At 47.0% G+C, this 288358-nt stretch overlaps 1 protein-coding gene across 1 annotated transcript; it reads right to left on the bottom strand.

The window, feature by feature from the left end:
• Positions 1-56535: 56535 nt before the first annotated feature.
• LOC147123788 (homeobox protein EMX1) lies at positions 56536-284894 on the bottom strand. The gene is made up of 2 exons (XM_085976027.1): positions 284230-284894; positions 56536-59367 (listed from the first exon to the last, which is right to left on the bottom strand). The coding sequence occupies exons 1-2, from the start codon at positions 284389-284391 to the stop codon at positions 59200-59202; spliced, it is 330 nt and encodes a 109-aa protein (XP_085832153.1). The 5' UTR covers positions 284392-284894; the 3' UTR covers positions 56536-59199.
• Between the last annotated feature and the right edge of the window lie 3464 nt (positions 284895-288358).

The following is a 288358-nucleotide window of genomic DNA, read 5'->3' as shown; positions in this document are numbered from 1 at the left end:
TGGCAACTAAAACTGGATGAAGAGAGCACCAAATACTGTACCTTCAACACACCATTTGGCAGGTATTGTTTCCTCAGAATACCTTTCGGGATAATAACTGCATCTGAAATCTTTCATAGAGCGATGGAACACATAATAGAAGGTCTGGAAGTAGTTCGGGTCTATGTTGATGACATCATCATCTGGGGCTCCACACTGACAGAACGCAATGAGAGTCTGACTAAAGTGCTACAGAGCATACGCCGGAATGGACTGAAGCTCAACAAAGCCAAGTGTCAGTTTGGCGTCCAGGAAGTCACTTTCCTAGGAGATAATCTATCTGGTAAAGGAATAGAGCCAGATATGGAAAAAGTAAATGCTATACTCAACATGCCCCGACCCACTGACAAAAAAGGAGTACTACGCATCATGGGGATGATAAACTTCATTGGAAGGTTCATTACTAACTTGTCAGCCAAGACAACCTGTCTGCGAGACCTGCTACATAAAACAAATGAGTTCGCATGGACAGAAAGACATGAACAGGAGTGGATGAACCTCAAAACAGTGCTGACAACCACACCTGTACTTACTTTCTTTGACCCAACAAAGAGAATCAACGTGTCAACGGACGCATCAAAAGATGGCCTAGGCACGGTCTTGCTACAAGCAGAGGGTGAAGATTGGAAGCCTTTTGCCTATGCCTCCAGGTCTATGACTGATTCTGAGTGTCGATATGCCCAGATTGAAAAGGAATGTCTAGGCTTGGTAGTTGGACTAGAAAAGTTTCATGGCTACATATATGGACTTCCCATCTTCACAGTTGAGACCGACCACAGCCCACTGGTTGCCATCATAAAAAAAAATCTGAATGAGATGTCTCCAAGGATTCAACGACTCATGATGAAGCTGCAAAGATATGAATTTGAACTGATCTACACACCAGGCAAATACATAGTGTTAGCAGATGCACTATCCCGAGCACCCACAATGAGTCAAGTTAGCTCTACTGAAGAAGACATGGATGTTCATGTGAGTATGGTCACTGCTGCGCTGCCTGTGTCAGACACAAAATCAAAGCAAATAGCAGAAGAAACAGTAAAAGATACAGTGTTACAAATATTAATAGAGAACATTCATTATGGTTGGCCAAAAGGTTCCTGTCCAAAGTACTATCACATCAGGTCAGAATTGAGTGTCGCAAGTGGACTATTACTAAAACAGAACAGAATAGTCATGCCACAGGCTTTGCGTCAAGACATGCTCAAAAGGATTCATGAGGGACACCTCGGAATTGAAAAATGCAAAAAGGAGAGCAAGAGACACTGTTTATTGGCCTGGCATAAATAAGGACATTGAGAATATGATAGGCAAATGTGAGACATGTCAGAAACACCAAAACAAACAAACAAAGGAACCAATGATAGTAGCTGACTTACCAACAGCACCATCGCAAAAGGTTGGTATGGATCTTTTTCATTTAAATGGTAAAGACTATCTAATAGTGATTGACTACTATTCTAACTATCCTGAGATGGTGCTGCTCTCAAGCACCACAGCAAGCAGTGTCATAATGCATGTGAAATCCATCTTCGCCAGACATGGAATTCCCAGGATTGCCGTTAGCGACAATGGTCCGTGCTTCAACTGTAAGGAGTGGCAACAGTTTGCAGCACATTATGAATTTCAGCACAGCACATCCAGTCCTTTGTATGCTCAGTCAAATGGTAAGGCAGAGAAAGGTGTTCAAGTTCTCAAGCAGCTACTGAAGAAAGCGACAGAAAGCAAGTCTAATCCTTATCTCGCCCTGCTGAGCTACCGAGCCTCACCTTTAGACTGTGGTTCTTCACCTGCTGAACTACTAATGGGTCACAAGTTGCGCACCACGCTACCCTGCTGTGCAAAAGAACGGCAAAGTAAGGAACTGAGACAGAGACTTCAACTGTTAAAGCTGAAACAGAAATCATACTATGACAAGTCATCCAAAACTCTGAAACCATTGACAAGGGATGATGTTGTCAGGATTGAGGATCCAGATGCATGGAACAGGAAAGCTACAGTTCTTGAGGAAGTACGACCAAGGTCATACACTGTTAGAACTGAGGAAGGACAGATTCTAAGGAGGAACCGCCGTTCCCTCCTGAAAACACAAGAAACTATCCAAGAGCAGATTGATGACAATGCCGCAACTGAATCTTGTCATTCACCACCAGAACAAGCTCATGAAAATGCATCAGACTTACCCGTGCTGAGAAGATCCACACGTGTAGTAAAAAAGCCTGATAGACTTAATCTTTGAGTACAAAGAAAAACTATATTGAAAATGTATTGACTGTTGTGAAAATGTTTATGTTTATAGAGCACTAACAAAAGTGTTACAGATATCATCTTTATCGTTTCTTCTTGAAAGTTGATTGATATTGATTTTGTTAACCTCAAAGAAAGGGGATGTAATGATCAATAATATGTCATTCTAGAGTGGTACACTAAATGGAGCCGTAGAGCTGTATATTTAGTTGTATGTGTTTAAGACTACATGACCCATGATGCACTAGGCTACCCACAAGGCAGTAGTCAAGATAGCTGCCTGCACACAGAAGTGCACATGCTGAATCTCTACAGATGCTGTACCTAGAGAACATGTACTGAATAAATGACTAGCTAGAAGCTAGCTGTTCATAATTAGAATGTCTAGTTATTAATGAACATAACAATACTGTCCTTTCACACTCTGGGACAGTGGGACATACACTGACCTTTCACACTCTGTGACAGTGGGTCACACACTGTCCTTTCACACTCTGGGACAGTGGGTCACACACTGTCCTTTCACACTCTGGGACAGTGGGTCACACACTGTCCTTTCACACTCTGGGACAGTGGGTCACACACTGTCCTTTCACACTCTGGGACAGTGGGTCACACACTGTCCTTTCACAATCTGGGACTGTGGGTCACACAATGTCCTTTCACACTCTGGGACAGTGGGTCAAACACTGTCCTTTCACACTCTGGGACAGTGGGCCACACATTGTCCTTTCAGACTCTGGGACAGAGGGTCTCACACTGTCCTTTCACACTATGGGACAGTGGGTCACACACTGTCCTTTCACACTCTGGGACAGTGGGTCACACACTATCCTTGCACACTCTGGGACAGTGAATCAGACACTGTCCTTTCACACCCTGGGACAGTGGGACACACACTGTCATTTCACACTCTGGGACAGTGGGTCACACACTGTCCTTTCACACTCTGGGACAGTGGGTCACACACTGCCATTTCACACTCTGGGACAGTGGCTCACACACTGTCCCTTCACACTCTGGGACAGTGGCTCACACACTGTCCTTTCATACTCTGGGACAGTGGGTCAGACACTGTCCTTTCACACTCTGGGACAGTGGGTCAGGCACTGTCCTTTCACACTCTGGGGCAGTGGGTCACACACTGACCTTTCACAGTCTGGGACAGTGGGACACACACTGTCCTTTCACACTCTGGGACAGTGGGTCACACACTGTCCTTTCAGACTCTGGGACAGTGGGTCACACACTGTCCTTTCATGCTGTGGGACAGTTGGTCACACACTGTCCTTTCACATACTGGGAGAGTGGGTCAGACAGTGTCCTTTCACATTCTGAGACACTGGGTCAGACACTGTCATTTCACACTCTGGGACAGTGGGTCACACAATATCCTTTCACACTCTGGGACTGTGTTTCACACACTGTCCTTTCACACTCTGGGACCGTGGGACACACACTCTCCTTTCACATTTTGGGACAGTGGGTCACACACTGTCCTTTCACACTCTGGGAAAGTTGGTCACACACTGTCCTTTCACACTCTGGGACAGTGAGTCAGACACTGTCCTTTCACACTCTGGGGCAGTGGGTCACACACTGACCTTTCACAGTCTGGGACAGTGGGACACACACTGTCCTTTCACACTCTGGGACAGTGGGTCACACACTCTCCTTTCACACTCTGGGACAGTGGGTCACACACTGTCCTTTCACACTCTGGGACAGTGGGTCACACACTGTCCTTTCACACTCTGGGACAGTGGGTCAGACACTGTCCTTTCACACTCTGGGACAGTGGGTCACACACTGTCCTTTCACACTCTGGGACAGTGGATCACACACTGTCCTTTCACACCCTGGGACAGTGGGTCACACACTGTCCTTTCACACTCTGGGACAGTGGGTCACACACTGTCCTTTCACACTATGGGACAATGGGTCACACACTGCCCTTTCACACTCTGTGACAGTGGGTCATGCATTGTCCTTTCACACTCTGGGAAGTGGGTTTCACACTGTCCTTTCACACTCTGGGACACTGGGTCAGGAACTGTCCTTTCACACTCTGGGACAGTGGGTCACACACTGCCCTTTCACACTCTGGGCCAGTGGATCAGGCACTGTCCTTTCACACTCTGCGACAGTGGGTCACACACTGCACTTTCACACTCTGGGACAGTGGGTCACACTCTGTCCTTTCACACTCTGGGACAGAGAGTCAGGCACTTTACTTTCACACTCTGGGACAGTGGGTCAGACACTGTCCTTTCATACTTGGGGACAGTGGATCACGCACTTTCCTTTCACATTCTGGGACAGTGAGTCAGACACTGTCCATTCACACTCTGGGACAGTGGGTCAGACACTGTCCTTTCGTACTCTGGGACAATGGGTCAGACACTGTCATTTCACACTCTGGGACAATGGGTCAAACACTGTCCTTTCACACACTGGGACAGTGGGTCAGACACTGTCCTTTCATACTCTGGGACAGTGCGTCATAAGTAAATAATTACTCAATCTCAATCTCTTCTCATACAACAGTCCCGCCATCCCTGGAATCAATCTCGTGAAACTTCGTTGGACTCCCTCTTTGTGGCAAGTATATCCTTCTGTAATACCCACTGGAAATGTTATGTACGCTAAGTATCGTTATCAATCTTTAACTTAGACACTGTGTTATCATTGTTATAAATCCCTGGGTTAAAGTTGCCCATGTGAAGGTACGGCAAGAACTTTTAAGGACACAATGTGACTAAGAGCATACTTTCCATAATTCTGCACCAGTATCAACTGTTGCAGACAGTGAGGCTGGGCAGTCTCCAGGCAGAAACCCCAGGAGGAAGGGGTGGAGTCGGGGTTTTCGAGCGGGAAAAGGGAGCGACTGGAAGAGAAGAGGGCAGGAGCTCTGAAAAGAGGGCTCAGGAGGCAATTGGCTGCCGCATCCCGTTCCGGGCTTCCAAACTCGGCCGCCGCCCTTTGTATTAGTAGCTCTGCATCCAGAACTCAAAGTGGGATTCAGTGATCGTGAAGAGAATTCAACGAAGGGGTTCGGAGTCGTAAGTCTTGCAAACATTATATATACCATGAGCTCCAACTTAAGCGCGCCAACGAAAGAGTGCACTCGAATTTGGACACAGGGACAGATTCTCCTTTGAATCCATATAAATGGAGAATGTATGTTTATTATGTCTAGATTCATTCTAATGTATGCAAATGTCTAATTTAGGTCATTGACCCGTAATCTTCTTATACTGTCTGACGTTAAAACTATAAAGTAAGATAATTAGAATTAAGCCATTGTAGTAGTGATCTCCTTACTGGACTATAGAATACTGTCTACAACAGAGACCACATCTCACATATATCTAGAGAACCGTGAAGGGGTTACATTTTGGGGGCTCGTCCGGGATTGTGGTCTATTTATGTCAGTAAACTAACAGTATTGAATGCTCATTGCTAAGAGAGTGGTTTGTGGTTTCTACTGGGCTGTTTGAGCATAAAAGATGGATGTTATTGAGGTTGAAGTTTGGTGCAAACGGAAGCAGATAGCTACTACCCATGCCATTGTGCTGAATGGTGTTGCTAATGATGACCCTGATGATGTCTTGCTAAGGGCTCTGAATTGTGTCAAAGCCTTTGGAAAGGTTAGGATAGTTGAGCGCTGCTTGGATACAGCTACCAAGAAGCAGTTTGTGTTGATCCAGACATCAGAGAACCTGAGAGGTCATGGTTTACCTGAGGCAGTTGGGCTTTCTGAAGAGGATGGTCCCTGGCCAGTTCAGCTTGCCCCTATTACTACTAAGGAAGAAGAAGGGTTTCAGACCAAGTTGTTGTCATTCTTGAGACAAGAAGGAAAGACTGTTGCTGATGTCAAAGGTCTGATAGGTCCTTCGGCCCTGGATATGAACACTCAGTTGGTCAGTGCCATTAGTTCTCTGGTGGATAAATGCACCAATCTGCCCTTCGAGGCTCAGGGATACCGTAAGCTCCGTATGTTCTCAGGAGTGAGACCAACTCCCAGTGGGGAAGAGGAGTACGACACCTGGGCTGAGCAGACCCTGCCTCTGCTAGAGGAATGGCAGTGCAGTGACAATGTGAAGAGGCAGAGAATAGTAGAAAGCCTTAAGGGTCCTGCTGCTGACATTGTAAGATTCTTAAAGGCGCAGAACACCTCTGCTACTTCCTTTGACTACATGCAGGCCCTAGAAACTGCCTTTGGAACTACTGAAACCATTTCAGATTTGATGGTCAGATTCAGAAGCACATTCCAGTGTGAGGGAGAGAAGCTGTCCAGTTTTCTGCTGAGAATAGACAAACTGCTGCATTGTATGTTACGGAAAAGAGGGATTGAGTTGCCTGAAATGAATCGGTTCCGCATTGAACAGGTTGTGCGAGGTGCATTGCTCGAAGACGTGACTGCTCTTCGCATACGCATGACCCATAAGTTGCGAGATCCACCTACCTTCACTGAGCTGCTAAGGGAAGTCAGCGAGGAGGAGGATATGCTTCAGGCCCGGAATGTAGCAAAGAGTGCTGTGATGTCCAATCTTGTGACTCCTGTTACAGTTCCTACTCCTAAGGGTGATGCCAACCCTGAGATGGAACAGCTGAAGAAGGAAATAAATGTCATGAGAGCCGAGATGGCATATTTTCGGTCTAAGCCCAACACAGAAAGGGATGACGCACGGGTGCAAAAGGTTGAACACCCTGCGAAGTCTAACAGCAAAATGAATGATTCCTCTAAAGGATATCCCCATGAAGGAGATAGACCTGGAGTCTTTTGTTATAACTGTGGAAAGGATGGACATTTCAAGCGAGAATGTAGAGGTGAGGAAAATCTAAAAAAAGTAAATGACTGTCTCATAAAACTTACCAAGAAGCCGGGAAACTACAAAGGGGCACAGTAACGGAATGGCCTGCTGTCCCTGTAGTTAAGACACGTTCCGCTAAGTGCAATAATAGACGAGGGGATATGAAAGACATCATGCCTGAAGGTTTAGTAGGGCCGAGTTCTGCTGTATCAATACAGATTGAAGGCATTTATACTAAAGCTATCCTCAACACGGGTTCTCAGGTTACCATACTGTACAGATCCTTCTATGACCGATACCTGATGCATTTGCCGTTAACCCCAATCAGTCTTCTGCAGATCTGGGGCCTTAGTCCTGCTGATTACCCATATGATGGCTATTTGTCGCTGAGGTTGGAGTTCTTGGAAGCTGATGTAGGGACCACTGAGACCATTGATGCACTTGTGTTGGTTTGCCCTGACCCCATGGTGAAAGGTGAGGTTTCCATACTGGTTGGCAGTAATACACCCATAGTGAGACGACTCCTGACAAGCTGCAAAGAGCAGGGAGGTGAAAACTTCTTGAGCACCAGACACATTCACCCTGTTTTCAAAAAGGCTTTTGAGAAACTGCCTGAACTTTCTTCCGACGTAGATGATAGCAAAAGAGGAACTGTGTGGTACGTTCGAGCCAAACCTATCACCCTGCATCCTGGAGGAGTGGCTAGAATCCCTGGGACACCAAAATTCCCTGGAACGCCAGGTACTGAAGCCATTCTGATAGAGTCACCTGATGATCCTGCAGAAGAGTCACGGTTCCCAAATAAGCTTCTGGTGAGACCAGAGTTGCAGACCCCGACAGCTGTGATGTCAAGGAGAGTTACAGTGACCATGAGGAATATGTCAGGCAAAGGAATCACATTGAGGAAAGGAATGCCGATTGCGCATCTGTTTCCTGTAAATGTACTGTCGTCACATGTGAAGGAAGAGTCCAAAGTTAACTCAACCGGAGATCTGACACCCTCCTCCTTCAGCTTTGGAGATTCATTCATTCCTAAAGAATGGAAGGACCGATTAGTCAGGAAGATGATGGAGCGGAGAGGAGTTTTCTCTGCTCATGAGTTTGATGTTGGTTGTAGTAAGAGTACTCGCCATTCTATCAGAATTACCGAGGATAAACCCTTTCGGGAGAGGTCTCGACGGCTGGCACCAGCTGACATCGAAGCAGTGAGACAGCACCTGTCGCAGTTAAAAGAAGCTGAGATCATTACCGAGTCCAGGAGTCCTTATGCATCTCCTATAGTGGTGGTGAGGAAAAAGAACGGAAAGATTCGGATGTGTGTGGACTTTAGGACGCTTAACAGACGTACTATTCCCGACCAATACACCATTCCAAGAATTGAGGATGCACTGGCTTGTCTTAATGGAAGCAAGTGGTTCAGTGTGTTGGATCTCAGAAATGGATACTACCAAATACCGATGAGTGAATCGGACAAAGAAAAGACAGCCTTTATATGTCCAGTTGGGTTCTACCAATTTGAAAGGATGCCACAGGGAGTTTCAGGCGCTCCAGCAACTTTTCAAAGAATAATGGAACAAACAGTTGGGGACATGAACTTGCTCGAAGTATTGGTGTACTTGGATGATATCATTGTGTTTGGGGCAACCCTTGAAGAACACGAAGCTCGGTTGCTGAAAGTGCTTGGTCGCCTGGAGGATGAAGGTCTCAAGCTATCATTGGACAAGTGTCAGTTTTGCCAAACATCCGTGTCCTATGTGGGGCATATTGTATCACAGGATGGAGTAGCCACAGATCCATCCAAGATCGAAGATGTTACCACATGGCCCAAACCGAACACAGTGACTGCCTTGCGGTCATTTCTTGGGTTCTGCGGATATTACAGGCGCTTTGTGCAGGATTACTCCGAAGTGGCCCATCCTCTGAATCAGCTGCTGGCTGGTTACCTCCCACCAGCCGAGAGGAAGAAAAAGGCTAAAGGTAAAGAGAACAAGGACTACTTCAAACCCTCTGAGCCTTTTGGTGTTAGATGGGATGAGAAATGCGAAGAGGCCTTCCACACCTTAAAGCAAAGTCTTACTCAAGCCCCCATGTTGGCTTTTGCAAACCCACAGCTGCCATATGTGCTACACGTGTGTTGAGTCTGAGTGTCCCAGATATGCTTATTCTAAATCACTGGACACAGACAACAAGAATAACTTAAACAGGTCTTTACTAATCGAAGGTCAGGGCTGAACTGCTTAGCAAATTACTACACAGAGTTTATATACCGGTGTGGTCACCACCGGTACTACAATATACAGTAGCCAAGAGAAAGTAGTCCATCTCTTAAGGTAGTCTCTTAAGGTGGTACAGGTTACATACACCACAATTCCTCCCTTTTTAGCTTAACAGTGTACATCCCAATTTAAACATAACATGGATAACATATATACAACTTCATGCAAAACTGTTCAAAGATTCAGTCTCTGAGGAGGCCTCCTGATCCGAGTTGGATAACGCTTTTCAGGGGTCTCTGATTCTCGTTGCTGGGGTGACTCATCTAGTTGATCTCTTATGGATTGGACATCATCAGGTACATTGGCGTCTGAGGTAGATGCTTCAGGTTCACTAACTTCTTCCACTGGTGTCTGTCGTAGTCATGGGTTCGACCCTTGTTCTCGATTCTACAAGTTGGTCAGCATGATGTCATATTACGTTTTCACCAATAGCCACCGTGTACATCAGGGGTCCTTGTCTGGCACGAATTGTTCCAGATTGCCATTTCTCATTCTTATAGTCCCGGGCTAACACTGGTTGTCCTATTTCGAAACTCCGAGTGGTCTTGTTATTTATATGCTGGAACTGTTTGTTTTCGACTTCCCTCCGCACATTTGGTTTTAACAAGTCCAACCTGGACCGCAACCTCCTGTTATAGAACATCATGGCAGGGCTTTGATTTGTCACTGCATGAGTGGCGTTTCGATATGCCATTAGGAAATTGTCCACCTTGTGTTGTAGTGGAATCTGGTCTTCGCTCATGGCCTTTATCGCCTTTTTGAACGTTTGTACAAATCTCTCGGCCAACCCATTTGTAGCCGGATGATATGGGGCAGAGGTATAATGTTTCACCCCATTCTTCTTCATGAATTTCTGGAATTCTTCTGACACGAACTGCGGTCCGTTGTCTGAACATATTTGTTCTGGCAATCCATTTCTTGCGAATATCGTTCTTAGAACTGCGATCGTCTTTTCCGAGGTAGTGGTCGCCATCTTAATCACTTCTGGCCACTTAGAATGTGCATCTACCGCAATTAAAAACATGGAGTCCATGAATGGACCTGCGAAGTCAATATGTACACGTTGCCATGGGGTTGAAGGCCATTCCCATGGATGCAGCGGTGCAATTGGAGGTGCATTTTGAACTTTTTGGCACCCTGAGCAGCTTTTAGTCAGATCCTCTATTTGTTGGTCGATACCTGGCCACCACACATAAGCCCTAGCAAGGCTTTTCATCTTGACTCCCCCCAGATGACCTTCATGCAGTTCCTTTAGAACTCTCTCCCTTAATTTAGGAGGAATAATCACCCTTGTTCCATACATCAATGTTCCTTGACAGACGGACAGCTGTTCTTGTCTGGCTGAGAATGCCGGTAACAGTGGTTCACCATGAGCTGGCCATCCCTTCACTGTCAATTCGTAGACCCGAGACAGTGTCGGGTCATTCCTTGTTTCTCTCTCAATACTTGCATTGGTGACTGGTAAACATTCGATGATGGTCGAGTGAAATAACTCAACAGGGTCAACTGTCGGTGCCTCTTCCGCTGTAGGTAGTGGCAGGCGCGACAGCCCATCAGCATTACCATGCTGCTTTGTACCTTTGAATTCAATCTGATATTGATGTGCCCCTAGGAAAAGGGACCATCTCTGGAGCCTCTGCGCTGTCATCACTGAAACACCCTTCTTAGGGTTAAAAATGGAAACCAACGGCTGGTGGTCTGTCAGCAGCGTAAACTTTTGCCCTTGCAGGTAATGATTAAATTTTTTTACTCCCCACACAAGGCTGAGAGCCTCCCTATCTATCTGAGCATAGTTGCGCTCAGCGGAGGTCAATGATCTGGATGCGAATGCGACTGGTCTTTCCAAACCATTTGGCAACTTATGTGAGAGCACTGCCCCAATACCATATGGAGAAGCATCACAAGCTAAACGAATAGGCAGCGTTGGGTTAAAGTGAGCCAACACTTCCTTAGAGGTGATCAATGCCTTGCTTTTGTGAAAGGCCCGCTTACAGTCCTCGCTCCACTTCCATGGCACTCCCTTCTGCAAAAGAGCGTTCAGCGGGTGTAGCACCGTGGATAAATTTGGCAGAAACTTATGGTAATAGTTAATCAACCCTAGGAACGACCTCAACTGGGATACATTTTCCGGAGCGGGAGCCTTCACAACAGCTTCGATCTTGTCAGGTGACTTGTGAAGCCCCTCCTGGTCAATGACGTGACCACAGTACGAGATTTGCTTCTGAAAGAACTCACATTTCTGGCGATTAACTCAAAGTCCATATTCTTTCAATCTGGTGAGCACCTGTTCCAAATTTGTAAGGTGTTCCTCATCATCATCTCCTGTAATCAGAATGTCATCCAGGTAGCATTGTGTGCCTGGAATTCCCTGTAATACCTGCTCCATGGCCCTTTGCCAAATCGCTGGAGCCGATGCCACTCCAAAAACCAGTCTATTATACCGATATAAGCCCTTATGCGTGTTGATCGTGAGATACTGGCGTGACGCTTCATCAACTTCCATCTGTAAGTACGCCTGCACCAGGTCTATCTTGGTGAAGTGTTTCCCGCCAGACAATGAAGCGAAAATATCCTCAATCCGTGGAAGCGGATATTGCACCGTGTGAAGCACCGGATTAACAGTGATCTTGAAATCGCCACAGATGCGAACCTTCCCCGGTTCCCCCGGCTTGTTACTCGATGAACGCTTCATGATGGGAACAATGGGCGTAGCCCATTCACTCCAGTCCACCTTTGACAGTACTCCGGAACGTTCTAGTCCCTCCAGCTCAGCTTCCACAACAGGTCGTATCACATAAGGTACCGGTCTAGCTTTGAAAAATTTCGGGTTTGCATGTTCTTCAACCTTGATGTTTGCCGTAATTCCTTTCAGTGTTCCCAGTCCCTGCTGGAACACCTCTTTAGCATCGTCCAATATTCTGGACAGTCGTTTAGGTTTGACATCGTCCTTTTTACCAGAATCTACAGTTAGTGCTTTTAAGGAATGCCAGTCCATATTTATTCTCCTGATCCATTCCCATCCCAGTAGTGGTGGACCTCCCTCAGGTAACACATATAAGTCCATTCCTCGGCTTTCTTTACCCTTGTGGACCACCTTTACCTTTATCTTTCCGATGGGGTATACTCTTTGCCCCGTGTATGTTTTCAATACAATCTCCGTATCCCTTAGGGGAATGTGTGGAAATAACCTTTTGTAATCTTGCTTATTCATGACCGTCAATGCCGATCCAGTGTCCAATTCCATCTTCACTTGGACTCCTGCTATCTGAAGTGTGACCCAGATAGTTTGGTGGTCTGCTGTGTTACCCACATTATGTATTCTTAGACAACCCAGTTCCTTACTGCTGGAGTCTGAATCTGTCTTCTGTTCATCCGAACTGTTCTCTGTCACCTTGTGTACCTTTTTGCACTTTTCCTGCGGTGACTTTTTGTTGCTGGTCTTCTTTCCTGACCAGCATACTTTAGCTATGTGACCTAGCCTGCCACATTTTCTGCATTCCTGATTTTTGAACCAGCACTGGTTCTGATCGTGCGTTGTCCTTCCGCAACGATAACACTTTACTGCACCCAATGCCATTCGATTGGTGCTGAGTTCCGATGACCTTAGCTGCATTTCCGCGGTGCCTCTTGCTGCGGCCTCGTGCGATGCTGCAATGGTGACAGCTTTATCAAGCGACAGCTTTATCAAGCGTAAGGTCCTTTTCCTCTAGCAGTCGCTTTTGAGTTCCTTCTTTTAGTAATCCACACACGAATTTATCTCTCAGAGCGTCTGCTAGTCCTGTACCAAACTGACAGTACTTTGATAGCTTGCGCAGTTCAATTAAGAATTCAGCGTTGCTTTCCTCTTTCAGCTGCGTTCTTCTGTAAAATTTAAATCGTTCCGCTATCAGCAGCGGCGTGGGGTTTAAATGTTCTTGCAGGATAGTAACAATATTCGCGAAAGTCTGATCCGCCGGTTTATCTGGTGTTACAAGGTGCCTCAATAACCCGTACGTCTTCGCACCCATTGAGTTTAATAAGGTTATTGCTTTCTTATCATCTGGTACCTCATTTGCTGTACAATAAACTCCAATGCGTTCTACATACGTGGCCCAATCTTCAACATCGCTATCAAAAGCAGTGATGTTACTGTGTTTAGGCATCCTTGAGAGTTTCTTTAAATATTTTATTTTCCCAAAATGGCGGCTTCCCGCGCTTGTCTTCTTCCCCCGCCTACTAAAATGGCGGCTTCCCGCGCTTGGCGGCTTTTCCCGCGCTTGTCTTTTTCCCCCGCCGACTACAATGGCGGCTTCCCGCGCTGTTGCCGTTCTCGCCTCCCAGCGGTTCTTAATTTCCTCGATGCTGCTTTTGTTCCCCCGCGGTTCTCGTGGGCATTAACGCTTCCTTTGTTGCTGTGCCTCTCAGCCCTGATTGCAGCCCGGCCCTTTACACCGGCTGCGGTTGAGTTCTCCGCGGTTCTTGTGGCATTAACGCTGCCCTTGTCGCTGCGCCTCTCGGCCCCGATTGCAGCCCGGCCCTTTACATCGGCTGCGGTCGAGTTCTCCGCCCTTTTTCCTCCGGTTTCCCTCCCCTTCTCCACTGACTACGCGGCCGACTTTCTGCCTGTGTCGCTAGATCGGCTTACCCACCACCGTGGTAGAAGGATGATCACTGCCTGTCGCTGATGGAGGACTTCGTGGTCAGTAATTTCAACCCGGGTTCTCGATGCCTCCCATGCAATGCGGTGCTCAGCAGGCTGATGAGGGCAGATGCCTCTTCTCGACGCCCGTTCTGAGGATGAAGCCGCCTTGGATGCAAAACTGCCGCAGGGTAAGATCGGACTCGTCGCCACTGTTGAGTCTGAGTGTCCCAGATATGCTTATTCTAAATCACTGGACACAGACAACAAGAATAACTTAAACAGGTCTTTACTAATCGAAGGTCAGGGCTGAACTGCTTAGCAAATTACTACACAGAGTTTATATACCGGTGTGGTCACCACCGGTACTACAATATACAGTAGCCAAGAGAAAGTAGTCCATCCCTTAAGGTAGTCTCTTAAGGTGGTACAGGTTACATACACCACAACGTGGATGCCAGTCAAGAAGGGTTGGGTGGTGTGTTGTATCAGGACCAAGGAGCAGGGCTGAGACCCGTAGCGTTCATCAGTCGCAGTCTTACGCCATCAGAGCGTAACTACCCAGCTCATAAGCTAGAATTCTTGGCGTTGAAGTGGGGGGTGGTGGATAAGCTGCAGGATTATCTGTATGGAGCGAAGTTTGAAGTGAGGACAGACAATAATCCATTAACCTATGTGTTGACTTCGGCAAAACTTGATGCCACCGGCCACCGCTGGCTTGCTGCACTATCTGCTTACGACTTTAGTCTCATGTACAGACCTGGGAACCAGAACATTGACGCAGATGCTCTGTCTCATCGCCCACACTACCAGAAACAAGAGTGGAAAGATGTTGCTTCAGCAGATGTGAAAGTAATGTGTCAGATGTCCGTGGTATCTGGACCAAAGAATTCATTTCATGCCCGAGAAATTGACCACTTGGGAGCGTCAATGCATGCTGTTCCCCAGGCATTTTGCAACATTTCCAGTTTGGATGTACAAAACTTACCCATGTTGTGTTCATCTGAAATATCCAAAGCACAACAGGAGGATCCCTGTATTCATGAGGTGTTTTCAGCTCTCCGTCTGGGTGATATTACACAGATCGACAAATCAAAACACCCTGACTGTCGTCTGCTCCTAAGAGAATGGGACCACTTGGAAATTAAAGAGGGAGTGTTGTGTAGAATCACTCACCCACCCACTAAACCATGTCATTCACAGTTGGTCCTGCCTGAAAAGTACAGGGAAATAGTGATGAAGTCTTTGCATGATGACGCGGGTCATCTGGGAGTAGATAAGACCTATGGGTTGGTCAAGGACAGATTCTATTGGCCGCGTATGAAGTCTGCGGTTGAGGAGTTCTGCAAGTCCTGTGCACGTTGTGTCCAGAGAAAGACTTTACCTAAAAGAGTTGCTCCTCTGTTTCACATGCAAAGTGATGGACCTCTAGACCTTGTCTGTATGGATTTTCTGTCCATCGAACCCGATTCCAGCAATACCGCAAATGTCTTGGTCATTACAGATCATTATACTCGCTATGCCCAAGCTTTTCCCACAAAGGATCAGAAAGCATCCACCGTTGCCAAAGTGTTGTGGGAGAAATACTTCATCCACTATGGACTGCCAAAGCGAATACACAGTGATCAAGGTAGAGACTTTGAAAGTAGACTTATACATGAGTTGTTGTCCATGCTCGGGATTGAGAAGTCAAGAACAACTCCATACCGTCCTCAGGGAGATCCTCAACCTGAGCGGTTTAACCGTACTTTGTTAGACATGCTTGGAACGCTGGATTCAAAGTGAAAGAACAAGTGGAGTCGGCACATTGGACATCTTGTTCATTCTTATAATTGTACCCGAAATGACGCTACTGGTTTTTCACCGTACTATCTCATGTTTGGACATGAAGCAAGGATGCCGGTGGATTTGTGTTTTGGAGTATCCAGTGATGGCACATCACAGAGAACTTACCTCAAGTATGTATCTGACATGAGAAAGGAATTGCAAGCTGCTTATGAACTTGCTGAGTCTGTTTCTGCCAAACAGAATAAAGGAAATAAGCAGAGGTATGACCAGAAGATCCGTTTTTCCCAACTCATGCCTGGTGACCGAGTTCTCATACGGAACCTAGGACTTCAAGGGAAACATAAGTTAGCAGACTGCTGGGCTTCTACACCTTACATTGTTGAAAGTCAAATGTCACAACTACCTGTGTTTCGGCTAAAACCTGCAGGTGGGAATGGACCCATAAAAATACTGCACCAGAATCATATCCTGCCATTGGGACAGCAAGTGCGTCTGGATCCGCCAGCGGATAATGAGCCGACACCTAGTAGGAGAACCCTGCAGAGAAGAAGAAGAAAAAAAATGAGAAACCAGGAAAACTTTGTTCCAGAAGACAGAAAACCCATGACACAGTGTGTGGATCATGAGGAACCTGATGAGTTGGAAGATGAAGAATGGGATCTATGGTACGACCTCCCAGAAAGACGCATAAGACAGAATCTGGGTGAATTGTCTGAACCATTTAGCTCAGACTTGGACATGGTCTGGGAAGAACCAGATGCTTCCGAGAAGGAGATAAAAGAGACTGAAAGGCATGATAACAAAGGAACCAACGCCTCCAACGTAGTTGAAGGAACGGAAGACTGGGTATCCAAAATAAGTAGCTCACAGCGAGTTAAGAAGGTTCCTGAAAGATTGACATACAGTACACTAGGAGTGCCAAGTGTAATGATAGCCCCTGCGGTTCGATATGTTACCTCCCTTTATACATGGTTGGGAAGCATGCAACCACTTATGTGTAAAGTTCATTAGTCATGGGGACATGCCTATATTTGGTAGGGGGGGAGTGTAATACCCACTGGAAATGTTATGTATGCTAAGTATGGTTATCAATCTTTAACTTAGACACTGTGTTATCATTGTTATAAATCCCTGGGTTAAAGTTGCCCATGTGAAGGTACGGCAAGAACTTTCAAGGACACAATGTAACTAAGAGCATACTTTCCATAATTCTGCACCAGTATCAACTGTTGCAGACAGTGAGGCTGGGCAGTCTCCAGGCAGAAACCCCAGGAGGAAGGGGTGGAGTCGGGGTTTTCGAGCGGGAAAAGGGAGCGACTGGAAGAGAAGAGGGCAGGAGCTCTGAAAAGAGGGCTCAGGAGGCAAATGGCTGCCGCATCCCATCCCGGGCTTCCAAACTCGGCCGCCGCCCTTTGTATTAGTAGCTCTGCATCCAGAACTCAAAGTGGGATTCAGTGATCGTGAAGAGAATTCAACGAAGGGGTTCGGAGTCGTAAGTCTTGCAGACATTATACATACCATGAGCTCCAACTTAAGTGCGCCAACGAAAGAGTGCACTCGAATTTGGACACAGGGACAGATTCTCCTTTGAATCCATATAAATGGAGAATGTATGTTTATTATGTCTAGATTCATTCTAATGTATGCAAATGTCTAATTTAGGTCATTGACCCGTAATCTTCTTATACTGTCTGACGTTAAAACTATAAAGTAAGATAATTAGAATTAAGCCATTGTAGTAGTGATCTCCTTACTGGACTATAGAATACTGTCTACAACAGAGACCACATCTCACATATATCTAGAGAACCGTGAAGGGGTTGCACTTCCTTAGGTAAGGGGACCAAATTTGTACATAGTACTCCAGTTATGGTCTCACCAAGGCCCTATATAATTGGAGTAAGGCTTCTTTACTCCTGTACTCAAATCCTCTTGTAATGAAGGCCAGCATACCATTTGCCTTCCTAATGGCTTGCTGCACCTGCATATTCACTATCAGAGACTCATGTACAAGGACACCCAGGTCCCTTTGAGCATCTGCATTCCCCAATCTTTCACCATTTAGGAAATACTCTGCCTTTCTGTTTTTTCTACCAAAATGGATAACTTCACATTTATCCACATTACATTCCATCTGCCATGTTCTCACCCACTCACTGAGCCTGTCGAGATCCCCTTGAAGTCTCTTCACATCCTCTTCACATCAGCAAATTTGGAAATGTTACATTTAGTCCCCTCATCCAAATCATTGATATAGATTGTGAATAGCTGGGGCCCAAGCACCGATCCTTGCGGTACCCCACTAGTCACAGCCTGAAAAAGTCCCATTTATCCCTACTGTAATGATTAGTAACCTTTCATTCTGGAATGGTACACTAGGTGGTGCTGAATGTATATAAGAGTGGGCTACGCATGATGCACTAGGCTACCCACAAGGCAGCAGTCAAGATGGAGGCCTCTACAGATACTGTACCTAGTCCACATGTGCTCAATAAAGTGTCTAGCAAAAGCTAGCTGTTCTTAATAAAAACGACTAGTTATTAATGAACATAACATGGTACCAGGATTGGTAAAATCTGCTGAATATTGTGCAACGCGACATGGAGAATTTGAAGCCACCAGAGCATTTGAAACTCTCAGGAAATGTCGAATACAATTGGCAGACTTTTAAACAACAATTCGAACTCTACATTGCTGCCATCGGGTATGGTACGAAGCCAGACGCAAGGAAAATAGCGTTGCTGCTCGTGGTTGCAAGCCCACAGGCGACAGAGGTATTTAATACATTTGTAGTTAATCCAGAGGAGAACAGAGAAAAATTAGACGCTGTGCTAAAGAAGTTTGATACACATTGTTCTCCCAAAAAGAATGAAACCTATGAGAGGTATATCTTCCGTTCTCGGACACAGCAGCAAAATGAGACTTTTGATAGCTTTTTGACTGATCTGAAACTGAAATCACAGACATGTAATTTCTCTGAGCTGAAAGCATCCATGATTCGTGACCAGATTGTGTTTGGTATTCATGATAAAAAAAAGTCAGGGAACGTCTGTTGAGAGAAACCGAACTAACATTGGAAATTGCTGTGAAAATATGCCAAGCTAGCGAGCTAGCTCAAAAGCATGCCAAGACTTTCAGTGATGATGCGATTGCAGTAAGTGCTGCTGTCGGTGCTGTGTCCTACAAGGGGAAGAAAAATGGCAGAACAGAAGTGAAAAGCAATCGGAGGAAGGAAATTTTTAATTGTAAATGCTGTGTTTACAAACACCAGTTAAAACAATGTCCAGCGTTTGGAAAAATGTGCACAAAATTTCATGGAATGAATCACTTTGCCAAACAATGCTTTTCAAAAGTAAAAACTAAGAAAGGGCAACGAGATAATGTAATTGAGGACACTGATTTAAGTGAGACATGTTTTGTAGGAATGGTGTCATGTGACAATATCAAAAAGGATACAGAAAATGTGCAGCCCTCAGGAATTAACAATGCTGAACATAAAGTTAATGCAGTAAAAGAGGACAAATGGATGATCCCACTGCAGGTAAATGGAGCATTAGTTACATTGAAACTAGACACTGGGGCAAAAGCAAACTTAATCAGTATGAGTGACATTAACAACATGAAAGAAAAGCCCAAAATACAGAAAAAGTCAGTACTACTGAGGGACGATAATGGACAGAAAATAGAGAGCTTAGGTGTATGCAGACTTAAAGTGACAGTCAAAGACAAAGTGCATCATCTCATGTTTTCTGTTGTGGCTGAAAGACTTGATTCACTACTGGGTGACAAAGCTTGTGAGGACTTAGAACTGGTCAAGAGAGTCTACCGTATAAACTGTGCCATAAGCAGACTAGATGACTCAGTGGATTCTGTAGTGAGTAATTTCCAGGATGTGTTCAAAGGATCTGGAGTTCTACCATTCACTTACAAGATCCAGCTAAAGCAGGATGCTCAGCCAGTGGTACATGCTCCACGAAGAGTTCCAGCACCCCTGCGTGACCGGCTCAAGAATGAACTGGACAGAATGACCACACTAGGAGTCATCAGGAAAGTCGAAGAGCCAACAGACTGGGTTAGCTCCATGGTATGTGTAAAGAAAAAGAACAATGATCTAAGAATATGCATGGATCCAAAGGACTTAAATGCAAACATAGCACGTGAACACTACCAGATTCCCAAGCGAGAAGAAATCACCAGTGAAATGTCAGGTGCCAGATACTTTACAAAGCTCGATGCCTCACAAGGATTTTGGCAACTAAAACTGGATGAAGAGAGCACCAAATACTGTACCTTCAACACACCATTTGGCAGGTATTGTTTCCTCAGAATGCCTTTCAGGATAATATCTGCATCTGAAATCTTTCATAGAATGATGGAACACTTAATTGAAGGTCTGGAAGGAGTTCGGGTCTATGTTGATGACATCATCATCTGGGGCTCCACACTGAAAGAACACAATGAGAGACTGACTAAAGTGCTACAGAGCATACGCCGGAATGGACTGAAGCTCAACAAAGCCAAGTGTCAATTTGGCGTCCAGGAAGTCACTTTCCTAGGAAATAATCTATCTGGTAAAGGAATAGAGCCAGATATGGAAAAAGTAAATGCCATACTCAAAATGCCCCGACCCACTGACAAAAAAGGAGTGCTACGCATCATGGGGATGATAAACTTCGTTGGAAAGTTCATTCCTAACTTGTCAGCCAAGACAGCCTGTCTGCGAGACCTGCTACATAAAACAAATGAGTTCGCATGGACAGAAAGACATGAACAAGAGTGGATAAACCTCAAAACAGTGCTGACAACCACACCTGTACTCACCTTCTTTGACCCAACAAAAAGAATCAAAGTGTCAATGGATGCATCAAAAGATGGCCTAGGTGCGGTCTTGCTACAAGCAAAGGGTGAAGATGGGAAGCCTGTTGCCGATGCCTCCAGGTCTATGACTGATACTGAGTGTCGATATGCCCCGATTGAAAAGGAATGTCTAGGCTTGGTAGTTGGACTAGAAAAGTTTCATGGCTACATATATGGACTTCCCACCTTCACAGTTGAGACAGACCACAGCCCACTGGTTGCCATCATAAAAAAGAACCTGAATGAGATGTCTCCAAGGATTCAACGACTCATGATGAAGATGCAAAGATATGACTTTGAACTGATCTACACACCAGGCAAATACATAGTGTTAGCAGATGCACTATCCCGAGCACTCACAATGAGTCATGTGAGCTCTACTGAAGAAGACGTGGATGTTCATGTGAGTATGGTCACTGCTGCGCTGCCCGTGTCAGACACAAAATCAAAGCAAATAGCAGAAGAAACAGTAAAAGATACAGTATTACAAAAAGTAATAGAGAACATTCATCATGGTTGGCCAAAAGGTTCCTGTCCAAAATATTTTCAGATAAGGTCAGAATTGAGTGTCGCAAGTGGACTATTACTAAAACAGAACAGAATAGTCATTCCACAGGCTCTACGTCAAGACATGCTCAAAAGGATTCATGAGGGACACCTCGGAATTGAAAAATGCAAAAGGAGAGCAAGAGATACTGTTTATTGGCCTGGCATAAATAAGGACATTGAGAACATGGTAGGCAAATGTGAGACATGTCAGAAACACCAAAACAAACAAGCAAAGGAACCAATGATAGTAGCTGACATACCAACAGCACCATGGCAAAAGGTTGGTATGGACCTTTTTCATTTAAATGGTATAGACTATCTAATAGTGATTGACTACTATTCTAACTATCCTGAGATGGCGCTGCTCTCAAGCACCACAGCAAGCAGTGTCATAATGCATGTGAAATGCATCTTCGCCAGACATGGAATTCCCAGGATTGCCGTTAGTGACAATGGTCCGTGCTTCAACTGTAAGGGGTGGCAACAGTTTGCAGCACATTATGACTTTCAACACATCACATCCAGTCCTTTGTATGCTCAGTCGAATGGTAAGGCAGAGAAAGGTGTTCAAGTTCTCAAGCAGCTACTGAAGAAAGCGACAGAAAGCAAGTCTGATCCTTATCTCGCCCTGCTGAGCTACCGAGCCTCACCTTTAGACCCTGGTTCTTCACCTGCTGGACTCCTAATGGGTCGCAAGATGTGTACCACGCTACCCTGCTGTGCAAAAGAAAAGCAGATTAAGGAACTGAGACAGAGACTTCAACTGTTAAAGCTGAAACAGAAATCATACCATGACAAGTCATCCAAAACTCTGAAACCATTGACAAGGGATGATGTTGTCAGGATTGAGGATCCAGATGCATGGAACAGGAAAGCTACAGTTCTTGAGGAAGTAGGACCAAGGTCATACACTGTTAGAACTGAGGAAGGACAGATTCTCAGGAGGAACCGCCGTTCCTTCCTGAAAACACAAGAAACTATCCAAGAGCAGATTGATGACAATGCCGCAACTGAATCTTGTCATTCACCACCAGAACAAGCTCATGAAAATGCATCAGACTTACCCGTGCTGAGAAGATCAACATTTCTTCGTACATTTGGTCTGAGCAAATCCATACGAGATCTCAACCTTCGGTTAAAGAACATCATGGCCGGGGTCTGGTTGGTGACTGCATGTGTCGCATTTCTGTAGGCTAACAGGAAATTGTCCACCTTATGCTGCAGTGGAATGTCATCATCGCACATGGTCCTTACTGCTTTCTTAAAGGTTTGTATGAACCTCTCAGCCAATCCATTTGTGGCTAGATGATACGGGGCGGATGTGTAATGCTTTACCCCATTCCTTTTCATGAATCTTCAAAACTCCTCGGGCACAAACTGTGGTCCGTTATCAGAGCAAATCTGCTCTGGCAAGCCGTTCCTGGCAAAAATGGTCCGTAGGACTGCAATAGTTTTCTCCGTGGTGGTGGAGGACATTTTGATCACCTCAGGCCATTTCGAGTGCGCATTCACGGCTATTAAAAACATTGAATCCATGAATGGACCAGCAAAATCAATATGCACCCATTGCCATGGAGATGAGGGCCACGCCCATGGGTGTAGAGGGGCATGTGGTGGTGCATTTTGGACCTTCTGGCATCCTGAGCAGCTCTTTGTCAGGTCCTCGATTTGCTGATCGATCCCCGGCCACCACACATAAGCCCTAGCAAGGCTTTTCATTTTCACCCCTCTCAGATGGCCTTCGTGAAGCTCATTGAGCATTCTCTCCCTTAACTTGGTTGGAATTACCACTCGGGATCCACACATCAAGGTCCCCTGGCATACTGACAGCTGTTCTCTTCTGAATGAGAATGCTGGCAACAGTGAGTCGCCATGTGTTGGCCATCCCTTCACCATCAAATCATATACCCGAGACAGTGTCGGGTAATTTCGGGTCTCCTTCTCTATATCAGCGTTAGTTACAGGCAAGCGTTCAATTATAGTCGAATGAAATATTTCGACAGGGTCCACTGCTGGTGCTTCCTCCGCAGTAGGCAGTGGCAGGCGTGATAGCCCATCAGCGTTTCTATGCTGTTTCGTGCCCTTATACTCTATTTCATATTGGTACGCCCCTAGAAAAAGGGACCATCTTTGTAACTGTTGTGCAGTCATCACCGGAACGCCCTTCTTTGGATTAAAGATGGAAACAAGTGGTTGGTAGTCAGTCAGCAAGGTGAACTTCTGCCCGTGCAGATAGTGGTTGAACTTTTTCACTCCCCACACTAGGCTGAGGGCCTCCCTGTCAATCTGGGCGTAGTTACGCTCAACTGAGGTTAGTGATCATGACATTTAGGCTATTGGCCTCTCTGAGCCGTCCGAGAATTTGTGCGACAGCACCACTCCAATGCCATAGGGTGATGCATCACACGCCAACCGAATTGGTAGTGCTGGATTGAAATGGGCCAACACCTCTTTTGATGTGATCAATGCTTTGCTCTTCTGGAAAGCTCGTTTACATTCGTCACTCCACTTCCATGGTACCCCCGTTTGCAGTAGGGTGTTCAGTGGGTGTAGTACGGTAGACAAATTCGGCAAGAACTTATGGTAGTAGTTCACCAGCCCGAGGAACAACCTCAGTTGTGACACATTTTCCGGTGCTGGAGCCTTGACTACTGCCTCAATCTTTTCAGGGGACTTATGTAACCCCTCTTCATCAATAACGTGGCCACAATACGAGATCTGCTTCTGGAAAAACTCGCATTTGTGGCGATTAGCTCGGAGCCCATATTCCTTCAATCTAGTGAGCACCTGCTCCAGGTTGGCGAGGTGATCACTATCATTTTCGCCTGTGACCAGGATGTCATCCAAATAACACTGGGTCCCTGGAATCCCTTGCAGGACTTGATCCATTGCCCTTTGCCAAATAGCCGGAGCTGATGTTACCCCGAACACCAGCCGGTTGTATTGGTAGAGACCTTTATGAGTGTTGATCGTGAGGTACTGTTTCGAGGCTTTTTCTACCTCCATTTGCAGGTACACCTGGGCCAGATCAATCTTAGTGAAGCGTTTCCCTCCAGATAGCGAGGCGAAAATATCTTCAATCCGCGGAAGCGGATATTGTACCGTGTGAAGGACTGGGTTCACTGTCACGTTAAAGTCCCCACAGATGCGAACCTTCTTTGGTTCCCCAGGCGTATTACTCAATGACCTCTTCATTACAGGAACGATGGGTGTAGCCCACTCGCTCCAGTCCACTTTGGACAGTACTCCTGAATGTTCCAAACCTTCCAGCTCTGCTTCGACGGCTGGGCGGATTGCATAAGGCACCGGTCTGGCCTTAAAAAACTTTGGGCTTGCATTTTCCTCTATTTTGATCGTCGCTGTTATGCCTTTTAGTGTTCCGAGTTCCTCTTGGAACACTTCTTGTGCATCAGTCAGCATTTTTGACAGTCGTCCAGGTGTGACGTCGTCATCCTTTTTGGCATCTACAGTCAGTGCTTGTATGGAATGCCAATCTAGCTGTATCTTCCGGATCCATTCACGTCCTAGTAGTGGTGGTCCTCCCTCTGGCAATACATATAGGTCCATTTTTGGTGTTTCCTTGCCGTTATATATAACGTTCACCCTTATTTTTCCTTAGGGGTAGACTTTTTGCCCCGTGTACGTCTTCAAGACGATCTCTGTATCTCTCAGGGTGTATGTGAGAATAGCCGCTTGTAGTCCCTTCAGTTTATGACTGTTAGGGCTGATCCTGTGTCCAATTCCATTTTCAATTGGACTCTGGCTATCTTGAGCGTGACCCAGATAGTTTGGTGATCCTCCGTTTTGATCACATTATGTAGTTTCAGACAACCCAGCTCCTTGCTTCCGGAGTCTGTATCACTTTTCTGTTCATCTGAACTACTCTCCGTCACCTTATGTACCTTCTTGTACTTCTCCTGTGGAGATTTCTTGCTGCTGGTTTTCTTTTCCGACCTGCAGACTCTTGCTATGTGTCCTACTTTTCCACACTGTCTGCACACTTGGTCCTTGAACCAGCAATCCTTATGGTCGTGTGTTGTTCTGCCGCAGCGATAGCACTTCACTGTTCCGTATGACATTTCATTTGTGCCATATTCTTGCGGTCTCCATTGTATCTCTGCCGCGCCCCGTGCTGCTGCTTCGTGTGATACTGCCATGCTGAAAGCCTTGTCCAGCGTAAGATCCTTTTCTGATAGAAGCCGTTTCTGGGTTCCTTCACTTTGAAGCCCACACACAAATTTGTCCCTTAAAGTATCTGCGAGTCCCGTTCCAAACTGGCAGTGTTTCGATAGCTTGCGCAGTTCCGTTAAATACTCAGCATTACTTTCATCTTTATGCTGGTTCCTTTTGTGAAACTTAAATCTTTCTGCTATCAGCAGCAGTGTGGGGTTTAAGTGGTCCTGTAGGATTGACACTATGTTTTCAAAATTCTTTTCCACTGGTTTCTCTGGGGTTACTAGGTTTCGCAGTAAGCCATACGTTTTTGCACCCATTGAATTCAACAATACCAGCACTTTCTTGTCATCTGGCACTTCATTCGCCTTGCAGTATACTTCTATGCGTTCGACATATGTCGTCCAATCTTTGACTTCATTGTCGAATGCTGTGATACTGCCACTCTTCGGCATTTTTGGGTGTGGTTAGACTGGCTCAAAATGGCATCTCCCGCACTCTCCCTTCTTCTCCGCTGCGGCTCAAAATGGCATCTCCCGCTCTCTCCCTTCTTCTCCGCTGTGGCTCAAAATGGCGTCTCCCACGCTCTCCCTTCTTCTCCGCTGCGACTCGGCCCTTGAACACCGGCTGCGCTCTGCGCGTTTTCCTGCGCGCCTCTCTCTCTCATTGCCGCTGCTCGGCCCTTGAACACCGGCTACGCTCTGTGTGCTCTACCCCCTCTCTTCTCCCGTCGACGCCGCTCGGTCCTGAACACAGGCTGCGCCCTGTGCACCCTACCCTCTCTCTTCTCCCATCGACGCTGCTCAGCCTTTTCTGTGCCGTCGGTCGGCTCTAGCCGCCGCTGTCCGGGAAGGGTCTGTGCCGTACCTGTTGCCAGCCCGTTTCGCTGGACCACCGTGACTGGAGAACCAAGCCGAGCTCTCAACAGCCTCCCCTGCGATGCTCAAATCTCCGCTGGATAGTCGACGCCCGTGCTTCTGGACTCGGCCTTCTTCTTTCACTGTTCTCCAGGAGTGAATCCCTGGGAGGTGATGCAGAGTTGCAGGTAGGTTTGAATCGCCTCGTCGCCACTGTTAGATCCGTGTATCTTGATGTTGTGTTTCCTTCAATAATGAGACAAGAGACTGCAGGGAACAATCAACAGGTGTTTACTGGATGAGGGTTACTCTAAAACTAACTGTACAGATCCCTACTCAGGGTTTATATACAGGTGTGGTCACTGCCGGTACTACAGTATACAGGAGCTGTAAAAAGTAGTTCTCCCCTTAAAGGTACATACACTACATAACCCGTCCGGCTTGTACAGATCCCACCTTCCCCAGAATCAGTCCCAATGCCTCAGAAATTTAAATCCCTCCCCCCTACACTATGTCTCCAGCCACGCATTCAACTGGTCTATTCTCCTATTTCTGCTCTCGCTAGCACGTGGCACTGGGAGTAATCCTGAGATTACTACCTTTGAGGTCCTGCTTTTTAATTTATTTCCTAGCTCCCTATATTCTGCTTGCAGGACCTCATCCCTCTTTCTACCTGTGTGGTTGGTACTGATATGGACAACAAACTCTGGCTGTTTACCAGACACTGTCCTTTCACACCCTGGGACAGTGGGTCACACACTGTCCTTTCACACTCTGGGACAGTGGGTCACACACTCTCCTTTCACACTCTGGGACAGTGGGTCACACACCGTCCTTTCATACTCTGGGACAGTGGGGCACACACTGTCCTTTCACACCCTGGGACAGTGGGTCACACACTCTCCTTTCACACTCTGGGACAGTGGGTCACACACCGTCCTTTCATACTCTGGGACAGTGGGTCAGACTCTGTCCTTTCACACTCTGGGACAGTGGGTCAGACAATGCCCTTCAACACTCTGGGACAATGGGCCAGACACTGTCCTTTCACACTCTGGGACAGTGGGTCACACACTTTCCTTTCACACTCTGGGACAGTGGATCACACACTGTCCTTTCAAATTCTGGGACAGTGGGTCACACACTGTCCCTTCACACTGGGACAGTGGATCAGACAATTTCCTTTCAAACTCTGGGACAGTGGGTCACACACTGTCCTTTAACCCTGTGGACAGTGGGTCAGATACTGTCCTTTCACACTCTGGGACAGTGGGTCACACACTGTCCTTCCACACTCTGGGACAGTGGGTCAGACAATGCCCTTTAACACTCTGGGAGAGTGGGTCACACACTTTCCTTTCACACTCTGGGACAGTGGGTCAAACACTATCCTGGATCACTGGGCCTGCTTCTGGGAAAGGTGGGACTTGTACAAAATCGGACAGGTTGCACCTGAACCAGAGCGGGACAAATATCCTTGCGGGGAGGTTTGCTAGCACTGTTGGGGGGGGTTTAAACTAACTTGGCAGGGGGATGGGATACAGAGGGGAGCTGAAATAGGGGGTGATGTGCTGCCAATTATAGAGAAAAAAACAAGTCAGCTTGGTAGACAGGGCAAATATATAAGGGCAAGGCTGGATGGCATCTATTTTAATGCAAGGAGTCTTGCAAGTAAGGTGGATGAACTGAAGGTGTTGATAAACACATGGGAGTATGATATTGTTGCTATCACGGAGACATGGTTGAGGGAGGGGCAAGACTGGCAGCTCAATATTCCGGGGTACAGAATCTTCAGGCGAGACAGAGGGGGAGGTATAAGAGGAGGGGGTGTCACAATATTAATTAAGGAGTCAATTACTGCAGTAAGGAGGGATGATATATTAGCAGGTTCCTCTAATGAGGCCATATGGGTGGAGCTTAAAAACAAAAAGGGGGCAAGCACTTTGCTGGGAGTGTACTATAGGCCTCCAAACAGTCAGGGGGAGATAGAGGAACAGATATGTAGGCAAATCTCAGAGGAATGTGTAAATAATAGGGTAATAATAATGGGGGATTTCAACTTCCCCAATATTAACTGGGATAGTCAGAGTGTGAAAGGCTCAGAGGGTGTAGAATTCTTAAAGTGCATCCAGGAGAGCTTTTTGAGCCAGCATGTAGAAAGTCCTACAAGAGAGGGGGCGGTACTGGACCTAATTCTAGGGAATGTGGCTGGCCAAGTGGAAAAAGTGCTAGTAGGTGAGCACTTTGGTGACAGTGACCATAATATGGAAAGATTTAAGGTGGTCATGGAAAAGGACAGGGATGGGCCGGAAATAAAGGTTCTAAATTGGGGGAAGGCCGATTTTAATAGGATAAGGCAGGATCTGGCCAAAATGGACTGGGATCAGCTACTTGTAGGAAAATCCGCATCAGAGCAATGGGAGGCTTTCAGAAGGGAGATTGGGATCATACAATGGCAACATGTCCCCGTAAAGGTCAAGGGTGGTTCCAAAAACCACAGGGAACCTTGGATGTCAGGGGATATACGAGAATGGATTAGGAAAAAAGGAGGGCTTTTGGCAGATACAAAAGGCTAAAGACGGAGGAAGCCCTAGAGGAGTACAAAAAGTGCAGGGGGATACTTAAAAAAGAAATTAGGAGATCAAGGAGGGGCCATGAAATAACACTGGCGAGCAAAATAAAGGAAAATCCTAAGATGTTTTATAAGTATATTAAGGGTAAGAGGATAACTAGGGAAAAAATAGGGCCCATTAGGGACAAAAGTGGCAATCTGTGTGTGGAGCCGGAAGATGTAGGAGGGGTTCTAAATGAATTTTTTGCATCTGTTTTCACGATGGAGAAGGACGATGTAGACATAGAAATAGGGCGGGGGGACTGTGATATGCTCGAACATATTAACATCGAGAGGGAGGAGGTATTGGCGGTTTTAGCTGGCCTAAAAATGGATAAATCCCCAGGCCCGGATGAAATGTATCCCAGGCTGCTGTGTGAGGCAAAGGAAGAGATTGCGGGGGCCCTAACACATATATTCAGGACCTCTCTGGCCACAGGGGATGTGCCAGAGGACTAGAGAACCGCTAATGTAGTACCATTATTCAAGAAGGGAAGTAGGGAAAAACCGGGGAACTACAGGCCAGTGAGCCAAACATCAGTGGTAGGAAAATTATTGGAAAAAATTCTGAGGGACAAAATTTGTCTCCACTTGGAGAGGCAAGGATTAATCAGGGATAGTCAACATGGCTTTGTCAAGGGAAGATCATGTCTGACTAATTTGATTAAATTTTTTGAGGGGGTGACTAGGTGTGTGGATGAGGGTAACGCAGTGGATGTGGTATATATGGATTTCAGTAAGGCCTTCGATAAAGTCCCGCACAGGAGACTGGTCAAGAAGGTAAGAGCCCATGGAATCCAGGGTGCCTTGGCACATTGGATACAAAACTGGCTTAGTGACAGAAGGCAGAGGGTGATGGTCGAAGTTTGTTTTTGTGACTGGAAGCCTGTGGCCAGTGGGGTACCACAGGGATCGGTGCTGGGTCCCTTGCTGTTTGTGGTCTACATTAATGACTTGGATATGAATGTAAAAGGTATGATCAGTAAGTTCGCGAATGATACAAAAATTGGTAGGGTGGTAAATAGCGAGGAGGGTAGCCTCAGTCTGCAGGACGATATAGATGGGTTGGTCAGATGGGCGGAACAGTGGCAAATGGAATTTAACCCGGAAAAGTGCGAGGTGATGCACTTTGTGGGGACTAACAAGGCAAGGGAATACACAATGAATGGTAAGACCCTAGGCAAGACGGAGGGTCAGAGGGATCTGGGTGTGCAAGTACACACATCCCTGAAGGCGGCGGAACAGGTGGATAAGGTGGTAAAAAAGGCATATGGGATACTTGCCTTCATTAGCCGAGGCATTGAATATAAGGGCAAGGAGGTTATGATGGAACTGTATAAAACACTGGTTAGGCCACAGCTGGAATACTGTGTGCAGTTCTGGTCGCCACACTACAGGAAGGATGTGATTGCATTGGAGAGGGTGCAGAGGAGGTTCACCAGGATGTTACCAGGGCTGGAGCGCTTCAGCTATGAAGAGAGACTGGGCAGATTGGGTTTGTTTTCCTTGGAGCAGAGGAGGCTGAGGGGGGACATGATTGAGGTGTACAAAATTATGAGGGGCATAGATAGGATGGATGCTGAGGAGCTTTTTCCCTTAGTAGAGGGGTCAATAACTAGGGGGCATAGATTCAAGGTAAAGGGCGGGAGGTTTAGAGGGGATTTGAGGAAGAACTTTTTCACCCAGAGGGTGGTTGGAGTCTGGAACTCACTGCCTGAAAGGGTTGTGGAGGCAGGAACCCTCACAACATTTAAGAAGCATTTGGATGAGCACTTGAAATGCCATAGCATACAAGGCTACGGACCAAATGCTGGAATATGGGATTAGATCAGACAGGGCTTGATGGCCGGCGCGGACACGATGGGCCGAAGGGCCTCTATCCATGCTGTATAACTCTATGACTCTATGACTATCCCCTCACACTCTGGGACAGTGGGTCACACACTATCCTTTCACACACTGAGACAGTGACCACCCGCCACCCTTTCACACTCTGGGACAGTGGGTCAGACACTGTCCTTTCACACTCTGGGACAGTGGGTCACACATTGTCCTTTCACACTCTGGGACAGTGGGTCACACACTGTCATTTCACACTCTGGGACAGCGGGACAGACACTGTCCTTTCACACTCTGGGACAGTGGGTCACACACTGTCCTTTCACACTCTGGGGCAGTGGGTCACACAATGTCCCTTCACGCTCTGGGACAGTGGGACAGACACTGTCCTTTCACACTCTGGGACAGTGGGTCACACACTGTCCTTTCACACGCTGCGACAGTGAGACAGACACTGTCCTTTTACACTCTGGGACAGTGGGTCACACACTGTCCTTTCACACTCTGGGACAGTGGGTCACACACTGTCCTTTCACACTCTAGGACAATCAGTCAGACACTGTCCTTTCACACTCTGGGACAGTGGGTCACACACTGTCCTTTCATACTCTGGGACAGTGGGTCACACACTTTCCTTTCACACTCTGGGACAGTGGGTCAGACACTGTCCTTTCACACTCTGGGACAGTGGGTCACACACTGTCCTTTCACACTCTGGGACACTGGGTCACACACTGTCCTTTCACACTCTGGGACAGTGGGTCAGACACTGTCCTTTCACACTCTGGGACAGTGGGTCACACACTGTCCTTTCACACTCTGGGACAGTGGGTCACACACTGTCCTTTCACACTCTGGGACAGTGGGTCACACATTGTCCTTTCACACTCTGGGACAGTGTGACAGACACTGTCCTTTCACACTCTCGGACAGTGTGACAGACACTGTCCTTTCACACTCTGGGACAGTGGGTCACACACTGTCCTTTCACACTCTGGGACAGTGTGACAGACACTGTCCTTTCACACTCTGGGACAGTGGGTCACACATTGTCCTTTCACACTCTGGGACAGTGTGACAGACACTGTCCTTTCACACTCTGGGACAGTGTGACAGACACTGTCCTTTCACACTCTGGGACAGTGGGTCACACACTGTCCTTTCTCACTCTGGGACAGTGTGACAGACACTGTCCTTTCACACTCTGGGACAGTGGTTCACACATTGTCCTTTCACACTCTGGGACAGTGTGACAGACACTGTCCTTTCACACTCTGTGACAGTGGGTCACACATTGTCCTTTCACACTCTGGGACAGTGGGTCACCCACTGACCTTTCACACTCTGGGGCAGTGGGTCACACACTGTCCTTTCACACTCTGGGACAGTGGGTCACACATTGTCCTTTCACACTCTGGGACAGTGTGACAGACACTGTCCTTTCACACTCTGGGACAGTGGGTCACACATTGTCCTTTCACACTCTGGAACAGTGGGTCACACACTGTCCTTTCACACTCTGTGACAGTGGGTCACACAGTGCCCTTTCACACTCTGGGACAGTGGGTCACGTACTGTCCTTTCACACTCTGGGACAGTGGGTCACACACTGTCCTTTCACACTCTGGGACAGTGGGTCACGTACTGTCCTTTCACACTCTGGGACAGTGGGTCACACACTGTCCTTGCACACTCTGGGACAGTGGGTCACACACTGTCCTTTCACACTCTGGGACAGTGGGTCACACACTGTCCTTTCACACTCTGGGACAGTGGGTCACGTACTGTCCTTTCACACTCTGGGACAGTGGGTCACACACTGTCCTTGCACACTCTGGGACAGTGGGTCACACACTGTCCTTTCACACTCTGGGACAGTGGGTCTCACACTGTCCTTTCACACTCTGGGACAGTGGGTCACACACTGTCCTTTCACACTCTGGGACAGTGGGTCACGTTCTGTCCTTTCACACTCTGGGACAGTGGGTCACGTTCTGTCCTTTCACACTCTGGGACAGTGGGTCATGTTCTGTCCTTTCACACTCTGGGACTGTGGGTCAAGTTCTGTCCTTTCACACTCTGGGACAGTGATTCACAATGCAGAGGTTAGTGGGGAATGAGAGTTCAAATCCCCCCCAAATCAGTTTTAGAAATTTAATTATTTGCATTCATTTTTTTCAATACCTGGAAATAAAAATCTGGTATCCTTAGTGGTGATCATGAATGTATCAGATTGCCGTAAAAACCCAACTGCTTCACGAATGTCCTTTAGGGAAGGAAACCTGCCATCCTTACCCAGTCTGGGCCAGACCAACACCAACATCGTTGACTCATAACTGCCTTTTGAAGGGGCCAAGCTAGTCTCTTGGTCATATCAAAACCGCTACCTTCAAGCAGAAGCACCAACTAGGGATGGGCAATAAATGCCGGACTTCTCAGCGACGCCCACACACCCAGAATGAAATTTGAATAAAGAAATCAATGGGTGACATGAATCAGTCATTTATGAAAGAAAGACATATGCAATAATACTGAGTGGCCTACGGGTGGCGCTGTCCAGGGCGAGTTTCAATACTCGGGCACGGGCACAGCTTGCGCAGGACATTCTTAACAGGAACTAGTGAAGGACACAACTGGACCTCCATGTTGTAAAACAGTTGGTTAAAGCTTTGTTTCACGCTTCGACCAAGTGTCTAGTAGTTTTCTTACGTCAATGGGTTTGCGTTTCAATTCTTGTCATATGCTGAGCGGGAAGAATCCAGCCAAGATTCCCGCTGCTGATTGCGATTGCGTGATGGCAGCTGCAGTCTGTGTGCAGCATGGAGGGTTTGTTAAGTACCAGATTGGGCCTGACCAGGGTTGGATTAAAAGCATGGGCCTATGAAGTCCATTTCGATGGTAACCATCCCAAACATTGGGGCCCCTCCAGGGCTGACGGGGTGAGTTCAATCACAGCCTGTAATAATCCGAGGGTCTCGCACTCCCCGCGTCGCACCCACCCAATCCCATTGGAACAAGGAGCAACCCTTCAATGTCTTTGATCCCACCGCCAGGCGGTGTCGGACCGGCCTTCTCCATTGGGTAAGTTTTAATTCTTTGGTGGAGGTGTGCAGGGGCAGTTGTGTGGAGTCGCGGATGGAGCCCTGAATGTTCATGGTGCCCTTTGGGTTGTTGGCTTTGAAAATCAGCAACGATGCCAATGCTGTCTGACTTCACACATGAAGAACAGGAGGTGACAGAGGCCCCTCCGAGATCTCTGTAACCTCCTCCACCCCTACAACCCTCTGAGATCTTTGAAACCACCTCCAGCCCTACAACCCTCCAAGATCTCTGTAACTTCCTCCAGCCCTACAACCCTCTGAGATCTCTGTAACCTCCTCCAGCCCTACAACCCTCTGAGATCTCTGTAACCTCCTCCAGCCCTACAAACCTCCAAGATCTCTGTAACCTCCTCCAGCCCTACAACCCTCCGAGATCTGTGTAACCTCCTCCAGCCCTACAACCCACCGAGATCTCTGTAATCTCCTCCACCCCTACAACCCTCCGAGATCTTTGAAACCTCCTGCAGCCCTACAACCCGCCGAGATCTCTGAAACCTCCTCCAGCCCTACAACCCTCGAAGATCTCTGTGACCTCCTCCAGCCCTACAACCCTCCGAGATCTCTGTAACCTCCTCCAGCCCTACAACCCTCCGAAATCTCTGTAACTTCCTCCAGCCCTACATCCTTCCCTATCTCTGTAAGCTCCTCCAGCCCTACAACCCACCGAGATCTCTATATCCTCCTCCAGCTCTACAACCCACCGAGATCTCTGTAACCTCCTCCAACCCTACAACCCTCCAAGATTTCTGTAACCTCCTCCAGCCCTACAACCCACCGAGATCTCTGTAACCTCTTCCAGCCCTATAACCCTCCGAGAGCTCTGTAACCTCCTCCAGGCCTACAACCCTCTGAGATCTCTGAAACCTCCTCCAGCCCTACAACCCTCGAGATCTCTGTAACCTCCTCCAGCCCTCCAAGATCTCTGTAACCTCCTCCACCACTACAACCCCCCGAGATCTCTGTAAACTCCTCCAGTCCTACAACCCTCCGAGATCTCTGTAACCTCCTCCAGCCCTATAACCCTCCGAGATCTCTGTAACCTCCTCCAGCCCTACAACCCTCTGAGATCTCTGTAACCTCCTCCAGCCCTACAACCCTCGAGATCTCTGTAACCTCCTCCAGCCCTACAACCCTCCGAGATCTCTGTAACCTCCTCCAGCCCTACAACCCTCCAAGATCTCTGTAACCTTCTCCAGCCCTACAACCCTCCAAGACCTCTGTAACCTCCTCCAGCCCTACAACTGTAGTGTATGTACTTTGCAGAAGGAACTATATTCTGCAGCCCCTGTATACTGCAGTACCAGTAGTGACCACCCCTGTATATAAGCCTGTGTAGTAACTTTGCATAGTAGTTCCAGTTTTGTCTCCATTCAGTAAACATCTGTTATAATCAACTCCTGCAGTCCGTGTCTCAATTATACACAGATATAATACTGGCGACTGTAATGATATCAGCAAATAGTGATGGTATTTGCCTGTTTGATTATTTATGCCTTACCAGCAGAGGGCATATGAGAGAGAGAGAGTTTAGTTTTAGTTTCGTTTTAGATGGATCTCTAAGATGGTGTCTCCTGTAATGCTGTTAACTGAGATGAACAGACTTTAGATTAAAAGACATTGGCCTAGAAATTCAGTGGACTTTGCGCCCAGTTACCGCCCAAATAGGGTTTCTGCGCCAGTGTAAGAGGGTGCGCTGATATTCAGCGCTGCGGTAATGGCGGCGGTAGCCGGTAGCGCTGCGCCGACACCGATGACGTCATCGGTGTGCGCAGTGCCCCGGTTCCGCCCCGCTTCCGGCCCAAACCCCATATTTAGTTGCGGCCGCCTCTTCTGCAGCGGCCACAAACAGCGATTGAAAAACGGGGCCGTACTGCTGCGCTACTGGGGCGCTTTAAGGTGGAGGTGCGGCCGGCCGCTTTTTCGGCGGCCGCCTGCCCGCACCTCCTTCCCCGGCCTCCTCCACCCCCCCCCGTGGCATTGCCGGCTGCTTTCCGCGAGCCCGGCACTTCTCCGTGGTGCCGGGCTCATTTGCCGACACAATCTAGCGGCGATCTCGCTGATGCAGGCACCTCCCCCTTAAGAGAAGGAGGAGGCCTGCAGTACCGCAGCCTGCCGCTCCGCAGCGGGTGGCGCAGCGGGGCCTACAGCGCAGAAATTCAGTTTCAGCGCTCCAAGCGGGGGCGGGCACACCCTGGAATAGCGCCCGGTTCCGACTTGGGGCGCAAAAGCCGAATATCTGACGGGTGCACCTGGCTCCGCGCGCAGCGCTAACTTTTGGGCGTTAGCCTGCTGGCGGGCCTTAACTGAATTTCCATGCCAATCTCTTTCATCAATGTGTCGTCATTGAACCCACATACAAATCAATACATGGTGTCAGAAGTGATTGAAAGAGATGAAGAGGAAAAATCTGAAGTTAAATCAGCTCTCCACATATTAGCAAGTCAAAAGAGAACATCGTTACTTACCATTGGAGAATAGCTAACGAAGTGAAAAAATGGAAGGTTTACACCCACCGGCGAAGCTTCAGTTGACAGGTAATGTGGCTGAAAATTGGAGGAGGTTCAAACAACGTTTGGAGTTGTATTTAGCGGCAATCGGAGCTGACGAGAAAAGTGATAAAATGAAAGCGTCACTGTTCTTACATGTCGTGGGTGATGAAGCGCTGGAGGTGTATAATCGCTGCTGATGGAGACAAAATGAAGCTGGATAAAATAATGGAACAGTTTGAGGCCTACTGCATACCTAAACGTAACGTGACGTTTGAGAGGCACAGATTTTTCACATGTGTACAGAAAACGGGAGAGACTATTGATCAGTATGTGACTGAACTGAGAAACAGAAGCAAAACGTGTGAATTTGGGGGACTGACAGACTCGCTGATAAAAGACAGGCTGGTGTGTGGTATTCCAGACAATGGTCTAAGGGAAAGACTGCTAAGAGAGCAAGATCTAGACCTGGGAAAAGCCATAGCACTGTGTAGGGCTACAGAGACTGTGAAGTCGCAGGCAAAAGAGCTGTTCAGTGACAGTAGCTGCAACGTGGATGCAGTGAGAAAGAACGGACACAAACCGTTTAACAAAAAGAGCGCCAATGTGAAAAAAGAGGTGTGGCCAGCGAACAAAAATGAAAGGGGCAATCGAAAGTCATGTAGTCGATGCGGTACACAGCATCCACCAAGAAAGTGTCCAGCATATGGTAAAAAATGCAATAGTTGCAACAAAAACAACCACTATGCCCGTTGCTGTAAGAACCAAGCGCTACAAAGCAAGGTCCATGCAGTAGATGAAAGCGAGATAGAGGAGTTCTATGTGGATGTTGTGTCTGAAAACAAAAAAGAAAAAAGAGACTGGATGTTGACACTAAAAGTGAATGACATACACATTCCATTTAAATTGGATACTGGAGCACAAGTTAATGTGATATCAGAGACTGATTTTAAGAAAATTAGACCCAGACCAAAGGTACATGGAATAAAAGTGAAAGTGGCAGGATACTCAGGTACTGATATACCAGTGAAAGGAAAATGCATTGTCAAAGTGACACACAAGGACAGAGAGCACACGCTAGCATTAATCGTGGTGCCAAAGGATGTGCAGGCCATACTAGGCTTAATAGCCTGTGAGAGACTGAACCTGGTAAAGAGAGTCCTCGTTGTGGAAAGCGAAGGAGAGACAGTCTATGATGAACTCATGAAAGAGTACAACGACCTATTTCAGGGTCTAGGCTGCCTTTCAGGAGAACACACGATCAGAGTAGATAAAAGTATGCCAACGGTCATACATCCATGCAGAAAAGTTCCGTTTGCTCTTCAAAAGCAACTGAAGGCAGAGTTGGACAGGATGGAAAGCCTGAACGTGATTCAGAAGATAGATGAGCCAACTGAGTGGGTGAGTTCCCTCGTCATTGTGGACAAAAAGAATGGAAAGCTCAGAATTTGCCTGGATCCAAGAGATCTAAACAGAGCAATAAAGAGAGAGCACTTTAAGCTTCCTACACATGAGGAAATCATGTCACAGTTTGCAAATGCAAAGTATTTCAGCAAATTAGATGCATCATCAGGATTTTGGCAGATGAAACTGGACGAGGCAAGTTCAAGATTGTGCACGTTCAACAGTCCATTTGGCAGATACAGATTCCTAAGGTTACCATTTGGCATTGCCTCAGCTCCTGAAGTGTATCACAAAACTATCCATATGATCTATGAGCACCTGGAAGGAGTTGATACCTCAATGGATGACATCATAGTATGGGGAACCACGAGAACTGAGCATGACGAGAGACTGAAAAAAGTGCTGGAAGCAACAAGGAAAACAAACCTGAAGCTGAATAAAGAGAAATGCCAGCTCGGGGTCACAGAACTGACATTCGTGGGCGATATCCTTAGCAGTGAGGGCATCAGACCAGATCCCAGAAAGGTGTCCGCCATTGAGAATATGCCAAAGCCACAATGCAAAAAGGACGTGCAGAGGTTTAATGGAATGATCAACTACATGGGTAAATTCATATCCAACCTCTCAGAAAAGATGGCGCCACTGAGACGACTAACTGAAAAGAACATAGAATGGGAATGGAATCATGAGCATGAGAAGTCATGGAGCGATCTAAAGAAACTGCTCACAGAGGAACCAGTTCTGAGGTTTTATGACCCAGCGAGACCCATCAAGATATCATCAGATGCATCACAGAGTGGGCTCGGTGCCGTTCTTCTGCAAAAATATGACTACTGGCAACCTATTGCATATGCATCACGCTCAATGACAGACGCGGAGACGCGATATGCTCAAATAGAAAAGGAGCTGCTCAGCATCACATACGCCTGTGAAAGATTTCACCAGTTTGTGGCAGGACAAGCAATCAGTGTAGAGACTGACCATAAACCCTTGATTGCATTGTTCCAAAAGCCACTAAATAGCTGTCCGCTTAGAATACAAAGAATGATGATCAGGCTGCAACGCTATACACTGAATGTTGCGTACACACCGGGTAAGCTGATGTATACAGCAGACACGTTGTCCAGAGCTGTTGACCCAAGAGAGCCCGCAAACACCAAAATGGATGAAAAAATGAACGCCTACGTGGACATGATCACAAGTGCACTGCCCATAGCAGATGCAAAAATGGAGCTCATAAAGACTGAGACAAACAAAGATGAAACACTGAGACGACTGAGGAAAAGCATCTTGGATGGATGGCCCAACATGAAGCAAGACTGCTCACCTGACATGGCAGAGTACTGGAACTGCAGGGCGGAACTATCAGTGGTCGAAGACATCATCTACAAAGGAAGTAAAATAGTTATCCCAAAGAGTCTGAGAAAAGAGATGCTAAAAAGGATCCATGGAGGACATCTGGGAATCGAAAAGTGTAAGAAAAGAGCACGAGAGGTGATGTACTGGCCACGAATCAACCAAGATGTGACAAATGAGGTGTCAAACTGCACAATATGCCTGAAATATCGAGCAAGCAATCCGGTAGAACCACTAAAGCCACACCCAGTGCCAGACAGACCTTACCAGAAGGTAGGCGCTGACCTATTCATATGTCAAGGGAAGGACTATCTTGTAGTCACAGACTATTACTCCCTGTATCCAGAGGTTTGTAGACTGTACACCACCACTGCAGATGCTGTGATAAGATGTATGAAAGCCATATTCTCCAGACATGGCGTGGCAAGCGAGGCCTTCACAGACAACGGACCCCAGTTTTACAATGCAAGTTTCCGACACTTTGCCAAAGAGTGGGACTTTGTCCACACAATGTCAAGTCCTCACTATCCACAGTCCAATGGACTAGTGGAAAAATCGGTCCAGACAGTGAAAAGACTGATGTACAAGGCAAAAGACAGTGGAACTGACTTCTACCAGAGCATGCTTGTATACCGCACAACGCCGCTCGAGTGTGGTATGTCACCAGCCCAACTCCTTATGGGACGTCTGCTAAGGTCAAACCTACCCATCCCGGAGAACCTCCTGAAAACAAAAGAGGGGGAGAAAGTGAGGAAATTCAAAGAGCAACATAAAGAAAAGCAAAAGTACTACTATGACAGAGGAACACAAAACCTACCTGAATTCCACACTGGTGACCAAGTAAGGTTCAAAGACAAAACAAACATATGGACTCAGAAGGGAACTGTCCTGAGTGAAGTCCAACCAAGATCATACACCATTCAGACAGATGAGGGTGCTGTTCTGCGAAGAAATCGTCGAGATCTTCTCATGGGACCAGCCACAGCAAGTCAAAAGACTGATACTGTTGAACAACCTGATCACACAGCAGGTCAAAAGACTGATACTGTTGAACAACCTGATCACACAGCTGAGAAATCATCATCTGAGGCAACAACTCAGATTCAAGGACAATCAATCAGAAAATCCTCAAGACACGTGAAGCCTCCTGAGAGACTCATTGAGCAGGTTTAAGGACTCTTGTTATAGAAGGAAGTAATGTTATCTTATTCTCTCTTCAAGTTCTAGTGTATTTATATATTTCATGTGAACACATAAATCAAGGTTAAAAAAACTTGATAATGATAATGTAAGCTCATTAAGTGTTACAGTTAAAATGCAGAGTAATACAAAGAAAACATGTTGTTAGATAAAAGTAAAATACTTTTGTTTTAAGAAAGGGAGATGTAATGATCTGGGATCTGGCCAAAATGGACTGGGATCAGCTACTTGTAGGAAAATCCGCATCGGAGCAATGGGAGGCTTTCAGAAGAGAGATTGAGATCATACAATGGCAACATGTTCCCGTAAAGGTCAAGGGTGATTCCAAAAACCACAGGGAACCTTGGATGTCAGGGGATATACGAGAATGGATTAGGAAAAAAAGGAGGGCTTTTGGCAGATACAAAAGGCTAAAGACGGAGGAAGCCCTAGAGGAGTACAAAAAGTGCAGGGGGATACTTAAAAAAGAAATTAGGAGATCAAGGAGGGGCCATGAAATAACACTGGCAAGCAAAATAAAGGAAAATCCTAAGATGTTTTATAAGTATATTAAGGGTAAGAGGATAACTAGGGAAAAAATAGGGCCCATTAGGGACAAAAGTGGCAATCTGTGTGTGGAGCTGGAAGATGTAGGAGGGGTTCTAAATGAATTTTTTGCATCTGTTTTCACTATGGAGAAGGACGATGTAGACATAGAAATAGGATGGGGGGACTGTGATATGCTCGAACATATTAACATCGAGAGGGAGGAGGTATTGGCGGTTTTAGCTGGCCTAAAAATGGATAAATCCCCAGGCCCGGACGAAATGTATCCCAGGCTGCTGTGTGAGGCAAAGGAAGAGATTGCGGGGGCTCTAACACATATATTCAGGACCTCTCTGGCCACAGGGGATGTGCCAGAGGACTGGAGAACCGCTAATGTAGTACCATTATTCAAGAAGGGAAGTAGGGAAAAACCGGGGAACTACAGGCCAGTGAGCCTAACATCAGTGGTAGGAAAATTATTGGAAAAAATTCTGAGGGACAAAATTTGTCTCCACTTGGAGAGGCAAGGATTAATCAGGGATAGTCAACATGGCTTTGTCAAGGGAAGATCATGTCTGACTAATTTGATTGAATTTTTTGAGGGGGTGACTAGGTGTGTGGATGAGGGTAACGCAGTGGATGTGGTATACATGGATTTCAGTAAGGCCTTCGATAAAGTCCCGCACAGGAGACTGGTCAAGAAGGTAAGAGCCCATGGAATCCAGGGTGCCTTGGCACATTGGATACAAAACTGGCTTAGTGGCAGAAGGCAGAGGGTGATGGTCGAAGGTTGTTTTTGTGACTTGAAGCCTGTGGCCAGTGGGGTACCACAGGGATCGGTGCTGGGTCCCTTGCTGTTTGTGGTCTACATTAATGACTTGGATATGAATGTAAAAGGTATGATCAGTAAGTTCACGGATGATACAAAAATTGGTAGGGTGGTAAATAGCGAGGAGGGTAGCCTCAGTCTGCAGGACGATATAGATGGGTTGGTCAGATGGGCGGAACAGTGGCAAATGGAATTTAACCCGAAAAAGTGTGAGGTGATGCACTTTGGGGGGACTAACAAGGCAAGGGAATACACAATGAATGGTAAGACCCTAGGCAAGACGGAGGGTCAGAGGGATCTGGGTGTGCAAGTACACAGATCCCTGAAGGCGGCGGAACAGGTGGATAAGGTGGTAAAAAAGGCATATGGGATACTTGCCTTCATTAGCCGAGGCATAGAATATAAGAGCAAGGAGGTTATGATGGAGCTGTATAAAACACTGGTTAGGCCACAGCTGGAATACTGTGTGCAGTTCTGGTCGCCACACTACAGGAAGGATGTGAACGCTTTGGAGAGGGTGCAGAGGAGATTCACCAGGATGTTACCAGGGCTGGAGCGCTTCAGCTATGAAGAGAGACTGGGCAGATTGGGTTTGTTTTCCTTGGAGCAGAGGAGGCTGAGGGGGGACATGATTGAGGTGTACAAAATTATGAGGGGCATAGATAGGATGGATACTGAGGAGCTTTTTCCCTTAGTAGAAGGGTTAATAACTAGGGGGCATAGATTCAAGGTAAAGGGCGGGAGGTTTAGAGGGGATTTGAGAAAGAACTTTTTCACCCAGAGGGTGGTTGGAGTCTGGAACTCACTGCCTGAAAGGGTTGTGGAGGCAGGAACCCTCACAACATTTAAGAAGCATTTGGATGAGCACTTGAAATGCCATAGCATACAAGGCTACGGACCAAATGCTGGAATATGGGATTAGATTAGACAGGGCTTGATGGCCGGCGCGGACACGATGGGCCGAAGGGCCTCTATCCGTGCTGTATAACTCTATGACTCTATGACTCTATGATACCAGCAAATAGTGATGGTATTTGCCTGTTTGATTATTTATGCCTTACCAGCAGAGGGCATATGAGAGAGAGAGAGTTTAGTTTTAGTTTTGTTTTAGATGGATCTCTAAGATGGTGTCTCCTGTAATGCTGTTAACTGAGTTGAACAGACTTTAGATTAAAAGACATTCTCTTTCATCAATGTGTCGTCATTGAACCCACATACAAATCAATACAGCGACGAGCAGATCCGAACTTACCTACAGTTCTGCACCACCTCATGGGGATCCATCCCTGAAGCGAAGTTGTAGAGGTCGAGTCCAGAAGGAAGAAAGAAAACGGGCATCGACCGTGGGCATCCGCCTGTGATTCATCGGAGTTGAAGATTTGCAGGAGAGGCTGTCGAGAGCAGGGCTTGGTTATCCTGTCTATGGTGTCCCAGCTAATCGGGCTGGTGGCAGGTAGTACACTGATTCTTCCTGGGCTGCGGCGGGCTAGAGCTCGATCGGGTGGCTTTTCAACGGGGCCGAGCAGTGTTGTCCGGAAGAGGAGAGAGAGAGAGAGAGGGTGGAACACACAGGGCGCAGCCGGTGCTACGAAGCCGGGCAGCATACAGATCCGAGAAGAGGGAGGAAAGTGTCCTGTAGGGTTTGCTCTGACGACGGGAAAATAAAATAAATTAGAAGTGCAGAAAGCCGCGAGGAGCTGCAGTTTGCCACGGGGACCGCAGAGAGTGGCGTTAGCAGCAGCGCGGGGGGGAAGTGCGCGAAGACCATAGGGCGTCGCCATCAAGGCATAAAAACGCCAGCAGCAGCGCGAGCAGCAGCGGAGAAGACAGAAAGCGCGGGAGGCGCCATCTTAATCCAGCGGGGAAGAAGGCAAAGCGCGAGAGGCGCCATCTTAGATTTCCAAGATGCCGAAGACTGGCAATATCACTGCCTTTGATAATGCAATAGAAGACTGGACCACGTATGTGGAAAGAGTCGAAGCATATTGCGAGGCAAACGAAGTAGCCGATGAGAAAAAGGCATCGGTACTACTAAACTTAATGGGCGCAAGAACGTACGGCCTATTGCGGAACCTGATTACTCCAGCCAAACCGATGGCAAAGAATTTTAATGAAATTGTTGATATCCTGCAGGAACACCTAAATCCTACACCACTGCTGATAGCAGAAAGATTTAAATTCCACAAGAGAAATCAGCATAAAGATGAGAGCAATGCTGATTACCTTACGGAACTACGCAAGCTATCAAAGCACTGCCAGTTCGGAGCAGGACTGGCAGATACCCTACGGGACAAATTTGTCTGTGGACTCCTGAGTGAAGGAACCCAGAAGAGGTTACTCTTAGAGAAAGAGCTGATGCTAGATAAGGCTTTCAGCGTAGCAGTATCATACGAAGCAGCAGCAAGGGGAGCTGCGGAATTACAGCAAAAACCACAGGAATACGGCACCCATGAAATGACACGGGAATTTGAAAAATGTTATCGCTGCGGCAGAGCAACCTATGACCAGAAGGACTGCTGGTCCAAGGACAAAATATGCAGGCAATGCGGAAAGATGGGACACATTGCACGAGTTTGCAGGTCTGGGAAGAAGACTAACGACAACAAAAAGGCTACTAAGGAACAGTGCAGGAAAGTACAAAAGATGACGGACAGTAGTTCCGAAGACCAGAAGAGCGATAGTGAATCTGGGAACAAGAGAATAAGCTGTCTCAAACTTCACAACGTAATCGCAAAAGAGGATCACCGAACCATTTGGGTCACCCTCACGATAGCAGGGTCCCAAGTCAAAATGGAATTGGATACAGGATCAGCCCTGACCATCATGAATCGACGAGACTACGAGCGGCTATTCTCACACATACCCTTGAAAGAGACATCCATTGTCTTGAAGACGTATACGGGGCAGAAAGTATACCCCAGAGGGAAAATAAGGGTGCCTGTCGAATACAACGGCAAGGAAATACAGAAATTGTATCTGTACATATTGCAAGATGGTGGACCACTGTTATTGGGACGTGAATGGATCAGAAAGATAAATTTAGACTGGCACTCCATTCAGGCACTGACTGTGGCTGGTAAAATGGATGACGACGTCACACCTGGACGATTGTCAAAAATCTTAGCTAACGCCAAAGAGGTATTTCAACAAGAACTGGGAACTCTTAAAGGCGTAACCGCCTCGATAAAAATAGAAGAGAATGCAATTCCCAAGTTTTTCAAAGCAAGACCGGTACTGTAAGGCTTGGGGCTTCTTTAAACTGGTTTAAAGTAATTTTCCTGGTCTTGCAGCCTTTGCCTGCACTCAGACCAATTCCAATAAAACCAATTTTAAAACAGCGGTTTCGAATCGCTACCCCACCTTCCAGTTCTGACTACAGGGCTTATAATTATTGATATTAAAACAGACACGTAGTTTGGATGAGAGAAAAAAATCAAGTTTTATTAACTAAAAGAAACTATAATCAAAATATCAAACTATCCCACACGAACACAGTTATTACATTAAAACTATATAACAGGGGGGTTGCAGATGGCAAAAACAAGGGATAAAATGACTACAATGTTATTTAAACAATCTTAGCAATTACCCTCAAATCACCACCCCAAACTCCTGCTAGGTTGCCTTGTTGAGGAGTCAGAACACCCTGCTCACCTGTGGTCCAGCAAAGTAAGAGAGAGAGAGAGCTTCTCAGCAGCTATCTTCATACCTGGTGAGGTCCTACCGTTCTGCCCTGCAAGGCTGTGTGCAAAATTCCCCACCCAAAGGGTCCAATACACAAGAGAAAGCTGTGATTGGCTAACTCAAAGTGGTTAGACTGGGTTAATGTGCCTTCCGGAGCTCCCTGGGCTGAAACAAAAGAGAATGCAACAGCCCTATTGTCCAGTGCTGGGTGATTTAAAAACCCATTCAGTTCCCATTCAAGGTACAAAAGTCTCTTCTGCAGTTTAGATGTATCCACTCGATATACAAACAAATGCTAATAGCATTCAATTGCTTTGTAAACAAAGCATTGTCCTGTGGTACAGGCATCGATTGTCCTGCTGCAGGGGGGGTGGGGACACCCCTTTTATTTGCAGCTCCATTGAACCTTACTTCCAGACACAGAAAACTGCTTTCCAAGTCCTTTGTCTTCGGCCATGTGGTGCGACTGCCATTTTTATCCCTGGAAATTTAAAAGCACAACGCTCAGGGATTCTTTAATCAAAAAAATTAATCTTCAGAACTGTAAATTATTGCGAATTCTTACAGTACCATATGCAATTCGCCCAGCTGTCGAGGCAGAGCTGGAGAATCTGAAGAATGCAGGCGTGTTATCTAAGGTAGACTGGAGCGAGTGGGTGACACCCATCATTCCTGTTATGAAGAAAACGTTAAACAATAAGTCTGACGAACCAAGGAAGGTTCGAATCTGTGGGGATTTCAAGGTGACGGTGAACCCAGTTCTTCACACAGTACAGTATCCTCTTCCGAGGATAGAAGATATTTTCACCTCACTATCTGGAGGGAAGCGTTTTACAAAAATTGACCTAGCACAAGCATATTTGCAGATGGAGGTTGAAGAATCCTCTAGGAAGTATCTCACGATAAACACTCACAAAGGTCTTTACCAGTATAATCGACTGGTATTCGGAGTAGCATCAGCTTCAGCGATATGGCAAAGAGCAATGGAACAACTCCTGCAAGGGATTCCGGGGACTCAGTGTTACTTGGACGACATCCTAGTGACAGGTGGAGATGACAGTGAACACCTTGCCAACCTAGAGCAGGTGCTCACTAGACTAAGAGAACATGGGCTACGAGCCAATCACCCCAAGTGCGAGTTTTTTAAGAAACAGATATCGTATTGTGGCCACATGATTGATGAAGAGGGGTTACATAAGTCCCCTGACAAAATTGAAGCGGTAGTTATGGCTCCAGCACCTGAAAATGTGTCGCAACTGAGGTCATTCCTCGGATTGGTGAATTACTACCATATGTTTTTGCCGAATTTGTCCACAATTCTGCACCCACTGAACGCCCTACTACAAACTGGAGTAGCATGGAAATGGAGCGATGAATGTAAGCGGGCCTTTCAGAAGAGTAAAGACCTAATCACTTCAAGAGAAGTATTGGCTCACTAAAACCCATCACTACCGATAAGACTGGCGTGTGATGCGTCTCCCTATGGCATTGGAGCGGTACTGTCACGTCAATTCCTGGATGGTTCAGAGAGGCCGATAGCTTTTCCGTCACGCTCGTTAACTTCAGCCGAGCGTAACTACGCCCAGATTGACAGAGAGGCCCTCAGCCTGGTGTGGGGGGTGAAGAAGTTCAATCACTACCTGCATGGTCAGAAATTTACTTTACTAACTGATCATCAACCTCTTGTCTCCATTTTCAACCCTCAGAAGGGCGTACCGATAATGACGGCACAACGGCTACAGAGGTGGTCCCTTTTCCTAGGGGCACACCAATATGACATCGAGTACAAAGGAACTAAACAGCATGGGAATGCTGATGGATTGTCGCGCCTACCGTTGCCGACAGTGGAAGAAGCACCTGCAGTGGATCCTGTGGAGATATTCCACTCGACCATAGTCGAATGTCTACCTGTGACGAATGCAAACATAGAAAAGGAAACACGAAATGACCCGACACTCTCCAGGGTCTATGATTTAATGGTGAAGGGATGGCCAGCACATGGCGAACCACTGTTGCCAGCATTCTCGCCGAGAAGAGAACAGCTGTCAGTGTGCAGAGGAACCTTGATGTGTGGATCCAGAGTAGTAATTCCACCCAAATTGAAGGACAGAGTGCTCAATGAGCTTCATGAGGGTCATCCGGGAGGGGTAAAAATGAAGAACTTAGCCAGAGCATTTGTGTGGTGGCCGGGAATCGATAGAGAAATCGAAGAGATGACCAAGAGCTGTACAGGATGCCAGAAGGTCCAAAACGCCCCACCACAAGCCCCTCTACATCCATGGGAGTGGCCCTCATCTCCATGGCAAAGGGTGCACATTGATTTTGCTGGTCCATTTATGGACTCGATGTTTTTAATTGCGGTGGATGCACATTCAAAGTGGCCAGAGGTAATAAAAATGTCCTCAACCACCACAGAAAAAACTATCACAGTCTTACGAACCATATTCGCCAGAAATGGGCTGCCTGAACAGATTTGCTCCGACAATGGACCACAGTTTGTGTCTGAAGAGTTCCGGAGGTTCTTAAAGAACAATGGTGTTAAGCATTACACATCCGCCCCATATCATCCAGCCACCAATGGATTGGCTGAGAGGTTCGTTCAAACATTCAAGAAGGCTATCAAGGCAATGTGTAATGGAGACATACCCCTACAACACAAGGTGGATAACTTCTTGTTTGCCTACCGGAATGCGACACATGCGGTTACCAACCAAACTCCAGCCATGATGTTCTTCAATCGAAGACTACGATGCCGCTTGGATTTGGTTAAGCCAAACATCAGAAGAGATGTGGAGAACAGGCAGTTTCAGAATATGAATGAAAGGCCGACCAGAAGTTTTAAGATAGGTCAACCAGTTTTGGCCCGGGACTACCGCACAGAGAAATGGCAGCCAGGAACGATCTGTACACGGCAAGGACCTCTAATGTATACCGTGGACGTTGGAGAGAGCATTGTAAGACGCCATGCTGACCAGATTCTAGAGTCGCTGGAAAACGTCAATTCCACATCACGATCCGATACACCTGGTGATGAAACCGAAGTACCAATTGCATCTACCTCAGAATCGGTGATATTGGAAGCAGGCGAACCAAACAACGACGTTGATTCCGAATCAACTTTGCCAGAAGAACCTGATACCCCAAAGAGGCGTTATCCAGACAGAATCAGGAAGCCTCCTCAAAGACTAAACTTATAATTGCTTAACTTCAGCCAATGTATAGCGACTGTAATTGTAAATATGTTATTTAGTTATTAATCGAATGTTATGTACGTTTAGCTAAAAGGGGAGGAATTGTAGTGTATGTACTTTGCAGAAGGAACTATATTCTGCAGCCCCTGTATACTGCAGTACCAGTAGTGACCACCCCTGTATATAAGCCTGTGTAGTAACTTTGCATAGTAGTTCCAGTTTTGTCTCCACTCAGTAAACATAAAAACCGGAGAGCAGCGAGGCCTGAGAGCAGTCGGAGCACGGAGCCTGGGAGGTGAGGAGCCGGTATAAAAACCGGAGAGCAGCGAGGCCTGAGAGCAGTCGGAGCACGGAGCCTGGGAGGTGAGGAGCCGGTATAAAAACCGGAGAGCAGCGAGGCCTGAGAGCAGTCGGAGCACGGAGCCTGGGAGGTGAGGAGCCGGTATAAAAACCGGAGAGCAGCGAGGCCTGAGAGCAGTCGGAGCACGGAGCCTGGGAGGTGAGGAGCCGGTATAAAAACCGGAGAGCAGCGAGGCCTGAGAGCAGTCGGAGCACGGAGCCTGGGAGGTGAGGAGCCGGTATAAAAACCGGAGAGCAGCGAGGCCTGAGAGCAGTCGGAGCACGGAGCCTGGGAGGTGAGGAGCCGGTATAAAAACCGGAGAGCAGCGAGGCCTGAGAGCAGTCGGAGCACGGAGCCTGGGAGGTGAGGAGCCGGTATAAAAACCGGAGAGCAGCGAGGCCTGAGAGCAGTCGGAGCACGGAGCCTGGGAGGTGAGGAGCCGGTATAAAAACCGGAGAGCAGCGAGGCCTGAGAGCAGTCGGAGCACGGAGCCTGGGAGGTGAGGAGCCGGTATAAAAACCGGAGAGCAGCGAGGCCTGAGAGCAGTCGGAGCACGGAGCCTGGGAGGTGAGGAGCCGGTATAAAAACCGGAGAGCAGCGAGGCCTGAGAGCAGTCGGAGCACGGAGCCTGGGAGGTGAGGAGCCGGTATAAAAACCGGAGAGCAGCGAGGCCTGAGAGCAGTCGGAGCACGGAGCCTGGGAGGTGAGGAGCCGGTATAAAAACCGGAGAGCAGCGAGGCCTGAGAGCAGTCGGAGCACGGAGCCTGGGAGGTGAGGAGCCGGTATAAAAACCGGAGAGCAGCGAGGCCTGAGAGCAGTCGGAGCACGGAGCCTGGGAGGTGAGGAGCCGGTATAAAAACCGGAGAGCAGCGAGGCCTGAGAGCAGTCGGAGCACGGAGCCTGGGAGGTGAGGAGCCGGTATAAAAACCGGAGAGCAGCGAGGCCTGAGAGCAGTCGGAGCACGGAGCCTGGGAGGTGAGGAGCCGGTATAAAAACCGGAGAGCAGCGAGGCCTGAGAGCAGTCGGAGCACGGAGCCTGGGAGGTGAGGAGCCGGTATAAAAACCGGAGAGCAGCGAGGCCTGAGAGCAGTCGGAGCACGGAGCCTGGGAGGTGAGGAGCCGGTATAAAAACCGGAGAGCAGCGAGGCCTGAGAGCAGTCGGAGCACGGAGCCTGGGAGGTGAGGAGCCGGTATAAAAACCGGAGAGCAGCGAGGCCTGAGAGCAGTCGGAGCACGGAGCCTGGGAGGTGTTCGGGAGAGAGCAGCAGCGGAGGAGGAGCCCGGCTTAAAAACCGGCGCGAAGGCAGAGGCCCGACCAGTTCGGGAGAGCGGAGCGGAGAGGCAGCAGTCGGCGAGACTCGGGGCCATTTAAAAAACAGCTGAGGCGGAAGTCCAGCTCTTGAGCTTTTTTTCAGAAGCGGACCTGGTGGGAAGCACCCAGGTGAAAGGTATTTAAGGAGGGTGGTGGCTTAAACCCGAGTTCCTACAGAGTAGGAACCCCCACCGCCCCCCTCCTCTAACCTAGTAGTCTTTTAGCAGCTGTCTAAAAACAGAGGTCACAAATTTTTTGGTCTCAGTTTCTTTTCAGCAGGGCAGGAACCGGGAGGAGCGGGAAGTCGGCGTAGGACCAAGGGGACACAAGACCGGGAAGTCAGCGAAAGACCAGGGAGGTAAGACTAACTGGTAAGTACTTTCCTCAAACCTTCCTAGAAAGTAAAACCAAAACTAGTGGGATTTGGTTAGTTTAAAAAGGTATAAGAGGAGTACAGTATACATTGGTCTAAGTAAGCTTCGGGAAAACAAAAGTCGATAAATAAACTAAAACTAGAAAATTAAAAGTAATATAAGGGTTAAGTCATGGCAGTAGAGCTCGGACCTGTGTCATGCTCCTCCTGTAACATGTGGGAAATCAGGGACGCTTCCTGTGTCCCTGACGACTATGTGTGCAGGAAGTGTGTCCAGCTGCAGCTCATGTGGGACCGCATGACGGCCCTTGAGCTGCAGGTGGACTCACTTTGGAGCATCCACGATTCTGAGAGGGGTGTGGATAGCACATTTAGTGAGTTGGTCACACCGCAGGTTAAGGCCAGCGTAGACAGTACATGGGTGACCAAAAGGCAGAGCAAGGGCAGGAAGGTAGTGCAGAAATCCCCTGGGGTTGTCTCCCTTAGCAACAGGTTCACCGCCTTAGGTACTGTTGTCGGGGGGGGTGACACATCGGGGGAAGGCACCAGCAGCCAGGCTCATGGCACCATGACTGGCTCTGTTGCAAAGAAGGGAGGGAAAAAGAGTGGCAGGGCTATAGTAATAGGGGATTCGATTGTAAGGGGAATAGATAGGGGTTTCTGTGGTCGCGACCGAGACTCCAGGATGGTATGTTGCCTCCCTGGTGCAAGGGTCAAGGATGTCTCGGCGCGGGTGCAGAACATTCTGGAGGGGGAGGGGGAACAGCCAGTTGTCGTGATACATGTTGGTACCAACGACGTAGCTAAAAAAAGGGAAGAGGTCCTACAAGTAGAATTTAGGGAGTTAGGAGCCAAACTAAAAAGTAGGACCTCGAAGGTAGTAATCTCTGGATTACTACCAGTGCCACGTGCTAGTAAGAGTACAGAGAACAGGATAGTTAGGCTAAATACGTGGCTTGAGCAGTGGTGTAAGAGGGAGGGTTTTAAATTTTTGAGGCATTGGAACCAGTTTTGTGGTAGGTGTGACCTATACAAAAGGGACGGTCTACACCTGTGCAGAGATGGAACTGATGTTCTCGGGGTAATTTTTGATAAAGCAGTTCGGGAGCATTTAAACTAGTATGGCAGGGGGCTAGAAACCTATGTAGTGAAATAGAGGAAAGTGAAAGGCAGACAGAAATAAATGATAAAAGGGTGAGGAACAAAAAACAAAGGGCCAAACTAATTCATAAAAAATGTGAGCATAAAAAAAGCCTGAGGGTTTTATACCTTAATGCGAGAAGCATCAGGAACAAGGTAGATGAATTAGCTGTGGAAATAGAGGTTAATAATTATGATCTAATTGGGATTACGGAAACATGGTTGCAGGGTGAGCAGGGCTGGGAGCTTAACATACAGGGGTATTCAGTATTTAGGAAGGATCGACAAAAAAGAAAGGGAGGAGGGGTAGCATTGCTAGTAAAAGAGGGGATAAATGCAATTGAAAGGAAGGATATTAACTCAGTTAATACAGAATCTATATGGGTGGAGCTAAGAAATAGCGAGGGGCGAAAAACATTAATAGGAGTGGTATATAGGCCTCCAAATAGTAAAATAGAGGTTAGGGAGGGCATCACGAGGGAAATTAGAGAAGCGTGCAATAAGAGCACAGCTGTCATCATAGGTGACTTTAACTTACATATAGATTGGACTAGCCTAATCAGTAAAAATAATGAGGAGGAGGAATTCCTTGAGTGTTTGAGGGATGGTTATCTGGATCAATATGTCGAGGAACCAACTCGGGAACAGGCTATATTGGACTGGGTACTGTGCAATGAGAAGGGACTAATCAGTAATCTTGTTGTACGGGGACCCTTGGGTCAGAGCGATCATAACATGATCGATTTCTCACTCGAAATGGAGAGCGAAGAAATTGACTCAGAGACTAAGGTCCTGAATTTAAACAAGGGGAATTATGATGCCATGAGACGGGAACTGAGTAGGTCTGAGTGGACAACGTTCCTGGGAGGACTGGAGGTAGATAAACAATGGCAAACATTTAAAGATAGAATGACAAAATTGCAAAAATTGTTTATACCAATCTGGCATAAAAGGAAATCTAAAAAGGTGACTCAACCGTGGATAACAGGGGAAATTAGAGACAGCATAAAATCCAAAGATAGGGCGTATAAAATAGCCAAAAAAAGCGCCAGAGCGGAAGATTGGGAACAGTTTAAGATAGAGCAAAGGAGGGCAAAGGGCATAATCAAGAGGGGCAAAATAGCTTACGAAAACAAGCTGGCGGAAAATATAAAAACTAACTCCAAAAGCTTTTATAAGTATATCAAAAGGAAAAGACTGGTGAAAACCAAAGTTGGTCCATTGCAGTCAGATACGGGGGAATATATAATGGGAAATAAGGAAATGGCAGATCAACTAAATGCATACTTTGGGTCAGTCTTTACGAAGGAAGACACAAAAAACCTCCCTGGGATATCGGGAAAAATAGGGACATTGGCAAAGGAGGAACTGACGCAAATCAATATCTCTAAGGATATGGTGTTAAGGAAGCTAAAGGGATTGAAGGTGGACAAATCCCCAGGGCCTGATAACATGCATCCTAGGGTACTGAAGGAGGTGGCCCTAGAGATAGCGGATGCACTAAGGATGATTTTTCAGAATTCATTAGACTCGGGAACAGTACCGATGGATTGGAGGGTAGCTAACGTTACCCCACTATTCAAAAAGGGGGGTAGGGAAAAAGCAGGTAATTACAGACCTGTAAGCCTTACATCAGTTGTGGGCAAAATGCTGGAGTCCATCATTAAGGATGAAATAGCGGAGCACTTAGCAAATGGGGACAGGATAGGACAGAGTCAACATGGATTTACAAAGGGTAAATCGTGCTTGACTAATCTATTGGAATTTTTTGAGGGAGTAACTGGTAGAATAGATGGGGGAGAGCCAGTAGATGTGGTGTACCTGGACTTCCAAAAGGCCTTCGATAAGGTCCCACATAAAAGATTAGCATGGAAAATTGAGGCTCATGGGATAAAGGGGAAAGTTTTGGCGTGGATAGGGAACTGGCTGTCAGATAGAAAACAGAGAGTTGGAATAAACGGCTCATTTTCTGAATGGCAGGCAGTAACAAGTGGGGTACCACAGGGATCTGTCCTGGGCCCCCAGCTGTTCACAATTTACATTAATGACCTGGATCAGGGAGTCGGATGCAGCATTTCCAAATTTGCAGACGACACTAAACTAGGAGGGGGGGTGGGCTCAGAGGAAGAGACCAGGAAGCTCCAGAGCGATTTGGACAGACTGGGCGATTGGGCGGATAAATGGCAGATGCACTATAATGTGGACAAGTGCGAAGTTATCCACCTTGGGTGCAGGAACGGGAGGGCAAATTATTATTTAAATGGCAATAGATTGGGAGAGGGGGAAGTACAGAGAGACCTGGGTGTTCTTGTACACCAGTCACTGAAGGCGAGCATGCAGGTGCAACAGGCGGTCAAGAAGGCAAACGGTATGCTGGCCTTCATAGCAAAAGGGTTAGAATACAGGAACAGGGATACCTTGCTGCAGCTGTACAGGGCACTGGTGAGACCACACCTCGAGTACTGTGTACAGTTTTGGTCGCCTCATCTGAGGAAGGATGTTCTTGCCATGGAGGGGGTGCAGCGGCGATTCACCAGGCTGATACCAGGAATGGCGGGAATGACCTATGAGGAGAGACTATGTAGTTTAGGGATGTACACACTGGAGTTTAGAAGATTGAGAGGGGACCTCATAGAAGTGTATAAAATTCTGACAGGTCTAGACAGACTGGATGCAGAAGGAATGTTTCCCTTGGCGGGTGAGAACAGAACTAGAGGACATAATTTAAGGATAAGGGCTAAACCATTTAGGACAGAGATGAGGGGGAATTTCTTCACTCAGAGAGTGGTGAACCTGTGGAACTCATTGCCACAGAGGGCAGTGTACGCCAGCTCATTAAATATATTTAAGAGGGAATTAGATATATTTCTACGGGCAAAAGGGGTTAAGGGTTACGGAGAGAAGGCGGGGACGGGATACTGAATTAAAGGATCAGCCATGATCTCATCGAATGGCGGAGCAGGCACGAAGGGCCGAATGGCCTACTCCTGCTCCTATCTTCTATGTATCTATGTATCTATGTATCTGTTGTAACCAACTCCTGCAGTCCGTGTCTCAATCATACACGGACATAATAACAACCCTCCGAGATCTCTGTAACCACCTCCAGCCCTACAACCCACCGAGATCTCGGTAACCTCCTCCAGCCCTACAACCCACTGAGATCTTTGTAACCTCCTCCAGCACCTACAACCCTCCGAGATCTCTGTACCCTCCTCCAGCCCTACAACCCTCCGAGATCTCTGTAACCTCCTCCAGGCCTACAACCCTCCGAGATCTCTGTAACCTCCTCCAGCCCTACAACCCTCCGAGATCTCTGTAACCTCCTCCAGGCCTACAACCCTCCGAGATCTCTGTAACTTCCTCTAGCCCTACAACCCTCTGAGATCTCTGTAACCTCCTCCAGCCCTACAGCCCTCCGAAATCTCTGTAACCTCCTCCAGCTCTCTGAGATCTCTGTAACCTCCTCCACCCCTACCACCATCCAAGATCTCTGTAACCTCCACCACTCCTACAACCCTCCGAGATCTCTGTAACCTCCTCCAGCTCTACAGCCCTCCGAGATCTCTGTAACCTTCTCCAGCTCTACAGCCCTCCGAGATCTCTGTAACCTTCTCCAGCCCTACAACCCTCCGAGATCTCTGTAACCTTCTCCAGCTCTACAGCCCTCCGAGATCTCTGTAACCTCCTCCAGCCCTACAACCCTCCGAGATCTCTGAAACCTCCTCCAGCCCTACAACTCTCCGAGATCTCTGTAACCTCCTCCAGCCCTATAACCATCCGAGATCTCTGCGCTCCCCCCACTCTGGCCTCTTGAGCATCCCCCCTCTTCCATTGCCCTACCATTGGAGGCCGTGCCTTGAGCTGCCTGGGCCCTAAGCTTTGGAATTTCCTCCCCAAACCTCTCCGCCTCTCTCTCTCCTCCTTTAAGACGCTCCTTAAAACCTACCTCTTTGACCAAGCTTTTGGTCACCTGCCCTAATATCTCCTTATGTGGCTCGCTGTCACATTTTGTCTGATAATCGCTCCTGTGAAGCAACTTGGGACGTTTTACTATATTAAAGGCGCTCTATAAATGCAAGCTGTTATTTCTGTTGCGCTGGAGGACAACTACTGCCTGTAGAGCCCACGCAAGGAGTCATAGAAACATAGAAGATAGGAGCAGGAGTGGGCCATTCGGCCCCTCGAGCCTGTTCCGCCATTCAATGAGATTATGGCTGATCATCCAAATTCAGTACCCTGTTCCTGCTTTCTCCCCATACCCCTTGATCCCTTTAGCCTTAAGAAATATATCCAACTCCTTCTTGAATATACTTAATGAACTGGCCTCCACTGCCTTCTGTAGCAGAGAATTCCACAGGTTCACCACTCTCTGGGTGAAGAAATTCCTCCTCATCTCTGTCCTAAATGGCTTACCCTTATCCTTAGACTGTGACCCCTGGTTCTGGACTCCCCGATCATCGGGAACATCCTTCCTGCATCTAGTCTGTTCAATCCTGTCAGAATTTTATAAGTTTCGATGAGATCCCCTCTCATTCTTCTAAACTCCAGCGAGTATAAGCCCAATCGACCCAATCTCTCCTCATACGTCATTCCTGCCATCCCAGGTATCAGCCTGGTGAATCTTCGCTGAACTCCTTCCATGGCAAGAACATCCTTCCTCAGATAAGGCGACCAAAATTGCACACAATACTCAAGATGTGGTCCCACCAAGGCCCTGTACAACTGCAGCAAGACATCCTTGTTCCTGTACTCAAACCCTCTCGCTACGAAGGCCAACATACCATTTGCCTTCTTAACCGCCTGCTGCACCTGCATGCTTACCTTCAGTGACTGGTGCACAAGTCAGCATCCTGGAGGAGAGAACTGACAGAAAGAAACATCTTAAGGCAACAGCAAATCACTCAACAACAGTTTAGGAAATATCGCAAGCCTTTATTCATGTACTGAGGTGGCAAAGAATGCAGGGGGGAGCAAAATAATTATATTTAACTTTCTGAAGCACACATCAATTCTTAATCATCAAACTACATCACAGATATTTACAGTCCGCTCGTGGAGAGGTGGGAGAGATTCTGAGTTCAGAGCGAAAGGCCTACTTCTTGACCAGCCTCACCAGAGGTGTGTTGGGTTTTCACCTTTTCCTAAGGAGTTGATCCTGTGACGGGAGAACTCCCCACAGGGGCCGGAATAAAGAGAAACGGGATGGAGTAAATCTCCTCCGAGTCTCTGCCCTCCCAAAATCACAAAGCCCAGAATCAACCAAATTCACTTCTTGAGGAAGCCCCGCGGATCTCAGCCTCAGTGGACTGGGGAGAGGGGGCAATCAGCCAGGGATCCCCACTCCCGATCACTGACCCAGTGGGCCCTCGTTGAAAAGTGTACTTGCGAGTTTTAGTGTCTGTGTCTGTGTGACTGTGTTTGTGAGTGTCTGTGTCTGTGTGTGTCAGAGTCTGTATGTGTGTGAGTGTGTGAGTGTGTGTGTCAGAGTCTGTATGTGTGTGAGTGTGTGAGTGTGTGTGTCAGAGTCTGTATGTGTGTGAGTGTGTGAGTGTGTGTGTCAGAGTCTGTATGTGTGTGTGTGTGAGTGTGTGTGTCAGAGTCTGTATGTGTGTTTGTGTCAGTGTGTCAGTGTGAGTGTGAGTGTGTGAGAGTGTGTGTGAGTGTGAGTGTCTGTGTGTCAGAGTCTGTATGTGTGATTGTGTGTGTCAGTGTGTGTGTGTGCGAGTGTGAGTGTGAGTGTATGTGTGTGTGTGTGTGAATGTGTGAGTGTCTGTGTGTCAGAGTCTGTATGTGTGAGTGTGTGTGTGTGAGAGTGTGTGTGTGTGTGTGTGAGAGTGTGTGTGTGTGTGTGTGTGTGTGTGAGTGTGTGTGTCAATGTGTGTCAGTGTGAGTGTGTGTGAGTGCGTGTGTGTCAGTATGTGTGTGCATGTGTGTCAGTGTGTGTGTGTGTCATTGTATGAGTGTGTCTCTGTGTGTGTCAGTGTGTGAATGTGTGTTTGTGTGTGTGTGTCTCTGTGTGAGACTGTGTGAGTGTGTGTCTGTATGTGTCAGTGTAAGTGTGTGTGTGTGAGTGTCAGTATGTGAGTGTGTGTGTGTGTCTGTGTGTGTGTCAGTGTGTGTATGTGTGTGTGTGTCAGTGTGTGTGTCTGTGTGTATCTCTGTGTGTGCCAGTGTGTGTGTCAGTGTGTGTGTCAGTGTGTGTCTGTGTGTCTCTGTGTGTCAGTGTGTGTATGCGTGTGTGTGTCTGTGTGTGTCTCTGTGTGTCTCTGTGTGTCAGTGTGTGTCAGTGTGTGTGTCAGTGTGTGTCTGTGTGTCTCTGTGTGTCAGTGTGTGTATGTGTGTGTGTGTCAGTGTGTGTGTCTCTGTGTGTGTCAGTGTGTGTGTCAGTGTGTGTATGCGTGTGTGTGTCAGTTTGTGTGTCTGTGTGTGTCTCTGTGTGTGTCAGTGTGTGTGTCTGTGTGTGTCCCTGTGTGTGTCTCTGTGTGTGTCAGTGTGTGTGTCAGTGTGTGTGTCAGTGTGTGTCTGTGTGTGTCAGTGTGTGTGTCAGTGTATGTCTCTGTGTGTGTCAGTGTGTGTATGCGTGTGTGTGTCAGTGTGTGTGTCTGTGTGTGTCAGTGTGTGTGTGTGTGTGTCAGTATGTGTGTCAGTGTGTGTGTGTCTCTGTGTGTGTCAGTGTGTGTGTCTGTGTGTGAGTGTGTGTCTGTGTGTGTCTCTGTGTGTCAGTGTGTGTATGCATGTGTGCGTGTGTGTGTCAATGTGTGTGTGAGTGAGTGTCAGTGAGTGAGCTGAGGACAGATCAGGCTGTCTGTCACTGTCAAACCTCACACAGGTAGAATGGCCACGTGGATGAGTTGCTGGAAGGGGTTCGGTACCCGTGGAACCCAGTGAGAATCAGCACCTTCAGGAGGGGGAGCGGGGACATTGTAAGGAGCTGTGATCAGTTGAGAAAGCCGCTGACGGCTTCTACTCTTCTTGTGTATTGACCTTTGACACCCGTGACATCACTTACTCGTGACACTGTCATGATGCACTGATGATTTATACAATAAATTTTCTTTGGAGTGCAGCAGAAAACAACCAGCTCGCTCCCTGAAAACGGCAACGACCTCCCAGCACGTCCCCTTGTCGACCCGTTCATCTGGACACCCACAAAACACATATTCACCGCCTGAGGGGACAAACAATTTCAATCTTCGCAGCCTTCGTCCCCTCATGACAAGTTGAAGAGTTACCATTGCAAAAAAGGGACATCAAATAAATAAAAAAAGTTTATTCTTTCAGATAATTTTTAATATAATATATATATATATTTACAGCGGATGGTTAAATGTCACTGGAGAAGTGTCACTGTCTGCCAACTACATCCTGAAGTGCATATTCTTTTCAGATTCAGTCTCCACAAAGTCTTGTTCAAGGTTTCCCATGATTGTCGATGTGTTGTTGTCATTTTTATTCTCCAAAACTTGTTTAGAAGATTTCCCCATCCTCCTCGCACTGGTTGGAAATGTTCGTGCTTTCGTGTAAGTCCCTTTAGATGTCCCTCCCTCCTTCCTCCCCTTCCTTCCCCCCCTCTGTTCTCCCTCGCTAGTCTTCCGAGGTGACGTCTATGTCCTCGGGGCTGGATTGTTTGGTCGCCAACCTCCACCGGTTCACGTGATGGGAGCCTTTCTTTTTCTGCTGGGAGTCGGGCCCCTCCTCCTCCAACTTCTGCCGCTTGTATTTCGTCCTCCGGTTTTGGAACCACACCTTCACCTGTAATAAAGAAGAAGATGGGCTCAGAATTGAGATAGCAGGGTCAGGTTTCATTTTTTTAAAATGCCACAAGGAGATGCAGCACACTGCACCATCGCTGGCTACGGTACTGTAATTATTATGTTACTGAATTCAATGGCTTGGACCAACAAAATAAGAGAGTGTGAGTTCCAATCTCACCGTAGCCATTTAAGAAATTGAATTCAGTTTTTTAATAAAATCTGGAAATAAAAAGCTGGTGTCAGTAAAAGTGACCATGAAGCTGTCGAATTGTCAAAAAACCCAACTGGTTCACTCATGTCCTTTAGGGAAGGAAACCTGCTGTCCTTACCCAGTCTGGGCCTATACGTGACTCCAGACCCACAGTTAAATCTTAATTCCCCACCCCAATAAATGTGGCCCTGGCAGCATGACCCATATTCGGAGAAGTAAAGAAAACATGACCGCCCCTCCCTATCTCTGTAATCTCCTCCAGCCCTACAACTCTCTCAGATCGCTGCACTCTTCCAATTCTGGCCCTCTGATTTTCAATGACCCGCCATCGGTGGCCGTGCCTTCAGCTCCCTGGGCCCTAAGCTCCGGAATTCCCCCCCTAAACCTCTCCTCCTCTCTGTCTCTCTTTCCTCCTTTAAGACCCTCCTTAAAAACTTACCTCTTTGACCAAGCATTTGGTCATAGAGTCATCGGGGGAAAAATTCAGTATCGCCCCGTTTGGGGCGCCATTATCAGCCGTGCGCAAAGTTTAGCGCCTGGCGCTAATTATCACCTCCGACGGCAAACTTGGCTTTTATCGCCCTTGGGGGTGATTGGAGCGCTAAATCAGGCGCTTCACACCTGTCTTAAGGCGCAAAGGCCGAGGAGCGAGGCGCTACCTCAGAGCGCTGGCGAAGCAAGGAAGGGCAAATCAAAATAAACCCGCAAAGTGCTGCTCAGTACTCAAAACTCCTTCACACAGCGTTGAATCTCTCCAGAAGTCTCTCTCTCTCTCTCAGAATGCGTGGTGCAAAAATGTCACCGACAAAAAAAGGCAGGAAGCGGTCGCCTTTAAATAGCGCTCCCCCAGTCCCTTTCTGACAGCATAACGCTCCCCTCAACCTGTCGTTGCTAACGGCAGGCGGTAAGGCAGGGGACGCCACTCAATATCCGGTCCGGGGCGCTAACGGGGCGTTGCGCACTCAACTGATGTCACAATCTGCCAGCGCAGGAGATCGTGGCGGTAGTGTTTAGTGCCGCCGCAAAATGTCTAGTTAATTTCATGAGTGGCGCAAACATCGCCGCGCCCGGGCGCTAGTTGATTTGCACCACATTAGCGCCCTCTTAAGGCGCTAACGGGAGGCGCAAACAACTGAATTTTTCCCCCATAGAGTCATAACAGCACAGCAGGAGGCCATTCGGCTCATCAAGTTCGTTTATGGGATGTAGGTATCACTGGTAAGGCCAGCATTTATTGCCCATCCCTAACTGCCCTTGAGAAGGTGGTGGTGAGCCGCCTTCTTGAACCGCTGCAGTCCGTGTGGTGAAGGTGCTCCCACAGTGCTGTTAGGGAGGGAGTTCCAGGATTTTGACCCAGCGACGATGAAGGATCGGCCGATATATTTCTAAGTCAGGATGGTGTTTGACTTGGAGGAGAACTTTGAGGTGGTGGTGTTCCCCTGTGCCTGCCCTAATATCTCCTTATGTGGCGCAGTGTCAAAATGTGTTGATAATGCTCCTGTGAAGCGACTTGGGATGTTTTACTACGTTAAAGGCGCTCTATAATTGGAAGTTGTTAATGTTGTAATGTAGGAAACGCGGAGCCAAAGTGCTCACAGCGAGGGCAGAAAAGCAGCAATGAGGTAAATGACCATAGGAACAGGAGTAGGTCACTTATCCCCTCGAGCCTGTTCCGCCATTCAATAATATCATGGCTGACCTGCGACCTAACTCCATATACCTTTGCTCCATATCCCTTGACACCTTCACCTGACAAATATCTATTTATCACAGTCTTGAAAATTCCAATTGACATCCCAGCATCCACAGTCATCCTTTTGGGGGGAGAGAGTTCCAGATTTCCAATACCCTTTGTGTGAAGAAGTGCTTCCTGACATCACCCCTGAACTAATTTTAAGGTTCTGCCCCCTTGTTCTGGATTCCTCCCACCAGAGGAAACAGTTTCTCTCCATCTACCCTTTCCAATCCCTTTACCACTTTAAACATCTCGTTCAGAACACCCCTCAACCTTCTAAACTCAGGGGAATACAAGCCCAGTCTGTGCAACCTGTCCTTATAATTTAACCCTTTTAGCCCCGGTATCATTCTGGTGAATCTGTGCTGCTCCCCCTCCGAGGCCAATCGATCCTTCCCGAGGGGCGGGGCCCAGAACGGAACGCAGTGTCCAGATGGGGTCTGACCAGAGCTCGGTACAGCTGGAACAGGACTTAGAAACATAGAAGATAGGAGCAGGAGGAGGCCATTTGGCCCCTCGAGCCTGCTCCACCATTCAATGAGATCATGGCTGATCATCCAAATTCAGTACCCTGTCCCTGCCTTCTCCCCATACCCCTTGATCCCTTTAGCCTTAAAAAATATATCCAACTCCTTCTTGAATATATTTAATGAATTGGCCTCCACTGCCTTCTGTGGTAGAGAATTCCACAGGTTCACCACTCTCTGGGTGAAGAAATTCCTCCTCATCTCAGTCTTAAATGGCCTACCCCTTATCCTTAGACTGTGACCCCTGGTTCTGGACTCCCCGGCCATCGGGAACATCCTTACTGCATCTAGACTGTCTAGTCCTGTTAGAATTTTATAAGTTTCAATGAGATCCCCTCTCATTCTTCTAAACTCCAGCGAGTATAAGCCCAATCGATCCAATCTCTCCTCATACTTCATTCCTGCCATCCCAGGTATCAGCCTGGTGAATCTTCGCTGCACTCCCTCCATGGCAAGAACATCCTTCCTCAGATAAGGCGACCAAAACTTCCAACCCTTTGTATTCCAGACCCCGGGAGATAAAGGCCAACATTCCATGAGCTTTTCTGATTATTTTTTGTACTTGTGCACTAGCTTTTAGTGATTTGTGTACCTGGATACACAGATTCCTTCACTCCTCCACAGTTCCGACGCTTTTGCCACTAATAAAATATTACGATTTGTCTTTCTTGGGTCCAAAGTGGATGGCCTCCCAGCTCCCCCATATTGAACTCCATCTGCCATGATTTGCCCTCACACTGAATCTGTTTTTGCCCCTTTGTAACTTCCTGTTCCCATCTACACAGCTTACTGTGTCTTCGAACTTAGTGTCATCTGCAACCTTGGATATACAACTCTCTACTCCTTCATCCACGTCCTTGATATCTATGGTGAAAAGCTGAGGCCCCAGTACAGATCACTGAAGGAACACCACTTGTCACATCCCAATCAGTGGATGTTCCCTTTATCCCTACACTCTGTCTCCTACCTCCCAATCAATTAACTACCAATGTCACAAGGTTTCCCCCAATTCCATGCACTCTCAATTTTGCCAATAATCTCTTAAGTGGAACCTTAGCAAATGCATTCTAGAAGTTCATAGGCCTATTAGGGACAAAGAAGGTGATGTATACTTAGAGGCGCAGGGCAAGGCTAGAATACTCAATGAGTACTTTGTATCGTTGTTTACTAAGGAGGTGGATGCTGACAAAATATCGGTACAAGTGGAAAAGGTAAAATCAATGGAAGGGGTGAAAATTGATAGACAAGATGTACTAGAAAGGCTGGGTATGCTTAGAGTGGACAAGTCACCTGGTCCAGATGGTTTGCATCCCAGGTTGCTAAGGGAATTGGGGGAGGAGATAGTGGACGGGCTTGCCATAATTTTCCAATCTTCCCTAGATGCGGGGGGAGGCACCTGAGGATTGGAAAGTGGCAAATGTGACACCATTGTTCAAGAAAGGGTGTAAGGACAATCCTAGTAACTACAGGCCGGTCAGTTTAACATCAATGGTGGGTAAAGTTTTAGAAACAATAATCAAGGAAAAAATTAACAGACACTTAGGGAGGTTTAAGCAAATTAAGGAACACCAACAGGGATTTGTAAAAGGCAGATCGTGTTTGACTAATCTAATTGAATTTTTTGATGAAGTAACAGGGATGATTGATGAAGGAATGCAATGGATGTTGTCTACATGGATTTTCAGAAGGCGTTTGACAAAGTATCACATAGAAGGCTGGTTAACAAAATTGAGGCTAATGGAATAGCTGGGTCAGTGGCAGCTTGGATAAGAAATTGGCTTAAAGACAGAAAACAGTGAGTTGTGGTAAATGGCTGTTTTTCAGACTGGAGGATGGTAGACAGTGGTGTTCCCCAAGGGTCAGTGCTGGGGCCACTGCTTTTTTTGATATATATAAATGACCTGGATATTGGAATACAGAGTAGAATTTCTAAATTTGCCAATGACACCAAACTTAGGGGTGTGGCAAACAGTGAGGATGATACCAATCGACTGCAACAGGACATAGAAAGGCTAGCAGAATGGGCAGACAAGTGGCAGATGGAAGTTAATACAGAGAAGTGTGAGGTGATGCATTCTGGCAGAAGGAACAGGGAGAGGCAATATACACTTAATGGCACAGTTTTAAAGAGTGTGCAGGACAGAGGGACCTGGGAGTTAATGTGCATAGGTCCCTGAAGGTGGCAGGACATATTGAGAGAGTGGTTAACAAAGCATATGGGATCTTGGGCTTCATAGATAGAGGTATTGAGTACAAAAGTAGAAAAGTTATGCTGAACCTTTATAAAGCGCTGGTTAGGCCACAACTGGAGTATTGTGTCCAGTTCTGGTCACCACACTTTAGAAAGATGTGAAGGCCCTTGAGAGGGTGCAGAGAAGATTTACCAGAATGGTTCCGGGAATGGGGGAACTTAGCTACAAGGACAGGTTGGAGAAGCTGGATTTGTTTTCATTAGAGCAAAGGAGGTTGAGGGGTGATTTGATAGAGGTGTACAAGATTATGACGGGTTTGGATAGGCTAGACGGGAAAAGGCTGTTCCCACTAGTTGATGGTACAAGGATTGGGGACACAGATTTAAGGTTTTGGGCAAGAGATACAGGGGGGATGTGAGGAAAAACTTTTTTACGCAGCGAGTGGTGAGGACCTGGAATTCGCTGCCGACGGAAGTGGTGGAAGCGGAGACACTCAATATTTTCAAGGGGAGACTGGACAGGCACTTGAGGGAAATAAACTTGCAGGGCTACGGGGATAGAGCGGGGGAATGGGACTGACTGGATTGCTCTACAGAGAGCCGGCACGAACTCGATGGGCCAAATGGCTGTTATGACTCTATGACCAGGGTGCGAGAGTATAAAGAGCACCCATGTTGATGGAATAGATGGCAGGTAAAGTAGAGATGACCGAAGCGATCTGTCAATGGTGAGAGAGTTCTTCCAATGAGCTAAGAGTGGATGGAGAGTGGAAAGTGGAAAGCCTGCAGAATCTGTGCTAGAACTGGACTGAGAAACAGTTTGTGGCTGAAGAAGGCAATGATCTGTCAGGTGGGAGCTTTTACTGTATAATTGAAGCTGTCAAGTAATCAGCTGGAGCAATGGCCACTGAACTCCCACCTCAGGTTGACAGCTGTGGTCCCCGAACAGCGTGGTTCCTGTGGCCATGAAGTTAAAGTGAAAAGGTAAGTTAAAAAGCCTGTCAACAAGGCAATAATTAGATTAATTGGGTCACCCGCCATTGCCTGTCGGGTCTGCTCAGCGCTGACAGACCCGACATTGGGAAAGGCGCGTTGCAGCGGGTTGACATCAGGGACCCGACCCGCTGTAAATAAAATCTTTCCCACCTGTCCCACCACCGATCCCACCCGCTGACCCCCCGGAATGATAGAAATTTACAGCACAGAAGGAGGCCATTCGGGCCATCGTGTCCGTGCCGGCCAACAAAGAGCTATCTAGCCTAATCCCACTTTCCAGCTCTTGGTCTGTAGCCCTGCAGGTTACAGCACTTCAAGTGCACATCCAAGTACTTTTTAAATGCGGTGAGGGTTCCTGCCTCCACCACCCTTTCAGACAGTGAGTGCCAGACCCCCACCACCCTCTGGGTGAAAACATTTCTCCTCAATTCCCCTCTAATCCTTCTACCAATTACTTTAAATCTATGCCCCCCTGGTTATTGACCTCTCTCTGCTAAGGGAAATAGGTCCTTCCTCTCCACTCTATTTAGGCCCCTCATAATTTCATACACCCAAACATGCATAAAAGAGTCACAGACAGTGAGCTACATTGATATACAGCACCTTATCCCCGCTCAGTAACAACCCAAAGGGAATCGTAGACTCATAGAATGCTGCAGCACAGAAGGAGGCCATTCGGCCCATTGAGCCTAGACCAGCTCTTTGATAGAGCTATTCAATTAGTCCCTCTGCCCCCGCTCTTTCCCCAATAGCCCTGCAAATTTTTTTCCCTTCAAGTATTTTCTCAATTGTATTTTAAATGTTGCTATTGAATCTGCTTCCATCACCCTTTCAAACAGTGCATTCCAGGTCACAACAACTCACTAAGTAAAAAAATGTTTCCTTATGTCACCTCTGGTTCTTTTGCCAATCACCTTAACTCTGTGTCCTCTGGTTACCGACCCTCCTGCCACTGGAAACAGTTTCTCCTTATTTACACTATCAAATACCCTCATGATACCGCTGAACAAATATTTTGCATCAGTCTTTACAGTAGAGGACACTAAAAATATCCCAACACTGGACAAACAGGGGGCTATAGGGTGGGAGGAGCTAAACACAATTAAAATCACTAAGGAGGTGGTACTCGGTAAGATAATGGGACTAAAGGTGGATAAATCCCCTGGACCTGATGGCTTACATCCTAGGGTCTTGAGAGAAGTGGCGGTGGGGATTGCGGATGCATTGGTGGTAATTTTCCAGAACTCCCTGGATTCAGGAAAGGTCCCAGCAGATTGGAAAACTGCTAATGTAACGCCCTTATTTAAAAAGGGAAGTAGACAAAAGGCTGGAAACTATAGACCAGTTAGCCTAACATCTGTGGTTGGTAAAATGTTGGAGTCCATTATTAAGGAAGCAGTAACGGGACATTTGGATAAGCATAATTTAATCGGACAGAGTCAGCATGGTTTTCTGAAGGGGAAGTCATGTTTGACAAATATGCTCGAATTCTTCGAGGACGTAACAAACAGGGTGGATAAAGGGGAACCAGTGGATGTGGTATATTTGGACTTCCAAAAGGCATTTGACAAGGTGCCACACAAAAGATTACTGCACAAGATAAAAAATCACGGGATTGGGGGTAATATACTGGCATGGGTGGAAGATTGGCTATCTAACAGAAAACAGAGAGTTGGGAGAAATGGTTCATTCTCGGGTTGGCAATCAGTGACTAGTGGTGTTCCGCAGGGGTCAGTGCTGGGACCCCAACTCTTTACAATCTATATTAACGATTTGGAGGAAGGGACCGAGTGCAACATATCCAAGTTTGCCGATGATACAAAGATGGGAGGGAAAGCAGTGAGTGAGGAGGACATAAAAAACCTGCAAAAGGACATAGACAGGCTAAGTGAGTGGGCAGAAATCTGGCAGATGGAATATAATGTTGGAAAGTGTGAGGTTATGCACTTTGGCAGAAAAAATCAAAGAGCAAGTTATTATCTAAATGGAGAGAAGCTGCAAAGTGCTACAGGAGAAAGGGATCTGGGGGTCCTGGTGCATGAAACACAGAAGGTTAGTATGTAGGTACAGCAGGTGATCAGGAAGGCCAATGGAATCTTGGCTTTTATTGCAAGGGGGATGGAGTATAAAAACAGGGAAGTCTTGCTTCAGTTATACAGGGTACTGGTGAGGCCACACCTGGAATACTGCGTACAGTTTTGGTTTCCATATTTAAGAAAATATATACTTGCTCTCGAGGCAGTTCAGAGAAGGTTCACTCGGTTCATTCTGGAGATGAGGGGGTTGACTTATGAGGAAAGGTTGAGTAGGTTGGGCCTCTACTCATTGGAATTCAGAAGAATGAGAGGCGATCTTACCGAAACATATAAGATTGTGAGGGGGCTTGATCGGGTGGATGCGGTGAGGATGTTTCCACTGATGGGTGAGACTAGAACTAGGGGGCATAATCTTAGAATAAGGGGCTGCCCTTTCAAAACTGAGATGAGGAGAAACTTCTTCACTCAGAGGGTAGTAAATCTATGGAATTTGCTACCTCGGAGAGCTGTGGAAGCTGTGACATTAAATAAATTTAAAACGGAGATAGACAGTTTCCTAGCTGATAAGGGAATTAGGGGTTACGGGGAGCGGGCAGGGAAGTGGACGTGAGTCTAGGTTCGGATCAGCCATGATCCTATTGAATGGCGGAGCAGGCCCGAGGGGCCGTATGGCCTACTCCTGCTCCTACTTCTTATGTTCTTATGTTTATGATTTTGAAGACCTCTATTAAATCACCTCTTAACCTTCTCTGCTGTAAGGAAAACAATCCCAGCTTCTCCAGTCCCTCCACCTAACTGAAGCTTCTCATCCCTGGAACCATTCTAGTAAATTTCTTGTGCACCCTCTCCAAGACCTTGACATCCATCCTGAAGTGGCTGACCAGCATTGAACACAGTTTTTTTTATAACTGTTTAGCAATAAATTCCTTGCTTTTGTACTTTATGCCTCTGTTGTGTATGTCCCTTTAAGGGAATAACTGGTCTCAGACTGCAGTACCGGCAGTCACCATCCCTGTATAAAAGGCCCTGGCAGGCTTCTGTAGTTTCAGTTTCCAGATTGTCTCCATTCAGTAAAGACTTGTTAAACCAACTCCTGCATTCCGTGTCTCCATTAACACATGGATTTAATACTGGCGACGAGTAAGAAACGAACTTACCTGCAACTCGGCAGCACCTCAGACGACATTATTGAAGGTCGAAGCCAGAAAAGAAAAAAAAATAATCCAAAGAAACTCGAGAAACGGGCGTCGACCGTGGGCAACCACCCTCCAAATCATTGGATTGAAAACTTGCAAGGGAGACTGTCAAGAGCCAGGCTTGGTTCCCCAGTCTGTGGTTTCCCAGTTAATCGGGCTGGTGGCAGGTAGTGCACTGATCCTTCCTGGGCTGCGGCGGGCTAGTGCTCGATCGGGTGGCTCTGCAACGGGGCCGGGCAGTGAGTCGGGAAGCAAAGAGAGAGAGAGAGGGTGGAGCACACAGGGCGCAGCCGGGCAGCGTTCGGACCTAAGAAGAGGGAGGGAAGTGTCCCAGAGGGTCCGCTCCACGACGGGAACGGTTAAAAATAAAAATACCGTGGAGAGCGGCGTTGACAGAAGTGGCAGCGGCGGGAAAGCGCGGGAGGCGCCATCTGAACTCGGCGGGGAAGAAGGAAAAGCGCGGGAGGCGCCATTTTGATCCATCGGGGACGAAGGAAAAGCGCGGGAGACGCCATCTTAGATTTTCAAGATGCCAAAGACTGGTGATATCACTGCCTTCGATAATGCAATAGAAGACTGGACCACGTATGTGGAAAGAGTCGAGGTATATTGCGAGGCAAACGAAATAGCCGAGGGGAAAAAGGCATCGGTATTGCTAAATTTAATGGGCGCAAGAACGTACAGCCTATTGCGGGACCTGATTACACCAGCCAAACAGAAGGCAAAGAGTTTTAACGAAATTGTTGCTATCTACAGGAACACCTAAATCCTACACCGCTGCTGATAGCAGAAAGATTTAAATTCCACAGGAGAAATCAGCATAAAAATGAGAGCAATGCTGATTACCTTACGGGATTACGCAAGCTATCAAAGCACTGCCAGTTCGGAGCAGGACTGGCAGATACCTTACAGGACAAATTTGTCTGTGGACTCCTGAGTGAAGGACCCCAGAAGAGGTTACTCTCAGAGAAAGAGCTGACGCTAGATAAGGCTTTCAGCGTGGCAGTATCGTACGAAGCAGCAGCAAGGGGAGCTGCGGAAATACAACAAAAGCCACAGGAATACGGCACCCACGAAATGACATGAAGATTTGCAAAATGTTATCGCTGCGGCAGAACAAACCATGACCAGAAGGACTGCTGGTCCAAGGACAAAATATGCAGGCAATGCGGAAAGATGGGACACATTGCACGAGTTTGCAGGTCTGAGAAGAAGACCAACGACAATAAAAAGGCTACTAAGGAACCGTACAGGAAAGTACAAAAGATGACGGACAGTAGTTCCGAAGACCAGATGAGCGATAGTGAATCCGGGAACAAGAGACTAAGCTGTCTCAAACTTCACAACGTAATCACAAAAGAGGATCACCGAACCATTTGGGTCACCCTCACGATAGCAGGGTCTCAAGTCAAAATGGAATCGGATACAGGATCAGCTCTAACCGTCATGAATCGACGAGACTACGAGCGGCTATTCTCACACATACCCTTGAGAGAGACATCCATTGTCTTGAGGACATATATGGGGCAAAAAGTATACCCCAGAGGAAAAATAAGGGTGCCTGTCGAATGCAACGGCAAGAAAATACGGAAATTGTATCTCTACATTCTGCAAGATGGTGGACCACCGTTATTGGGACGTGAATGGATCAGAAAGATAAGTTTAGACTGGCACTCCATTCAGGCACTGATGGTGGCTGGTAAAAAGGATGACGACGTCACTCCTGGACGATTGTCAACAATCTTAGCTGACGCCAAAGAGGTATTTCAACAAGAACTGGGCACTCTTAAAGGCGTAACCGCCTCGATAAAAATAGAGGAGAATGCAATTCCCAAGTTTTTCAAAGCAAGACCGGTGCCATATACAATTCGCCCAGCCGTCGAGGCAGAGCTGGAGAATCTGGAGAATGCAGGCGTGTGATCTAAGGTAGACTGGAGCGAGTGGGCGACACCCATCGTTCCTGTCATGAAAAAAACATTAAACAATAAGTCTGAGGAGCCAAGGAAGGTTCGCATCTGTGGGAACTTCAAGGTGACAGTTAACCCAGTCCTTCACACAGTACAATATCCTCTTCCAAGGATAGTAGATATCTTCGCCTCACTATCCGGAGGGAAGCGTTTTACAAAAATTGACCTAGCGCAAGCATATTTGCAGATGGCGGTTTAAGAATCCTCTAGGAAGTATCTCACGATAAACACTCACAAAGGTGATACCAGTATAATCAACTAGTATTCGGAGTAGCATCAGCTCCGGCGATATGGCAAAGAGCGATGGAACAAGTCCTGCAAGGGATTCCGAGGACTCAGTGTTACTTGGACGACATCCTAGTGATAGGTGAAGATGACAGTGAACACCTTGCCAACCTAGAGCAGGTGCTCACTAGACTACGTGAACATGGGCTACGAGCCAATCGCCCCAAGTGCGAGTTTCTTAAGAAACAGATATCGTATTGTGGCCACGTGATTGATGAAGAGGGGTTGCATAAGTCCCCTGACAAAATTGAAGCAGTAGTTAAGGCTCCAGCGCCTGAAAATGTGTCGCAACTGAGGTCGTTCCTCGGATTGGTGAATTACTACCATAAGTTTTTGCTGAATTTGTCCACAATTCTGCATCCGCTGAACGCCCTACTATGAATGGGAGTAGCATGGAAATGGAGCAATGAAAGTAAGCAGGCCTTTCAGAAGAGTAAGGACCTAATCACTTCAAGAGAAGTATTGGCTCACTACAACCCATCACTACCAATGAGACTGGCATGTGATGCGTCTCCCTACGGCATTGGGGCGGTACTGTCACGTAAATTCCTTGATGGTTCTGAGAGGCCGATAGCTTTTGCGTCATGCTCGTTAACTTCAGCCAAGCGTAACTACGCCCAGATTGACAGAGAGGCCCTCAGCCTGGTGTGGGGGGTGAAGAGGTTCAATCACTACCTGCACGGTCAGAAATTTACTCTACTAACTGATCATCAACCTCTCGTCTCCATTTTCAACCCTCAGAAGGGCGTACCGATAATGATGGCACAACGGCTACAGAGGTGGTCCCTTTTCCTAGGGGCACACCAATATGACATCGAGTACAAAGGAACTAAACAGCATGGGAATGCTGATGGATTGTCGCGCCTACCGTTGCCGACGGTGGAAGAAGAACTGGCAGTGGATCCAGTGGAGTTATTCCACTCGACTATTGTCGAATGTCTCCCTGTGACGAATGCAAACATAGAAAAGGAAACACGAAATGACCCGACACTCTCCTGGGTCTATGATTTAATGGTGAAGGGATGGCCAGCACATGGCGAACCACTGCTGCCAGCATTCTCGCCGAGAAGAGAACAGCTGTCAGTGTGCAGAGGAACCTTGATGTGTGGATCCAGAGTAGTAATTCCACCCAAATTGAAGGATAGAGTGCTCAATGAGCTTCATGAGGGTCATCTGGGAGGGGTAAAAATGAAGGACTTAGCCAGAGCGTTTGTGTGGTGGCCGGGAATCGATAGAGAAATCGAAGAGATGACCAAGAGCTGTACAGGATGCCAGAAGGTCCAAAACGCCCCACCACAAGCCCCTCTACATCCATGGGAGTGGCCCTCATCTCCATGGCAAAGGGTGCACATTGATTTTGCTGGTCCCTTTATGGACTCGATGTTTTTAATTGCGGTGGATGCACATTCAAAGTGGCCAGAGGTAATAAAAATGTCCTCAACCACCACAGAAAAAACTATCACAGTCTTACGAACCATATTCGCCAGGAATGGGCTGCCTGAACAGATTTGCTCTGACAATGGACCACAGTTCATGTCTGAAGAGTTCCGGAGGTTCTTAAAGAACAATGGTGTCAAGCATTACACATCCGCCCCATATCATCCAGCCACTAATGGATTGGCCGAGAGGTTTGTTCAAACATTCAAGAAGGCTATCAAGGCAATGTGTAATGAAGGTATACCCCTACAACACAAGGTGGATAACTTCTTGTTTGCCTACCGGAATGCGACACATGCGGTTACCAACCAAACTCCAGCCATGATGTTCTTCAATCGAAGACTACGATGCCGCTTGGATTTGGTTAAGCCAAACATCAGAAGAGATGTGGAGAACAGGCAGTTTCAGAATATGAATGAAAGACCGACCAGGAGTTTTAAGATAGGTCAACCAGTTTTGGCCCGGGACTACCGCACAGAGAAATGGCAGCCAGGAACGATCTGTACGCGGCAAGGACCTCTAATGTATACCGTGGACGTTGGAGAAAGCATTGTAAGACGCCATGCTGACCAGATTCTAGAGTCACTGGAAAACCTCCACTCCACACCACGATCTGATACACCTGGCGATGAAACCGAAGTACCAATTGCATCTACCGCAGAATCGGTGATATTGGAAGCAGACGAACCAAACAACGACATTGATCCCGACTCAACCTTGCCAGAAGAACCTGATATCCCAAAGAGGCGTTATCCAGACAGAATCAGGAAGCCTTCTCAAAGACTGAACTTATAATTGCTTAACTTCAACTAATGTATCTAGCAACCGTAATTGTAATTAGTTATTATTTAGTTGTTAAATGAATGTTATGTACTGTTTATCTAAAAGGGGAAGAATTGTTGTGTATGTCCCTTTAAGGGAATAACTGGTCTCAGACTGCAGTACCGGCAGTCACCATCCCTGTATAAAAGGCCCTGGCAGGCTTCTGTAGTTTCAGTTTCCAGATTGTCTCCATTCAGTAAAGACTTGTTAAACCAACTCCTGCATTCCGTGTCTCCATTAACACACGGATTTAATAGCCTCTATTAATAAAGCCTTATTAAAAGCATTCTCAACTTGTCCTGCCACCTTCAAAGATTTGTGTACATATACCACCACGTCTCCCTGCTTTCTGTCACTTAGTCAAGTTTGTTTCCATGCTGCCACTGTAGTGTTGGTGCCGGTGTTGCTGCTGGTGTTAGTACTGGTGCTGGTGTTGGTGCCGGTGTTGGTGTTGGTGCTGGTGCCGGTGTTGGTGCTGGTGCCGGTGTTGGTGCCGGTGTTAGTGCTGGTGCTGGTGTTGGTGCCGGTGTTGGTGCTGGTGTTGGTGTCGATGCCATTGTTGGTGCTGGTGTTTGTGTTAGTGCTGGTGTTGATGTTGGTGCAGGTGTTGGTGTTAATGTTGGCATTGGTGTTGGTGCTGATGTTGGTTTTCATGCAGATGTTCATGCTGGTGTCGGTGATGGTTTTGGTTTTGGTGCCGGTGTTGGTGCCGGTGTTTTTGTTGGTGCTGGTGCTAATGTTGGTGTTGGTGCCAGTGTTGGTGTCGATGCTGGTCTAGGTGTTGGTGTTGGCATAAATGTTGGCATCGGTGTTGGTGCTGATGTCGGGGCTGGTGTCGGGGCTGGTGTCGGGACTGGTGCTGGTGTTGGTGCTGGTGTTGGTTTTGAAGCTTATGTTGGTGTTGCTGCTGGGGATAATGTTGGTTCTGATGTTTGTTTTGTTGCTGGTGTTGGTGTTGGTGCTGGTGATGGTGCCGGTATTGGTAGTGTTACTGGTGCTGGTGTTGGTTTCGGTGTTGGTGCTGGTGCTGGTAAATCCCCAGGCCTGGGTGAAATATATCCCTGGCTGTTAGGTGAAGCAAAAGAGGAAATAGCAGAGGCCCTGACCATCATTTTTCAATCTTCTCTGGCTTCAGGTGTGGTGCCGGAGGTCTGGAGCACTGCTAATGTGGTACCCTTATTTAAAAAGGGAGAATATGATAGACCAAGTACTTAGGCCAGTCAGCCTAACCTCAGTGGTGGGACAATTATTGGAAAGAATTCTGAAGGACAGGATAAATCTTCATTAAGAAAGAAATGGATTAATCAAGGATAGTCAGCACGGATTTGTTAAGGGAAGGTCGTGTCTGACAAACTTGATTGAAATTTTTGAGGAGGGTCGACGAGGGTAGTGCATTTGATGTAGTGTATATGGACTTTAGCAAAGTTTTGATAAGGTTCCACATGGCAGACTGGTCACAAAGTTAAAACCCCATGGGCTCCAGGGCAAAGTGCCAAGTTGGATTTAAAACTGGCTCGGAGACAGGAAGCAGAGGGTAATGGTTAATGGGTGTTTTTGTGACTGGAAGGCTGTTTCCAGTGAGGTTCCACAGGGCTCAGTACTAGGTCCCTTGCTTTTTGTGGTATTTATCAACGATCTAGATTTGAATATAGGGGGTATGATTAAGAAGTTTGCAGATGATACTAAAATTGGCTGTGTGGTTGATACTGAAGAAGGAAGCTGTAGACTGCAGGAAGATATCAATAAATTGGTCAGAACAGTGGCAAATGGAATTCAATCTGGAGGGCTAACAAGGAAAGGGAATTCCCATTAAATGGTAGGACACTGAGTAGTGTAGAGGAACAAAGGGATCTTGGAGTGCATGTCTACAGATCCCTGAAGATAGCAGGCCAGGTAGATAAGGTGGTTAAGAAGGCGTACGGAATGCTTGCCTTTATTAGCCATGCATAGAATACAAGAGTAGGGGGATTATGCTTCAACTGTATAACACACTAGTTAGGCTTCAGCTAGAGTACTGCATTCAGTTCTGGTCACCACATTACAGGAATGATGTGATTGCACTAGAGAGGGTACAGAGGAGATTTACAAGGATGTTGCCGGGAGTAGAGAATCTTAGCTATGAGGAAAGACTGGATAGACTGGGTCTGTTTTCCTTGGAACAGAGGAGGCTGAGGAGAGACCTTATTGAGGTGTATAAAATTATGAGGGGCAGAGATAAAGTGGATAGAAAGGACGTTTTTCCCTTAGCAGTGGGGTCAAAAACCAGGGGGCCCAGATTTAAAGTAATTGGTGGAAGGTTCAGAGGGGATTTGAGGGTAAATTTCTTCACCCAGAGGGTTGTGGGGGTCTGGAACTCACTGCCTGAAAGGGTGGTAGAGGCAGGAACCCTAAATACACAGGCAGTGACTAGTGGGGTACCGCAAGGATTGGTCCTAGGACCCCAGCTGTTCACAATATATATTAATGATCTGGACGAGGGAATTGGATGTAATATCTCCAAATTTGCAGACGACACAAAGCTGGGTGGGAGGGTAAGCTGTGAGGAGGATGTCGAGAAACTCCAGTACGATTTGGACAGATTGGGTGATTGGGCAGAAACATGGCAAATGCACTATAATGTGGATAAATGTGAGGTTGTCCACTTTGGTGGCAAAAACAGGAAGGCAGATTATTATTTGAATGGCAATAGATTGGGAGATGGGGAAGTGCAAAGAGACCTGGGTGTTCTTGTGCACCAGTCGCTGAAGGTAAGCATGCAGGTGCAGCAGGCGGTTAAGAAGGCAAATGGTATGTTGGCCTTCGTAGCAAGAGGGTTCGAGTACAGGAACAAGGACGTCTTGCTACAGTTGTACAGGGCCTTGGTGAGACCGCACCTTGAGTATTGTGTGCAGTTTTGGTCACCTTACCTGAGGAAGGACGTTGTTGCCATGGAAGGAGTGCAGCGAAGGTTCACCAGGCTGATACCTGGGATGGCAGGAATGACGTATGAGGAGAGATTGTGTCGATTGGGCTTATACTCACTGGAGTTTAGAAGATTGAGAGGGGATCTCATCGAAACCTATAAAATTCTGTCAGGTCTGGACAGACTAGATGCAGGAAGGATGTTTATGATGGTCAGGGAGTCCAGAACCAGGGGTCATAGTCTAAGAATAAGGGGTAAGCCATTTAGGACTGAAATGAGGAGGAATTTCTTCACCCAGAGAGTGGTGAACCTGTGGAATTCTCTGCCACAGAGGGCAGTGGAGGCCAGTTCATTAAATATATTCAAAAAGGAGTTGGATATATTTCTTAAGTCTAAAGGGATCAAGGGATATGGGGAGAAGGCAGGGACAGGGTACTGAGTTTGGATGATCAGCCATGATCTCATTGAATGGTGGAGCAGGCTCGAAGGGCCGAATGGCCTACTCCTGCTCCTGTCCTCTATGTTTCTATGTTAAAAAGTACTTGGATGTGTACTTGGGATGCTCTAACCTGCAGCGCTATGGACCAAGAGCTGGGAAGTGGGATTAGGCTGGATAGCTCTTTGTTGGCTGGCGCGGACACGATGGGCCAAAATGACCTCCTTCCGTGCTGTAACTTTCTATGATTCTATGAAGAGAATTGGATCAATATGTGAAAAGGAAAAATGTGCAGGGCTATGGGGAAAGTGCAGGGGGAAGTGGGACTAATTAGATAGCTCTTTCAAAGAGCCGGCACAGGCAGGATAGGCCGAATGGCCTCCTTCTCTGCTGCTGGTATTGGTTGTGGTGCTGGTGTTGGTGCTGGTGTTGGTGCCAGAATTGGTACGGATGCTGGTGTGGGTGTTGGTGCTGGTGTTGTCCAGCTGCTGGTGCTGATGTTGGTGTTGGTGTTGCTGTTGGTGCTGGTGTTGGTGCTGGTGTTGGTGTCGGTGTTGTTGCTGCTTTTAGTGTTGGTGTTGGCGTTGGTGCTGGTGTTGTTGCTTGTCTGGTGCCATTGTTGATATTGGTACTGGTGCTGGTCATGCGGTCTTCGAATGTTTGCCATTGCCTATCTACCATCAACCCTTTAAGTAATGTTCCCCAATCTATCCTAGCCAACTCATGCCTCATACCATCATAGTTTCCTTTATTTTAATTCAGGACCCTAGTCTCTGAGTCAACTACTTCACTCTCCATTTTAATGAAGAATTCGATCATATTATGATCGCTCCTCCCCAAGGGGCCTCGCACAACAAGATTGCTAATTAATCCTTTCTCATTACATAATAGTCTAAGATGGCCTGATCTCTAGTTGGAAAGGGAGCTGGGGTAGCATTGCTGGTTAAAGAAGGGATTAACACAATTGTAAGGAAGGATGTTAGCTCTGATGATGTGGAATCTGTATGGGTAGAGCTGAGAAGTACCAAGGTGCAGAAAACGTTAGTGGGAGTGGTATATAGACCTCCAAACAGTAATGCGGAGGTTGGGGATGGCATTAAAAGGGAAATTAGAGAAGAGTGCAATAAGGGCACAGGAGTCATCATGGGTGACTTTAATCTACATATAGATTGGGCTAACCAAATTAGTAACAATACTGTGGAGGAGGAATTCCTGGAGTGTTTACGGGATGGTTTCCTGGACCAATATGTCGAGGAACCAACCAGAGATCAGGCCATCTTAGACTGGGTATTATGTTGTTCATCCCAGTTTGGCATAAAAATAAAACAAAAAAGGTGACTCAACCGTGGCTAACAAGGGAAATTAGGGATAGCATAAGATCCAAGGAGAGGACATATAAATTGGCCAGAAAAAGCAGTAAACCTGAGGATTGGGAGCAGTTTAGGATTCAACAAAGGAGGTCAAAGGGATTAATTAAGAAGGGGAAAATAGAATATGAGAGTAAGCTTGCAGGAAACATAAAAACTGACTGTAAAAGCTTTTATAGATATGTGAAGAGAAAAAGATTGGTGAAGTCAAGCGTAGGTCCCTTGCAGTCAGAATCAGGGGAATTTATAATGGGGAACAAAGAAATGGCGGACCAATTAAATACATATTTTGGTTCTGTCTTCACAAAGGAGGACACAAATGACCTCCCAGAGATGTCGGGGAACATAAGATCTGATGAAAGGGAGGAACTGAAAGAAATCAGTATTTGTAGGGAAATGGTGTTAGAGAAATTGATGAGATTGAAGGCCGATAAATCCCCAGGGCCTGATAATCTATATCCTAGGGTACTTAAGGAAGTGGCCCTAGAAATAGTAGATGCATTGCTGATCATCTTCCAACAATCGATAGAATCTGGAACAGTACCCATGGATTAGAGGGTAGCTAATGTTACCCCACTATTCAAAAAAGGTGGTAGAGAGAAAATGGGTAATTACAGACCAGTAAGCCTGACATCGGTAGTGGGGAAAATGCTAGAGTCCATTATAAAAGATGGAAAACAGTGACAGGATCGGACAAAGTCAACATGGATTTACAAAAGGTAAATCGTGCTTGACTAATCTGCTGGAATTTTTTGAGGATGTAACTGGTAAAATAGATAATGGAGAACCAGTGGATGTGGTGTATTTGTACTTTCAGAAGGCTTTCGATAAGTTCCCGCATAAGAGATTAGCATGTAAAGTTCAAGCACATGGGATTGGGGGCAAGGTATTGACTTGGATAGAGAACTGGTTGGCAGACAGAAAGCAAAGAGTTGGAATAAACGGGTCTTTTTCCAAGTGGCAGGCAGTGACTAGTGGGGTACTGCAGGGATCGGTCCTTGGACCCCAGCTATTCACAATATATATTAATGATCTAGACAAGGGAACTAGATGTAATATCTCCAAATTTGCAGACGACACAAATCTGGGTGGGTGTGTGTGCTGTGAGGAGGATGCCGTGAAACTCCAGGATGATTTGGACAGGTTGGGTGATTGGGCAGAAGCATGGCAGATGCAATATAACGTGGATAAATGTGAGGTCATAGAGTTTTACAGCGCAGAAAGAGGCCCTTCGGCCCATCGTGTCTGCGCCGTCCATCAATCCCTGTCCAGTCTAATCCCATTTTCCAGCATTTGGTCCATAGCCTTGTATGCAATGGCATTTCAAGTGCCCATCCAAATGCTTCTTGAATGTTGTGAGGGTTCCTGCCTCTACCACCCTTTCAGGCAGTGAGTTCCAGCTTCCAACCACCCTCTGGGTGAAAAAGTTCCTCCTCAAATCCCCTCTAAATCTCCTGCCCCTTACCCTGAATCTATGCCCCCTTGTTATTGACCCCCCTACTAAGGGGAAAAGTTCCTCTTTATCTACCCTATCTATGCCCCTCATCATTTTGTACACCTCAATCAGGTCCCCCCTCAGCCTCCTTTGCTCCAAGGAAAACAACCCCAGCCTGTTTAGTCTTTCTTCATAGCTGAGGCGCTCCATCCCAGGTAACATCCTGGTGAATCTTCTCTGCACCCTCTCCAAAGCAATCACATCCTTCCTATAGTGAGGCGACCAGAACTGCACACAGTACTCCAGCTGTGGCCTCACCAGTGTTTTGTACAGCTCCATCATAACCTCCCTGCTCTTATATTCTATGCCTCTGCTAATGAAGGCAAGTATCCCATATGCCTTTTTAACCACCTTATCTACCTGTTCCACTGCCTTCAGGGATCTATGTACATGTACACCAAGGTCCCTCTGACCCTCTGTACTTCCTGGGGTCCTACCACTCATTGTGTATTCCCTTGCCTTATTTGTCCGTCCAAAATGCATCACCTCGCACTTTTCCGGGTTAAATTCCATTTGCCACTTTTCCGCCCATCTGACCAACCCGTTAATATCGTCCTGTAGCCTGAGGCTTTCCTCCTCGCAATTTACCACCCCACCAATTTTCGTGTCATCCGCGAACTTACTGATCATACCCTTTACATTCTCATCCAAATCATTAATGTAGATCACAAACAGCAAGAGACCCAGCACCGATCCCTGAGGTACCCCACTGGACACAGGCTTCCAGTCACAAAAGCAACCTTCGACCATCACCCTCTGCCTCCTGCCACTCAGCCAGTTTAGGATCCAACGCGCCAAGGCCCCCTGGATCCCATGGGCTCTTACCTTCTTGACCAGTCTCCTATGCGGGACTTTGTCAAAAGCTTTACTGAAGTCCATGTAAACCACATCCACAGCATTTCCCTCATCCACACACGTAGTCACCCCCTCGAAAAATTCAATCAGATTGGTCAGACATGATTTACCCTTGACAAAGCCATGCTGACTATCCCCGATTAGTCCTTGCCTCTCCAAGTGGAGACTAATTTTGTCCCTCAGAATTTTTTCCAATAATTTCCCTACCACAGATGTTAGGCTCACTGGCCTGTAATTCCCTGGTTTATCCCTGCTACCCTTCTTGAATAATGGTACTACGTTAGCTGTTCTCCAGTCCTCTGGTACATCCCCTGTGGCCAGAGAGGTTCTGAAAATTTGTGTCAGAGCCCCTGCAATCTCCTCCTTTGCCTCACACAACAGCCTGGGATACATCTCGTCCGGGCCTGGGGATTTATCCACATTTTGGCCTGCTAAAACCGCTAGTACCTCCTCCCTCTCGATGCTAATATGTTCAAGTATGTCACAGTCCCCTTGCCCGACTTCTATGTCTACATCGTCTTTCTCCATAGTGAACACAGAGGCAAAAAATTCATTTACAACCCCACCTACTTCATCTGGCTCTACACACAGCTTGCCACTTTGGTCCCTAATGGGCCCTACCCTTTCCCTGGTTATCCTCTTGCCCTTAATATACTTATAAAACATCTTAGGATTTTCCTTTATTTTGCTCGCCAGTGTTATTTCATGGCCCCTCCTCGCCCTCCTAATTTCCTTTTTAAGTATGCCCCTGCACCTTTTATACTCCTCTGGGGCTTCCTCCGTCTTTTGTCTTTTGTAACTGCCAAAAGCCCCCCTTTTTTTCCTAATGCATTTTTGTATATCCCTTGTCATCCAAGGTTCCCTTTGCTTGTTGGTCCCACCCTTGACCTTTACAGGAACATGTTGGCGTTGTACTCTCTCTATTTCCCTTCTGAAAGCCTCCCACTGTTTTGATGTGGATTTTCCTATAAGTAGCTGCTCCCAGTCCACTTTGGCCAGATCCTGCCTTATCTTATTAAAATCGGCCTCCCCCCAATTTAGAACCCTTATTTCCGGGCCGTCTTTGTCTTTTTCCATGACCACCTTAAATCTCACCGAATTATGGTCACTATCGCCAAAATGCTCTCCTACAGACACTTCCACCACCTGCCCGGCTACATTCCCTAGAATTAGGTCCAGTACCGCCCCCTCTCTTGTAGGACTTTCTACATGTTGGCTCAAAAAGCTCTCCTGGATGCACTTTAAGAATTCTGCACCCTCTAAGCCTTTCACACCCTGACTATCCCAATTTATATTGGGGAAGTTGAAATCCCCCACTATTATTACCCTATTATTTTCACACTTTTCTGAGATTTGCCTACATATCTGTTCCTCTATCCACTTTGGTGGCAAAAACAGGAAGGCAGATTATTATCTGAATGGCAATAGATTGGGAGAAGGGGAAGTGCAATGAGACCTGGGTGTCCTTGTGTACCAGTCACTGAAGGTAAGCATGCAGGTGCAGCAGGCGGTTAAGAAGGCAAATTGTATGATGGCCTTTGTAGCGAGAGGGTTTGTGTACAGGAACAAGGATGCCTTGCTGCAGTTGTACAGGGCCTTGGTGAGACCACATCTTGAGTATTGTGTGCAATTTTGGTCGCCTTATCTGAGGGAGGATGTTCTTGCCATGGAAGGAGTTCAGCGAAGATTCACTAGGCTGATACCTGGGATGGCAGGAATAACGTATGAGGAGAGATTGGGTCGATTGGGCTTGTACTCGCTGGAGTTTAGAAGAATGAGAGGGGATCTCATTGAAACTTATAAAATTCTGACAGGACTGGACAGACTAGATGCAGGAAGGATGTTCCCGATGGTCGGGGAGTCCAGAACCAGGGGTCACAGTCTAAGGATAAGGAGTAAGCCATTTAGGACAGAAATGAGGAGGAATTTCTTCACCCAGAGAGTGGTTAACCTGTGGAATTCTCTACCACAGAAGGCAGTAGAGGCCAATTCATTAAATATATTCAAGAAGGAGTTGGATATATTTCTTAAGGCTAAAGGGATCAAGGGGTATAGGGATAAAGCAGGGACCGTGTACTGAATTTGGATGATCAGCCATGATCGCATTGAATGGCGGAGCATGCTCGAGGGGCCGAATGGCCTACTCCTGCTCCTGTCTTCTATGTTTCTATGTTGGTTTTAATGTTGGTGCTAGTCTCGGTGCTGTGACTGTTGGTGGTGCTGGTGTTGTTTCTACTTTTTTTTTAGTCTTGGTGTTGGTTTTGGAATTGGTGCTGGTGTTGTTTTTGGTGCTGGTGTTGGTCTCGGTGCTGGTCCCGGTGCTGTGGCTGGTGTTGGTGCTGGTGTTGATGTTTTTGCTGGTGTTGGTGCTGATGTTGATGCTGGAGTTGGTGTTGGTTTTGGTGCTTGTGTTGGTTCTGGTGTAGCTATCAGTGCTGGTTTTGCTGTTGATGTTGGTGCTGGTGTTGGCCCTGTTGTTGGTGTCGGTGCTGGTGTTGATATTGAGTTTGGTGCTGGTGTTGGTGTTGGGGTTAGTGTTGATGCCAGAGTTGGTGTTGGTGCTGGTATTGGTGTTGGAGTAGATTTTGCTGCTGGTGCTGGTGTTGGTGCTGGTGATGACATTGGTCCTGATGTTGGTGCTGTTGTTGTTGCTGGTGTTTGTGTTGGTGTTTGTGTTTGTGTTGGTGCTTGTTTTTGTGTTTGTGTTTGTGTTGGTGTTTGTGATTGTGTTTGTGTTTGTGTTGGTGCTGGTGTTTGTGTTTCTGTTTGTTTTGGTGCTGGTGCCGGTGTTGGTGCTGCTGTTGGGGCTAGTGTTGGTCCTGGTGTTGGTGTTGGTGCTGGTGTCAGTGTTGGTTTTGGTGCTGATGCTGGTGTTGGCGCTGATGCTGGTGTTGGTATTAGTGTCCTACCCCTTATCCTGAGACTGTGACCCCTTGTTCTAGAACCCCCAGCTAGGGGAAACATCCTCCCTGCATCCAGTCTGTCTAGCCCTGTCAGAATTTTATGCTTCTCAATGAGATCCCCTCTCATTCTTCTAAATTCTAGTGAATACAGGCCTAGTCAACCCAATCTCTCCTCATACGACAGTCCTGCCATCCCAGGAATCAGTCTGGTGAACCTTTGCTGCACTCCCTCTATGGCAAGTATATCCTTTCTTAGGTAAGGAGACCAAAACTGCACACAGTACTCCAGGTGTGGTCTCACCAAGGCCCTGTACAACTAGTAAGACATCCTTGCTCCTGTACTCAAATCCTCTTGCAATGAAGGCCAACATACCATTTGCCTTCCTAACTGTTTGCTGCACCTGCATGTTTTCTTTCAGTGACTGGTGTACAAGGACACCCAGGTCCCTTTGTACATCAACATTTCCCAATCTATAACCATTTAAATAATACTCTGCCTTTCTGTTTGTCCTACTGAAGTGGATAACTTCACATTTATCCACGTTAAAATGCATCTGCCATGTATTTGTCTGTTAACCAATTTTCAATCCATGCCAGTATAATCCCATGTGCTTTCATTTTGCACACTAACCTCTTATGTGGGACTTTATCAAAGGCCTTCTGAAAATCCAAATACACCACATCCACTGGTTCTCCCTTATTTATTCTACCAGTTACATCCTCAAAAAACTCCAGTAGGTTTGTCAAACACGATTTCCCTTTCATAAATCCATGTTGACTTTGTCTAATCCCGTTGATATTTTCTAAGGCCAACATACCATTGCTTGTTGCACCTGCATGTTAACTTTCAGTGATTCGTGTACAAGGACACCCAGGTCTCTCTGAACACCAACATTTCCCAATCTCTCACCATTTAAAAAATACTCTGTTATTCTATTTTTCCTACCAAGGTGGATAACTTCACATTTTGCCATATTATATTCCATTTGCCATGTTCTTGTCCACTCACTTAGCCTGTCTATATCCCATTGAAGCCTCTTTACATCTTCCTCACAACTTACATTCCCACCTAGCTTTGTATCATCAGCAAACTTGGATATATTACATTTGGTCCCCTCATCCAAATCATTAATATAGATTGTGAATAGCTGAGGCCCAAGCACTGATCCTTGCGGTACCCCACTAGTTACAGCCTGCCAACCCGAAAATGACTCATTTATTCCTACTCTCTGTTTTCTGTCCATTAACTAATCCTCAATCAGTGATAGTATATTATCCCCAAATCCCATGAGCCCTAATTTTGTTTAATAACCTCTTATGTGGCACCTTATCGAATGCCTTCTGAAAATCCAAATACTTCACATCCACTGGTTGCCCCTTATCTATTCTGCTAGTTACAACCTCAAAAACTATAACAGATTTGTCAAACACATTTCCCTTTCATAAATCCATGTTGACTCTGCCCAATCCTATTATTATTTTCTAAGTGCTCTGTTACCATGTCCTTAATAATAGATTCTAGCATTTTCACTACTACTGATGTCAGGCTAACTGGTCTGTAGTTCCCTGTTTTCTCTCTCCCTCCTTACATTTGCTACCTTCCAATCTGTGGAAACCATTCTAGAATCTATGCAATTTTGGAAGATGAAAACCAATGTATCCACTATCTCTATAGCCACCTCTTTTAAAACCCTAGGAAGTAGGCCATCAGGTCCAGGGGATTTATTGGCTTTCAGTCCCATTCATTTCTCCAGTACTATTTTTTTACTAATTCTAATATTGCATTTTACTAATACAAATGTGACACTATTGTTCAGGAAAGGGTGTGGGACAATTCTAGTAACTACAGGCCGGTCAGTTTAACATCAGTGGTGGGTAAAGTTTTAGAAACAATAATCAAGCAAAAAATTAACGAGCACTTGGAGAGGTTTAAGCTAATTAAGGAGAGCCATCACGGATTTGTAAAGGGCAGATCGTGTTTGACTAATCTAATTGAATTTTTGCTGAAGTAACAGAGAGGATTGATGAAGGGAATGCAATGGATGTCATCTACATGGATTTTCGGAAGGCGTTTTACAAACTATCACATAGAAGGCTGGTTAACAAAATTGAAGCTCATGGAATAGGTGGGTCAGTGGCAGCTTGGATAAGGAATTGGCTTAAGGACATAAAACAGCGAGTTGTGGTAACTGGCTGTTTTTCAGACTGGAGGATGGTAGACAGTGGCGTTAACATAGAAGATAGGAGCAGGAGTAGGACATTCGGCCCTTCGAGCCTGCTCCGCCATTCAATGAGATCATGGCTGATCATCCAAATTCAGTATCCTGTCCCTGCCTTCTCCTCATATCACTTGATCCCTTTAGCCTTAAGAAACATATCCAACTCTTTCTTGAATATATTTAATGAACTGGCCTCCACCGCCCTCTGTGTCAGAGAATTCCACAGGTTCACCACTCTCTGGGTGAAGAAATTCCTCCTCATTTCAGTCCTAAATGGCTTACCCCTTATTCTTAGACTATGACCCCTGGTTCTGGACTCCCCGGCCATCAGGAACATCCTTCCTGCATCTAGTCTGTCCAGGCCTGACAGAATTTTATAGGTTTCGATGAGATCCCCTCTCAATCTTCTAAACTCCAGTGAGTATAAGCCCAATCGACACAATCTCTCCTCATACGTCACCCCTGCCATCCCAGGTATCAGCCTGGTGAATCTTCACTGAATTCCCTCCATGGCAAGAACGTCCTTCCTCAGGTAAGGTGACCAAAACTGCACACAATACTCAAGATGTGGTCTCACCAAGGCCCTGTACAACTGTAGCAAGACATCCTTGTTCCTGTACTTGAACCCTCTTGTTACGAAGGCCAACATACCATTTGCCTTCTTAACCGCCTGCTGCACCTGCATGCTTACCTTCAGCGAATGGTGCACAAGAACACCCAGGTCTCTTTGCACTTCCCCTTCTCCCAATCTATTGCCATTCAAATAATAATCTGCCTTCCTGTTTTTGCCACCAAAGTGGATAACCTCACATTTATCCACATTAGAGTGCATTTGCCATGTTTCTGCCCAATCACCCAACCTGTCCAAATCGCACTGGAGTTTCACGACATCCTCCTCACAGCTTACCCTCCCACCCAGCTTTGTGTCGTCTGCAAATTTGGAGATATTACATCCAATTCCCTCGTCCAGATCATTAATATGTATTGTGAACAGCTGGGGTCCTAGGACCGATCCTTGCGGTACCCCACTAGTCACTGCCTGCCACTCGGAAAACGACCCGTTTATTCCAACTCTTTGCTTTCTGTCTACCAGCCAGTTCTGTATCCAAGTCAATACCTTGCCCCCAATCCCATGTGCCTTAATTTTGCACGCTAATCTCTTATGTGGGACCTCTGAAAGTCCAAATACGCCACATACACTGGTTTTCCCTTATCTATTTTACCAGTTACATCCTCAAAAAATTCCAGTAGGTTAGTCAAGCATGATTTACCTTTTGTAAATCCATGTTGACTTTGTCCGACCCTGTCACTGCTTTCCAAGTGCTCTGCTATTACATCTTTTATAATAGACTCTTGCATTTTCCCAACTACCGATGTCAGGCTTACCGGTCTATAATTCCCCACTTTTTCTCTACCACTTTTTTTGAATAGTGGGGTAACATTAGCTACCCTCCAATCCATGGGTACTGTTCCAGAGTCTATCGAGTTCTGGAAGATGACCAGCAATGCATCTACTATTTCTAGGGCCACTTCCTTAAGTACCCTGGGATGTAGATTATCAGGCCCTGGGGATTTATCGGCCTTCAGACCCATCAATTTTCCTAACACCATTTCCCTACAGATACTGATTTCTTTCAGTTCCACCCTTTCATCAGACCCTATGTTCCCCCGCATCTCTGGGAGGTTATTTGTGTCCTCCTTTGTGAAGACAGAACCAAAGTATGAATTTAGTTGGTCTGCCATTTCTCTGTTTCCCATTATAAATTCCCCTGATTCTGACTGCAAGGGACCTACGCTTGACTTCACCAATCATTTCTCTTCACATATCTATAAAAGCTTTTACAGTCAGTTTTTATGTTCCCTGGTAGCTTACTCTCATATTCTATTTTCCCTTTCTTAATTAATCCCTTTGTCCTCCTTTGTTGAATCCTAAACTGCTCCCAATCCTCAGGATTATTGCTTTTTCTGGCCAATTTATATGTCCTCTCCTTGGATCTTATGCTATCCCTAATTTCCCTTGCTAGCCACGGTTGAGTCACCTTTTTTGTTTTATTTTTATGCCAAACTGGGATGAACAAATTCTGTAGCTCATCCATTCGGTCTTTGAATATTTGCCATTGCCTATCCACCGTCAACCCTTTGAGTGCCATTCCCCAATCAATCCTACCCAACTCGCTCCTCAGACCATCGTAGTTTCCTTTATTTAAATTGAGGACCCTTGTCTTTGAGTCAACTACTTCATTCTCCATCTTAATGAAGAATTCGATCATATTATGATCGCTCCGACCCAAGGGCCCTCATACAACAAGATTGCTAATTAATCCTTTCTCGTTAAATAATACCCAGTCTAAGATGGCCTGATCTCTGGTTGGTTCTTCGACATATTGGTCCAGGAAACCATCCCGTAAACACTCCAGGAATTCCTCCTCCACAGTATTGTTGCTAATTTGGTTGGCCCAATCTATATGTAGATTAAAGTCACCCATGATGCCTGCTGTGCCCTTATTGCACACTTCTTTAATTTCCCTTTTAATGCCATCCCCAACCGCCGCCTTACTGTTTGGAGGTCTATATACCACTCCCACTAATGTTTTTTTCCCCTTAGTATTTCTCAATTCTACCCATACAGATTCCACATCATCAGAGCTAATATCCTTCATTACAATTGTATGAATCCCTTCTTTAACCAGTAATGCTACCCCACCTCCCTTTCCTGTTTGCCTATCTTTCCTGAATATCGAATACCCCTGGATGTTGAGTTTCCAGTCTTAGGCATCCTTGAGCCACGTTTCCGTAATCCCAACCAAATCATATTCGTTTACCTCTATTTGCGCAGCCAATTCGTCCACCTTATTACAAATGCTCCTCGCATTAAGACACAAAGCCTGCAGGCTTGTTTTTTTAACGCTCTTAGACCTATTAGAATTATTATTTACTGTGGCCACGTTTGATTTAAACCGTTGATTTCTCTGACTGCCACTTTTGTTTTTCCTCCTTCCTATCTTTTCTCAGGTTCCCAACCCCCTGCCATTTTAGTTTAAACCCCCCCCCGAACAGTGCTAGCAAACCTTCCCGCAAGGATATTTGTCCCGCTCTGGTTCAGGTGCAACCCGTCCGACTTGTACAACTTCCACCTTCCCCAGAAGCAGGCCCAGTGATCCAGGAAACTAAAGCCCTCCCTCCTGCACCAACTCTTTAGCCACACATTCATCTGCTCTATCCTCCTATTCCTATACTCACTAGCACTGACCCCAAGGGTCAGTGCTGGGGCCACTGCTTTTTTTGATATATATATAAATGACATGGATATTGGAATACAGAGTAGAATTTCTAAATTTGCCGATGACACCAAACTTGGGGGAGTGGCAAACAGTGATGATGATACCAATCGACTGCAGCAGGACATAGAAAGGCGAGCAGAATGGGCAGACAAGTGGCAGATGGAATTTAATACAGTGAAGTGTGAGGTGATGCATTTTGGCAGAAGGAACATGGAGAGGCAATATACATTGAATGGCACAGTTTTAAAGAGTGTGCAGGGACAGAGGGATCTGGGAGTTAATGTGCATAGGTCCCTGAAGGTGGCAGGACATAGTGAGAGAGTGGTTAACAAAGCATATGGGATCTTGGGCTTCATAGATAGAGGTATTGAGTACAAAAGTAGAGAAGTTATGTTGAACCTTAATGAAGCGCTGGTCAGGCCACAACTGGAGTATTGCATCCAGTTCTGGTCACCACACTTTAGGAAGGATGTGAAGGCTCTTGAGAGGGTGCAGAGGAGATTTACCAGAAAGATTCCGGGGATGGGAGATCTTTGCTACAAGGACAGGTTGGAGAAGCTGGATTTGTTTTCATTAGAGCAAAGGAGGTTGAGGGGCGATTTGATAGAGGTGTACAAGATTATGACAGGTTTGGATAGGCTAGACGGGGAAAGGCTGTTCCCATTAGTTGATGGTACAAGGACTAGGGGACACAGATTTAAGGTTTTGGACAAGAGATGCAGGGGGGATGTGAGGAAAAAATTTTGACGCAGTGAGTGGTGAGGACCTGGAATTCGCTGCCGACGGAAGTGGTGGAAGCGGACACACTCAAAGTTTCCAAGGGGAGACTGGATAGGCACTGAGGGAAATAAACTTGCAGGGCTACGGGGATAGAGCGGGGGAATGGGACTGATTGGATTGCTCTACAGAGAGCCGGCATGGACTCGATGGGCCAAATGGCCTCCTTCTGTGCCGTTATGACTCTATGTCCTAGTAATTCAGTCGCGTTTGTGCCCACTTATGGGCTATAGAGTGGTTTGCGCCGGAAGTTTTTTCGCGCCCGAAATTCAGTTAGTCCGTAACATCGACGTTAGCCGGTAGCGCTGCGCCGGCACCGATGAAGTCATCGGTGTGCGCAGCGCCCCGGTTCCAATGCAATTCCGGTCCGACCACCAAATTCAGTTGCGGCCGCCTCTCCCGTGGCGGCCGCAAACAGCGTTTGCAAAACGGTGCCTTGCAGCTCCGAGAGGCCGGCGCATAAAGGTGGAGGGGAGGCCGGCCGCTTTCCCGGCGGCCGCCTGGCCGCACCTCCCTCCCCGGACTCCTGCACCACCCCCCCGCGGCATTGGTGTGTCACTCCCGCGAGCCCGGCACTTCTCCGTGGTGCCGGGCTCATTTGCCGGGGGAATCCAGCGGCGATCTCACGGCTGCAGGCAGCTCCTCCTTAAGAGAAGGAGGAGGCCTGCAGTACCCCAGCCTGCCGCACCGCATCGGGTGCCGCAGCGGCAGCTGGACGCCTGAAACTGACATTCTTCGCCCCAAACGAGGCGGCCAAACCCTCCAATAGCGCCCGCCTCCGTGTTGGGGCGGTGCAACTGAATTTCAGGCGGGCGCTACGGGAATCTGGCTGAGCGCTAAATTTCGGGCGCTAAAGACCTGGCGGGGCTATACCTAATTTCTAGGCCTATGACTCTATGACTAATTTCTTTCCGTTCCTCATTCTCGCTAGACCCTTGGTTCTCCACTATTTCCAGGAGTTTTTTTGCATCTTCTTCTGTGAAGACAGACACAAAGGGCTAAAAATTGAGTAGCGCCCCAATTGAGGCGCTAACTTCGCCAGGGCGCTAAAAGTAGCGCCCCGGAAAAATTTGCGCCACCGCGTCGGAAATTGCGTGGTTGCACCCCAAGAGGGAAGCGGGGCGCTACTGGAGGCACACCGCATCCCTCTTGGGGCGCTGCGAGTGAATATCGTGGCGCTACATGCCACAGTGCCACATGCTGCGGCACATCGTGCTGTGGTATTGCAGGCCTTCCTCCCCTTGTTAAAGGGGAGGGGCCTTGTGCAGCACGACCTGGGGCCCAGCTGGGCTCCCGGGGATCGGGAGTGCTGGCAAAAGAGCCTGGCACTCAAGAGAACTGCCGGGCTCTTGGAGCGCAGCCGGCACTCCGCGGGGGGTGGTGGTTCAGGAGGCTGGGGACAGGAGCGTAGGCAGGTGCTGGCAGGTGGCCAGCAACAAAAATGGCCGCCCCGCACCTTGCCTTTAAATTGCGCCTCCCCGGCCACAAGTATGCCCTGCTGACCCTGACGGACATAGCGTCCGGCGGTAAATCAGGGGACGATCCCGAAGATCACAGCCGGGGCGTGACCGGGGCACTGCGCACACCAATGACGTCATCGCCAGCGGCGCAGCACTACCGGTTAGTGCCACCACTAACCTCCCGCTGAATTTTGCGGGAGGTGTGGGCAGTGCTGCGCCCGGGCGCTAGTTGGTTTGCGCCCCACTTAGCGCCCTCTTAAGGCACTAATGGGTGGCGCTACCAACTGAATTTTTCCCCCAAAGTATTTGTTTACTTTCTCTGCCATTTCCTTATTCCCCATAATAATTCTGCTGTCTCAGCCTGCAAAAGAGCCCAGCACTCATGTGAAGTGCCAGGCTCATGGAGCGCAGTTGACACTCCGCAGGGGGGGGCAGGGGGGCTTCAGAGGGGGCAGGTGCTGGCTCGCGGCCAGCAACAAAAATGGCCACCCGCACCTCCCCTTTAATTTGAGCCGCCCCGGCTGCAGGTAGGCACCCCTGACCACGTTGGACACAGCATCTCGTGGCAAGTCAGGGGGCACTATGGAAGATTGCAGCCGGGGCATGAGTGGGGCGTTGCACACGGCGATGATGCTGGTGTTGATGCTGGTGTTGATGCTGGTGTTGATGCTGGTGTTGATGCTGGTGTTGATGCTGGTGTTGATGCTGGTGTTGATGATTGTTTTGTTGTTGGTTTTGTTGTTGGTTTTGATGTTGGTTTTGATGTTGGTTTTGATGTTGGTGTTGATGTTGGTGTTGGTGTTGATGCTGGTATTGATGCTGTTGTTGGTGTTGATGTTGGTGTTGACGCTGGTGTTGATGCTGCTGTTGGTGTTGATGTTGGTGTTGGTGTTGGTGCTGATGCTGGTGTTGATGCTGTTGATTGTTTTTTATGCTGGTGTTGGTGCACGTGTTGATGCTGGTGTTGATGCTGGTGTTGATGCTGGTGTTGTTGCTGGTGTTGATGCTGGTGTTGATGCTGGTGTTGATGCTGGTGTTGATGCTGGTGTTGATGCTGCTGTTGATGCTGGTGTTGATGTCGGTGTTGATGTTGGTCTTGATGCTGGTCTTGATGTTGGCCTTGATGTTTGTCTTGATGTTGGACTTCATGCTGGTGTTGATGTTGATGCTGATGTCGATGTTGGTGTTGATGGTGTTGATGTTGTTGTTGATGTTGGTGTTGATGGTGTTGGTGCTGATGCTGGTGTTGATGCTGGTGTTGATGTTGGTGATGATGTTGGTGTTGATGCTAGTGTTGATGCTGGTGTTGATGCTGGTGTTGATGTTGGTGTTGATGCTGGTGTTGGTGATGATGTTGGTGTTGATGCTGGTGTTGATGTTGGTGATGACGTTGGTGTTGGTGTTGATGCTGGTGTTGATGCTGGTGTTGATGCTGGTGTTGATGTTGGTGTTGATGTTGGTGATGATGTTGGTGTTGGTGATGATGATGGTGTTGATGTTGTTGTTGATGTTGGTGTTGGTGTTGATGCTGGTGTTGATGCTGGTGATGATGTTGGTGTTGATGTTGGTGTTGATGGCCTTGATGCTGGCGTTGATGTTGGTGTCGATGTTGGCATTGATGTTGGTTTTGATGTTGGTTTTGATGTTGGTGTTGATGCTGGTGTTGATGCTGGTGTTGATGCTGGTGTTGATGCTGGTGTTGATGCTGGTGTTGACGCTGGTGTTGATGATCGTGTTGATGTTGGCATTGATGTTGGTTTTGATGCTGGTTTTGATGCTGGTGTTGATGCTGGTGTTGATGCTGGTGTTGCTGCTGGTGTTGATGCTGGTGTTGATGCTGGTGTTGATGTTGGTGTTGATGTTGGCCTTGATGCTGGTGTTGATGATCATGTTGATGTTGGCATTGATGTTGGTTTCGATGTTTTTGATGTTGTTTTTGATGGTGTTGATGGTGTTGATGCTGGTGTTGATGCTGGTGTTGATGCTGGTGTTGATGCTGGTGTTGATGGTGTTGACGCTGGTGTTGACGCTGGTTTTGATGCTGGTGTTGACGCTGGTGTTGATGCTGGTGTTGACGCTGGTGTTGACGCTGGTGTTGATGCTTGTATTGTTGTTGGTTTTGTTAGTTTTGATGTTGGTATTGATGGTGTTCATGTTGGTGTTGATGATGGTGTTGATGTTGATGTTGATGATGGTGTTGATGTTGGTGTTGGTGTTGATGCTGGTGTTGGTGCTGGTGTTGACGCTGGTGTTGACGCTAGTGTTGACGCTGGTGTTGATGGTGTTGGTGTTGGTGTTGATGTTGGTGTTGATGGTGATGATGCTGTTGTTGATGCTGTTGTTGATGCTGGTGTTGATGCTGGTGTTGATGTTGGTGCTGATGTTGATGTTGTTGGTGTTGATGTTGGCCTTCATGTTGGCGTTGATGCTGGTGTTGATGCTGGAGTTGATGTTGATGTTGATGTTGATGTTGGTGTTGATGGTGTTGCTGCTGGTTTTGATGTTGGTGTTGGTGCTGATGCTGGTGCTGATGCTGGTGTTGATGCTGGTGTTGATGCTGGTGTTGATGCTGGTGTTGATGCTGGTGTTGATGCTGGTGTTGATGTTGATGCTGGTGTTGATGTTGATGTCGGTGTTGGTGTCAATATTGATGTCGGTGTTGATGATGGCGTTGATTTTGGTGTTGTAGCTGGTGTTGATGTTGGTGTTGATGTTGCTGCTGGTGTAGATGTTGGTGTTGGTGTTGGTGTTGATGCTGCTGTTGGTGCTGGTGCTGGTGCTGGTGTTGGTGTTGCTGTTGGTGTTGATGCTGGTGTTGATGCTGGTGTTGGTGTTGATGGTTTTGACGCTGGTGTTGACGTTGGTTTTGAGGTTGGTGTTGACGCTGGTGTTTATGTTGGTGTTGATGCTGGTGTTGGTGTTGGTGTTGATGGTGTTGATGTTGATGATGGTGTTGATGATGGTGTTGATGCTGGTGTTGATGGTGTTGATGCTGGTTTTGATGTTGGTGCTGGTGTTGATGCTGGTGTTGATGCTGGTGTTGATGCTGGTGTTGATGGTTTTGATGCCAGTGTTGGTGCAGGTGTTGGTGCAGTTGCAGGTGCTGGTGCAGGTGTTGGTGCAGGTGTTGTTGCAGGTGTTGTTGCAGGTGTTGTTGCAGGTGTTGTTGCAGGTGTTGTTGCAGGTGTTGGTGCAGGTGTTGATGCTGGTGTTGATGCTGGTGTTGATGCTGGTGTTGATGCTGGTGTTGATGCTGGTGTTGTTGCTGGTGCTGATGCAGGTTTTGCTGTTGCTGATGCTGTTGGTGTTGATGCTGGTGTTGATGCTGGTGCTGATGCAGGTTTTGCTGTTGCTGAAGCTGTTGGTGTTGATGCTGGTGTTGATGCTGGTGTTGATGCTGGTGTTGATGCAGGTTTTGCTGTTGCTGTTGATGTTGGTGCTGATGCTGGTGTTGATGCTGGTGATTGTTTTTGATGCTGGTGTTGGTGCAGCTGTTGATGTTGGTGTTGATGTTGGTGTTGATGTTGGCCTTGATGATGGTGTTGATGTTGATGTAGATGTTGGTGTCGATGTTGGTGTTGATGTTGGTGTTGATGTTGATGCTGGTGTTGATGCTGGTGTTGATGGTGTTGATGCTGGTGTTGATGGTGTTGATGCTGGTGTTGATGCTGGTGTTGGGGCTGGTGTTGATGTTGGTTTTGGTGTTGGTGTTGATGCTGGTGTTGATGCTGATGTTGATGCTGATGATGCTGGTGTTGATGTTGGTGTTGGTGATGATTTTGGTGTTGATGTTAGTGTTTATGTTGGTGTTGATGTTGGTGTTGATGTTGATGCTGGTGTTGATGCTGGTGTTGCTGCTGGTGTTGCTGTTGGTGTTGATTTTGGTTTTGATGTTGGAAAACAGTGACAGGATCGGACAAATTCAACATGGATTTACAAAAGGTAAATCGTGCTTGACTAATCTACTGGAATTTTTTGAGGATGTAACTGGTAAAATAGATAAGGGAGAACCAGTGGATGTGGTGTATTTGTTTTTTCAGAAGGCTTTTGATAAGGTCCCGCATAAGAGATTAGCGTGTAAAGTTAAGGCACTTGGGATTGGGGGCAAGGTATTGACTTGGATAGAGAACTGGTTGGCAGACAGAAAGCAAAGAGTTGGAAAAAACGGGTCTTTTTCCGAGTGGCAAGCACTGACTAGTGGGGTACCGCAGGGATCGGTCCTTGGGCCCCGGCTATTCACAACATATATTAATGATCTAGACAAGGGAACTAGATGTAATATCTCCAAATTTGCAGAAGACACAAACCTGGGTGGGCGTGTGTGCTGTGAGGAGGATGCCGAGAAACTCCAGGATGATTTGGACACGTTGGGTGATTGGGCAAAAGCATGGCAGATGCAAAATAACGTGGATAAATCTGAGGTTATCCACTTTGGTGGCAAAAACAGGAAGGCAGATTATTATCTGATTGGCAATAGATTGGGAGAGGGGGAAGTGCAACGAGACCTGGGTGTCCTTGTGCACCAGTCTCTGAAGCTAAGCATGCAGGTGCAGCAGGCGGCTAAGAAGACAAATGGCATGTTGGCCTTTGTAGCGAGAGGGTTTGACTATAGGAACAAGGAGGTCTTGCTGCAGTTGTACAGGGCCTTGGTGAGACCACATCTTCTGTATTGTGTGCAGTTTTGGTCACTTTATCTGAGGAAGGATGTTCTTGCCATGGAAGGAGTTCAGCGAAGATTCACTAGGCTGATACCTGGGATGGCAGGAATGACGTATGAGGAGAGATTGGCTCAATTGGGCTGGTACTCGCTGGAGTTTAGAAGAATGAGAGGGGATCTCATTGAAACTTATAAAATTCTGACAGGACTGGACAAACTGTTGCAGGAAGGATGTTCCCGATGGTCGGGGAGTCCAGAACCAGGGGACACAGTCTACGGATTAGGGGTAGGCCATTTAGGACAGAAATGAGGAGGAATTTCTTCACCCAGAGAGTGGTGAACCTGTGGAATTCTCTACCACAGAAGGCAGTAGAGGCCAATACATTAAATATATTCAAGAAGGAGTTGGGTATATTTCTTAAGGCTAAAGGGATCAAGGGGTATGGGGAGAAGGCAGGGACCGGGTACTGAATTTGGATGATCAGCCATGAGCGCATTGAATGGCGGAGCAGGCTCGAGGGGTCAAATGGCCTACTCCTGCTCCTATTTTCCATGTTTCGCTGCTGTTGGTGTTGATGTTGGTGTAGATGCTGGTGTAGATGCTGGTGTAGATGCTGGTGTAGATGCTGGTGTAGATGCTGGTGTAGATGCTGGTGTAGATGCTGGTGTAGCTGCTGGTGTAGCTGCTGGTGTAGCTGCTGGTGTTGATGCTGGTTATGATGTTGGTGTTGATGCTGGTGTTGATGCTGGCGTTGACGCTGGTGTTGATGTTGATGTTGGTGTTGCTGTTGGTGTTGATGTTGGAATTGGTGTTGGTGTTGATGCTGGTGTTGATGCTTGTGTTGATGCTGGTGTTGATGCTGGTTTTGGTGTTGGTGTTGATGTAGGTGTTGATGCTGGTCTTGATGTAGGTGTTGATGCTGGTCTTGAAATACGTGTTGATGGTGTTGGTGTTGGTGTTGATGTTGATGTTGGGGCTGGTGTTGATGTTGGTGTTGATGATTGTGTTGATACTGGTGATGATGTTCATGTTGGTGTTGATGTTGGTGTTGATGCTGGTGTTGATGCTGGTGTTGATGCTGGTGTTGATGCTGGTGTTGATGCTGGTGTTGATGCTGGTGTTGGTGTTGCTTTTGATGTTGATGTTGATGTTGGTGTTGATGTTGGTGGTGATGTTGGTGGTGATGCTGGTGTTGATGCTGGTGTTGATGCTGGTGTTGATGCTGGTGTTGATGCTGGTGTTGGTGCTGGTGTTGGTGCTGGTGCTGGTGCTGGTGTTGGTGCTGGTGTTGGTGCTGGTGTTGGTGCTGGTGTTGGTGCTGGTGTTGGTGATGATGTTGATGATGTTGGTGTTGATGTTGTTGAAGCTGGTGTTGGGGGTGTTGATGTTGGTGTTGATGTTGGTCATGATGTTGGTGATGATGTTGGTGATGATGTTGGTGATGATGTTGGTGATGATGCTGATGTTGAAGCTGGTGTTGATGTTGGTGATGTTGATGGTGTCGATGCTGGTGTTGATTATGGTGTTGATCTTCGTGATGAAGTTGCTGTTACTGGTGTGGATGCTGGTGTTGCTGTTGTTGGGGTTGATGTTGGTGTTGATGTTGGTGTTGATGTTGGTGTTGATGTTGTGTTGATGTTGGTGTTGATGCTGGTGTTGGTGTTGATGCTGGTGTTTATGTTGGTGTTGATTTTGGTGTTGATGTTGGTGTTGATTTTGGTGTTGGTGTTGGTTTTGATGCTGATGTTGATGATGTTGATGTTGGTGTGGATGCTGGTGTTGATGTTGGTGTTGATGTTGGTGTTGATGCTGGTGTTGGTGTTGATGCTGATGTTTATGTTGGTGTTGATTTTGGTGTTGATGTTGGTGTTGAAGTTCATGTTGATGTTGGTTTTGATGCTGATGTTGATGATGTTGATGTTGGTGTGGATGCTGGTGTTGATGGTGTTGGTGTTGATGTTGGTGTTGATGTTGGTGTTGATGTTGGTGTTGATGGTGTTGATGTTGGTGTTGATGCTGGTGTTGATGCTGGTGTTGATGCTGGTGTTGATGTTGGTGCTGATGGTGTTGGTATTGATGCTGGTGTTGATTTTGGTGTTGGTGTGGATGCTGGTGTTGATGTTGGTGTTGATGCTAGTGTTGATGCTCGTGTTGATGGTGGTGTTGCTGTTGGTTTTGATGTTGGTGTTGATGCTGGTGTTGATGCTGGTGTTGATGCTGGTGTTGATGCTGGTGTTGATGTTGGTGTTGATGGCTTTGATGTTGGCATTGATGTTGGGGTTGATGTTGGTGTCGGTGTTGCTGTCGGTGTTGCTGTCGGTGTTGCTGTCGGTGTTGCTGTCGGTGCTGTTGGTGTTGTTGTTGATGCTGGTGTTGATGTTGGTTTTGATGCTGGTGTTGATGGCTTTGATGTTGGCATTGATGTTGGGGTTGATGTTGGCATTGATGCTGGTGTTGATGTTGGTTTTGATGTTGGTGTTGGTGTTGATGCTGGTGTTGATGCTGGTGTTGATGTTGCTCTGGATGTTGGTGTAGAGGCTGGTGTTGGTGTTGAGGTTGGTGTTGATGCTGGTGTTGATGCTGATGCTGGTGTTGATGCTGGTGTTGGTGTTGCTGTTGGTGTTGGTGTTGATGCTGGTGTTGATGCTGGTGTTGATGCTGGTGTTGATGCTGGTGTTGGGCCTGGTGTTGATGTTGGTGTTGATGTTGGTGTTGATGTTGATGCTGGTGTTGATGTTGGTGTTGATGCTGGTGTTGATGTTGATGTTGGTGTTGATGTTGCTGTTGCTGGTGTGGATGCTGGTGTTGGTGTTGATGATCTGGTTGATGTTGGTGTTGATGTTGGTGTTGGTGTTGATGTTGGTGTTGAAGTTGGTGTTGGTATTGTTGCTGGTGTTGATGTTGATGATGATGTTGATGTTGGTGTGGATGCTGGTGTTGGTGTTGATGTTGATGTTGGTGTTGATGTTGGTGTTGAAGTTGATGTTGGTGTTGATGCTGGTGTTGATGCTGGTGTTGATGCTGGTGTTGATGTTGGTGCTGATGTTGGTGTTGGTATTGATGCTGGTGTCTTTTGGTGCTGATGTTAGTGTTGATGCTGGTGTGGATGCTGGTGTAGATGCTGGTGTTGATGCTGATGTTGCTGCTGGTGTTGATGGTTTTGATGCTGGTGTTGATGCTGGTGTTGATGCTGGTGTTGATGCTGGTGGTGATGCTTGTGTTGATGCTGGTGTTGATGTTGGTGCTGATGTTGGTGTTGATGTTGGTGTTGATGTTGGTGTTGATGTTGTTATTGGTGTTGATGGTGGTGTTGATGCTGGTGTTGATGTTGGTGATGTTGGTGTTGATGTTGGTGTTGATGTTGGTGTTGATGCTGGTGTTGTTGGTGTTGATGTTGATGTTGATGTTGGTGATGATATTGGTGATGATGCTGGTGTTGATGCTGGTGATGATGTTGGTGAAGATGTTGGTGTTGATGTTGGTGTTGATGTTGGTGTTGATGTTGGTGTTGATGCTGGTAGTGATGTTTGGTGTTGATGCTGGTGTTGATGCTGGTGTTGATGCTGGTGTTGAGGCTGGTGTTAATGCTGGTGTTAATGCTGGTGTTGATGCTCATTTTGATGTTGGTGTTAATGCTGGTTTTGTTGCTGATGGTGCTGATGTTGGTGATGCTGGTGTTGATGTTGCTGTTGATGTTGCTGTTGGTGTTGATGCTGGTGTTGATGTTGGTATTGGTGCTGATGTTGGTGCTGATGTTGATGCTGGTGTTGATGCTGGTGTTGATGCTGGTGTTGTTGTTGATGCTGGTGTTGGTGGTGTTGTTGGTTTTGATGGTGTTGATGATGTTGGTGTTGGTGTTGATGTTGGTGTTGCTGCTGGTGTTGATGTTGGTGTTGATGTTGATGTTGATGATGTTGATAGTTTTGATGCTGGTGTGGATCCTGGTGTTGATGTTGCTGTTGATGTTGATGTTGGTGTTGATGCTGGTGTTGATGCTGGTGTTGGTGTTGATGCTGGTGTTGGTGTTGGTGTTGATGGTGTTGGTGTTGGTGTTGATGTTGGTGTTGCTGCTGGTGTTGATGTTGGTGTTGATGCTGGTGTTGATGCTGGTGTTGGTGTTGATGTTGGTGTTGGTGTTGATGTTGGTTTTGATGTTGGTGTTGATGTTGATGTTGGTGTTGGTGTTGATGTTGGTGTTGCTGCTGGTGTTGATGTTGGTGTTGCTGCTGGTGTTGATGTTGGTGTTGATGTTGCTGTTGATGTTGATGTTGGTGTTGATGCTGGTGCTGATGCTGGTGTTGGTGTTGATGCTGGTGTTGGTGTTGATGCTGGTGTTGGTGTTGGTGTTGATGGTGTTGGTGTTGGTGTTGATGTTGGTGTTGCTGCTGGTGTTGATGTTGGTGTTGATGTTGATGCTGGTGTTGATGTTGGTGTTAATGTTGGTGTTCATGCTGGTGGTGATGCTGGTATTGATGCTGGCGTTGATGCTGGTGTTGGTGCTGTTGATGTTGGTGTTGGTGTTGATGTTGATGCTGGTGTTGGTGTTGATGTTGATGCTGCTGTTGATGATGGTGTTGATGCTGGTGTTGATGCTGGTGTTGATGTTGGTGTTGATGTTGGTGATGATATTGGTGATGATGCTGGTGTTGATGCTGGTGTTGATGGTGTTGATGTTGGTGATGATGTTGGTGATGATGTTGGTGTTGATGGTGTTGATGCTGGTGTTGATGGTGTTGATGCTGGTGTTGATGCTGGTGTTGATGGTGTTGATGCTGGTGTTGATGCTTGGTGTTGATGCTGGTGGTGATGCTGGTTTTGGTGTGGATAGTGTTGATGTTGGTTTTGATGTTGGTTTCGATGTTGGTGTTTATGTTGGTGATGCTGGTGTTGATGGTGTTGAAGTTGGTGATGATGCTGGTGTTGATGTTGGTATTGATGCTGGTGTTGATGTTGGTGTTGATGTTGGTGTTGTTGATGTTGGAGTTGATGTTGATGTTGGTGTTGATGTTGGTGTTGATGTTGGTGTTGATGTTGGTGTTGATGTTGGTGTTGATGGTTATGGTGTTGCTGTTGCTGTTGATGTTGGTGTTGATGCAGGTGTTCCTGTTGATGTTGGTTTTGATGTTGGTGTTGATTTTGGTGTTGAGGTTGGCGTTGATGTTGGTGTTGATGTGGCGTTGATGTTGGCGTTGATGTTGGCATTGATGTTGGCATTGATGTTGGTGTTGGAGTTGCTGTTGGTGTTGCTGTTGGTGTTGCTGTTGGTGTTGCTGTTGCTGTTGCTGTTGGTGTTGGTGTTGATGCTGGTGTTGGTGTTGCTGTTGGTGTTGCTGTTGGTGTGGCTGTTGGTGTTGCTGTTGTTGTGGCTGTTGGTGTGGCTGTTGGTGTGGCTGTTGGTGTGGCTGTTGGTGTTGATGTTGGTGTTGATATTGGTTTTGGTGTTGATGCTGGTGTTGATATTGCGATTGCTGCTGGTTTTATTGTTGATATTGGTGTTGATGTTGGTGTTGATGCTGATCTTGATGTTGGTGTTGATGCTGGTTTTGGTGTTGATGTTGGTGTCGATGTTGTTGTTGGTGTTGATGTTGGTGTTGATGTTACTGTTGATGCTGGCTTTGGTGTTGGTGTTGATGCTGGCTTTGGTGTTGGTGTTGATGCTGGTATTGATGCTGGTGTTGATGTTGGTGTTGATGTTGGTGTTGATGGTTATGGTGTTGCTGTTGCTGTTGCTGTTGGTGTTGATGCTGGTGTTCCTGTTGATGTTGGTGTTGATGTTGGTGGTGTTGGTGTTGCTGTTGATGTTGGTGTTGATGCTGGTGCTCCTGTTGATGTTGGTTTTGATGTTGGTGTTGATTTTGGTGTTGAGGTTGGCGTTGATGTTGGTGTTGATGTGGCGTTGATGTTGGCATTGATGTTGGCATTGATGTTGGCATTGATGTTGGTGTTGGAGTTGCTGTTGGTGTTGTTGGTGTTGCTGTTGCTGTTGGTGTTGCAGTTGGTGTTGGTGTTGGTGTTGGTGCTGGTGTTGGTGTTGCTGTTGGTGTTGCCGTTGGTGTGGCTGTTGGTGTTGCTGTTGGTGTGGCTGTTGGTGTGGCTGTTGGTGTTGATGTTGGTGTTGATATTGGTTTTGGTGTTGCATTCGCTGCTGGTTTTATTGTTGATATTGGTGTTGATGTTGGTGTTGGTGTTGATGCTGGTCTTGATGTTGGTGTTGATGCTGGTTTTGGTGTTGATGTTGGTGTCGATGTTGTTGTTGGTGTTGATGCTGGTGTTGATGTTACTGTTGATGCTGGCTTTGGTATTGGTGTTGATGCTGGCTTTGGTGTTGGTGTTGATGCTGGTATTGATGCTGGTGTTGATGTTGGTGTTGATGTTGGTGTTGATGGTTATGGTGTTGCTGTTGCTGTTGCTGTTGGTGTTGATGCTGGTGTTCCTGTTGATGTTGGTGTTGATGTTGGTGGTGTTGGTGTTGCTGTTGATGTTGGTGTTCATGCTGGTGCTCCTGTTGATGTTGGTTTTGATGTTGGTGTTGATTTTGGTGTTGAGGTTGGCGTTGATGTTGGTGTTGATGTGGCATTGATGTTGGCGTTGATGTTGGCATTGATGTTGGCATTGATGTTGGAGTTGCTGTTGGTGTTGCTGTTGGTGTTGCTGTTGCTGTTGGTGTTGCAGTTGGTGTTGCTGTTGCTGTTGGTGTTGGTGTTGATGCTGGTGTTGCTGTTGCTGTTGGTGTTGCCGTTGGTGTGGCTGTTGGTGTTGCTGTTGGTGTGGCTGTTGGTGTGGCTATTGGTGTGGCTGTTGGTGTTGATGTTGGTGTTGATATTGGTTTTGGTGTTGATGCTGGTGTTGATGTTGCGTTCGCTGCTGGTTTTATTGTTGATATTGGTGTTGATGTTGGTGTTGGTGTTGATGCTGGTCTTGATGTTGGTGTTGATGCTGGTTTTGGTGTTGATGTTGGTGTCGATGTTGTTGGTGGTGTTGATGCTGGTGTTGATGTTACTGTTGATGCTGGCTTTGGTATTGGTGTTGATGCTGGCTTTGGTGTTGGTGTTGATGCTGGTTTTGGTGTTGGTGTTGATGCTGGTATTGATGCTGGTGTTGATGTTGGTGTTGATGTTGGTGTTGATGGTTATGGTGTTGCTGTTGCTGTTGCTGTTGGTGTTGATGCTGGTGTTCCTGTTGATGTTGGTGTTGATGTTGGTGGTGTTGGTGTTGCTGTTGATGCTGGTGCTCCTGTTGATGTTGGTTTTGATGTTGGTGTTGATTTTGGTGTTGAGGTTGGCGTAGATGTTGGTGTTAATGTGGCATTGATGTTGGCATTGATGTTGGCATTGATGTTGGCATTGATGGTGTTGGTGTTGGTGTTGGTGATGTTGGTGTTGATGTTGGTGTTGATGCTTGTGTTGATGCTTGTGTTGATGCTTGTGTTGATGCTGGTGTTGATGTTGGTGCTGATGTTGGTGTTGATGTTGGTGTTGATGTTGGTGTTGATGTTGTTATTGGTGTTGATGGTGGTGTTGATGCTGGTGTTGATGTTGGTGTTGATGTTGGTGATGGTGTTGATGTTGGTGTTGATGTTGGTGTTGATGCTGGTGTTGTTGGTGTTGATGTTGATGTTGGTGATGATATTGGTGATGATGCTGGTGTTGATGCTGGTGATGATGTTGGTGAAGATGTTGGTGTTGATGTTGGTGTTGATGCTGGTAGTGATGTTTGGTGTTGATGCTGGTGTTGATGCTGGTGTTGAGGTGGGTGTTAATGCTGGTGTTAATGCTGGTGTTGATGCTGATTTTGATGTTGGTGTTAATGCTGGTTTTGGTGCTGATGGTGTTGATGTTGGTGATGATGCTGGTGTTGATGTTGCTGTTGATGTTGCTGTTGGTGTTGATGCTGGTGTTGATGTTGGTATTGGTGCTGATGTTGGTGCTGATGTTGGTGCTGATGTTGGTGTTGATGCTGGTGTTGATGCTGCTGTTGGTGTTGATGCTGGTGTTGGTGTTGGTGTTGATGTTGGTTTTGATGTTAGTGTTGATGTTGATGGTGTTGGTGCTGGTGTTGGTGTTGATGTTGGTGTTGATGTTGGTGTTGATGTTGATGTTGATGATGTTGATAGTTTTGATGCTGGTGTGGATCCTGGTGTTGATGTTGGTGTTGATGCTGGTGTTGATGCTGGTGTTGGTGTGATGCTGGTGTTGGTGTTGGTGTTGATGGTTTTGGTGTTGGTGTTGATGTTGGTGTTGCTGCTGGTGTTGATGTTGGTGTTGATGTTGATGCTGGTGTTGATGCTGGTGTTGTTGTTGATGTTGGTGTTAATGTTGGTGTTCATGCTGCTGGTGATGCTGGTATTGATGCTGGCGTTGATGCTGGTGTTGGTGCTGTTGATGTTGGTGTTGGTGTTGATGTTGATGCTGGTGTTGATGATGGTGTTCATGTTGGTGTTGATGCTGGTGTTGATGCTGGTGTTGATGCTGGTGTTGATGTTGGTGTTGATGTTGGTGTTGATGTTGGTGATGATATTGGTGATGATGCTGGTGTTGATGCTGGTGTTGATGGTGTTGATGTTGGTGATGATGTTGGTGATGATGTTGGTGATGATGTTGTTGGTGTTGATGCTGGTGTTGATGCTTGGTGTTGATGCTTGGTGTTGATGCTGGTGGTGATGCTGGTTTTGGTGTGGATGGTGTTGATGTTGGTTTTGATGTTGGTGTTGGTGTTGGTGTTGATGGTGTTGATTTTGGTGATGATGCTGGTGTTGATGTTGCTGTTGATGTTGGTATTGATGCTGGTGTTGATGTTGGTGTTGATGTTGGTGTTGATGTTGGAGTTGATGTTGGTGTTGATGTTGGTGTTGATGTTGGTGTTGCTGTTGGTGTTGATGTTGGTGTTGATGTTGGTGTTGATGTTGGTGTTGATGTTGGTGTTGATGGTTATGGTGTTGCTGTTGGTGTTGGTGTTGATGCTGGTGTTCCTGTTGATGGTGTTGATGTTGGTGTTGGTGTTGCTGTTGATGTTGGTGTTGATGCAGGTGTTCCTGTTGATGTTGGTTTTGATGTTGGTGTTGATTTTGGTGTTGAGGTTGGCGTTGATGTTGGTGTTGATGTGGCGTTGATGTTGGCGTTGATGTTGGCATTGATGTTGGCATTGATGTTGGTGTTGGAGTTGCTGTTGGAGTTGCTGTTGGAGTTGCTGTTGGTGTTGCTGTTGGTGTTGCTGTTGCTGTTGCTGTTGGTGTTGGTGTTGATGCTGGTGTTGGTGTTGCTGTTGGTGTTGCTGTTGGTGTTGCTGTTGGTGTTGCTGTTGGTGTGGCTGTTGGTGTGGCTGTTGGTGTGGCTGTTGGTGTGGCTGTTGGTGTGGCTGTTGGTGTGGCTGCTGGTGTTGATGTTGGTGTTGATATTGGTTTTGGTGTTGATGCTGGTGTTGATGCTGCGTTCGCTGCTGGTTTTACTGTTGATATTGGTGTTGATGTTGGAGTTGCTGTTGGTGTTGCTGTTGGTGTTGCTGTTGCTGTTGCTGTTGGTGTTGGTGTTGATGCTGGTGTTGGTGTTGCTGTTGGTGTTGCTGTTGGTGTTGCTGTTGGTGTGGCTGTTGGTGTTGCTGTTGGTGTGGCTGTTGGTGTGGCTGTTGGTGTGGCTGTTGGTGTGGCTGTTGGTGTGGCTGTTGGTGTGGCTGCTGGTGTTGATGTTGGTGTTGATATTGGTTTTGGTGTTGATGCTGGTGTTGATGCTGCGTTCGCTGCTGGTTTTACTGTTGATATTGGTGTTGATGTTGGTGTTGGTGTTGGTGTTGATGCTGGTTTTGGTGTTGATGCTGGTGTCGATGTTGTTGTTGGTGTTGATGCTGGTGTTGATGTTACTGTTGATGCTGGCTTTGGTGTTGATGCTGGTATTAATGCTGGTGTTGATGTTGGTGTTGATGTTGGTGTTGATGGTTATGGTGTTGCTGTTGCTGTTGGTGTTGATGCTGGTGTTCCTGTTGATGTTGGTGTTGATGTTGGTGGTGTTGGTGTTGCTGTTGATGTTGGTGTTGATGCTGGTGCTCCTGTTGATGTTGGTTTTGATGTTGGTGTTGATTTTGGTGTTGAGGTTGGCATAGATGTTGGTGTTGATGTGGCATTGATGTTGGCGTTGATGTTGGCATTGATGTTGGCATTGATGGTGTTGGTGTTGGTGTTGGTGTTGCAGTTGGTGTTGCTGTTGCTGTTGGCGTTGGTGTTGATGCTGGTGTGGCTGTTGGTGTGGCTGTTGGTGTGGCTGTTGATGTTGCAATTGCTGCTGGTTTTAGTGTTGATGTTGGTGTTGGTGTTGATGCTGGTCTTGATGTTGGTGTTGATGCTGGTTTTGGTGTTGATGTTGGTGTCGATGTTGCTGTTGATGCTGGTGTTGATGTTGATGTTGGTGTTGATGTTGGTGTTGATGCTGGTGTTGTTGATGCTGGTGTTGATGCTGTTGTTGATGCTGGTGTTGGTGTTGATGCTGGTGTTGATGCTGCTGTTGGTGTTGATTTTGGTGTTGATGTTGGTGTTGATGCTGGTGTTGTTGGTGTTGATGTTGGTGTTAATGCTGATTTTGATGTTGGTGTTAATGCTGGTTTTGATGTTGGTGTTGATGTTGGTGTTGATGCTGGTGTTGATGTTGGTGTTGATGTTGGTGTTGGTGTTGATATTGGTGTTGATGTTGGTGTTGATTTTGGTGTTGGTGTTGGTGTTGATGTTGGTGTTGATGTTGGTGTTGCTGTTGGTGTTGCTGTTGGTGTTGCTGTTGCTGTTGGTGTTGCAGTTGGTGTTGCTGTTGCTGTTGGCATTGGTGTTGATGCTGGTGTTGGTGTTGCTGTTGGTGTGGCTGTTGGTGTGGCTGTTGGTGTGGCTGTTGGTGTGGCTGTTGATGTTGCGATTGCTGCTGGTTTTAGTGTTGATATTGGTGTTGATGTTGGTGTTGATGCTGGTCTTGATGTTGGTGTTGATGCTGGTTTTGGTGTTGATGTTGGTGTCGATGTTGGTGTTGGTGTTGATGCTGGTGTTGATGTTATTGTTGATGCTGGCTTTGGTGTTGGTGTTGATACTGGCTTTGGTGTTGGTGTTGATGCTGGTGTTGATGCTGGTGTTGATGCTGGTCTTGATGTTGGTGTTGATGCTGGTTTTGGTGTTGATGTTGGTGTCGATGTTGCTGTTGATGCTGGTGTTGATGTTGATGTTGGTGTTGATGTTGGTGTTGATGCTGGTGTTGTTGATGCTGGTGTTGATGCTGTTGTTGATGCTGGTGTTGGTGTTGATGCTGGTGTTGATGCTGCTGTTGGTGTTGATTTTGGTGTTGATGTTGGTGTTGATGCTGGTGTTGTTGGTGTTGATGTTGGTGTTAATGCTGATTTTGATGTTGGTGTTAATGCTGGTTTTGATGTTGGTGTTGATGTTGGTGTTGATGCTGGTGTTGATGTTGGTGTTGATGTTGGTGTTGGTGTTGATATTGGTGTTGATGTTGGTGTTGATTTTGGTGTTGGTGTTGGTGTTGATGTTGGTGTTGATGTTGGTGTTGCTGTTGGTGTTGCTGTTGGTGTTGCTGTTGCTGTTGGTGTTGCAGTTGGTGTTGCTGTTGCTGTTGGCATTGGTGTTGATGCTGGTGTTGGTGTTGCTGTTGGTGTGGCTGTTGGTGTGGCTGTTGGTGTGGCTGTTGATGTTGTGATTGCTGCTGGTTTTAGTGTTGATATTGGTGTTGATGTTGGTGTTGATGCTGGTCTTGATGTTGATGCTGGTTTTGGTGTTGATGTTGGTGTCGATGTTGGTGTTGGTGTTGATGCTGGTGTTGATGTTATTGTTGATGCTGGCTTTGGTGTTGGTGTTGATACTGGCTTTGGTGTTGGTGTTGATGCTGGTGTTGATGCTGGTGTTGATGCTGGTGTTGCTGGTGTTGTTGCTGGTGTTGATGCTGGTGTTGATGCTGGTGTTGATGTTGGTGTTGATGCTGGTGTTGGTGTTGCTGTTGGTGTGGCTGTTGGTGTGGCTGTTGGAGTGGCTGTTGGTGTGGCTGTTGGTGTTGAAGTTGGTGTTGGTGTTGATGCTGGTGTTGATGTTGCGATTGATGCTGGTTTTAGTGTTGATGTTGGTGTTGGTGTTGATGCTGGTCTTGATGTTGGTGTTGATGCTGGCTTTGGTTTTGATGATGGTGTCAATGTTGGTGTTGGTGTTGATGCTGGTGTTGATGTTACTGTTACTGGATTTGGTATTGGTGATGGTGTCAATGTTGATGCTCGTGTTGATGCTGGTGTTGATGCTGGTGTTGATGCTGGTGTTGATGCTCGTGTTGATGTTGGTGTTGATGCTAGTGTTGATCGTGTTTGTGTTGATATTGGTGTTGATGTGCGTTTTGGTGTTGATGTTGATGTTGGTGTTGATAGTGTTGATGCTGTTGTGGATGCTGGTGTTGATGCTGTTGTGGATGCTGGTGTTGATGCTGGTGTTGATGCTGGTGTTGATGCTGGTGTTGATGTTGGTGTTGGTGTTGATATTGGTTTTGATGTTGGTGTTGATTTTGGTGTTGATGTTGGTGTTGATGTTGCTGTTGATGTTGGTGTTGATGTTGGTGTTGATGTTGGTGTTGATGTTGGTGTTGATGTTGGTGTTGATGCTGGTGTTGATGCTGGTGTTGATGCTGATGTTGATGCTGGTGTTGATGCTGGTGTTGATGCTGGTGATGCTGGTGTTAATGCTGGTGTTGATGCTGAATTTGATGTTGGTGTTGATGCTGGTTTTGGTATTGATGGTGTTGATGTTGATGTTGGTGTAGCTGTTGATATTGGTGATGCTGGCCTTGATGTTGGTGTTGATGTTGCTTTGGTGCTGATGTTGGTGTTGATGCTGGTGTTGATGCTGGTGTTGATGCTGGTGTTGTTGCTGGTGTTGATGCTGGTTTTGATGTTGGTGTTGATGTTAGTGTTGCTGCTGGTGTTGATGTTGGTGCTGATGGTGTTGATGTTGATAGTTTTGATGCAGGTTTTAATGCTGATGTGGATGCTGGTGTTGATGCTGGTGTTCATGTTGCTGTTGAAGTTGGTGTTGATGCTGGTGTTGATGCTGGTGTTGATGATGGTGTTGATGCTGGTGTTGATGCTGGTGTTGATACTGGTGTTGGTGTTGATATTGGTGTTGATATTGGTGTTGATGCTGGTGTTGATGCTAGTGTTGATGCTGGTGTTGATGTGGGTGTTTATGTGGGTGTTGGTGTGGGTGTTGGTGTGGGTGTTGATGTTGGTGTTGATGCTGGTGTTAGTGTTGGTGTTGGTGTTGCTGTTGGTGTTGGTGTAGTTGATGGTGTTGATGGTGATGTTGGTGTTGATGCTGGTGTTGATGCTGGTGTTGATGCCGGTGATGATGTTGGTGATGATGTTGTAGATGATGTTGGTGTTGCTGTTAATGTTGGTGTTCATATTGGTGTTGATGTTGGTGTTGATGCTGGCATTAATGTTGGCATTAATGTTGGTTTTGATGTTGGTGTTGGTGGTGTTGGTGTTGATGTTGGTGTTGGTATTGTTGATGGTGTTGATGTTGGTGATGATGCTGGTGTTGATGTTGCTGTTGATGTTGATGCTGGTGTTGTTGCTGGTGTTGATGCTGGTGTTGATGCTGGTGTTGATGCTGGTGTTGTTGCTGGTGTTGATGCTGTTGTTGATGCTGGCATTGAGGCTGGCGTTGGTGCTGGTGTTGGTGTTGTTGCTGTTGGTGTGGCTGTTGGTGTGGCTGTTGGTGTGGCTGTTCGTGTTGAAGTTGGTGTTGGTGTTGATGCTGGTGTTGATGTTGCGATTGATGCTGGTTTTAGTGTTGATATTGGTGTTGGTGTTGATGCTGGTGTTGATGCTGGTGTTGATGCTGGTGTTGATGTTGGTGTATGTGTTGATATTGGTGTTGATGTGCGTTTTGGTGTTGATGTTGTTGGTGTTGATAGTGTTGATGCTGGTGTGGATGCTGGTGTTGATGCTGGTGTTGATGCTGGTGTTGATGCTGGTGTTGCTGGTGTTGATGCTGGTGTTGATGCTGGTGTTGATGCTGGTGTTGATGCTGCTGTTGGTATTGATGTTGGTGTTGATGTTAATGTTGATGCTGGTGTTGTTGATGCTGGTGTTGATGCTGGTGTTGATGCTGGTGTTGGTGTTGATGCTCGTGTTGAGGCTGCTGTTGGTGTTGATTTTGGTGTAGATGTTGGTGTTGATGCTGGTGTTGGTGTTGATGTTGGTGTTAATGCTGGTTTTGATGTTGGTGTTGATATTGGTTGATGCTGGTGTTGATGTTGCTGTTGATGTTGATGTTGGTGTTGGTGTTGATATTGGTGTTGATGTTGGTGTTGATTTTGGTGTTGATGTTGGTGTTGATGTTCGTGTTGATGTTGGTGTTGATGTTGGTGATGTTATTGGTGATGATGCTGGTGTTGATGCTGGTGTTGATGCTGGTGTTGATGCTTGTAATGATGTTGGTGATGATGTTGTTGTTGCTGTTGTTGGTGTTGATGCTGGTGTTGATGGTGTTGGTGTTGATGCTGGTGTTGATGCTTGGTGTTGATGCTTGGTGTTGATGCTGGTGATGATGCTGGTGTTAATGCTGGTGTTGATGCTGATTTTGATGTTGGTGTTGATGCTGGTTTTGGTATTGATTGTGTTGATGTTGATGTTGGTGTTGCTGTTGATATTGGTGTTGATGCTGGTCTTGATGTTGGTGTTGATGTTGCTTTGGTGCTGATGTTGGTGTTGATGCTGGTGTTGATGCTGGTGTTGATGCTGGTGTTGCTGCTGGTGTTGATGCTGGTTTTGATGTTGGTGTTGATGCTGGTGTTGATGATGTTGGTGTTGGTGTTGATGTTGGTCTTGGTGTTGGTGTTGGTGTTGATGTTTGTGTTGCTGCTGGTGTTGATGTTGGTGCTGATGGTGTTGATAGTTTTGATGCTGGTTTTAATGCTGGTGTGGATGCTGGTGTGGATGCTGGTGTTGATGCTGGTGTTGATGCTGGTGTTGATGTGGGTGTTGATGTTGGTGTTGATGTTGCTGTTGATGTTGGTGTTGGTGTTGATGCTGGCGTTGATGCTGGTGTTAGTGTTGGTGTTGCTGTTGTTGCTGTTGGTGTTGCTGTTGTTGTTGCTGTTGGTGTGGTTGCTGGTGTTGATGGTGATGTTGGTGTTGATGCTGCTGTTGATGCTGGTGTTGATGCTGGTGTTGGTGTTCATATAGGTGTTGATGCTGGTGTTGATGCTGGTGTTGATGCTGGTGTTGATGCTGGTGTTGATGCTGGTGTTGATGCTGGTGATGATGTTGGTGATGATGTTGGTGATGATGTTGGTGTTGCTGTTAATGTTGGTGTTGACATTGGTGTTGATGCTGGCATTAATGTTGGTGTTGATGTTGGTGATGATGCTGGTGTTGATGTTGCTGTTGATGTTGATGCTGGTGTTGATGCTGGTGCTGATGCTGGTGTTGATGCTGGTGTTGATGCTGGTTTTGATGCTGGTGTTGATGCTGGTGTTGATTTTGGTGTTGGTGTTGCTGTTGGTGCTGGTGATTTTGTTGGTGCTGGTGTTGGTGTGGCTGTTGGTGTTGATGTTGGTGTTGATGTTGGTGTTGATGTTGGTGTTGATGTTGGTGTGGGTGTTGTTGCTGTTGCTGTTGGTGTTGATGCTGGTGTTGGTGTTGCTGTTGGTGTTGCTGTTGGTGTGGCTGTTGGTGTGGCTGTTGGTGTGGCTGTTGGCGTTGGTGTTGATGTTGGTGTTGATGTTGGTGTTGATGTTGGTGTTGGTGTTGATGTTGCGATTGATGCTGGTTTTAGTGTTGATATTGGTGTTGATGTTGGTCTTGATGTTGGTGTTGGTGTTGATGCTGGTGTTGATGTTACTGTTGATGCTGGCTTTGGTAAGTGATTGGTTGGTGAGTATTTCTCTCTTTTTTAAACCTTAACTCTGGTTTATAGTTTCTAAGGTCTCTCTGGTGTAGCAGGCACTGTTGGTAAACCATTTAACTGTAGTGTAATTAGTGGGATTGATTGATTTAATTTAAATTCAATTAATTAAAGGGTAAATCATGGCAGGACAGCCCGGCCCTGTGATCTGCTCCTCCTGCGATATGTGGGAACTCAGGGACACTTCCGGTGTCCCTGACAACTACGTGTGTAGGACGTGCACCCAGCTGCAGCTACTGACAGACCACATTGTGGCACTGGAGCTGCAATTGGGTGCATACTGGAGCATTCACGATGCTCGGGACATCGTGAATAGCACATTTAGGGAGTTGGACACACCACAGGTAGAGGTTGGACAAGAAGAAAGGGAATGGGTTACCGACAGGCAGAGTACTAGGTGCAGGCAAGTAGTGCAGGGGTCCCCTGTGGCCATCCCCCTCTCCAACAGATACACCACTTTGAGTACTGTCGGGGGGGATGGCTTATTAGAGGAAGGCAGCAGCAGCCAACTTCCTGGCACCAGGGGTGGCTCTGCTGCATGGAATGGGAGGATAAAGTGTGGTAGAGCTATAGTAATAGGGGACTCAATTGTAAGGGGAATAGATAGGCGTTTCTGCAGCTGCAAACGAGACTCCAGGATGGTGTGTTGCCTCACTGGTGCAAGGGTCAAGGATGTCTCCGAGCGGCTGCAGAACATCTTGGATGGGGAGGGTGAACAGCCAGTTGTCGTGGTGCATATAGGCACCAACGATGTAGGTAAAAAGCGGGATGAGGTCCTAAAAGCGGAATATAGGGAGTTAGGAGGTAAATTAAAAAACAGGACCTCAAAGGTAGTAATCTCAGGATTGCTACCAGTGCCACATGCTAGTCAGAGTAGAAATAGAAGGATACTTCAGATGAATATGTGGCTAGAGGCATGGTGCCAGGGGGAGGGATTCAAATTCCTGGGACATTGGAACCGATTCTAGGGGAGGTGGGACCAGTTCAAACTGGACAGTCTGCACCTGGGCAGGGCTGGAACCGATGTCCTAGGGGGTTTGTTTGCTAGTGCTGTGGGGGAGGGTTTAAACTAAAATGGAAGGGGGTTGGGAACCTGAGCAGGGCGATCAAGGAAAGGGAAACAAGGATAAAAGCAAAAGATAGGAAGGAGAAAAACAAAAGTGGCAGTCAGAGAAATCAAGGGTTTAAATCAAATGTGGCCACAGTAAATAATAATTCTAATAGGTCTAAGAGCATTAAAAAAACAAGCCTGAAGGCTTTGTGTCTTAATGTGAGGAGCATTTGTAATAAGGTGGATGAATTGGCTGAGCAAATAGAGGTAAACGAATATGATTTGGTTGGGATTACGGAAATGTGGCTCAAGGATGGCCAAGACTGGGAACTCAACATCCAGGGGTATTCGATATTCAGGAAAGATAGGCAAAAAGGAAAGGGAGGTGGGGTAGCATTATTGGTTAAAGAAGGGATTAACACAATGGTAATGAAGGATATTAACTCTGATGATGTGGAATCTGTATGGGTAGAATTGAGAAATACTAAGGGGAAAAAAACATTAGTGGGAGTGGTATATAGACCTCCAAACAGTAAGGCGGAGGTTGGGGATGGCATTAAAAGGGAAATTAAAGAAGCGTGCAATAAGGGCACAGCAGTCATCATGGGTGACTTTAATCTACATATAGATTGGGCTAACCAAATTAGTAACAATACTGTGGAGGAGGAATTCCTGGAGTGTTTACGGGATGGTTTCCTGGACCAATATGTTGAGGAACCAACCAGGGATCAGGCCATCTTAGACTGGGTATTATGTAACGAGAAAGGATTAATTAGCAATCTTGTTGTACGAGGCCCCTTGGGTCGGAGCGATCATAATATGATCGAATTCTTCATTAAGATGGAGAATGAAGTAGTTGACTCAGAAACTAGGGTCCTCAATTTAAATAAAGGAAACTACGATGGTCTGAGGAGCGAGTTGGGTAGGATTGATTGGGGAATGGCACTCAAAGGGTTGATGGTGGATAGGCAATGGCAAACATTCAAAGACCGAATGGATGAACTACAGAAGTTGTTCATCCCAGTTTGGCATAAAAATAAAACAAAAAAGGTGACTCAACCGTGGCTAACAAGGGAAATTAGGGATAGCATAAGATCCAAGGAGAGGACATACAAATTGGCCAGAAAAAGCAATAATCCTGAGGATTGGGAGCAGTTCAGAATTCAACAAAGGAGGACAAAGGGATTAATTAAGATAGGGAAAATAGAATATGAGAGTAAGCTTGCAGAGAACATAAAAACTGACTGTAAAAGCTTTTATAGATATGTGAAGAGAAAAAGATTGGTGAAGTCAAGCGTAGGTCCCTTGCAGTCAGAATCGGGGGAATTTATAATGGGGAACAAAGAAATGGCAGACCAACTAAATACATATTTTGGTTCTGTCTTCACAAAGGAGGACACAAATAACCTTCCAGAAATACCAGGGAACATAGGGTCTGATGAAAGGGTGGAACTGAAAGAAATCAGTATTTGTAGGGAAATGGTGTTCGGAAAATTGATGGGACTGAAGGCCGATAAATACCCAGGGCCTGATAATCTACATCCCAGGGTACTTAAGGAAGTGGCCCTAGAAATAGTAGATGCATTGCTCGTCATCTTCCAGAACTCAATAGACTCTGGAACAGTACCCATGGATTGGAGGGTAGCTAATGTTACCCCACTATTCAAAAAAGGTGGCAGAGAAAAAGCGGGGTATTATAGACCGGTAAGCCTGACATCGGTAGTGGGGAAAATGTTGAGTCCATTATAAAAGATATAATAGCAGAGCACTTGGAAAGCAGTGACAGGATCAGACAAAGTCAACATGGATTTACAAAAGGTAAATCATGCTTGACTAATCTACTGGAATTTTTTGAGGATGTAACTGGTAAAATAGATATGGGAGAACCAGTGGATGTGGTGTATTTGGACTTTCAGAAGGCTTTCGATAAGGTCCCGCATAAGAGATTAGCGTGCAAAATTAAGGCACATGGGATTGGGAGCAAGGTATTGACTTGGATAGAGAACTGGTTGGCGGACAGAAAGCAAAGAGTTGGAATAAACGGGTCATTTTCCGAGTGCCAGGCAGTGACTAGTGGGAAACCGCAAGGATCAGTCCTAGGACCCCAGCTGTTCACAATATATATTAATGATCTGGATGAGGGAATTGGATGTAATATCTCCAAATTTGCAGATGACACAAAGCTGGGTGGGAGGGTATGCTGTGAGGTGGATGTCATGAAACTCCAGTACGATTTGGACAGGTTAGGTGATTGGGCAGAAATATGGCAAATGCACTATAATGTGGATAAATGTGAGGCTATCCACTTTGGTGGCAAAAACAGGAAGGCAGATTATTATCTGAATGGCAATAGATTGGGTGAAGGGGAAGTGCAAAGAGACCTGGGTGTTCTTGTGCACCAATCGCTGAAGGTAAGCATGCAGGTGCAGCAGGCGGTTAAGAAGGCAAATGGTATGTTGGCCTTTGTAGCAAGAGGGTTCGAGTACAGGAATAAGGATGTCTTGCTACAGTTGTACAGGGCCTTGGTGAGACCGCACCTTGAGTGTTGTGTGCAGTTTCGGTCACCTTATCTGAGGAAGGACGTTCTTGCCATGGAAGGAGTGCAGCAAAGATTCACCAGGCTGATACCTGGGATGGCAGGAATGACGTATGAGGAGAGATTGCATCAATTGGGCTTATACTCACTGGAGTTTAGAAGATTGAGAGGGGATCTCATCGAAAACTATAAAATTCTGTCAGGCCTGGACAGACTAGATGCTGGAAGGATGTTCCCGATGGTCGGGGAGTCCAGAACCAGGGGTCATAGTCTAAGGATAAGGGGTAGGACATTTAGGACTGAAATGAGGAGGAATTTCTTCACCCAAAGAGTGGTGAACCTGTGGAATTCTCTGCCACAGAGGGCGGTGGAGGCCAGTTCATTAAATATATTCAAGAAAGAGTTGGATATATTTCTTCAGGCTAAAGGGATCAAGGGATATGGGGAGAAGGCAGGGACAGGGTACTGATTTTGAATGATCAGCCATGATCTCATTGAATGGGGGAGCAGGCTCGAAGGGCCGAATGGCCTAGTCTTGCTCCTATCTTCTATGTTTCTATGGTGTTGGTGTTGATGCTGGTGTTGCTGCTGGTGTTGATGCTGGTGTTGATGCTGGTGTTGATGCTGGTGTTGATGCTGGTGTTGATGCTGGTGTTGATGTTGGTGTTGATGTTGTTCATGTTGGTGTTGCTTCTGGTGTTGCTGCTGGTGTTGCTGCTGGTGTTGCTGCTTGTGGTATTGCTGCTGGTGTTGATGTTGGTGTTGATGGTGTTGATGTTGGTGTTGATGTTGATGTTGATGATAGTGTTGATGCTGCTTTGGATGCTGGTGTTGATGTTGGTGTTGATGCTGGTGTTGATGCTGGTGTTGATGCTGGTGTTGATGCTGTTGTTGATGCTGGTTTTGATGCTGGTGTTGATGCTGGTGTTGATGCTGGTTTTGATGCTGGTGTTGATGCTGGTGTTGATGCTGATGCTGGTGCTGGTGTTGATGTTCGTGTTGATGTTGGTGTTGATGCTGGCGTTGATGCTGATGTTGGTGTTGATGTTGGTGTTGATGTTGGTGTTGATGCTGGTGTTAATGCTGGTGTTGATGCTGGTGTTGATGCTGGTGTTGGTGTTGATGGTGTTCATGTTGGTGTTCATGTTGGTGTTGATGCTGGCGTTGATGCTGGTGTTGGTGTTGATGCTGGTCTTGATGCTGGTGTTGATGCTGGTGTTGATGTTGGGGATAATGTTGGTGATGTTGGTGTTGCTGTTGACGTTGGTGTTGATGTTGCTGTTGATGCTGGTGTTGATGTTGATGGTGTTGATGTTGGCGTTGATGTTGGCGTTGATGTTGGCGTTGATGTTGGTGTTGATGTTGGTGTTGATGGTGGTGTTGATGTTGGTGTTGATGTTGGTGATGTTGGTGTTGATTCTGGTGTTGATGTTGGTGTTGATGGTGTTGATGTTGGTGTTGCTGGTGTTGATGTTGGTGTTGCTATTGGTGTTGATGTTGGTTTTTGTGTTGGTGATGATGCTGGTGTTGATGCTGGTGTTGATACTGGTGTTGTTGATTTTTGTGTTGGTGATGATGCTGGTGTTGATGCTGGTGTTGATGCTGGTGTTGATGCTGGTGATGATGTTGGTGATGATATTGGTGTTGATGTTGGTGTTGATGTTGGTGTTGATTGTTTTGGTGTTGATGTTGGTGTTGATGCTGGTGTTGATGCTTGGTGTTAATGCTGGTGTTGATGCTGATTTTGATGTTGGTGTTGATGCTTGTGTTGATGCTGGTGTTGGTGTTGATGCTGGTGTTGATGCTGGTGTTGATGTTGGTGTTGATGTTGGTGCTGATGTTGGTGTTGCTGCTGGTGTTGCTGCTGGTGTTGATGATGTTGATGGTGTTGATGTTGGTGTTGATGTTGGTGTTGATGTTGGTGTTGATGTTGATAGTTTTGATACTGGTGTTGATGCTGGTGTTGATGGTGGTGTTGATGGTGGTGTTGATGGTGGTGTTGATGCTGGTGTTGATGTTGGTGATGTTGGTGTTGATGCTGGTGTTGATGCTGGTGTTGATGCTGGTGTTGATGCTGCTGTTGATGCTGGTGTTGATGCTGCTGTTGATGCTGGTGTTGATGGTGTTGATGTTGGTGTTGATGTTGGTGTTGATGTTGGTGTTGCTTTTGCTGTTGATGGTGGTGATGGTGATGATGCTGGTGTTGATGTTGGCGATGGTGTTGATGTTGGTGTTGATGTTGATGGTGTTGGTGTTGATGTTGGTCTTGCTGCTAGTGTTGCTGCTGGTGTTGCTGCTGGTGTTGCTGCTGGTATTGATGATGCTGATGTTGGTGTTGATGTTGATAGTGTTGATGCTGGTGTTCATGCTGGTGTTCATGCTGGTGTTGGTGTTGGTGTTGGTGTTGAAGCTGGTGTTGGTGTTGATGTGGGTGTTTATGTTGGTGTTGATGTTGATGGTGGTGTTGATGTTGGTGTTGATGTTGGTGTTGATGTTGACGTTCATGTTGGTGTTGATGCTGGCGTTGATTCTGGCATTGATGCTGGTGTTGGTGTTGATGTTGGTGTTGATGCTGGTGTTGATGCTGGTGTTGATGCTGGGAATAATATTGGTGATGGTGTTGCTGTTGACATTGATGTTGCTGTTGACGTTGCTGTTGATGCTGGTGTTGATGTTGATGGTGTTGATTTTGGTGTTGATGCTGGTGTTGATGCTGGTGTTGATGCTGGTGTTGATTTTGGTGTTGATTTTGGTGTTGGTGTTGATGCTGTTGTTGAAGCTGATGTTGATGTTGATGATAGTGTTAATGCTGGTTTTGATGCTGGTGTTGATGATGATAGTGTTGATGCTGGTTTTGGTGCTGGTGCTAATGCTGGTGTTGATGTTGGTGTTGATGGTGATGTTGGTGTTGATGTTGGTGTTGATGTTGATGTTGGTGTTGATGTTGGTGTTGATGCTGGTGTTGGTGTTGATGTTGGTGTTGATGTTGGTGTTGATGTTCGTGTTGATGCTGGTGTTAATGCTGGTGTTGATGCTGGTGTTGATGCTGGTGTTGGTGTTGATGTTGGTGTTCATGTTGGTGTTGATGCTGGCGTTGATGCTGGTGTTGTTGGTGTTGATGCTGGTCTTGATGTTGGTGTTGATGCTGGTGTTGATGCTGGTGTTGATGTTGGGGATAATGTTGGTGATGTTGGTGTTGCTGTTGATGTTGGTGTTGATGTTGCTGTTGGTGTTGATGTTGCTGTTGACGTTGGTGTTGATGGTGGTGTTGGTGGTGCTGATGTTGGCGTTGATGTTGGCGTTGATGTTGGCGTTGATGTTGGCGTTGATGTTGATGCTGTTGATGTTGGTGATGTTGATGGTGTTGATGGTGTTGATGTTGGTGATGCTGGTGTTGATGTTGGTGTTGATGTTGGTGTTGATGTTGGTTTATGTGTTGGTGATGACGCTGGTGTTGATGCTGGTGTTGATGCTGGTGTTGATGCTGGTGTTGATGCTGGTGTTGATGCTGGTGTTGATGCTGGTGATGATGTTGGTGATGATATTGGTGTTGATGTTGGTGTTGATTGTTTTGGTGTTGATGTTGGTGTTGATGCTGGTGTTGATGCTGGTGTTGATGCTGGTGTTGATGCTGGTGTTGGTGTTCATGTTGGTGTTCATGTTGGTGTTGATGTTGGCGTTGATGGTGGTGTTGATGTTGGTGTTGATGTTGGTGATGTTGGTGTTGATTCTGGTGTTGATGTTGGTGTTGATGGTGTTGATGTTGGTGATGCTGGTGTTGCTGTTGGTGTTGATGTTGGTGTTGATGTTGGTTTTTGTGTTGGTGATGACGCTGGTGTTGATGCTCGTTTTGATGCTGGTGTTGATGCTGGTGTTGATGCTGGTGATGATGTTGGTGATGATATTGGTGATGATGTTGGTGTTGATGTTGGTGTTGATTGTTTTGGTGTTGGTGTTGATGATGTTGGTGTTGATGTTGGTGTTGATGTTGGCGTTGATGTTGGCGATGATTCTGGTGATGGTGTTGATGTTGGTGTTGATGTTGGTGTTGATGATGGTGTTGATGATAGTGTTGATGCTGGTGTTGATGTTGGTGTTGATGTTGGCGTTGATGGTGGTGTTGATGCTGGTGTTGATGTTGGTGATGTTGGTGTTGATGCTGGTGTTGATGCTGGTGTTGATGCTGGTGTTGATGGTGTTGATGTTGGTGTTGCTTTTGCTGTTGATGTTGGTGGTGATGCTGGTGTTGATGTTGGTGTTGGTGTTGATGTTGGCGATGATGTTGGTGTTGATGTTGGTGTTGATGGTGTTGGTGTTGATGTTGGTCTTGCTGCTGGTGTTGCTGCTGGTGTTGCTGCTGGTGTTGCTGCTGGTGTTGATGTTGGTGTTGATGTTGGTGTTGATGTTGATAGTGTTGATGCTGGTTTTCATGCTGGTGTTGATGCTGGTGTTGGTGTTGATGCTGGTGTTGGTGTTGATGTTGGTGTTGATGTTGGTGTTGATGGTGTTGATGGTGCTGTTGGTGTTGATGTTGGTGTTGATGTTGGTGTTCATGTTGGTGTTCATGTTGGTGTTCATGTTGGTGTTGATGCTAGTGTTGGTGGTGTTGATGCTGGTCTTGATCGTGTTGATGTTGGTGTTGCTGCTGGGGTTGATGCTGGTGTTGATGGTGTTGATGCTGGTGTTGATGCTGGTGTTGATGCTGGTGTTGATGCTGGTGTTGATGCTGCTGTTGATGCTGGTGTTGATGCTGCTGTTGATGCTGGTGTTGATGGTGTTGATGTTGGTGTTGATGTTGGTGTTGATGTTGGTGTTGCTTTTGCTGTTGATGGTGGTGATGGTGATGATGCTGGTGTTGATGTTGGCGATGGTGTTGATGTTGGTGTTGATGTTGATGGTGTTGGTGTTGATGTTGGTCTTGCTGCTAGTGTTGCTGCTGGTGTTGCTGCTGGTGTTGCTGCTGGTATTGATGATGCTGATGTTGGTGTTGATGTTGATAGTGTTGATGCTGGTGTTCATGCTGGTGTTCATGCTGGTGTTGGTGTTGGTGTTGGTGTTGAAGCTGGTGTTGGTGTTGATGTGGGTGTTTATGTTGGTGTTGATGTTGATGGTGGTGTTGATGTTGGTGTTGATGTTGGTGTTGATGTTGACGTTCATGTTGGTGTTGATGCTGGCGTTGATTCTGGCATTGATGCTGGTGTTGGTGTTGATGTTGGTGTTGATGCTGGTGTTGATGCTGGTGTTGATGCTGGGAATAATATTGGTGATGGTGTTGCTGTTGACATTGATGTTGCTGTTGACGTTGCTGTTGATGCTGGTGTTGATGTTGATGGTGTTGATTTTGGTGTTGATGCTGGTGTTGATGCTGGTGTTGATGCTGGTGTTGATTTTGGTGTTGATTTTGGTGTTGGTGTTGATGCTGTTGTTGAAGCTGATGTTGATGTTGATGATAGTGTTAATGCTGGTTTTGATGCTGGTGTTGATGATGATAGTGTTGATGCTGGTTTTGGTGCTGGTGCTAATGCTGGTGTTGATGTTGGTGTTGATGTTGATGTTGGTGTTGATGTTGGTGTTGATGTTGATGTTGGTGTTGATGTTGGTGTTGATGCTGGTGTTGGTGTTGATGTTGGTGTTGATGTTGGTGTTGATGTTCGTGTTGATGCTGGTGTTAATGCTGGTGTTGATGCTGGTGTTGATGCTGGTGTTGGTGTTGATGTTGGTGTTCATGTTGGTGTTGATGCTGGCGTTGATGCTGGTGTTGTTGGTGTTGATGCTGGTCTTGATGTTGGTGTTGATGCTGGTGTTGATGCTGGTGTTGATGTTGGGGATAATGTTGGTGATGATGTTGGTGTTGCTGTTGATGTTGATGTTGCTGTTGGTGTTGATGTTGCTGTTGACGTTGGTGTTGATGGTGGTGTTGGTGGTGCTGATGTTGGCGTTGATGTTGGTGTTGATGTTGGCGTTGATGTTGATGCTGTTGATGTTGGTGATGTTGATGTTGATGGTGTTGATGTTGGTGATGCTGGTGTTGCTGTTGGTGTTGATGTTGGTGTTGATGTTGGTTTATGTGTTGGTGATGACGCTGGTGTTGATGCTGGTGTTGATGCTGGTGTTGATGCTGGTGTTGATGCTGGTGTTGATGCTGGTGTTGATGCTGGTGATGATGTTGGTGATGATATTGGTGTTGATGTTGGTGTTGATTGTTTTGGTGTTGATGTTGGTGTTGATGCTGGTGTTGATGCTGGTGTTGATGCTGGTGTTGATGCTGGTGTTGGTGTTCATGTTGGTGTTCATGTTGGTGTTGATGTTGGCGTTGATGGTGGTGTTGATGTTGGTGTTGATGTTGGTGATGTTGGTGTTGATTCTGGTGTTGATGTTGGTGTTGATGGTGTTGATGTTGGTGATGCTGGTGTTGCTGTTGGTGTTGATGTTGGTGTTGATGTTGGTTTTTGTGTTGGTGATGACGCTGGTGTTGATGCTCGTTTTGATGCTGGTGTTGATGCTGGTGTTGATGCTGGTGATGATATTGGTGATGATATTGGTGATGATGTTGGTGTTGATGTTGGTGTTGATTGTTTTGGTGTTGGTGTTGATGATGTTGGTGTTGATGTTGGTGTTGATGTTGGCGTTGATGTTGGCGATGATTCTGGTGATGGTGTTGATGTTGGTGTTGATGTTGGTGTTGATGATGGTGTTGATGATAGTGTTGATGCTGGTGTTGATGTTGGTGTTGATGTTGGCGTTGATGGTGGTGTTGATGCTGGTGTTGATGTTGGTGATGTTGGTGTTGATGCTGGTGTTGATGCTGGTGTTGATGCTGGTGTTGATGGTGTTGATGTTGGTGTTGATGTTGGTGTTGATGGTGTTGATGTTGGTGTTGCTTTTGCTGTTGATGTTGGTGGTGATGTTGGTGATGATGCTGGTGTTGATGTTGGTGTTGGTGTTGATGTTGGCGATGATGTTGGTGTTGATGTTGGTGTTGATGGTGTTGGTGTTGATGTTGGTCTTGCTGCTGGTGTTGCTGCTGGTGTTGCTGCTGGTGTTGCTGCTGGTGTTGATGTTGGTGTTGATGTTGGTGTTGATGTTGATAGTGTTGATGCTGGTTTTCATGCTGGTGTTGATGCTGGTGTTGGTGTTGATGTTGGTGTTGATGCTGGTGTTGGTGTTGATGTTGGTGTTGATGTTGGTGTTGATGGTGTTGATGGTGCTGTTGGTGTTGATGTTGGTGTTGATGTTGGTGTTGATGTTGGTGTTCATGTTGGTGTTCATGTTGGTGTTGATGCTAGTGTTGGTGGTGTTGATGCTGGTCTTGATCGTGTTGATGTTGGTGTTGCTGCTGGGGTTGATGCTGGTGTTGATGGTGTTGATGCTGGTGTTGATGCTGGTGTTGATGCTGGTGTTGATGCTGGGAATAATATTGGTGATGATGTTGGTGTTGCTGTTGACATTGATGTTGCTGTTGACGTTGCTGTTGATGTTGATGGTGTTGATGTTGTTGTTGATTTTGGTGTTGTTGCTGGTGTTGATGCTGGTGTTGATGCTGGTGTTGATTTTGGTGTTGATTTTGGTGTTGATGTTGGTGTTGATGCTGGTGTTGATGCTGGTGATGATGCTGGTGTTGAAGCTGGTGTTGGGGTTGGTGTTGATGGTGTTGATGTTGGTGATGATGTTGGTATTGATGTTCGTCTTGATGCTGGTGTTGATGCTTGTGTTGATGGTTGTGTTGATGCGGGTGTTGATGCTGGTGTTGATGCTGGTGATGATGTTGATGCTGCTGTTGGTGTTGGTGTTGGTGTTGATGTTGATGATGGTGATGATGGTGTTGATGCTGGTGTTGAAGCTGGTGTTGGCGTTGGTGTTGATGCTGGTGTTGATGCTGGTTTTGATGTTGGTGATGATGTTGGTGATGATGGTGTTGATGATGTTGATGCTGGTGTTGGTGTTGGTGTTGGTGTTGATGATGTTGATGTTGATGTTGGCGTTGATGTTGGCGATGATGTTGGCGTTGATGTTGGTGATGATGTTGGCGATGATTTTGGCGATGATGTTGGCGATGATGCTGGTGTTGATGCTGGTGTTGATGCTGGTGTTGATGCTGGTGTTGATGCTGGTGTTGATGTTGGTGATGATGTTGGTGTTGATGTTGGTGATGATGTTGGTGATGATGCTGGTGATGATGTTGCTGTTGATGGTGTTGATGTTGGTGTTGATGTTGGTGTTGATGTTGGTGTTGATGCTGGTGTTGATGCTGGTGTTGCTGGTGTTGATGCTGGTGTTGATGCTGGTGTTGATGCTGGTGTTGATGCTGGTGTTGCTGGTGTTGATGCTGGTGTTGATGCTGGTGTTGATGTTGGTGATGATGTTGGTGATGATGTTGGTGATGATGCTGGTGATGATGTTGCTGTTGATGGTGTTGATGTTGGTGTTGATGCTGGTGTTGATGTTGATGTTGGTGTTGATGTTGGTGTTGATGTTGGTGATGATGCTGGTGTTGATGCTGGTGTTGATGCTGGTGTTGATGCTGGTGATGATGTTGGTGATGATATTGGTGTTGATGTTGGTGTTGATGTTGGTGTTGTTTGTTTTGGTGTTGATGTTGGTGTTGATGCTGGTGTTGATGCTTGGTGTTGATGCTGGTGTTAATGCTGGTGTTGATGCTGATTTTGCTGTTGGTGTTGATGCTGGTTTTGATGCTGGTTTTGGTGTTGATGTTTGTGCTGTCTCTCTGTAGAAATTTATGTTAGTTTTCCAGTTAATTCAGGGGTTTGAGTAAGTTGGGTCGATTTCCATTGTGTGCTGCCACCTAGTGGCTATTTGGTACCTAGCAACTGCAGTAAAAGCGCAGTAAAGTGCAGTAAAGCACAGTAAGTGCAGTAAAGTAAACTACTGTATATTACAGACCTAGAGCGGCACATGCTCTGGAAAGTATATTGTTCCCACGCCTGAGTCTTGGATATTATTTGTCTGTAAGTACTTGAGAATGTTATAGATGATTAGTGTACACTGTATGTTGCATAAAATGCTTAGTTTGTAACTTTTCTCTGTAAGCAAACTTACACAGCTAGCCGTGAAGTGCTCGCTCTCTGTCTAGCTGGTTAACTAGTAGCTGTATTTTGATGCACTGTGTACAGGGCTAATTTAAAGAGAATGCCTTCCAGTTTGCTAAATGTATATTCACAGTAAGCTGTGTTTCCACGTGTTTGGTAATTTACATGCCAAATGTACTGCGTTGCTCAGGCATACCTAAATTTGTGTATGCATATCAGTTATGTGCTTGTATACTAATGTGTGCTTCCATTTCTGAGTTGTATTTCAGTTTTACAATAAGAATCTTTCAGTAAAGCTTTACAAGAAAAGCCAAGCCTTGTGATTTTTATGGGAAGATATCAAGTTGTTAGCTACCTGTCTAGCTCTGCATAGGAACACGCTGCGAGGGCAGAAACATGGTGTTTATGCTGGTGTTGCTGTTGGTGTTGGTGTTGGTGTTGATGTTGGTGTTGATGTTGGTGTTGATGCTGGTGTTGATGCTGGAGTTGATGTTGGTGTTGATGTTAGTGTTGATGTTGGTGTTGTTGATGTTGGTGTTGCTGCGGTGTTGCTGCTGGGGTTGATGGTGTTGATGTTGGTGTTGATGTTGGTGTTGATGTTGATGTTGATAGTGTTGATACTGGTGTTGATGCTGGTGTTGATGTTGGTGTTGATGGTGGTGTTGATGATGGTGATGTTGGTGTTGATGTTGATGCTGGTGTTGATGCTGGTGTTGATGCTGGTGTTGATGCTGGTGTTGATGCTGGTGTTCATGCAGGTGTTGATGGTGTTGATGTTGGTGTTGCTTTTGCTGCTGATGTCGGTGGTGGTGTTGGTGATGATGCTGGTGTTGATGTTGGTGTTGGTGTTGATGATGGCGATGATGTTGGTGTTCATGGTGTTGATGGTGTTGCTGCTGGTGTTGATGTTGCTGTTGATGTTGGTGTTGATGTTGATAGTGTTGATGCTGGTGTTGATGCTGGTGTTGGTGTTGATGTTGGTGTTGATGCTGGTGTTGGTGTTGATGCTGGTGTTGATGTTGGTGTTGATGTTGTTGTTGGTGTTGCTGCTGGTGTTGCTGCTGGTGTTGATGGTGTTGATGTTGGTGTTGATGATGTTGATAGTGTTGATACTGGTGTTGATGCTGGTGTTGATGGTGGTGTGGATGCTGGTGTTGATGTTGGTGATGCTGGTGTTGATGCTGGTGTTGATGCTGGTGTTGATGCTGGTGTTGATGCTGGTGTTCATGCAGGTGTTGATGCTGGTGTTGATGGTATTGATGTTGGTGTTGATGTTGGTGTTGCTTTTGCTGTTGATGTCGGTGGTGGTGTTGGTGATGATGCTGGTGTTGATGTTGGTGTTCATGTTGGCGATGATGTTGGTGTTCATGTTGGTGTTGATGGTGTTGTTGTTGATGTTGGTCTTGCTGCTGGTGTTGCTGCTGGTGTTGATGCTGGTGTTGATGCTGGTGTTGGTGTTGATGTTGGTGTTGATGATGGTGTAGGTGTTGATGCCGGTGTTGATGCTGGTGTTGGTGTTGATGTTGATGCTGGTGTAGGTGTTGATGCCGGTGTTGATGCTGGTGTTGGTGTTGATGTTGATGCTGGTGTTGGTGTTGGTGTTGATGTTGGTGTTGCTGCTGGTGTTGATGCTGGTGTTGATGGTGTTGATGCTGGTGTTGATGCTGGTGTTGATGCTGGGGATAATATTGGTGATAATGTTGGTGTTGCTGTTGACGTTGCTGTTGACGTTGCTGTTGATGCTGGTGTTGATGCTGATGGTGTTGATGTTGGTGTTGATGTTGGTGTTGATGCTGGTGTTGATGCTGGTGTTTATTTTGGTGTTGATTTTGGTGTTGATGATAGTGTTGATGCTGGTTTTGATGCTGGTGTTGATGATGATAGTGTTGATGCTGGTTTTGATGCTGGTGCTGATGCTGGTGTTGATGTTGGTGTTGATGATGTTGGTGTTGATGCTGGTGTTGATGCTGGTGCTGATGTTGGTGATGTTGGTATTGATGTTGGTGTTGATGCTGGTGTTGATGCTGGTGTTGATGTTGGTGTTGATGTTGGTGTTGATGTTGGTGTTGATGCTGGTGTTGATGTTGGTGATGATGGTATTGATGTTGGTATTGATGTTGGTCTTGATGCTGGTGTCGATGCTGGTGTTGATGGTAGTGTTGATGCTGGTGTTGATGCTGGTGTTGATGCTGGTGTTGATGGTGTTGGTATTGATGCTGGTGTTGGTGTTGATGTTGATAGTTTTGATGCTGGTTTTGATGATGGTGTTGATGTTGATGATAGTGTTGATGCTGGTTTTGTTGCTGCTGCTGATGCTGGTGTTGATATTGGTGTTGATGTTGGTGTTGATGCTGGTGTTGGAGTTGGTGTTGGAGTTGGTGTTGGAGTCGGTGTTGGTGTTGATGTTGATGTTGGTGTTGATGTTGGTGTTGATGGTGGTGTTGATGTTGGTGATGATGGTGATGATGTTGGTGTTGATGCTGGTGTTGATGCTGGTGTTGATGCTGGTGTTGATGCTGGTGTTGATGCTGGTGTTGATGCTAGTGTTGATGCTGGTGTTGATGTTGGTGTTGATGTTGGTGATGATGTTGGTGATGATGCTGGTGTTGCTGGTGTTGGTGTTGATGATGATGCTGGTGTTGAAGCTGGTGTTGGGGTTGGTGTTGATGATAGTGTTGATGTTGGTGATGATGTTGGTATTGATGTTGGTGTTGATGTTGCTGATGATGTTGCTGTTGATGCTGGGGTTGTTGGTGTTGATGTGGGAGTTGATGTTTGAGTTGATGCAAGTGTTGATGTTGGTGATGTTGCTAGTGTTGATGTTGCTGTTGATGTTGGTGATAATGTTGATCGTCTTGATGATAGTGTTGATGTTGCTGTTGATGTTGGTGCTGTTATTGGTGTTGATGTTGGTGTTGATGCTGGTGTTGGTGTTGATGATGTTGATGATGGAGTTGATGCTGGTGCTGATGCTGGTGCTGATGCTGGTGTTGATGTTGGTATTGATGCTGGTGTTGATGCTGGTGTTGGTGTTGATGGTGTTGATGGTGTTGATGCTGGTGATGATGTTGTTGATGCTGGTGTTGATGTTGGTGTTGATGCTGGAGTTGATGGTGTTGATGTTGATGTTGGTGATGATGCTGGTGTTGATGTTGGTGTTGATGTTGGTTTTGGTGTTGATGTTGGTGATGATGCTGGTGTTGATGTTGGTGTTGATGTTGGCATTGATGTTGGCGATGATTTTGGCGTTGTTGTTGGTGATGATTTCGGTGATGATGCTGGTGATGATTTTGGTGATGATGCTGGTGTTGATGCTGGTGTTGATGCTGGTGTTGATGCTAGTATTGATGCTGGTGATGATGTTGGTGATGTTGGTGTTGATGCTGGTGTTGATGCTGGTGTTGATGCTGGTGATGATGTTGGTGCTGATGTTGGTGTTGATGTTGGTGTTGATGTTGGTGTTGATGATGATGGTGTTGATGCTGGTGCTGATGCTGGTGCTGATGCTGGTGCTGGTGTTGGTGTTGATGTTGGTGTTGATGTTGGTGTTGATGCTGGTGTAGATGCTGGTGTTGGTGTTGATGTTGGCGTTGATGGTGTTGATGGTGGTGTTGATGCTGGTGTTGATGGTGTTGATGTTGATGGTGATGATGCTGGTGTTGATGTTGGTGTTGATGTTGGTGTTGATGCTGGTGTTGATGGTGTTGATGTTGATGTTGGTGAAGATGCTGGTGTTGATGTTGGTGTTGATGGTGTTGATGATGTTGGTGATGATTTTGGCGTTGTTGGTGATGATATTGGTGAAGATGCTGGTGTTGATGCTGGTGTTGATGCTGGTGTTGATGCTGGTGATGATGTTGGTGATGATGTTGGTGATGATGGTGTTGATGTTGATGTTGATGCTGGTGTTGGTGTTGATGTTGATGATGTTGGTGATGTTGGTGTTGATGCTGGTGTTGATGCTGGTTTTGATGTTGGTGATGTTGCTGATGATGGTTTTGATGATGGTGTTGGTGTTGGTGTTGATGTTGGCGTTGATGTTGGCGATGAAGTTGGCGATGATGTTGGCGATGATGTTGGCAATGATTTTGGCGATGATGCTGGTGTTGATGCTGGTGTTGATGCTGGTGTTGATGTTGGTGATGATGAAGATGATGATGCTTGTGTTGTTGCTGGTGTTGATGTTGATGATGTTGGTGATGATGTTGGTGTTGATGCTGGTGTTGATGTTGGTGTTGATTTTGGTGTTGAAGCTGGTGTTGAAGCTGGTGTTGGGGTTGGTGTTGATAGTGTTGATGTTGGTGATGTTGGTGTTGATGTTGCTGGTGATGCTGGTGATGTTGCTGGTGATGTTGCTGTTGATGCTGGTGTTGATGCTGGTGTTGGTGCTGGTGTTGATGTCGGTGTTGATGTTGGTGTTGAAGCTGGTGTTGAAGCTGGTGTTGGGGTTGGTGTTGATGATAGTGTTGATGTTGGTGATGATGTTGGTGTTGATGTTGGTGGTGATGTTGCTGGTGATGTTGCTGGTGTTGTTGCTGGTGATGTTGCTGGTGATGTTGCTGGTGATGTTGCTGGTGATGTTGCTGGTGATGTTGCTGGCGATGTTGCTGGCGATGTTGCTGGTGATGTTGCTGTTGATGCTGGTGTTGATGCTGGTGTTGATGTTGGTGTTGGTGTTGGAGTTGATGTTTGTGTTGATTCTGGTGTTGATGTTGGTGTTAGTGTTGGTGTTGGTGTTGATGTTGATGTTGGTGATGGTGTTGGTGATGATGCTGGTGTTGTTGCCGGTGTTGATGTTGGTGTTGAAGCTGTTGTTGAAGCTGGTGTTTGGGTTGGTGATGTTGCTGGTGATGTTGCTGGTGATGTTGCTGGTGATGTTGCTGGTGTTGATGTTGGTGTTGATGTTGGTGTTGATGCTGGTGTTGGTGTTAATGTTGGTGTTGTTGATGATAGTGTTGATGCTGGCGCTGATGCTGGTGCTGATGCTGGTGCTGATGCTGGTGCTGATGTTGGTGTTGATGCTGGTGTTGTTGATGTTGATGTTGATGGTGTTGATGTTGGTGTTGATGATGGTGTTGATGTTGGGGTAGATGTTGGTGTTGATGTTGATGTTGGTGTTAATGGTTTTGATGTTGTTGATGGCGTTGATTTTGATGTTGGCATTGATGTTGGCATTGATGTTGGCGTTGATGTTGGCGATGATGTTGGCGATGATTTTGGTGTTGTTGGTGATGATGTTGGTGATGATGCTGGTGTTGATGCTGGTTTTGATGTTGGTGATGATGTTGATGATTTTGATGCTGGTGTTGATGCTTGTGTTGATGTTAGTGTTGGTGTTGATGTTGGTGTTGATGTTGATGTTGGTGTTGCTGTTGCTGTTGAGGCTGGAGTTGATGCTTGGTGTTAATGCTGGTTTTGGTGTTGATGCTGTTGATGTTGGTGTTGATGCTCGTGCTGATGCTGGTGTTGATGCTGGTGTTGCTGCTGGTGTTGATGCTGGTGTTGATGCTGGTGTTGATGCTGGTGTTGATGCTGGTGTTGATGCTGGTTTTGACGTTGGTGTTGAGGCAGGTGTTGATTTTGGTGTTGATGTTGCTGTTGATGGTGTTGGTGTGGATGTTGGTGTTGATGGTGTTGATGTTGGTGTTCCTGCTGGTGTTCCTGCTGGTGTTGATGTTGGTGTTGATGTTGGTGTTGATGTTGGTGTTGATGTTGGTGTTGATGTTGGTGTTGGTGTTGATGCTGGTGTTGGTGTTGATGCCGGTGTTGATGCCGGTGTTGATGATGGTGTAATTTCTGGTGTTGATGCTGGTGTTGGTGTTGATGTTGATGTTGGTGTTCATGTTGGTGTTGATGCTGTCGTTGATGCTGGTGTTGGTGGTGTTGATGTTGGTATTGATGCTGGTCTTGATGTTGGTGTTGATGTTGGTGTTGATGTTGGTGTTGATGTTGGTGTTGATGTTGGTGTTGGTGTTGATGTTGGTGTTGATGTTGGTGATGATGTTGGTGATGATGCTAGTGTTGATGCTGGTGTTGATGCTGGTGTTGATGCTGGTGTTGATGTTGGTGATGATGTTGGTGTTGCTGTTGACATTGGTGTTGATGTTGGTGTTGAGGTTGCTGTTGATGCTGGCGTTGAAGTTGGTGTTGGTTTTGACGTTGGTGTTGATGATGGTGTTGATGTTGGCATTAATGTTGGCGTTGATGTTGGTGTTGATGTTGGTGTTGATGTTGGTGATGTTGGTGATTATTCTGGTGTTGATGCTGGTGTAGATGTTGGTGATGATGTTGGTGTTGATGTTGATGCTGGTGTTGATGTTGATGATGATGTTGGTGATGTTGGTGTTGATGCTGGTGTTGATGCTGGTGTTGATTTTGGTGTTGATGTTGGTGTTGATGTTGGTGTTGAAGTTGATGTTGAAGCTGGTGTTGGGGTTGTTGTTGATAGTGCTGATGTTTGTGATGATGTTGGTGTTGATGTTGCTGGTGATGTTGCTGGTGATGTTGCTGGTGATGTTGCTGGTGTTGATGTTGGTGTTGATGTTGGTGTTGATGCTGGTGTTGGTGTTAATGTTGGTGTTGATAGTGTTGATGCAGGTGTTGATGCTGGTGCTGATGGTGGTGCTGATGCTGGTGCTGATGCTGGTGCTGATGGTGTTGATGTTGGTGTTGATGCTGGTCTTGGTTTTGATGTTGGTGTTGATGTTGGTGTTGATATCGGTGTTGATGCTGGTGAGGATGTTGATGCTGGTGTTAATGTTGGTGTTGATGTTGGTGTTGATGGTGTTGATGTTGTTGATGGCGTTGATGTTGATGTGGGCATTGATGTTGGCGTTGATGTTAGTGATGATGCTGTTGATGCTGGTTTTGATGATGTTGATGTTGGTGATGGTGTTGGTGTTGATGTTGGTGTTGATGTTCGTGTTGATGGTGTTGATGTTGGTGTTGAGGCTGGTGTTGATGCTTGGTGTTGATGCTGGTTTTGGTGTTGATGGTGTTGGTTTTGATGGTTTTGATGCTCGTGCTGATGCTGGTGTTGATGCTGGTGTTGATGCTGGTGTTGATGCTGGTGTTGATGCTGGTTTTCACGTTGGTGTTGAGGCAGGTGTTGACTTTGGTGTTGGTGTTGATGTTGGTGTTGATGGTGTTGATGTTGGTGTTGATGGTGTTGATGTTGGTGTTGGTGTTGATGTTGGTGTTGATGGTGTTGATGTTGGTGTTGCTGCTGGTGTTCCTGCTGGTGTTGATGTTGGTGTTGGTGTTGGTGTTGATGTTGGTGTTGGTGTATTTGTTGGTGTTGATGTTGGTGTTGGTGTTGATGCTGGTGTTGGTGTTGATTTTGGTGTTGATGCCAGTGTTGATGCCGGTGTTGATGCTGGTGTTGGTGTTGATGTTGATGTTGGTGTTCATGTTGGTGTTGATGCTGGCGTTGATGCTGGTTTTGGTGGTGATGTTGGTGTTGATGTTGGTGTTGATGTTGGTGTTGATGTTGGTGTTGATGCTGGTGTTGATGTTGGTGTTGATGTTGGTGTTGATGTTCGTGATGATGTTGCTGGTGATGTTGCTGGCGATGTTGCTGGCGATGTTGCTGGCGATGTTGCTGGTGATGTTGCTGGTGATGTTGCTGTTGATGCTGGTGTTGATGCTGGTGTTGATGTTGGTGTTGGTGTTGGAGTTGATGTTTGTGTTGTATCTGGTGTTGATGTTGGTGTTAGTGTTAGTGTTGGTGTTGGTGTTGATGTTGATGTTGGCGATGGTGTTGGTGATGATGCTGGTGTTGTTGCTGGTGTTGATGTTGGTGTTGAAGCTGGTGTTGAAGCTGGTGTTTGGGTTGGTGATGTTGCTGGTGATGTTGCTGGTGTTGATGTTGGTGTTGATGCTGGTGTTGGTGTTAATGTTGGTGTTGTTGTTGATGATAGTGTTGATGCTGGTGCTGATGCTGGTGCTGATGCTGGTGCTGATGCTGGTGCTGATGTTGGTGTTGATGCTGGTGTTGATGTTGATGTTGATGTTGGTGTTGATGTTGGTGTTGATGATGGTGTTGATGTTGGGGTTGATGTTGGTGTTGATGTTGATGTTGGTGTTAATGGTTTTGATATTGTTGATGGCGTTGATTTTGATGTTGGCATTGATGTTGGCATTGATGTTGGCGTTGATGTTGGCGATGATGTTGGCGATGATTTTGGTGTTGTTGTTGGTGATGATGTTGGTGATGATGCTGGTGTTGATGCTGGTTTTGATGTTGGTGATGATGTTGATGATTTTGATGCTGGTGTTGATGCTTGTGTTGATGTTGGTGTTGGTGTTGGTGTTGATGTTGTTGATGTTGGTGTTGCTGTTGGTGTTGAGGCTGGAGTTGATGCTTGGTGTTAATGCTGGTTTTGGTGTTGATGCTGTTGATGTTGGTGTTGATGCTCGTGCTGATGCTGGTGTTGACGCTGGTGCTGATGCTGGTGTTGATGCTGGTGTTGATGCTGGTGTTGATGCTGGTGTTGATGCTGGTTTTGACGTTGGTGTTGAGGCAGGTGTTGATTTTGGTGTTGATGTTGCTGTTGATGGTGTTGGTGTTGATGTTGGTGTTGATGTTTGTGTTGATGGTGTTGATGTTGGTGTTCCTGCTGGCGTTCCTGCTGGTGTTCCTGCTGGTGTTGATGTTGGTGTTGATGTTGGTGTTGATGTTGGTGTTGGTGTTGATGCTGGTGTTGGTGTTGATTTTGGTGTTGATGCCGGTGTTGATGCCGGTGTTGATGATGGTGTAATTTCTGGTGTTGATGCTGGTGTTGATGTTGATTTGGTGTTCATGTTGGTGTTGATGCTGTCATTGATGCTGGTGTTGGTGGTGTTGATGTTGGTATTAATGCTGGTCTTGATGCTGGTGTTGATGTTGGTGTTGATGTTGGTGTTGATGTTGGTGTTGATGTTGGTGTTGATGCTGGTGTTGATGTTGGTGTTGATGTTGGTGTTGGTGTTGAAGTTGGTGTTGATGTTGGTGTTGGTGTTGATGCTGGTGTTGATGTTGGTGTTGATGTTGGTGTTGATGTTGGTGATGATGTTGGTAATGATGCTAGTGTTGATGCTGGTGTTGATGCTGGTGTTGATGTTGGTGATGATGTTGGTGATGATGTTGTTGCTGTTGACATTGGTGTTGTTGTTGAGGTTGCTGTTGATGCTGGTGTTGAAGTTGGTGTTGGTTTTGACGTTGGTGTTGATACATAGATACATAGATACATAGAAGATAGGAGCAGGAGTAGGCCATTCGGCCCTTCGTGCCTGCTCCGCCATTTAATGAGATCATGGCTGATCCTTTAATTCAGTATCCCGTCCCCGCCTTCTCTCCGTAACCCTTAACCCCTTTTGCCCGTAGAAATATATCTAATTCCCTCTTAAATATATTTAATGAGCTGGCGTACACTGCCCTCTGTGGCAATGAGTTCCACAGGTTCACCACTCTCTGAGTGAAGAAATTCCCCCTCATCTCTGTCCTAAATGGTTTAGCCCTTATCCTTAAATTATGTCCTCTAGTTCTGTTCTCACCCGCCAAGGGAAACATTCCTTCTGCATCCAGTCTGTCTAGACCCGTCAGAATTTTATACACTTCTATGAGGTCCCCTCTCAATCTTCTAAACTCCAGTGTGTACATCCCTAAACTACATAGTCTCTCCTCATAGGTCATTCCCGCCATTCCTGGTATCAGCCTGGTGAATCGCCGCTGCACCCCCTCCATGGCAAGAACATCCTTCCTCAGATGAGGCGACCAAAACTGTACACAGTACTCGAGGTGTGGTCTCACCAGTGCCCTGTACAGCTGCAGCAAGGTATCCCTGTTCCTGTATTCTAACCCTTTTGCTATGAAGGCCAGCATACCGTTTGCCTTCTTGACCGCCTGTTGCACCTGCATGCTCGCCTTCAGTGACTGGTGTACAAGAACACCCAGGTCTCTCTGTACTTCCCCCTCTCCCAATCTATTGCCATTTAAATAATAATTTGCCCTCCCGTTCCTGCACCCAAGGTGGATAACTTCGCACTTGTCCACATTATAGTGCATCTGCCATTTATCCGCCCAATCGCCCAGTCTGTCCAAATCGCTCTGGAGCTTCCTGGTCTCTTCCTCTGAGCCCACCCCACCTCCTAGTTTAGTGTCGTCTGCAAATTTGGAAATGCTGCATCCGACTCCCTGATCCAGGTCATTAATGTAAATTGTGAACAGCTGGGGGCCCAGGACAGATCCCTGTGGTACCCCACTTGTTACTGCCTGCCATTCAGAAAATGAGCCGTTTATTCCAACTCTCTGTTTTCTATCTGACAGCCAGTTCCCTATCCACGCCAAAACTTTCCCCTTTATCCCATGAGCCTCAATTTTCCATGCTAATCTTTTATGTGGGACCTTATCGAAGGCCTTTTGGAAGTCCAGGTACACCACATCTACTGGCTCTCCCCCATCTATTCTACCAGTTACTCCCTCAAAAAATTCCAATAGATTAGTCAAGCACGATTTACCCTTTGTAAATCCATGTTGACTCTGTCCTATCCTGTCCCCATTTGCTAAGTGCTCCGCTATTTCATCCTTAATGATGGACTCCAGCATTTTGCCCACAACTGATGTAAGGCTTACAGGTCTGTAATTACCTGCTTTTTCCCTACCCCCCTTTTTGAATAGTGGGGTAACGTTAGCTACCCTCCAATCCATCGGCACTGTTCCCGAGTCTAATGAATTCTGAAAAATCATCCTTAGTGCATCCGCTATCTCTAGGGCCACCTCCTTCAGTACCCTAGGATGCATGTTATCAGGCCCTGGGGATTTGTCCACCTTCAATCCCTTTAGCTTCCTTAACACCATATCCTTAGAGATATTGATTTGCGTCAGTTCCTCCTTTGCCAATGTCCCTATTTTTCCCGATATCCCAGGGAGGTTTTTTGTGTCTTCCTTCGTAAAGACTGACCCAAAGTATGCATTTAGTTGATCTGCCATTTCCTTATTTCCCATTATATATTCCCCCGTATCTGACTGCAATGGACCAACTTTGGTTTTCACCAGTCTTTTCCTTTTGATATATTTATAAAAGCTTTTGGAGTTAGTTTTTATATTTTCCGCCAGCTTGTTTTCGTAAGCTATTTTGCCCCTCTTGATCATGCCCTTTGCCCTCCTTTGCTCTATCTTAAACTGTTCCCAATCTTCCGCTCTGGCGCTTTTTTTGGCTATTTTATACGCCCTATCTTTGGATTTTATGCTGTCTCTAATTTCCCCTGTTATCCACGGTTGAGTCACCTTTTTAGATTTCCTTTTATGCCAGATTGGTATAAACAATTTTTGCAATTTTGTCATTCTATCTTTAAATGTTTGCCATTGTTTATCTACCTCCAGTCCTCTCAGGAACGTTGTCCAATCAGACCTACTCAGTTCCCGTCTCATGGCATCATAATTCCCCTTGTTTAAATTCAGGACCTTAGTCTCTGAGTCAATTTCTTCGCTCTCCATTTCGAGTGAGAAATCGATCATGTTATGATCGCTCTGACCCAAGGGTCCCCGTACAACAAAATTACTGATTAGTCCCTTCTCATTGCACAGTACCCAGTCCAATATAGCCTGTTCCCGAGTTGGTTCCTCGACATATTGATCCAGATAACCATCCCTTAAACACTCAAGGAATTCCTCCTCCTCATTATTTTTACTGATTAGGCTAGTCCAATCTATATGTAAGTTAAAGTCACCTATGATGACAGCTGTGCTCTTATTGCACGCTTCTCTAATTTCCCTCGTGATGCCCTCCCTAACCTCTATTTTACTATTTGGAGGCCTATATACCACTCCTATTAATGTTTTTCGCCCCTCGCTATTTCTTAGCTCCACCCATATAGATTCTGTATTAACTGAGTTAATATCCTTCCTTTCAATTGATGATGGTGTTGATGTTGGCATTAATGTTGGCATTGATGTTGGCGTTGATGTTGGTGTTGATGTTGGTGTTGATGTTGGTGATGATGTTGGTGATGATTCTGGTGTTGATGCTGGTGTAGATGTTGGTGATGATGTTGGTGTTGATGCTGGTGTTGAAGCTGGTGTTGATGTTGGCATTAATTTTGGTGTTGATGTTGGCATTGATATTGGTTTTGATGTTGAAGTTGGTGTTGGTGTTGACGTTGGTTTTGATGTTGGTGTTGATGTTGGCATTAATGTTGGCATTGATGTTGGCGTTGATGTTGGTTTTGATGTTGGTGTTGATGTTGATGATGATGGTGATGATGGTGTTGATGCTGGTGTTGATTTTGCTGTTGATTTTGGTGTTGATGTTGGTGTTGATGTTGGTGTTGAAGCTGGTGTTGGGGTTGGTGTTGATGTTGGTGTTGATGTTGGTGATGATGTTGGTAATGATGCTAGTGTTGATGCTGGTGTTGATGCTGGTGTTGATGCTGTTATTGATGTTGGTGATGATGTTGGTGTTGCTGTTGACATTGGTGTTGATGTTGTTGAGGTTGCTGTTGATGCTGGTGTTGAAGTTGGTGTTGGTTTTGACGTTGGTGTTGATGATGGTGTTGATGTTGGCATTAATGTTGGCGTTGATGTTGGTGTTGATGTTGGTGTTGATGTTGGTGATGATGTTGGTGATGATTCTGGTGTTGATGCTGGTGTAGATGTTGGTGATGATGTTGGTGTTGATGCTGGGGTTGATTTTGGTGTTGGTGTTGATGTTGGTGTTGAAGCTGGTGTTGATGTTGGCATTAATCTTGGCGTTGATGTTGGCATTGATATTGGTTTTGATGTTGAAGTTGGTGTTGGTGTTGACGTTGGTTTTGATGTTGGTGTTGATGTTGGCATTAATGTTGGCGTTGATGTTGGCGTTGATGTTGGTTTTGATGTTGGTGTTGATGTTGATGATGATGGTGATGATGGTGTTGATGCTGGTGTTGATTTTGCTGTTGATTTTGGTGTTGATGTTGGTGTTGATGTTGGTGTTGAAGCTGGTGTTGGGGTTGGTGTTGATGTTAGTGTTGATGTTGCTGGTGATGCTGGTGATGTTGCTGGTGATGATGGTGATGTTGCTGGTGATGTTGCTGGTGATGTTGATGCTGGTGTTGATGCTGGTGCTGATGCTGGTGCTGATGTTGGTGTTGACGTTGGTGATGATGTTGATGATGATGTTGGTGATGTTGGTGTTGATGCTGGTGTTGATGCTGGTGTTGATTTTGGTGTTGATGTTGGTGTTGATGTTGGTGTTGAAGTTGAAGCTGGTGTTGGGGTTGTTGTTGATAGTGCTGATGTTTGTGATGATGTTGGTGTTGATGCTGGTGATGTTGCTGGTGATGTTGCTGGTGATGTTGCTGGTGATGTTGCTGGTGTTGATGTTGGTGTTGATGCTGGTGTTGGTGTTAATGTTGGTGTTGATAGTGTTGATGCTGGTGTTGATGCTGGTGCTGATGGTGGTGCTGATGCTGGTGCTGATGCTGGTGCTGATGCTGGTGCTGATGCTGGTGTTGATGCTGGTGCTCTTGCTGGTGTTGATGTTGGTGTTGATGTTGGTGTTGATGCTGGACTTGGTGTTGATGTTGGTGTTGATGTTGGTGTTGATGTTGGTGTTGATGTTGGTGTTGATGCTGGTGAGGATGTTGATGCTGGTGTTGATGTTGGTGTTGATGATGGTGTTGATGTTGTTGATGGCGTTGATGTTGATGTGGGCATTGATGTTGGCGTTAATGTTGGCGTTGATGTTGGTGATGATGCTGTTGATGCTGGTTTTGATGATGTTGATGTTGGTGATGGTGTTGGTGTTGATGTTGGTGTTGATGGTGTTGATGTTGGTGTTGAGGCTGGTGTTGATGCTTGGTGTTGATGCTGGTTTTGGTGTTGATGGTATTGATGTTGGTTTTGATGATTTTGATGCTCGTGCTGATGCTGGTGTTGATGCTGGTGTTGATGCTGGTGTTGATGCTGGTGCTGATGCTGGTGCTGATGTTGGTGTTGACGTTGGTGATGATGTTGATGATGATGTTGGTGATGTTGGTGTTGATGCTGGTGTTGATGCTGGTGTTGATTTTGGTGTTGATGTTGGTGTTGATGTTGGTGTTGAAGTTGAAGCTGGTGTTGGGGTTGTTGTTGATAGTGCTGATGTTTGTGATGATGTTGGTGTTGATGCTGGTGATGTTGCTGGTGATGTTGCTGGTGATGTTGCTGGTGATGTTGCTGGTGTTGATGTTGGTGTTGATGCTGGTGTTGGTGTTAATGTTGGTGTTGATAGTGTTGATGCTGGTGTTGATGCTGGTGCTGATGGTGGTGCTGATGCTGGTGCTGATGCTGGTGCTGATGCTGGTGCTGATGCTGGTGTTGATGCTGGTGCTCTTGCTGGTGTTGATGTTGGTGTTGATGTTGGTGTTGATGCTGGACTTGGTGTTGATGTTGGTGTTGATGTTGGTGTTGATGTTGGTGTTGATGTTGGTGTTGATGCTGGTGAGGATGTTGATGCTGGTGTTGATGTTGGTGTTGATGATGGTGTTGATGTTGTTGATGGCGTTGATGTTGATGTGGGCATTGATGTTGGCGTTAATGTTGGCGTTGATGTTGGTGATGATGCTGTTGATGCTGGTTTTGATGATGTTGATGTTGGTGATGGTGTTGGTGTTGATGTTGGTGTTGATGGTGTTGATGTTGGTGTTGAGGCTGGTGTTGATGCTTGGTGTTGATGCTGGTTTTGGTGTTGATGGTGTTGATGTTGGTTTTGATGATTTTGATGCTCGTGCTGATGCTGGTGTTGATGCTGGTGTTGATGCTGGTGTTGATGCTGGTGTTGATGCTGGTTTTCACGTTGGTGTTGAGGCAGGTGTTGATTTTGGTGTTGGTGTTGATGTTGGTGTTGATGGTGTTGATGTTGGTGTTGATGGTGCTGGTGTTGATGTTGGTGTTGATGTTAGTGTTGATGTTGGTGTTGATGTTGGTGTTGATGGTGTTGATGTTGGTGTTGCTGCTGGTGTTCCTGCTGGTGTTGATGTTGGTGTTGGTGTTGATGTTGGTGTTGATATTGGTGTTGGTTTTGATGTTGGTGTTGATGTTGGTGTTGGTGTTGATGCTGGTGTTGGTGTTGATGTTGATGTTGATGTTGGTGTTCATGTTGGTGTTGATGCTGGCATTGATGCTGGCTTTGGTGGTGTTGATGTTGGTGTTGATGTTGGTGTTGATGTTGGTGTTGATGCTGGTGTTGATGTTGGTGTTGATGTTCGTGATGATGTTGCTGGTGATGTTGCAGGTGATGTTGCTGGTGATGTTGCTGGTGATGTTGCCGGTGATGTTGCTGGTGGTGATGCTGGTGTTGATGGTGTCGATGTTGGTGTTGATGTTGGAGTTGATGTTTGTGTTGTTTGTGTTGATGCTGTTGTTGATGTTGATGTTGGTGTTGATGCTGGTGTTGATGTTGGTGTTGATGTTCGTGATGATGTTGCAGGTGATGTTGCTGGTGATGTTGCTGGTGATGTTGCTGGTGATGTTGCTGGTGATGTTGCCGGTGATGTTGCTGGTGGTGATGCTGGTGTTGATGGTGTCGATGTTGGTGTTGATGTTGGAGTTGATGTTTGTGTTGTTTGTGTTGATGTTGTTGATGCTCGTGTTGATGTTGGTGATGATGCTGGTGTTGCTGGTGTTGATGTTCATGATGATGTTCATGATGATGTTGGTGATGTTGGTGTTGATGCTGATGTTGATGCTGGTGTTGATTTTGGTGTTGATGTTGGTGTTGATGTTGGTGTTGAAGCTGGTGTTGAAGCTGGTTTTTAGGTTGGTGTTGATGATAATTGTTGATGTTCGTGATGATGTTGCTGGTGATGTTGCTGGTGATGTTGCTGGTGATGTTGCTGGTGATGTTGCTAGTGATGTTGCTGTTGATGCTGGTTTTGATGGTGTTGATGTTGGTGTTGATGTTGGAGTTGATGTTTGTGTTGATGTTGGTGTGGATGTTGGTGTTGATGTTGGTGTTGATGCTGGTGATGATGTTGGCGATGATGCTGGTGTAGATGTTGGTGTTGATGCTGGTGTTGATGCTGGTGTTGATTTTGGTGTTGATGTTGGTGTTGATGTTGGTGTTGAAGCTGGTGTTGATGTTGGCATTAATGTTGGCATTGATGTTGGTTTTGATGTTGAAGTTGGTGTTGGTGTTGAGGCAGGTGTTGATTTTGGTGTTGGTGATGATGTTGGTGATGATGTTGGTGATGATGTTGGTGTTGATGTTGGTGTTGATGGTGGTGTTGATGGTGGTGTTGATGGTGGTGTTGATGCTGGTGTTGATGCTGGTGTTGATGTTGGTGTTGATGCTGGTGTTGATGCTGGTGTTGATGCTGGTGTTGATGCTGGTGTTGGTGTTGGTGTTGATGTTGGTGTTGGTGTTGATGTTGATGTTGGTGTTGATGTTGGTGTTGATGTTGGTGTTGATATTGGTGATGATGCTGGTGTAGATGTTGGTGTTGATGTTGGTGTTGAAGCTGGTGTTGATGTTGGCATTAATGTTGGTGTTGAAGTTGGCATTGATGTTGGCTTTAATGATGAAGTTGGTGTTGGTGTTGACGTTGGTGTTGATGTTGGCATTAATGTTGGCGTTGATGTTGGTGTTGATGTTGATGATGATGATGGTGATGATGTTGGTGTTGATGCTGGTGTTGATGCTGGTATTGATGCTGGTGTTGATTTTGGTGTTGATGTTGGTGTTGATGTTGCTGGTGATGTTGCTGGTGATGTTGCTGGTGATGTTGCTGGTGATGTTGCTGGTGATGTTGCTGGTGATGTTGCTGTTGATGCTGGTGTTGATGGTGTTGATGTTGGTGTTGATGTTGGAGTTGATGTTTGTGTTGATGCTGGTGCTGATGCTGGTGTTGGTCTTGGTGTTGATGGTGGTGTTGATGTTGGTGTTGATGTTGGTGATGATGGTGATGATGCTGGTGTTGTTGCTGGTGATGATGATGATGTTGGTGATGTTGGTGTTGATGCTGGTGTTGATGCTGGTGTTGATTTTGGTGTTGATGTTGGTGTTGATGTTGGTGTTGAAGCTGGTGTTGAAGCTGGTGTTGGGGTTTGTGTTGATGGTAGTATTGATGTTTGTGATGATGTTGGTATTGATGTTGCTGGTGATGTTGCTGGTGATGTTTCTGGTGATGTTGCTGGTGATGCTGTTGATGTTGCTGTTTATGCTGGTGTTGATGGTGTTGATGTTGGCATTGATGTTGGAGCGGATGTTTGTGTTGATGTTGGTGTTGATGTTGGTGTTGATGCTGGTGTTGGTGTTGATGTTGGTGTTGATGTTGATGATAGTGTTGATGCTGGTGCTGATGCTGGTGTTGATGTTGGTGTTGATGTTGGTGTTGATGTTGGTGTTGATGTTGGTGTTGATGTTGGTGTTGATGTTGGTGTTGATGATGGTGTTGGTGGTGTTGATGGTGGTGTTGATGGTGGTGTTGATGGTGTTGCTGGTGTTGGTGTTGGTGTTTATTTTGGTGTTGATGTTGGTGTTGATGCTGGTGATGATGTTGATGCTGGTGTTGATGTAGGTGTTGATGTTGGTGTTGATGCTGGTGTTGATGTTGGTGTTGATGTTGATGGTGAAGATGCTGGTGTTGATGTTGGTGTTGGTGTTGGTGTTGATGTTGGTGATGATGCTGGTGTTGATGTTGGTGTTGGTGTTGACGTTGGTGTTGACGTTGGTGTTGATGTTGGCGTTAATGTTGGCGTTGATGTTGGCGTTGATGTTGGTTTTGGTGTTGATCTTGGTGTTGATCTTGGTGTTGATGTTGGTGATGACGTTGGTGATAATGCTGGTGTTGATGCTGGTGTAGAAGTTGGTGATGATGCTGGTGTTGATGCTGGTGTTGATTTTGGTGTTGATGTTGGTGTTGATGGTGTTGAAGCTAGTGTTGATGTTGGCATTAATGTTGGCGTTGATGTTGGTTTTGATGTTGAAGTTGGTGTTGGTGTTGACGTTGGTGTTGATGTTGGCATTAATGTTGGCGTTGATGTTGGTTTTGATTATGGTGTTGATGTTGATGATGGTGCTGATGTTGGTGTTGATGCTGGTGTTGATTTTGGTGTTGGTGTTGATGTTGGTGTTGACGTTGCTGGTAATGTTGCTGGTGATGTTGCTGGTGATGTTGCTGTTCATTCTGGTATTGATGGTGTTGATGTTGGTGTTGGTGTTGGAGCTGATGTTGGAGTTGATGTTGGTGTTGATGCTGGTGTTGATGCTGGTGTTGATGCTGGTGTTGGTGTTGATGTTGGTGTTGATGTTGGTGTTGATGTTGGTGATGATGGTGTTGCTGGTGTTGATGTTGATGATGATGGTGATGTTGGTGTTGATGCTGGTGTTGGTGCTGGTGTTGATTTTGGTGTTGATGGTGTTGAAGCTAGTGTTGAAGCTAGTGTTGGGGTTGGTGTTGATGATAGTGTTGATGTTCATGATGATGTTGCTGGTGATGTTGCTGGTGATGTTGCTGGTGATGTTGATGGTGATGTTGCTGTTGATGCTGGTGTTGATGTTGGAGTTGATGTTTGTGTTGATGTTGGTATTGATGTTGGTGTTGATGCTGGTGTTGGTGTTGATGTTGATGATAGTGTTGATGCTGGTGTTGATGCTGGTGTTGATGCTGGTGTTGATGCTGGTGCTGGTGCTGGAGCTGATGCTGGTGTTGATGTTGGTGTTGATGTTGGTGTTGATGTTGGTCTTGATGTTGGTGTTGATGCTGGTGTTGATGGTGTTGGTGTTGATGTTGGTGTTGGTTTTGATGTTGGTGTTGATGTTGGCGTTGATGTTGGTGTTGATGTTAGCGATGATGTTGGCGATGATTTTGGTGTTGTTGGTGATGATGCTGGTGTTGATGCTGGTGTTGATGCTGGTTTTGATGTTGGTGATGATGATGATGTTGATGCTGGTTTTGATGTTGGTGTTGATGTTGGTGTTGGTGTTGATGCTGGTTTTGATGTTGGTGATGATGGTATTGATGATGTTGATGCTGGTGTTGATGTTGGTGTTGATGTTGGTGTTGATGTTGGTGCTGATGTTGGTGTTTGTGTTGATGATGGTGTTGATGTTGGTGTTGATGTTGGTGTCGATGTTGGTGTTCAGGCTGGTGTTGATGCTTGGTGTTGATCCTGATTTTGATGTTGGTGTTGATGCTGGCTTTGGTGTTGGTGTTGATGTTGGTTTTGATGCTCGTGCTGATGCTGGTGCTGATGCTGGTGCTGATGCTGGTGTTGATGCTGGGGTTGATGCTGGGGTTGATGCTGGTGTTGATGCTGGTGTTGATGCTGGTTTTGACGTTGGTGTTGAGGCAGGTTATGAGGCAGGTGTTGGTGTTGATGTTGGTGTTGGTGGTGTTGGTGTGGATGTTGGTGTTGATGTTGGTGTTGATGGCGTTGATGTTGGTGTTCCTGCTGGTGTTCCTGCTGGTGTTGATGTTGGTGTTGATGTTGGTGTTGATGTTGGTGTTGATGCTGGTGATGGTGTTGATGCTGGTGTTGGTGTTGATTTTGGTGTTGGTGTTCATGTTGGTGTTGATGCTGGCGTGGATGCTGGTGTTGGTGGTGTTGATGTTTTTGTTGATCTTGGTGTTGATGCTGGTGTTGATGCTGGTGTTGATGCTGGTGTTGATGTTGGTGTTGATGTTGGTGATGATGTTGGTGATGATGTTGATGCTGGTTTTGATGTTGGTGTTGATGTTGGTGTTGGTGTTGATGCTGGTTTTGATGTTGGTGATGATGGTATTGATGATGTTGATGCTGGTGTTGATGTTGGTGTTGATGTTGGTGCTGATGTTGGTGTTTGTGTTGATGATGGTGTTGATGTAGGTGTTGATGTTGGTGTCGATGTTGGTGTTGATGCTGGCTTTGGTGTTGGTGTTGATGTTGGTTTTGATGCTGGTGCTGATGCTGGTGCTGATGCTGGTGCTGATGCTGTGGTTGATGCTGGGGTTGATGCTGGGGTTGATGCTGGGGTTGATGCTGGGGTTGATGCTGGGGTTGATGCTGGGGTTGATGCTGGTGTTGGTGCTGGTGTTGATGCTGGTGTTGATGCTGGTGTTGGTGTTGATGTTGGTGTTGATGGTGTTGGTGTGGATGTTGGTGTTGATGTTGGTGTTGATGGTGTTGATGTTGGTGTTGCTGCTGGTGTTCCTGCTGGTGTTGATGTTGGTGTTGATGGTGTTGGTGTTGATGCTGGTGTTGGTGTTGATTTTGGTGTTGATTTTGGTGTTGATGCTGGTGCAGATGCTGGTGTTGTTGCTGGTGTTGGTGTTGATGTTGATGTTGGTGTTCATGTTGGTGTTGATGCTGGCGTGGATGCTGGTGTTGGTGGTGTTGATGTTTTTGTTGATGTTGGTGTTGATGTTGGTGTTGATGCTGGTCTTGATGCTGGTGTTGATGCTGGTGTTGATGCTGGTGTTGATGTTGGTGTTGATGTTAGTTTTGATGTTGGTGTTGGTGTTGATGCTGGTGTTGATGCTGGTGTTGATGTTGGTGATGATGCTCGTGATGATGTTGGTGTTGATGCTGGTGTTGATGCTTGTGTTGATGTTGGTGATGATGTTGGTGTTGCTGTTGACATTGGTGTTCATGTTGGTGTAGACGTTGCTGTTGATGCTGGTGTTGAAGTTGGTGTTGGTGTTGACGTTGGTGTTGATGGTGTTGATGTTGGCATTGATGTTGGCGTTCATGTTGATTTTGTTGTTGGTTTTGATGTTGGTGTTGGTGTTGATGATGTTGGTGTTGGTGTTGGTGTTGATGTTGGTGTTGATGTTGATGATGCTGGTGATGATGCTGGTGTTCATGCTAGTGTTGATGCTGGTGTAGATGCTGGTGTTGATGCTGGTGTTGTTGTTGGTGTTGATGTTGGTGTAGATGCTGGTGTAGATGCTGGTGTAAATGCTGGTGTTGATGCTGGTGTTGGTGTTGTTGGTGTTGATGTTGGTGTAGATGCTGGTGTAGATGCTGGTGTAGATGCTTGTGTAGATGCTGGTGTTGGTGTTGATGCTGGCGTTGATGCTGGTGTTGGTGGTGTTGATTTTGGTGATGATGTTGGTGATGATGTTGGTGTTGATGTTGGTGTTGAAGCTAGGGTTGGGGTGGTGTTGATTTTGGTTTTGATGCTGGTGTTGAAGTTGTTGTTGATGGTGTTGATGTTGGTGATGATGTTGGTGTTGATGTTGGTGTTGATGTTGGTGTTGATGTTGGCGTTGGTGTTGATGTTGGTGTTGATGTTGGTGTAGATGTTGGTGTTGATGTTGAGGTTGGGGTTGATGGTGTTGAAGTTGATGTTGATGTTGGTTTTGATGTTGGTTTTGATGGTGGTGATGGTGATGATGTTGGTGTTGATGTTGGTGTTGGTGTTGAAGCTGGTGTTGGGGTTGGTGTTGATGATGGTGTTGATGTTGGTGATGATGTTGCTGTTGATGTTGGTGTTGATGCTGATGTTGGTGATGTTGGTGATGATGCTGGTGTTGATGTTGATGTTGACAATGATGTTGGCGATGATGTTGGTGTTGATGTTGGTGTTGATGCTGGTGTTGATGCTGGTTTTGATGATGGTGATGATGTTGGTGATGGTGTTGGTGATGATGTTGCTGTTGATGTTGGTGTTGATGTTGGTGTTGAAGCTAGTGTTGGGGGTGGTGTTGATTTTGGTGTTGATGCTGGTGCTGAAGTTGGTGTTGAAGGTGTTGTTGGTGAGGATGTTGGTGTTGATGTTGGTGTTGATGTTGGTGTTGATGTTGGTGTTGGTGTTGATGTTGCTGTTGGTGTGGATGCTTGTGTTAATGTTGGTGTTGATGTTGGCGTTGATGTTGGTGTTGATGCTGGTGTTGATGTTGGTGTTGGTGTTGATGTTGGTGATGATGTTGGTGATGCTGGTGTTGATGCTGGTGTAGATGTGGGTGATGATGTTGGTGTTGATGCTGGTGTTGATTTTGGTGTTGATGTTGGTGTTGAAGCTGGTGTTGATGTTGGCGTTGGTGTTGGTGTTGACGTTGGTGTTGTTGGCATTAATGTTGGCGTTGATGTTGGTTTTGATGATGGTGTTGATGTTGGTGTTGATGTTGGTGTTGATGTTGGTGTTGAAGCTGGTGTTGAAGCTGGTGTTGGGGTTGGTGTTGATGATAGTGTTGATGTTGCTGATGATATTGGTATTGATATTGGTGTTGATGTTGGTGTTGATTTTGGTGTTGATGTTGGTGTTGATGCTGCTGGTGATGTTGGCATTAATGTTGGCGTTGATGTTGGTGTTGATGCTGGTTTCGATGTTGGTGTTGATTTTGGTGGTGATGGTGTTGATGTTGGTGTTGGTGTTGATGTTGGTGTTGATGTGGGTGTTGATGTTGGTGATGATGATGCTGGTGTTGTTGCTGGTGTTGATGTTGGAGATGATGTTGGTATTGATATTGGTGTTTATGTTGGTGTTGATTTTGGTGTTGATGTTGGTGTTGACGTTGCTGGTGATGTTGGCATTAATGTTGACGTTGATGTTGGCGTTGATGCTGGTTTTGATGTTGATGTTGGTGTTGATGTTGGTGTTGATGTTGGCATTAATGTTGGCATTGATGTTGGCATTGATGTTGGTTTTGATGGTGTTGATTTTGGTGGTGATGGTGTTGATGTTGGTGTTGTTGATGTTGGTGTTGGTGTTGATGTTGGTGTTGATGTGGGTGTTGATGTTGGTGATGATGATGCTGGTGTTGTTGCTGGTGTTGATGTTGGAGATGATGTTGGTGATGCTGGTGTTGATGCTGGTGTTGATTTTAATTTGATGTTGGTGTTGATGGTGTTGAAGCTGGTGTTGAAGCTGGTGTTGTGGTTGGTGTTGGTGATGGTGTTGATGTTGGTGATGCTGTTGGTACTGATGTTGGTGTTGATGTTGCTGGTGATGTTGCTGTTGATGCTGGTGTTGATGCTGGTGTTGATGCTGGTGTTGATGTTGGTGTGGATGTTGATGCTGGTGTGGATGCTGGTGTTGATGCTGGTGTTGATGCTGGTGTTGATGCTGGTGTTGCTGGTGTTGTTGCTGGTGTTGGTGCTGGTGTTGATGCTGGTGTTGATGCTGATGTTTGTGTTGGTGTTGATGTTGGTGTTGATGTTGTTGATGCTGGTGTTGGTGTTGATGGTGTTGATGATAGTGTTGATGCTGGTGTTGATGTTGGTGTTGATGTTGGTGTTGATGTTGGTGTTGATGGTGGTGTTGATGGTGGTGTTGATGCTGGTGTTGATGTTGGTGATGATGTTGGTGATGTTGGTGTTGATGCTGGTGCTGATGCTGGTGTTGATGTTGGCTTTGATGTTGGCGATGATGTTGGCAATGATGTTGGTGTTGATGTTGGTGTTGATGATGCTGCTGGTGTTGGTGTTGATGTTGGTGATGATGTTGGTGTTGATGCTGGTGTTGGTGTTGATGCTGGCATTGATGCTGGTGTTGGTGGTGTTGATGTTGGTGTTGATGTTGGTGTTGATGCTGGTCTTCATGCTGGTGTTGCTGTTGGTGTTGCTGTTGGTGTTGCTGTTGGTGTTGCTGTTGGTGTTGTTGTTGCTGCTGGTGTTGATGTTGGTGTTGATGTTGCTGTTGACGTTGGTGTTGATGTTGGTGTTGATGTTGGTGTTGATGTTGGTGTTGGTGTTGTTGGTGTTGATGTTGGTGTTGATGGTGTTGATGTTGGCATTGATGTTGGCGTTGACGGTTTTGATGTTGGTGTTGATGTTGGTGGTGATGGTGTTGATGTTGATGTTGGTGTTGATGTTGGTGATGATGTTGGTGATGATGCTGGTGTTGTTGCTGGTGTTGTTGCTGGTGATGATGTTGGTGATGATGTTGTTGATGGTGTTGATTTTGGTGTTGATGTTGGTGTTGATGTTGTTGTTGAAGCTGGTGTTGGGGTTGGTGTTGATGGTGTTGATGTTGGTGATGATGTTGGTGTTGATGTTGCTGGTGATGTTGCTGTTGCTGCTGATGTTGATGTTGGTGTTGATGTTGATGTTGGTGTTGACGTTGGTTTTGATGCTGGTGTTGATGTTGGTGATGCTGTTGATGTTGATGATAGTGTTGATGCTTGTGTTGGTGCTGGTGTTGATGCTGGTGTTGATGCTGGTGTTGATGCTGGTGTTGATGCTGGGGTTGATGTTGGTGTTGATGTTGGTGTTGGTGTTGGTGTTCATGTTGGTGTTGATGTTGGTGTTGGTGTTGGTGTTGATGGTGTTGATGTTGGTGTTGATGTTGGTGTTGAAGCTAGGGTTGGGGTGGTGTTGATGCTGGTGTTGAAGTTGTTGATGGTGTTGATGTTGGTGATGATGTTGGTGTTGATGTTGATGTTGGTGTTGATGTTGCTGTTGGTGTGGATGCTGGTGTTGATGCCGTTGGTGGTGTTGATGTTGGTGCTGATGTTGGTGTTGATGTTGGTGTTGGTGTTGGTGTTGATGCTGGTGTTGAAGCTGGTGTTGAAGCTGGTGTTGGGGGTGGTGTAGATGCTGGTGTTGTTGGTGTTGATGCTGGTGTTGATGTTGGTGTTGATGCTGGTTTTGATGCTGGTGTTGATGCTGGTGTTGTTGCTGGTGTTGTTGCTGGTGTTGATGTTGGAGATGATGGTGATGCTGGTGTTCATGCTGGTGTTGATTTTGGTGTTGATGTTGGTGTTGATGTTGGTGTTCAAGCTGGTGTTCAAGCTGGTGTTGGGGTTGGTGTTGATGCTGGTGTTGATGCTGGTGTTGATGCTGGTTTTGACGTTGGTGTTGAGGCATGTTATGAGGCAGGTGTTGGTGTTGATGTTGGTGTTGATGGTGTTGGTGTGGATGTTGGTGTTGATGTTGGTGTTGATGGTGTAGATGTTGGTGTTGCTGCTGGTGTTCCTGCTGGTGTTGATGTTGGTGTTGATGTTGATGCTGGTGTTGGTGTTGATGGTGTTGATGATAGTGTTGATGCTGGTGTTGATGTTGGTGTTGATGTTGGTGTTGATGTTGGTGTTGATGGTGGTGTTGATGGTGGTGTTGATGCTGGTGTTGATGTTGGTGATGATGTTGGTGATGATGTTGGTGTTGATGCTGGTGCTGATGCTGGTGTTGATGTTGGCTTTGATGTTGGCGATGATGTTGGCAATGATGTTGGTGTTGATGTTGGTGATGATGTTGGTGTTGATGCTGGTGTTGGTGTTGATGCTGGCATTGATGCTGGTGTTGGTGGTGTTGATGTTGGTGTTGATGTTGGTGTTGATGCTGGTCTTGATGCTGGTGTTGCTGTTGGTGTTGCTGTTGGTGTTGCTGTTGGTGTTGCTGTTGGTGTTGTTGTTGCTGCTGGTGTTGATGTTGGTGTTGATGATGTTGCTGTTGACGTTGGTGTTGATGTTGGTGTTGATGTTGGTGTTGATGTTGGTGTTGGTGTTGATGTTGGTGTTGATGTTGGTGTTGATGGTGTTGATGTTGGCATTGATGTTGGCGTTGATGGTTTTGATGTTGGTGTTGATGTTGGTGGTGATGGTGTTGATGTTGATGTTGGTGTTGATGTTCGTGATGATGCTGGTGTTGTTGCTGGTGATGATGTTGGTGATGATGTTGTTGATGGTGTTGATTTTGGTGTTGATGTTGGTGTTGATGTTGTTGTTGAAGCTGGTGTTGGGGTTGGTGTTGATGATGGTGTTGATGTTGGTGATGATGTTGCTGTTGATGCTGATGTTGATGTTGGTGTTGATGTTGATGTTGGTGTTGACGTTGGTTTTGATGCTGGTGTTGATGTTGGTGATGCTGTTGATGTTGATGATAGTGTTGATGCTTGTGTTGATGCTGGTGTTGATGCTGGTGTTGATGCTGGTGTTGATGCCGGTGTTGATGCTGGGGTTGATGTTGGTGTTGATGTTGGTGTTGGTGTTGGTGTTCATGTTGGTGTTGATGTTGGTGTTGGTGTTGATGTTGGTGTTGATGTTGGTGTTGAAGCTAGGGTTGGGGTGGTGTTGATTTTGGTGTTGATGCTGGTGTTGAAGTTGTTGTTGATGGTGTTGATGTTGGTGATGATGTTGGTGTTGATGTTGATGTTGGTGTTGATGTTGCTGTTGGTGTGGATGCTGGTGTTGATGCCGTTGATGGTGTTGATGTTGGTGTTGATGTTGGTGCTGATTTTGGTGTTGATGTTGGTGTTGATGTTGGTGTTGATGCTGGTGTTGAAGCTGGTGTTGAAGCTGGTGTTGGGGGTGGTGTAGATGCTGGTGTTGTTGGTGTTGATGCTGGTGTTGATGTTGGTGTTGATGCTGGTTTTGATGCTGGTGTTGATGCTGGTGTTTGTTGCTGGTGTTGTTGCTGGTGTTGATGTTGGAGATGATGGTGATGCTGGTGTTCATGCTGGTGTTGATTTTGGTGTTGATGTTGGTGTTGATGTTGGTGTTGAAGCTGGTGTTCAAGCTGGTGTTGGGGTTGGTGTTGATGCTGGTGTTGATGCTGGTGTTGATGCTGGTTTTGACGTTGGTGTTGAGGCATGTTATGAGGCAGGTGTTGGTGTTGATGTTGGTGTTGATGGTGTTGGTGTGGATGTTGGTGTTGATGTTGGTGGTGATGGTGTAGATGTTGGTGTTGCTGCTGGTGTTCCTGCTGGTGTTGATGTTGGTGTTGATGTTAGTGTTGATGTTGGTGTTGATGTTGGTGTTGGTGTTGATGCTGGTGTTGGTGTTGATTTTGTTGTTGATGCCGGTGTGGATGCTGGTGCAGATGCTGGTGTTGTTGCTGGTGTTGGTGCTGATGTTGATGTTGGTGTTCATGTTGGTGTTGATGCTGGCGTGGATGCTGGTGTTGGTGGTGTTGATGTTTATGTTGATGTTGGTGTTGATGTTGGTGTTGATGCTGGTGTTGATGCTGGTGTTGATGCTGGTGTTGATGTTGGTGTTGATGTTGGTGTTGATGTTGGTGATGATGTTGGTGTTGGTGTTGATGATGGTGTTGATGTTGTTGATGTTGGTGTTGGTGTTGATGCTGGTGTTGATGCTGGTGATGATGTTGGTGTTGATGTTGGTGTTGATGTTGGCCTTGATGCTGGCGTTGATGTTGGTGTTGATGTTGATGTTGGTGTTGATGTTGGTGTTGATGTTGTTGATGCTGGTGTTGGTGTTGATGGTGTTGATGATAGTGTTGATGCTGGTGTTGATGCTGGTGTTGGTGTTGGTGCTGGTGTTGGTGTTGTTGGTGTTGATGTTGGTGTTGATGTTGGTGTTGATGTTGGTGTTGATGTTGGTGTTGATGGTGGTATTGATGGTGGTGTTGATGCTGGTGTTGATGTTGGTGATGATGTTGGTGTTGGTGCTGGTGCTGATGCTGGTGTTGATGTTGGCTTTGATGTTGGCGATGATGTTGGCAATGATGTTGGTGTTGATGTTGGTGTTGATGATGCTGCTGGTGTTGGTGTTGATGTTGGTGATGATGTTGGTGTTGATGCTGGTGTTGGTGTTGATGCTGGTGTTGGTGTTGATGCTGGCATTGATGCTGGTGTTGGTGGTGTTGATTTTGGTGTTGATGTTGGTGTTGATGCTGGTCTTGATGCTGGTGTTGCTGTTGGTGTTGCTGTTGCTGTTGCTGTTGGTGTTGCTGTTGGTGTTGCTGTTGGTGTTGTTGTTGCTGCTGGTGTTGATGTTGGTGTTGATAATGTTGCTGTTGACGTTGGTGTTGATGTTGGTGTTGGTGTTGATGTTGGCATTGATGTTGGCATTGATGGTTTTGATGTTGGTGTTGATGTTGGTGGTGATGGTGTTGATGTTGATGTTGGTGTTGATGTTGGTGATGATGCTGGTGTTGTTGCTGGTGATGATGTTGGTGATGATGTTGTTGATGGTGTTGATTTTGGTGTTGATGTTGGTGCTGATGTTGTTGAAGCTGGTGTTGGGGTTGGTGTTGATGGTGTTGATGTTGGTGATGATGTTGGTGTTAATGTTGCTGGTGATGTTGCTGTTGATGCTGATGTTGATGTTGGTGTTGATGTTGATGTTGGTGTTGATGTTGGTTTTGATGCTGGTGTTGATGTTGGTGATGCTGTTGATGTTGATGATAGTGTTGATGCTTGTGTTGATGCTGGTGTTGATGCTGGTGTTGATGCTGGTGTTGAGGCTGGGGTTGATGTTGGTGTTGATGTTGGTGTTGGTGTTGGTGTTCATGTTGGTGTTGATGTTGGTGTTGGTGTTGGTGTTGATGGTGTTGATGTTGGTGTTGATGTTGGTGTTGAATTTGGTGTTGATTTTGGTGATGATGCTGGTGTTGATGTTGATGTTGGTATTGATGTTGGTGTTGATGTTGGCGTTGATGTTGGCGATGATGTTGGTGATGATGTTGGTGATGTTGGTGTTGATGCTGGTATTGATGCTGGTGTTGATGCTGGTGTTGATGCTGGTGTTGATGCTGGTGTTGATGTTGGTGATGATGTTGGTGATGATGTTGGTGATGATGTTGGTGATGATGTTGGTGATGATTTTGGTGATGATATCGGTGTTGATGTTGGTGTTGAAGCTAGGGTTGGGGTGGTGTTGATTTTGGTGTTGATGCTGGTGTTGAAGTTGTTATTGATGGTGTTGATGTTGGTGATGATGTTGGTGTTGATGTTGATGTTGGTGTTGATGTTGCTGTTGGTGTGGATGCTGGTGTTGATGGCATTGATGGTGTTGATGTTGGTGTTGATGTTGGTGTTGATGTTGGTGTTGATGTTGGTGTTGATGCTGGTGTTGAAGCTGGTGTTGAAGCTGGCATTGGGGGTGGTGTAGCTGCTGGTGTTGTTGGTGTTGATGCTGGTGTTGATGTTGGTGTTGATGCTGGTGTTGATGCTGGTGTTGATGCTGGTGTTGTTGCTGGTGTTGTTGCTGGTGTTGATGTTGGAGATGATGTTGGTGATGCTGGTGTTGATGTTGGTGTTGATGTTGGTGTTGATGTTGGTGTTGATGTTGGTGTTGATGCTGGTGTTGAAGCTGGTGTTGAAGCTGGCATTGGGGGTGGTGTAGCTGCTGGTGTTGTTGGTGTTGATGCTGGTGTTGATGTTGGTGTTGATGCTGGTGTTGATGCTGGTGTTGATGCTGGTGTTGTTGCTGGTGTTGTTGCTGGTGTTGATGTTGGAGATGATGTTGGTGATGCTGGTGTTCATGCTGGTGTTGATTTTGGTGTTGATGTTGGTGTTGATGTTGGTGTTCAAGCTGGTGTTCAAGCTGGTGTTGGGGTTGGTGTTGATGCTGGTGTTGATGCTGGTGTTGATGCTGGTGTTGATGCTGGTGTTGATGCTGGTGTTGAGGCATGTTATGAGGCAGGTGTTGGTGTTGATGTTGGTGTTGATGGTGTTGGTGTGGATGTTGGTGTTGATGTTGGTGTTGATGGTGTAGATGTTGGTGTAGCTGCTGGTGTTCCTGCTGGTGTTGATGTTGGTGTTGATGTTAGTGTTGATGTTGGTGTTGATGTTGGTGTTGGTGTTGATGCTGGTGTTGGTGTTGATTTTGGTGTTGATGCCGGTGTTGATGCTGGTGCAGATGCTGGTGTTGTTGCTGGTGTTGGTGCTGATGTTGATGTTGGTGTTGATGTTGGTGTTGATGTTGGTGTTGAAGCTAGTGTTGAGGTGGTGTTGATTTTGGTGTTGATGCTGGTGTTGAAGTTGTTGTTGATGGTGTTGAAGTTGATGTTGATGTTGGTTTTGATGTTGGTTTTGATGGTGGTGATGGTGATGATGTTGGTGTTGATGTTGGTGTTGATGTTGGTGTTGATGTTGGTGTTGCTGTTGGTGATGATGCTGGTGTTGTTGCTGGTGTTGATGTTGATGATGTTGGTGATGATGCTGATGTTGGTGTTGAAGCTGGTGTTGGGGTTGGTGTTGATGATGGTGTTGATGTTGGTGATGATGTTGCTGTTGATGTTGGTGTTGATGTTGATGTTGGTGATGTTGGTGATGATGCTGGTGTTGATGTTGATGTTGGTATTGATGTTGGCGTTGATGCTGGCAATGATGTTGGCGATGATGTTGGTGTTGTTGGTGATGATGTTGGTGATTTTGGTGTTGATGCTGGTGTTGATGCTGGTGTTGATGCTGGTTTTGATGTTGCTGTTGATGTTGGTGTTGATGTTGGTGTTGAAGCTAGTGTTGGGGGTGGTGTTGATTTTGGTGTTGATGCTGGTGCTGAAGTTGGTGTTGAAGGTGTTGATGTTGGTGAGGATGTTGGTGTTGATGTTGGTGTTGATGTTGGTATTGATGTTGGTGTTGATGTTGATGTTGCTGTTGGTATGGATGCTTGTGTTAATGTTGGTGTTGATGTTGGTGTTGATGTTGGTGTTGATGCTGGTGTTGATGTTGGTGTTGATATTGATGTTGGTGATGCTGGTGTTGATGTTGGTGTTGATGTTGGTGTTGGTGTTGATGTTGGTGACGATGTTGGTGATGATGCTGGTGTTGATGCTGGTGTAGATGTTGGTGATGATGTTGGTGTTGATGCTGGTGGTGATTTTGGTGTTGATGTTGGTGTTGATGTTGGTGTTCAAGCTGGTGTTGATGTTGGCATTAATGTTAGCGTTGATGTTGGTTTTGATGTTGAAGTTGGTGTTGGTGTTGACGTTGGTGTTGTTGGCATTAATGTTGGCGTTGATGTTGGCATTGATGTTGGTTTTGATGATGGTGTTGATGTTGATGATGGCGATGATGTTGGTGTTGATGCTGGTGTTGATTTTGGTGTTGATGTTGGTGTTGATGTTGGTGTTGAAGCAGGTGTTGAAGCTGGTGTTGGGGTTGGTGTTGATGATAGTGTTGATGTTGGTGTTGGTGTTGGTGTTGGTGTTCATGTTGGTGTTGATGTTGGTGTTGGTGTTGGTGTTGATGGTGTTGATGTTGGTGTTGATGTTGGTGTTGAATTTGGTGTTGATTTTGGTGATGATGCTGGTGTTGATGTTGATGTTGGTATTGATGTTGGTGTTGATGTTGGCGTTGATGTTGGCGATGATGTTGGTGATGATGTTGGTGATGTTGGTGTTGATGCTGGTATTGATGCTGGTGTTGATGCTGGTGTTGATGCTGGTGTTGATGCTGCTGTTGATGTTGGTGATGATGTTGGTGATGATGTTGGTGATGATGTTGGTGATGATTTTGGTGATGATATCGGTGTTGATGTTGGTGTTGATGTTGGTGTTGAAGCTAGGGTTGGGGTGGTGTTGATTTTGGTGTTGATGCTGGTGTTGAAGTTGTTATTGATGTTGTTGATGTTGGTGATGATGTTGGTGTTGATGTTGATGTTGGTGTTGATGTTGCTGTTGGTGTGGATGCTGGTGTTGATGGCATTGATGGTGTTGATGTTGGTGTTGATGTTGGTGCTGATGTTGGTGTTGATGTTGGTGTTGATGTTGGTGTTGATGTTGGTGTTGATGCTGGTGTTGAAGCTGGTGTTGAAGCTGGCGTTGGGGGTGGTGTAGATGCTGGTGTTGTTGGTGTTGATGCTGGTGTTGATGCTGGTGTCGATGTTGGTGTTGATGCTGGTGTTGATGCTGGTGTTGATGCTGGTGTTGTTGCTGGTGTTGTTGCTGGTGTTGATGTTGGAGATGATGTTGGTGATGCTGGTGTTCATGCTGGTGTTGATTTTGGTGTTGATGTTGGTGTTGATGTTGGTGTTCAAGCTGGTGTTGGGGTTGGTGTTGATGCTGGTGTTGATGCTGGTGTTGATGCTGGTGTTGATGCTGGTGTTGAGGCATGTTATGAGGCAGGTGTTGGTGTTGATGTTGGTGTTGATGGTGTTGGTGTGGATGTTGGTGTTGATGTTGGTGTTGATGGTGTAGATGTTGGTGTTGATGCTGGTGTTCCTGCTGGTGTTGATGTTGGTGTTGATGTTAGTGTTGATGTTGGTGTTGATGTTGGTGTTGGTGTTGATGCTGGTGTTGGTGTTGATTTTGGTGTTGATGCCGGTGTTGATGCTGGTGCAGATGCTGGTGTTGTTGCTGGTGTTGGTGCTGATGTTGATGTTGGTGTTGATGTTGGTGTTGATGTTGGTGTTGAAGCTAGTGTTGAGGTGGTGTTGATTTTGGTGTTGATGCTGGTGTTGAAGTTGTTGTTGATGGTGTTGAAGTTGATGTTGATGTTGGTTTTGATGTTGGTTTTGATGGTGGTGATGGTGATGATGTTGGTGTTGATGTTGGTGTTGATGTTGGTGTTGATGTTGGTGTTGCTGTTGGTGATGATGCTGGTGTTGTTGCTGGTGTTGATGTTGATGATGTTGGTGATGATGCTGATGTTGGTGTTGATGTTGGTGTTGAAGCTGGTGTTGGGGTTGGTGTTGATGATGGTGTTGATGTTGGTGATGATGTTGCTGTTGATGTTGGTGTTGATGTTGATGTTGGTGATGTTGGTGATGATGCTGGTGTTGATGTTGATGTTGGTATTGATGTTGGCGTTGATGCTGGCAATGATGTTGGCGATGATGTTGGTGTTGTTGGTGATGATGTTGGTGATTTTGGTGTTGATGCTGGTGTTGATGCTGGTGTTGATGCTGGTGTTGATGCTGGTTTTGATGATGGTGATGATGTTGGTGATGGTGTTGGTGATGATGTTGCTGTTGATGTTGGTGTTGATGTTGGTGTTGAAGCTAGTGTTGGGGTGGTGTTGATTTTGGTGTTGATGCTGGTGCTGAAGTTGGTGTTGAAGGTGTTGATGTTGGTGAGGATGTTGGTGTTGATGTTGGTGTTGATGTTGATATTGATGTTGGTGTTGATGTTGGTGTTGATGTTGGTGTTGATGCTGGTGTTGATGTTGGTGTTGATATTGATGTTGGTGATGCTGGTGTTGATGTTGGTGTTGATGTTGGTGTTGGTGTTGATGTTGGTGACGATGTTGGTGATGATGCTGGTGTTGATGCTGGTGTAGATGTTGGTGATGATGTTGGTGTTGATGCTGGTGGTGATTTTGGTGTTGATGTTGGTGTTGATGTTGGTGTTGATGTTGGTGTTGATGTTGGTGTTGATGCTGGTGTTGATGTTGGTGTTGATATTGATGTTGGTGATGCTGGTGTTGATGTTGGTGTTGATGTTGGTGTTGGTGTTGATGTTGGTGACGATGTTGGTGATGATGCTGGTGTTGATGCTGGTGTAGATGTTGGTGATGATGTTGGTGTTGATGCTGGTGGTGATTTTGGTGTTGATGTTGGTGTTGATGTTGGTGTTGAAGCTGGTGTTGATGTTGGCATTAATGTTAGCGTTGATGTTGGTTTTGATGTTGAAGTTGGTGTTGGTGTTGACGTTGGAGTTGTTGGCATTAATGTTGGCGTTGATGTTGGCATTGATGTTGGTTTTGATGATGGTGTTGATGTTGATGATGGTGATGATGTTGGTGTTGATGCTGGTGTTGATTTTGGTGTTGATGTTGGTGTTGATGTTGGTGTTGAAGCAGGTGTTGAAGCTGGTGTTGGGGTTGGTGTTGATGATAGTGTTGATGTTGGTGTTGGTGTTGGTGTTGGTGTTCATGTTGGTGTTGATGTTGGTGTTGGTGTTGGTGTTGATGGTGTTGATGTTGGTGTTGATGTTGGTGTTGAATTTGGTGTTGATTTTGGTGATGATGCTGGTGTTGATGTTGATGTTGGTATTGATGTTGGTGTTGATGTTGGCGTTGATGTTGGCGTTGATGTTGGCGATGATGTTGGTGATGATGTTGGTGATGTTGGTGTTGATGCTGGTATTGATGCTGGTGTTGATGCTGGTGTTGATGCTGGTGTTGATGCTGGTGTTGATGTTGGTGATGATGTTGGTGATGATGTTGGTGATGATGTTGGTGATGATGTTGGTGATGATTTTGGTGATGATATCGGTGTTGATGTTGGTGTTGATGTTGGTGTTGAAGCTAGGGTTGGGGTGGTGTTGATTTTGGTGTTGATGCTGGTGTTGAAGTTGTTATTGATGGTGTTGATGTTGGTGATGATGTTGGTGTTGATGTTGATGTTGGTGTTGATGTTGCTGTTGGTGTGGATGCTGGTGTTGATGGCATTGATGGTGTTGATGTTGGTGTTGATGTTGGTGCTGATGTTGGTGTTGATGTTGGTGTTGATGTTGGTGTTGATGCTGGTGTTGAAGCTGGTGTTGAAGCTGGCGTTGGGGGTGGTGTAGATGCTGGTGTTGTTGGTGTTGATGCTGGTGTTGATGTTGGTGTTGATGCTGGTGTTGATGCTGGTGTTGATGCTGGTGTTGTTGCTGGTGTTGTTGCTGGTGTTGATGTTGGAGATGATGTTGGTGATGCTGGTGTTCATGCTGGTGTTGATTTTGGTGTTGATGTTGGTGTTGATGTTGGTGTTCAAGCTGGTGTTGGGGTTGGTGTTGATGCTGGTGTTGATGCTGGTGTTGATGCTGGTGTTGATGCTGGTGTTGATGCTGGTGTTGAGGCATGTTATGAGGCAGGTGTTGGTGTTGATGTTGGTGTTGATGGTGTTGGTGTGGATGTTGGTGTGGATGTTGGTGTTGATGGTGTAGATGTTGGTGTTGCTGCTGGTGTTCCTGCTGGTGTTGATGTTGGTGTTGATGTTAGTGTTGATGTTGGTGTTGATGTTGGTGTTGGTGTTGATGCTGGTGTTGGTGTTGATTTTGGTGTTGATGCCGGTGTTGATGCTGGTGCAGATGCTGGTGTTGTTGCTGGTGTTGGTGCTGATGTTGATGTTGGTGTTGATGTTGGTGTTGATGTTGGTGTTGAAGCTAGTGTTGAGGTGGTGTTGATTTTGGTGTTGATGCTGGTGTTGAAGTTGTTGTTGATGGTGTTGAAGTTGATGTTGATGTTGGTTTTGATGTTGGTTTTGATGGTGGTGATGGTGATGATGTTGGTGTTGATGTTGGTGTTGATGTTGGTGTTGATGTTGGTGTTGCTGTTGGTGATGATGCTGGTGTTGTTGCTGGTGTTGATGTTGATGATGTTGGTGATGATGCTGATGTTGGTGTTGATGTTGGTGTTGAAGCTGGTGTTGGGGTTGGTGTTGATGATGGTGTTGATGTTGGTGATGATGTTGCTGTTGATGTTGGTGTTGATGTTGATGTTGGTGATGTTGGTGATGATGCTGGTGTTGATGTTGATGTTGGTATTGATGTTGGCGTTGATGCTGGCAATGATGTTGGCGATGATGTTGGTGTTGTTGGTGATGATGTTGGTGATTTTGGTGTTGATGCTGGTGTTGATGCTGGTGTTGATGCTGGTGTTGATGCTGGTTTTGATGATGGTGATGATGTTGGTGATGGTGTTGGTGATGATGTTGCTGTTGATGTTGGTGTTGATGTTGGTGTTGAAGCTAGTGTTGGGGTGGTGTTGATTTTGGTGTTGATGCTGGTGCTGAAGTTGGTGTTGAAGGTGTTGATGTTGGTGAGGATGTTGGTGTTGATGTTGGTGTTGATGTTGATATTGATGTTGGTGTTGATGTTGGTGTTGATGTTGGTGTTGATGCTGGTGTTGATGTTGGTGTTGATATTGATGTTGGTGATGCTGGTGTTGATGTTGGTGTTGATGTTGGTGTTGGTGTTGATGTTGGTGACGATGTTGTTGATGATGCTGGTGTTGATGCTGGTGTAGATGTTGGTGATGATGTTGGTGTTGATGCTGGTGGTGATTTTGGTGTTGATGTTGGTGTTGATGTTGGTGTTGATGTTGGTGTTGATGTTGGTGTTGATGCTGGTGTTGATGTTGGTGTTGATATTGATGTTGGTGATGCTGGTGTTGATGTTGGTGTTGATGTTGGTGTTGGTGTTGATGTTGGTGACGATGTTGGTGATGATGCTGGTGTTGATGCTGGTGTAGATGTTGGTGATGATGTTGGTGTTGATGCTGGTGGTGATTTTGGTGTTGATGTTGGTGTTGATGTTGGTGTTGAAGCTGGTGTTGATGTTGGCATTAATGTTAGCGTTGATGTTGGTTTTGATGTTGAAGTTGGTGTTGGTGTTGACGTTGGAGTTGTTGGCATTAATGTTGGCGTTGATGTTGGCATTGATGTTGGTTTTGATGATGGTGTTGATGTTGATGATGGTGATGATGTTGGTGTTGATGCTGGTGTTGATTTTGGTGTTGATGTTGGTGTTGATGTTGGTGTTGAAGCAGGTGTTGAAGCTGGTGTTGGGGTTGGTGTTGATGATAGTGTTGATGTTGGTGTTGGTGTTGGTGTTGGTGTTCATGTTGGTGTTGATGTTGGTGTTGGTGTTGGTGTTGATGGTGTTGATGTTGGTGTTGATGTTGGTGTTGAATTTGGTGTTGATTTTGGTGATGATGCTGGTGTTGATGTTGATGTTGGTATTGATGTTGGTGTTGATGTTGGCGTTGATGTTGGCGTTGATGTTGGCGATGATGTTGGTGATGATGTTGGTGATGTTGGTGTTGATGCTGGTATTGATGCTGGTGTTGATGCTGGTGTTGATGCTGGTGTTGATGCTGGTGTTGATGTTGGTGATGATGTTGGTGATGATGTTGGTGATGATGTTGGTGATGATGTTGGTGATGATTTTGGTGATGATATCGGTGTTGATGTTGGTGTTGATGTTGGTGTTGAAGCTAGGGTTGGGGTGGTGTTGATTTTGGTGTTGATGCTGGTGTTGAAGTTGTTATTCATGGTGTTGATGTTGGTGATGATGTTGGTGTTGATGTTGATGTTGGTGTTGATGTTGCTGTTGGTGTGGATGCTGGTGTTGATGGCATTGATGGTGTTGATGTTGGTGTTGATGTTGGTGCTGATGTTGGTGTTGATGTTGGTGTTGATGTTGGTGTTGATGCTGGTGTTGAAGCTGGTGTTGAAGCTGGCGTTGGGGGTGGTGTAGATGCTGGTGTTGTTGGTGTTGATGCTGGTGTTGATGTTGGTGTTGATGCTGGTGTTGATGCTGGTGTTGATGCTGGTGTTGTTGCTGGTGTTGTTGCTGGTGTTGATGTTGGAGATGATGTTGGTGATGCTGGTGTTCATGCTGGTGTTGATTTTGGTGTTGATGTTGGTGTTGATGTTGGTGTTCAAGCTGGTGTTGGGGTTGGTGTTGATGCTGGTGTTGATGCTGGTGTTGATGCTGGTGTTGATGCTGGTGTTGAGGCATGTTATGAGGCAGGTGTTGGTGTTGATGTTGGTGTTGATGGTGTTGGTGTGGATGTTGGTGTTGATGTTGGTGTTGATGGTGTAGATGTTGGTGTTGCTGCTGGTGTTCCTGCTGGTGTTGATGTTGGTGTTGATGTTAGTGTTGATGTTGGTGTTGATGTTGGTGTTGGTGTTGATGCTGGTGTTGGTGTTGATTTTGGTGTTGATGCCGGTGTTGATGCTGGTGCAGATGCTGGTGTTGTTGCTGGTGTTGGTGCTGATGTTGATGTTGGTGTTGATGTTGGTGTTGATGTTGGTGTTGAAGCTAGTGTTGAGGTGGTGTTGATTTTGGTGTTGATGCTGGTGTTGAAGTTGTTGTTGATGGTGTTGAAGTTGATGTTGATGTTGGTTTTGATGTTGGTTTTGATGGTGGTGATGGTGATGATGTTGGTGTTGATGTTGGTGTTGATGTTGGTGTTGCTGTTGGTGATGATGCTGGTGTTGTTGCTGGTGTTGATGTTGATGATGTTGGTGATGATGCTGATGTTGGTGTTGATGTTGGTGTTGAAGCTGGTGTTGGGGTTGGTGTTGATGATGGTGTTGATGTTGGTGATGATGTTGCTGTTGATGTTGGTGTTGATGTTGATGTTGGTGATGTTGGTGATGATGCTGGTGTTGATGTTGATGTTGGTATTGATGTTGGCGTTGATGCTGGCAATGATGTTGGCGATGATGTTGGTGTTGTTGGTGATGATGTTGGTGATTTTGGTGTTGATGCTGGTGTTGATGCTGGTGTTGATGCTGGTTTTGATGATGGTGATGATGTTGGTGATGGTGTTGGTGATGATGTTGCTGTTGATGTTGGTGTTGATGTTGGTGTTGAAGCTCGTGTTGGGGTGGTGTTGATTTTGGTGTTGATGCTGGTGCTGAAGTTGGTGTTGAAGGTGTTGATGTTGGTGAGGATGTTGGTGTTGATGTTGGTGTTGATGTTGGTATTGATGTTGGTGTTGATGTTGATGTTGCTGTTGGTATGGATGCTTGTGTTAATGTTGGTGTTGATGTTGGTGTTGATGTTGGTGTTGATGCTGGTGTTGATGTTGGTGTTGATATTGATGTTGGTGATGCTGGTGTTGATGTTGGTGTTGATGTTGGTGTTGGTGTTGATGTTGGTGACGATGTTGGTGATGATGCTGGTGTTGATGCTGGTGTAGATGTTGGTGATGATGTTGGTGTTGATGCTGGTGGTGATTTTGGTGTTGATGTTGGTGTTGATGTTGGTGTTGAAGCTGGTGTTGATGTTGGCATTAATGTTAGCGTTGATGTTGGTTTTGATGTTGAAGTTGGTGTTGGTGTTGACGTTGGTGTTGTTGGCATTAATGTTGGCGTTGATGTTGGCATTGATGTTGGTTTTGATGATGGTGTTGATGTTGATGATGGTGATGATGTTGGTGTTGATGCTGGTGTTGATTTTGGTGTTGATGTTGGTGTTGATGTTGGTGTTGAAGCAGGTGTTGAAGCTGGTGTTGGGGTTGGTGTTGATGATAGTGTTGATGTTGGTGATGATGTTGGTATTGATATTGGTGTTTATGTTGGTGTTGATTTTGATGTTGATGTTGGTGTTGATGTTGGTGTTGATGTTGGCATTAATGTTGGCATTAATGTTGGCATTGATGTTGGCATTGATGTTGGTTTTGATGTTGGTGTTGATTTTGGTGGTGATGGTGTTGATGTTGGTGTTGGTGTTGATGTTGGTGTTGGTGTTGATGTTGGTGTTGATGTGGATGTTGGTGTTGATGTGGGTGTTGATGTTGATGATGATGCTGGTGTTGTTGCTGGTGTTGATGTTGGAGATGATGTTGGTGATGCTGGTGTTGATGCTGGTGTTGATTTTAATTTGATGTTGGTGTTGATGGTGTTGAAGCTGGTGTTGAAGCTGGTGTTGTGGTTGGTGTTGGTGATGGTGTTGATGTTGGTGATGCTGTTGGTACTGATGTTGGTGTTGATGTTGCTGTTGATGTTGCTGTTGATGCTGGTGTTGATGCTGGTGTTGATGCTGTTGATGTTGGTGTGGATGTTGATGCTGGTGTGGATGCTGGTGTGGATGCTGGTGTTGATGCTGGTGTTGATGGTGGTGTTGATGCTGGTGTTGATGCTGGTGTTGATGCTGGTGTTGATGCTGGTGTTGTTGCTGGCGTTGCTGGTGTTGTTGCTGGTGTTGGTGCTGGTGTTGATGCTGATGTTTGTGTTGGTGTTGATGTTGGTGTTGATGCTGGTGTTGGTGTTGATGCTGGTGTTGATGCTGGTGCTGATGCTGGTGTTGGTGCTGGTGTTGGTGTTGATGTTGGTGTTGATGTTGGTGTTGATGTTGGTGTTGATGTTGGGGTTGATGTTGGTGTTGATGATGGTGTTGAAGCTGGTGTTGGGGTTGGTGTTGATGATGGTGTTGATGTTGGTGATGATGTTGATATTGATGTTGGTTTTGATGTTGCTGTCGGTGTTGCTGTTGATGCTGGTGTTGATGTTGGTGTGGATGTTGATGCTGGTTTTAATGCTGGTGTTGATGTTGGTGTTGATGTTGGTGCTGATGCTGGTGTTGATGTTGGTGTTGATGTTGGTGTTCATGTTGGTGTTCATGTTGGTATTGATGTTGGTGTTGATGTTGGTGTTGGTGTTGATGGTGGTGTTGGTGTTGATGTGGGTGTTGATGTTGGTGATGATGGTGCTGGTGTTGTTGCTGGTGTTGATGTTGGAGATGATGTTGGTGATGCTGGTGTTGATGCTGGTGTTGATTTTAATTTGATGTTGGCATTGATGTTGGTTTTGATGATGGTGTTGATGTTGATGATGGTGATGATGTTGGTGTTCATGCTGGTGTTGATTTTGGTGTTGATGTTGGTGTTGAAGCTGGTGTTGAAGCTGGTGTTGGGGTTGGTGTTGATGATAGTGTTGATGTTGGTGATGATGTTGGTATTGATATTGGTGTTTATGTTGGTGTTGATTTTGGTGTTGATGTTGGTGTTGACGTTGCTGGTGATGTTGGCATTAATGTTGGCATTGATGTTGGCATTGATGTTGGTTTTGATGTTGGTGTTGATTTTGGTGGTGATGGTGTTGATGTTGGTGTTGGTGTTGATGTTGGTGTTGGTGTTGATGTTGGTGTTGATGTGGGTGTTGATGTTGGTGATGATGATGCTGGTGTTGTTGCTGGTGTTGATGTTGGAGATGATGTTGGTGATGCTGGTGTTGATGCTGGTGTTGATTTTAATTTGATGTTGATGTTGATGGTGTTGAAGCTGGTGTTGAAGCTGGTGTTGTGGCTGGTGTTGGTGATGGTGTTGATGTTGGTGATGCTGTTGGTACTGATGTTGGTGTTGATGTTGCTGGTGATGTTGCTGTTGATGCTGGTGTTGATGCTGGTGTTGATGTTGGTGTGGATGTTGATGCTGGTGTGGATGCTGGTGTTGATGCTGGTGTTGATGCTGGTGTTGATGCTGGTGTTGATGCTGGTGTTAATGCTGGTGTTGATGCTGGTGTTGTTGCTGGTGTTGCTGGTATTGTTGCTGGTGTTGGTGCTGGTGTTGATGCTGGTGTTGATGCTGATGTTTGTGTTGGTGTTGATGTTGATGCTGGTGTTGGTGTTGATGATGGTGTTGATGCTGGTGCTGATGCTGGTGTTGGTGTTGGTGCTGGTGTTGGTGTTGATGTTGGTGTTGATGTTGGTGTTGATGTTGGTGTTGATGTTGGTGTTGATGTTGGTGTTGATGTTGGTGTTGATGTTGGTGTTGATGATGGTGTTGAAGCTGGTGTTGGGGTTGGTGTTGATGATGGTGTTGATGTTGGTGATGATGTTGATATTGATGTTGGTTTTGATGTTGCTGTCGGTGTTGCTGTTGATGCTGGTGTTGCTGTTGGTGTGGATGTTGATGCTGGTGTTAATGCTGGTGTTGATGCTGGTGTTGATGGTGTTGATGTTGGTGCTGGTGCTGATGCTGGTGTTGATGTTGGTGTTGATGTTGGTGTTCATGTTGGTATTGATGTTGGTGTTGATGTTGGTGTTGATGTTGATGGTGGTGTTGGTGTTGATGTTGGTGTTGATGTGGGTGTTGATGTTGGTGATGATGATGCTGGTGTTGTTGCTGGTGTTGATGTTGGAGATGATGTTGGTGATGCTGGTGTTGATGCTGGTGTTGATTTTAATTTGATGTTGGTGTTGATGTTGGTGTTGAAGCTGGTGTTGAAGCTGGTGTTGTGGTTGGTGTTGGTGATGGTGTTGATGTTGGTGATGCTGTTGGTACTGATGTTGGTGTTGATGTTGCTGGTGATGTTGCTGTTGATGCTGGTGTTGATGCTGGTGTTGATGCTGGTGTGGATGTTGATGCTGGTGTGGATGCTGGTGTTGATGCTGGTGTTGTTGCTGGTGTTGGTGTTGATGATGTTGATGATAGTGTTGATGCTGGTGTTGATGCTGGTGCTGATGCTGGTGTTGGTGCTGGTGCTTCTGTTGGTGTTGATGTTGGTATTGATGTTGGTATTGATGTTGGTGTTTATGTTGGTGTTGATGGTGGTGTTGATGGTGGTGTTGATGGTGGTGTTGATGTTGGTGTTGATGTTGGTGTTGGTGCTGGTGTTGATGCTGGTGTTGATGCTGATGTTTGTGTTGGTGTTGATGTTGATGCTGGTGTTAGTGTTGACGATGGTGTTGATGCTGGTGCTGATGCTGGTGTTGGTGTTGGTGCTGGTGTTGGTGTTGATGTTGGTGTTGATGTTGGTGTTGATGTTGGTGTTGATGTTGGTGTTGATGATGGTGTTGAAGCTGGTGTTGGGGTTGGTGTTGATGATGGTGTTGATGTTGGTGATGATGTTGATATTGATGTTGGTTTTGATGTTGCTGTCGGTGTTGCTGTTGATGCTGGTGTTGATGTTGGTGTGGATGTTGATGCTGGTGTTAATGCTGGTGTTGATGTTGGTGTTGATGTTGGTGCTGGTGCTGATGCTGGTGTTGATGTTGGTGTTGATGTTGGTGTTCATGTTGGTGTTCATGTTGGTATTGATGTTGGTGTTGATGTTGGTGTTGATGTTGATGGTGGTGTTGGTGTTGATGTTGGTGTTGATGTGGGTGTTGATGTTGGTGATGATGATGCTGGTGTTGTTGCTGGTGTTGATGTTGGAGATGATGTTGGTGATGCTGGTGTTGATGCTGGTGTTGATTTTAATTTGATGTTGGTGTTGATGTTGGTGTTGAAGCTGGTGTTGAAGCTGGTGTTGTGGTTGGTGTTGGTGATGGTGTTGATGTTGGTGATGCTGTTGGTACTGATGTTGGTGTTGATGTTGCTGGTGATTTTGCTGTTGATGCTGGTGTTGATGCTGGTGTTGATGCTGGTGTGGATTTTGATGCTGGTGTGGATGCTGGTGTTGATGCTGGTGTTGTTGCTGGTGTTGGTGTTGATGATGTTGATGATAGTGTTGATGCTGGTGTTGATGCTGGTGCTGATGCTGGTGTTGGTGCTGGTGCTTCTGTTGGTGTTGATGTTGGTATTGATGTTGGTATTGATGTTGGTGTTTATGTTGGTGTTGATGGTGGTGTTGATGGTGGTGTTGATGGTGGTGGTGATGTTGGTGATGATGTTGGTGATGATGTTGGTGATGATGGTGTTGATGCTGGTGCTGATGCTGGTGTTGATGTTGGCTTTGATGTTGGCGATGATGTTGGCGATGATGTTGGTGTTGATGTTGGTGTTGATGTTGGTGATGCTGCTGGTGTTGGTGTTGATGTTGGTGATGATGTTGGTGTTGATGCTGGTGTTGGTGTTGATGCTGGCATTGATGCTGGGGTTGATGTTGATGTTGGTGTTGATGCTAGTCTTGATGCTGGTGTTGCTGTTGGTCTTGCTGTTGGTGTTGCTGTTGCTGTTGGTGTTGCTGTTGGTGTTGCTGTTAGTGTTGCTGTTGGTGTTGCTGTTGGTGTTGCTGTTGCTGCTGCTGGTGTTGATGTTGGTGTTGATGATGTTGCTGTTGACGTTGGTGTTGATGTTGGAGTTGATGGTGTTGATGTTGGTGTTGATGTTGATGTTGGTGTTGATGTTGGTGTTGATGTTGGTGTTGATGGTGTTGATGTTGGCATTGATGTTGGCGTTGATGGTTTTGATGTTGGTGTTGATGTTGGTGGTGATGGTGTTGATGTTGATGTTGGTGTTGATGTTGGTGATGATGTTGGTGATGATGTTGGTGATGATGCTGGTGTTGTTGCTGGTGATGATGTAGGTGATGATGTTGGTGTTGATGGTGATTTTGGTGTTGATGTTGGTGTTGATGTTGTTGAAGCTGGTGTTGTGGTTGGTGTTGATGATGGTGTTGATGTTGGTGATGATGTTGGTGTTGATGTTGCTGGTGATGCTGATGTTGATGTTGGTGTTGATGTTGATGTTGGTGTTGATGCTGGTGTTGATGCTGGTGTTGATGCTGGTGTTGATGCTGGTGTTGATGCTGGGGTTGATGTTGGTGTTGATGTTGGTGTTGGTGTTGGTGTTCATGTTGGTGTTGATGTTGGTGTTGGTGTTGGTGTTGATGGTGTTGATGTTGGTGTTGATGTTGGTGTTGATGTTGGTGTTGATTTTGGTGATGATGCTGGTGTTGATGTTCATGTTGGTATTGATGTTGGTGTTGATGTTGGCATAGATGTTAGCGATGATGTTGGCGATGATGTTGGTGTTGTTGGTGATGATGTTGGTGATGTTGGTGTTGATGCTGGTATTGATGCTCGTGTTGATGCTGGTGTTGATGCTGGTGTTGATGCTGGTGTTGATGCTGGTGTTGAGGCTGGTGTTGATGTTGGTGATGATGTTGGTGATGATGTTGGTGATGATTTTGGTGATGATATTGGTGTTGATATTGGTGTTGGTGTTGGTGTTGAAGCTAGGGTTGGGGTGCTGTTGATTTTGGTGTTGATGCTGGTGTTGAAGTTGTTGATGATGGTGTTGATGTTGCTGATGATGTTGGTGTTGATGTTGGTGCTGATGGTGCTGATGTTGGTGTTGATGTTGGTGTTGATGCTGGTGTTGATGCTGGTGTTGATGCTGGTGATTATGTTGGTGTTGATGTTGGTGTTGATGCTGGTGTTAATGTTGGTGTTGGTGTTGATGTTGGTGTTGATGTTGGTGTTGGTGTTGATGTTGGTGTTGGTGTTGATGTTGATGTTGGTGTTGATGTTGGTGTTGATGGTGGTGATGATGTTGGTGATGATGTTGGAGATGTTGGTGATGCTGGTGTTCATGCTGGTGTTGATTTTGGTGTTGATGTTGGTGTTGATGTTGGTGTTGATGTTGGTGTTGATGTTGGTGTTGAAGCTGGTGTTGAAGCTGGTGTTGGGGTTGGTGTTGATGATGGTGTTGATGTTGGTGATGATGTTGTTCTTGATGTTGGTTTTGATGTTGCTGTCGGTGTTGCTGTTGATGCTGGTGTTGATGCTGGTGTTGAGGCTGGGGTTGATGTTGGTGTTGATGTTGGTGTTGGTGTTGGTGTTCATGTTGGTGTTGATGTTGGTGTTGGTGTTGGTGTTGATGGTGTTGATGTTGGTGTTGATGTTGGTGTTGATGGTGTTGATTTTGGTGATGATGCTGGTGTTAATGTTCATGTTGGTATTGATGTTGGTGTTGATGTTGGCATAGATGTTAGCGATGATGTTGGCGATGATGTTGGTGTTGTTGGTGATGATGTTGGTGATGTTGGTGTTGATGCTGGTATTGATGCTCGTGTTGATGCTGGTGTTGATGCTGGTGTTGATGCTGGTGTTGATGCTGGTGTTGAGGCTGGTGTTGATGTTGGTGATGATGTTGGTGATGATGTTGGTGATGATTTTGGTGATGATATTGGTGTTGATATTGGTGTTGGTGTTGGTGTTGAAGCTAGGGTTGGGGTGCTGTTGATTTTGGTGTTGATGCTGGTGTTGAAGTTGTTGATGATGGTGTTGATGTTGCTGATGATGTTGGTGTTGATGTTGGTGCTGATGGTGCTGATGTTGTTGTTGATGTTGGTGTTGATGTTGGTGTTGATGCTGGTGTTGATGCTGGTGTTGATGCTGGTGATTATGTTGGTGTTGATGTTGGTGTTGATGTTGGTGTTGATGCTGGTGTTAATGTTGGTGTTGGTGTTGATGTTGGTGTTGGTGTTGGTGTTGATGTTGGTGTTGGTGTTGGTGTTGATGTTGGTGTTGATGTTGATGTTGGTGTTGATGGTGGTGATGATGTTGGTGATGATGTTGGAGATGTTGGTGATGCTGGTGTTCATGCTGGTGTTGATTTTGGTGTTGATGTTGGTGTTGATGTTGGTGTTGATGTTGGTGTTGAAGCTGGTGTTGAAGCTGGTGTTGGGGTTGGTGTTGATGATGGTGTTGATGTTGGTGATGATGTTGTTCTTGATGTTGGTTTTGATGTTGCTGTCGGTGTTGCTGTTGATGCTGGTGTTGATGTTGGTGTGGATGTTGATGCTGGTGTTAATGCTGGTGTTGATGCTGGTGTTGATTTTGGTCATGATGCTGGTGTTGGTGTTGATGATGTTGATGTTGATGATAGTGTTGATGCTGGTGTTGATGCTGGTGTTGATGCTGGTGCTGATGCTGGTGTTGATGTTGGTGTTGATGGTGCTGATGCTGGTGTTGATGTTGGTGTTGATGTTGATGCTGGTGTTGATGCTGGTGTTGATGCTGGTGTTGATGCTGGTGTTGATGTTGATGTTGGTGTTGCTGGTGTTGTTGGTGTTGATGTTGGTGTTGATGTTGGTGTTGATGTTGATGATAGTGTTGATGCTTGTGTTGATGCTTGTGTTGATGCTTGTGTTGATGCTGGTGTTGATGCTGATGTTGGTGTTGATTTTGGTGTCGATGTTGGTGTTGATGCTGGTGTTGATGGTGGTGATGGTGGTGTTGATGTTGGTGTTGATGTTGGTGATGGTGATGGTGGTGTTGCTGCTGGTGTTGATGTTGGTGTTGATGCTGGTGTTGATGTTGGTGTTGATGTTGGTGTTGATGTTGTGGTTGAAGCTGGTGTTGAAGCTGGTGTTGGGTTTGGTGTTGATGATGGTGTTGATGTTGGTGATGATGTTGGTATTGATGTTGGTTTTGATGTTGATGCCAGTGTTGCTGTTGATGCTGGTGTTGATGTTGGTGTGGATGTTGATGCTGGTGTTAATGCTGGTGTTGATGCTGGTGTTGATGTTGGTCATGATGCTGGTGTTGGTGTTGATGTTGATGTTGATGATAGAGTTGAAGCTGGTGTTGATGCTGGTGCTGATGCTGGTGATGATGTTGGTGTTGATGTTGGTGCTGATGCTGGTGTTGATGTTGGTGTTGATGTTCGTGTTGATGTTGGTGTTGATGTTGGTATTGATGTTGTTGTTGATGTTGGTGTTGATGGTGGTGTTGATGCTGATGTTGATGTTGGTGATGATGTTGGTGATGTTGGTGTTGATGCTGGTGTTGATGCTGGTGTTGATGCTGGTGTTGATGCTGGTGATGATGTTGGTGTTGATGCTGGTGTTGATGCTGGTGATGTTGGTGTTGATGCTGGTGTTGATGCTGGTGTTGATGTTCATGATAGTGTTAATGCTTGTGTTGATGCTTGTGTTGATGCTTGTGTTGATGCTTGTGTTGATGCTGGTGCTGATGCTGGTGTTGGTGCTGGTGCTTCTGTTGGTGTTGATGTTGGTATTGATGTTGGTATTGATGTTGGTGTTTATGTTGGTGTTGATGGTGGTGTTGATGGTGGTGTTGATGGTGGTGTTGATGTTGGTGATGATGTTGGTGATGATGTTGGTGATGATGGTGTTGATGCTGGTGCTGATGCTGGTGTTGATGTTGGCTTTGATGTTGGCGATGATGTTGGCGATGATGTTGGTGTTGATGTTGGTGTTGATGTTGGTGATGCTGCTGGTGTTGGTGTTGATGTTGGTGATGATGTTGGTGTTGATGCTGGTGTTGGTGTTGATGCTGGCATTGATGCTGGGGTTGATGTTGATGTTGGTGTTGATGCTAGTCTTGATGCTGGTGTTGCTGTTGGTCTTGCTGTTGGTGTTGCTGTTGCTGTTGGTGTTGCTGTTGGTGTTGCTGTTAGTGTTGCTGTTGGTGTTGCTGTTGGTGTTGCTGTTGCTGCTGCTGGTGTTGATGTTGGTGTTGATGATGTTGCTGTTGACGTTGGTGTTGATGTTGGAGTTGATGGTGTTGATGTTGGTGTTGATGTTGATGTTGGTGTTGATGTTGGTGTTGATGTTGGTGTTGATGGTGTTGATGTTGGCATTGATGTTGGCGTTGATGGTTTTGATGTTGGTGTTGATGTTGGTGGTGATGGTGTTGATGTTGATGTTGGTGTTGATGTTGGTGATGATGTTGGTGATGATGTTGGTGATGATGCTGGTGTTGTTGCTGGTGATGATGTAGGTGATGATGTTGGTGTTGATGGTGATTTTGGTGTTGATGTTGGTGTTGATGTTGTTGAAGCTGGTGTTGTGGTTGGTGTTGATGATGGTGTTGATGTTGGTGATGATGTTGGTGTTGATGTTGCTGGTGATGTTGCTGTTGATGCTGATGATGTTGGTGTTGATGTTGATGCTGGTGTTGATGCTGGTGTTGATGCTGGTGTTGATGCTGGTGTTGATGCTGGTGTTGATGCTGGGGTTGATGTTGGTGTTGATGTTGGTGTTGGTGTTGGTGTTCATGTTGGTGTTGATGTTGGTGTTGGTGTTGGTGTTGATGGTGTTGATGTTGGTGTTGATGTTGGTGTTGATGTTGGTGTTGATTTTGGTGATGATGCTGGTGTTGATGTTCATGTTGGTATTGATGTTGGTGTTGATGTTGGCATAGATGTTAGCGATGATGTTGGCGATGATGTTGGTGTTGTTGGTGATGATGTTGGTGATGTTGGTGTTGATGCTGGTATTGATGCTCGTGTTGATGCTGGTGTTGATGCTGGTGTTGATGCTGGTGTTGAGGCTGGTGTTGATGTTGGTGATGATGTTGGTGATGATGTTGGTGATGATTTTGGTGATGGTATTGGTGTTGATATTGGTGTTGGTGTTGGTGTTGAAGCTAGGGTTGGGGTGCTGTTGATTTTGGTGTTGATGCTGGTGTTGAAGTTGTTGATGATGGTGTTGATGTTGCTGATGATGTTGGTGTTGATGTTGGTGCTGATGGTGCTGATGTTGTTGATGTTGGTGTTGATGTTGGTGTTGATGCTGGTGTTGATGCTGGTGTTGATGCTGGTGATTATGTTGGTGTTGATGTTGGTGTTGATGCTGGTGTTAATGTTGGTGTTGGTGTTGATGTTGGTGTTGATGTTGGTGTTGGTGTTGATGTTGGTGTTGGTGTTGATGTTGATGTTGGTGTTGATGTTGGTGTTGATGGTGGTGATGATGTTGGTGATGATGTTGGAGATGTTGGTGATGCTGGTGTTCATGCTGGTGTTGATTTTGGTGTTGATGTTGGTGTTGATGTTGGTGTTGATGTTGATGTTGGTGTTGAAGCTGGTGTTGAAGCTGGTGTTGGGGTTGGTGTTGATGATGGTGTTGATGTTGGTGATGATGTTGTTCTTGATGTTGGTTTTGATGTTGCTGTCGGTGTTGCTGTTGATGCTGGTGTTGATGCTGGTGTTGAGGCTGGGGTTGATGTTGGTGTTGATGTTGGTGTTGGTGTTGGTGTTCATGTTGGTGTTGATGTTGGTGTTGGTGTTGGTGTTGATGGTGTTGATGTTGGTGTTGATGTTGGTGTTGATGGTGTTGATTTTGGTGATGATGCTGGTGTTAATGTTCATGTTGGTATTGATGTTGGTGTTGATGTTGGCATAGATGTTAGCGATGATGTTGGCGATGATGTTGGTGTTGTTGGTGATGATGTTGGTGATGTTGGTGTTGATGCTGGTATTGATGCTCGTGTTGATGCTGGTGTTGATGCTGGTGTTGATGCTGGTGTTGATGCTGGTGTTGAGGCTGGTGTTGATGTTGGTGATGATGTTGGTGATGATGTTGGTGATGATTTTGGTGATGATATTGGTGTTGATATTGGTGTTGGTGTTGGTGTTGAAGCTAGGGTTGGGGTGCTGTTGATTTTGGTGTTGATGCTGGTGTTGAAGTTGTTGATGATGGTGTTGATGTTGCTGATGATGTTGGTGTTGATGTTGGTGCTGATGGTGCTGATGTTGTTGTTGATGTTGGTGTTGATGTTGGTGTTGATGCTGGTGTTGATGCTGGTGTTGATGCTGGTGATTATGTTGGTGTTGATGTTGGTGTTGATGTTGGTGTTGATGCTGGTGTTAATGTTGGTGTTGGTGTTGATGTTGGTGTTGATGTTGGTGTTGGTGTTGATGTTGGTGTTGGTGTTGGTGTTGATGTTGGTGTTGGTGTTGATGGTGGTGATGATGTTGGTGATGATGTTGGAGATGTTGGTGATGCTGGTGTTCATGCTGGTGTTGATTTTGGTGTTGATGTTGGTGTTGATGTTGGTGTTGATGTTGGTGTTGAAGCTGGTGTTGAAGCTGGTGTTGGGGTTGGTGTTGATGATGGTGTTGATGTTGGTGATGATGTTGTTCTTGATGTTGGTTTTGATGTTGCTGTCGGTGTTGCTGTTGATGCTGGTGTTGATGTTGGTGTGGATGTTGATGCTGGTGTTAATGCTGGTGTTGATGCTGGTGTTGATTTTGGTCATGATGCTGGTGTTGGTGTTGATGATGTTGATGTTGATGATAGTGTTGATGCTGGTGTTGATGCTGGTGTTGATGCTGGTGCTGATGCTGGTGTTGATGTTGGTGTTGATGGTGCTGATGCTGGTGTTGATGTTGGTGTTGATGTTGATGCTGGTGTTGATGCTGGTGTTGATGCTGGTGTTGATGCTGGTGTTGATGTTGATGTTGGTGTTGCTGGTGTTGGTGTTGATGTTGGTGTTGATGTTGGTGTTGATGTTGATGATAGTGTTGATGCTTGTGTTGATGCTTGTGTTGATGCTTGTGTTGATGCTGGTGTTGATGCTGATGTTGGTGTTGATTTTGGTGTCGATGTTGGTGTTGATGCTGGTGTTGATGGTGGTGATGGTGGTGTTGATGTTGGTGTTGATGTTGGTGATGGTGATGGTGGTGTTGCTGCTGGTGTTGATGTTGGTGTTGATGCTGGTGTTGATGTTGGTGTTGATGTTGGTGTTGATGTTGTGGTTGAAGCTGGTGTTGAAGCTGGTGTTGGGTTTGGTGTTGATGATGGTGTTGATGTTGGTGATGATGTTGGTATTGATGTTGGTTTTGATGTTGATGCCAGTGTTGCTGTTGATGCTGGTGTTGATGTTGGTGTGGATGTTGATGCTGGTGTTAATGCTGGTGTTGATGCTGGTGTTGATGTTGGTCATGATGCTGGTGTTGGTGTTGATGTTGATGTTGATGATAGAGTTGAAGCTGGTGTTGATGCTGGTGCTGATGCTGGTGATGATGTTGGTGTTGATGTTGGTGCTGATGCTGGTGTTGATGTTGGTGTTGATGTTCGTGTTGATGTTGGTGTTGATGTTGGTATTGATGTTGTTGTTGATGTTGGTGTTGATGGTGGTGTTGATGCTGATGTTGATGTTGGTGATGATGTTGGTGATGTTGGTGTTGATGCTGGTGTTGATGCTGGTGTTGATGCTGGTGTTGATGCTGGTGATGATGTTGGTGTTGATGCTGGTGTTGATGCTGGTGATGTTGGTGTTGATGCTGGTGTTGATGCTGGTGTTGATGTTCATGATAGTGTTAATGCTTGTGTTGATGCTTGTGTTGATGCTTGTGTTGATGCTTGTGTTGATGCTGGTGTTGATGCTGATGTTGGTGTTGATTTTGGTGTTGATGTTGGTGTTGATGCTGGTGTTGATGCTGGTGTTGATGCTGTTGATTATGTTGGTGTTGATGCTGGTGCTGAGGCTGGTGTTGATGCTGGTGTTGATGCTGGTGTTGATGCTGGTGTTGATGCTGGTGTTGATGCTGGTGTTGATGTTGATGTTTGTGTTGGTGTTGATGTTGGTGTTGATGTTGGTGTTGATGTTGGTGTTGATGTTGGTGTTGATGGTGGTGTTGATGGTGGTGTTGATGGTGGTGTTGATGCTGGTGTTGATGTTGGTGATGATGTTGGTGATGATGTTGGTGATGATGTTGGTGTTGATGCTGGTGTTGATGCTAGTGTTGATGTTGGCTTTGATGTTGGCGATGATGTTGGCGATGATGTTGGTGTTGATGTTGGTGTTGATGTTGGTGATGCTGCTGGTGTTGGTGTTGATGTTAGTGATGATGTTGGTGTTGATGCTGATGTTGATGCTGGTGTTGGTGTTGATGCTGGCGTTGATGCTGGTGTTGGTGGTGTTGATGTTGGTGTTGCTGTTGGTGTTGCTGTTGGTGTTGCTGTTGCTGCTGGTGTTGATGTTGGTGTTGATGATGTTGCTGTTGACGTTGGTGTTGATGTTGGTGTTGATGTTGGTGTTGATGTTGGTGTTGATGTTGGTGTTGATGTTGGTGTTGGTGTTGGTGGTGTTGATGGTGGTGTTGATGCTGGTGTTGATGCTGGTGTTGATGTTGGTGATGATGTTGGTGTTGATGTTGGTGTTGAAGCTGGTGTTGAAGCTGGTGTTGGGGCTGGTGTTGATGATGGTGTTGATGTTGGTGATGATGTTGTTCTTGATGTTGGTTTTGATGTTGCTGTCGGTGTTGCTGTTGATGCTGGTGTTGATGTTGGTGTGGATGTTGATGCTGGTGTTAATGCTGGTGTTGATGCTGGTGTTGATTTTGGTCATGATGCTGGTGTTGGTGTTGATGATGTTGATGTTGATGATAGTGTTGATGCTGGTGTTGATGCTGGTGTTGATGCTGGTGCTGATGCTGGTGTTGATGTTGGTGTTGATGGTGCTGATGCTGGTGTTGATGTTGGTGTTGATGTTGATGCTGGTGTTGATGCTGGTGTTGATGCTGGTGTTGATGCTGGTGTTGATGTTGATGTTGGTGTTGCTGGTGTTGGTGTTGATGTTGGTGTTGATGTTGGTGTTGATGTTGATGATAGTGTTGATGCTTGTGTTGATGCTTGTGTTGATGCTTGTGTTGATGCTGGTGTTGATGCTGATGTTGGTGTTGATTTTGGTGTCGATGTTGGTGTTGATGCTGGTGTTGATGGTGGTGATGGTGGTGTTGATGTTGGTGTTGATGTTGGTGATGGTGATGGTGGTGTTGCTGCTGGTGTTGATGTTGGTGTTGATGCTGGTGTTGATGTTGGTGTTGATGTTGGTGTTGATGTTGTGGTTGAAGCTGGTGTTGAAGCTGGTGTTGGGTTTGGTGTTGATGATGGTGTTGATGTTGGTGATGATGTTGGTATTGATGTTGGTTTTGATGTTGATGCCAGTGTTGCTGTTGATGCTGGTGTTGATGTTGGTGTGGATGTTGATGCTGGTGTTAATGCTGGTGTTGATGCTGGTGTTGATGTTGGTCATGATGCTGGTGTTGGTGTTGATGTTGATGTTGATGATAGAGTTGAAGCTGGTGTTGATGCTGGTGCTGATGCTGGTGATGATGTTGGTGTTGATGTTGGTGCTGATGCTGGTGTTGATGTTGGTGTTGATGTTCGTGTTGATGTTGGTGTTGATGTTGGTATTGATGTTGTTGTTGATGTTGGTGTTGATGGTGGTGTTGATGCTGATGTTGATGTTGGTGATGATGTTGGTGATGTTGGTGTTGATGCTGGTGTTGATGCTGGTGTTGATGCTGGTGTTGATGCTGGTGATGATGTTGGTGTTGATGCTGGTGTTGATGCTGGTGATGTTGGTGTTGATGCTGGTGTTGATGCTGGTGTTGATGTTCATGATAGTGTTAATGCTTGTGTTGATGCTTGTGTTGATGCTTGTGTTGATGCTTGTGTTGATGCTGGTGTTGATGCTGATGTTGGTGTTGATTTTGGTGTTGATGTTGGTGTTGATGCTGGTGTTGATGCTGGTGTTGATGCTGTTGATTATGTTGGTGTTGATGCTGGTGCTGAGGCTGGTGTTGATGCTGGTGTTGATGCTGGTGTTGATGCTGGTGTTGATGCTGGTGTTGATGCTGGTGTTGATGTTGATGTTTGTGTTGGTGTTGATGTTGGTGTTGATGTTGGTGTTGATGTTGGTGTTGATGTTGGTGTTGATGGTGGTGTTGATGGTGGTGTTGATGGTGGTGTTGATGCTGGTGTTGATGTTGGTGATGATGTTGGTGATGATGTTGGTGATGATGTTGGTGTTGATGCTGGTGTTGATGCTAGTGTTGATGTTGGCTTTGATGTTGGCGATGATGTTGGCGATGATGTTGGTGTTGATGTTGGTGATGCTGCTGGTGTTGGTGTTGATGTTAGTGATGATGTTGGTGTTGATGCTGATGTTGATGCTGGTGTTGGTGTTGATGCTGGCGTTGATGCTGGTGTTGGTGGTGTTGATGTTGGTGTTGCTGTTGGTGTTGCTGTTGGTGTTGCTGTTGCTGCTGGTGTTGATGTTGGTGTTGATGATGTTGCTGTTGACGTTGGTGTTGATGTTGGTGTTGATGTTGGTGTTGATGTTGGTGTTGATGTTGGTGTTGATGTTGGTGTTGGTGTTGGTGGTGTTGATGGTGGTGTTGATGCTGGTGTTGATGCTGGTGTTGATGTTGGTGATGATGTCGGAGATGATATTGGTGATGATGTTGGTGTTGATGCTGGTGTTGATGCTGGTGTTGATGTTGGCTTTGATGTTGGCGATGATGTTGGCGATGATGTTGGTGCTGATGTTGGTGTTGATGTTGGTGATGCTGCTGGTGTTGGTGTTGATGTTAGTGATGATGTTGGTGTTGATGCTGGCGTTGATGCTGGTGTTGGTGGTGTTGATGTTGGTGTTGCTTTTGGTGTTGCTGTTGGTGTTGCTGTTGGTGTTGCTGTTGGTTTTGCTGTTGTTGCTGCTGGTGTTGATGTTGGTGTTGATGATGTTGCTGTTGACGTTGGTGTTGACGTTGGTGTTGATGTTGGTGTTGATGTTGGTGATGTTGATGCTGGTGTTGATGTTGGTGTTGATGGTGTTGATGTTGGCGTTGATGTTGGCATTGATGGTTTTGATGTTGGTGTTGATGTTGGTGGTGATGATGTTGATGTTGGTGTTGATGTTGGTGTTGATGTTGGTGATGATGTTCGTGATGATGCTGGTGTTGTTGCTGGCGATGATGTTGGTGATGGTGTTGGTGTTGATGGTGTTGATGTTGGTGTTGGTGTTGATGTTGGTGTTGATGTTGGTTTTGATGCTGGTGTTGATGTTGGTGATGCTGTTGATGTTGATGATTGTGTTGATGCTGGTGTTGATGCTGGTGTTGATGCTGGTGTTGATGCTGGAGTTGATGTTGGTGTTGATGGTGTTGGTGTTGATGTTGGTGTTGGTGTTGGTGTTGATGGTGTTGATGTTGGTGTTGATGTTGGTGTTGATGTTGGTGTTGATGTTAGTGATGATGCTGGTGTTGATGTTGATGTTGGTATTGATGTTGGTGTTGATGTTGGCGTTGATGTTGGCGATGATGTTGGCGATGATGTTGATGTTGTTGGTGATGATGTTGGTGATGTTGGTGTTGATGCTGGTATTGATGCTGGTGTTGATGCTGGTGTTGATGCTGGTGTTGATGCTGGTGTTGATGTTGGTGATGATGTTGGTGATGATGTTGGTGATGATGTTGGTGATGATGTTGGTGATGATTTTGGTGATGATATCGGTGTTGATGTTGGTGTTGATGTTGGTGTTGAAGCTAGGGTAGGGGTGGTGTTGATTTTGGTGTTGATGCTGGTGTTGAAGTTGTTATTGATGGTGTTGATGTTGGTGATGATGTTGGTGTTGATGTTGATGTTGGTGTTGATGTTGCTGTTGGTGTGGATGCTGGTGTTGATGGCATTGATGGTGTTGATGTTGGTGTTGATGTTGGTGCTGATGTTGGTGTTGATGTTGGTGTTGATGTTGGTGTTGATGCTGGTGTTGAAGCTGGTGTTGAAGCTGGCGTTGGGGGTGGTGTAGATGCTGGTGTTGTTGGTGTTGATGCTGGTGATGTTGGTGTTGATGCTGGTGTTGATGCTGGTGTTGATGCTGGTGTTGTTGCTGGTGTTGTTGCTGGTGTTGATGTTGGAGATGATGTTGGTGATGCTGGTGTTCATGCTGGTGTTGATTTTGGTGTTGATGTTGGTGTTGATGTTGGTGTTCAAGCTGGTGTTGGGGTTGGTGTTGATGCTGGTGTTGATGCTGGTGTTGATGCTGGTGTTGATGCTGGTGTTGATGCTGGTGTTGAGGCATGTTATGAGGCAGGTGTTGGTGTTGATGTTGGTGTTGATGGTGTTGGTGTGGATGTTGGTGTTGATGTTGGTGTTGATGGTGTAGATGTTGGTGTTGCTGCTGGTGTTCCTGCTGGTGTTGATGTTGGTGTTGATGTTAGTGTTGATGTTGGTGTTGATGTTGGTGTTGGTGTTGATGCTGGTGTTGGTGTTGATTTTGGTGTTGATGCCGGTGTTGATGCTGGTGCAGATGCTGGTGTTGTTGCTGGTGTTGGTGCTGATGTTGATGTTGGTGTTGATGTTGGTGTTGATGTTGGTGTTGAAGCTAGTGTTGAGGTGGTGTTGATTTTGGTGTTGATGCTGGTGTTGAAGTTGTTGTTGATGGTGTTGAAGTTGATGTTGATGTTGGTTTTGATGTTGGTTTTGATGGTGGTGATGGTGATGATGTTGGTGTTGATGTTGGTGTTGATGTTGGTGTTGATGTTGGTGTTGCTGTTGGTGATGATGCTGGTGTTGTTGCTGGTGTTGATGTTGATGATGTTGGTGATGATGCTGATGTTGGTGTTGATGTTGGTGTTGAAGCTGGTGTTGGGGTTGGTGTTGATGATGGTGTTGATGTTGGTGATGATGTTGCTGTTGATGTTGGTGTTGATGTTGATGTTGGTGATGTTGGTGATGATGCTGGTGTTGATGTTGATGTTGGTATTGATGTTGGCGTTGATGCTGGCAATGATGTTGGCGATGATGTTGGTGTTGTTGGTGATGATGTTGGTGATTTTGGTGTTGATGCTGGTGTTGATGCTGGTGTTGATGCTGGTTTTGATGATGGTGATGATGTTGGTGATGGTGTTGGTGATGATGTTGCTGTTGATGTTGGTGTTGATGTTGGTGTTGAAGCTCGTGTTGGGGTGGTGTTGATTTTGGTGTTGATGCTGGTGCTGAATTTGGTGTTGAAGGTGTTGATGTTGGTGAGGATGTTGGTGTTGATGTTGGTGTTGATGTTGGTATTGATGTTGGTGTTGATGTTGATGTTGCTGTTGGTATGGATGCTTGTGTTAATGTTGGTGTTGATGTTGGTGTTGATGTTGGTGTTGATGTTGGTGTTGATGCTGGTGTTGATGTTGGTGTTGATATTGATGTTGGTGATGCTGGTGTTGATGTTGGTGTTGATGTTGGTGTTGGTGTTGATGTTGGTGACGATGTTGGTGATGATGCTGGTGTTGATGCTGGTGTAGATGTTGGTGATGATGTTGGTGTTGATGCTGGTGGTGATTTTGGTGTTGATGTTGGTGTTGATGTTGGTGTTGAAGCTGGTGTTGATGTTGGCATTAATGTTAGCGTTGATGTTGGTTTTGATGTTGAAGTTGGTGTTGGTGTTGACGTTGGTGTTGTTGGCATTAATGTTGGCGTTGATGTTGGCATTGATGTTGGTTTTGATGATGGTGTTGATGTTGATGATGGTGATGATGTTGGTGTTGATGCTGGTGTTGATTTTGGTGTTGATGTTGGTGTTGATGTTGGTGTTGAAGCAGGTGTTGAAGCTGGTGTTGGGGTTGGTGTTGATGATAGTGTTGATGTTGGTGATGATGTTGGTATTGATATTGGTGTTTATGTTGGTGTTGATTTTGATGTTGATGTTGGTGTTGATGTTGGTGTTGATGTTGGCATTAATGTTGGCATTGATGTTGGTTTTGATGTTGGTGTTGATTTTGGTGGTGATGGTGTTGATGTTGGTGTTGGTGTTGATGTTGGTGTTGGTGTTGATGTTGGTGTTGATGTGGATGTTGGTGTTGATGTGGGTGTTGATGTTGATGATGATGCTGGTGTTGTTGCTGGTGTTGATGTTGGAGATGATGTTGGTGATGCTGGTGTTGATGCTGGTGTTGATTTTAATTTGATGTTGGTGTTGATGGTGTTGAAGCTGGTGTTGAAGCTGGTGTTGTGGTTGGTGTTGGTGATGATGTTGATGTTGTTGGTGATGATGTTGGTGATGTTGGTGTTGATGCTGGTATTGATGCTGGTGTTGATGCTGGTGTTGATGCTGGTGTTGATGCTGGTGTTGATGTTGGTGATGATGTTGGTGATGATGTTGGTGATGATGTTGGTGATGATGTTGGTGATGATTTTGGTGATGATATCGGTGTTGATGTTGGTGTTGATGTTGGTGTTGAAGCTAGGGTTGGGGTGGTGTTGATTTTGGTGTTGATGCTGGTGTTGAAGTTGTTATTGATGGTGTTGATGTTGGTGATGATGTTGGTGTTGATGTTGATGTTGGTGTTGATGTTGCTGTTGGTGTGGATGCTGGTGTTGATGGCATTGATGGTGTTGATGTTGGTGTTGATGTTGGTGCTGATGTTGGTGTTGATGTTGGTGTTGATGTTGGTGTTGATGCTGGTGTTGAAGCTGGTGTTGAAGCTGGCGTTGGGGGTGGTGTAGATGCTGGTGTTGTTGGTGTTGATGCTGGTGATGTTGGTGTTGATGCTGGTGTTGATGCTGGTGTTGATGCTGGTGTTGTTGCTGGTGTTGTTGCTGGTGTTGATGTTGGAGATGATGTTGGTGATGCTGGTGTTCATGCTGGTGTTGATTTTGGTGTTGATGTTGGTGTTGATGTTGGTGTTCAAGCTGGTGTTGGGGTTGGTGTTGATGCTGGTGTTGATGCTGGTGTTGATGCTGGTGTTGATGCTGGTGTTGATGCTGGTGTTGAGGCATGTTATGAGGCAGGTGTTGGTGTTGATGTTGGTGTTGATGGTGTTGGTGTGGATGTTGGTGTTGATGTTGGTGTTGATGGTGTAGATGTTGGTGTTGCTGCTGGTGTTCCTGCTGGTGTTGATGTTGGTGTTGATGTTAGTGTTGATGTTGGTGTTGATGTTGGTGTTGGTGTTGATGCTGGTGTTGGTGTTGATTTTGGTGTTGATGCCGGTGTTGATGCTGGTGCAGATGCTGGTGTTGTTGCTGGTGTTGGTGCTGATGTTGATGTTGGTGTTGATGTTGGTGTTGATGTTGGTGTTGAAGCTAGTGTTGAGGTGGTGTTGATTTTGGTGTTGATGCTGGTGTTGAAGTTGTTGTTGATGGTGTTGAAGTTGATGTTGATGTTGGTTTTGATGTTGGTTTTGATGGTGGTGATGGTGATGATGTTGGTGTTGATGTTGGTGTTGATGTTGGTGTTGATGTTGGTGTTGCTGTTGGTGATGATGCTGGTGTTGTTGCTGGTGTTGATGTTGATGATGTTGGTGATGATGCTGATGTTGATGTTGGTGTTGAAGCTGGTGTTGGGGTTGGTGTTGATGATGGTGTTGATGTTGGTGATGATGTTGCTGTTGATGTTGGTGTTGATGGTGATGTTGGTGATGATGCTGGTGTTGATGTTGATGTTGGTATTGATGTTGGCGTTGATGCTGGCAATGATGTTGGCGATGATGTTGGTGTTGTTGGTGATGATGTTGGTGATTTTGGTGTTGATGCTGGTGTTGATGCTGGTGTTGATGCTGGTTTTGATGATGGTGATGATGTTGGTGATGGTGTTGGTGATGATGTTGCTGTTGATGTTGGTGTTGATGTTGGTGTTGAAGCTCGTGTTGGGGTGGTGTTGATTTTGGTGTTGATGCTGGTGCTGAAGTTGGTGTTGAAGGTGTTGATGTTGGTGAGGATGTTGGTGTTGATGTTGGTGTTGATGTTGGTATTGATGTTGGTGTTGATGTTGATGTTGCTGTTGGTATGGATGCTTGTGTTAATGTTGGTGTTGATGTTGGTGTTGATGTTGGTGTTGATGTTGGTGTTGATGCTGGTGTTGATGTTGGTGTTGATATTGATGTTGGTGATGCTGGTGTTGATGTTGGTGTTGATGTTGGTGTTGGTGTTGATGTTGGTGACGATGTTGGTGATGATGCTGGTGTTGATGCTGGTGTAGATGTTGGTGATGATGTTGGTGTTGATGCTGGTGGTGATTTTGGTGTTGATGTTGGTGTTGATGTTGGTGTTGAAGCTGGTGTTGATGTTGGCATTAATGTTAGCGTTGATGTTGGTTTTGATGTTGAAGTTGGTGTTGGTGTTGACGTTGGTGTTGTTGGCATTAATGTTGGCGTTGATGTTGGCATTGATGTTGGTTTTGATGATGGTGTTGATGTTGATGATGGTGTTGATGTTGGTGTTGATGCTGGTGTTGATTTTGGTGTTGATGTTGGTGTTGATGTTGGTGTTGAAGCAGGTGTTGAAGCTGGTGTTGGGGTTGGTGTTGATGATAGTGTTGATGTTGGTGATGATGTTGGTATTGATATTGGTGTTTATGTTGGTGTTGATTTTGATGTTGATGTTGGTGTTGATGTTGGTGTTGATGTTGGCATTAATGTTGGCATTGATGTTGGCATTGATGTTGGTTTTGATGTTGGTGTTGATTTTGGTGGTGATGGTGTTGATGTTGGTGTTGGTGTTGATGTTGGTGTTGGTGTTGATGTTGGTGTTGATGTGGATGTTGGTGTTGATGTGGGTGTTGATGTTGATGATGATGCTGGTGTTGTTGCTGGTGTTGATGTTGGAGATGATGTTGGTGTTGATGGTGTTGAAGCTGGTGTTGAAGCTGGTGTTGTGGTTGGTGTTGGTGATGGTGTTGATGTTGGTGATGCTGTTGGTACTGATGTTGGTGTTGATGTTGCTGTTGATGTTGCTGTTGATGCTGGTGTTGATGCTGGTGTTGATGCTGTTGTTGATGTTGGTGTGGATGTTGATGCTGGTGTGGATGCTGGTGTGGATGCTGGTGTTGATGCTGGTGTTGATGGTGGTGTTGATGCTGGTGTTGATGCTGGTGTTGATGCTGGTGTTGATGCTGGTGTTGTTGCTGGCGTTGCTGGTGTTGTTGCTGGTGTTTGTGTTGGTGTTGATGCTGGTGTTGATGCTGATGTTTGTGTTGGTGTTGATGTTGGTGTTGATGCTGGTGTTGGTGTTGATGCTGGTGTTGATGCTGGTGCTGATGCTGGTGTTGGTGCTGGTGTTGGTGTTGATGTTGGTGTTGATGTTGGTGTTGATGTTGGTGTTGATGTTGGGGTTGATTTTGGTGTTGATGATGGTGTTGAAGCTGGTGTTGGGGTTGGTGTTGATGATGGTGTTGATGTTGGTGATGATGTTGATATTGATGTTGGTTTTGATGTTGCTGTCGGTGTTGCTGTTGATGCTGGTGTTGATGTTGGTGTGGATGTTGATGCTGGTGTTAATGCTGGTGTTGATGTTGGTGTTGATGTTGGTGCTGATGCTGGTGTTGATGTTGGTGTTGATGTTGGTGTTCATGTTGGTGTTCATGTTGGTGTTCATGTTGGTATTGATGTTGGTGTTGATGTTGGTGTTGGTGTTGATGGTGGTGTTGGTGTTGATGTGGGTGTTGATGTTGGTGATGATGGTGCTGGTGTTGTTGCTGGTGTTGATGTTGGAGATGATGTTGGTGATGCTGGTGTTGATGCTGGTGTTGATTTTAATTTGATGTTGGCATTGATGTTGGTTTTGATGATGGTGTTGATGTTGATGATGGTGATGATGTTGGTGTTCATGCTGGTGTTGATTTTGGTGTTGATGTTGGTGTTGAAGCTGGTGTTGAAGCTGGTGTTGGGGTTGGTGTTGATGATAGTGTTGATGTTGGTGATGATGTTGGTATTGATATTGGTGTTTATGTTGGTGTTGATTTTGGTGTTGATGTTGGTGTTGAAGCTGGTGTTGAAGCTGGTGTTGGGGTTGGTGTTGATGATAGTGTTGATGTTGGTGATGATGTTGGTATTGATATTGGTGTTTATGTTGGTGTTGATCTTGGTGTTGATGTTGGTGTTGACGTTGCTGGTGATGTTGGCATTAATGTTGGCATTGATGTTGGCATTGATGTTGGTTTTGATGTTGGTGTTGATTTTGGTGGTGATGGTGTTGATGTTGGTGTTGGTGTTGATGTTGGTGTTGGTGTTGATGTTGGTGTTGATGTGGGTGTTGATGTTGGTGATGATGATGCTGGTGTTGTTGCTGGTGTTGATGTTGGAGATGATGTTGGTGATGCTGGTGTTGATGCTGGTGTTGATTTTAATTTGATGTTGATGTTGATGGTGTTGAAGCTGGTGTTGAAGCTGGTGTTGTGGTTGGTGTTGGTGATGGTGTTGATGTTGGTGATGCTGTTGGTACTGATGTTGGTGTTGATGTTGCTGGTGATGTTGCTGTTGATGCTGGTGTTGATGCTGGTGTTGATGTTGGTGTGGATGTTGATGCTGGTGTGGATGCTGGTGTTGATGCTGGTGTTGATGCTGGTGTTGATGCTGGTGTTGATGCTGGTGTTGTTGCTGGTGTTGCTGGTATTGTTGCTGGTGTTGGTGCTGGTGTTGATGCTGGTGTTGATGCTGATGTTTGTGTTGGTGTTGATGTTGATGCTGGTGTTGGTGTTGATGATGGTGTTGATGCTGGTGCTGATGCTGGTGTTGGTGTTGGTGCTGGTGTTGGTGTTGATGTTGGTGTTGATGTTGGTGTTGATGTTGGTGTTGGTGTTGATGTTGGTGTTGATGTTGGTGTTGATGTTGGTGTTGATGATGGTGTTGAAGCTGGTGTTGGGGTTGGTGTTGATGATGGTGTTGATGTTGGTGATGATGTTGATATTGATGTTGGTTTTGATGTTGCTGTCAGTGTTGCTGTTGATGCTGGTGTTGATGTTGGTGTGGATGTTGATGCTGGTGTTAATGCTGGTGTTGATGCTGGTGTTGATGGTGTTGATGTTGGTGCTGGTGCTGATGCTGGTGTTGATGTTGGTGTTGATGTTGGTGTTCATGTTGGTATTGATGTTGGTGTTGATGTTGGTGTTGATGTTGATGGTGGTGTTGGTGTTGATGTTGGTGTTGATGTGGGTGTTGATGTTGGTGATGATGATGCTGGTGTTGTTGCTGGTGTTGATGTTGGAGATGATGTTGGTGATGCTGGTGTTGATGCTGGTGTTGATTTTAATTTGATGTTGGTGTTGATGTTGGTGTTGAAGCTGGTGTTGAAGCTGGTGTTGTGGTTGGTGTTGGTGATGGTGTTGATGTTGGTGATGCTGTTGGTACTGATGTTGGTGTTGATGTTGCTGGTGATGTTGCTGTTGATGCTGGTGTTGATGCTGGTGTTGATGCTGGTGTGGATGTTGATGCTGGTGTGGATGCTGGTGTTGATGCTGGTGTTGTTGCTGGTGTTGGTGTTGATGATGTTGATGATAGTGTTGATGCTGGTGTTGATGCTGGTGCTGATGCTGGTGTTGGTGCTGGTGCTTCTGTTGGTGTTGATGTTGGTATTGATGTTGGTATTGATGTTGGTGTTTATGTTGGTGTTGATGGTGGTGTTGATGGTGGTGTTGATGGTGGTGTTGATGTTGGTGTTGATGTTGGTGTTGGTGCTGGTGTTGATGCTGGTGTTGATGCTGATGTTTGTGTTGGTGTTGATGTTGATGCTGGTGTTGGTGTTGATGATGGTGTTGATGCTGGTGCTGATGCTGGTGTTGGTGTTGGTGCTGGTGTTGGTGTTGATGTTGGTGTTGATGTTGGTGTTGATGTTGGTGTTGATGTTGGTGTTGATGCTGGTGTTGATGTTGGTGTTGATGGTGTTGAAGCTGGTGTTGGGGTTGGTGTTGATGATGGTGTTGATGTTGGTGATGATGTTGATATTGATGTTGGTTTTGATGTTGCTGTCGGTGTTGCTGTTGATGCTGGTGTTGATGTTGGTGTGGATGTTGATGCTGGTGTTAATGCTGGTGTTGATGTTGGTGTTGATGTTGGTGCTGGTGCTGATGCTGGTGTTGATGTTGGTGTTGATGTTGGTGTTCATGTTGGTGTTCATGTTGGTATTGATGTTGGTGTTGATGTTGGTGTTGATGTTGATGGTGGTGTTGGTGTTGATGTTGGTGTTGATGTGGGTGTTGATGTTGGTGATGATGATGCTGGTGTTGTTGCTGGTGTTGATGTTGGAGATGATGTTGGTGATGCTGGTGTTGATGCTGGTGTTGATTTTAATTTGATGTTGGTGTTGATGTTGGTGTTGAAGCTGGTGTTGAAGCTGGTGTTGTGGTTGGTGTTGGTGATGGTGTTGATGTTGGTGATGCTGTTGGTACTGATGTTGGTGTTGATGTTGCTGGTGATTTTGCTGTTGATGCTGGTGTTGATGCTGGTGTTGATGCTGGTGTGGATGTTGATGCTGGTGTGGATGCTGGTGTTGATGCTGGTGTTGTTGCTGGTGTTGGTGTTGATGATGTTGATGATAGTGTTGATGCTGGTGTTGATGCTGGTGCTGATGCTGGTGTTGGTGCTGGTGCTTCTGTTGGTGTTGATGTTGGTATTGATGTTGGTATTGATGTTGGTGTTTATGTTGGTGTTGATGGTGGTGTTGATGGTGGTGTTGATGGTGGTGTTGATGTTGGTGATGATGTTGGTGATGATGGTGTTGATGCTGGTGCTGATGCTGGTGTTGATGTTGGCTTTGATGTTGGCGATGATGTTGGCGATGATGTTGGTGTTGATGTTGGTGTTGATGTTGGTGATGCTGCTGGTGTTGGTGTTGATGTTGGTGATGATGTTGGTGTTGATGCTGGTGTTGGTGTTGATGCTGGCATTGATGCTGGGGTTGATGTTGATGTTGGTGTTGATGCTAGTCTTGATGCTGGTGTTGCTGTTGGTCTTGCTGTTGGTGTTGCTGTTGCTGTTGGTGTTGCTGTTGGTGTTGCTGTTAGTGTTGCTGTTGGTGTTGCTGTTGGTGTTGCTGTTGCTGCTGCTGGTGTTGATGTTGGTGTTGATGATGTTGCTGTTGACGTTGGTGTTGATGTTGGAGTTGATGGTGTTGATGTTGGTGTTGATGTTGATGTTGGTGTTGATGTTGGTGTTGATGTTGGTGTTGATGGTGTTGATGTTGGCATTGATGTTGGCGTTGATGGTTTTGATGTTGGTGTTGATGTTGGTGGTGATGGTGTTGATGTTGATGTTGGTGTTGATGTTGGTGATGATGTTGGTGATGATGCTGGTGTTGTTGCTGGTGATGATGTAGGTGATGATGTTGGTGTTGATGGTGATTTTGGTGTTGATGTTGGTGTTGATGTTGTTGAAGCTGGTGTTGTGGTTGGTATTGATGATGGTGTTGATGTTGGTGATGATGTTGGTGTTGATGTTGCTGGTGATGTTGCTGTTGATGCTGATGTTGATGTTGGTGTTGATGTTGATGTTGGTGTTGATGCTGGTGTTGATGCTGGTGTTGATGCTGGTGTTGATGCTGGTGTTGATGCTGGTGTTGATGCTGGGGTTGATGTTGGTGTTGATGTTGGTGTTGGTGTTGGTGTTCATGTTGGTGTTGATGTTGGTGTTGGTGTTGGTGTTGATGGTGTTGATGTTGGTGTTGATGTTGGTGTTGATGTTGGTGTTGATTTTGGTGATGATGCTGGTGTTGATGTTCATGTTGGTATTGATGTTGGTGTTGATGTTGGCATAGATGTTAGCGATGATGTTGGCGATGATGTTGGTGTTGTTGGTGATGATGTTGGTGATGTTGGTGTTGATGCTGGTATTGATGCTCGTGTTGATGCTGGTGTTGATGCTGGTGTTGATGTTGGTGTTGATGCTGGTGTTGAGGCTGGTGTTGATGTTGGTGATGATGTTGGTGATGATGTTGGTGATGATTTTGGTGATGATATTGGTGTTGATATTGGTGTTGGTGTTGGTGTTGAAGCTAGGGTTGGGGTGCTGTTGATTTTGGTGTTGATGCTGGTGTTGAAGTTGTTGATGATGGTGTTGATGTTGCTGATGAGGTTGGTGTTGATGTTGGTGCTGATGGTGCTGATGTTGTTGTTGATGTTGGTGTTGATGTTGGTGTTGATGCTGGTGTTGATGCTGGTGTTGATGCTGGTGATTATGTTGGTGTTGATGTTGGTGTTGATGTTGGTGTTGATGCTGGTGTTAATGTTGGTGTTGGTGTTGATGTTGGTGTTGATGTTGGTGTTGGTGTTGATGTTGGTGTTGGTGTTGATGTTGATGTTGGTGTTGATGTTGGTGTTGATGGTGGTGATGATGTTGGTGATGATGTTGGAGATGTTGGTGATGCTGGTGTTCATGCTGGTGTTGATTTTGGTGTTGATGTTGGTGTTGATGTTGGTGTTGATGTTGGTGTTGAAGCTGGTGTTGAAGCTGGTGTTGGGGTTGGTGTTGATGATGGTGTTGATGTTGGTGATGATGTTGTTCTTGATGTTGGTTTTGATGTTGCTGTCGGTGTTGCTGTTGATGCTGGTGTTGATGCTGGTGTTGAGGCTGGGGTTGATGTTGGTGTTGATGTTGGTGTTGGTGTTGGTGTTCATGTTGGTGTTGATGTTGGTGTTGGTGTTGGTGTTGATGGTGTTGATGTTGGTGTTGATGTTGGTGTTGATGTTGGTGTTGATTTTGGTGATGATGCTGGTGTTAATGTTCATGTTGGTATTGATGTTGGTGTTGATGTTGGCATAGATGTTAGCGATGATGTTGGCGATGATGTTGGTGTTGTTGGTGATGATGTTGGTGATGTTGGTGTTGATGCTGGTATTGATGCTCGTGTTGATGCTGGTGTTGATGCTGGTGTTGATGCTGGTGTTGATGCTGGTGTTGAGGCTGGTGTTGATGTTGGTGATGATGTTGGTGATGATGTTGGTGATGATTTTGGTGATGATATTGGTGTTGATATTGGTGTTGGTGTTGGTGTTGAAGCTAGGGTTGGGGTGCTGTTGATTTTGGTGTTGATGCTGGTGTTGAAGTTGTTGATGATGGTGTTGATGTTGCTGATGATGTTGGTGTTGATGTTGGTGCTGATGGTGCTGATGTTGTTGTTGATGTTGGTGTTGATGTTGGTGTTGATGCTGGTGTTGATGCTGGTGTTGATGCTGGTGATTATGTTGGTGTTGATGTTGGTGTTGATGTTGGTGTTGATGCTGGTGTTAATGTTGGTGTTGGTGTTGATGTTGGTGTTGATGTTGGTGTTGGTGTTGATGTTGGTGTTGGTGTTGGTGTTGATGTTGGTGTTGATGTTGATGTTGGTGTTGATGGTGGTGATGATGTTGGTGATGATGTTGGAGATGTTGGTGATGCTGGTGTTCATGCTGGTGTTGATTTTGGTGTTGATGTTGGTGTTGATGTTGGTGTTGAAGCTGGTGTTGAAGCTGGTGTTGGGGCTGGTGTTGATGATGGTGTTGATGTTGGTGATGATGTTGTTCTTGATGTTGGTTTTGATGTTGCTGTCGGTGTTGCTGTTGATGCTGGTGTTGATGTTGGTGTGGATGTTGATGCTGGTGTTAATGCTGGTGTTGATGCTGGTGTTGATTTTGGTCATGATGCTGGTGTTGGTGTTGATGATGTTGATGTTGATGATAGTGTTGATGCTGGTGTTGATGCTGGTGTTGATGCTGGTGCTGATGCTGGTGTTGATGTTGGTGTTGATGGTGCTGATGCTGGTGTTGATGTTGGTGTTGATGTTGATGCTGGTGTTGATGCTGGTGTTGATGCTGGTGTTGATGCTGGTGTTGATGTTGATGTTGGTGTTGCTGGTGTTGTTGGTGTTGATGTTGGTGTTGATGTTGGTGTTGATGTTGATGATAGTGTTGATGCTTGTGTTGATGCTTGTGTTGATGCTTGTGTTGATGCTGGTGTTGATGCTGATGTTGGTGTTGATTTTGGTGTCGATGTTGGTGTTGATGCTGGTGTTGATGGTGGTGATGGTGGTGTTGATGTTGGTGTTGATGTTGGTGATGGTGATGGTGGTGTTGCTGCTGGTGTTGATGTTGGTGTTGATGCTGGTGTTGATGTTGGTGTTGATGTTGGTGTTGATGTTGTGGTTGAAGCTGGTGTTGAAGCTGGTGTTGGGTTTGGTGTTGATGATGGTGTTGATGTTGGTGATGATGTTGGTATTGATGTTGGTTTTGATGTTGATGCCAGTGTTGCTGTTGATGCTGGTGTTGATGTTGGTGTGGATGTTGATGCTGGTGTTAATGCTGGTGTTGATGCTGGTGTTGATGTTGGTCATGATGCTGGTGTTGGTGTTGATGTTGATGTTGATGATAGAGTTGAAGCTGGTGTTGATGCTGGTGCTGATGCTGGTGATGATGTTGGTGTTGATGTTGGTGCTGATGCTGGTGTTGATGTTGGTGTTGATGTTCGTGTTGATGTTGGTGCTGATGTTGGTATTGATGTTGTTGTTGATGCTGGTGTTGATGTTGGTATTGATGTTGTTGTTGATGTTGGTGTTGATGGTGGTGTTGATGCTGATGTTGATGTTGGTGATGATGTTGGTGATGTTGGTGTTGATGCTGGTGTTGATGCTGGTGTTGATGCTGGTGTTGATGCTGGTGATGATGTTGGTGTTGATGCTGGTGTTGATGCTGGTGATGTTGGTGTTGATGCTGGTGTTGATGCTGGTGTTGATGTTCATGATAGTGTTAATGCTTGTGTTGATGCTTGTGTTGATGCTTGTGTTGATGCTTGTGTTGATGCTGGTGTTGATGCTGATGTTGGTGTTGATTTTGGTGTTGATGTTGGTGTTGATGCTGGTGTTGATGCTGGTGTTGATGCTGTTGATTATGTTGGTGTTGATGCTGGTGCTGAGGCTGGTGTTGATGCTGGTGTTGATGCTGGTGTTGATGCTGGTGTTGATGCTGGTGTTGATGTTGGTGTTGATGTTGATGTTTGTGTTGGTGTTGATGTTGGTGTTGATGGTGGTGATGATGTTGGTGATGATGTTGGAGATGTTGGTGATGCTGGTGTTCATGCTGGTGTTGATTTTGGTGTTGATGTTGGTGTTGATGTTGGTGTTGATGTTGGTGTTGAAGCTGGTGTTGAAGCTGGTGTTGGGGCTGGTGTTGATGATGGTGTTGATGTTGGTGATGATGTTGTTCTTGATGTTGGTTTTGATGTTGCTGTCGGTGTTGCTGTTGATGCTGGTGTTGATGTTGGTGTGGATGTTGATGCTGGTGTTAATGCTGGTGTTGATGCTGGTGTTGATTTTGGTCATGATGCTGGTGTTGGTGTTGATGATGTTGATGTTGATGATAGTGTTGATGCTGGTGTTGATGCTGGTGTTGATGCTGGTGCTGATGCTGGTGTTGATGTTGGTGTTGATGGTGCTGATGCTGGTGTTGATGTTGGTGTTGATGTTGATGCTGGTGTTGATGCTGGTGTTGATGCTGGTGTTGATGCTGGTGTTGATGTTGATGTTGGTGTTGCTGGTGTTGTTGGTGTTGATGTTGGTGTTGATGTTGGTGTTGATGTTGATGATAGTGTTGATGCTTGTGTTGATGCTTATGTTGATGCTTGTGTTGATGCTGGTGTTGATGCTGATGTTGGTGTTGATTTTGGTGTCGATGTTGGTGTTGATGCTGGTGTTGATGGTGGTGATGGTGGTGTTGATGTTGGTGTTGATGTTGGTGATGGTGATGGTGGTGTTGCTGCTGGTGTTGATGTTGGTGTTGATGCTGGTGTTGATGCTGGTGTTGATGTTGGTGTTGATGTTGGTGTTGATGTTGTGGTTGAAGCTGGTGTTGAAGCTGGTGTTGGGTTTGGTGTTGATGATGGTGTTGATGTTGGTGATGATGTTGGTATTGATGTTGGTTTTGATGTTGATGCCAGTGTTGCTGTTGATGCTGGTGTTGATGTTGGTGTGGATGTTGATGCTGGTGTTAATGCTGGTGTTGATGCTGGTGTTGATGTTGGTCATGATGCTGGTGTTGGTGTTGATGTTGATGTTGATGATAGAGTTGAAGCTGGTGTTGATGCTGGTGCTGATGCTGGTGATGATGTTGGTGTTGATGTTGGTGCTGATGCTGGTGTTGATGTTGGTGTTGATGTTCGTGTTGATGTTGGTGCTGATGTTGGTATTGATGTTGTTGTTGATGTTGGTGTTGATGGTGGTGTTGATGCTGATGTTGATGTTGGTGATGATGTTGGTGATGTTGGTGTTGATGCTGGTGTTGATGCTGGTGTTGATGCTGGTGTTGATGCTGGTGATGATGTTGGTGTTGATGCTGGTGTTGATGCTGGTGATGTTGGTGTTGATGCTGGTGTTGATGCTGGTGTTGATGTTCATGATAGTGTTAATGCTTGTGTTGATGCTTGTGTTGATGCTTGTGTTGATGCTTGTGTTGATGCTGGTGTTGATGCTGATGTTGGTGTTGATTTTGGTGTTGATGTTGGTGTTGATGCTGGTGTTGACACTGGTGTTGATGCTGTTGATTATGTTGGTGTTGATGCTGGTGCTGAGGCTGGTGTTGATGCTGGTGTTGATGCTGGTGTTGATGCTGGTGTTGATGCTGGTGTTGATGCTGGTGTTGATGTTGATGTTTGTGTTGGTGTTGATGTTGGTGTTGATGTTGGTGTTGATGTTGGTGTTGATGTTGGTGTTGGTGTTGATGGTGGTGTTGATGGTGGTGTTGATGGTGGTGTTGATGCTGGTGTTGATGTTGGTGATGATGTTGGTGATGATGTTGGTGATGATGTTGGTGTTGATGCTGGTGTTGATGCTGGTGTTGATGTTGGCTTTGATGTTGGCGATGATGTTGGCGATGATGTTGGTGTTGATGTTGGTGTTGATGTTGGTGATGCTGCTGGTGTTGGTGTTGATGTTAGTGATGATGTTGGTGTTGATGCTGATGTTGATGCTGGTGTTGGTGTTGATGCTGGCGTTGATGCTGGTGTTGGTGGTGTTGATGTTGGTGTTGCTGTTGGTGTTGCTGTTGGTGTTGCTGTTGCTGCTGGTGTTGATGTTGGTGTTGATGATGTTGCTGTTGACGTTGGTGTTGATGTTGGTGTTGATGTTGGTGTTGATGTTGGTGTTGGTGGTGTTGATGGTGGTGTTGATGCTGGTGTTGATGCTGGTGTTGATGTTGGTGATGATGTTGGAGATGATATTGGTGATGATGTTGGTGTTGATGCTGGTGTTGATGCTGGTGTTGATGTTGGCTTTGATGTTGGCGATGATGTTGGCGATGATGTTGGTGCTGATGTTGGTGTTGATGTTGGTGATGCTGCTGGTGTTGGTGTTGATGTTAGTGATGATGTTGGTGTTGATGCTGGCGTTGATGCTGGTGTTGGTGGTGTTGATGTTGGTGTTGCTTTTGGTGTTGCTGTTGGTGTTGCTGTTGGTGTTGCTGTTGGTGTTGCTGTTGGTTTTGCTGTTGTTGCTGCTGGTGTTGATGTTGGTGTTGATGATGTTGCTGTTGACGTTGGTGTTGACGTTGGTGTTGATGTTGGTGTTGATGTTGGTGATGTTGATGCTGGTGTTGATGTTGGTGTTGATGGTGTTGATGTTGGCGTTGATGTTGGCATTGATGGTTTTGATGTTGGTGTTGATGTTGGTGGTGATGATGTTGATGTTGGTGTTGATGTTGGTGTTGATGTTGGTGATGATGTTCGTGATGATGCTGGTGTTGTTGCTGGCGATGATGTTGGTGATGGTGTTGGTGTTGATGGTGTTGATGTTGGTGTTGGTGTTGATGTTGGTGTTGATGTTGGTTTTGATGCTGGTGTTGATGTTGGTGATGCTGTTGATGTTGATGATTGTGTTGATGCTGGTGTTGATGCTGGTGTTGATGCTGGTGTTGATGCTGGAGTTGATGTTGGTGTTGATGTTGGTGTTGGTGTTGATGTTGGTGTTGGTGTTGGTGTTGATGGTGTTGATGTTGGTGTTGATGTTGGTGTTGATGTTGGTGTTGATGTTGGTGTTGATGTTAGTGATGATGCTGGTGTTGATGTTGATGTTGGTATTGATGTTGGTGTTGATGTTGGCGTTGATGTTGGCGATGATGTTGGCGATGATGTTGATGTTGTTGGTGATGATGTTGGTGATGTTGGTGTTGATGCTGGTGTTGATGGTGTTGATGTTGGTGATGATGTTGGTGATGATGTTGGTGATGATGTTGGTGCTGATTTTGGTGTTGATGGTGTTGATGTTGATGTTGAAGCTAGGGTTGGGGTGGTGTTGATTTTGGTGTTGATGCTGGTGTTGAAGTTGGTGTTGATGGTGATGATGTTGGTGTTGATGTTGGTGTTGATGTTGCTGTTGGTGTGGATGCTGGTGTTGATGGTGTTGATGGTGCTGATGTTGGTGTTGATGTTGGTGTTGATGTTGGTGTTGATGTTGGTGTTGATGTTGGTGATGATGTTGGTGATGATGTTGGTGATGATGTTGGTGATGGTGTTGGTGATGATGTTGGTGATGATGTTGGTGCTGATTTTGGTGTTGATGTTGGTGTTGATGTTGGTGTTGAAGCTAGGGTTGGGGTGGTGTTGATTTTGGTGTTGATGCTGGTGTTGAAGTTGTTGATGGTGATGATGTTGGTGTTGATGTTGGTGTTGATGTTGATGTTGGTGTTGAAGGTGGTGATGATGTTGGTGATGATGCTGGTGTTGTTGCTGGTGTTGATGTTGGAGATGATGTTGGAGATGCTGGTGTTGATGCTGGTGTTGATGTTGGTGTTGATGTTGGTGTTGATGTTGGTGTTGAAGCTGGTGTTGAAGCTGGTGTTGGGGTTGGTGTTGATGGTGTTGATGGTGATGATGTTGGTATTGATGTTGGTTTTGATGTTGCTGTCGGTGTTGCTGTCGATGCTGGTGTTCATGTTGGTGTGGATGTTGATGCTGGTGTTGATGCTGGTGTTGATGCTGGTGTTGATGTTGGTGATGATGTTGGTGATGCTGGTGTTGATGCTGGTGTTGCTGCTGGTGTTGATGTTGGTGATGTTGGTGTTGATGTTGGTGTTGATGTTGTTGATGTTGGTGTTGAAGCTGGTGTTGGGGGTGGTGTTGATGGTGTTGGTTTTGGTGCTGATGCTGGTGTTGAATTTGGTATTATTGGTGATGATGTTGGTGTTGGTGATGATGATGTTGCTGTTGGTGTTGATGGAGTTGATGTTGATGGTGTTGAAGCTGGTGTTAAAGCTGGTGTTGGAGCTGGCGTTGACGCTGGTGTTGGGGGTGGTGTAGATGCTGGTGCTGATGTTGGTGTTGATGCTGGTTTTGATGCTGGTGATGATGTTGGTGTTGATGTTGGTTTTGCAGCTGGTGTTAATGTTGGTGTGGATGTTGGTGTGGATGTTGGTGTGGATGTTGGTGTTGATGCTGGTGTTGATGTTGGTTTTGATGCTGGTGTTGATGTTGGTGTTGATGTTGGTGTTGATGCTGGTTTTGTTGCTGCTGCTGATGCTGGTGTTGATATTGGTGTTGATGTTGGTGTTGATGCTGGTGTTGGAGTTGGTGTTGGAGTTGGTGTTGGTGTTGATGTTGGTGTTGATGTTGGTGTTGATGTTGGTTTTGATGCTGGTGTTGATGGTGGTGTTGATGTTGGTTTTGATGCTGGTGTTGATGGTGGTGTTGATGTTGGTGCTGGTGTTGATGTTGGTGTTGGTGTTGCTGTTGGTGTTGATGTTGGTGTTGATGGTGTTGATCTTGGTGTTGAAGCTGGTGTTGACGCTGGTGTTGGGGGTGGTGTAGATGCTGGTGCTGATGTTGGTGTTGATGTTGGTTTTGATGCTGGTGTTGATGTTGGTGTTGATGTTGATGTTGGTGTTGATGCTGGTGTTGATGCTGGTGTTGATGCTGGTGTTGATGTTGGTGTTGGTGTTGATGGTGTTGGTGTTGATGTTGGTGGTGTTGCTGGTGTTGGTGTTGATGCTGCTGTTGTTGGTGTTGATGTTGTTCTTGCTGATGATGTTGATATTGGTGTTGGTGTTGGTGTTGATAGTGGTGTTGATGTTGGTTTCGATGCTGGTGTTGATGCTGGTGTTGATGCTGGTGTTGATGCTGGTGTTGATGTTGGTGATGATGTTGGTGATGATGCTGGTGTTGCTGCTGGTGTTGATGTTGGTGATGATGTTGGTGTTGATGCTGGTTGTGGTGTATGTGCCTTTAAGAGCCCCTGTATCCTGTAATTCCGGTAATGGCCACTCAGGCTATATAAGCCTGTATAGTGTCGTGTATCTGTTAGTTCACCTCCAGACTTTGTTCTGTAAACACCTGTGAAACCAACTCCTGCATTCCATGTCTCCATTAACACAGGGATACAACAGTGGTGACGAATTGGAAACGGACTTACCTGCAATTCGGCAGCACCTCAAGGAGAACGATTCCTCAGACGAAAGTCGAAGAAAAACAAGAAAGAAAAAAAAAATTATTTCTTGTTTTTCTTCGACTTTCGTCTGAGGAATCGATCTCCTTGAGGTGCTGCCGAATTGCAGGTAAGTCAGTTTCCAATTCGTTGCCACTGTTGTATCTGTGTGTTAATGGAGACAAGGAATGCAGGAGTTGGTTTCACAGGTGTTTACTGAACAAAGTCTGGAGGTGAACTAACAGATACAAGACACTATGGCCTAGAAATTCACTGGCCTTAGCGCCGCTTTTGAGGCGCTAGAGGGCCTAGCGGCGAAGTTATGGCCAGTTTTGAAATTGACAGGGGCCCTAAATCGGCGTTAGGCCGGTAGCGCTGCGCCGGCACCGATGACATCATCAGTGTGCACAGCGTCCCGGTTGCCATGGTAACCCGCCTGAACTCGGAAATTGAGTTGCGGCCGCCTCGCCCGTGGCAGCCGCAAGCAACGTTCTGGCAGAGGTGCCTTACAGAACGTTGCGCCGGCGCATTAAAGGCCCCGCGGCGGCCGGCCGCTTTCCCGCCGCCCGCCTGGCCGCAGCTCCCTCCCCGGAGTTCCCCCCCCCCCCAGAACAGAAGCAAGCCCGGCACTTGTCCGAGGTGCCGGGCTCATTTTTAAAAAGATTATCGCGGGCTGCGGCCGGGTGCAGGCAGCTCCTCCTTAAGGGAAGGAGGAGGCCTGCACTTCCCGAACCTGCCGCACCACAGCGGGCGCCGCAGCGCTGGAATAGCGCCGAAATTCAGCGCATAGCGCCAGTTTTCAGGCGCTAACAGCTTTCAGCAGCGCCGGCAGCCGTTTGGGCGCAGAAGTAGTGAATTTTTGGCTCGCCCAGCGCGACTTAGCTCCGGCACTAACTTCCGGCGCTAAAGCCGTCGCCGCGCCAAAACCCAATTTCTAGGCCATTACAGGCTTATATAGCCCGAGTGGCCATTACCGGCATTACATTACACAGGGGCTCTTAAAGGCACATACACCACAACCAGCATCATCAGCAACATCAACACCAGCAGCAACACCAGCATCAACACCAGCATCATCACCAGCATCAACACCAGCATCAACACCAGCATCAACACCAGCATCAACACCAGCATCAGCATCAACATCAGCATCAACACCAGCATCAACACCAACATCAACACCACCATCAACACCAACACCAACACCAACATCAACATCATCAGCAAGAACAACATCAACACCAACAACAGCAGCATCAACACCAACATCAACACCAGCAACACCACCAACATCAACACCAACACCATCAGCTAGCCGAGCTGGTGGCAGGTACTGCAATAATCCTTCCTGGGTGGCGGGCTGGGGCTCGATCGGCTGGCTCTGCAGCGGGGCCGAGCAGCGAAGGCGGAGGCAAACATAGACCGAGGGTGGAGCACTCAGGAGACGGCCGGCGCTGCAAAGTAGGTCGGCATTCAGACCAAGCAGAGGGAGGGAAAAGTCCCAGAGTGTCCAGCGGCAACTAGTCTCCACCTATTAAACATACCTGTGTAAATAAAAACCGCGGAGAACAGCGTTGTCAGCAGCAGCAGCGGCGGAAAAACGCGGGAGGCGCCATTTTTTTCTGCGGGGAAGAAAGGAAAGCGCAGGAGGCGCCATTTTTTTTTCAGGATGCCTAAGACTGGCAATATTACTGCTTTCGTTAGCGTTATAGAGGATTGGACCACATATGTGGAAAGAGTGGAGGTATATTGCACAGCAAATGAAATAGAGGATGATAAAAAGGCATCAGTACTTCTAAATATAATGGGCGCAAGGACATACGGGCTGTTACGAAACTTAATCACTCCAGCCAAACCGAGGGACAAGAATTTTAAGGAGATTGTTGATACCCTACAGGAGCACTTAAACCCAACACCGCTGCTGATAGCGGAACGATTCAAATTCTTCAGGAGGAATCAGCACAAGAATGAAAGTAACGCTGATTACCTCACCGAATTAAGGAAGCTGTCAAAGCACTGCCAATTCGGGGCAGGACTGGCAGATTCTCTGCGAGACAAATTCGTCTGCGGTCTCCTAAGTGAAGGAACACAGAAAAGGCTACTTTCTGAGAAAGATTTGACACTGGACAAGGCTTTCAATGTGGCTGTATCATACGAAGCAGCCACAAGAGGAGCTGCAGAGATACAGCAAAAGCCACAGGACTTCGGCACCCATGAAATGACACAGGGTTTTGAGAGATGTTATCGCTGCGGCAGATCCACCCATGACCAGAGGGACTACTGGTTCAAGGACAAAGCATGCAGGCAATGCGGAAAGATTGGACACATTGCACGTGTATGCCGATCTGGAAACAAAAAATCCACGGACAGGAAGAAAATCTACAAGAAAAAGTACAGAAAGGTACAAATGATGACGGACAGTAGCTCCGAAGACCAGAAGAGTGATAGCGACTCCGGAAACAAGAGACTAAGCTGTCTCAAATTACATAATGTAATTGCCAAAGAAGATTACCAGACCATTTGGGTTACCCTCACAATAGCAGGGTCCCCAGTTAAAATGGAGCTAGATACAGGATCAGCTCTGACCGTCATAAGTCGACGGGATTACGAGCGGCTATTTCCGCATATACCTTTGAAAGACACATCCATTATCTTGAAAACATATACGGGGCAGAAAGTATACCCCAAAGGGAAAATAAGGGTGCCTGTTGTATACAACGGCAAGGAAATACAGAAGTTGTATTTATACGTTCTGCAAGATGGTGGTCCACCGCTGTTGGGACGTGACTAGATCAGGAAGATACATTTAGACTGGCACTCCATTCAGGCACTAACGGTGACCAGTAAGAAAAAAAATGAGGATGACGTCATACCTGAACGATTAAAAGACATCTTGGCCAACGCCAAGGAAGTGTTTCAACAGGAACTAGGAACCTTGAAAGGCGTCACCGCCTCAATAAAAGTGGAAGATGCAGCAATTCCCAAGTTTTTTAAGGCAAGGCCGGTGCCATACGCAATTCGTCCAGCAGTCGAGGCAGACCTGGAGAATTTGGAAAAGGCAGGCATATTATCCAAGATAGATTGGAGCGAGTGGGCAACGCCCATCATCCCGGTCATGAAAAAAACATTGAATAATGATAAATCTGAAGAACAGAGAAAAATTCGCATCTGTGGGGACTTCAAGGTGACTGTAAACCCGGTCCTTCACACAGTACAGTATCCTCTTCCGAGGATAGAAGATATTTTCGCCTCACTATCCGGAGGGAAACTTTTCACCAAAATTGACTTGGCACAGGCATATCTACAGATGGAGGTTGAAGAGGCCTCTAAAAGGTATCTCACGATAAACACACACAAAGGCCTGTACCAGTACAATCGACTGGTTTTCGGAGTAGCATCAGCTCCAGCTATCTGGCAAAGAGCTTTGGAGCAAGTCCTCCAAGGGATTCTGGGGACTCAATGCTACCTAGACGACATCCTTGTAACAGGAGAAAACGACAACGAGCACCTTGCCAATTTGGAGCAGGTGCTCACTAGGCTGAGAGAACGGGGCCTATGAGCAAATCGCCCCAAGTGCGAATTTTTCCAGAAACAAATATCATATTGTGGCCACATAATTAATGAGGAAGGGTTGCATAAGTCACCTGAAAAAATTGAAGCGGTCATAAAAGCCCCAGCACCTGAAAATGTCTAACAATTAAGGTCGTTCCTGGGATTGATAAATTACTATCATAAATTTTTACCGAACTTATCAACTGTTCTGCACCCTCTTAACAAACTGCTACAAACGGGAGTAATTTGGAAATGGAGCGAAGACTGTAAACGTGCCTTCCATAAATGCAAAGGCTTGATCACGTCCAAGGAAGTTTTGGCTCATTACAACCCATCACTGCCAATCAGACTGGCGTGCGATGCATCCCCTTACGGCGTAGGAGCGGTATTATCGCATAGATTCCCTGATGGCTCGGAGCGGCCGATAGCTTTTGCGTCACGCTCATTGAACTCAGCTGAGCGTAACTATGCCCAAATCGACAGGGAAGCACTCAGCCTGGTGTGGGGAGTGAAGAAATTCAACCATTACCTACATGGACAAAAATTTACCTTGTTGACTGACCATCAACCCCTCGTCTCCATATTCAACCCTAAAAAGGGTGTTCCCATTATGACAGCGCAAAGGCTACAGAGGTGGTCCCTTTTCCGAGGGGCACACCAATATGACATAGAATACAAAGGATCAAAACAGCATGGGAATGCTGACGGTTTATCGCACCTACCGTTGCCAACGGTAGAAGAGGCACCTACAGTGGACCCAGTGGATATGTTCCACTCAACCATAGTGGAATGTCTACCAGTAACAAATTCTGCCATTGAAAAGGAAACGAGAAATGACCCGATTCTCTCACGAGTCTACGATTTAACGGTGAAGGGATGGCCAGCACATGGCGAACCACTGTTGCCAGCATTCTCGCAAAGAAGAGAACAGCTGTCAGTATGCCGAGGAACCTTGATGTGTGGATCCAGAGTGGTGATCCCACCCAAACTCCAGGACAAAGTGCTAAAGGAGCTTCACAAGGGGCATCTGGGTGGAGTGAAAATGAAGAACCTAGCCAGAGCGTTTGTGTGGTGGCCAGGTATCGATGGAGACATCGAAGAAATGACCAAGAGCTGCCTAGGATGCCAGAAGGTCCAAAACGCCCCACCACAAGCCCCTCTACATCCATGGGAGTGTACCTCATCTCCATGGCAAAGGGTACACATCGACTTTGCTGGTCCATTTATGGACTCAATGCTCTTAAATGCGGTTGATGCACACTCCAAGTGGCCGGAGGTAATAAAGATGTCCTCCACCACCACGGAAAAAACCATCACAGTATTAAGGACCATATTTGCCAGGAATGGGCTGCCTGAACAGATCTGTTCTGATAATGGACCGCAATTTGTGTCCGAAGATTTCAGGAAGTTCTTAAAAAACAATGGGGTTAAGCACTACACGTCCGCCCCATACCATCCCGCCACCAATGGATTGGCTGAAAGGTTTTTCCAGACCTTCAAGAAGGCCATAAAGGCCATGGGTAATGAACACATAAATCTACAGCATAAGGTAGATAACTTCTTGTATGCATACAGGAATGCAACACATGTGGTTACAAACCAATCTCCCGCCATGATGTTCTTCAATAGAAGCCTAAGATGCCGGCTGGATTTGATCAAGCCAAACATCAGAAGGGACGTGGAGAACCGGCAATTTCAAGGCATGAATGAAAGGCCAACTAGAACCTTCCAGATAGGTCAACAAGTTTTGGCCCGGGACTACCGTACCGAGAAATGGCAGCCTGGAACTATTTGCACACGACTAGGACCACTGATGTATACCGTGCACATTGGAGAAAGCATAATAAGGCACCATGCTGACCAGATCATAGAGTCATCCGAAAAGGGACAACCTACACCACAACTCTATACGCCTAATGATGAAGCAGAGATACCCATAGTATCTACCACCGATCCGGTGATACTGAAACCAGATGAACCCGACACTGGCATTCAAGCCGAATCAACCTTCCCAAAAGAACCTACTACACCATCAAAAACTATTACCCCACCGAGGCGTTATCCGGACCGAGTCAGGAAGCCTCCAGAGAGACTGACTCATAATTGATTAACTGCAGCGAATGTGTAGATTATTGTTCTTGTAACATGTTAATTAATGATTACATAAAATGTTATGTACTGGTTGTCTAAAAGGGAAGGAATTGTGGTGTATGTGCCTTTAAGAGCCCCTGTGTACTGTAGTGCCAGTAATGGCCACTTGGGCTATATAAGCCTGTATAGTGTCTTGTATCTGTTAGTTCACCTCCAGACTTTGTTCAGTAAACACCTGTGAAACCAACTCCTGCATTCCGTGTCTCCATTAACACACGGATACAACACTGGTGTTGATGCTGGTGTTGATGCTGGTGTTGATGCTGGTGTTGATGTTGCTGTTGATGTTGGTGTTGATGTTGGTGTTGAAGCTGGTGTTGGAGCTGGTGTTGGGGTGGTATTGCTGTTGGTGTTGATGTTGATGTTGATGTTGACGTTGGTGTTGATGTTGGTGATGATGGTGATGATGCTGGTGTTGATGCTGGTGTTGATGCTGGTGCTGCTGCTGGTGTTGATGTTGGTGTTGATGGTGATGATGTTGGTGTTGTTGGTGTTGATGCTGGTGTTGATGCTGGTGTTGATGCTGGTGTTGATGCTGGTATTGATGTTGGTGTTGATGGTGTTGCTGTTGTTGTTGATGTTGGTATTGACATTGCTGTTGACGTTGGTTTTGATGTTCATGTTGATTTTAGTGTTGATGTTGGTGTTGATGTTGGTATTGATGCTGGTGCTGATGCGGGTGTTGAAGCTGGTGATGTTGATGTTGGTTTTGCAGCTGGTGTTAATGTTGGTGTTGCTGCTGGTGTTGATGCTGGTGTTGATGGTGTTGTTGATGTTGGTGTTGAAGCTAGTATTGGGGTGGTGTTGCTGTTGGTGTTGATGTTGGTGTTCATGTTGGTGTTGATGTTGGTGTTGAGGCTGGTGTTGATGCTGGGGTTGGTGTTGGTGCTGGTGTTGATGCTGGCATTGATGCTTGTGCTGGTGGTGTTGTTGGTGTTGATGTTGGTGTAGATGTTGATGCTGGTGCTGATGCTGGTGCTGATGCAGGTGTTGATGTTGGTGTTGATGCTGCTGTTGGTGTTGATGCTGGTGTTGATGCTGGTGTTGATGCTGGTGTTGATGCTGGTGCTGGTGGTGTTGATGTTGGTGTTGATGTTGGTGTTGATATTGGTGTTGGTGCTGCTGTTGATGGTGGTGTTGTTGGTGGTGCGGATGTTGGTGTTGATGTTAGTGTTGATGCTGGTGTTGATGCTGGTGTTGATGCTGGTGTTGATGCTGGTGCTGATGTTGGTGTTGATGCTGGTGCTGATGTTGGTGTTGATGTTGGTGTTTTTGGTGTTGATGCTGATGTTGGTGTTGATGCTGGTGTTGATGTTGGTGTTGATGTTGATAGTGTTGATGCTTGTGTTGATGCTGGTGTTGATGTTGGTGTTGATGCTGGTGTTGGTGTTGATTTTGGTGTTGATGTTGGTGTTGATGCTGGTGTTGATGGTAGTGATGATGGTGGTGTTGATGGTGTTGGTGTTGGTGTTGATGGTGATGGTGTTGATGTTGATGTCGGTGTCGATATTGTTGATGCGGGTGTTGATGTTGGTGTTGATGGTATTGATGTTGGTGTTGATGTTGGTGTTGGTGTTGATGTTGGTGTTGGTGTTGGTGTTGGTGTTGGTGTTGATGTTGGTGTTGATGCTGGTGTTGATGCTGGTGTTGATGTTGGTGTTGATGTTGGTGTTGATGTTGGTGTTGATGTTGATAGTGTTGATGCTTGTGTTGTGCTGGTGTTGATGTTGGTGTTGATGCTGGTGTTGATGTTGGTGTTGATGTTGGTGTTGATGGTAGTGATGATGGTGGTGTTGATGGTGTTGATGGTGTTGGTGTTGATGGTGATGGTGTTGATGTTGATGTTGGTGTTGATGGTTTTGATGCTGGTGTTGATGTTGGTGTTGATGTTGGCGTTGATGTTGGTGTTGATGTTGGTGTTGATGGTGTTGATGTTGGTGTTGATGTTGGTGTTGATGCTGGTGTTGATGCTGGTGTTGATGTTGGTGTTGATGGTGTTGGTGTTGATGTTGGTGTTAATGTTGGTGTTGATGCTGGTGTTGATATTGGTGTTGATGCTGGTGATGATGGTGATGCTGGTGTTGATGCTGGTGTTGATGCTAGTGTTGCTGCTGGTTTTGATGTTGGTGATGATGTTGGTGTTGATGCTGGTGTTGATGCTTGTGTTGATGTTGGTGTTGATGTTGGTGTTAAAGCTGGTGTTGAAGCTGGTGTTGGTGTTGGTGTTGGTGTTGATGCTGGTGTTGATGCTGGTGTTGATGTTGGTGTTGATGTTGGTGTTGCTGGTTTTGATGTTGGTGTTAATGCTGGTGTTGATGCTGGTGTTGATGTTGATGTTGATGTTGTTGATGCTGGTGTTGGTGTTGAACTTGGTGTTGATGTTGGTGTTGATGCTGGTGTTGATGGTAGTGATGACGGTGGGGTTGATGTTGGTGTTGATGGTGTTGGTGTTGATGGTGATGGTGCTGGTGTTGATGTTGATGTTGGTGTTGATGCTGATGTTGATGGTGTTGGTGTTGATGATGTTGGTGTTGATGTTGGTGTTGATGGTGGTGATGTTGGTGTTGATGTTGGTGTTGATGTTAGTTTTGATGCTGGTGTTGATGCTGGTGTTGGTGTTGATGTTGGTGATGATGTTGGTGATGATGTTGGTGTTGTTGGTGTTGCTGGTGTTGATGCTGGTGTTGATGCTGGTGTTGATGCTGGTGTTGATGCTGTTGTTGATGCTGGTGTTGTTGCTGCTGTTGATGTTGGTGTTGAAACTGGTGTTGAAGCTGGTTTTGGGGGTGGTGTTGCTGTTGGTGTTGGTGTTGGTGTTGATGCTGGTGTTGATGCTGGTGTTGATGCTGGTGTTGATGCTGTTGTTGATGCTGGTGTTGCTGCTGTTGATGTTGGTGTTGAAACTGGTGTTGAAGCTGGTTTTGGGGGTGGTGTTGCTGTTGTTGTTGATGTTGGTGATGATGTTGGTGTTGATGCTGGTGTTGATGCTGGTGTTCTTGTTGATGCCGAGGCTCGTGTTGATGCTGGTGTTGGTGTTGATGTTGGTGTTGATATTGGTGTTGATGCTGGTGTTGATGCTGGTGTTGATGGTGGTGTTGATGGTGGTGTTGATGCTGGTGTTGATGCTGGTGTTGCTGTTGGTGTTGATGTTGCTGTTGATGTTGCTGTTGATGTTGGTGTCGATGTTGGTGTCGATGTTGGTGTCGATGTTGGTGTCGATGCTGGTGTCGATGTTGGTGTTGATGCTGGTGTTGATGCTGGTGTTGATGTTGGTGTTGATGTTGGTGTTGATGTTGGTGTTGATGTTGGTGTTGATGCTGGTGTTGAGGTTGGTGTTGAGGTTGGTGTTGAGGTTGGTGTTGAGGTTGGTGTTCAGGTTGGTGTTGAGGTTGGTGTTGATGATGTTGCTGTTGATGTTGGTGTTGATGCTGGTGTTGATGCTGGTGTTGATGTTGGTGTTGATGTTGATAGTGTTGATGCTTGTTTTGTGCTGGTGTTGATGTTGGTGTTGATGCTGGTGTTGGTGTTGATGGTGTTGATGTTGGTGTTGTTGATGCTGGTGTTGATGCTGGTGTTGATGTTGGTGTTGATGTTGGTGTTGATGATGGTGTTGATGCTGGTGTTGATGCTGGTGATGCTGGCATTGATGCTGGTGTTGTTGGTGTTGATGTTGGTGTTGATGATATTGATGGTGGTGTTGATGGTGGTGTTGATACTGATGTTGATGCTGGTGTTGATGCTGGTGTTGGTGTTGAATTTGGTGTTGATGTTGGTGTTGATGCTGATGTTGACGGTAGTGATGACGGTGGGGTTGATGCTGGTGTTGATGGTGTTGGTGTTGATGTTGATGTTGCTGGTGTTGATGTTGATGTTGGTGTTGATGGTGTTGATGCTGATGTTGATGGTGTTGGTGTTGGTGTTGATGCTGATGTTGACGGTAGTGATGACGGTGGGGTTGATGCTGGTGTTGATGGTGTTGGTGTTGATGTTGATGTTGCTGGTGTTGGTGTTGATGTTGGTGTTGATGTTAGTTTTGATGCTGGTGTTGATGCTGGTGTTGGTGTTGGTGTTGATGTTGGTGATGATATTGGTGATGATGTTGGTGATGATGCTGTTGTTGATGCTGGTGTTGTTGCTGCTGTTGATGTTGGTGTTGAAACTGGTGTTGAAGCTGGTTTTGGGGGTGGTGTTGCTGTTGGTGTTGATGTTGGTGATGATGTTGGTGTTGATGCTGGTGTTCTTGTTGATGTCGAGGCTCGTGTTGATGCTGGTGTTGGTGTTGATGTTGGTGTTGATATTGGTGTTGATGCTGGTGTTGATGCTGGTGTTGATGGTGGTGTTGATGCTGGTGTTGATGCTGGTGTTGATGTTGGTGTTGATGTTGGTGTTGATGTTGGTGTTGATGTTGCCGTTGATGTTGGTGTTGATGTTGGTGTCGATGTTAGTGTCGATGCTGGTGTTGATGTTGGTGTTGATGTTGGTGTTGATGTTGCCGTTGATGTTGGTGTTGATGTTGGTGTCGATGTTAGTGTCGATGCTGGTGTTGATGTTGGTGTTGATGTTGGTGTTGATGCTGGTGTTGATGGTGTTGATGTTGGTGTTGATGCTGGTGTTGATGTTGGTGTTGATGTTGGTGTTGATGCTGGTCATAGAGTCATAGAGTCATAGAGTAATACAGCACGGATAGAGGCCCTTCGGCCCATCGTGTCCACGCCGGCCATCAAGCCCTGTCTAATCTAATCCCATATTCCAGCATTTGGCCCGTAGCCTTGTATGCTATGGCATTTCAAGTGCACATCCAAATGCTTCTTAAATGTTGTGAGGGTTTCTGCCTCCACAACCCTTTCAGGCAGTGAGTTCCAGACTCCAACCACCCTCTGGGTGAAAAAGTTCTTTCTCAAATCCCCTCTAAACCTCCCACCCTTTACCTTGAATCTACGCCCCCTAGTTATTGACCCCTCTACTAAGTGAAAAAGCTCCTCAGCATCCATCCTATCTATGCCCCTCATAATTTTGTACACCTCAATCATGTCCCCCCTCAGCCTCCTCAGCTCCAAGGAAAACAAACCCAATCTGCCCAGTCTCTCTTCATAGCTGAAGCGCTCCAGCCCTGGTAACATCCTGGTGAACCTCCTCTGCACCCTCTCTAACGCGATCACATCCTTCCTGTAGTGTGGCGACCAGAACTGCACACAGTATTCCAGCTGTGGCCTAACCAGTGTTTTATACAGCTCCATCATAACCTCCTTGCTCTTATATTCAATGCCTCGGCTAATGAAGGCAAGTATCCCATATGCCTTTTTTACCACCTTATCCACCTGTTCCGCCGCCTTCAGGGATCTGTGTACTTGCACACCCAGATCCCTCTGACCCTCCGTCTTGCCTAGGGTCTTTCCATTCATTGTGTATTCCTTTGCCTTGTTAGTCCCCCCAAAGTGCATCACCTCGCACTTTTCCGGGTTAAATTCCATTTGCCACTGTTCCGCCCATCTGACCAACCCATCTATATCGTCCTGCAGACTGAGGCTACCCTCCTCGCTATTTACCACCCTACCAATTTTTGTATCATCCGCGAACTTACTGATCATACCCTTTACATTCATATCCAAGTCATTAATGTAGACCACAAACAGCAAGGGACCCAGCACCGATCCCTGTGGTACCCCACTGGCCACAGGCTTCCAGTCACAAAAACAACCTTCGACCATCACCCTCTGCCTTCTGCCACTAAGCCAGTTTTGTATCCAATGTGCCAAGGCACCCTGGATTCCATGGGCTCTTACCTTCTTGACCAGTCTCCTGTGCGGGACTTTATCGAAGGCCTTACTGAAATCCATGTATACCACATCCACTGCGTTACCCTCATCCACACACCTAGTCACCCCCTCAAAAAATTCAATCAAATTAGTCAGACATGATCTTCCCTTGACAAAGCCATGTTGACTATCCCTGATTAATCCTTGCCTCTCCAAGTGGAGACAAATTTTGTCCCTCAGGATTTTTTCCAATAATTTTCCTACCACTGATGTTAGGCTCACTGGCCTGTAGTTCCCCGGTTTTTCCCTACTACCCTTCTTGAATAATGGTACTACATTAGCGGTTCTCCAGTCCTCTGGCACATCCCCTGTGGCCAGAGAGGTCCTGAATATATGTGTTAGAGCCCCCGCAATCTCCTCCTTTGCCTCACACAGCAGCCTGGGATACATTTCATCCGGGCCTGGGGATTTATCCATTTTTAGGCCAGCTAAAACCGCCAATACCTCCTCCCTCTCGATGTTAATATGTTCGAGCATATCACAGTCCCCCCGCCCTATTTCTATGTCTACATCGTCCTTCTCCATAGTGAAAACAGATGCAAAAAATTCATTTAGAACCCCTCCTACATCTTCCGGCTCCACACACAGATTGCCACTTTTGTCCCTAATGGGCCCTATTTTTTCCCTAGTTATCCTCTTACCCTTAATATACTTATAAAACATCTTCGGATTTTCCTTTATTTTGCTTGCCAGTGTTATTTCATGGCCCCTCCTTGATCTCCTAATTTCTTTTTTAAGTATCCCCCTGCACTTTTTGTACTCCTCTAGGGCTTCCTCCGTCTTTAGCCTTTTGTATCTGCCAAAAGCCCTCCTTTTTTTCCTAATCCATTCTCGTATATCCCCTGACATCCAAGGTTCCCTGTGGTTTTTGGAACCACCCTTGACCTTTACGGGAACATGTTGCCATTGTATGATCTCAATCTCCCTTCTGAAAGCCTCCCATTGCTCCGATGCGGATTTTCCTACAAGTAGCTGATCCCAGTCCATTTTGGCCAGATCCTGCCTTATCCTATTAAAATCGGCCTTCCCCCAATTTAGAACCTTTATTTCCGGCCCATCCCTGTCCTTTTCCATGGCCACCTTAAATCTTACCATATTATGGTCACTATCACCAAAGTGCTCACCTACTAGCACTTTTTCCACTTGGCCGGCCACATTCCCTAGAATTAGGTCCAGTACCGCCCCCTCTCTTGTAGGACTTTCTACATGCTGGCTCAAAAAGCTCTCCTGGATGCACTTTAAGAATTCTACACCCTCTGAGCCTTTCACACTCTGACTATCCCAGTTAATATTGGGGAAGTTGAAATCCCCCATTATTATTACCCTATTATTTGCACATTTCTCTGAGATTTGCCTACATATCTGTTCCTCTATCTCCCCCTGACTGTTTGGAGGCCTATAGTACACTCCCAGCAAAGTGCTTGCCCCCTTTTTGTTTTTAAGCTCCACCCATATGGCCTCATTAGAGGACCCTGCTAATATATCATCCCTCCTTACTGCAGTAATTGACTCCTTAATTAATATTGCGACACCCCCTCCTCTTATACCTCCCCCTCTGTCTCGCCTGAAGATTCTGTACCCCGGAATATTGAGCTGCCAGTCTTGCCCTTCCCTCAACCATGTCTCCGTGATAGCAACAATATCATACTCCCATGTGTTTATCAACACCTTCAGTTCATCCACCTTATTTGCAAGACTCCTTGCATTAAAATAGATGCCATCCAGCCTTGCCCTTATATATTTGCCCTGTCTACCAAGCTGACTTGTTTTTTTCTCTATAATTGGCAGCACATCCCCCCCTATTTCAGCTCCCCTCTGTATCCCATCCCCCTGCCAAGTTAGTTTAAACCCCCCCCAACAGTGCTAGCAAACCTCCCCGCAAGGATATTTGTCCCGCTCTGGTTCAGGTGCAACCCGTCCGACTTGTACAAGTCCCACCTTTCCCAGAAGCAGGCCCAGTGATCCAGGAAAGTAAAACCCTCCCCCCTACACCAACTCTTTAGCCACGCATTCATCTGCTCTATCCTCCCATTCCTATACTTACTAGCACGTGGCACTGGGAGTAATCCAGAGATTACAACCTTTGAGGTCCTGCTCTTTAATCTGTTACCTAGCTCCCTAAATTCTTGATGCAGGACCTCATCCCTCTTTTTACCTATGTCGTTGGTACCAATGTGGACCACGACCATTGGCTGTTCACCCTCCCCCTCCAGAATGCCCTGCAGGTGTTGAGGTTGGTGTTGAGGTTGGTGTTGAGGTTGGTGTTGAGGTTGGTGTTGAGGTTGGTGTTGGTGTTGATGTTGATGTTGGTGTTGATGTTGGTGTTGATGCTGGTGTTGATGTTGGTGTTGATGTTGGTGTTGATATTTGTGTTGCTGTTGATAGTGTTGATGCTTGTGTTGTGCTGGTGTTGATGTTGGTGTTGATGCTGGTGTTGGTGTTGATGGTGTTGATGTTGCTGTTGATGTTGGTGTTGATGTTGCTGTTGTTGTTGATGCTGGTGTTGATGCTGGTGTTGATGTTGGTGTTGATGTTGGTGTTGATGCTGGTGATGATGGTGTTGATGCTGGTGTTTATGCTGTTGATGCTGGCATTGATGCTGGCATTGATGCTGGTGTTGGTGTTAATGTTGGTGTTGATGATATTGATGGTGGTGTTGATGGTGGTGTTGATGCTGGTGTTGATGCTGGTGTTGATGCTGGTGTTGATGCTGGTGTTGATGCTGGTGTTGATGCTGGTGTTGATGTTGATGTTGGTGTTGATGTTGATGTTGGTGTCGGTGTTGGTGTCGGTGTTGATGTCGGTGTTGATGTCGGTGTTGGTGTCGATTTTGGTGTCGATGTTGGTGTCGATGTTGTCGATGTTGCTGTCTGTTGCTGTCGATGTTGGTGTCCATGTTGGTGTAGATGTTGGTGTCGATGTTGGTGTCGATGCTGCTGTCTATGCTGGTGTCGATGCTGGTGTCGGTGTCGGTGTCGGTGTCGATGTCGGTGTCGATGTCGGTGTCGATGTCGGTGTCGATGTTGATGTCGGTGTTGATATTCATGTTGGTTCTGATGCTGGTGTTGGTGTTGGTGTTGATGTTGGTGTAGATGTTGGTGTTGATGCTGGTGCTGATGCTGGTGTTGATGTTAGTGTTGATGCTGGTTTTGATGCTGGTGTTGTGGTTGGTGTTGAGGTTGGTGCTGTGGTTGGTGTTGAGGTTGGTGTTGATGTTGGTGTTGATGTTGGTGTTGATGTTGGTGTTGATGTTGGTGTTGATGTTGGTGTTGATGTTGGAGTTGATGTTGGTGTTGACGTTGATAGTGTTGGTGCTTGTGTTGTGCTGGTGTTGATGTTGGTGTTGATGTTGGTGTTGATGCTGGTGTTGAAGCTGGTGTTGAAGCTGGTGTTGGGGGTGGTCTTGCTCTTGGTGTTGATGTTGGTGATGATGTTGGTGTTGACGTTGGTGTTGATGCTGGTGTTGGTGTTGATGCTGCTGTTGATGCTGGTGTTGATGCTGGTGTTGATGCTGGTGTTGGTGTTGATGCTGGTGTTGATGCTGGTGTTGATGCTGTTGTTGATGCTGCTGTTGATGCTGGCGTTGATGCTGACGTTGGTGTTGATGTTGGTGCTGATATTGGTGTTGATGCTGGTGTTGATGGTGGTGTTGATGCTGGTGTTGATGTTGGTGTTGATGTTGGTGCTGATGCTGGTGTTGATGCTGGTGTTGATGTTGGTGTTGATGCTGGTGTTGATGCTGGTGTTGATGTTGGTGATGATGTTGGTATTGATGCTGGTGATGATGCTGGTGATGCTGGCATTGATGCTGGCGTTGATGCTGGTGTTGGTGGTGTTGATGTTGGTGTTGATGGTGTTGGTGGTGTTGATGTTGGTGTTGATGCTGGTGTTGATGCTGGTGTTGATGCTGCTGTTGATGCTGCTGTTGATGCTGGTGTTGATGCTGCTGTTGATGGTGTTGATTTTGGTGTTGATGTTGATGTTGCTTTTGACGTTGGTGTTGATGTTGGTGTTGACGTTGCTGTTGATGCTGGTGTTGCTGTTGATGCTGGTGTTGATGATGTTGGTGTTGATGTTGGCGTTGATGTTGATGTTGGTGTTGATGTTGGTGTCGATGTTGGTGTTGGTGTCGGTGTTGGTTTCGGTGTTGATGTCGGTGTTGATGTCGGTGTTGATGTCGGTGTTGGTGTCGGTGTTGGTGTCGATGTTGGTGTCGATGTTAGTTTCGATGTTGGTGTCGATTTTGGTGTCGATGTTAGTGTCGATGTTGGTGTCGATGTTGGTGTCGATGCTGCTGTCGATACTGCTGTCGGTGCTGGTGTCGATGCTGGTGTCGATGTTGGTGTCGATGTCGGTGTCGATGTCGCTGTTGATATTCGTGTTGGTTTTGATGCTGGTGTTGATGTTGGTGTTGATGTTATTGTAGGTGTTGGTGTTGATGCTGGTGTTGATGTTAGTGTTGATGCTGGTTTTGATGCTGGTGTTGAGGTTGGTGTTGAGGTTGGTGTTCAGGTTGGTGTTGAGGTTGGTGTTGAGGTTGGTGTTGAGGTTGGTGTTGAGGTTGGTGTTGAGGTTGGTGTTGAGGTTGGTGTTGAGGTTGATGTTGATGTTGGTGTTGATGTTGGTGTTGATGGTGTTGATGGTGATGGTGTTGATGGTGTTGGTGTTGTTGCTGGTGTTGATGTTGGTGTTGATGCTGGTGTTGATGGTGTTGATGCTGGTGTTGATGATGGTGTTGATGTTGGTGTTGAGGCTGGTGTTGATGCTCGTGTTGGTGTTGATGTTGGTGTTGATGTTGCTGTTGATGCTGGTGTTGATGCTGGTGTTGATGTTGGTGTTGATGTTGGTGTTGATGCTGGTGTTGATGCTGGTGTTGATGTCGGTGTTGATGTTGGTGTTGATGTTGGTGTTGATGCTGGTGTTGATGTTGGTGTGGATGTTGGTGTTGGTGTTGGTGTTGATGCTGCTGTTGATGCTGGTGTTGATGATGTTGGTGTTGATGTTGGTGATGATGCTGGTGTTGATGTTGGTGTGGATGTTGGTGTTGGTGTTGATGCTGGTGTTGTTGCTGGTGTTGATGTTGGTGTTGATGTTGGTGTTGATGCTGGTGTTGATGCTGGTGTTGATGCTGGTGTTGATGTTGGTATTGACGTTGCTGTTGACGTTGCTGTTGACGTTGCTGTTGATTTTGGTGTTGATGTTGATGTTGGCGTTCATGTTGCTATTGATGTTGGTGTTGATGTTGTTCATGTTGGTGTGGATGCTGGTGTTGGTGTGGATGCTGGTGTTGGTGTTGGTGTTTTTGTTGGTGTTGGTGTTGGTGTTGATGTTGGTGTTGATGTTGGTGTTGATGGTGTTGATGCTGGTGTTGATGTTGGTGTTGATGTTGGTGTTGATGTTGGTGTTAATGTTGATAGTGTTGATGCTTGTGTTGTGCTGGTGTTGATGTTGGTGTTGATGCTGGTGTTGGTGTTGATGTTGGTGTTGATGTTGGTGTTGATGGTAGTGATGATGGTGGTGTTGATGGTGTTGATAGTGTTGGTGCTGATGGTGATGGTGTTGATGTTGATTTTGGTGTTGATGGTTTTGATGCTGGTGTTGATGTTGGTGTTGATGTTGGTGTTGATGTTGGTGTTGATGTTGGTGTTGATGCTGGTGTTGATGCTGGTGTTGATGTTGGTGTTGGTGTTGATGTTGCTGTTGATGCTGGTGTTGATGCTGGTGTTGATGTTGGTGTTGATGTTGGTGTTGATGCTGGTGTTGATGTTGGTGTTGATGCTGGTGTTGATGCTGGTGTTGATGTTGGTGTTGATGTTGGTGTTGATGTTGGTGTTGATGCTGGTGTTGGTGTTGGTGTTGATGTTGCTGTTGATGCTGGTGTTGATGTTGGTGTTGATGTTGGTGTTGATGCTGGTGTTGATGTTGGTGTTGATGTTGGTGTTGATGCTGGTGTTGATGCTGATGTTGATGCTGGTGTTGATGCTGGTGTTGATGCTGGTGCTGATGCTGGTGTTGATGCTGGTGTTGATGCTGGCGTTGATGCTGGTGTTGATGCTGGTGTTGATGCTGGTGTTGATGCTGATGTTGATGCTGGTGTTGATGCTGGTGTTGATGCTGGTGCTGATGCTGGTGTTGATGCTGGTTTTGATGTTGGTTTTGATTTTGGTGTTGGTGTTGATGTTGATGTTGCTTTTGACGTTGGTGTTGATGTTGGTGTTGACGTTGCTGTTGACGCTGGTGTTGATGTTGTTGGTGTTGATGTTTATATTGGTGTCGATGTTGGTGTCGGTGTTGGTGTCGGTGCTGGTGTCGGTGTTGATGTCGGTGTTGATGTCGGTGTTGGTGTCGATTTTGGTGTCGATTTTGGTGTCGATGTTGGTGTCGATGTTGGTGTCGATGTTGTTGTCAATGTTGCTGTCTGTTGCTGTCGATGTTGGTGTCCATGTTGGTGTCGATGCTGCTGTCTATGCTGGTGTCGATGTTGGTGTCGGTGTCGATGTCTGTGTCGATGTCGGTGTCGATGTCGGTGTCGATGTCGGTGTCGATGTTGATGTCGGTGTTGATATTCGTGTTGGTTCTGATGCTGGTGTTGGTGTTGGTGTTGATGTTGGTGTAGATGTTGGTGTTGATGCTGGTGCTGATGCTGGTGTTGATGTTAGTGTTGATGCTGGTTTTGATGCTGGTGTTGTGGTTGGTGTTGAGGTTGGTGCTGTGGTTGGTGTTGAGGTTGGTGTTGATGTTGGTGTTGATGTTGGTGTTGATGTTGGTGTTGATGTTGGTGTTGACGTTGATAGTGTTGATGCTTGTGTTGTGCTGGTGTTGATGCTGGTGTTGGTGTTGATGCTGGTGTTGAAGCTGGTGTTGAAGCTGGTGTTGGGGGTGGTCTTGCTCTTGCTGTTGATGTTGGTGATGATGTTGGTGTTGATGTTGGTGTTGATGCTGGTGTTGATGCTGGTGTTGATGCTGGCGTTGATGCTGGTGTTGATGCTGGTGTTGATGCTGGTGTTGATGCTGATGTTGATGCTGGTGTTGATGCTGGTGTTGATGCTGGTGCTGATGCTGGTGTTGATGCTGGTTTTGATGTTGGTTTTGATTTTGGTGTTGGTGTTGATGTTGATGTTGCTTTTGACGTTGGTGTTGATGTTGGTGTTGACGTTGCTGTTGACGCTGGTGTTGATGTTGTTGGTGTTGATGTTTATATTGGTGTCGATGTTGGTGTCGGTGTTGGTGTCGGTGCTGGTGTCGGTGTTGATGTCGGTGTTGATGTCGGTGTTGGTGTCGATTTTGGTGTCGATTTTGGTGTCGATGTTGGTGTCGATGTTGGTGTCGATGTTGTTGTCAATGTTGCTGTCTGTTGCTGTCGATGTTGGTGTCCATGTTGGTGTCGATGCTGCTGTCTATGCTGGTGTCGATGTTGGTGTCGGTGTCGATGTCTGTGTCGATGTCGGTGTCGATGTCAGTGTCGATGTCGGTGTCGATGTTGATGTCGGTGTTGATATTCGTGTTGGTTCTGATGCTGGTGTTGGTGTTGGTGTTGATGTTGGTGTAGATGTTGGTGTTGATGCTGGTGCTGATGCTGGTGTTGATGTTAGTGTTGATGCTGGTTTTGATGCTGGTGTTGTGGTTGGTGTTGAGGTTGGTGCTGTGGTTGGTGTTGAGGTTGGTGTTGATGTTGGTGTTGATGTTGGTGTTGATGTTGGTGTTGATGTTGGTGTTGATGTTGGTGTTGACGTTGATAGTGTTGATGCTTGTGTTGTGCTGGTGTTGATGCTGGTGTTGGTGTTGATGCTGGTGTTGAAGCTGGTGTTGAAGCTGGTGTTGGGGGTGGTCTTGCTCTTGCTGTTGATGTTGGTGATGATGTTGGTGTTGACGTTGGTGTTGATGCTGGTGTTGATGTTGATGCTGGTGTTGATGCTGGTGTTGATGCTGGTGTTGGTGTTGATGCTGGTGTTGATGCTGTTGTTGATGCTGGTGTTGATGTTAGTGTTGATGCTGGTTTTGATGCTGGTGTTGTGGTTGGTGTTGAGGTTGGTGCTGTGGTTGGTGTTGAGGTTGGTGTTGATGTTGGTGTTGATGTTGGTGTTGATGCTGGTGTTGATGCTGATGTTGATGGTGGTGTTGATGGTGGTGTTGATGTTGGTGTTGATGTTGGTGTTGATGTTGGTGCTGATGCTGGTGTTGATGCTGGTGTTGATGTTGGTGTTGATGCTGGTGTTGATGCTGGTGTTGATGTTGGTGATGATGTTGGTATTGATGCTGGTGATGATGCTGGTGATGCTGGCATTGATGCTGGCGTTGATGCTGGTGTTGGTGGTGTTGATGTTGGTGTTGATGGTGTTGATGGTGGTGTTGATGTTGGTGTTGATGCTGGTGTTGATGCTGGTGTTGATGCTGCTGTTGATGCTGCTGTTGATGCTGGTGTTGATGCTGCTGTTGATGTTGGTGTTGATTTTGGTGTTGGTGTTGATGATGTTGCTTTTGACGTTGGTGTTGATGTTGCTGTTGATGCTGGTGTTGCTGTTGATGCTGGTGTTGATGTTGATGTTGGTGTTGATGTTGGCATTCAGGTTAATGTTGGTGTTGATGTTGGTGTCAATGTTGGTGTTGGTGTCGGTGTTGGTGTCGGTGTTGGTGTCGGTGTTGATGTCGGTGTTGATGTCGGTGTTGATGTCGGTGTTGATGTCGGTGTTGGTGTCGATGTTGGTGTCGATGTTGGTGTCGATGTTGGTGTCGATGTTGGTGTTGATTTTGGTGTCGATGTTAGTGTCGATGTTGGTGTTGATGTTGGTGTCGATGCTGCTGTCGATACTGCTGTCAGTGCTGGTGTCGATGCTGGTGTCGATGTTGGTGTCGATGTCGGTGTCGATGTCGATGTCGGTGTTGATGTCAGAGTTGATATTCGTGTTGGTTTTGATGCTGGTGTTGATGTTGGTGTTGATGTTATTGTAGGTGTTGGTGTTGATGCTGGTGCTGATGCTGGTGTTGATGTTAGTGTTGATGCTGGTTTTGATGCTGGTGTTGAGGTTGGTGTTGAGGTTGGTGTTGAGGTTGATGTTGATGTTGGTGTTGATGTTGGTGTTGATGGTGTCGATGGTGTTGGTGTTGTTGCTGGTGTTGATGTTGGTGTTGATGATGGTGTTGATGCTGGTGTTGATGTTGGTGTTGATGTAGGTGTTGATGCTGGTGTTGATGTTGGTGTTGATGTTGGTGTTGATGTTGGTGTTGATGCTGGTGTTGATGTTGGTGTTGATGATGGTGTTGATGTTGGTGTTGATGCTGGTGTTGATGTTGGTGTGGATGTTGCTGTTGGTGTTGGTGTTGATGCTGGTGTTGATGCTGGTGTTGATGATGTTGGTGTTGATGCTGGTGTTGATGCTGGTGTTGATGATGTTGGTGTTGATGCAGGTGTTGTTGCTGGTGTTGATGATGTTGGTGTTGATGCTGGTGTTGATGCTGGTGTTGATGCTGGTGTTGATGTTGGTATTGACGTTCCTGTTGATGGTGTTGACGTTGCTGTTGATTTTGGTGTTGATGTTGATGTTGGCGTTCATGTTGGTATTGATGTTGGTGTTGGTGTTGATGTTGTTCATGTTGGTGTGGATGCTGGTGTTGGTGTGGATGCTGGTGTTGGTGTTGGTGTTTTTGTTGGTGTTGGTGTTGGTGTTGGTGTTGGTTTTGATGCTGGTGTTGATGTTGGTGTCGATATTGATGTTGGTGTTGATGTCGGTATTGATGTTGTTGTTTATGTTGTAAGAAGTCACACAACACCAGGTTATAGTCCAACAGCTTTATTTGAAATCACAAGCTTTCGGAGCGCTGCTCCTTTGTCACTTGACGAAGGAGCAGCGCTCCGAAAGCTTGTGATTTCAAATAAAGCTGTTGGACTATAACCTGATGTTGTGTGACTTCTTACATTTGTCCACCCCAGTCCAACTCCGGCATCTCCACACCGTTGTTTATTTTGGTGTTCGTGTTGAGGTTGGTGTTGATGCTGGTGTTGACTTTGGTGTCCATGTTGGTGTCCATGTTGGTGTTGATGCTGGTGTTGATGTTGGTGTTGATATTCATGTTGGTTTTGATGCTGGTGTTGAGGTTGGTGTTGATGTTGGTGTTGATGTTGATCTTGATGCTGGTGTTGATGTTGGTGTTGATGCTGATGCTGGTGTTGATGCTGGTGTTGATGCTGGTGTTGATGCTGGTGTTGATGCTGGTGTTGATGTTGGTGTTGATGTTGGTGTTGGGACTGGGGTTGGTGTTTGTGCTGTTGTAAGAGCTGCTTCTAGCTCTGCATGGATTAGGACAAAATCTATGGGGATCTTGACGTGTACACACTGTACTCTGACAGACGCTCTGATCATGTGTGTGTGTGTGTGTGTGTGTGTGTGTGTGTGTGTGTGTGTGTATGACCTCCCAGCTCTCCAGGAGGTTTGATCAGTAATCATATGCGAAAGAACACAGTGTGCAGCGTGGTGTTTGAGCAGGAAGTTTGCGTGATCAGCAGAGAGTCTTTCCCCGGGCCAGGAGCACAAGTCTACAATCACAGGATCATACAGCACAGCAGGAGGCCATTCCTCCCAATGCTTTGTGCATTGAGTGCTGTTGGAGTTTTGCTAAGTGGGAGAAAAATCATTTAAGTGTATTTTGTGAATTTTAGTGTGTTAAGAAGTCAATTATTTGAAGTAAGTTTAATTTTTTAGGGTTTTTTAAACTCTTGGGCAGTTTAAACAGGAAGTAGAATCCGGGTATAAAAGGGGAGGGGCTAGTGCAGTGCACGGAGTGCTTTGTGCATTGAGTGCTGTTGGAGTTTTGCTAAGTGGGAGAGTTCAGATAAGTGGGAGGTGAGGGTGTGTTTTTTGCTCTGTTTTGTTCCCCACTCCCAGGCTTAGACAGCACTGCGGAGGCGGAGCAGTGAGACGAGTCAACCAAACAGGCTCCACAGACAGTATTCAAGGAGGAGGTTGGTGATCAGCTGGTTGGTTGGTTTTCTTCCTTCTCTTCTCTTTTATACCTTTAAGTTGGTAAGTCCTATTGAATAGTGGTGTGATATTATCATATATATCTGGGCAGGGTCTTCATAACCAATAATAAGAAAGTAAATTAATTATATAGAATGGAGCAGGTGATGTGTTACTGTTGCGAGATGTGGGAGCCGGTGAACCCCATTGAGGCTCACGGTGATTACATCTGCGACAAGTGTTTGCTGCTAGAGGAACTCAAGTTCCATGTTATGGAGCTTGAGACCGAGCTTCAGACACTGCGACACATCAGGGAGGGGGAGAAGTTCCTGGACTCTATGTTTCAGGAGATGGTCACACCTATGAAGTTAATTACTGCAGATGTAGTCCGTGGTCAGGGACAGGACGGTGTGACTACGAGTGAGGAAGGTACAGGGATCCAGGATGTAGTGTTGAAGGAGACGCAGCCCTTGTTCTTGTCCAGCAGGATCGAGGTTCTTACTCCCTGTGAGGGCTGGAGCGGGGACTGCAGGGAGGATGAGCAACCTGGCCACAGCACCATGGTACAGGGGGCCATTCAAGTGGTGGGAGTAAAAAGAAATGTTGTAGTGGTAGGGGATAGTATCTTTAGGGGGATAGATAGGGTTCTCTGCAGTCAAGAGCGGGAGTCCCGAAGGCTGTGTTGCCTGCCTGGTGCCAGGGTTAAGGACATCTCTTCTGGGCTGGAAAGAAACTTGGAGTGGGAGGGGGAGGATCCAGTTGTCGTGGTCCATGTTGGTACAAACGACGTAGATAGGACAAGGAAGACGGTTCTGTTAAAGGAGTATGAGCAGCTAGGGGTCAAATTAAAAAACAGAACCTCAAGGGTAATAATCTCTGGGTTATTACCTGAGCCACGAGCGAATTTGGCTAGGATAAATAAAATTAAAGAGTTAAATGCGTGGCTCAAAGACTGGTGTGGGAGAAATGGGTTTTGCTTCTTGGGACACTGGCACCAGTACTGGGACAGGAGGGAGCTGTTCTGTTGGGATGGACTCCACTTGGCCAGTGCTGGGACGAGAGTCCTGGCGAATCATATAACTAGGGCTGTAGAGAGGGCTTTAAACTAATTAGTGGGGGGGAGGTTTCTAGAGAGCAAATAATAGAAATGACAACAGAGAAGGTCATAGACTTAGGTAGCAGTGGGGGAATTAAAAAACAGAATGTGTCAGGAAGGGACAGAAGGCATGGAGTAAAAAGTAAAGTACTAAAAAGGGAAAAAACAGGAACTAAGTGTTACAAAACATATTTGAAAGTTCTTTATCTGCATGCACGTAGCATTCATAACAAAATGAATGAGTTAACGGCACAAATAATGACATATGGGTATGATCTTGTGGCCATTACAGAAACATGGCTGCAGGGTGACCATGACTGGGAATTAAACATACCAGGTTATTTAACAATCAGGAAGGACAGGCAGGAAGGGAGAGGAGGTGGGGTGTCTATGTTAATAAAGGAAGGAATCACTATAATACAGAGAAATGATATTGGGTCAAAGGAGCAGGATAGTGAAACAGTTTGGGTGGAGATAAGGAATAATAAGGGGGAAAAAACACTAGTGGGTGTAGTCTATAGGCCTCCGAACAGTTGCAACTCTGTTGGACGGAGTATTAATCAGGAAATAGTTGAGGCTTGTAATAAGGGAACAGCTATAATTATGGGGGATTTTAATTATCATATTAACTGGACAAATCAAATTGGGCAGAGCAGCCTTGAGGATGAGTTCATTGAGTGTATTAGGGATGGGTTTCTTGAGCAGTATGTAACTGAACCGACCAGGGGGCAAGCAACCTTAGATTTGGTCCTGTGTAATGAGACAGGATTAATTAAAAATGTCCTAGTAAAGGATCCCCTTGGAATGAGTGACCATAACATGGTTGAGTTCCATATTCAATTAGAGGGTGAGAAGGTTGGATCTCAAACAAGCGTGCTGAGCTTGAATAAAGGAGACTATGAAGGTATGAGAGCGGAATTAATTAGAGTGGACTGGGAAAATAGATTAAAGGGTAAGACGGTACATGACCAGTGGTGTACATTTAAGGAGTTATTTTACAACTTCCAAAAAATATATATTCCACTGAGGAAAAAAGGGTGTGAAAGAAAAGATAGCCATCCGTGGCTAAGTAAAGTAATTAAGGATAGTATCTGACTAAAAACAAGGGCATATAAGGTAACCAAATCTAGTGGGAGGATGGAAGATTGGGAAGTCTTTAAAAGACAGCAAAAAATAACTAAAAGATTGATTAAGAAAGGGAAGATAGATTATGAAAGTAAATTAGCAAAAAATATAAAAACAGACAGTAAAAGTTTCTATAGTTATATAAAAAGAAAAAGGGTGGCTAAAGTAAATATTGGTCCCTTAGAGGATGAGACCGGGAAATTAATGGTGGGAAACATGGAGATGGCAAAAACACTGAACAATTATTTTGTATCAGTCTTTACAGTAGAGGACACTAAGAATATCCCAACACTTGTCGCAGATGTAATCACCGTGAGCCTCAATGGGGTTCACCGGCTCCCACATCTCGCAACAGTAACACAGCTCTAGGGGGGGGAGGAACTAAATACGATTAAAATCACTAAGGAAGTGGTACTTGGTAAAATACTGGGACCCAAGGCGGATAAATCCCCTGGACCTGATGGCTTGCATCCTAGGGTCTTGAGGGAAGTAGTGGTAGGGATTGTGGATGCATTGGTAATAATTTTCCAAAACTCACTGGACTCAGCAAAGGTCCCGGCAGATTGGAAATCTGCTAATGTAACACCCTTATTTAAAAAGGGTAGTAGGCAGAAGGCTGGAAACTATAGACCTGTTAGCCTAACATCTATGGTTGGTAAAATGTTAGAGTCCATTATTAAGGAGACAGTAACGGGACATTTGGATAAACATAATTTAATAGGACAAACTCAGCATGGTTTCATGAAGGGGAAGTCATGTTTGACAAATTTGCTTGAGTTTTTTGAGGAAGTAACATACAGGGTGGATAAAGGGGAACCAGTGGACGTAGTGTATTTAGACTTCCAAAAGGCATTTGACAAGGTGCCACACAAAAGATTATTGCTCAAGATAAAAAAATCACGGGATTGGGGGTAATATTCTGGCGTGGGTGGAGGATTGGCTCTCTAACAGAAAGCAGAGAGTTGGGATAAATGGTTCGTTCTCAGATTGGCAACCAGTAGCTAGTGGTGTTCCGCAGGGGTCAGTGCTGGGTCCCCAACTCTTTACAATCTATATTAACGATTTGGAGGAGGGGACCGAGTGTAACATATCAAAGTTTGCAGATGATACAAAGATGGGACGGAAAGTAGTGAGTGAGGAGGACATAAAAAACCTGCAAAGGGACATAGACAGGCTAAGTAAGTGGGCAAAGATTTGGCAGATGGAATACAATACTGGAAAGTGTGAGGTTATGCACTTTGGCAGGGAAAATCATAGAGCAAGTTATTATCTTAATGGCAAGAAACTGGAAAGTACTGTAGTACAAAGGGATCTGGGGGTCCTGGTGCACGAAACTCAAAAAGTTAGTATGCAGGTGCAGCAAGTGATTAAGAAGGCCAATGGAATGTTGGCTTTTATTGCTAGGGGGATGGAATATAAAAACAGGGAGGTATTGCTGCAGTTGTACAAGGTATTGGTGAGACCGCACCTGGAATACTGCATACAGTTTTGGTGTCCATACTTAAGAAAAGACATACTTGCTCTCGAGTCAGTACAAAGAAGGTTCACTCGGTTAATCCCGGGGATGAGGGGGTGGTCATATGAGGAGAGGTTGAGTAGATTGGGACTCTACTCATTGGAGTTCAGAAGAATGAGAGGCGATCTTATTGAAACATATAAGATTGTGAAGGGGCTTGATCGGGTGGATGCGGTGAGGATGTTTCCAATGATGGGTGAAACTAGAACTAGGGGGCACAATCTTAAAATAAGGGGCTGCTCATTCAAAACTGAGATGAGGAGAAACTTCTTCACTCAGAGGGTGGTAGGTTTGTGGAATTTGCTGCCCCAGAAAGCTGTGGAAGCTACATCATTAAATAAATTTAAAACAGAAATAGATAGTTTCCTAGAAGTAAAGGGAATTAAGGGTTACGGGGAGCGGGCAGGAAATTGGACATGAGTCTAGGTTCGGAATGGTTATGGCCCTGTGGGTAGTGGAGTGGGCCCAGGGGCCGTGTAGCCTTGTTCTGCTCCTACTGTGTTCTAATTCTGTGTTAGATTTCAGGAGATGGTTTTATTCCTGTTCCTGGCTGGGGTGGAGATCGCCTTTACAGAAGGTAAGTACTGTAGAAAATATAGGGACAGAGTGATCTCCTGGAAGAATTTCGATCGCCTAGATGGGTCGGAGAGGAATTTCCCAGATTTTTTTCTCCCAAATTGGCCATTGGGTCTTTATCTGGTTTTTCGCCTCTCCCGGGAGATCACATGGGTTCGGGTGGATGCAGAGTGATAGAAGATTTGAGGTTAGGATCAGATCAGCCATGATCTTATTGAATGGTGGAGCAGGCTCGAGGGGCCGATTGGCCTACTCCTGCTCCTATTTCTTATGTTCTTATGTTCTTATGTGCCTGTGCTGGCTCATTGAAGATTGATCCAATTAGTCCCACTCCCCACTTCTCTTGTACTATAGCCCTACAAATGTTTCCTTTCCATGTATTTATCCAACTCCCTTTTGAAAGTTACTTTTGATTCTGCTTTCACTGCCCTTTCAGACAGTGCATTCCAGATCACATAAGAACATAAAGCAGGAGTAGGCCATTCGCCCCTCGAGCCTGCTCTGCCATTCAATAAGATTATGGCTGATCATCGACCTCATCTCCACTTTCCTGAACTATCCCCATATCCCTTGATTCCTTTAATATTCAAAAATCTATAGTTCTCTGTCTTGAATATACTCAATGACTGAGCATCCACAGCCCTCGGGGGTAGAGAATTCCAAAGATTCACCACCCTCTGAGTGATGAAGATCGCGACCAGCACCCCATAAAAGGATGGCAGAGGGGGGCAAGCGGCCCAAACAAAATTGGCCGCCCGGCACCTGCCCTTTATTTATCGCCGCCCCGGCCACAAAAAGGCCCCCGTGACCCTGTCGGACACAGCGTCCGGTGGTAGCTCTGTGGGTGCGAGCCAAGATTGCGGCCAAGGCATGAGCGGGGCGCTGCGTACAACGATGATGTCATCACCTGAGGCATAGCGCCGCAGGACGCTATCACCTACCGCTGCCGCCTTGGGGCAATAACGGGAGGTGCAAAGCAACCAAATTTTCCCCCCTATATGTTTCAATAAGATCTCCTCTCATTCTTCTAAACTCCAATGAGTATAGGCCCAACCTGCTCAACCTTTCTTCATACGTCAACCCCTTCATCTCCAGAATCAATCTAGTGAACCTTCTCTGAACTGCCTCCAAAGCAAGTATATCCCTCCTTAAATAAGGGGATCAAAACTGCACACAGTACTCCAGGTGTGGTCTCACCAATACCCTGTACAATTCTAGCGAGACTTCCCTATTTTTATACTCCATCCCCCTTGCAATAAAGACCATCATTCCATTTGCCTTCCTAATTACTTGCTGTACCTGCATGCTAACTTTTTGTGTTTCATGTACGAGGACCCTCAGATCCCTCTGTACCGCAGCATTCTGTAATCCCTCTCCATTTAAATAATAATTAGCTTTTTTATTCTTCCTACCAAAGTGGATAACCTTTCATTTTCCCACATTATACTCCATCTGACAAATTCTTGCCCACTCACTTAACCTATCTATATCCCTTTGCAGACACTTTGGCCTAGAAATTCAGTGCCCTTAGCGCCGATTTTGCGGCGCTAGAGGGCCTAGCGCTGCAATTGGCGCCGGCGCCTAAATTGCCTGGGGCCCTTCCGCCGCGGTAGACCGGTAGCGCTGCGCCGGCACCGATGACGTCATCGGTGTGCGCAGCGTCCCGGTTGCCATGCCGACGGGCCCCAGCGCCGAAATTCAGTTGCGGCCGCCTCGCCCGTGGCAGCCGCAACTAAGACTCTGGCAACAGAGTCCAACATGTTTTTGCGCCGGCGCATTAAAGGCCCCGCGGCGGCCAGCCGCTTTCCCGCCGGCCGCCTGGCCGCAGCTCCCTCCCCGGACTTCCCCCCGCCCCCCCCGGAACAGAAGCAAGCCCGGCACTTGTCCGAGGTGCCGGGCTCATTTTTAAAAAGATTTTCGCGGGCCGCGGCCGGGTGCAGGCAGCTCCTCCTTAAGGGAAGGAGGAGGCCTGCACTTCCCGAACCTGCCACACCGCAGCGGGCGCCGCAGCGCCGGAATAGCGCCGAAATTCAGCGCGTTGCGCCAGTTTTCAGGCGCAAACAGCTCTCAGCAGCGCCGGCAGCCGTTTGGGCGCAGAACTATTGAATTTTGGGCCCGACCAGCGCGACTTAGCTCCGGCACTAACTTCCGGCGCTAAAGCCCTGGCTGCGCCAAAACTCAATTTCTAGGCCATAGTGTCCTCCTCACAACTTGCTTTCCCACCTAGCTTTGTATCGTCAGCAAATTTGGTTGTGTTACACTTCATCCAAGTCATTAATGTAGATTGTAAATAGTTGAGGCCCCAGCACTGATCCCTGTGGCACCCCACTAGTTACAGTTTGCCAACCTGAAAATGACACATTTAGCCCGACTCTCTGTATTCTGTTAGTTAGCCAATCCTCTATCCATGCTAATATATTACCCCCATCACTGTGAGCTCTTATCTTGAGTATTATGATTTTCTAAATGTCCTGCTACAGGTAGACTATCCTTTATCCGAAAATCTCGGGACCAGCCGTGTTTCGGTTTTCGGAGAATTTCGGATTTCGGAAGGTGAGCGAAAACACTTCGGTTTTCAGAGTAATTCGGTTTGCGGGAGTGCGGATAAAGGATACACTATCCCTTATCCGAAAGGGTGGGGGTCGGCGGGGGGTCGGGGGTCGGTGGGGGGGTCGGGGGTCGGCGGGGGTCGGGGTCGTGCGCACGACTTACGCTGAGCGATTTCGGTTTTCAGAAGTCATGCTTTGCGCCACTTTCGGCTTTCAGAGGTTTTCTGGTTTCGGATGTGCGGATAAAGGCTGGTACACTTACGCTGAGCGATTTCGGTTTTCAGAAGTGCGGAAAAATGCTACACTATCCCTTATCCGGCTAGGCCTGTAAGTCGTGCGCTACTCTGGTCATGTCGTGCGCACGACTTACGCTGACCGAAAAAACCTTCGGTTTTTAGAGGGTTTCGGTTTTCGGAAGTTCGGATAAAGGGTCATCTACCTGTACTACTTAATTAATAATGGATTCCAGCATTTTCCCAACGACAGATGTTAGGCTAACTGGCCAAGAGTCTCCTGCTTTCGGTCTCCCTCCTTTCTTGAATAGGGTCGTTACATTTGCAGTTTTCCAATCCGCTGTGACCTCTCCAGAATCCAGGGAATTTTGGTAGATTATAACCAATGCAGCCACTATCTCTGCAGCCATTTCTTTTAAGACCTTAGGATGCAGGCCATCAGGTCCAGGGGACTTGTCCACCTTTAGTCCCATTGTTTTACCGAGTACTTTTTCTCTAGTGACAGTGATTCTTTTAAGTTCTTCCCTCCCTATAGCCCCTTGATTATCTATTATTATTGGGATGATTTTAGTGTCACAGATACAAAATATTAAATTTGCCTGCAAATTTGCTCTCCTATTTCCTTCCCACTATTTGATGGCCTATAGTATACACCCAAAGGCATAATAGCTCCTTAATTCTAACCAGGTACAAAGTACTACAACATATTTACAGCACAGAAACAGGCCATTCGGCCCAACAGGTCTGTGCCGGTGTTTATCCTCCACTCGAGCCTCCTCCCACCCCTCTTCATCTCACACCATCAACATATCCTTCTATTCCTTTCTCCCTCATGTACTCATCTAGCCTCCCCTTAAATGCATCTCAGTTATTCGCCTCAACCACTCCCTGTGGTAGTGAGTTCCACGTTCCCACCACTCTCTGGGTAAAGAAGTTTCTCCTCAATTCCCTATTGGATTTATTAGTGTCTATCTTACATTTGTGGCCCCTAGTTCTGGTCTCACCTGCAAGTGGAAATATCTTCTCTACGTCTACCCTATCGAACCCTTTCAGAATCTTAAAGGCCTCGATCAAGTCACCTTGCAGACTTCTCTCCTCTAGAGAAAAGAGCTCCAGCCTGTTCAATCTTTTCTGATACTTATAACCTCTCTTTTAGAAATCATAGAATCATCAAAAGTTACAGGATGAAAGGAGGCCATTTCGTCCCATCGTGTCCGCGCCGGCCAACAAAGAGCTACCCAGCCTAATCCCACTTCCCAGCTCTTGGTCCGTAGCCCTGCAGGTTGGAGCATCCCAAGTGCACATCCAAGTATTTTTAAATGTGGTTAGGGTTCCTGCCTCTACCACCCTTTCAGGCAGTGAGTTCCAGACCCCCACAACCCTCTGGGTAAAGAAATTTCCCCTCAAATCCCCTCTAAACCCCCCAATTACTTTAAATCTGTGCCCCCTGGTTTTTGGCCCCTCTGCTAAGGGAAATAGGTTCTTTCTATCCACTTTATCTAGGCCCCTCATAATTTTATACACCTCAATAAAGTCTCCCCTCAGCCTCCTCTGTTCCAAGGAAAACAAATCCAGCCTATCCAGTCTTTCCTCATAGCTAAGATTCTCTACTCCCAGCAACATCCTTGTAAATCTCCTCTGTACCCTCTCTAGTGCAATCACATCTTTCCTGTAATGTGGTGACCAGAACTGCACGCAGTACTCTAGCTGAGGCCTAACTAGTGTTTTATACAGTTGAAGCATAACTCCCCTGCTCTTGTATTCTATGCCACAGCTAATAAAGGCAAGCATTCTGTATGCCTTCTTAACCACCTTATCTACTTGGCCTGCTACCTTCAGGGATCTGTGGACATGCACTCCAAGGTCCCTTTGTTCCTCTACACTACTCAGTGTCCTACCATTTAATGTGTATTCCCTTTCCTTGTTAGCCCTCCCCAAATGCATTACCTCACACTTCTCTGGATTGAATTCCATTTGCCACTGTTCTGCCCACCTGACCAATTTATTGATATCTTCCTGCAGTCTACAGCTTCCTTCTTCAGTATCAACCACGCAGCCGATTTTAGTATCATCTGCAAACTTCTTAATCATACCCTCTATATTCAAGTCAAGATCATTGATATATACCATAAAAAGCAAGGGACCTAGTACTGAGCCCTGCGGAACCCCACTGGAAACAGCCTTCCAGTCACAAAAACACCCATCAACCATTACCCTCTGCTTCCTGCCTCCAAGCCAGTTTTGAATCCAACTTGACACTTTGCCCTGGATCCCATGGGCTTTTAACTTTGTGACCAGTCTGCCATGTGGAACCTTATCAAAAGCCTTGCTAAAGTCCATATACACTACATCAAACACACTACCCTCATCTACCCTCCTTGTTACCTACTCAAAAAATTCAATCAAGTTTGTCAGACACGACCTTCCCTTAACAAATCCGTGCTGACTATCCTTGATTAATCCGTTTCTTTCTTAATGAAGATTTATCCTGTCCTTCAGAATTCTTTCCAATAATTTTCCCACCACCGAGGTTAGGCTGACTGGCCTGTAATTACTCGGTCTATCCTTTTCCCCCTTTTTAAACAAAGGTACCACATTAGCAGTCCTCCAGTCCTCCAGCACCACACCTGAAGCCAGAGAGGATTGGAAAATGATGGTCAGGGCCTCTGCTATTTCCTCTTTTGCTTCGCTTAACAGCCTAGAATACATTTCATCCGGGCCTGGGGATTTATCAACTTTTAAAGCTGCTAAACCCCTTAATACTTCCTCTCTCACTATGTTTATTTCATCTAATATTTCACACTCCTCCTCCCTGATAGCAATGTCTGCTTCGCCCCTCGCCTTTGTGAAAACAGACGCAAAGTATTCATTAAGAACCCTACCCACGTCTCCCGCCTCCACACACAGATTATCCTCATGATCCCTAATAGGCCCTACCCTTTCTATAGTTATCCTCTTACTCTTAATATATTTATAAAACATCTTTGGGTTTTCCTTAATTTTACTTGCCAAGAATTTTTCACGCTCTCTCTTTGCTTTCCTAATATGCTTTTTAATTGCACCCCTGCACTTTCTGTACTCCTCTAAAGATTCTGCAGTATTTAGCCCTCAGTATCTGTCATACACCTCCCTTTTTTTCTTTATCCTACCCTGTATTCCTGGTATGTTCTGGTATAATTTTAGGAAACCTTTTTTCCACCTTCTCCAGTGCTTCTATATCGTTTTTATAATATGGCGACCAGAACAGTTATAAGAACATAAGAATTAGGAGCAGGAGCCTGCTCCGCCATTCAGTAAGATCATGGCTGATCTTTGACCTCAACTCCACTTTCCCGCCCGATCCCCATATCCCTCGATTCCCCTAGAGTCCAAAATTCTATCGATCTCAGCCTTGAATATACTCAACGACTCAGCATCCACAGCCCTCTGGGGTAGAGAATTCCAAAGATTCACAACCCTCTGAGTGAAGAATTTCCACCTCATCTCAGTCTTAAATGGCCGAGCCCTTATCCTCAGACTATGCCCCCTTGTTCTAGATTCTCCAGCCAGGGGAAACAACCTCTCAGCATCTACCCTGTCAATCCCCTTCAGAATCGTATATGTTTCACTTCTCATTCTTCTAAACTCCAGAGAGTATAGGCCAAATCTACTCAATCTCTCCTCATAGGCCAACTCTCTCATCCCAGGAATCAATCTAGTGAACCTTCGTTGCACCGCCTCTAAGGCAAGTATATCCTTCCTCAGATAAGGAGACTAGAACTGAGCACAGTACTCCAGCTGTGGTCTCACCAAAAGCCTTGTACAATTGTAGTAAGAATTCCTTGTACTCCAATCCCCTTGCAATAAAGGCCAACATGCCATTTGCCTTCCTTATTGCTTGCAGTACCTGCATACTAACTCCCTGTGTTTCCGGTACGAGGACACCTAAATCTCTCTGAACACCAACATTTAATAGTTTCTCACGATTTAAAAAATATTCTGTCTTTCTATTCTTCCTACCAAATTGAATAACCTCACATTTCCCCATGTTATACTCCATCTGCCACCTTACTGCCCACTCACTTAACCTGTCTATGTCCATTTGCAGGCTCTTTGTGTTGTCCTCACAATATACATTCCATCCTCTCAGCATCTACCCTGTCGAGCCCCGTCAGAATCTTATATGTTTCAATAAGATCACCTCTCATTCTTCTAAACTCCAATGAGTATAGGCCCAACCTGCTCAACCTTTCCTCATAAGACAACCCATTCAACTCAGGAATCAACCTAGTGAAACTTCTCTGAACTGTCTCCAATGCAGGTATATCCCTCCTTAAATAAGGAGACCAAAACTTAACGCAGTACTCCAGGTGTGGTCTCACCACCGCCCTGTACAGTTGTAGCGAGACTTCCTTACTTTTATACTCCAACCCCCTTGCAATAAGGGCCAACATTCCATTTGCCTTCCTAATTATTGCTGTACCTGCATGTTAACGTTTTGTGTTTCATGTACGAGGACATCCAGATCCCTCTGTACCACAGCATTTTGTAGTCTCTCTCCATTTAAATAAAAATTAGCTTTTTTATTCTTCCTCACAAAGTGGATAACTTCACATTTTCCCACATTATACTCCATCTGCCAAATTTTTGCCCACTCACTTAACTTGTATACCCGAAGCATATCCTCTTTGAAGACACATTTATGGTTTTACATGCCAATCTTTATTTGTAATCCACTTGGGCCAGATCTCCATTCAACTTGCTGAGCAGTGGGGTTAGTTTGGGATTGATACAGGGCTATGGGGAGAGAGTGGGGCAGTGGGATTAGTTTGGGATTGATACAGAACTATTAGGAGAGAGCGGGGCAGTGGGATTAGTTTGGGATTCATACAGGGCTATGGGGAGAGAGGGGGCAGTGGGGTTAGTTTGGGATTTATACAGGGCTATGGGGAGAGAGCAGGGCAGTGGGATTAGTCTGGGATTGATACAGGGCTATGGGGAGAGGGCAGGGCAGTGGGATTAGTTTGGATTGATACAGGGCTATGGGGAGAGGGCAGGGCAGTGGGATTAGTTTGGATTGATACAGGGCTATGGGGAGAGAGCAGGGCTGTAGGATTAGTTTGGATTGATACAGGGCTATGGGGCGAGAGTGGGGCAGTGGGATTAGTTTGGGATTGATACAGGGCTATGGGGCGAGAGTGGGGCAGTGGGATTAGTTTGGGATTGATACAGGGCTACGGGGAGAGGGCAGGGCAGTGGGATTAGTTTGGGATTGATACAGGGCTATGGGGAGACATCGGGGCAGTGGGATTAGTTTGGAATTCATAAAAGGCTATGGGGAGAGAGTGGGGCAGTGGGATTAGTTTGGGATTGATACAGGGCTATGGAGAGAGAGGGGGCAGTGGGAGTAGTTTGGGATTCATAAAAGGCTATGGGGAGAGAGTGGGGCAGTGGGATTAGTTTGGGATTGATACAGGGCTCTGGGGAGAGAGCGGGGCAGTGGATTAGTTTGGGATTGATACAGGTCTATGGGGAGAGAGCGGGGCAGTGGGATTAGTTTGGGGTTGATACAGGGCTATGGGGAGAGAGCGGGTCAGTGGGAATAGTTTTGAATTGATACAGGTTGATAGGGAGACAGCGGGACAGTGGTATTAGTTTGGGGTTGATACAGGGCAATGGGGAGAGAGCGGGGAAGTGGGATTAGTTTTGGATTGATACAGGGCTATGGGGAGAGATCGGGGCAGTGGGATTAGTTTGGAATTCATAAAAGGCTATGGGGAGAGAGTGGGGCAGTGGGATTAGTTTGGGATTGATACAGGGCTATGGAGAGAGAGGGGGCAGTGGGAGTAGTTTGGGATTCATAAAAGGCTATGGGGAGAGAGTGGGGCAGTGGGATTAGTTCGGGATTGATACAGGGCTCTGGGGAGAGAGCGGGGCAGTGGATTAGTTTGGGATTGATACAGGTCTATGGGGAGAGAGCGGGGCAGTGGGATTAGTTTGTGGTTGATACAGGGCTATGGGGAGAGAGCGGGTCAGTGGGAATAGTTTTGAATTGATACAGGGTGATAGGGAGACAGCGGGACAGTGGTATTAGTTTGGGGTTGATACAGGGCAATGGGGAGAGAGCGGGGCAGTGGGATTAGTTTTGGATTGATACAGGGCTATGGGGTAAGAGCGGGGCAGTGGAATTAGTTTGGGATTGATACAGTGCTATGGGGAGAGGGCAGGGCAGTGGGATTAGTTTGGATTGATACAGGGCTATGGGGCGAGAGTGGAGCAGTGGGATTAATTTGGGATTGGTACAGGACTATGGGGAGAGGGCAGGGCAGTGGGATTAGTTTGGGATTGATACAGGGCTATGGGGAGAGAGCGGGGCAGTGGGATTAGTTTGGGATTGATACAGGGCTATGGGGAGAGCGCAGTGCAGTGGGATTAGTTTGGGATTGATACAGGGCTATGGGGAGAGAGCGGGGCAGTGGGAATAGTTTTGGATTGATACAGGGTGATAGGGAGACAGCGGGGCAGTGCAATTAGCTTTGGATTGAAACAGGGCTATGGGGAGAGAGCGGGGCAGTGGGATTGGTTTGGGATTGATACAGGGCAATGGGGAGAGAGCGGGGCAGGGGGATTAGTTTTGGATTGATACAGGGCTATGGGGTAAGAGCGGGGCAGTGGAATTAGTTTGGGATTGATACAGTGCTATGGGGAGAGAGCGGGGCAGTGGGATTAGTTTTGGATTGATACAGGGTGATGGGGAGAGAGCGGGGCAGTGGGATTAGTTTGGGATTGATACAGGGCTATGGGGAGAGAGCAAGGCAGTGGTTTAGTTTGGGATTGATACTGGGCTATTGGAAGAGAATGCGGCAGTGGGATTAGTTTGGGATTGATACAGGGCTATGGGGAGAGAGCGGGGCAGTGGGATTTGTTTTGAATTGATACAGCGCTATAGCGAAAGAGCAGGGCAGTGCGATTAGTTTGAGGTTGATACAGGGCTATGGGGAGGGAGCGGGGCAATGGGATTGATTTGGGTTTGATACAGGGCAATGGGGAGAGAGCGGGGCAGTGGGATTAGTTTTGGATTGATACAGGGCTATGGGGTAAGAGCGGGGCAGTGGAATTAGTTTGAGATTGATACAGGGCTATGGGGAGAGGGCGGGGCAGTGCGATTAGTTTGAGATTGATACAGGGCTATGGGGAGGGAGCGGGGCAATGGGATTGGTTTGGGTTTGATACAGGGCAGCCCAGTATCAATCCCAAACTAATCCACTGCCTTGCTCTCTCCCCATAGCCCTGTATCAATCCCAAACTAATCCCACTGCCCCGCTCTCTCCCCATCACCCTGTATCAATCCAAAACTAATCCCACTGCCACGCTCTCTCCCCATAGCACTGTATCAATCCCAAACTAATTCCACTGCCCCGCTCTTACCCCATAGCCCTGTATCAATCCAAAACGAATCCCCCTGCCCCGCTCTCTCCCCATTGCCCTGTATCAATCCCAAACCAATCCCACTGCCCCGCTCTCTCCCCATAGCCCTGTTTCAATCCAAAACTGAGGGCAGCACGGTGGCATAGTGGTTAGCACTGTTGCCTCACAGCGCCAGGGACCCGGGTTCGAATCCGGCCTCTGGTGACTGTCTGTGTGGAGTTTGCACATTCTCCCCGTGTTTGCGTGGGTTTCCTCCGGGTGCTCCGGTTTCCTCCCACAGTCCAAAGATGTGCGGGTTAGGTTGATTGGCTATGATAAAAATTGACCCTTAGTGTTAGGGGGATTAAATACGTGGGGTTACGGGGATAGGGTGAGAAATGTGTTGGTGTAGGGGTTACGGGGATCGGGTGGGATAAGTGTCGGTGCAGGCTCGATGGGCCGAAATGGCCTCTATCTGCACTGTGAGGTTTCTGTGATTTCTGTGATACAGTGCTATGGGGAGAGAGCAGGGCAGTGGGATTAGTTTGGATTGATACAGGGCTATGGGGAGAGGGCAGGGAAGTGGGATTAGTTTGGATTGATACAGGGCTATGGGGAGAAGGCAGGGCAGTGGGAATAATTTGGATTGATACAGGGCTATGGGGAGAGGGCAGGGCAGTGGGATTAGTTTTGGATTGATACAGGGCTATGGGGTGAGAGCGGGGCAGTGGGATTAGTTTCGGATTGATACAGGACTATGGGGAGAGGGCAGGGCAGTGGGATTAGTTTGGAATTGATACAGGGCTATGGGGAGAGAGTGGGGCAGTGGGATTAGTTTGGGATTGATACAGGACTATGGGGAGAGAGCTGGGCAGTGGATTAGTTTGGGATTCATACAGGGCTATGGGGAGAGATCGGGGCAGTGGGATTAGTTTGGGATTGATACAGGGCTATGGGGAAAGAGCGGGGCAGTGGGAATAGTTTTTGATTGATACAGGGTGATAGGGAAACAGTGGGGCAGTGCGATTAGATTTGGATTGATACAGGGCTATGGGGTCAGAGCGGGGCAGTGGAATTAGTTTGGGATTGATACAGTGCTATGGGGAGAGAGCGGGGCAGTGGGATTAGTTTTGGGTTGATACAGGGTGATGGGGAGAGAGCGGGGCAGTGGGATTAGTTTGGGATTGATACAGGGCTATGGGGAGAGAGCGAGGCAGTGGATTAGTTTGGGATTGATACTGGGCTATTGGGAGAGAGTGGGGCAGTGGTATTAGTTTGGGATTGATACAGGGCTATGGGGAGAGAGTGGGGCAGTGGGATTAGTTTTGAATTGATAAAGAGCTATGGGGAAAGAGCAGGGCAGTGCGATTAGTTTGAGATTGATACAGGGCTATGGGGAGAGAGCAGGGCATTGCGATTAGTTTGAGATTGATGCAGGGCTATGGGGAGAAAGTGGGACAGTGGGATTAGTTTGGGATTGATACAGGGCTATGGGGAAAGAGCGGGGCAGTGGGAATAGTTTTTGATTGATACAGGGTGATAGGGAAACAGTGGGGCAGTGCGATTAGATTTGGATTGATACAGGGCTATGGGGTCAGAGCGGGGCAGTGGAATTAGTTTGGGATTGATACAGTGCTATGGGGAGAGAGCGGGGCAGTGGGATTAGTTTTGGGTTGATACAGGGTGATGGGGAGAGAGCGGGGCAGTGGGATTAGTTTGGGATTGATACAGGGCTATGGGGAGAGAGCGAGGCAGTGGATTAGTTTGGGATTGATACTGGGCTATTGGGAGAGAGTGGGGCAGTGGTATTAGTTTGGGATTGATACAGGGCTATGGGGAGAGAGTGGGGCAGTGGGATTAGTTTTGAATTGATAAAGAGCTATGGGGAAAGAGCAGGGCAGTGCGATTAGTTTGAGATTGATACAGGGCTATGGGGAGAGAGCAGGGCATTGCGATTAGTTTGAGATTGATGCAGGGCTATGGGGAGAAAGTGGGACAGTGGGATTAGTTTGGGATTGATACAGGGCTATGGGGAGAGAGCGGGGCAAAGGGATTGGTTTGGGATTGATACAGGGCTATGGGGAGAGGGCAGGGCAGTGGGATTAATTTGAATTCAAACAGGGCTGTGGGGAGAGGGCAGGGCAGTGGGATTAGTTTGGAATTGATACAGGGCTATGGGGAGAGAGTGGGGCAGTGGGATTAGTTTCGGATTGATACAGGGCTATGACGAAAGAGTTGGGCAGTGGATTAGTTTGGGATTGATACAGAGCTATGGGGAGAGATCGGGGCAGTGGATTAGTTTGGGATTGATACAGGGCTATGGGGAGAGAGCGGGGCAGTGCGATTAATTGATACAGGGCTATGGGGAGAGAGCAGGGCAGTGGGATTGGTTTGGGATTGATACAGGGCAATGGGGAGAGAGCGGGGCAGGGGGATTAGTTTTGGATTGATACAGGGCTATGGGGTAAGAGCGGGGCAGTGGAATTCGTTTGGGATTGATACAGGGCTATGGGGAGAGAGCGGGGCAGTGGATTAGTTTGGGATTGATACAGGGCTATGGGGAGAGAGCAAGGCAGTGGATTAGTTTGGGATTGATACAGGGCTATGGGGAGAAAGCGGGACAGTGGGATTAGTTTGGGATTGATACAGGGCTATGGGGAGAGAGCGGGGCAGTGGGATTAGTTTGGGATTGATACAGGGCTATGGGGAGAGCGGGCAGTGGGATTAGTTTGGGATTGATACAGGGCTATGGGGAGAGAGCAAGGCAGTGGATTAGTTTGGGATTGATACTGGGCTATTGGAAGAGAATGGGGCAGTGGGGTTAGTTTGGGATTGATACAGGGCTATTGGGAGAGAGCGGGCAGTGGAATAAGTTTGGGATTGATACAGGGCTATGGGGAGAGAGCGGGGCAGTGGGATTAGTTTTGAATTGATACAGCGCTATAGGGAAAGAGCAGGGCAGTGTGATTAGTTTGAGATTGATACAGGGCTATGGGGAGAAAGCGGGACAGTGGGATTAGTTTGGGATTGATACAGGGCTATGGGGAGAGAGCGGCGCAATGGGATTGGTTTGGGATTGATACAGGGCAATGGGGAGAGAGCGGGACAGTGGGATTAGTTTGGTATTGAAACAGGGCTATGGGGAGAGAGCGGAGCAATGGGATTAGTTTGAGATTGATACAGGGCTATGGGGAGCGAGCAGGACAGTGGCATTAGTTTGGGATTGATACAGGGCTATGGGGGAGAGCGGGGCAATGGGATTGGTTTGGGATTGATACAGGGCAATGGGGAGAGAGCAGGGCAGTGGGATTAGTTTTGGATTGATACAGGTCTATGGGGTAAGAGCGGGGCAGTGGAATTAGTTTGGGATTGATACAGTGCTATGGGGAGAGAGCAGGGCAGTGGGATTAGTTTGGATTGATACAGGGCTATGGGGAGAGGGAAAGTCAGTGGGATTAGTTTAGATTGATACAGGGCTATGGGGAGAGGGCAGGGCAGTGGGATTAATTTGGATTGATACAGGGCTATGGGGAGAGGGCAGGGCAGTGGGATTAATTTTGGATTGATACAGGGCTATGGGGCGAGAGCGGGGCAGTGAGATTAGTTTGGGATTGATACAGGACTATGGGGAGAGGGCAGGGCAGTGGGATTAGTTTGGAATTGATACAGGGCTATGGGGAGAGAGTGGGGCAGTGGGATAAGTTTGGGATTGATACAGGGCTATGGGGAAAGAGCGAGGCAATGGATTAGTTTGGGATTGATACTGGGCTATTGGGAGAGAGTGGGGCAGTGGAATTAGTTTGGGCTTGATACAGGGCTATGGGGAGAGAGCGGGGCAGTGGGATTAGTTTGGATTGATACAGGGCTATGGGGAGAGGGCAGGGCAGTGGGATTAGTTTGGATTGATACAGGGCTATGGGGAGAGGGCAGGGCAGTGGGATTAGTTTTGGATTGGTACAGGGCTATGGGGAGAGGGCAGGGCAGTGGGATTAATTTGGGATTGATACAGGGCTATGGGGAGAGAGTGGGGCAGTGGAATTAGTTTGGGCTTGATACTGGGCTATTGGGAGAGAGTGGGGCAGTGGGATTAGTTTTGGTATGATACAGTGCTATGGGGAGAGAGCGGGGCAGTGGGATTAGTTTGGATTGATACAGGGCTATGGGGAGAGGGCAGGGCAGTGGGATTAGTTTGGATTGATACAGGGCTATGGGGGGAGGGCAGGGCAGTGGGATTGTTTTGGATTGATACAGGGCTATGGGGAGAGGGCAGGGCAGTGGGATTAATTTGGGATTGATACAGGGCTATGGGGAGAGAGCGGGGCAGTGGGAATAGTTTTGGATTGATACAGGGTGATATGGAGACAGCGGGGCAGTGCGATTAGTTTTGGATTGATACAGGGCTATGGGGAGAGAGCGGGGCAGTGGGATTGCTTTGGGATTGATACAGGGCAATGGGGAGAGAGCGGGGCAGGGGGATTCGTTTTGGATTGATACAGGGCTATGGGGTAAGAGCGGGGCAGTGGAACTAGTTTGGCATTGATACAGTGCTATGGGGAGAGAGCGGGGCAGTGGGATTAGTTTTGGATTGATACAGGGTGATCGGGAGAGAGCGGGGCAGTGGGATTAGTTTGGGATTGACACAGGGCTATGGGGAAAGAGCGGGGCAGTGGAATTAGTTTGGGATTGATACAGTGCTATGGGGAGAGAGCGGGGCAGTGGGATTAGTTTTGGATTGATACAGGGCTATGGGGAGAGGGCAGGGCAGTGGGATTAGTTTGGGATCGATACAGGGCTATGCGGAGAGAGCGGGGCAGTGGGAATAGTTTTGGATTGATACAGGGTGATAGGGAGACAGCGGGGCAGTGCGATTAATTGATACAGGGCTATGGGGAGAGAGCAGGGCAGTGGGATTGGTTTGGGATTGATACAGGGCAATGGGGAGAGAGCGGGGCAGGGGGATAAGTTTTGGATTGATAAAGGGCTATGGGGTAAGAGCGGGGCAGTGGAATTAGTTTGGGATTGATAAAGGGTGATTGGGAGAGCGCGGGGCAGTGGGATTAGTTTGGGATTGATACAGGGCTATGGGGAGAGAGCAAGGCAGTGGATTAGTTTGAGATTGATACTGGGCTATTGGAAGAGAATATGGCAGTGGGGTTAGTTTGGGATTGATACAGGGCTATGGGGAGAGAGCGGGGCAGTGGGATTAGTTTTGAATTGATACAGCGCTATAGGGAAAGAGCAGGGCAGTGTGACTAGTTTGAGATTGATACAGGGCTATGGGGAGAGAGCGGGGCAGTGCGATTAGTTTGAGATTGATACAGGGCTATGGGGAGAGAGCGGGACAGTGGGATTAGTTTGGGATTGATACAGGGCTATGGGGAGAGAGCGGGGCAATGGGATTGGTTTGGGATTGATACAGGGCAATGGGGAGAGAGCGGGACAGTGGGATTAGTTTGGTATTGAAACAGGGCTATGGGGAGAGAGCGGAGCAATGGGATTAGTTTGTGATTGATACAGGTCTATGGGGAGCGAGCGGGACAGTGGGATTAGTTTGGGATTGATACAGGGCTATGGGGGAGAGCGGGGCAATGGGATTGGTTTGGGATTGATACAGGGCAATGGGGAGAGAGCGGGGCAGTGGGATTAGTTTTGGATTGATACAGGGCTATGGGGTAAGAGCGGGGCAGTGGAATTAGTTTGGGATTGATACAGTGCTATGGGGCGAGAGCGGGGCAGTGGGATTAGTTTGGATTGATACAGGGCTATGGGGAGAGGGCAAGTCAGTGGGATTAGTTTAGATTGATACAGGGCTATGGGGAGAGGGCAGGGCAGTGGGATTAATTTGGATTGATACAGGGCTATGGGGAGAGGGCAGGGCAGTGGAATTAGTTTTGGATTGATACAGGGCTATGGGGTGAGAGCGGAGCAGTGGGATTAGTTTGGGATTGATACAGGACTATGGGGAGAGGGCAGGGCAGTGGGATTAGTTTGGAATTGATACAGGGCTATGGGGAGAGAGTGGGGCAGTGGGATAAGTTTGGGAATGATACAGGGCTATGGGGAGAGAGCTGGGCAGTGGATTCGTTTGGGATTGATACAGGGCTATGGGGAGGGATCGGGGCAGTGGGATTAGTTTGGGATTGATACAGGGCTATGGGGAAAGAGCGGGGCAGTGGGAACAGTTTTGGATTGATACAGGGTGATAGGGAAACAGCGGGGCAGTGCGATTAGTTTTGGATTGATACAGGGCTATGGGAAGAGAGCGAGGCAGTGGATTATTTTGGGATTGATACTGGGCTATTGGGAGAGAGTGGGGCAGTGGGATTAGTTTTGAATTGATACAGTGCTATGGGGAGAGAGCGGGGCAGTGGGATTCGTTTTGGATTGATACAGTGCTATGGGGAGAGAGCGGGGCAGTGGGATTAGTTTGGATTGATACAGGGCTATGGGGAGAGGGCAGGGAAGTGGGATTAGTTTGGATTGATACAGGGCTATGGGGAGAGGGCAGGGCAGTGGGAATAATTTGGATTGATACAGGGCTATGGGGAGAGGGCAGGGCAGTGGGATTAGTTTTGGATTGATACAGGGCTATGGGGTGAGAGCGGGGCAGTGGGATTAGTTTCGGATTGATACAGGACTATGGGGAGAGGGCAGGGCAGTGGGATTAGTTTGGAATTGATACAGGGCTATGGGGAGAGAGTGGGGCAGTGGGATTAGTTTGGGATTGATACAGGACTATGGGGAGAGAGCTGGGCAGTGGATTAGTTTGGGATTCATACAGGGCTATGGGGAGAGATCGGGGCAGTGGGATTAGTTTGGGATTGATACAGGGCTATGGGGAAAGAGCGGGGCAGTGGGAATAGTTTTTGATTGATACAGGGTGATAGGGAAACAGTGGGGCAGTGCGATTAGATTTGGATTGATACAGGGCTATGGGGTCAGAGCGGGGCAGTGGAATTAGTTTGGGATTGATACAGTGCTATGGGGAGAGAGCGGGGCAGTGGGATTAGTTTTGGGTTGATACAGGGTGATGGGGAGAGAGCGGGGCAGTGGGATTAGTTTGGGATTGATACAGGGCTATGGGGAGAGAGCGAGGCAGTGGATTAGTTTGGGATTGATACTGGGCTATTGGGAGAGAGTGGGGCAGTGGTATTAGTTTGGGATTGATACAGGGCTATGGGGAGAGAGTGGGGCAGTGGGATTAGTTTTGAATTGATAAAGAGCTATGGGGAAAGAGCAGGGCAGTGCGATTAGTTTGAGATTGATACAGGGCTATGGGGAGAGAGCAGGGCATTGCGATTAGTTTGAGATTGATGCAGGGCTATGGGGAGAAAGTGGGACAGTGGGATTAGTTTGGGATTGATACAGGGCTATGGGGAAAGAGCGGGGCAGTGGGAATAGTTTTTGATTGATACAGGGTGATAGGGAAACAGTGGGGCAGTGCGATTAGATTTGGATTGATACAGGGCTATGGGGTCAGAGCGGGGCAGTGGAATTAGTTTGGGATTGATACAGTGCTATGGGGAGAGAGCGGGGCAGTGGGATTAGTTTTGGGTTGATACAGGGTGATGGGGAGAGAGCGGGGCAGTGGGATTAGTTTGGGATTGATACAGGGCTATGGGGAGAGAGCGAGGCAGTGGATTAGTTTGGGATTGATACTGGGCTATTGGGAGAGAGTGGGGCAGTGGTATTAGTTTGGGATTGATACAGGGCTATGGGGAGAGAGTGGGGCAGTGGGATTAGTTTTGAATTGATAAAGAGCTATGGGGAAAGAGCAGGGCAGTGCGATTAGTTTGAGATTGATACAGGGCTATGGGGAGAGAGCAGGGCATTGCGATTAGTTTGAGATTGATGCAGGGCTATGGGGAGAAAGTGGGACAGTGGGATTAGTTTGGGATTGATACAGGGCTATGGGGAGAGAGCGGGGCAAAGGGATTGGTTTGGGATTGATACAGGGCTATGGGGAGAGGGCAGGGCAGTGGGATTAATTTGAATTCAAACAGGGCTGTGGGGAGAGGGCAGGGCAGTGGGATTAGTTTGGAATTCATACAGGGCTATGGGGAGAGAGTGGGGCAGTGGGATTAGTTTCGGATTGATACAGGGCTATGACGAAAGAGTTGGGCAGTGGATTAGTTTGGGATTGATACAGAGCTATGGGGAGAGATCGGGGCAGTGGATTAGTTTGGGATTGATACAGGGCTATGGGGAGAGAGCGGGGCAGTGCGATTAATTGATACAGGGCTATGGGGAGAGAGCAGGGCAGTGGGATTGGTTTGGGATTGATACAGGGCAATGGGGAGAGAGCGGGGCAGGGGGATTAGTTTTGGATTGATACAGGGCTATGGGGTAAGAGCGGGGCAGTGGAATTCGTTTGGGATTGATACAGGGCTATGGGGAGAGAGCGGGGCAGTGGATTAGTTTGGGATTGATACAGGGCTATGGGGAGAGAGCAAGGCAGTGGATTAGTTTGGGATTGATACAGGGCTATGGGGAGAAAGCGGGACAGTGGGATTAGTTTGGGATTGATACAGGGCTATGGGGAGAGAGCGGGGCAGTGGGATTAGTTTGGGATTGATACAGGGCTATGGGGAGAGCGGGCAGTGGGATTAGTTTGGGATTGATACAGGGCTATGGGGAGAGAGCAAGGCAGTGGATTAGTTTGGGATTGATACTGGGCTATTGGAAGAGAATGGGGCAGTGGGGTTAGTTTGGGATTGATACAGGGCTATTGGGAGAGAGCGGGCAGTGGAATAAGTTTGGGATTGATACAGGGCTATGGGGAGAGAGCGGGGCAGTGGGATTAGTTTTGAATTGATACAGCGCTATAGGGAAAGAGCAGGGCAGTGTGATTAGTTTGAGATTGATACAGGGCTATGGGGAGAAAGCGGGACAGTGGGATTAGTTTGGGATTGATACAGGGCTATGGGGAGAGAGCGGCGCAATGGGATTGGTTTGGGATTGATACAGGGCAATGGGGAGAGAGCGGGACAGTGGGATTAGTTTGGTATTGAAACAGGGCTATGGGGAGAGAGCGGAGCAATGGGATTAGTTTGAGATTGATACAGGGCTATGGGGAGCGAGCAGGACAGTGGCATTAGTTTGGGATTGATACAGGGCTATGGGGGAGAGCGGGGCAATGGGATTGGTTTGGGATTGATACAGGGCAATGGGGAGAGAGCAGGGCAGTGGGATTAGTTTTGGATTGATACAGGTCTATGGGGTAAGAGCGGGGCAGTGGAATTAGTTTGGGATTGATACAGTGCTATGGGGAGAGAGCAGGGCAGTGGGATTAGTTTGGATTGATACAGGGCTATGGGGAGAGGGAAAGTCAGTGGGATTAGTTTAGATTGATACAGGGCTATGGGGAGAGGGCAGGGCAGTGGGATTAATTTGGATTGATACAGGGCTATGGGGAGAGGGCAGGGCAGTGGGATTAATTTTGGATTGATACAGGGCTATGGGGCGAGAGCGGGGCAGTGAGATTAGTTTGGGATTGATACAGGACTATGGGGAGAGGGCAGGGCAGTGGGATTAGTTTGGAATTGATACAGGGCTATGGGGAGAGAGTGGGGCAGTGGGATAAGTTTGGGATTGATACAGGGCTATGGGGAAAGAGCGAGGCAATGGATTAGTTTGGGATTGATACTGGGCTATTGGGAGAGAGTGGGGCAGTGGAATTAGTTTGGGCTTGATACAGGGCTATGGGGAGAGAGCGGGGCAGTGGGATTAGTTTGGATTGATACAGGGCTATGGGGAGAGGGCAGGGCAGTGGGATTAGTTTGGATTGATACAGGGCTATGGGGAGAGGGCAGGGCAGTGGGATTAGTTTTGGATTGGTACAGGGCTATGGGGAGAGGGCAGGGCAGTGGGATTAATTTGGGATTGATACAGGGCTATGGGGAGAGAGTGGGGCAGTGGAATTAGTTTGGGCTTGATACTGGGCTATTGGGAGAGAGTGGGGCAGTGGGATTAGTTTTGGTATGATACAGTGCTATGGGGAGAGAGCGGGGCAGTGGGATTAGTTTGGATTGATACAGGGCTATGGGGAGAGGGCAGGGCAGTGGGATTAGTTTGGATTGATACAGGGCTATGGGGGGAGGGCAGGGCAGTGGGATTGTTTTGGATTGATACAGGGCTATGGGGAGAGGGCAGGGCAGTGGGATTAATTTGGGATTGATACAGGGCTATGGGGAGAGAGCGGGGCAGTGGGAATAGTTTTGGATTGATACAGGGTGATATGGAGACAGCGGGGCAGTGCGATTAGTTTTGGATTGATACAGGGCTATGGGGAGAGAGCGGGGCAGTGGGATTGCTTTGGGATTGATACAGGGCAATGGGGAGAGAGCGGGGCAGGGGGATTCGTTTTGGATTGATACAGGGCTATGGGGTAAGAGCGGGGCAGTGGAACTAGTTTGGCATTGATACAGTGCTATGGGGAGAGAGCGGGGCAGTGGGATTAGTTTTGGATTGATACAGGGTGATCGGGAGAGAGCGGGGCAGTGGGATTAGTTTGGGATTGACACAGGGCTATGGGGAAAGAGCGGGGCAGTGGAATTAGTTTGGGATTGATACAGTGCTATGGGGAGAGAGCGGGGCAGTGGGATTAGTTTTGGATTGATACAGGGCTATGGGGAGAGGGCAGGGCAGTGGGATTAGTTTGGGATCGATACAGGGCTATGCGGAGAGAGCGGGGCAGTGGGAATAGTTTTGGATTGATACAGGGTGATAGGGAGACAGCGGGGCAGTGCGATTAATTGATACAGGGCTATGGGGAGAGAGCAGGGCAGTGGGATTGGTTTGGGATTGATACAGGGCTATGGGGAAAGAGCGGGGCAGTGGGAACAGTTTTGGATTGATACAGGGTGATAGGGAAACAGCGGGGCAGTGCGATTAGTTTTGGATTGATACAGGGCTATGGGAAGAGAGCGAGGCAGTGGATTATTTTGGGATTGATACTGGGCTATTGGGAGAGAGTGGGGCAGTGGGATTAGTTTTGAATTGATACAGTGCTATGGGGAGAGAGCGGGGCAGTGGGATTCGTTTTGGATTGATACAGTGCTATGGGGAGAGAGCGGGGCAGTGGGATTAGTTTGGATTGATACAGGGCTATGGGGAGAGAGCGGGGCAGTGGGATTAGTTTGGGATTGATACAGGGCTATGGGGAGAGAGCGAGGCAGTGGATTAGTTTGGGATTGATACTGGGCTATTGGGAGAGAGTGGGGCAGTGGTATTAGTTTGGGATTGATACAGGGCTATGGGGAGAGAGTGGGGCAGTGGGATTAGTTTTGAATTGATAAAGAGCTATGGGGAAAGAGCAGGGCAGTGCGATTAGTTTGAGATTGATACAGGGCTATGGGGAGAGAGCAGGGCATTGCGATTAGTTTGAGATTGATGCAGGGCTATGGGGAGAAAGTGGGACAGTGGGATTAGTTTGGGATTGATACAGGGCTATGGGGAGAGAGCGGGGCAAAGGGATTGGTTTGGGATTGATACAGGGCTATGGGGAGAGGGCAGGGCAGTGGGATTAATTTGAATTCAAACAGGGCTGTGGGGAGAGGGCAGGGCAGTGGGATTAGTTTGGAATTCATACAGGGCTATGGGGAGAGAGTGGGGCAGTGGGATTAGTTTCGGATTGATACAGGGCTATGACGAAAGAGTTGGGCAGTGGATTAGTTTGGGATTGATACAGAGCTATGGGGAGAGATCGGGGCAGTGGATTAGTTTGGGATTGATACAGGGCTATGGGGAGAGAGCGGGGCAGTGCGATTAATTGATACAGGGCTATGGGGAGAGAGCAGGGCAGTGGGATTGGTTTGGGATTGATACAGGGCAATGGGGAGAGAGCGGGGCAGGGGGATTAGTTTTGGATTGATACAGGGCTATGGGGTAAGAGCGGGGCAGTGGAATTCGTTTGGGATTGATACAGGGCTATGGGGAGAGAGCGGGGCAGTGGATTAGTTTGGGATTGATACAGGGCTATGGGGAGAGAGCAAGGCAGTGGATTAGTTTGGGATTGATACAGGGCTATGGGGAGAAAGCGGGACAGTGGGATTAGTTTGGGATTGATACAGGGCTATGGGGAGAGAGCGGGGCAGTGGGATTAGTTTGGGATTGATACAGGGCTATGGGGAGAGCGGGCAGTGGGATTAGTTTGGGATTGATACAGGGCTATGGGGAGAGAGCAAGGCAGTGGATTAGTTTGGGATTGATACTGGGCTATTGGAAGAGAATGGGGCAGTGGGGTTAGTTTGGGATTGATACAGGGCTATTGGGAGAGAGCGGGCAGTGGAATAAGTTTGGGATTGATACAGGGCTATGGGGAGAGAGCGGGGCAGTGGGATTAGTTTTGAATTGATACAGCGCTATAGGGAAAGAGCAGGGCAGTGTGATTAGTTTGAGATTGATACAGGGCTATGGGGAGAAAGCGGGACAGTGGGATTAGTTTGGGATTGATACAGGGCTATGGGGAGAGAGCGGCGCAATGGGATTGGTTTGGGATTGATACAGGGCAATGGGGAGAGAGCGGGACAGTGGGATTAGTTTGGTATTGAAACAGGGCTATGGGGAGAGAGCGGAGCAATGGGATTAGTTTGAGATTGATACAGGGCTATGGGGAGCGAGCAGGACAGTGGCATTAGTTTGGGATTGATACAGGGCTATGGGGGAGAGCGGGGCAATGGGATTGGTTTGGGATTGATACAGGGCAATGGGGAGAGAGCAGGGCAGTGGGATTAGTTTTGGATTGATACAGGTCTATGGGGTAAGAGCGGGGCAGTGGAATTAGTTTGGGATTGATACAGTGCTATGGGGAGAGAGCAGGGCAGTGGGATTAGTTTGGATTGATACAGGGCTATGGGGAGAGGGAAAGTCAGTGGGATTAGTTTAGATTGATACAGGGCTATGGGGAGAGGGCAGGGCAGTGGGATTAATTTGGATTGATACAGGGCTATGGGGAGAGGGCAGGGCAGTGGGATTAATTTTGGATTGATACAGGGCTATGGGGCGAGAGCGGGGCAGTGAGATTAGTTTGGGATTGATACAGGACTATGGGGAGAGGGCAGGGCAGTGGGATTAGTTTGGAATTGATACAGGGCTATGGGGAGAGAGTGGGGCAGTGGGATAAGTTTGGGATTGATACAGGGCTATGGGGAAAGAGCGAGGCAATGGATTAGTTTGGGATTGATACTGGGCTATTGGGAGAGAGTGGGGCAGTGGAATTAGTTTGGGCTTGATACAGGGCTATGGGGAGAGAGCGGGGCAGTGGGATTAGTTTGGATTGATACAGGGCTATGGGGAGAGGGCAGGGCAGTGGGATTAGTTTGGATTGATACAGGGCTATGGGGAGAGGGCAGGGCAGTGGGATTAGTTTTGGATTGGTACAGGGCTATGGGGAGAGGGCAGGGCAGTGGGATTAATTTGGGATTGATACAGGGCTATGGGGAGAGAGTGGGGCAGTGGAATTAGTTTGGGCTTGATACTGGGCTATTGGGAGAGAGTGGGGCAGTGGGATTAGTTTTGGTATGATACAGTGCTATGGGGAGAGAGCGGGGCAGTGGGATTAGTTTGGATTGATACAGGGCTATGGGGAGAGGGCAGGGCAGTGGGATTAGTTTGGATTGATACAGGGCTATGGGGGGAGGGCAGGGCAGTGGGATTGTTTTGGATTGATACAGGGCTATGGGGAGAGGGCAGGGCAGTGGGATTAATTTGGGATTGATACAGGGCTATGGGGAGAGAGCGGGGCAGTGGGAATAGTTTTGGATTGATACAGGGTGATATGGAGACAGCGGGGCAGTGCGATTAGTTTTGGATTGATACAGGGCTATGGGGAGAGAGCGGGGCAGTGGGATTGCTTTGGGATTGATACAGGGCAATGGGGAGAGAGCGGGGCAGGGGGATTCGTTTTGGATTGATACAGGGCTATGGGGTAAGAGCGGGGCAGTGGAACTAGTTTGGCATTGATACAGTGCTATGGGGAGAGAGCGGGGCAGTGGGATTAGTTTTGGATTGATACAGGGTGATCGGGAGAGAGCGGGGCAGTGGGATTAGTTTGGGATTGACACAGGGCTATGGGGAAAGAGCGGGGCAGTGGAATTAGTTTGGGATTGATACAGTGCTATGGGGAGAGAGCGGGGCAGTGGGATTAGTTTTGGATTGATACAGGGCTATGGGGAGAGGGCAGGGCAGTGGGATTAGTTTGGGATCGATACAGGGCTATGCGGAGAGAGCGGGGCAGTGGGAATAGTTTTGGATTGATACAGGGTGATAGGGAGACAGCGGGGCAGTGCGCTTAATTGATACAGGGCTATGGGGAGAGAGCAGGGCAGTGGGATTGGTTTGGGATTGATACAGGGCTATGGGGAAAGAGCGGGGCAGTGGGAACAGTTTTGGATTGATACAGGGTGATAGGGAAACAGCGGGGCAGTGCGATTAGTTTTGGATTGATACAGGGCTATGGGAAGAGAGCGAGGCAGTGGATTATTTTGGGATTGATACTGGGCTATTGGGAGAGAGTGGGGCAGTGGGATTAGTTTTGAATTGATACAGTGCTATGGGGAGAGAGCGGGGCAGTGGGATTCGTTTTGGATTGATACAGTGCTATGGGGAGAGAGCGGGGCAGTGGGATTAGTTTGGATTGATACAGGGCTATGGGGAGAGGGCAGGGAAGTGGGATTAGTTTGGATTGATACAGGGCTATGGGGAGAGGGCAGGGCAGTGGGAATAATTTGGATTGATACAGGGCTATGGGGAGAGGGCAGGGCAGTGGGATTAGTTTTGGATTGATACAGGGCTATGGGGTGAGAGCGGGGCAGTGGGATTAGTTTCGGATTGATACAGGACTATGGGGAGAGGGCAGGGCAGTGGGATTAGTTTGGAATTGATACAGGGCTATGGGGAGAGAGTGGGGCAGTGGGATTAGTTTGGGATTGATACAGGACTATGGGGAGAGAGCTGGGCAGTGGATTAGTTTGGGATTCATACAGGGCTATGGGGAGAGATCGGGGCAGTGGGATTAGTTTGGGATTGATACAGGGCTATGGGGAAAGAGCGGGGCAGTGGGAATAGTTTTTGATTGATACAGGGTGATAGGGAAACAGTGGGGCAGTGCGATTAGATTTGGATTGATACAGGGCTATGGGGTCAGAGCGGGGCAGTGGAATTAGTTTGGGATTGATACAGTGCTATGGGGAGAGAGCGGGGCAGTGGGATTAGTTTTGGGTTGATACAGGGTGATGGGGAGAGAGCGGGGCAGTGGGATTAGTTTGGGATTGATACAGGGCTATGGGGAGAGAGCGAGGCAGTGGATTAGTTTGGGATTGATACTGGGCTATTGGGAGAGAGTGGGGCAGTGGTATTAGTTTGGGATTGATACAGGGCTATGGGGAGAGAGTGGGGCAGTGGGATTAGTTTTGAATTGATAAAGAGCTATGGGGAAAGAGCAGGGCAGTGCGATTAGTTTGAGATTGATACAGGGCTATGGGGAGAGAGCAGGGCATTGCGATTAGTTTGAGATTGATGCAGGGCTATGGGGAGAAAGTGGGACAGTGGGATTAGTTTGGGATTGATACAGGGCTATGGGGAAAGAGCGGGGCAGTGGGAATAGTTTTTGATTGATACAGGGTGAGAGGGAAACAGTGGGGCAGTGCGATTAGATTTGGATTGATACAGGGCTATGGGGTCAGAGCGGGGCAGTGGAATTAGTTTTGGGATTGATACAGTGCTATGGGGAGAGAGCGGGGCAGTGGGATTAGTTTTGGGTTGATACAGGGTGATGGGGAGAGAGCGGGGCAGTGGGATTAGTTTGGGATTGATACAGGGCTATGGGGAGAGAGCGAGGCAGTGGATTAGTTTGGGATTGATACTGGGCTATTGGGAGAGAGTGGGGCAGTGGTATTAGTTTGGGATTGATACAGGGCTATGGGGAGAGAGTGGGGCAGTGGGATTAGTTTTGAATTGATAAAGAGCTATGGGGAAAGAGCAGGGCAGTGCGATTAGTTTGAGATTGATACAGGGCTATGGGGAGAGAGCAGGGCATTGCGATTAGTTTGAGATTGATGCAGGGCTATGGGGAGAAAGTGGGACAGTGGGATTAGTTTGGGATTGATACAGGGCTATGGGGAGAGAGCGGGGCAAAGGGATTGGTTTGGGATTGATACAGGGCTATGGGGAGAGGGCAGGGCAGTGGGATTAATTTGAATTCAAACAGGGCTGTGGGGAGAGGGCAGGGCAGTGGGATTAGTTTGGAATTGATACAGGGCTATGGGGAGAGAGTGGGGCAGTGGGATTAGTTTCGGATTGATACAGGGCTATGACGAAAGAGTTGGGCAGTGGATTAGTTTGGGATTGATACAGAGCTATGGGGAGAGATCGGGGCAGTGGATTAGTTTGGGATTGATACAGGGCTATGGGGAGAGAGCGGGGCAGTGCGATTAATTGATACAGGGCTATGGGGAGAGAGCAGGGCAGTGGGATTGGTTTGGGATTGATACAGGGCAATGGGGAGAGAGCGGGGCAGGGGGATTAGTTTTGGATTGATACAGGGCTATGGGGTAAGAGCGGGGCAGTGGAATTCGTTTGGGATTGATACAGGGCTATGGGGAGAGAGCGGGGCAGTGGATTAGTTTGGGATTGATACAGGGCTATGGGGAGAGAGCAAGGCAGTGGATTAGTTTGGGATTGATACAGGGCTATGGGGAGAAAGCGGGACAGTGGGATTAGTTTGGGATTGATACAGGGCTATGGGGAGAGAGCGGGGCAGTGGGATTAGTTTGGGATTGATACAGGGCTATGGGGAGAGCGGGCAGTGGGATTAGTTTGGGATTGATACAGGGCTATGGGGAGAGAGCAAGGCAGTGGATTAGTTTGGGATTGATACTGGGCTATTGGAAGAGAATGGGGCAGTGGGGTTAGTTTGGGATTGATACAGGGCTATTGGGAGAGAGCGGGCAGTGGAATAAGTTTGGGATTGATACAGGGCTATGGGGAGAGAGCGGGGCAGTGGGATTAGTTTTGAATTGATACAGCGCTATAGGGAAAGAGCAGGGCAGTGTGATTAGTTTGAGATTGATACAGGGCTATGGGGAGAAAGCGGGACAGTGGGATTAGTTTGGGATTGATACAGGGCTATGGGGAGAGAGCGGCGCAATGGGATTGGTTTGGGATTGATACAGGGCAATGGGGAGAGAGCGGGACAGTGGGATTAGTTTGGTATTGAAACAGGGCTATGGGGAGAGAGCGGAGCAATGGGATTAGTTTGAGATTGATACAGGGCTATGGGGAGCGAGCAGGACAGTGGCATTAGTTTGGGATTGATACAGGGCTATGGGGGAGAGCGGGGCAATGGGATTGGTTTGGGATTGATACAGGGCAATGGGGAGAGAGCAGGGCAGTGGGATTAGTTTTGGATTGATACAGGTCTATGGGGTAAGAGCGGGGCAGTGGAATTAGTTTGGGATTGATACAGTGCTATGGGGAGAGAGCAGGGCAGTGGGATTAGTTTGGATTGATACAGGGCTATGGGGAGAGGGAAAGTCAGTGGGATTAGTTTAGATTGATACAGGGCTATGGGGAGAGGGCAGGGCAGTGGGATTAATTTGGATTGATACAGGGCTATGGGGAGAGGGCAGGGCAGTGGGATTAATTTTGGATTGATACAGGGCTATGGGGCGAGAGCGGGGCAGTGAGATTAGTTTGGGATTGATACAGGACTATGGGGAGAGGGCAGGGCAGTGGGATTAGTTTGGAATTGATACAGGGCTATGGGGAGAGAGTGGGGCAGTGGGATAAGTTTGGGATTGATACAGGGCTATGGGGAAAGAGCGAGGCAATGGATTAGTTTGGGATTGATACTGGGCTATTGGGAGAGAGTGGGGCAGTGGAATTAGTTTGGGCTTGATACAGGGCTATGGGGAGAGAGCGGGGCAGTGGGATTAGTTTGGATTGATACAGGGCTATGGGGAGAGGGCAGGGCAGTGGGATTAGTTTGGATTGATACAGGGCTATGGGGAGAGGGCAGGGCAGTGGGATTAGTTTTGGATTGGTACAGGGCTATGGGGAGAGGGCAGGGCAGTGGGATTAATTTGGGATTGATACAGGGCTATGGGGAGAGAGTGGGGCAGTGGAATTAGTTTGGGCTTGATACTGGGCTATTGGGAGAGAGTGGGGCAGTGGGATTAGTTTTGGTATGATACAGTGCTATGGGGAGAGAGCGGGGCAGTGGGATTAGTTTGGATTGATACAGGGCTATGGGGAGAGGGCAGGGCAGTGGGATTAGTTTGGATTGATACAGGGCTATGGGGGGAGGGCAGGGCAGTGGGATTGTTTTGGATTGATACAGGGCTATGGGGAGAGGGCAGGGCAGTGGGATTAATTTGGGATTGATACAGGGCTATGGGGAGAGAGCGGGGCAGTGGGAATAGTTTTGGATTGATACAGGGTGATATGGAGACAGCGGGGCAGTGCGATTAGTTTTGGATTGATACAGGGCTATGGGGAGAGAGCGGGGCAGTGGGATTGCTTTGGGATTGATACAGGGCAATGGGGAGAGAGCGGGGCAGGGGGATTCGTTTTGGATTGATACAGGGCTATGGGGTAAGAGCGGGGCAGTGGAACTAGTTTGGCATTGATACAGTGCTATGGGGAGAGAGCGGGGCAGTGGGATTAGTTTTGGATTGATACAGGGTGATCGGGAGAGAGCGGGGCAGTGGGATTAGTTTGGGATTGACACAGGGCTATGGGGAAAGAGCGGGGCAGTGGAATTAGTTTGGGATTGATACAGTGCTATGGGGAGAGAGCGGGGCAGTGGGATTAGTTTTGGATTGATACAGGGCTATGGGGAGAGGGCAGGGCAGTGGGATTAGTTTGGGATCGATACAGGGCTATGCGGAGAGAGCGGGGCAGTGGGAATAGTTTTGGATTGATACAGGGTGATAGGGAGACAGCGGGGCAGTGCGATTAATTGATACAGGGCTATGGGGAGAGAGCAGGGCAGTGGGATTGGTTTGGGATTGATACAGGGCAATGGGGAGAGAGCGGGGCAGGGGGATAAGTTTTGGATTGATAAAGGGCTATGGGGTAAGAGCGGGGCAGTGGAATTAGTTTGGGATTGATAAAGGGTGATTGGGAGAGCGCGGGGCAGTGGGATTAGTTTGGGATTGATACAGGGCTATGGGGAGAGAGCAAGGCAGTGGATTAGTTTGAGATTGATACTGGGCTATTGGAAGAGAATATGGCAGTGGGGTTAGTTTGGGATTGATACAGGGCTATGGGGAGAGAGCGGGGCAGTGGGATTAGTTTTGAATTGATACAGCGCTATAGGGAAAGAGCAGGGCAGTGTGACTAGTTTGAGATTGATACAGGGCTATGGGGAGAGAGCGGGGCAGTGCGATTAGTTTGAGATTGATACAGGGCTATGGGGAGAGAGCGGGACAGTGGGATTAGTTTGGGATTGATACAGGGCTATGGGGAGAGAGCGGGGCAATGGGATTGGTTTGGGATTGATACAGGGCAATGGGGAGAGAGCGGGACAGTGGGATTAGTTTGGTATTGAAACAGGGCTATGGGGAGAGAGCGGAGCAATGGGATTAGTTTGTGATTGATACAGGTCTATGGGGAGCGAGCGGGACAGTGGGATTAGTTTGGGATTGATACAGGGCTATGGGGGAGAGCGGGGCAATGGGATTGGTTTGGGATTGATACAGGGCAATGGGGAGAGAGCGGGGCAGTGGGATTAGTTTTGGATTGATACAGGGCTATGGGGTAAGAGCGGGGCAGTGGAATTAGTTTGGGATTGATACAGTGCTATGGGGCGAGAGCGGGGCAGTGGGATTAGTTTGGATTGATACAGGGCTATGGGGAGAGGGCAAGTCAGTGGGATTAGTTTAGATTGATACAGGGCTATGGGGAGAGGGCAGGGCAGTGGGATTAATTTGGATTGATACAGGGCTATGGGGAGAGGGCAGGGCAGTGGAATTAGTTTTGGATTGATACAGGGCTATGGGGTGAGAGCGGAGCAGTGGGATTAGTTTGGGATTGATACAGGACTATGGGGAGAGGGCAGGGCAGTGGGATTAGTTTGGAATTGATACAGGGCTATGGGGAGAGAGTGGGGCAGTGGGATAAGTTTGGGAATGATACAGGGCTATGGGGAGAGAGCTGGGCAGTGGATTCGTTTGGGATTGATACAGGGCTATGGGGAGGGATCGGGGCAGTGGGATTAGTTTGGGATTGATACAGGGCTATGGGGAAAGAGCGGGGCAGTGGGAACAGTTTTGGATTGATACAGGGTGATAGGGAAACAGCGGGGCAGTGCGATTAGTTTTGGATTGATACAGGGCTATGGGAAGAGAGCGAGGCAGTGGATTATTTTGGGATTGATACTGGGCTATTGGGAGAGAGTGGGGCAGTGGGATTAGTTTTGAATTGATACAGTGCTATGGGGAGAGAGCGGGGCAGTGGGATTCGTTTTGGATTGATACAGTGCTATGGGGAGAGAGCGGGGCAGTGGGATTAGTTTGGATTGATACAGGGCTATGGGGAGAGGGCAGGGAAGTGGGATTAGTTTGGATTGATACAGGGCTATGGGGAGAGGGCAGGGCAGTGGGAATAATTTGGATTGATACAGGGCTATGGGGAGAGGGCAGGGCAGTGGGATTAGTTTTGGATTGATACAGGGCTATGGGGTGAGAGCGGGGCAGTGGGATTAGTTTCGGATTGATACAGGACTATGGGGAGAGGGCAGGGCAGTGGGATTAGTTTGGAATTGATACAGGGCTATGGGGAGAGAGTGGGGCAGTGGGATTAGTTTGGGATTGATACAGGACTATGGGGAGAGAGCTGGGCAGTGGATTAGTTTGGGATTCATACAGGGCTATGGGGAGAGATCGGGGCAGTGGGATTAGTTTGGGATTGATACAGGGCTATGGGGAAAGAGCGGGGCAGTGGGAATAGTTTTTGATTGATACAGGGTGATAGGGAAACAGTGGGGCAGTGCGATTAGATTTGGATTGATACAGGGCTATGGGGTCAGAGCGGGGCAGTGGAATTAGTTTGGGATTGATACAGTGCTATGGGGAGAGAGCGGGGCAGTGGGATTAGTTTTGGGTTGATACAGGGTGATGGGGAGAGAGCGGGGCAGTGGGATTAGTTTGGGATTGATACAGGGCTATGGGGAGAGAGCGAGGCAGTGGATTAGTTTGGGATTGATACTGGGCTATTGGGAGAGAGTGGGGCAGTGGTATTAGTTTGGGATTGATACAGGGCTATGGGGAGAGAGTGGGGCAGTGGGATTAGTTTTGAATTGATAAAGAGCTATGGGGAAAGAGCAGGGCAGTGCGATTAGTTTGAGATTGATACAGGGCTATGGGGAGAGAGCAGGGCATTGCGATTAGTTTGAGATTGATGCAGGGCTATGGGGAGAAAGTGGGACAGTGGGATTAGTTTGGGATTGATACAGGGCTATGGGGAAAGAGCGGGGCAGTGGGAATAGTTTTTGATTGATACAGGGTGATAGGGAAACAGTGGGGCAGTGCGATTAGATTTGGATTGATACAGGGCTATGGGGTCAGAGCGGGGCAGTGGAATTAGTTTGGGATTGATACAGTGCTATGGGGAGAGAGCGGGGCAGTGGGATTAGTTTTGGGTTGATACAGGGTGATGGGGAGAGAGCGGGGCAGTGGGATTAGTTTGGGATTGATACAGGGCTATGGGGAGAGAGCGAGGCAGTGGATTAGTTTGGGATTGATACTGGGCTATTGGGAGAGAGTGGGGCAGTGGTATTAGTTTGGGATTGATACAGGGCTATGGGGAGAGAGTGGGGCAGTGGGATTAGTTTTGAATTGATAAAGAGCTATGGGGAAAGAGCAGGGCAGTGCGATTAGTTTGAGATTGATACAGGGCTATGGGGAGAGAGCAGGGCATTGCGATTAGTTTGAGATTGATGCAGGGCTATGGGGAGAAAGTGTGACAGTGGGATTAGTTTGGGATTGATACAGGGCTATGGGGAGAGAGCGGGGCAAAGGGATTGGTTTGGGATTGATACAGGGCTATGGGGAGAGGGCAGGGCAGTGGGATTAATTTGAATTCAAACAGGGCTGTGGGGAGAGGGCAGGGCAGTGGGATTAGTTTGGAATTGATACAGGGCTATGGGGAGAGAGTGGGGCAGTGGGATTAGTTTCGGATTGATACAGGGCTATGACGAAAGAGTTGGGCAGTGGATTAGTTTGGGATTGATACAGAGCTATGGGGAGAGATCGGGGCAGTGGATTAGTTTGGGATTGATACAGGGCTATGGGGAGAGAGCGGGGCAGTGCGATTAATTGATACAGGGCTATGGGGAGAGAGCAGGGCAGTGGGATTGGTTTGGGATTGATACAGGGCAATGGGGAGAGAGCGGGGCAGGGGGATTAGTTTTGGATTGATACAGGGCTATGGGGTAAGAGCGGGGCAGTGGAATTCGTTTGGGATTGATACAGGGCTATGGGGAGAGAGCGGGGCAGTGGATTAGTTTGGGATTGATACAGGGCTATGGGGAGAGAGCAAGGCAGTGGATTAGTTTGGGATTGATACAGGGCTATGGGGAGAAAGCAGGACAGTGGGATTAGTTTGGGATTGATACAGGGCTATGGGGAGAGAGCGGGGCAGTGGGATTAGTTTGGGATTGATACAGGGCTATGGGGAGAGCGGGCAGTGGGATTAGTTTGGGATTGATACAGGGCTATGGGGAGAGAGCAAGGCAGTGGATTAGTTTGGGATTGATACTGGGCTATTGGAAGAGAATGGGGCAGTGGGGTTAGTTTGGGATTGATACAGGGCTATTGGGAGAGAGCGGGCAGTGGAATAAGTTTGGGATTGATACAGGGCTATGGGGAGAGAGCGGGGCAGTGGGATTAGTTTTGAATTGATACAGCGCTATAGGGAAAGAGCAGGGCAGTGTGATTAGTTTGAGATTGATACAGGGCTATGGGGAGAAAGCGGGACAGTGGGATTAGTTTGGGATTGATACAGGGCTATGGGGAGAGAGCGGCGCAATGGGATTGGTTTGGGATTGATACAGGGCAATGGGGAGAGAGCGGGACAGTGGGATTAGTTTGGTATTGAAACAGGGCTATGGGGAGAGAGCGGAGCAATGGGATTAGTTTGAGATTGATACAGGGCTATGGGGAGCGAGCAGGACAGTGGCATTAGTTTGGGATTGATACAGGGCTATGGGGGAGAGCGGGGCAATGGGATTGGTTTGGGATTGATACAGGGCAATGGGGAGAGAGCAGGGCAGTGGGATTAGTTTTGGATTGATACAGGTCTATGGGGTAAGAGCGGGGCAGTGGAATTAGTTTGGGATTGATACAGTGCTATGGGGAGAGAGCAGGGCAGTGGGATTAGTTTGGATTGATACAGGGCTATGGGGAGAGGGAAAGTCAGTGGGATTAGTTTAGATTGATACAGGGCTATGGGGAGAGGGCAGGGCAGTGGGATTAATTTGGATTGATACAGGGCTATGGGGAGAGGGCAGGGCAGTGGGATTAATTTTGGATTGATACAGGGCTATGGGGCGAGAGCGGGGCAGTGAGATTAGTTTGGGATTGATACAGGACTATGGGGAGAGGGCAGGGCAGTGGGATTAGTTTGGAATTGATACAGGGCTATGGGGAGAGAGTGGGGCAGTGGGATAAGTTTGCGATTGATACAGGGCTATGGGGAAAGAGCGAGGCAATGGATTAGTTTGGGATTGATACTGGGCTATTGGGAGAGAGTGGGGCAGTGGAATTAGTTTGGGCTTGATACAGGGCTATGGGGAGAGAGCGGGGCAGTGGGATTAGTTTGGATTGATACAGGGCTATGGGGAGAGGGCAGGGCAGTGGGATTAGTTTGGATTGATACAGGGCTATGGGGAGAGGGCAGGGCAGTGGGATTAGTTTTGGATTGGTACAGGGCTATGGGGAGAGGGCAGGGCAGTGGGATTAATTTGGGATTGATACAGGGCTATGGGGAGAGAGTGGGGCAGTGGAATTAGTTTGGGCTTGATACTGGGCTATTGGGAGAGAGTGGGGCAGTGGGATTAGTTTTGGTATGATACAGTGCTATGGGGAGAGAGCGGGGCAGTGGGATTAGTTTGGATTGATACAGGGCTATGGGGAGAGGGCAGGGCAGTGGGATTAGTTTGGATTGATACAGGGCTATGGGGGGAGGGCAGGGCAGTGGGATTGTTTTGGATTGATACAGGGCTATGGGGAGAGGGCAGGGCAGTGGGATTAATTTGGGATTGATACAGGGCTATGGGGAGAGAGCGGGGCAGTGGGAATAGTTTTGGATTGATACAGGGTGATATGGAGACAGCGGGGCAGTGCGATTAGTTTTGGATTGATACAGGGCTATGGGGAGAGAGCGGGGCAGTGGGATTGCTTTGGGATTGATACAGGGCAATGGGGAGAGAGCGGGGCAGGGGGATTCGTTTTGGATTGATACAGGGCTATGGGGTAAGAGCGGGGCAGTGGAACTAGTTTGGCATTGATACAGTGCTATGGGGAGAGAGCGGGGCAGTGGGATTAGTTTTGGATTGATACAGGGTGATCGGGAGAGAGCGGGGCAGTGGGATTAGTTTGGGATTGACACAGGGCTATGGGGAAAGAGCGGGGCAGTGGAATTAGTTTGGGATTGATACAGTGCTATGGGGAGAGAGCGGGGCAGTGGGATTAGTTTTGGATTGATACAGGGCTATGGGGAGAGGGCAGGGCAGTGGGATTAGTTTGGGATCGATACAGGGCTATGCGGAGAGAGCGGGGCAGTGGGAATAGTTTTGGATTGATACAGGGTGATAGGGAGACAGCGGGGCAGTGCGATTAATTGATACAGGGCTATGGGGAGAGAGCAGGGCAGTGGGATTGGTTTGGGATTGATACAGGGCAATGGGGAGAGAGCGGGGCAGGGGGATAAGTTTTGGATTGATAAAGGGCTATCGGGTAAGAGCGGGGCAGTGGAATTAGTTTGGGATTGATAAAGGGTGATTGGGAGAGCGCGGGGCAGTGGGATTAGTTTGGGATTGATACAGGGCTATGGGGAGAGAGCAAGGCAGTGGATTAGTTTGAGATTGATACTGGGCTATTGGAAGAGAATATGGCAGTGGGGTTAGTTTGGGATTGATACAGGGCTATGGGGAGAGAGCGGGGCAGTGGGATTAGTTTTGAATTGATACAGCGCTATAGGGAAAGAGCAGGGCAGTGTGACTAGTTTGAGATTGATACAGGGCTATGGGGAGAGAGCGGGGCAGTGCGATTAGTTTGAGATTGATACAGGGCTATGGGGAGAGAGCGGGACAGTGGGATTAGTTTGGGATTGATACAGGGCTATGGGGAGAGAGCGGGGCAATGGGATTGGTTTGGGATTGATACAGGGCAATGGGGAGAGAGCGGGACAGTGGGATTAGTTTGGTATTGAAACAGGGCTATGGGGAGAGAGCGGAGCAATGGGATTAGTTTGTGATTGATACAGGTCTATGGGGAGCGAGCGGGACAGTGGGATTAGTTTGGGATTGATACAGGGCTATGGGGGAGAGCGGGGCAATGGGATTGGTTTGGGATTGATACAGGGCAATGGGGAGAGAGCGGGGCAGTGGGATTAGTTTTGGATTGATACAGGGCTATGGGGTAAGAGCGGGGCAGTGGAATTAGTTTGGGATTGATACAGTGCTATGGGGCGAGAGCGGGGCAGTGGGATTAGTTTGGATTGATACAGGGCTATGGGGAGAGGGCAAGTCAGTGGGATTAGTTTAGATTGATACAGGGCTATGGGGAGAGGGCAGGGCAGTGGGATTAATTTGGATTGATACAGGGCTATGGGGAGAGGGCAGGGCAGTGGAATTAGTTTTGGATTGATACAGGGCTATGGGGTGAGAGCGGAGCAGTGGGATTAGTTTGGGATTGATACAGGACTATGGGGAGAGGGCAGGGCAGCGGGATTAGTTTGGAATTGATACAGGGCTATGGGGAGAGAGTGGGGCAGTGGGATAAGTTTGGGAATGATACAGGGCTATGGGGAGAGAGCTGGGCAGTGGATTCGTTTGGGATTGATACAGGGCTATGGGGAGGGATCGGGGCAGTGGGATTAGTTTGGGATTGATACAGGGCTATGGGGAAAGAGCGGGGCAGTGGGAACAGTTTTGGATTGATACAGGGTGATAGGGAAACAGCGGGGCAGTGCGATTAGTTTTGGATTGATACAGGGCTATGGGGAGAGAGCGAGGCAGTGGATTATTTTGGGATTGATACTGGGCTATTGGGAGAGAGTGGGGCAGTGGGATTAGTTTTGAATTGATACAGTGCTATGGGGAGAGAGCGGGGCAGTGGGATTCGTTTTGGATTGATACAGTGCTATGGGGAGAGAGCGGGGCAGTGGGATTAGTTTGGATTGATACAGGGCTATGGGGAGAGAGTGGGGCAGTGGGATTAGTTTTGGATTAATACAGTGCTATGGGGAGAGAGCGGGGCAGTGGGATTAGTTTGGATTGATACAGGGCTATGGGGAGAGGACAGGGCAGTGGGATTAGTTTGGATTGATACAGGGCTATGGGGAGAGGGCAGGGCAGTGGGATTAATTTGGGATTGATACAGGGCTATGGGGAGAGAGCGCGGCAGTGGGATTAGTTTTGGATTGATACAGGGCTATGGGGTAAGAGCGGGGCAGTGGAATTAGTTTGGGATTGATACAGTGCTATGGGGAGGGGGCGGGGCCGTGGGATTAGATTTGGATTGATACAGGGTGATGGGGAGAGAGCGGGGCAGTGGGATTAGTTTGGGATTGATACGGGGCTATGGGGAGAGAGCGGGCAGTGCGATTAGTTTGAGATTGATACAGGGCTATGAGGAGAGAGCGGGACAGTGGGATTAGTTTGGGATTGATACAGGGCTATGGGGAGAGAGCGGGGCAGTGGGATTGGTTTGGGATTGATACAGGGCATTGGGGAGAGTGCAGGGCAGTGGGATTAGTTTAGGTTTGATACAGGGCTATGGGGTAAGAGCGGGGCAGTGGAATTAGTTTGGGATTGATACAGTGCTATGGGGAGAGAGCGGGGCAGTGGGATTAGTTTGGATTGATACAGGGCTATGGGGAGAGGGCAGGGCAGTGGGATTAGTTTGGGATTGATACTGGGCTATTGGGAGAGAGTGGGGCAGTGGGATTAGTTTTGAATTGATACAGTGCTATGGGGAGAGAGCGGGGCAGTGGGATTCGTTTTGGATTGATACAGTGCTATGGGGAGAGAGCGGGGCAGTGGGATTAGTTTGGATTGATACAGGGCTATGGGGAGAGAGTGGGGCAGTGGGATTAGTTTTGGATTAATACAGTGCTATGGGGAGAGAGCGGGGCAGTGGGATTAGTTTGGATTGATACAGGGCTATGGGGAGAGGACAGGGCAGTGGGATTAGTTTGGATTGATACAGGGCTATGGGGAGAGGGCAGGGCAGTGGGATTAATTTGGGATTGATACAGGGCTATGGGGAGAGAGCGCGGCAGTGGGATTAGTTTTGGATTGATACAGGGCTATGGGGTAAGAGCGGGGCAGTGGAATTAGTTTGGGATTGATGCAGTGCTATGGGGAGGGGGCGGGGCCGTGGGATTAGATTTGGATTGATACAGGGTGATGGGGAGAGAGCGGGGCAGTGGGATTATTTTGGGATTGATACGGGGCTATGGGGAGAGAGCGGGCAGTGCGAATAGTTTGAGATTGATACAGGGCTATGGGGAGAGAGCGGGACAGTGGGATTAGTTTGGGATTGATACAGGGCTATGGGGAGAGAGCGGGGCAGTGGGATTGGTTTGGGATTGATACAGGGCATTGGGGAGAGTGCAGGGCAGTGGGATTAGTTTAGGTTTGATACAGGGCTATGGGGTAAGAGCGGGGCAGTGGAATTAGTTTGGGATTGATAAAGTGCTATGGGGAGAGAGCGGGGCAGTGGGATTAGTTTGGATTGATACAGGGCTATGGGGAGAGGGCAGGGCAGTGGGATTAGTTTGGATTGATACAGGGCTATGGGGAGAGGGCAGGGCAGTGGGATTAATTTGAATTGAAACAGGGCTATGGGGAGAGGGCAGGGCAGTGGGATTAGTTTTGGATTGATACAGGGCTATGGGGCGAGAGCGGGGCAGTGGGATTAGTTTGGGATTGATAAAGGACTGTGGGGAGAGGGCAGGGCAGTGGGATTAGTTTGGGATTGATACAGGGCTATGGGGAGAGAGTGGGGCAGTGGGATTAGTTTGGGATTGATACAGGGCTATGACGAAAGAGTTGGGCAGTGGGATTAGTTTTGGATTGATACAGGGCTATGGGGAGAAAGCGGGCAGTGGAATTAGTTTGGGATTGATACAGGGCTATGGGGAGAGAGCGGGGCAGTGGGATTAGTTTTGAATTGATACAGCGCTATAGGGAAAGAGCAGGGCAGTGTGACTAGTTTGAGATTGATACAGGGCTATGGGGAGAGAGCGGGGCAGTGCGATTAGTTTGAGATTGATACAGGGCTATGGGGAGAGAGCGGGACAGTGGGATTCGTTTGGGATTGATACAGGGCTATGGGGAGAGAGCGGGGCAATGGGATTGGTTTGGGATTGATACAGGGCAATGGGGAGAGAGCGGGACAGTGGGATTAGTTTGGTATTGAAACAGGGCTATGGGGAGAGAGCGGAGCAATGGGATTAGTTTGTGATTGATACAGGTCTATGGGGAGCGAGCGGGACAGTGGGATTAGTTTGGGATTGATACAGGGCTATGGGGAGAGAGCGGGGCAGTGGGATTAGTTTTGGATTGATACAGGGCTATGGGGTAAGAGCGGGGCAGTGGAATTAGTTTGGGATTGATACAGTGCTATGGGGAGAGAGCTGGGCAGTGGGATTAGTTTGGATTGATACCGGGCTATGGGGAGAGGGCAAGTCAGTGGGATTAGTTTAGATTGATACAGGGCTATGGGGAGAGGGCAGGGCAGTGGGATTAATTTGGATTGATACAGGGCTATGGGGAGAGGGCAGGGCAGTGGAATTAGTTTTGGATTGATACAGGGCTATGGGGTGAGAGCGAGGCAGTGGGATTAGTTTGGGATTGATACAGGACTATGGGGAGAGGGCAGGGCAGTGGGATTAGTTTGGAATTGATACAGGGCTATGGGGAGAGAGCTGGGCAGTGGATTCGTTTGGGATTGATAGAGGGCTATGGGGAGGGATCGGGGCAGTGGGATTAGTTTGGGATTGATACAGGGCTATGGGGAAAGAGCGAGGCAGTGGGAACAGTTTTGGGTTGATACAGGGTGATAGGGAAACAGCGGGGCAGTGCGATTAGTTTTGGATTGATACAGGGTGATGGGGAGAGAGCGGGGCAGTGGGATTAGTTTGGGATTGATACAGGGCTATGGGGAGAGAGCGAGGCAGTGGATTATTTTGGGATTGATACTGGGCTATTGGGAGAGAGTGGGGCAGTGGGATTAGTTTTGGATTGATACAGTGCTATGGCGAGAGAGCGGGGCAGTGGGATTCGTTTTGGATTGATACAGTGCTATGGGGAGAGAGCGGGGCAGTGGGATTAGTTTGGATTGATACAGGGCTATGGGGAGAGAGTGGGGCAGTGGGATTAGTTTTGGATTAATACAGTGCTATGGGGAGAGAGCGGGGCAGTGGGATTAGTATGGATTGATACAGGGCTATGGGGAGAGGACAGGGCAGTGGGATTAGTTTGGATTGATACAGGGCTATGGGGAGAGGGCAGGGCAGTGGGATAAGTTTTGGATTGATACAGGGCTATGGGGAGAGGGCAGGGCAGTGGGATTAATTTGGGTTGATACAGGGCTATGGGGAGAGAGCGCGGCAGTGGGATTAGTTTTGGATTGATACAGGGCTATGGGGTAAGAGCGGGGCAGTGGAATTAGTTTGGGATTGATACAGTGCTATGGGGAGGGAGCGGGGCCGTGGGATTAGATTTGGATTGATACAGGGTGATCGGGAGAGAGCGGGGCAGTGGGATTAGTTTGGGATTGATACGGGGCTATGGGGAGAGAGCGGGCAGTGCGATTAGTTTGAGATTGATACAGGGCTATGGGGAGAGAGCGGGACAGTGGGATTAGTTTGGGATTGATACACGGCTATGGGGAGAGAGCGGGGTAGTGGGATTTGTTTGGGATTGATACAGGGCATTGGGGAGAGTGCAGGGCAGTGGGATTAGTTTAGGTTTGATACAGGGCTATGGGGTAAGAGCGGGGCAGTGGAATTAGTTTGGGATTGATACAGTGCTATGGGGAGAGAGCGGGGCAGTGGGATTAGTTTGGATTGATACAGGGCTATGGGGAGAGGGCAGGGCAGTGGGATTAGTTTGGATTGATACAGGGCTATGGGGAGAGGGCAGGGCAGTGGGATTAATTTGAATTGAAACAGGGCTATGGGGAGAGGGCAGGGCAGTGGGATTAGTTTTGGATTGATACAGGGCTATGGGGCGAGAGCGGGGCAGTGGGATTAGTTTGGGATTGATAAAGGACTATGGGGAGAGGGCAGGGCAGTGGGATTAGTTTGGAATTGATACAGGGCTATGGGGAGAGAGTGGGGCAGTGGGATTAGTTTGGGATTGATACAGGGCTATGACGAAAGAGTTGGGCAGTGGGATTAGTTTTGGATTGATACAGGGCTATGGGGAGAAGGCAGGGCAGTGGGATTAGTTTGGGATTGATACAGGGCTATGGGGAGAGAGCGGGGCAGTGGGAATAGTTTTGGATTGATACAGGGTGATAGGGAGACAGCGGGGCAGTGCGATTAATTGATACAGGGCTATGGGGAGAGAGCAGGGCAGTGGGATTGGTTTGGGATTGATACAGGGCAATGGGGAGAGAGCGGGGCAGGGGGATTAGTTTTGGATTGATAAAGGGCTATGGGGTAAGAGCGGGGCAGTGGAATTAGTTTGGGATTGATACGGTGCTACGGGGAGAGAGCGGGGCAGTGGGATTAGTTTGGGATTGATACAGGGCTATGGGGAAAGAGCGGGGCAGTGGGAATAGTTTTTGATTGATACAGGGTGATAGGGATGCAGTGGGGCAGTGCGATTAGATTTGGATTGATACAGGGCTATGGGATCAGAGCGGGGCAGTGGAATTAGTTTGGGATTGATACAGTGCTATGGGGAGAGAGCGGGGCAGTGGGATTAGTTTTGGATTGATACAGGGTGATGGGGAGAGAGCAGGGCAGTGGATTAGTTTGGGATTGATACAGGGCTATGGGGAGAGAGCGAGGCAGTGGATTAGTTTGGGATTGATACTGGGCTATTGGGAGAGAGTGGGGCAGTGGTATTAGTTTGGGATTGATACAGGGCTATGGGGAGAGAGTGGGGCAGTGGAATTAATTTGGGCTTGATACAGGGCTATGGGGAGAGAGCTGGGCAGTGGAATAGTTTTTGATTGATACAGGGTGATGGGAGAGAGCGGGGCAGTGAGATTAGTTTGGGATTGATACAGGGCTCTGGGGAGAGAGCGAGGCAGTGGATTAGTTTGGGATTGATACTGGGCTATTGGGAGAGAGTGGGGCAGTGGTATTAGTTTGGGATTGATACAGGGCTATGGGGAGAGAGCGGGGCAGTGGAATTAGTTTGGGCTTGATACAGGGCTATGGGGAGAGAGCGGGCAGTGGAATTAGTTTGGGATTGATACAGGGCTATGGGGAGAGAGTGGGGCAGTGGGATTAGTTTGGGATTGATAAAGAGCTATGTGGAAAGAGCAGGGCAGTGCGATTAGTTTGAGATTGATACAGGGCTATGGGGAGAGAGCAGGGCAGTGCGATTAGTTTGGAATTGATACAGGGCTATGGGGAGAGAGTGGGGCAGTGGGATTAGTTTGGGATTGATACAGGGCTATGACGAAAGAGTTGGGCAGTGGATTAGTTTGGGATTGATACAGGGCTATGGGGAGAGATCGGGGCAGTGGGATTAGTTTGGGATTGATACAGGGCTATGGGGAAAGAGCGGGGCAGTGGAATTAGTTTGGGATTGATACAGTGCTATGGGGAGAGAGCGGGGCAGTGGGATTAGTTATGGATTGATACAGGGCTATGGGGAGAGGGCAGGGCAGTGGGATTAGTTTGGGATTGATACAGGTCTATGGGGAGAGAGCGGGGCAGTGGGAATAGTTTTGGATTGATACAGGGTGATAGGGAGACAGCGGGGCAGTGCGATTAATTGATACAGGGCTATGGGGAGAGAGCAGGGCAGTGGGATTGTTTTGGGATTGATACAGGGCAATGGGGAGAAAGCGGGGCAGGGGGATTAGTTTTGGATTGATACAGGGCTATGGGGTTAGAGCGGGGCAGTGGAATTAGTTTGGGATTGATACGGTGCTGTGGGGAGAGAGCGGGGCAGTGGGATTAGTTTTGGATTGATAAAGGGTGATGGGGAGAGCGCGGGGCAGTGTGATTAGTTTAGGATTGATACTGGGCTATTGCAAGAGAATGGGGCAGTGGGGTTAGTTTGGGATTGATACAGGGCTATTGGGAGAGAGCGGGCAGTGGAATAAGTTTGGGATTGATACAGGGCTATGGGGAGAGAGCGGGGCAGTGGGATTAGCTTTGAATTGATACAGCGCTATAGGGAAAGAGCAGGGCAGTGTGATTAGTTTGAGATTGATACAGGGCTATGGGGAGAAAGCGGGACAGTGGGATTAGTTTGGGATTGATACAGGGCTATGGGGAGAGAGCGGGGCAATGGGATTGGTTTGGGATTGATACAGGGCAATGGGGAGAGAGCGGGACAGTGGGATTAGTTTGGTATTGAAACAGGGCGATGGGGTGAGAGCGGAGCAATGGGATTAGTTTGAGATTGATACAGGGCTATGGGGAGCGAGCAGGACAGTGGGATTAGTTTGGGATTGATACAGGGCTATGGGGGAGAGCGGGGCAATGGGATTGGTTTGGGATTGATACAGGGCAATGGGGAGAGAGCGGGGCAGTGGGATTAGTTTTGGATTGCTCCAGGTCTATGGGGTAAGAGCGGGGCAGTGGAATTAGTTTGGGATTGATACAGTGCTATTGGGAGAGAGCAGGGCAGTGGGATTAATTTGGATTGATACAGGGCTATGGGGAGAGGGCAGGGCAGTGGGATTAATTTGGATTGATACAGGGCTATGGGGAGAGGGCAGGGCAGTGGGATTAATTTTGGATTGATACAGGGCTATGGGGCGAGAGCGGGGCAGTGAGATTAGTTTGTGATTGATGCAGGACTATGGGGAGAGGGCAGGGCAGTGGGATTAGTTTGGAATTGATACAGGGCTATGGGGAGAGAGTGGGGCAGTGGGATAAGTTTGGGATTGATACAGGGCTATGGGGAAAGAGCGAGGCAATGGATTAGTTTGGGATTGATACTGGGCTATTGGGAGAGAGTGGGGCAGTGGAATTAGTTTGGGCTTGATACAGGGCTATGGGGAGAAAGCGGGGCAGTGGGATTAGTTTGGATTGATACAGGGCTATGGGGAGAGGGCAGGGCAGTGGGATTAGTTTGGATTGATACAGGGCTATGGGGAGAGGGCAGGGCAGTGGGATTAGTTTTGGATTGATACAGGGCTATGGGGAGAGGGCAGGGCAGTGGGATTAATTTGGGATTGATACAGGGCTATGGGGAGAGAGTGGGGCAGTGGAATTAGTTTGGGCTTGATACTGGGCTATTGGGAGAGAGTGGGGCAGTGGGATTAGTTTTGGTATGATACAGTGCTATGGGGAGAGAGCGGGGCAGTGGGATTAGTTTGGATTGATACAGGGCTATGGGGAGAGGGCAGGGCAGTGGGATTAGTTTGGATTGATACAGGGCTATGCGGGGAGGGCAGGGCAGTGGGATTGTTTTGGATTGATACAGAGCTATGGGGAGAGGGCAGGGCAGTGGGATTAATTTGGGATTGATACAGGGCTATGGGGAGAGAGCGGGGCAGTGGGAATAGTTTTGGATTGATACAGGGTGATAGGGAGACAGCGGGGCAGTGCGATTAGTTTTGGATTGATACAGGGCTATGGGGAGAGAGCGGGGCAGTGGGATTGCTTTGGGATTGATACAGGGCAATGGGGAGAGAGCGGGGCAGGGGGATTCGTTTTGGATTGATACAGGGCTATGGGGTAAGAGCGGGGCAGTGGAACTAGTTTGGCATTGATACAGTGCTATGGGGAGAGAGCGGGGCAGTGGGATTAGTTTTGGATTGATACAGGGTGATCGGGAGAGTGCGGGGCAGTGGGATTAGTTTGGGATTGACACAGGGCTATGGGGAAAGAGCGGGGCAGTGGAATTAGTTTGGGATTGATACAGTGCTATGGGGAGAGAGCGGGGCAGTGGGATTAGTTTTGGATTGATACAGGGCTATGGGGAGAGGGCACGGCAGTGGGATTAGTTTGGGATCGATACAAGGCTATGCGGAGAGAGCGGGGCAGTGGGAATAGTTTTGGATTGATACAGGGTGATAGGGAGACAGCGGGGCAGTGCGATTAATTGATACAGGGCTATGGGGAGAGAGCAGGGCAGTGGGATTGGTTTGGGATTGATACAGGGCAATGGGGAGAGAGCGGGGCAGGGGGATAAGTTTTGGATTGATAAAGGGCTATGGGGTAAGAGCGGGGCAGTGGAATTAGTTTGGGATTGATAAAGGGTGATTGGGAGAGCGCGGGGCAGTGGGATTAGTTTGGGATTGATACAGGGCTATGGGGAGAGAGCAAGGCAGTGGATTAGTTTGGGATTGATACTGGGCTATTGGAAGAGAATATGGCAGTGGGGTTAGTTTGGGATTGATACAGGGCTATTGGGAGAGAGCGGGAAGTGGAATTAGTTTGGGATTGATACAGGGCTATGGGGAGAGAGCGGGGCAGTGGGATTAGTTTTGAATTGATACAGCGCTATAGGGAAAGAGCAGGGCAGTGTGACTAGTTTGAGATTGATACAGGGCTATGGGGAGAGAGCGGGGCAGTGCGATTAGTTTGAGATTGATACAGGGCTATGGGGAGAGAGCGGGACAGTGGGATTAGTTTGGGATTGATACAGGGCTATGGGGAGAGAGCGGGGCAATGGGATTGGTTTGGGATTGATACAGGGCATTGGGGAGATAGCGGGACAGTGGGATTAGTTTGGTATTGAAACAGGGCTATGGGGAGAGAGCGGAGCAATGGAATTAGTTTGTGATTGATACAGGTCTATGGGGAGCGAGCGGGACAGTGGGATTAGTTTGGGATTGATACAGGGCTATGGGGGAGAGCGGGGCAATGGGATTGGTTTGGGATTGATACAGGGCTATGGGGTAAGAGCGGGGCAGTGGAATTAGCTTGGGATTGATACAGTGCTATGGGGAGAGAGCGGGGCAGTGGGATTAGTTTGGATTGATACAGGGCTATGGGGAGAGGGCAAGTCAGTGGGATTAGTTTAGATTGATACAGGGCTATGGGGAGAGGGCAGGGCAGTGGGATTAATTTGGATTGATACAGGGCTATGGGGAGAGGGCAGGGCAGTGGGATTAGTTTTGGATTGATACAGGGCTATGGGGTGAGAGCGGGGCAGTGGGATTAGTTTGGGATTGATACAGGACTATGGGGAGAGGGCAGGGCAGTGGGATTAGTTTGGAATTGATACAGGGCTATGGGGAGAGAGTGGGGCAGTGGGATAAGTTTGGGAATGATACAGGGCTATGGGGAGAGAGCTGGGCAGTGGATTCGTTTGGGATTGATACAGGGCTATGGGGAGGGATCGGGGCAGTGGGATTAGTTTGGGATTGATACAGGGCTATGGGGAAAGAGCGGGGCAGTGGGAACAGTTTTGGATTGATACAAGGTGACAGGGAGACAGCGGGGCAGTGCGATTAGCTTTGGATTGATACAGGGTGATGGGGAGAGAGCGTGGCAGTGGGATTAGTTTGGGATTGATACAGGGCTATGGGGAGAGAGCGAGGCAGTGGATTATTTTGGGATTGATACTGGGCTATTGGGAGAGAGTGGGGCAGTGGTATTAGATTGGGATTGATACAGGGCTATGGGGAGGGAGCGGGGCAGTGGAATTAGTTTGGGCTTGATACAGGGCTATGGGGAGAGAGTGGGGCAGTGGGATTAGTTTTGGATTGATACAGTGCTATGGCGAGAGAGCGGGGCAGTGGGATTCGTTTTGGATTGATACAGTGCTATGGGGAGAGAGCGGGGCAGTGGGATTAGTTTGGATTGATACAGGGCTATGGGGAGAGAGTGGGGCAGTGGGATTAGTTTTGGATTAATACAGTGCTATGGGGAGAGAGCGGGGCAGTGGGATTAGTTTGGATTGATACAGGGCTATGGGGAGAGGACAGGGCAGTGGGATTAGTTTGGATTGATACAGGGCTATGGGGAGAGGGCAGGGCAGTGGGATAAGTTTTGGATTGATACAGGGCTATGGGGAGAGGGCAGGGCAGTGGGATTAATTTGGGATTGATACAGGGCTATGGGGAGAGAGCGCGGCAGTGGGATTAGTTTTGGATTGATACAGGGCTATGGGGTAAGAGCGGGGCAGTGGAATTAGTTTGGGATTGATACATTGCTATGGGGAGGGAGCGGGGCTGTGGGATTAGATTTGGATTGATACAGGGTGATGGGGAGAGAGCGGGGCAGTGGGATTAGTTTGGGATTGATACAGGGCTATGGGGAGAGAGCGGGGCAGTGGGATTAGTTTGGGATTGATACGGGGCTATGGGGAGAGAGCGGGCAGTGCGATTAGTTTGAGATTGATACAGGGCTATGGGGAGAGAGCGGGACAGTGGGATTAGTTTGGGATTGATACAGGGCATTGGGGAGAGTGCAGGGCAGTGGGATTAGTTTAGGGTTGATACAGGGCTATGGGGTAAGAGCGGGGCAGTGGAATTAGTTTGGGATTGATACAGTGCTATGGGGAGAGAGCGGGGCAGTGGGATTAGTTTGGAATTGATACAGGGCTATGGGGAGAGAGTGGGGCAGTGGGATTAGTTTGGGATTGATACAGGGCTATGACGAAAGAGTTGGGCAGTGGGATTAGTTTTGGATTGATACAGGGCTATGGGGAGAAGGCAGGGCAGTGGGATTAGTTTGGGATTGATACAGGGCTATGGGGAGAGAGCGGGGCAGTGGGAATAGTTTTGAATTGATACAGGGTGATAGGGCGACAGCGGGGCAGTGCGATTAATTGATACAGGGCTATGGGGAGAGAGCGGGGCAGTGGGATTGGTTTGGGATTGATACAGGGCAATGGGGAGAGAGCGGGACAGTGGGATTAGTTTGGGATTGATACAGGGCTATGGGGAGAGAGCGGGGCAGTGGGATTGGTTTGGGATTGATACAGGGCATTGGGGAGAGTGCAGGGCAGTGGGATTAGTTTAGGGTTGATACAGGGCTATGGGGTAAGAGCGGGGCAGTGGAATTAGTTTGGGATTGATACAGTGCTATGGGGAGAGAGCGGGGCAGTGGGATTAGTTTGGATTGATACAGGGCTATGGGGAGAGGGCAGGGCAGTGGGATTAGTTTGGATTGATACAGGGCTATGGGGAGAGGGCAGGGCAGTGGGATTAATTTGAATTGAAACAGGGCTATGGGGGAAGGGCAGGGCAGTGGGATTAGTTTTGGATTGATACAGGGCTATGGGGCGAGAGCGGGGCAGTGGGATTAGTTTGGGATTGATAAAGGACTGTGGGGAGAGGGCAGGGCAGTGGGATTAGTTTGGAATTGATACAGGGCTATGGGGAGAGAGTGGGGCAGTGGGATTAGTTTGGGATTGATACAGGGCTATGACGAAAGAGTTGGGCAGTGGGATTAGTTTTGGATTGATACAGGGCTATGGGGAGAAGGCAGGGCAGTGGGATTAGTTTGGGATTGATACAGGGCTATGGGGAGAGAGCGGGGCAGTGGGAATAGTTTTGGATTGATACAGGGTGATAGGGAGACAGCGGGGCAGTGCGATTAATTGATACAGGGCTATGGGGAGAGAGCGGGGCAGTGGGATTGGTTTGGGATTGATACAGGGCAATGGGGAGAGAGCGGGGCAGGGGGATTCGTTTTGGATTGATACAGGGCTTTGGGGTAAGAGCGGGGCAGTGGAATTAGTTTGGGATTGATACGGTGCTATGGGGAGAGAGCGGGGCAGTGGGATTAGTTTTGGATTGATAAACGGTGATGGGGAGAGCACGGGGCAGTGTGATTAGTTTGGGATTGATACAGGGCTATGGGGAGAGAGCAAGGCAGTGGATTAGTTTGGGATTGATACTGGGCTATTGGAAGAGAATGGGGCAGTGGGGTTAGTTTGGGATTGATACAGGGCTATTGGGAGAGAGCGGGCAGTGTAATTAGTTTGGGATTGATACAGGGCTATGGGGAGAGAGCGGGGCAGTGGGATTAGTTTTGAATTGATACAGCGCTATAGGGAAAGAGCAGGGCAGTGCGATTAGTTTGAGATTGATACAGGGCTATGGGGAGAGAGCGGGACAGTGGGATTAGTTTTGGATTGATACAGGGCTATGGGGAGAGAGCGGAGCAATGGGATTGGTTTGGGATTGATACAGGGCAATGGGGAGAGAGCGGGACAGTGGGATTAGTTTGGGATTGATACAGGGCTATGGGGGAGAGCGGGGCAATGGGATTGGTTTGGGATTGATACAGGGCAATGGGGAGAGAGCGGGGCAGTGGGATTAGTTTTGGATTGATACAGGTCTATGGGGTAAGAGCGGGGCAGTGGAATTAGTTTGGGATTGATACAGTGCTATGGGGAGAGAGCGGGGCAGTGGGATTAGTTTGGATTGATACAGGGCTATGGGGAGAGGGCAAGACAGTGGGATTAGTTTAGATTGATACAGGGCTATGGGAAGAGGGCAGGGCAGTGGGATTAATTTGGATTTATACAAGGCTATGGGGAGAGGGCAGGGCAGTGGGATTAGTTTGAGATTGATACAGGGCTATGGGGCGAGAGCGGGGCAATCGGATTAGTTTGGATTGATACAGGGCTATGGGGAGAGGGCAGGGCAGTGGGATTAGTTTTGGATTGATACAGGGCTATGGGGAGAGGGCAGGGCAGTGGGATTAATTTGGGATTGATACAGGGCTATGGGGAGAGAGCGGGGCAGTGGGAATAGTTTTGGATTGATTCAGGGTGACAGGGAGACAGCGGGGCAGTGCGATTAGTTTTGGATTGATACAGGGCTATGGGGAGAGAGCGGGGCAGTGGGATTGCTTTGGGATTGATACAGGGCAATGGGGAGAGAGCGGGGCAGGGGGATTCGTTTTGGATTGAAACAGGGCTATGGGGTAAGAGCGGGGCAGTGGAACTAGTTTGGCATTGGTACAGTGCTATGGGGAGAGAGCGGGGCAGTGGGATTAGTTTTGGATTGATACAGGGTGATCGGGAGAGAGCGGGGCAGTGGGATTAGTTTGGGATTGACACAGGGCTATGGGGAGAGAGCAAGGCAGTGGATTACTTTGGGATTGATACTGGGCTATTGGAAGAGAATGGGGCAGTGGGATTAGTTTGGGATTGATACAGGGCTATTGGAAGTGAGCGGGCAGTGGAATTACTTTCGGATTGATACAGGGCTATGGGGAGAGAGCGGGGCAGTGGGATTAGTTTGGGATTGATACAGGGCTATGGGGAGAGAGCGGGGCAATGGGATTGGTTTGGGATTGATACAGGGCAATGGGGAGAGAGCGGGGCAGTGGGATTTGTTTTGGATTGATACAGGGCTATGGCTAAGAGCGGGGCAGTGGAATTAGTTTGGGATTGATACAGTGCTATGGGGAGAGAGCGGGGCAGTGGGATTAGTTTGGATTGATACAGGGCTATGGGGAGAGGGCAGGGCAGTGGGATTAGTTTGGATTGATACAGGGCTATGGGGAGAGGGCAGGGCAGTGGGATTAATTTGAATTGATACAGGGCTATGGGGAGAGGGCAGGGCAGTGGGATTAGTTTCGGAATGATACAGGGCTATGGGGCGAGAGCGGGGCAGTGGGATTAGTTTGGGATTGATACAGGACTGTGGGGAGAGGGCAGGGCAGTGGGATTAATTTGGAATTGATACAGGGCTATGGGGAGAGAGTGGGGCAGTGGGATTAGTTTGGGATTGATACAGGGCTATGGGGAGCGAGCTGGGCAGTGGATTAGTTTGGGATTGATACAGGGCTATGGGGAGAGATCGGGGCAGTAGGATTAGTTTGGGATTGATACAGGGCTATGGGGAAAGAGCGGGGCAGTGGGAATAGTTTTGGATTGATACAGGGTGATAGGGAGACAGCGGGGCAGTGTGATTTATTTTTGGATTGATACAGGGCTATGGGTTAAGAGCGGGGCAGTGGAATTAGTTTGGGATTGATGCAGTGCTATGGGGAGAGAGCGGGGCAGTGGGATTAGTTTTGGATTGATACAGGGTGATGGGGAGAGAGCGGGGCAGTGGGAATAGTTTGGGATTGATACAGGGCTATGGGGAGAGCGAGGCAGTGGATTAGTTTGGGATTGATACTGGGCTATTGGGAGAGAGTGGGGCAGTGGTATTAGTTTGGGATTGATACAGGGCTATGGGGAGAGAGTGGGGCAGTGGAATTAGTTTGGGATTGATAAAGGGCTATGGGGAGAGAGCGGGGCAGTGGGATTCGTTTTTATTTGGTACAGGGCTATGGGGAAAGAGCGGGGCAGTGCGATTAGTTTGAGATTGATACAGGGCTAAGGGGAGAGAGCGGGACAGTGGGATTAGTTTGGGATTGATACAGGGCTATGGGGAGAGAGCGGGGCAGTGGAATTAGTTTTGGATTGATACAGGGCTATGGGGAGAGAGCGGGGCAGTGCGATTAGTTTGCGATTGATATAGGGCAATGGGGGGAGAGTGGGGCAGTGGGATTAGTTTGCGATTGTTACAGGTCTATGGGGAGAGAGCGGGACAGTGGGATTAGTTTGGGATTGATACATGGCAATGGGGAGAGAGCGGGGCAGTGGGATTAGTGTGGGATTGATACAGGGCTATGGGGAGAGAGTGGGGCAGTGGGATTAGTTTGGGATTGATACAGGGCTATGGGGAGAGAGCGGGGCAGTGGGATTGGTTTGGGATTGGCTTGGCAAAGAGCACGATAACCGCACACCCTCCGTATAAATGACCGGAATAACTTATTTCGAGGCACTGCGGAGGAGTGGAATCTAACACGTGTGCCAGCCCAGCGCTGTGTTAAAGCGGAGGGAGTTGTTGGGTCGCGTCACCTTCAAAGAGTTAATTCTCTATCAGGAACAGCTGTCTGAGCTAACCCGCTGACCTCAGTGATAAAACCAGATGTGCAGCTCATCCTGATACATTTGAACTTCTCTTTTCACTTTACAGATGCTGTTTGGCCTGTTGAGTATTTCTATCATTCTTTGATTTGATTTCTAGTCTCCTCACTTGATTGCCTCAATCATTGGCCTGGAATTTGCAGTCGGGATGACGACGAACTGGCAGCCGTCATTCCGCCTTCGAAACTGACTGCAAATTCAGGATTTGGCGCCTGCGGAAATCCTGAAGTTGCGGTCTGTCATTGACAGCTCTGACACAGGCTGCGCTGTGCCTCCCCCCCCCCACCGGCCCTCCAGCTCCCAACCCACAGACCCGGCAATCTGTGCAATCACCCAAGTCAGGGAAACTCTTGTGTCTTCCGCAGTAATTACGCTGTTAAATTCCCCACTAAACGTTAGACCCAAAGGGATTTGGTTTAACAGCGTACTGACTGCTAGACAAATAGAAAGGGCCTGGAAAACGAATTTTAATGTTGTGCAGTGAGAAATGTGTCTATTTTAATAAAAATTATAATTTTTAAGAAACATTTCAAAAAAAAATTTTAGAATTTTTTTTTAAGTTTGTTCATCTTTGTTTATGGTTTGCCTTTTTCACATGAAAGCCCCAAACTTTGTTTTGCTCTCTAACATTTTTTAAAAGTTAGAATATTAAGAGCTTACCCATTTACCCACTCCTGATCTATGCTAATGGCAGACTACTATTGACTTCTCTGTCCTCGCCTCTGAATCAGAAGGTTATGGCTTCAAGTCCCACTCCAGAGACTCGAGAACAAAAATCTAGGCTGACACTCCAGTGCAGTGTTGAGGGAGTGCTGCACTGTTGAAGGTGCTGTCTTTCGGATGAGACATAGAACCCTAGAAGATAGGAGCAGGAGTAGGCCATTCGGCCCCTCGAGCCTGCTCCGCCATTCAATGAGATCATGGCTGATCATCCAAATTCAGTACCCGGTCCCTGCTTTCTCTCCATACCCCTTGATCCCTTTAGCCTTAAGAAATATATCCAACTCCTTCTTGAATATACTTAATGAATTGGCCTCTACTGCCTTCTGTGGTAGAGAATTCCACAGGTTCACCACTCTCTGGGTGAAGAAATTCCTCCTCATCTCTGTCCTAAATGGCTTACCCCTTATCCTTAGACTGTGACCCCTGGTTCTGGACTCCCCCGCCATCGGGAACATCCTTCCTGCATCTGGTCTGTCTAGTCCTGTTAGAATGTTATAAGTTTCAATGAGATCTCCTCTCATTCTTCTAAACTCCAGTGAGTACAAGCCCAATAGACGTTTAAATCGAGGGCCCGTCTGCGCTCTCAAATGGATGTAAAAGATCCCATGGCACCATTCGCAGAAGAGCAGGGGAGAGCCCCCCAGTGTCCTGGGCCAATATTTATCCCTCAACCGACATAACAAAAACAGATGATCCGGTCATTATCTCATTGCTGTTTGTGGGAGCTTGCTGTGTGCAAATTGGCTGCCGCGTTTCCTGCATTACAACAGTGACCACGCTTCACAAAATATTTAATCGACAGTAAAGTGCTTTGGGACATCATGAGGTTGTGACAGGCACTATATAAATACAAGTTCTTTCTTTTTATATTGTAATAATATTATCATTAAGCTTTTGCCGTTAAGCGGGGAGGTATAAGTCAATTTAGATGCAGTGCCCACTGAACTGCTGAACTACGACTGACCTTAAACCAATGGCCAGTTTAGAAAATAAACCTAATTAAAAGCCAATCCAATGCATATATTTCAGAGATCGTTAAGCAGTGGCTAACAAGTGCTGCAGATGGAAACATCTGCAAAAATATCATCCTTTTTAGAAACAGGGGCTTGGTACGGAATGGTACAGACTTATAATTAGAAGTCCCACTTGGTGGAATAGCAACAAGTGAGAAATTATCGATGAGTTAACAAAGTAGGGGAGTTGTACCGGTCTATGGAAAAAGAACTTGTTACAACTAAAGATATTGATAAGGAACCAGCTGTATTATGTAAAGCAGAATTGTGTAGACTGTCTCCTAGAAGGGTATGGAAAAGGAATAGAATGTAGATATTGGAACAGAGAAGTAGGATTTGATTAAGGTCTGAAATCCTGGGTCTTCACAGTCTGGTATATAGATATCCCGAGACATTACTGTGTGTTATATAAATACACAGGGATATTACTGAGTGTTATATTGATATCCCAGGACATTACTGTGTGTTATAGAGATATCCCGGGACATTACTGTGTGTTACAGAGATATCCCGGGATATTACTGTGTGTTACAGAGATATCCCGGGACATTACTGTGTGTTACAGAGATATCCCAGGACATTACTGTGTGTTACAGAGATATCCCAGGACATTAGTGTGTGTTATAGATATCCCAGGACATTACTGTGTGTTATATTGATATCCCGGGACATCACTGTGTGTTATAGAGATATCCCGGGATATTACGCTGTGTTATAGATATCCCAAAACATTACTGTGTGTTATAGATATCCCGGGACATTACTGTGTGTTACAGAGATATCCCGGGACATCACTGTGTGTTATAGAGATTTCCCAGGATATTACTGTGTGTTACAGAGATATCCCGGGACAAGGAACCAACCAGGGAACAGGCTATTTTAGATCTTGTACTGTGTAATGAGGCAGGGTTAATTAGCAATCTCATACTAAAGGATCCTCTGGGGCAGAGTGATCATAATATGATAGAATTTCACGTTAATTTTGAGAGTGACTTGCCTAAGTCCAAAACTAGAGTCTTAGGCCTAGAAATTCAGTGGGCTACGCCACCAGTTAGCGCCCAAAGAGGGCACTTAGTAGGTTTAGCGCCACTGGCCTCGCCTCCCGCGAAATTTAGCAGGGCGCTAATGGCGGCATTAGCCTGTAGCGCTGCGCCGCCACTGATGACATCATCGGTGTGCGCAGCGCCCCGCTACTGCCCCAATCGTGATATTTGGTCGCGCCCCCCGCTGTAACGCCGGTCGCAATTTGCGACCAGTTCAGGGGGGCCTACCTGCAGCGGTAGTGGCGCTAATTAAAGGGGAGGTGCGGGGCAGCCATTTTTTTTGCTGGCCGCCTGCCAGCACCTCCTCGCGCCGCCGTCCCCGGCCTCCTGAGCACCCCCACCCCGAGCAGTGCCGGCTGTGTCCCAAGGGCCCGGCACTTCTCCTCGGTCGCGCTGGTGCAGGCCCCTCCCCTTTAAGAACGTGTGGCGCTGCGGCACGTTGTGCTGCGCTATTCAGTTGCAGCGCCCCAAGACAGATGCAGGGCGCCTCGAGCAGCGCCCCGCTTCTGTTTGGGGTGCTGAAACTGAATTTCCGGCTGGCGCAAGCGGCTCCGTCCAGAGCAGTAATTCCGGTGCCCAGGCGAGCTTGGCGCCCCAGATGGGGCGCCACCGAATTTCTAGGCCTTAAACTTTAATAAAGGCAATTACAGAGGTATGAGGGATGAGATGGCTAAGGTAGATTGGAAAAATAGATTAAAAGGTATGGCAGTAGATAAGCAGTGGCTAGCATTTAAAGAAATATTTCATAATGCTCAACAAAAATACATTCCATTGAGAAACAAAAACTCCACGGGAAAAGTGATCCTATCATGGCTAACTAAAGAACTTAAGGATAGCATTAGAGTGAAAGAAGAACCTTATAATGTTGCAAAGAATAATAGTAAGCCTGAGGATTGGGAAAGTTTCAGAAACCAGTAAAGGTTGATCAAAAATTGATAAAAAGGGAAAAATTAGAATATGAGAGAAATCTAGTAAGAAATATCAAAGCAGATTGTAAGAGCTTCTACAAGTATGTAAAAAGGAAAAGAGTAGCAAAAGTAAACATTGGTCCCTTAGAGGCTGAGACATGAGAAATTATGGGGAATAAGGAAATGGCAGAAACATTAAACAAATATTTTGTATCTGTCTTCACAGTAGAAGACACAAAAAGCATAACAAAAATGGTGGGGAACCAAGGGTCTAATGAGGGTGAGGAACTTAACGTAATTAATATAAGTAGAGAAAAAGTACTAGAGAAACTAATGGGTCTAAAAACCGGCAAATCCCCTGGACCTGACGGCCTACATCCTAGGGTTCGAAAAGAGGTGGCTGAAGAGATAGTGGATGCATTGGTTTTGATCTTCCAAAATTCCCCAGATTCTGGAATGGTCCCAGCGGATTGGAAAGTCGCAAATGTAGCACCGTTATTCAAGACAGGAGGGAGAGAAAAAACAGGGAACTACAGGCCAGTTAGCCTGACATCAGTCACCGGGAAAATGCTGGAATCCATTGTTAAGGAAGTGGTATCAGGGCACTTAGAAAATCATAACATGATTAGGCAGAGTCAACATGGTTTTATGAAAGAGAAATTGTATTTGACAAATTTATTAGAGTTTTTTGAGGATGTAACTAGCAGGGTAGATAAAGGGAAACCAGTGAATGTAGTATATTTGGATTTCCAAAAGGTATTCTAAAAGGTGCCACATAAAAGGTTATTACTCAAGATTAGGGCTCACAGGGTTGGGGGTAATATAGTAGCATGGATAGAGGATTGGTTTACAGACAGAAAACAGAGAGTAGGGATAAACAGATCTTTTTCAGGTTGGCAGGCTGTAACTAGTGGGGTGCCCCAAGGATCAGTGTTGGGGCCTCAGCTATTTACAATCTATATTAATGACCTAGATGAAGGGACCGAGTGTAATGTATCCAAGTTTGCTGATGATACAAAGCTAGGTGGGACAGTAAGCTGTGAGGAGAACACAGAGTCTGCAAAGGGGTATAGATAGACTGAGTGAGTGGGCAGTAAGGTGGCAGATGGAGTATAATGTGGGGAAATGTGAGGTTATTCACTTTGGTAGGAAGAATAGAAAAACAGAATATTTTTTAAATGGTGAGAAACTTTCAAATGTTGGAGTTCAGAGAGATTTGGGTGTCCTCGTGCAAGAAACACAGAAAGCTAGCATGCAGGTACAGCAAGCAATAAGGAAGGCAAATGGCATGTTGGCCTTTATTGCAAGGGGGTTGGAGTATAAGAGTGAGGAAGTCTTGCTACAATTGTACAGGGCCTTGGTGAGACCACACCTGGAGTACTGTGCACAGTTTTGATCTCCTTATCTAAGGAAAGATATACTTGCCTTGGAGGCGGTGCAACGAAGGTTCACTAGATTGATTCCTGGGATGAGAGGGTTGTCCTATGATGAGAGATTGTGTAGAATGGGCCGATACTCTCTGGAGTTTAGAAGGATGAGAGGTGATCTCATTGAAACTTACAAGAATTCTGAAGGGAATTGACAGGGTAGATGCTGAGAGGTTGTTTCCCCTGACTGGAGTTTCTAGAACTAGGGGGCATAGTCTCAGGATAAGGGGTCGGCCATTTAAGACTGAGATGAGGAGGAATTTCTTCACTCAGAGGGTTGTGAATCTTTGGGATTCTCTGCCCCAGAGGGCTGTGGATGCTGAGTCTTTGAGTATATTCAAGGCTGAGATAGATAGATTTTTGGACTCTAGGGGAATCAAGGGATATGGAGATCGGGCGGGAAAGTGGAGTTGAGGTCGATGATCAGCCATGATCTTATTGAATGGCGGAGCAGGCTCGAGGGGCCGAATGGCCGACTCCTGCTCTTATTTCTTATGTTCACTGTGTTTTATATAGCTATCCCGGGACATCACTGTGTGTTATAGAGATATCCTGGGACATCACTCTGTGTTATAGAGATATCCCGGGACATCACTGTATGTTATAGAGATATCCTGGGACATCACTGTATTATATAGATATCCCAGGACATCACTGTGTGTTATAGAGATATCCCGGGACATCACTGTATGTTATAGAGATATCCTGGGACATCACTGTGTGTTATAGAGATATCCCGGGACATCACTCTATGTTATAGAGATATCCTGGGACATCACTGTATTATATAGATATCCCAGGACTTCACTGTGTGTTATAGAGATATCCCGGGACACCACTGTATTATATAGACATCCCAGGACATCACTGTGTGTTATAGAGATATCCTGGGACATCACTGTGTGTTATAGAGATATCCCAGGACATCACTGTGTGTTATAGAGATATCCCAGGACATCACTGTTTGTTATAGAGATATCCCAGGACATCACTGTGTGTTATAGAGATATCCTGGGGCATCACTGTGTGTTATAGAGATATCCCGGGATATTACTGTGTGTGATAGAGATATCCTGGGACATTACAGTATGTTATAGAGATATCCCAGGATAGTAATGTGTGTTATAGAGATATCCCAGGACATTACTGTGTGTTATATAGATATCCCGGGACAATACTGTGTGTTATAGAGATATCCCAGGACATTACTGTGTGTTATAGAGATATCCTGAGGCATCACTGTGTGTTATAGAGATATCCCGGGACACCACTGTGTGTTATAGAGATATCCCAGGACATTACCATGTGTTATATAGATATCCTGGGAGATTACTGTGTGTTAGGGATATCCTGGAGGGTACCCAGGTGTGTGAGGACTCTGTACCTGGGTGTGAGGACCCTGGAACTGGGTGTGCGGCGAGTGTACCCGGGTGTGAGGCAGCTATACCCGGGTGTGAGGCGAATGTACCCGGGTGTGAGGCGAGTGTATCTGGGTGTGAGTGGATGCATTAGTTGTCATTGTCCAAAATTCCATAGATTCTAGAACGGTTCCTGCAGATTGGAAGGTAGCAAATGTAACCTCACTATTTAAGAAAGGAGGGAGAGAGAAAACGGGGAACTACAGACCAGTTAGCCTAACATCAGTAGTAGGGAAAATGCTAGGATCTATTTTTAATGATGTGGTAACAGGGCACTTAGAAAATAATAATAGGATTGGGCAGAGTCAACACAGATTTATGAAAGGGAAATCATGTTTGACGAATCTGTTAGAGCTTTTTGAGGTTGTAACTAGCAGAATAGATAAGGGGGAACCAGTGGATGTGATGTATTTTGATTTTCAGAAGGCATTCGATAAGGTGCCACACAAGAGTGAGGCGAGTGTACCCGGGTGTGAGGGCGAGTGTACCCGGGTGTGAGGGCGAGTGTACCCGGGTGTGAGGGTGAGTGTACCCGAGTGTGAGGGCGAGTGTACCCGGGTGTAAGGTGAGTGTACCCGGGTGTGAGGGCGAGTGTACCTGGGTGTGAGGCGAGTGTACCCGGGTGTGAGGGCGAGTGTACCCGGGTGTGAGGTGAGTGTACCCAGGTGTGAGGTGAGTGTGCCCGGGTGTGAGGGCGAGTGTACCCGGGTGTGAGGGCGAGTGTACCCGGGTGTGAGGGCGAGTGTACCCGGGTGCGAGGGCGAGTGTACCCGGGTGCGAGGGCGAGTGTACCCGGGTGTGAGGGCGAGTGTACCCGGGTGTGAGGGCGAGTGTACCCGGGTGTGAGGGCGAGTGTACCCGGGTGTGAGGGCGAGTGTACCCGGGTGTGAGGGCGAGTGTACCCGGGTGTGAGGTGAGTGTACCCAGGTGTGAGGCGAGTGTACCCGGGTGTGAGGGCCCTGTATTCGGGTGTGAGGGCGAGTGTACCCGGGTGTGAGGGCGAGTGTACCCGGGTGTGAGGGCGAGTGTACCCGGGTGTGAGGCGAGTGTACCCGGGTTTGAGAGCGAGTGTACCCGGGTGTGAGGCCAGTGTACCCGGGTGTGAGGCCAGTGTACCCGGGTGTGAGACGAGTGCACCCGGGTGTGAGGGCGAGTGTACCCGGGTGAGGCGAGTGTACCCGGGTGTGAGGGCGCGTGTACCCGGGTGTGAGGGCGAGTCTACCCGGGTGTGGGGCCCCTGTACCCGAGTGTGAGGCGGATGAACCCGGGTGTGAGGGCGGGTGTACCCGGGTGTGAGGGCGAGTGTACCCGGGTGTGAGGGCGAGTGTACCTGGGTGTGAGGCGAGTGTACCCGGTTGTGAGGCGAGTGTACCCGGGTGTGAGGCGAGTGTACCCGGGTGTGAGGCGAGTGTACCCGGGTGTGAGGGCGAGTGTACCTGGGTGTGAGGCGAGTGTACCCGGGTGTGAGGCGAGTGTACCCGGGTGTGAGGCGAGTGTACCCGGGTGTGAGGCGAGTGTACCCGGGTGTGAGGCAAGTGTTCCCGGGTGTGAGGGCGAGTGTACCTGGGTGTGAGGGCGAGTGTACCCGGGTGTGAGGGCGAGTGTACCCGGATGTGAGGCGAGTGTACCCGGGTGTGAGGGCGAGTGTACCCGGGTGTGAAGCCCCTGTACCCGGGTGTGAGGCGAGTGTACCCGGGTGTGAGGGAGAGTGTACCCGGGTGTGAGGTGAGTGTACCCAGGTGTGAGGGCGAGTGTACCCGGGTGTGAGGGCCCCTGTACCCGGGTGTGAGGCGAGTGTACCCGGGTGTGAGGGCGAGTGTACCCGGGTGTGAGGTGGGTGTACCCGGGTGTGAGGGCGAGTGTACCCGGGTGTGAGGCGAGTGTACCCGGGTGTGAGGGCGAGTGTACCCAGGTGTGAGGCCCCTGTACCCAGGTGTGAGGGCGAGTGTACCCGGATGTGAGGGCGAGTGTACCCGGGTGTGAGGCGAGTGTACCCGGGTGTAAGGGCGAGTTAACCCGGGTGTGCGGGCGAGTGTACCCGGGTGTGAGGGCGAGTGTACCCGGTGTGAGGTGAGTGTACTCGGGTGTGAGGGCGAGTGTACCCGGTTGTGAGGGGAGTGTACCCGGGTGTGAGGCGAGTGTACCCGGGTGTGAGGCCCCTGTACCCAGGTGTGAGGGCAAGTGTACCCGGGTGTGAGGCGAGTGTACCCGGGTGTGAGGCGAGTGTACCCGGGTGTGAGGGCGGGTGTACCCGGGTGTGAGGCGGGTGTACCCGGGTGTGAGAGCGGGTGTACCCAGGTGTGAGGGCGGGTGTACCCGGGTGTGAGGGCGGGTGTACCCGGGTGTGAAGCCCCTGTACCCGGGTGTGAGGCGAGTGTACCCGGGTGTGAGGCGGGTGTACCCGGGTGTGAGGGCGGGTTTACCCGGGTGTGAGGGCGAGTGTACCCGGGTGTGAGGCAGACCCTGCCTGCTCTGGGCATGTACCTGGGTTTCTGACAGGCTCAGGCTGCTCGCCAGTTGCTTCCTCTCGGCTCCCACCACGTAGTGATTCTTCTCAAAGGCTCTCTCCAGCCGGAGGAGCTGGGACGGCGAGAAGGCGGTGCGGATCCGCTTGGGTTTGCGGGCGAACGGGCCATGCAGTAACATGGTCTCATGGGCAGCGTCAGTGCCTGGCGGAGGGACAAGGGCAGAGTCAGTCTGAGCCAGCCTGGCAATCCCAGCCAACACCTTGAATCATTTGTAAACAGAGAAAGTTTCCCCGAAATTACACCCACTCCGCTCGCTGCGGCGGCCTTGCACTTGTTACATCCCTATCCTTTCTGCCCTCGTTTTCATCTCTTGCTCTTTTTAATCTCTTTATTTCTCTCTCTTTTCCCTTCTATTCGTTTTGCTTTCTGTCACTCGCTTTTATCTTCCTTTCTTTTTCCTCTCTCTCTCTTTCATTCTTTCTGTTTTTTCATTTTATTCTCTTTGCTTTCTGTCTTTATTTCTCTTTCCTTCCCCTCTTCCGTGTTTTTCTTTCACTCGTTTCTCTCTCTCGCTCTCTTTCTCTCCCTCTCTCTTTCTCTCTCGCTCTCTCTCTCCCTCTCTCTTTCTCTCTATCTCCCTCTTTCTCTCTCTCTCTCTCTCTCCCTCTCTCTTTCTCTCTCTCTCTCTCTCTCCCTCTCTCTTTCTCTCTCTCTCTCTCTCTCCCTCTCTCTTTCTCTTTCTCTCTCTCTCTCTCTCTCTTTCTCTCTCTATCCAATTCCAATTCCAATTCCAATTCAAATGCTTTATTGGCATGAAAGTTTACAGAGAACCATATTGCCAAAGCTTACATAGCAAAAAGGTACAGTTTTCCAACATTCTGTAGGTGTCAATCGATTTGACATTTGTTGGGTACATACAATATTACTTTTAACAATATTAATTTTAAACAGTCTTACTTTTAAACAGTCCTCAGGTTGTGACATGTTGTTACATATTTGGCCCCAAGGTATGGTCTGTCTCCTTCTCCCAGGACTAATCTCAATTTTGACAGATCATCCAATTCCTTGAAATCTGGGGTTGTTTGGCTTAGCTTGTTGAATAATATGTTTCTTGATGTGTTGAATTTTTCGCATTTTAGGAGGAAATGCATTTCTGTTTCAACCTCGCCGGCCAGACATTGATCGCATATTCTATTCTCTCTAGGCTGCCAGGATTTCTTGTATCTGCCTTTTTCAATTTCCAGTTGGTGGTCGCTTAGTCTGTACCTGGTGAGGGTCTGTCTCTGTTTTGTGTCTCTGATGGTCGTGAGGTAGTCTGCCAGTTTATAATCTCTTTTTAGGGCCCGGTAACATTCTAATCTGCTTTGGCTTTCGGTTATTTTGTTCCAATGTTCCAGGTAGGTTTCTTTGCATTGTTTAATGATTTGGTTCACTCGGATTGGTGTTTGGACGGCTGTGTTGGTCTGGGGCTGGTCAGGGTCCGGCTGAGTACTTAGTTTCAGTAGCAGCTGACTCAGGGGACTCTTTTCTGGGTTTAGCTCTTGGGTCTGAAAGGCTTTGAAATGAAGGGTGTCTGGGGAGCTAGATTTGAGGTGATTTAGGAAGTTTAGTGCTCGTTTTTGGATGTTTATTATCAGTGGGTATCTGCCTAGTTCGGCTCTGCATGCATTTGTTGGCGTTTTTCTTTGGGTGCGAAGGATGCTTCGGCGGAATTCTGCATGTAGGGCTTCTATTGTGTGTTTTTCCCATTTAGTGTAGCTTTGGTGATTTAGCGGGCCCCATACTTCACTACCGTACAGTGCAATGGGCAGGATTATGCTGTCAAATATTTTGAGCCAGATTTTGATTGGGATTTGGATGTTGTAGAATTTTCTTTTTATTGCATATAGGGCTCTTCGGGCTTTTTCTTTTAGTGCATTCACTGCTATGCTGAAGCTCCCTGATGCTGTAATAGTTAGACCAAGGTAGGTGTAGCTCATAGTGTGTCCTATAGCGGTATCACTGAGGGTAAATTGGTATTTGTTTTCCTGACATCTGGGCCTTTTTTGAAAAATTATGATGTTGGTTTTCTTTAGATTTACTGTTAGAGCCCAATTTTGGCAGTATTTGTCGAGTAGGTCTAGTTGTTGCTGTAATCCCTGTTCTGTGGGAGACAGCAGAACCAGGTCATCCGCATAGAACAGGGATTTCACTTCTCCATCAAGGAGACGGAGACCTGGTGACTCGCTTTGCTCCAGCATGTCTGCTAATTCATTTATGTATATGTTGAACAGGGTCGGGCTCAAGTTGCAGCCCTGTCGGACGCCTCTTCTCTGGGTGAAGAAATTGGTGCGTTTGTCTCCAATTTTGACCCCGCATTTGTTTTTCAGATACATTGATTTAATAAGGTCTATCTCTTTCTCTCTCTCAGTTCAGTTCAGTTCAGTTCAGTTCAAATGCTTTATTGGCATGAAAGTTTACAGAGAACCATATTGCCAAAGCTTACATAGCAAAAAGGTACAGTTTTCCAACATTCTGTAGGTGTCAATCGATTTGACATTTGTTGGGTACATACAATATTACTTTTAAACAATATTAATTTTAAACAGTCTTTCTACTTCATTTGGTACGTTCAATATTAATTTTAAACAGTCTTACTTTTAAACAGTCCTCAGGTTGTGACATGTTGTTACATATTTGGCCCCAAGGTATGGTCTGTCTCCTTCTCCTAGGACTAATCTCAATTTTGACAGATCATCCAATTCCTTGAAATCTGGGGTTGTTTGGCTTAGCTTGTTCTCTTTCTCTCTCTCTCTCTCTCTCTCTCTCTCTCTCTCTCTCTATCTCTTTCTCTCTCTCTCTCTCTCTTTCTCTCTCTCTCTCTCTCTCTCTCTCTCTATCTCTTTCTCTCTCTCTCTCTCTCTCTCTCCCTTTCTCTCTCTCTCTCTCTCTATCTATCTCTCTCTCTCTCTTTCTCTCTCTCTCTCTATCTCTTTCTCTCTCTCTCTCTCTCTCTCTTTCTCTCTCTCTCTCTCTTTCTCTCTCTCCCTCTCTCCCTCTCTCTCTTTCTCTCTCTCTCTTTCTCTCTCTCTCTCTCTCTATATCTCTCTCTCTCTCTCTCTCTATCTCTTTCTCTCTCTCTCTCTCTCTTTCTCACTCTCTCTCTCTCCCTCTCTCTTTCAGTTCAGTTCAGTTCAAATGCTTTATTGGCATGAAAGTTTACAGAGAACCATATTGCCAAAGCTTACATAGCAAAAAGGTACAGTTTTCCAACATTCTGTAGGTGTCAATCGATTTGACATTTGTTGGGTATATACAATATTACTTTTAAACAATATTAATTTTAAACAGTCTTTCTACTTCATTTGGTACGTTCAATATTAATTTTAAACAGTCTTACTTTTAAACAGTCCTCAGGTTGTGACATGTTGTTACATATTTAGCCCCAAGGTATGGTCTGTCTCCTTCTCCTAGGACTAATCTCAATTTTGACAGATCATCCAATTCCTTGAAATCTGGGGTTGTTTGGCTTAGCTTGTTGAATAATATGTTTCTTGATGTGTTGAATTTTTCGCATTTTAGGAGGAAATGCATTTCTGTTTCAACCTCGCCAGCCAGACATTGATCGCATATTCTATTCTCTCTAGGCTGCCAGGATTTCTTGTATCTGCCTTTTTCAATTTCCAGTTGGTGGTCGCTTAGTCTGTACCTGGTGAGGGTCTGTCTCTGTTTTGTGTCTCTGATGGTCGTGAGGTAGTCTGCCAGTTTATATTCTCTTTTTAGGGCCCGGTAACATTCTAATCTGCTTTGGCTTTCGGTTATTTTGTTCCAATGTTCCAGGTAGGTTTCTTTGCATTTTTTAATGATTTGGTTCACTCGGATTGGTGTTTGGACGGCTGTGTTGGTCTGGGGCTGGTCAGGGTCCGGCTGAGTACTTAGTTTCAGTAGCAGCTGACTCAGGGGACTCTTTTCTGGGTTTAGCTCTTGGGTCTGAAAGGCTTTGAAATGAAGGGTGTCTGGGGAGCTAGATTTGAGGTGATTTAGGAAGTTTAGTGCTCGTTTTTGGATGTTTATTATCAGTGGGTATCTGCCTAGTTCGGCTCTGCATGCATTTGTTGGCGTTTTTCTTTGGGTGCGAAGGATGCTTCGGCAGAATTCTGCATGTA

This window comes from Somniosus microcephalus, chromosome 2, assembly GCF_052327205.1.
Source record: "Somniosus microcephalus isolate GS21.2 chromosome 2, FLI_Smic_1.0, whole genome shotgun sequence".
NCBI classification, from domain to species: Eukaryota; Metazoa; Chordata; class Chondrichthyes; order Squaliformes; family Somniosidae; genus Somniosus; species Somniosus microcephalus.
Note: the sequence above shows the minus strand (reverse complement) of the source record. Positions and strands in the feature narration are given on the sequence as shown.

Bases quoted from the DNA above. Each gene is read 5' to 3' on its own strand.
- LOC147123788 (XM_085976027.1), bottom strand. From the start codon at position 284,391: ATGTTACTGCATGGCCCGTTCGCCCGCAAACCCAAGCGGATCCGCACC. The intron at 59,368-284,229 runs GTACATGCCCAG...TCTTTATTACAG, and splicing joins TGAGCCTGTCAGAAACCCAG to GTGAAGGTGTGGTTCCAAAA.